We start from the raw sequence: 266265 nt of genomic DNA, 5'->3' as shown, positions 1-266265 counted from the left end.
ATAAGCAGTATTTTTGCATTTAAAATGGCGGGTAAGCTTAGGTTATTGTATGATATATAGTGTAATCATATAAAAATGTTCAATTCAATTATTATTTAATTACAATATTTTGCTTTGTACGAATTTAAAATATTCTTGTTGTATTGTAAATTTAAGTTAAGTTTTGAACATAACTTAAATGTCATTCCATTATATAGATGTTAACACTATTTGACTTAAGTATACCTTAATAAGTGAGAATTCAAAATTTTTTTCGAATCTAAAAAAAAACCAACTTTAAAGAATTGTTTGATCACTACATAGTATAAAACAAAGTCGCTTTCTCTGTCCCTATGTCCCTTTGTATGCTTAAATCTTTAAAACGGAATTTGATGTGGTCTATTTTAATAGATAGAGTGATTCAAGAAGGTTTTAGTATAAAATTTATTACGTTTTAGACAAAGCAGGAGAAACCACGAGCAGTAAGCTAGTTATAAATAAAATTATAATAAATCCATACTAATATTATAAATGCGAAAGTAACTCTGTCTGTCTGTCTGTTACTCAATCACGCCTTAACTTCTGAACCAATTTACATGAAATTTGGTATAGAGATATTTTGATACCCGAGAAAGGACATAGGATAGGTTTTATCCCGGAAATCCTACTGGAACGGGTTTTTCTTTGAAAACGCGGGCGAAGTCGCGGGCGGAAAGCTAGTAATCTATATAAAAAACAGTTGAAATATGTAGATAATAGCATTAATAGTATGAACCACAATTTTAATATGTATCTTATAACCGCCCGCGGCTTCGCCCGCTTTGTCTAAAACCTAATAAATTATATACAAAAACCTTCCTCTTGAATCACTCTATCTATTAAAAAACCGCATCAAAATCCGTTCCGTAGTTTCAAAGATTTAAACATACATAGTACTGTATGTACTGGACTGTATGTACGGACAGAGAAAGCGACGTTGTTTTATACTTTGTAGTGAAGTATGTTTTTTAATTATCAAAAAGCTTATTAAAATGTACTGGTGTTAATTCTCTTATAAGATCAATAATTGTATAAAAAATAAATTAAATACAAATTACCATAATGTATATATTGTCAGTAGATGTTTCGAATAAGTAAAAATTGTTTAAAATTATCTTGGATTAAAAAAAAATATATTTTTGTAACACAATTATTGTCAAAGGATGCATTTTTTTTATTTGTAATTATAATTAACTGGTATTCAAAATAGAGAATAATTTAACAATATAGTGTGAACAATGAAAAAAAAACTAAATGAAATATAAGAACATAACAAACATATTAGTTTCACACAAGAAAAACCAAATATTGTCATGTGTAAATAAATTAAGTATAAAGAATAATAAATAGTTTTAATAAACATATTATTGTATATTTTGAATGGCTTTTGCACAAATCAACCTATGTAGAGTCAAAATCTTTTATAATAACTGCTCATAATCATTCATAACAACCGGTAATGTTTCCATAGAAAATTTTTACGAAAATTGTAATTATTAAAAAAAAATGTGTGCGTGTACTATACCCGGCGCGGCCTAAGATGATCCCTATGACACTGACAGTTATTCTCAAGAGACAAACTTGTAATGGCGTCACCATTAAATTAGAAACGTATTGGAGGCGTCTAAAAATGGCATTTATTAATTTTTACGTAGCTTTATGCCATTACAATGATATTCCGTTGGAATTATAACAATTCTTAACATTTACGAGAAATTATATCAATCTGACTTTACGTTTACGTCCTTCAAAACTTACATCGTTGGCATTTATCGACTAGTGCGGAAAGTATCGATAAACAAATTTCGATAATGGAAACGAGTTCACATTTTTTCCATGCTTAAGCTATAGTTCATTCTCTATTGAATGGAACAGAAGATCGCAGCATAATTAATTAATTAATTACCGTTCGCGTTAATTTACTTACCTATGATAATATAAGTTTTTTAGAAAAATTAAATGGGGGATTCCATTTTCATGATAAAATAATATACACTGTGTTAAACGGGTTAAAGATTACGAGAAAATGATAAGGTACATTTTTATGTTTTGGAAAACTTTCGTTTTACTTACCGTTTCGTTTACATAATAGACGTTAAAAATTCATTTTATAATATTTGTAAAAACATGTTTACCGACGTGGCTGAATGCAAACCACGCCTTAGCCTATAAAATAGTAAAGTATCGACACGATCCATCATACGAGCAATCACTAAGACGAACTGTCATAGGGATCATCTTAGGCCGCGCCGGGTATAGTGTACACACGTAAGAAGTGAACACTTCTTTATGACCTTATTTTTCAAAAAATAATTTACTATATGCAACTTTAAAGAATAAGAAATACGTCGAATCAAAGATGGTGCGAAACGGAAAAATGTCTCGCGTAACGAAAAAATGTTACACTAAATTTTTTCCAACCTCGATAAAGAAGTTTCACTTCAAAAAGTTGTTTAATATGTATTGTGCATTTACAAACAAATCAATTGGCCCTAGGCCCTATTGGTAATATACCCGGCTTGTTCTAAAAAACAATGTTGCATAAAAGGTTATGACTGTAATTATTTGTCATTCACATACCAAAGTACCTATTGTTATATTGTGTTAAATAAAAGATCTGGAATAAAACTTATCTTTTTATTAAATATCCCAAAATAGTCTAAGATCCCACTAGGTAATAGATTTTGCCACTTTCGGCAATTTTTTTAAAGACATTCTACAGCAAATCAAATGCATAGTTTCTCAACATACATTTTAAAATTAATTTTATCATAAAAACAGATATAAACTCGGCCATTGGGATCTTGTATTTAAAAAAGTAGAAGAATTTGAGATTCATCATTCATAAACATCAGGAAATTGCGATCTGCGCCCAAAAAACTAGCAGTTGTCGAATAAGTCACATTTTTAATACAGCGCCATCTATGCGAAATCATAAATTTCAGATATAAAAATCACTTCAGCCGCTCCGTTGCGACGTGAATGAAGGACTACACATTTATAATATTAGTAAGTATGAGATTTTATTGGCTCAAATATTAACTTGTAAAAAACATCTATCATTCGCTTTCAATTTTATCGAACTCCTCTGTGAAAATGATGCTTCCTAACCTAATTTCAAACTAACGAGCGATTGATATAATTGTCTCCCAACCAGCTTCAGATTTCGTGATTATAGTAATAAACTTCGGGGACCTTCAAAACTCGACAACAGGCGATATATCATAACCTAACACTGTCGTCTATCTATCTATCTATAATATAAAAATGAATCGCAAAATGTGTTGGTAAGCGCATAACTCGAGAACGGCTGAACCGATTTCGATAATTCTTTTTTTATTATATTCCTTGAAGTACGAGGATGGTTCTTATGTAGAGAAAACGTAAACATGTACCACGGGCGAAGCCGGGGCGGACCGCTAGTTTCAATTTCAAATAAAAATTTCGCTTTCAATTTATCGCAGAGGGGCGGCGAAAATAATATTCCTAACAATTTCAAACTAACGAGCGATTGATGTTCCAACCTTCGATTTCGTCATCCGTGACGTTCGGGGACCATAATTTTTATTTTTTAGCAAAATACGTACATAGGCGATACAAGAACAACGCATACATACAAGAAAATGCACACTACTTTAATTATGTAGGTAGTAGGTACTTAGGCGACTACTTAATTATTACCTAAGTCCATAAGTTGTATACGTAGTATATTATTATTAGTCTGTGCCATAAGTAATAATTGTATCTATACGCATGGTGCTGATGAGCCTGGAGCATTCGCAGTCGAACGTTTTAAATGACATTAACTTTTGGGTGTTGTACCACTTGTACCGTTCGTAAGAAAGGGAATTCCTATGATGTTGTTATTTATTGTAGTTGATAAAAATGAATAGGAATAGGTAATACGTTACGTTCTAGAAATTGCTCAAGTGTATAGCTTTTAGTTAGCGTTAGTTCCTTACTAATTAAGTATTCTGTGCTTTAGTTGGAAACGATATACGCGTGTAAACACAAAAAACACGAGCGAATAGGTATGTACCCCAATTAGTATCGAAAACAGGTTTAACTAGCTTGCCCCGGCTTTGCTTGGATTTTTCAAAGGAAGTTTTTGCAAAATTTAAAAAGTTATCCCAAACCAAACAGATCAAAATTATTAATATCAATTCAGCCATTCTTAAGCTATTTTGAAACCCTAAATTTCCTTGTAATTTTTCGCTCAATGAGTCTTCGAAGTTCGATCAGTCTTCGAGGTAACATATTAATTATAAGTAAATAAATAATTAAAACACATTAAAATAACCACATTTATTTAATCCATAATTTACTCTAATACTAGTATACTAGTTTTAATGTTTACAAAAATAATTCGACAAACTTAAATCTAATTACTTTAATACATTGATAAAAAATTAAGAAACTAAGTTTCATTGAACAATTATTTTAGTTTTAAAGTTCAATTCAATTCAATTTTTTCGAAGGGTGGCAATTTTGTTTTACTTCAAAATTCTATTGGAATGATCAATGTTTAAAATGCGGACATTTAGAAAAAATTATCAAGGTATAAAATTGCCAGTAAATAAATAGTAATTAATCTAACATTTTCAAATCATTACTAGCTAAGTATTTACATTAATATTTTTTTATTGAATTTTAATGCATTGAGTGAATATTTTAGACATTTACGTAAAAATAATAATTCTATTTTGGATAATTGGAGTAGAATTATACTGTGACATTAGCCTTAAATAAAATATTTATCTACTGTACTTTTGAAGTTACTATTTTTTATATGTTATCAATTCAGACATTCAGACATAAAAATTTTTTAAATACATCCAGATTATAATGTATTTAAAATAATAAAGTGAATGCAGTGGCCATATTATGCTAATGTAACTATAAACTTGTATATTTAAGTATATTTTGTAGTACTTCTAATAAAATTAAATGCTAAATCTGATTTCAAATAGAAAATTGAACAAAAAATGGTATTTCAAGCATTTTTAATGCCATATTACATACTTAACTTGGGAAAATTGCTGAGAGTCTCCATAAATTACTAAAATAAAAATAAAAATAAACAAAAATCATAAATAAAAATATATTTAACTTATAAATAACAATTACATCAGTCGTTTTATTATAATGTTTGAGATATTATACATTACAAAATTTGTAAAACGCATAAAATATATTATTTTCATCTAAAATAGTTACTGGATAGATAGGAAGTTATAAAAAATAGATAATAAAAGGATAGTGGCATAACAGTTGCAAAAAGTTGGCAATATTTTTTATTTATTGTCAAAATTACATGAAACGGGGATGAGTATGTTGCTTAAGATTTTGTAAAAGTACCCAAAACTATATTAAAATTTAAAAATTAAAATAAATGCTCATGTTGTAGCTATATTTTTATACAATGTGCTATTGTAGTTATATTTATTACGTATACGAAATTATACACAGTTTTATTACAATGAAGGAGCAATAGACAACTTTTTTTAATTCACAAAAAAAATTGTGAATTTCTACTACACACATTTGTAATTTTAAATACATTGAAGACAGTTTACAGATTATTCTATACAAATAGTTTCACATACAATAAATACCTTGATTTTACATACAATAATAATATTTTAATATTTCTAAACATAACAATACCTCAGACATTACAATTTCCATTGAACTAACGTTCAAAAATAAATAATTTACTTCTTCTTTTTCATTTGTTTTTGCTTTTTCTTTTCTTCCCGCTTCTTCTCCTTTTAATTTTAATATGTATCTTATAAACGCCCGCGGCTTCGCCCGCTTTGACTAAAACCTAATAAATTATATACAAAAACCTACCTCTTGAATCACTCTATCTATTAAAAAAAACCGCATCAAAATCCGTTCCGTAGTTTTAAAGATTTAAACATACATAGTACTGTATGTACTGGACTGTATGTACGGACAGAGAAAGCGACTTTGTTTTATACTTTGTAGTGAAGTATGTTTTTTAATTATCAAAAAGCTTATTAAAATGTACTGGTGTTAATTCTCTTATAAGATCTATAATTGTATAAAATACCATAATGTATATTATTGTCAGTAGATTTTTTGAATAAGTAAAAGTTGTGGAAAATGCTCTTGGATTAAAAAAAAAATATTTTTGTAACACAATTATTGTCAAAGGAAGCATTTTTCTTATTTGTAATTATAATTAACTGGTATTCAAAATAGAGATTATTTTATAACAAAATATAATGTGTACAATGAAAAAAAAACTAAATGAAATATAAGAACATAACAAACATATTAGTTTCACACGAGACAAACCAAATATTGTCATGTGTAAATAAATTAAGTACATATAAAGAATACTAAATAGTTTTAATCAACATATTATTGTATATTTTGAATGGCTTTTGCACAAATCAACCTATGTAGAGTCAAAATCTTTTATAATAACTGCTCATTTTCTTTCTTATCTGGTAACATTTCCATAGAAAGTTTTTACGAAAATTGTAATTATCAAAAAAAAATGTGTGCGTGTACTAGTGTACACACGTAAGAAGTGAAACTTCTTTATGACCTTATTTAAAAAAAATAATTTACTATATGCAACTTTAAAGAAATACGTCGAATCAAAGATAACGGAAAGCGTAACGGAAAAATGTCACGCGTAACGAAAAAATGTTACACTAAATTTTTTCCAAATCCTATAAAGAAGTTTCACTTCAAAAAGTTGGTAAAGTTGGCATATTACAAGGTTTAATATGTAGTGTGCATGTACAAACAAATCAATTGGCCCTAGGCCCTATTGGTAATACATATACCCGGCTGGTTCTAAAAACAATGTTGCATAAAAGGTTTTGACTGTAATTATTTGCCATTCACTTACCAAAGTATTGTCGTATTGTGTTAATTAAAAGATCTGAAATAAAACTTTTCTTTTTATTAAATACATATCCCAAAATAGTCTTACTAGATAGTCGATTTTGTCACTTTCGGCAATTTTAAAGACAACCTACAGGAAATCAAATGCATAGTTACTTCCATAACATACATTTTAAATTTAATTTTATCATGAAAACAGATATAAACTCGGCCATTGAGATCTTGTATTTAAAAAAGTAGAAGAATTTGAGATGCGTAAGTCACATTTTTAATACAGCGCCATCTATGCGAAATCATAAATTTCAGATATAAAAATCACTTCAGCCGCTGCGTTGCGGCGTGAATGAAGGACTACACATATATAATAATAGTAAGTATGAGATATAGACACTTTTACTGGCTCAAATATTAACTTGTAAAAAACATCTATCATTAGCCGCGTCCAGACCGACCGAGCGCGGCTCGCGAGTCCCGCTCGCGAGCCAATAGTTCGGCCGGTGTGGACGGCGCTCGGGCTTCCTCGGGCGCACGTTGGCTCGGCCGAGCGCCGCTCAGCCCCGAGCCATGCGTTGTCGGTTTTTGGCGATGCTCAAAGGCGGCTCAGTCTGAGCTGCTCGCCCGGTGTGGACGGACATAACGACGCTCGCGAGCCAGAATCAAAAATGGATAAAGAAGACAGTATTCGCTTAATAAAACTTTACGGAAGCTTCAAAATGTTATGGGATTCGAAAGATCCAGATCATTTAAATAAAAACAAGCGAGTTCCTGTTCCTTTAACAAACTGTTACCGTATTGGTTTCGGTTTTGGTACAATTTTTTAATCCAGATTTTTTTGTTTCTTTTTTCTTTTTTTTATGATATATCCAGACAACACAAGCGCCGCAGCAGCTAATAAAACGTAGTTTTCCATCGTTATACGGAGATAAACTGAATGCTCAAACCGGCTCACCTTGGCTCGCGAGCGCGGCTCGGAACTTTTCACAAATAGCTCTGGTGCCACGGCTCGCGAGCAGGAAGTCTGAGCGCGGCTCGCGAGCCGCGCTCAGCCGGTCTGGACGCGGCTATTCGCTTTCAATTTTATCAAACTCCTCTGTGAAAATGATGCTTTCTAACCTAATTTCAAACGTGTTTCAAACTAACGAGCAATTGATATAATTGTCTCCCAACCAGCTTCAGATTTCGTGATCATAGTATAACCTTCGGGGACCATTATTTTTCAAAACGCGACAACAGGCGATATATCATACAACACTGTCGTCTATTTCAAATAAAAATTTCGCTTTCTATTTATCCCAGAGGGGCTGCGAAAATAATGTTCCTAACCTAATTTCAAACTAACGAGCGATTGATGTTCCAACCAGCTTCGATTTCGTTATCCGTGAACCAGATGTTACCTGGTTCGGGGACCATAATTTTTAGCAAAACACGTAAAAATGAAAATGCACACTACCTACTTTAATTATGTAGGTAGTACTTAGGTGACTGTGGTGACTACTGACTTGTATACGTAGTATATTATTATTAGTCTGTGCTACTGACTAGTGACTACTTACTTATTACCTAAGTCCTAAGTAATAATTATGCCTGTACGCATTGTGCTGATGAGCATGGAGCATTCGCAGGAACGTTACATTGTTGTACCATTCGAATTCGTAAGGAAGGGAATATTACGTTGCATTCTTATATGTTTTAGTCCCGAAAAAGTCACATTCTTGTTTTATTAGAAATATCTAAGGAGCTTCTCTTTTTAAATGCACGAGTAGAGTAGATGGTAGATGCACCCAGAATATTTAAAATATTGGAATTTTCGCGGCCGAATGAGCTAAATAAATACGTATAAAAAAATAGATATACTAGATAATTTATTATGTTGCTAATATATTATGTAGTGATTACAGGCGCAAATTATCCCTTTTTCAAATTTTCGATATTGTCGATAGAGGTTATGTATTGTAGTTGATAATAATGAATAGGAATGATACGTATGTAACAAACGCTCTAGAAATTGCTCAATTGCTTTAAGGTAGCGTTAGCTACTATTATTTTTAATTCTGTGTTTTATAATAGAGACGATATACCTATGCATGCATACAAAACACACAAAAATAGACAACAGGTTTACTAGATCGCCCCGGCTCTACCTGGATTTTTCAAAGGAAGTTTTTGCAAAATTTAAAAAGTTATCCCAAACCAAACTTATACAAATCCAACAAGACATAAATTATTAATATCAATTCAGCCATTCTTAAGCTATTTAGAAACCCTAAATTTCCTTGTAATTTTTCGCTCAATGAGTCGATCAGTCTCCGAGGTAACATATTAATATTACGAGTAAATAAATAATTAAAACACATTAAAATAACCACATTTATTTAATCCATAATTTACTCTAATAACTACTAGTTTTTAATGTTTACAAAAATAATTCGACAAACTTAAATCTAATTACTTTAATACATGGATAAAAAATAAGAAACTAAGTTTCATTGAACAATTGTTTTAGTTTAAAAATTACATCAAAATTCTATTGGAATGATCAATGTTTATAATAAAATGCGGACATTTAGAAAATATTATCAATGTATCTATAAAATTGCCAGTAAATAAATAGTAATTGATCTAACATTTTCAAATCATTACTAGCTAAGTATTTACATTACTATTTTTTTATTGAATTTTAATGCATTGAGCGAATATTTTAGACATTTACGTAAAAATAATAATTCTATTTTGGATAATTGGAGTAGAATTATACTGTGACATTAGCCTTAAATAAAATATTTATCTACTGTAGGTACTTTTGAAGTTACTATTTTTCATATGTTATCAATTCAGACATTCAGACATAAAATTTTTTTAAATACATCCAGATTATAATGTATTTAAAATAATAAAGTGAATGCAGTGGTCATATTATGCTAATGTAACTATAAACTTGTATATTTAAGTATATTTTGTAGTACTTCTAATAAAATTAAATGCTAAATCTGATTTCAAATAGAAAATTTAACAAAAAATGGTATTTCAAGCATTTTAATGCCATATTACATACTTAACTTGGGAAAATTGCTGAGAGTCACCATAAATTAATAAAATAAAAATAAAACAAAAATCATAAATAAAAATATATTTAACTTATAAATAACAATTACATCAGTCGTTTTATTATAATGTTTGAGATATTATACATTACAAGATTTGTAAAACACATAAAAATATATTATTTTCCTCTAAAATAGTTACTGGATAGATAGGAAGTTTTAAAAAATAGATAATAAAAGGATAGTGGAATATCAGTCAAAAAAAGTTGGCAATATTTTTTTATTTATTGTCAAAATTACATGAAACGGGGATGAGTATGTTGCTTAGGATTTTGTAAAAGTACCCAAAACTATATTAAAATTTATAAATTAAAATAAATGCTCATGTTGTAGCTATATTTTTATACAATGTACTATTGCAGTTATATTTATTACGTATACGAAATTATACACAGTTTTATTACAATGAAGGAGCAATAGACAACTTTTTTTAATTCACAAAAAAAAATAATTGTGAATTTCTACTACACACATTTGTAATTTTAAATACATTGAAGACAGTTTACAGATTATTCTATACAAATAGTTTCACATACAATAAATACCTTGATTTTACATACAATAATAATATTTTTATATTTCTAAACATAACAATACCTCAGACATTACAATTTCCATTGAACTAACGTTCAAAAATAAATAATTTACTTTTTCTTTTTCATTTGTTTCTGCTTTTTCTTTTCTTCCCGCTTCTTCTCCTTTTCTTTTATCGATTTGTATAGTTTGTAGCCGAAGAATACTGAAAATAATACAATTTTTGATTAATAAAAATAACAAAAACGTTTTCATTGATTTTTGTAATGGCTGCCTCGTTTTTAGCAATCTTGGGGATCACAGATACTTGGGAAACTAGGCAATTGCATTTTTTGTTCAAAAATATACAGAGTAACCGATTATGTACTTTATCCCAATATCATTGTATAGAGATAATAATAATAAACTTCGATTTTTTAAGTACTTTAGGCCGCGTACTCACTTTTAACAGCTAATTGGGATATTTTTTGTTCAGTCAAATTCATGAAACTTGATTCTTTGTAAAAACCTTCCATATTTATTATAGCCTAGTACGTTTTTATATTTAAAAATAGTGTTTATTTATAGTAGATGATAAAATAGCGATATAGTTGTTGAGAAGTACTAAGCTAAAGCTAATTCAATTATTAAAATATATAAAGTAGGAGATAGGTAATATATGCCTTTTTAAATTGCATGCATATTTATTAAATACTAGCGGTCCGCCCCGGCTTCGCCCGTGGTACATGTTTACGTTTTCTCTACGTAAGAACCATCCTCGTACTTCAAGGAATATAATAAAAAAAGAATTATCGAAATCGGTTCAGCCGTTCTCGAGTTATGCGCTTACCAACACATTTTGCGATTCATTTTTATATATCTTATATTATAAGATATATAATATTTAATAATCGTTAAACGCATAATGTATTAGAGCATATACATAGTTAATACTAATGTTATAAATAATATAATAATAAATAATTATGTAAGCTGACGTGTATACGCCATTGTAATAGTGTAATATAACTTAGTGTGAACACAGGCTCCTGAAAAACAGTTTATAACTACCTATATAAGGAGTCTGGGTCATTAAATGTATATATATCAAATTATGGTGGAAAATAAATGATTTATTTATTTATTTAGATTGTGAATAAATTGAGATAAACGTCATTTTACTAGTTTTCAAATACTACTACTACTGGTGATTTACCATGATGTCTTAGAGCAGTAATATGTCCAGTGTGTAAAAAAGACAGCGCTATATAGGTCGTCTAGCTCCATTACTTTCCCACACTGGATATAATACTGCTATACGACATCATGGCATTTAACGCAACGAATTATTCCGAATCGATGGGAAATGTTAAAACTGTAATGACGATTCAAAAGTGCTTCTTGAGAAGTCTAAATTGAATAAATAAATGTTTGAGTTTGAACGATGTAGGTACATAAGTCATAAACCAACATTAAAACAACCATACCAACAACCAAAAATATCAACAGGGCAGCGATCAAAACGGGGACATAGGACGGTCCGTCTTCATCATATACATTGTCCCTCAATTTCATAGATAATTTCATAGCCAGGGCTTCTTTAAGCTGATTGACGAATACCTCCTTATCTGATTCGTCCATATGATTATATCGTTCTAGAACATTCTGGATTTTCTCTCTAATCTCCTCTGATTCTTCATCGCTAGGGGACGTGGCTACTATTTTCTGTAGCATAGACACTACGTCGGAATTTTTCACAGCCTCTGTCACTACCTCGCCTATTTTCTGCTCTGTGTCCATTGTCTTGGAAAAATATACTTTTTTATGGTTTTTTGTATTTTTTATAAAAAGTTAATAAATTATTTAACGGTAATTGCATGCGTATCATAAAGTAATAATATTTAAGAAATAATGTTTGAAAGTTTTTAAATATGGAAGTAACTAGCTAGATTTTTAATAAACAATATAAATATAAAAAAAATAATCTTGAGTTACTATGAATATTGTTATATTGACTCGATAATATGAGCGAATATTCATTCTAACAACACTATGTCAAATTATTTTAGTGTATAAAGGCGTAGAGCATTCTTTCGTTGTTGTTCTTTTGTTCATTAGAGCGTTCGAAAAGATTCTATGCAATGTTCTAATACAGAACAACACTGAATACGAGTTTTCGTTTACACTAAAAGACCACGATAGAATGTTCTTGCTCTAGCTCTATGTTCGTTTGATGTTAATGCATCGTTACCTATAACAATTTAGATTAAAAACTATTTTAATATTTTCTTTCGTTTTACAACAACAATCTACAATTATTTATCATTTAAATTCACACTTTATTGTACGAAACCTGTCTCAAAACTGCTGTGTCTTTGATTATGATTTCATGAAATAATAGGTGTTTATATTGCATTTGGCTTAACTTCAATAACGTTGCAACCTGCAACATTGTATATCTCTGAGGATTGTTTATTTTTAACCCTTATTATAAGAAGTTAGCAAGTTTTTAACCTTTGTGAAGCGAGGTGATTGGGAATCTGTGATCTCTAACATTTTGAATTGCAAATTCTGCATTTGTGACTTTTATTATCTCTTAAAAATATGAACGAATGAATGAATGAAAATACTTTATTTGCACCAAAACAAGGAAACAATACGAAAATATTAGTTTGGATATTAAATACTAGAAATTCGGATTTGGGAAATACACCGGGTTATTTATATATTTTCTTATATATGTATTTTTTGTTAAAAATATCTACTACTTAAAACAAATTTAAAACATATGAATTGCATTTATTGATGATTGAATCATAATTGAAGTAAGAAAAACATTTTAAAATCACAAAAAAAAAGTTAGATGGCGCTATTTTAGAATACTACGTATGTAACTACCGTCATTTTATTAAACAAGTTTATACATTTAAGGACTTTTTAAAAGAAAAGTCTAATTTACATCGAGTTAAAATTATCAAGATATTCCCAAATTAAATATAATATAATTTTACCTGATATTTATGTATAAAACCGGCAAATTTATTTTTTTTTTTTATTTCATTAACTGGCAACACTTTTAACACTTTAAAGGATAATTACAATTTTACACTATCAACATGGATTATCGCACAAAACTGTTCCAATGTAAATTGGGCTTTATCTTATAAAAAAAAGTATATCAAAACAAAATATTATCGACGTATTTAATAATTTTATCACTCCACGACACCTACACCTTTAGATAACTCAATAATAATAAACTAAGATATGTATTGCAACTATAATATAGACTCGATTACGAATATTGATAATGGACAATGTCAAATGAGAAATTTATTAAAAACTAGCGGTCCGCCCCGGCTTCGCCCGTGGTACATAATTACGTTTTCTCTACATAAGAACCATCCTCGTACTTCAAGGAATATAATAAAAAAAGAATTATCGAAATCGGTTCAGCCGTTCTCGAGTTATGCGCTTACCAACACATTTTGTGATTCATTTTTATATATAAGAAGATTATTATTAAGCTTCATTTGTTATTAATAATTATGTATGTATTAACAAATCAATAGTTACAATGTTTGTATGTTATTAAATGCTGTTTCGTTTATCGTTGTTTTTTTTAATTGTAGGATTTTAAATCAGCGCCATCTAGTGTTAAACTGGGTAAAGTTAGGAACTATTGAAAATAGGCAACTGATATTACATTCTAAATAGTTTGTGCTAGCAAAATGAACTGATAATGTAGAGGAAATCCGTCTAGTCGAATAAATACTATAAATAACAAAATTTTTGTCAAGAGTACATAATCACATAATTGTTTATTTATCAAATGATATTAATATTCAATTAAGCGAGTTAATTTATTGTGTTCTACTGCGAAGGTCAATTATAGTGGTATTTAGTACCTATTAACCAAAATTAAGAACATGAAAATTCGAGGGAAGAAGGTATATAATACATATTACATATATAAGAGATATATAGCAGATATAAATCATTTCATGGGATTGGACTACCTAATTTTATATCTTAATCTTAATATCTTAATCTTAATACTATTATAAAGGTGAAAGTTTGTAAGGATGTATGGATGTATGGATGTATGGATGTTTGTTACTCTTTCACGTAAAAACTACTGAACCGATTACACTGAAATTTAGCACACATATAGAGGGTAACTTGGATTAACACATAGGATAGGTTTTATCCCGGAAATCCCGCGGGAACGGGAACTATGCGGGTTTTCCTTTGAAAACGCGGGCGAAGCCGCGGGCGGAAATCTAGTACGTCATAAAGCAACTTTAATTATTTTGATATCACGGTTACCTACATTTCATTTAAACCAACAATATTTAGAAAAAATTGAGCCAAATAGAAATATAGCGTTGATATTTACAGAAAGAAATCTTATGCTAAATATTTTAAGTTGGATCAATAAACTATGACAAACTAATAACACTTATTCACTAAACATCTACTAGCTGTGCCCTTTTGATATAACGAAACCGAATATAGAATCTATGGCGCCAAGTGTTCTATTTACAGAAATAATTTCCTGAAAAATCTTTCTGTAAATAGAATATAAGAAATCCTGCATCGTGCTAGTGACGTTTTTTTTGTATATCAGTTACTATAAAAAAATACTTAATTGTGTAATGTGTGATATGATCTTGTAGGATATATTTAACAGGATACCCGCAAAAAAATCTACCTGCTTATTTATCCCAATTTCCCTTGGTCATGGTAGCATGCTTAATTTTTCGTTTGTTCGTTTTTGTTGGGAGAAGGTATGTCACATTGTGTTGGAGGAAAGTTGCGCAAAAATATAGAAAACTTGACGGCTTTCCAATTTTTATAGGTTGCGAAATTAAATAATAGATAAGTAAGCAGATAGCTAAATGGGAACATCGCGGTTATCCTTGTTGATATCGAAATTCTAAACATTGATAATATTGATAGTTGATACGTGAGGTATTAGATTACCTAATTTTGGAGAAATTTACTGAAATACCATAAGAAGCCATCGAGTTTTAGTAAAGATTATTTAAAAGTTTCAATATTTTCGACTAGTCTCTCGCCTTTGGTTTTGCGATGGATCCGAACAAAAACTAATGTAACTTATGTTTTACCGTTCTGCAGATTGATGTCACAATTTTTATTTACACAGGTTTTTATGGCTATACACACATATTGCTCCTATTCAAATAGCTTATAACTTATTAAAACTAATAAATCTAAATTATATGCTAACTTTCTGTTATGCCGGCTAATCTTCGAGTACATTGAGCCATATATCATGAGCGAAGGAAATAATTTTACTGCTCAAGCATGGGTGCAAAATTCAAATGCACTCTCTATTAAAAAAGGCAGTAAACTCACGACTAACTCTCATAAGTCAGATGGGGCAGAAGACACACACGACCGGTGAGAGATAAGGCAGGGGACAGACAGCCTAACGTGAAGCATGATATACCTAGTACCTACGTTACTACGTAACCTAAACCAAGAAAAGACACCACAAAACGTACAACAAATCCATACCAACTAAAACAACGACCACAAATATAATCACTGCTGCATATATCAGCTGTTCCTTCACAGCCCCCGTCAAAGCCTCCTCCAAGTTGCTCAAATCTGGTGGATTATTCCTGAAATGGGTCTCCAGTTTCTTCGTCAGCAATTTCTTCACATATGCCATGAAGACTTCCTTCTCTTCAGCGGACATAGAGCTTAATTGTGTCATGACACTGGTCAATCTATCTTTAATTTCTCCCTTGGCATTGTCTGATGCCGCTAGGTTCTGTAGTAATGACATTACGTCCACATTCTGCATGGATTCGGATAGCTTCTCTGTTACGAAGTTCTTGATGTTCAGGGGATCGTCCGCCATGTTTTGAATCTACTGAAGAAGCGAATAAGTCAGTATTATCTCCTAGTGTTTTTTTTTTATCTTGGTTTACTTCACAGATCTCCACAATATATTGAATTGTCTATGCTTGCTCAATAGTAGGCAAGATAAATTTGTGAGAGATTGGCTTATAGAGTAGGATAAAAATATCTTGGACAGTTTAAGTATAAGTTAAACATTATTTAAGTATTTTACGGAAACATAGCTCTTAAAGGCAATAAAAAGTTGACTATAGACGAGGAAAAATAATATTGATTACAAATTTATAAATACTTACATATTCACAATATTCAAACCCACTCGTTACAATCAAAACCTAATCAATGATTAAATTAATCGTTTAATTGTTGCTTGAAGATAACATTGATAGTTTGTGATAATATTGATTTTGTAGACACAAAAAATATATTTAAGAACACGGATATCTGCCAGCAATCAGCATATAACCAGCCATGGCTATTGCGATCATAATTTGAATTTGCCAGTCAGTTCAATTCACGGCGTAAACTGTCTGGAAATAAGAGGTCATACGGCCCCTGACAATGTCGATGTAGTAATTAAAGTAGCAGTTGAAAATCAAGCCAAATCCAATAAATGTGTATAATATTATGTGGTACAAGTCTTATGATCAACAAATTATACTTTAATCCTAGTCAATAGGAGCTAGTATGGAGTGAATACGAACTTTTACTGAGTATTCCACGCATCTTCATTATAAAGTCGATTGGGATCCTAGGACCTAGGGTTTCTTTTGTAGTTAATTAAATAGAACCAAAAACATTTTAATTGTTCTGACTATAATATGACATAATATGGAGCAAGCAATATTTTAACAGAGCGTTTGATCAAAACTCGTCAGCGGTTAAGAAACTTGTGCTGCCAACAAAAGATATAAACCTCACTAATTTATACATTAATAAGAGTACAAAACGAAGACATGGAAAAATTATGAAGAACATCAATACTGAAACATATATTGAGAAGTTAATAGCAAGTTAACCAATCTCTATGATACACGTAATACAAACTTTATCAATATTATAAAAGAATTCGGTGTTCGCGAAGATAATTCGATTTGGGCTTATCTCACTTATGAAACAATTCCTTGATAATTGAATTGTGTATATTGTGTACCTATACCTGAATATTTCTTACAAATATATCTATAAGTTCAGGTATGAGGTAAATTAACAATTGGAGTACCCAATTAGAGCGTGTGTGCCGAGCACACGTGTCAGAAGTGAAACTTCTTTGGCTAGATTCAAAGATACCAAAATCTCCGCTTTACTCCATGACGTGACGGTATTGCTATGACGCGACCTTGAAATTTTACTCTCAACGCGCCTAAAAAAGTTTCACTTCAGAACATAGACGCATAATATTATGACAGTTAAATTTTTATTAAAAATTAAAAAGTAACACGTACTTAGTTACAAGTTTTAAAAATATTTTTTGTTAAATATAAAGTGTCAAATTTTTTAAATAGACTGTATGACCTTTAGATTGATTTAATAAAAGTGAATTCAAATCTTCTTCTTCTTCTTATATATAAAAATGAATCGCAAAATGTGTTGGTAAGCGCATAACTCGAGAACGGCCGAACCGATTTCGATAATTCTTTTTTTATTATATTCCTTGAAGTACGAGGATGGTTTTTATGTAGAGAAAATGTAAATATGTACCACGGGCGAAGCCGGGGCGGACAGCTAGTTGTTAATAGTTTTATAAGGTCACATCTTGATATACAATCCCTATTAATAATTTAATATGTACATATATGTAAATGCGAAAGTAACTCTGTCTGTCTGTTACGCTTTCCCGCTTAAACCTCTCAACCGATTTTGATGAAATTTGGCACAGACAATCTTTAGACCCTGAGAAAGAACATAGGCTACCTTTTATCAAAATACAACGCGGGCGAAGCCGCGGGCGGAAGCTAGTACATACATAATGTTATACTTGGCATACAATTAAAATTAAGGAAATCTCATAGAAATCGGTCAAGTTTAATCCATCAGTCCTCGGAATCACAGACACAATAGAAAATCTATTGTGTCGCGCCCCGATCGGGCCTTACGGTGGTCAATGGGTTAATCCGGATTCCGGGAGCATAACAACACTGTGACACGAGAATTTTACATATTATGTATTATGAGATAATGATAAAATATTGTTGTTTACGGCAAAATTTATCTAGAAATTGTGGGTCACAAGGTCTAGGGCATAATGCAATTTTGTCTTCGTATCTTATCAAATAGTTAAATATATTATGTTACATTTTAAGCAACTTCAATATGTGAGCATTTGTTCAAAATTATCAGTTTTCTGCATTTGGGCCACGTATTTTTGTTCAATAGTATGTACCTAGGTGGGTATTATTCGAGCTAATAATAATTGCAAACTTGCATAAAAATATTTTGAAGTGTAACTTCTTTAGGCGCGTTGAGGGCAAAATATCAAGGTAGCGTCATGGCAATACCATCACGTCATGGAGTTTCACTTCTGACACGTGTGCTCGGTACTCACACTATTTTTTATCATTTGCAGTTATGAAAGCTAAGTATATTATTGTTTTAACAATTTTATAAACACGTTTATCAACTTATTTTTTGTTGAAGGCGAATATGCAATGTCCACAAAAACAAAAACAAAGTTTATGTTTTCGAATATTCCAGAAAATGGGGTCAAATGTATGGAAATGTTTTTTAATAATTTAGGTAAGTAAGTAAATTAAAAATTACCGATTTAAATATGTAATGATGAATTCAATTAACAAATTTCTTTAAAAAATGAAATTATAAAGCCTCTATGTAAGCCTCATACAAAAGTGAAAAGAATAATAGTTTGAAGTATCAGAAAGTACAAATTGAAATAAATTATTTTTTGTTTGTACAGCAGAAACCGCGACCTAGTTTCAATTATTTTAATTCATGAAGTGCGTCAAACGAATATATTAACACGCTTTAAAAATCAAGCAGAGTTTACTCACTCAACTCATATTATAAGCGATAATAGAAAACTCGACTTACGCATCACAAAGAATATGAGGAACACGAAAACCACCCCTAACACCGTCCCATAAGCACCAAAAACCTGTGGCACGTCCCCAGTCAGCATACTGCGCAAACTCTCGCGCACTTCTTCGTCAATTTCAGCAGAACTCAACATTTCTAACAATTCTTTCTTTGACGGTGGCGTATCTGAATCCAGCATGTCGCTTATTCTTTGCAAATCTTCATTGACTACTTCGCCTTCCATTTTTGAAATTTAGTTTTTTTTTATTTACTTTTTAAAATTTTTATTTTTAAAAGAGTCCACAGCGTAAAAAGGTTGATGTCGTAATGATACGTAGATAATGTAGTTGGCTTGGTGTTGAGTGTAGTGTATAAGATATCGCGATTAATAAATTATTATTTATTATTTTTATTAACAACTTATTTTGCTTGTTATTGACGTTTGAAATTAAATAGATAATGGATTCCACAGATTATATAAAAAGATGACTTATAAGAGCATGATAGCAGACCAAAAATATACACCTGTAGAAATATTATAATAAGAAAATACTAGTAAATAATACAAAGTGTTCATTATTTTATAATATTCATACCAACTTCTCTGATATAATTTGGATAATAATACTGATATGTAAATTGTAATAGTTAAAAAGACGTCCCATTTTATAGAAAGCAAGTCATGCATGAAAAATCTATCAAAAACTTTAATAATAGTATAATCGCTCTTGCTTATATTTTAAACCACTTTTTAAATATGCCAACTGATCAATTAAATACATTATTTGCATTTTAGGAATTTCATTTTCGAGGCGACCTTCAATATTAATTCTATAGATACAGTTTTCTGTATACTTTTACAAACAAAAATATCCAATACAAAATAAAATAGTTAATAGTTATAATATAATAATATTATAAAGCTGAAGAGTTTGTTTGTTTGAACGCGCTAATCTCAGGAACTACTATTTTAAAAATTATACCGGTGTTAGATAGCCCATTTATTGAGGAAAGCTATATATACGCTATATATCATCACGCTTAAGACCAACAGGATCAGATCACTGCGGGAAAACCGCGGGGCACAGCTTGTAGTTAATATGCTTTTCATGCTTTACTATGCCAATTGATTTATTGGAAGCATTATTTTATATCATAATATATAATGTAACGCTTCTAAGAAATCCAATATTTATTTATTTAAAGACGTAAACCAACCAACAGTAGGCAGTTATAGCTCAATTTGTTACATGTTATTTGAATTTGTACATTACATCTTATTCTAAATTGGCTATTAATTACAGGTACATACAGCATTAGTAATATAATTTATTTTATATTTAATAATAGAGTTAGTTATAAGCATGAATATTGAATTTCCTTCAATGTATTTTTGGCTCAACTGAATTAAACCAATAAATGTATGAAAGATATAACTGAATTGCAGTAGTATGTGATGCAAATAAAATAAAGTTTATTAATTGAATCAAAAAACAAAAGCACAAGGTGTATATCTTATTTGCAGGTACATACATTTTTATTTTAAATACAGAGTTTAAACAATGACCCCTATGCTAGGTTTAACCTGTGTTATAGGGGCCATAACAGATGTATGCATAATGCATCTGCCCCTTACCCCACTACGGGGACACGGGACTTCACTACTAGGGTGACCCCTAGTAATAATATATAGCTATAATAACAATAGGATTGACTTATTGTGTAGTTACACCTATTAATTTTAATGAATCACGAATCTAAGTTAGAATCAGTACTGTGGTTACCATATAACCGAGGGGTCATGGCTCCGAGTCCCAGTGGTGATGAAGAAATAAAACCGGCCAAGTGTGAAGTTCGAGTCGGACTTTCGCACAATCGTTCCATACTATCATCTATAATAGAAAATCATTTGTTGTATGGACGCCCTTAATGCTTTATTTTTTAAATTTTTAATTTATTGGTATAGCAGTAACAGAAATATGCTAAATAAATATATATATATAAATATATATATAAATAAATAGCTATCACGGTTTATGAGGTACAGCCTGGAGACAGACGGACAGCAGAAGCTTTGTGTATGCAGCATATGCTATGTTATGTGCGAACATAGTTTTTCCATTGTAATATGAGGCTGTCAACACAGTTATTTTTTATAGAAAAATGATAACATATTCTATATAGAAACATTTGTTTAGAATCATTACTTGCTGCTAAATAAATTTGAGTTAAAAGGAGAACAAAAGCATATATACATATATACATAATATGTATTTTTTATCTATTATATATAATTGTATGCAAGAAAATAGTGTTGTCAAGATAACAAAAGTTTAATTTATGTATTTAGCTTAGTACTTCTTAACCATTCCATCAATTGTAACGATTACTCGGTTGGTTAACCATCTTTTGTTTTCGACAAGGACACATATTTCTTAAGCTTATCATGCATTTATTAAACTAGATATTTAAAAAGCAAAATTTACAAAAAATTAAGATAAATACCGTTATTAGAATTCACAAGATGTTATAGTAAGTAGTACGTTAAAACTATTGAAAAAAAATAATTTTGTTCTTCACAAAGGGACAGCCAGCGCTTTGTATATTTCCGTATGTTACTTCGAGGAACATCGCAGGGTACTGAAAATCTATTTTCTTTAAAGCCTTATTTAATAATTTATGTTATTTACCTGATAACCCCACAACAACGATCCCTGGAATGATAAAAACCGAGTTGGAAAATGCGTGTTCCAACGGGCCATCTTGACCGCCGCTCAAGTCCACCATATTTAAATAATACTGCACAGTTACACTAAATACTGATAAAATTCAATATAATAACTAATTCAGATCATGTCAGAGATCATTTGTTACAATTTAAAATGTTTTCCACTGGAAAATAGCGGAAAATCTGTTGCTTCGCATAGCAAGATTTTGACGTTTCGCGAAAATTGAAAACAGACATTTTTTTGCTGCCACTCGCAGCTTTAAGAGCATTAGATACAAGGTTTTTGGAACTTAACTACAGAGTATATTTTGTCGTCTGTATGTCTAAGTTATTATGCTCTTGCTTTATAAATTATTGTTTTATAAACAGTATATAAGTAAGATCATTATTTGTAATTTAATGCAGTAGTTGTACAAGTGACTCTTAAATTCATAAAAGGGCTTGTAACTAGGTTTAATAATACCTTTAAACCACGGTGTTGTTTATTCATTGACCAAATAGAAATAGTGAGAGATGAGATAAAAATAGTGCTAATCTAACATATGTCTTAACAATACTATTGAGCAAATTGACTGGTCTAATGCAGTATGTACCTTTGGTTCTTAAATAAATCGGTATATAATAAACTTTAGGACTGGACTGCAATTTCATTAAATTTTTTGGCATGAAACATATAAACTAATATCAATGTTCTGGTATAATAATAATTAGAATACATATTACATAAACTGACGTTATATATTATAATGTATTCTAAGGCGTAATGTATAAGTACTAGCGGTCCGTACCGGCTTCGCTCGTACATTATGAAATAATAATTTTTGAAATCGTTTGAGTAGTTCCTGAGATTAGCGCGTTCATAGAAACAAACTCTTCAACTTTATTATTGGTATATTATACTTTGTAGTTTAACATGCTATTTATGACTAAATAACTATGAAAATTCCATTTAATTACGGGTTAAATAAAACACAAAGCTATAAACATAAATTTTATTATCCAAAATACACATTTATGTATATCTTTTGGCCTTAATACGAAATTAGTGTACAATACTATAATAATTAACTATTGTGACAGGGATACAACAGTTAAAAACCAATATACAAATAATATCATTATTTAAAAACATTTAAAAAAGCATAGATCGATGAATGAACGAATGAACGAAAGAGGCTGCAATGTCATCAAAAAATGACAGTTTATTTACAAGTTTTTTTTTTATGACAACGCTTTTTTCACGATATTCTTAGCTTAATAATTTAAATAATATAGGAAAAAATATCAGGACACAAAGTCAATATTAATAAAAATAATGTTTGTTAATTTTGTTTTTTTTTTGGTATCGTTGTCATGTATTCGCAGCCTGAGCTTAAATGACAATTTTTTTGTAGAAATTCCGATTAACTCCATAATATAATATAAAAAATAGGAGTTTAATTCATCTTGTATATAAACGTTAGTAAATTGACTTGAAGTTCCTCAACTTGCAAAGAATTATCACAGAATGTTACGACGAACTTCAAATCTTCAATGGTTAAAAAATTTTGGTCCCTAAATATTAATCTACCAAAATACATTTTTACTTAAAAATCTACTGGAGATATGAAAATATTATTGTCTTAAGGCACGTTGGAATGTTTGCGCGCTTTGTATTCATAATCCATCTTATTTTATATATAAATAGCGTTCAACACATTACTGGTTAGAGATTCTAGGAATAAAATTTTAATTATATTTTCTACGTTTCGAAAAAATTACCTATTATCACGGAAAATTTGTAACCAATAACATGGCAACATAATATCGTCGTCACAATCTACACAATGCTTACAACTACTTCGATAATTCATAATGTCTTATATTATTGCATTAAACTATGTTGTGTGAATTGTTACAAGGATTTTTTAATAATTTTAACTATATTATTTATTTAATTAGTTTTTCTTGATGGGATCGAGGTTGTCATATGAGGCTGAATCAACACAGTTATTTTTTATAGAAAAATGATAACATATTCTATATAGAAACATTTGTTTAGAATCATTACTTACTGCTAAATAAATTTGAGTTAAAAGGAGAACAAAAGCATATACATAATATGTATTTTTTATCTTTTATATATAATTGTATGCAAGAAAATAGTGTTGTCAAGATAACAAAAGTTTAATTTATGTATTTAGCTTAGTACTTCTTAACCATTCCATCAATTGTAACGATTACTCGGTTGGTTAACCATCTTTTGTTTTCCACAAGGACACATATTTCATAAGCTTAACATGCATTTATTAAACTAGATATTTAAAAAGCAAAATTTACAAAAAATTAAGATAAATACCGTAATTAGAACACACAAGATGTTATAGTAAGTAGTACGTTAAAACTGTTGAAAAAAAATAATTTCGTTCTTCACAAAGGGACAGCCAGCGCTTACATATTTCCGTATGTTACTTCGAGGAACATCGCAGGGTACTGAAAATCTATTTCCTTTAAAGCCTTATTTAATAATTTATGTTATTTACCTGATAACCCCACAACAACGATCCCTGGAATGATAAAAACCGAGTTGGAAAATGCGTGTTCCAACGGGCCATCTTGACCGCCGCTCAAGTCCACCATATTTAAATAATACTGCACAGTTACACTAAATACTGATAAAATTCAATATAATAACTAATTCAGATCATGTCAGAGATCATTTGTTACAATTTAAAATGTTTTCCACTGGAAAATAGCGGAAAATCTGTTGCTTCGCATAGCAAGATTTTGACGTTTCGCGAAAATTGAAAACAGACATTTTTTTGCTGCCACTCGCAGCTTTAAGAACATTAGATACAAGGTTTTTGGAACTTAACTACAGAGTATTTTGTCGTCTTATTATGTCTAAGGGTGTATTCAGAAAGAAAGCTTGAAACTTATAAGCGCTTGTCGGCGCTTGTCATGTTCATATATATTTTCCTTTGTCTTGCTTGTCAGCGCAGGAAAATATATGAACATGACAAGCGCCGATAAGCGCTTATAAGTTTCAAGCTTTCTTTCTGAATACGCCCTAAGTTATTATGCTCTTTAAGCTTTATAAATTATTGTTTTATAAACAGTATTTATGTAAGATCATTATTTGTAATTTAATGCAGTAGTTATACAAGTGACTTTTAAATTCATAAAAGGCCTTGTAACTAGGTTTAATAATACCTTTAAACCACGGTGTTGTTTATTCATTGACCAAATAGACATAGTGAGAGAATGGTGAGAGATGAGATAAAAATAGTGCTAATCTAACATATGTCTTAACAATACTATTGAGCAAATTGACTGGTCTAATGCAGTATGTACCTTTGGTTCTTAAATAAATCGGTATATAATAAACTTTAGGACTGGACTGCAAATTTCATTAAATTTTTTGGCATGAAACATATAAACTAATATCAATGTTCTGGTATAATAATAATTAGAATATATATTACATAAACTGACGTTATATATTATGTATTCTAAGGCGTAATGTATACTAGCGGTCCGTACCGGCTTCGCTCGTAAATTATGAAATAATAATTCTTGAAATCGTTAGAGTAGTTCCTGAGATTAGCGCGTTCATAGAAACAAACTCTTCAACTTTATTATTGGTATATTATACTTTGTAGTTTAACATGCTGTTTATGAATAAAAAACTATGAAAATTCCATTTAATTACGGGTTAAATAAAACACAAAGCTATAAACATAAATTTTATTATCCAAAATACACATTTATGTATATCTTTTGGCCTTAATACGAAATTAGTGTACAATACTATAATAATTAACTATTGTGACAGGGATACAACAGTTAAAATTTAAAAACCAATATACAAATAATATCATTATTTAAAAACATTTAAAAAAGCATAGATCGATGAATGAACGAATGAACGAAAGAGGCTGCAATGTCATCAAAAAATGACAGTTTATTTACAAGTTTTTTTTATGACAACGCTTTTTTCACGATATTCTTAGCTTAATAATTTAAATAATATAGGAAAAAATATCAGGACACAAAGTCAATATTAATAAAAATAATGTTTGTTAATTTTGTTTTTTTTTGGTATCGTTGTCATGTACTTGCAGCCAGAGCTTAAATGACGATTTTTTTGTAGAAATTCCGATTAACTCCATAATATAATATAAAAAATAGGAGTTTAATTCATCTTGTATATAAACGTTAGTAAATTGACTTGAAGTTCCTCAACTTGCAAAGAATTATCACAGAATGTTACGACGAACTTCAAATCTTCAATGGTTAAAAATTTTGGTCCCTAAATATTAATCTACCAAAATACATTTTTACTTAAAAATCTACTGGAGATATGAAAATATTATTGTCTTAAGGCACGTTGGAATGTTTGCGCGCTTTGTATTCATAATCCATCTTATTTTATGTATAAATAGCGTTCAACACATTACTGGTTAGAGATTCTAGGAATACAATTTTAATTATATTTTCTACGTTTCGAAAAAATTACCTATTATCACGGAAAATTTGTAACCAATAACATGGCAACATAATATCGTCGTCACAATCTACACAATGCTTACAACTACTTCGATAATTCATAATGTCTTATATTATTGCATTAAACTATGTTGTGTGAATTGTTACAAGGATTTTTTAATAATTTTAACTATATTATTTATTTATTTTCAGTTTTTCTTGATGGGATCGAGGTTGTCTATTGAAAAATCGTCGTTTCCAAAGCTGATCCCTCTGCTGAATCCGTCCTAGAATAAGAAAATAATATATTAAATATAAATAATAAAAGGCCAAAATTAGGATCATTGTAATAATATAACTCAACAAGTAACTGGCTGTTAAAATACAAAAGTGGAATTAAATACAACTGTACAGATTAAAAAATTAGGAGGTGTAATGGTATTTTATAATCGAAACTCGGTGGTTTATCGCAAATACACAAAGTACAAAAAAATGTGTGCGTGTACACAAAGTGTAGTATACACACGTAAGAAGTGAAACTTCTTTATAACCTTATTTTTCAAAAAATAATTTACTGTATGCAACTTGACAGAAATACGTCGAATCACGCGTGGTAGGGATAAGAACAAGATGGCGCGTAACGGAAAAATGTCACGCGTAACGAAAAAATGTTACACTAAATTTTTTTTCCAACCCCGATAAAGAAGTTTCACCACTTCAAAAATAATTTAAAAGTCAATGTCTGATAGAACTAGTATTTCAAAAATTAAATGATCTTATAAACCACTATCTGTTTTATTATAAAACACGGACTAACTAATATTCGGGTCTTATACGTATCAAAACCATAGTCTAAGTAAAACTATTAATTTAGCGTTAAACCATGGACAATAGATAAGGAAAAGTTTATAACCAGTACTAAAGTTAAACCATGACTTAAGTTCTCGTTTCAAAGAGGTCTATTTTTTTTGTAATAATATAGTATGATTTTACAGTGTAAAATCATACTCCTGGGGTGGAGACCCCTGTTGGTCGTAGCGTGATGATATATAGCCTATAACCTTCCTCGATTAATGGGCTATCTAACACCGAAAGAATTTTTCAAATCGGACCAGTAGTTCCTGAGATTAGCGCGCTCAAACAAACAAACAAACTCTTCAGCTTTATAATATTAGTATAGATTTACTAACCTTCATCTCCGAAATAGTTTTATCCAAGAACCCATTGAAGCTGCTATCCAACTCGACCGCAGGTTTTTCGCTCAAATTGCCGAAACCATTGAAATTATTCCCAAATCCGTTTCCAAATATGTTTCCCTTCGTTTCAAACGGATCGTAACCACTCAAACCATTTGTAAACGACGTGTTTGAGTTAAAAACAGATGTTTGAAGGTTAAAATCCCGTATGTCATAGTTCGGTTTGACAGATTGGTTTGGGAATGACTGATTCGTTTGCATTTGACTCGGGACCGAGAATGGAGTTGAACCGAATAAATCGTTCCCGTTCATATTTTGTGTTGGTTGGTTCTGACGTTTCGATGCTTTTGGTGGGGGGGCCACTGGAAATAAATTCATTTTTTAGATTAAATTATATTATGTAACATTAAGCATATACCTATTTGTAATGTATGTAATAAAGTAGTAAATTGTATTCGAACTATATTTGTAATAATGTATTTGTTACATATGTGTGAAGTTACGGAAATAAACGCTTTTTATTATTTATGTGTTAGTTTTATTATTTTCAAACGATATTTGATATTCATATTTATAAGCACTTAGCCCTTCATTGTCCTTATAGTTTTTCAAGTAATTGTATGTATCTTTTTATTTATACATCTTTATGAACTATTACAAATCCAACTCTTAATTTCGATGCAGTTTTATCAAATAAAAGTCTAATATATATTTTACACTAGAGGTCCGCCCCGGCTTCGCCCGTGGTACATATTATTTCGCAATAAAAGGTAGCCTATGTCCTTTCTCGGGTATCAAAATATCTCCATACCAAATTTCATGCAAATTGGTTCAGTAGTTTAGGCGTGATTGAGTAACGGACAGACAGACAGAGTTACTTTCGCATTTATAATATTAGTATGGATTTACACTTACATAGCGGAGGTGCTGGTGTTGAAGGACTATCAACTGAAGAGTTGAAGCGACTCACAGGCTCCGACTCGAACGCTCTTGGATCGAATTCTAGAAAGATCGAAATTAAATAAATACTAAATATTTGAGGACAATTTTCACACACGGCACGATCTGATCCCATACTAAGCTTTCGCTTGTGTTATGGAAACCAGATGGCTGACAAACATACATACATAATTTTAAATAAATACTTATATAGATAATTAACACCCAGACAAAGAGCAAATATCTATTCATCACACAAATATTTATTAACACGACCTCTGGCTTGGAAGGCAGGGCCACTACCAACTAAGCACCAAAATGTTATTTCATCATTTTGGTGTGTACAATAAAGCTTTCATTCATTCATTCATTCATTCATTCAAGCCAACCGGTCGGTCGAAATCATTTGTATATTATGTTCAAAGAATAATAAAATAATAGGCATTATAAATTACCTGTTATAAAAAATGGTTACTTTTTTTATAGCTTTTTTATTGAGTTCTATTTGTCTTTAGTATTGCAAGCCGATATTTTATTTGTTCAGTTATTGAAACAAAATGTTGGTATATTATGTGCATTACAATGTGGAAATATTGAGCTCTCAAATCGAAATTACCCTTTATGTGTCTGCTAAATTTCATCAAAATCAGTTCCGCATATTTTGCGTGAAGGTTTCTGCAGTTTTTGAAGACATATAAACTTTCGCTATTTTTTTTTCTGTTCTGTGTGTAATAGATTATTAATAACTCAGGCCCCGGAATCACAGACACAATAGAAAATCTATTGTGTCGTGGACCGATCGGGCCGTTCGGGGCTCAATGGGTTAAGATTTATATAAAACACTTTCTATTTCTATTTTAATACTAATACATATTATATTTGTTATAATATAAGTAGATACATACCGCTATCAGAATCTGAGTTCATCAGCAATCCCTCTAGTTTGGTGCCTACCGCTGGGTTCTTGTTCGTAGACAAGTCACCCAGGAGTTTTCTGGGAAATTATAATAAATAAAAATTATAAATTAAGTATATTGTAACTATCATATAAAAATACTTCTCTGGGGCTGCTGTAAGCATACTGCTTATTATTATTATAATTTTTGACAAAAAATTATCAATAATAGTTTATAGTACGCTTAATTACATGCAAAACAAAAATAACTAATATTATCGTATATCGAATAGGAATATATACTTAATATTATAAAGCTGAAGAGTTTGTTTCTTTGAACGCGCTAATCTCGGGAACTACGGATCCGATTTGAAAAATTTTTCGGTGTTAGATAGCCCATTTATCGAGGAAGGCTATAGGCTATATATCATCTCGTTAAGACCAACAGGAGCGGAGAACTGCGGGTATAACCGCGGAGCATAGCTAGTATGATATAAAAATAATTAACGAAATCGGTTCAGCCGTTCTCGAGTATTCTGTTTTGCAACACATTTATTATTTTACTAGCGGTCCGCCTCGGCTTCGCCCGTGGTACATATTTCGCAATAAAAAGTAGCCTATGTCCTTTCTCGGGTATCAAAATATCTCCATACCAAATTTCATGCAAATTGGTTCAGTAGTTTAGGCGTGATTGAGTAACAGACAGACAGAGTTACTTTCGCATTTATAATATGATATTATAGTATGGAGTATAATATGTAGTGATACAAATACATACCCAGTTCTATTATTGTGCGTCGGTGGAGGCGTAGATAACAACAAATTGTTATCGTTACTCGAATTGTACGTGTCTGTTGAGTTGTTGGACATCGCGTCCATACCTGGAAAATTAAAAAACAAATATTAATAAAAATAATTTACTTAATATTAAAAAATTTTAACGGATTTAATTTGGACTTCAGCCTGGTAAACCTAGTAGAAACCTAATAGGATTAATAATATATTTTATATCATTTTAAAAATGTTTAATCATGATTTATATTCAACATGGAATTGTTTTTGTACAAGAAAATTAGTGCCAATGAACTTAATATTATATGAGTTCTGAATATGAATTTACTTAAGAAAATTGATAAAAAAAAATTATTGATTTTATTTAATTCACTCATTCATTTGTCTACAATTCTTTAAAGCTTCTATTAGAATCCTCTTATATATAATTTAACCAGTTAGCCAGATGTTTCCATAAATCATTCACTCATTTCATAATTCGTTCATTAATTCACTCACCAATATTGAGCCCTGGGGTCGACCTCTTTTTTCCAGACAGATTACGCCCTGAATTGTACTGACTGGCAAATTCATATTATGATCGCAATAACCAACCATGGTTAATTATGGTATTATTTGAATTTGCCAGTCAGTTTAATTCAGGGCGTAAACTGACTGGGAAAAAGGGGTCATTATACGGCCCTTGTTCATAGCGAACTCGTTTACAAGCGTAAAACTAAATCATTCATTTCGTTCATTCATTCACTCACCAATATCAGGCGTCTTGTTCCCGTTCATAGCGAAGCCGTTCGCTAGAGTGAGAGAGGAGATCTGTTTCTCTAATTCCGGCGGTGGCTTGTATTCGGTAATGTCGGTTATATTGTTCCGGGATAGATATGCTGAGAGATCGTCCTTGTAGGTTATACGGGATAGCTCCTGGAATTTAATTTTATTTTGTTTTATGGGAGTTTTTTGGAATGTTAACATTATAATCGTATAAATAAATAAATAAAAATACTTTATTGTATACACAGATAAAGTTGACAGAAAGACAATAAAAATAGCAAAAGAGGTTAAGGTACAGTACATTTATTTGCAAATAATCAATGTATATGTAGTTAAAAAAAACTAACACACTAACAATTATTGTATTCATACAAACATACAGGGGAAGCTGATAAAACCATGTTAAAAACATGGCAATTACATAGTTCTTAAAATTTATAAATATTTCGTCATTTTTGTGCTATTATTGGTTTTCAATAAATAAGTTAATACCAAAATGTGACATAACATGAGTTTGTGCATTGAAAAAAAGGATACAGGCTCCTTTTATATATCCTGTCTATATATATATATATATATATATATATATATCTATCTCTGTTCAGAATTTCATCAAAATCAGCGAAATAAAGTGAAATCATAGACAGACGAACAAACAGAGTTGCATAAACATTTATAAATAATTTAATGAAACACTTTGCCGATGCACACAAAATGCTGAATTTTCGAATAGAATTTACCTGTAGCCGATTTTTGTACGCGTTCATTTGTAATTCGAGTTTCTTGTTCTGCAGAGTTAGTTTCTGTAGCTCAATGTATTTGCCGTTGTCGTTCAGGAACCGCCTGGAATATGCGAAATTAAAACCATACAGTGCAAAATAATTAATATATTTTTGTAAGAAAAAAATCTTCAATTTAACAAATCGAGCGGTGAAATGGAATAATGTTGTCGTTGATATTAGATTTTTTAACATTGTTTTTGTCTATGACATGTGTTTTTAAATATTTATTCCTGTTTTTAAGGCTACCTCATGATTGAATAACTTCAATTTATCATTTTCAAGACATGAAATTTCATTTCATGAAGTTTCATTTACAAAGTCTTGTCTAACATTTTCTATGACAGATTCGACTAATGTATTTTTTCACATTTAACACATTTTACTACTAATTACTTAATCATATCATTCCAATACATTGACTTCCTTTCCCAATATACTATAATTATTAATTACATACCTATAAGCAAGATCAAACGCCTGTCCAATAGTCAACGTGATCTCTGAGGCCAACTTCGTTGATATGAACACGAAACATTCATGTTTCTCCATGTTACCACTGTCATGGCCGTTCATACCGTTCACTGTACTGCCACCTGTTAAATTGATGTATACACAGTTTATTAATAAGTAAATGAAAAGAAAATTAAATAAATAGGTATGTATAAGTAAAGTAAAGAGATTGAGTGTTAAGGCTGCAGTCTAGCAAAATTGCGTTTTCAACAAGTTATTTGACAATTTTTTCCCGGCTAATGAAATGATAAACTGAATTTTTTTTTCTTGTTTATCAATTAGTGTTATATACGCAATGCGCGTGAATTTTTTCACATTTATAAAATTACTTTATGTTACCTTAATCAGGCCTTCAAGATAAGTCTCTTTCCCCCAAAGACATTTCGAGCTAAGTTTGTGCACTCACTACGTTGCAACCGATTACAATTTACACAATCTGATCAGCGCATTATTATCCTTATATAGTCGTTATTAAAAACTGCTGAATACAATTGCCGAAAAACTTATGATTTTCTTAATTAGAACGTTATAAATTCATTAAATTTCCCATTTTTTGCCTTACAAAATCTATTGATAAATACTGCTAAAAGTTATTTTTTCCATTAATTTATTCGAGTTGGTTGAAGACCAATTAGTATTAATCCTTTAAAAAAAATGTTTTTTGAATTTTGATAATTCTTTAAATATTAAAAAAATATTTAAAATAATTAGGAAAAATCCTAGCGAATTTCTTTAGTCGCGCTCCTTGGGCCGGAGCGTTCTGACGTGTGCTCTACGCTCGATTTTCCTTCATACCGAAGTGAAAGTTGCTCTACTTCATTAAATTTAATATTTTTGTTAATTGATTATTTTTATCTTAGTTTTGTGCAAATATTCGTATTTTTAAACATTTGATTTCGATATGGAAAATAAACGAAAAAAATACGTGTGTAACTACTCGAAAAAAAATTATCTTCGAACATAAAGTTAATGAAACCAAATAGATTGCAAAGGTGATTGGCAACAATTTCTTTATTTTACGGGGTGTCAGTAAAGGGATGTATATTTCTTTAAAACTAAAGTAAGCTCATAAATTTTCTTATAATATAATTTTTTTGAAGTTCCAAAAATGTTTATTTTTCGTTTGAGAAATACGAAATATAATATAAACTTGTATTGAGAACTTGAACTTCCCAAGTTCATCCGGGGAAATCCCCATACGGGGAAAATGATTTGTTTACTCCAAAATTGATCCGAGGTGTTTTAATTTTTTCTTCTAGTCATTTTCAACGTAGCGGCATGTTGTTTGATTATTAATTTTGTAACTTAAATACAGGATGTTGGTTTTATATTCTGATCTTACAGACGCGCTGACAAATTTAGTCCGCCATTTCTAGTTTAGTCTACCAACTCTAAGTACCATTATTAAAACGAATGGATTATCATCACATCATCAAAACTCAGATGTAATGGAAGATCACAGTAACATAGAAAATTCAGTGGGTGTTGAGAACTAAACAAACAGAAGTAACAGAGACGCGAAGAATAAAAAAAGAGGACGAAAACGATAATTCGTTGATGCTTTCCCTTTTCGACGTATTGTTAGGGTACATCACCAATCTGCAAAAAACAAAACTGATGATTCCCAATTGCTGATTAAAAATGAAAAACAAATAATCGACAACAGTGGTGAAAATTTGCTGATCACAATGAAACATCCTTCAGTGGTAGCAGATTTACTCATTTCAAATGTATCGGTGAACAGCGTAAAGGAGAGGAGGACAGGAAAACATTATGAATGTGGATGGTGGATTGTATACAGGGTGTAATCGATAAGTATGTGCAGGTGATTATGACGTTATTATTGCAGGTATCAAAAAACTTAAAACTGATATCGAAATTACTTTACCTAATGAGCAAAATGACAATAATAACTTTTTAAAAGTATAACGAGAAATATCTAAAAAAATTACTTTATATACTCCCATATCAAAAAGGGAAAATGGGACTAGTAGAAGTTAAATGTCTAATTCCGGCAAAAGATATGAATGCGGAAGATGCGGTTAAAAAAAAAATTAATATTTGAAATACAATGCAAAAAATAATACTTTTGTCATAGATAAGAATCATGACTATTTTTTCTAAATTCAGGGACAACTAAACGTTGCAGAAGCAGAAGTCTGCTTATTTGCTGTTTGGACTGGAGTGAATAATTCGTTAAAAATAGAATATATAAAAAAGTATGTAACGTTTAGGCAAAATAAAATGATGGACCATTATCAAGATTTTACATAAATTTCCTACTGTCAGAATTGATTGATTCGAGACTTCAGCATTCGATGCCCATCAAGGACCCATCCTATATCATTCAAGCGATTGAAAAAAAAGAGATAAATCCAGTGCAACCGATAAAGCATCAGAATGCTAGCAAAAGATTTATTAGGTTTATCAATATAAATCTATATATTACACATAATATAATAAATCTGTAGAAGACGCGAAGACTGACATCCGCGCGGACGGAGTCGCGGACGGAAGGTAGTCAGAAATAAATATCTTTTGTTTTCATTTGCGTATTTTTCTATTTTATTTTTTAACACAAACATTACATTTTTTTTATTATATACAAAATTTGTTTATCCGTTTTATTAGTTAAACTGAACAACTTTCACTAAGGGCCGATTTTTCAATGCTTGGATAAAACTTATCCGTCCAATAAAGTATTACACGATAATATTAAAATGTCACGTAATCTGTCAAATACGGGCAATTAGAATACGTTTTTAAAATGGTAGTTTTATACATTATTCGACGAATAAGTTTTATCCAAGCATTGAAAAATCGGCCCTTAGAAACTTAGGTCGAAAAAAATGTATAGAGTTATGCATTTTGTATGGAAAGCTTATTTTTTTATATTTCGTCCAAATTTCTTTATAAAAGTTGATCAGTTATATAAACATGAAGTTGAAGATATCAATAGAAAGTATTCGCAAATTTTGTGTACTGATAAAAAAAAAATCACCCGGTGTAATTTTCACGAAAATTGTTTCAAATTGTCATTTTTGGTACTTATTACGAATATTAAATTATGCATACGAATGATTTAATTTTTAAAAATTAAGTGGAGCAACTTTCCCTTAGTACATTTGTATTATTTACATATAGGATGACAGGATGCATTTGTTTGCACTACTAGACCAAGCCCTTAATGAAAAATTACCTCAGAATGTTTGGTGAAAAATTCTGGGGTATTTTTTTATTAGTTTGAGGGTATTTATGGATTGACTTTACCACACTTATTTTATTGTAAGTGAGAGAAAATGTCTTTAAATAAGAAACTCACTGCACTGAAATTAACAAAACTTGCAGTGTTCCTATAACTCATAGAAATACAATGTAATTGTCAAATAATTTATATGGTTATTCTGCTAATGAACAAATCTTTAAAAATTTAATTGATCTTGAAAAACTTGAATAATAAATATTGGAACTAAACCAACTCGTTCTACATAATGTACATTTAATTACATACCCTTAGCAATAAAAGAAAAGTATTTCTTAGCGCCCTTATCATCAGCACAGTAGGATATCCTGTGCAATGGGAACTGGTATAACACGTTGTTTGACCGCGGCTCCTGAAAGATATAAAAAATATATATTTTTTTAATTTAGAACATCATAAGAAAATAAAGGAAAAATACGAGTATGTGTGCCGAGCACACGTGCCAGGAGTGAAACTTCTTTCGCACGATTCAAAGATACCAAAATCGTCATGACGTGACGGTATTGCCATGACGCGACCTTGAAATTTTACTCTCAACGCGAATAAAGATTGGGACAGTTTTAAACTTAAAAAACTAGTTTTAAGAGTATAAATTTTAAAGAATGAGTGAACGATTGAATGGTTTATATCCTAATATGGCTAATATGAAGAATACTTAAATTCTTCTTATGTAATACTAGCTTTCCGCCCGCGGCTTCGCCCGCGTTTTCAAAGAAAAACCCGTTCCCGTAGGATTTCCGGGATAAAACCTATCCTATGTCTCGGGTATCAAAATATCTCTATACCAAATTTCATGCAAATTGGTTCATTAGTTAAGGCGTGATTGAGTAACAGACAGAGTTACTTTAGCATTTATAATATTAGTATGGATAATGTGATATATTATATATTATATATATCAATAATAATCCTAGGTTCTTAAAGTTAAGTATTAAGTTATTTTAAGGTTCTTACAGATTTTAATTAATAAATGCATTTAACATTTTTCTGATGCAATAAAAATAAATATAGATTGCATTGTTTGATTTAATTGCCGTTACAATAAAGTATAAACTGTATATATATTATAGAAACTACCATAAATAAGTACTTCAAGAAAACACATTTTTATAACAAATTTAGCTATTACATGCAAAGGTAAAGAAACTGATTTGTTTTTCATGAAAACTTTTACAAGTATTTACACCGATTGAAAGATGCTTCTATCTAGAAGAATCGGTAAAAAACTCGATAGTTACTTTAAAGAACATACACGCACACACACACACACACACGCACAATGTTAACCTTATAACACAACCCTTCATCTAACGTTATGTACTAAAATAATCCATTACACAAAAAAAACGATACCTATTAGATGTAATGTCAATCATACACACACAATTTAACCTTAATAATTTATTTCCAAATTTGCAACCATACATCTGGAACTAATATAACCCACTAGCTATACCACGCGGTTTTACCCGCTTTGCTCAGCTCCTATTGGTTTAAGTGTGATGATATACAGGGTGTCCCACTTTTGGTATACTAAGCGCAAAGGGACTTGTAGTTTTGCATACGCTGAGTACGTAAAAAATACTTATAAAATTCCAGACGCATTTTTTTTTCAAATAGAGGAATTCTTAAAATTCCATGTGTACACCCCTAACAAGCAACCCGCCCAACTTTGCCACCCGCACGTGAGCTATCGTTTAAGATTATGTTTTCATAGACAAAATGCTCACATTAGCGAAGCGGTATAAGCCGGCTGCGCGAAGCTAGAGAAGTATACATAGATTTTAAGGAAAAATATAGCAAAAAATTTTTCACTTAATTTTGTTATTTAAGTATTTTTTATGTCATCAGTGTATACAAAACTACAAGTCCCTTCGCGCTTAGTATACCGAAAGTGGGACACCCTGTATACCTAGCCTCTAGCCTTTCTCGATAAATGGGCTATCCAATACTATACCAATAATTTTTCAAATCTTCATATTAAACTACGGGTCTGGTAGTTCCCAAGATTAGGGCGTACAACCAAACAAACAATATAGATTACACAAAAAAATCTATTACTGTATGTTACGTATAACCAATGCATGTTAAATTTCACAATCGACACCCAAACATTACGTAATCGGTTCAGTTACGATGTTTTACGATTTATGTAATCTTTTTTTTTTTTTTTTTTTTTTTTCTATACTGCAACTTAGCCATCTGTTTATGTAAACAATAATCTAATATGGTCTCTGATTTTCATCTGTAAATATGTTTATAGAATGAGATTTGCATCCAGTGACGCAAAGCTCATCATTTGTCTGCGAATCTTATCGCAAGATCGGGTATGCTATTTCTCTTCAGGCGAGAAAATCTCACAGTGCCCCCTCCCTTCAGTTCAGCAGCTAATTTATTTATATGGTGTCCCAATCTGCCTTGATATTTCTTGCTGTTTAGTTCTATTTCTTGCTTCACTGTGTGCAGGTTGAGATCTAAGTTCATATATTTATTGCTAATGTATGGTGGGATGTTGAACATAGCTCTCATAGTTTTATTCTGGAACCTTTCGAGAATTTCGATATTGCTATGGCTGGCTGTTCCCCAGAGCTGAATGCCATAAGTCCAGATTGGTTTTAGAATAGCTTTATAGATAGCCATTTTACTGGCATCATTCAACTTTGACTTACGTCCGATTAGCCAGTACATACTACGTACTTTACAGTCTAGTTGTTTGCGTTTGGTCCATATATGTTTACGCCAAGTAAGACGACGGTCAAGATGCATTCCCAGATATTTTGCGTCATCTGATTGTGGGATCTCTTTGTTCATAAGTTTGACAGGTGGACAGGTTTTCGTTCTAAGTGTGAAAGTTACTTGTACTGATTTATCTGTATTAGCCTTCATGCGCCATCTATCAAGCCACTCTTCGATGCGGGTAAGGTGATATTGTAGTTTAACTGAAGCAGTATCAGGGTTTTCGTTTGTAGTTAGAATAGCCGTATCATCTGCGTACGTAGCAGTAATGGTGTTGGGATCAGTTGGTATATCTGATGTGTACAAAAGATAAAGTACGGGACCAAGTATGCTACCTTGAGGTACTCCTGACTTAATTTCATGCATGTCTGATATATCAGAATTATATTTTACTTCGTAGCATCTTTTAGCCAGGTAAGAATTTAGTAGTGGGAAGAACGAATGTGGGAGCATTTTTTTAATTTTGAAAAGAAGCCCGTCATGCCACACTTTGTCGAACGCTTGGCTTATATCTAGAAAAACTGCGCAGCAATATTTTTTACTTTCCATCGCTCTACCTATAACATCCACCAGCCGATGTACTTGCTCTACGGTGCCGTGCCCTTCTCTAAAACCGAACTGATGAGTTGGTATTATCTTTGCTAAATGTTCTTGCATTCTGTTTAGGATAATCTTTTCCATTAATTTTCCAATAACAGGAAGCAGACTTATAGGTCTATATGAAGACACTTCATGAGCTGGTTTACCTGGCTTCAGGATCATAATCACCTGTGCTATTTTCCACTGGCTTGGGTATACGGATAATCTTAAGCATGCATTGAAAATAGTGAGTAAGAATAATATTCCCTTTTTTGGGAGATTTTTTAGTAGGGTAGCATCAATGAGATCATATCCAGGACATTTACCTTCTGAAAGTTTCATGATTTCCCGCTTAAGCTCCCTAATTGTCACGTGTTTTAGTGGTAAGCACATTTGCATAGGTGAGTTCAAGTGATTTTCTACTTCATTCCCAAGACATCGGGTACTACATGGATGCGGTTCGAAAACATTATGCAAGTAATTAGCAAAAGTGTTAGCTTTTTCGCTGTCAGAGCGAGCCCAGGATCCTAAAGGTGTTTTTAATGGAGTTATTGGCTGCTTGGGACGCTTTAGGTATTTTGTAGCCTTCCACAAAGAATAATTCGTGTCACTTGAATGTGTCAGTCCAGCCAGATACGATTGGAGATTCTCGTTTACCGACTCTTTAATTAATGTTTTCAGACGTTGTGAGGCTTTATTGAACGCGGTCTTATCATTGGGATAGTGAGTGTTTAGCCATATTTGGCGAAGTTTACGTCTTTCCTTAATGCAGTCTTTGATCGACAATGGGTAAACATGTTCTTTGACTTGTTTCGTTTTATGATGGGATGTGGACTTGTATGCTGCTTCATGAATTAATTGATTTAGTGCTTCTATAGCTTGTTCTACCTCATCGATTGTTTTCATTCGGACCCTAAGTTGTATGTTCGACGTGATTATGTCCTGATATTTGTCCCAGTTAGTGCTCCTGTTGTATATTTTAGATTGGACTTCTATTAAAATGATCTTACCACATATATTGAGGACAACTGCAGAATGATCTGACAAGAGATCCACGTCGGATTCGGTATTTGTATTGTTAATGGCAATATTTTTGGATATGAAAAAATCCAGCAGGTCAGGTGTTTTATGTTTATCAGCTGGCCAGTAGGTGGGTGCGCCAGCGGACAAACATTCAAGGTTTAAATCCTTTACTACTTGGTAAAGCTGTCTCCCTCTAGTTGTTGTTAACCTAGAGCCCCAGAACTGATGTTTTGCGTTCCAATCGCCTCCAGTTACAAAACGATGTCCAAGAGTACAAAAGAAGTTTTTGTAGTCTTCTCTAGTTATCTGGTGTTTGGGCGGACAGTAAACTGCAGCTAGTGTGATGTCCGAGCTTGTATCATTAACTTTAATAAGAGTGGCTTGAATTTTGTCGGTGGAAAATGGTTCCTGTGGGTAATGTTTTATATTCGATTTTACGAGAACTGCCGTTCCTCCATGTGCATTTCCTGATGGATGATTGGTGGTATAAATATTATAGCCCTTAACTGAGACATAACTTTTGGTTGTGAACCTTGTTTCTGATATTAAAGCTATATCTATGTTTTTCGTGAGGAGATAATGTTCGAGCTCTAGTCGCCGTGCGACTAGTCCGTTGGCATTCCATGTGATTATTTTAAGGGTAGGATGATTTGTTTATTTGGCTGCTGATAAGCTGGATAAATCGATCCATCATGTTGTCTACCATGTTAAGCATCATGGTTTGAATTCTGTTAAACATTTGTTCTAATTATATATTTATGTAATCTATTGACTTAGTTTCTGACATGGATTTATTGTTAGCTTCTCTGTTGTGCATTAATTTGTATGTTTTGCTTTGATGTGCTAGAAAAAAGAAAATGTGATAGATAATAGTCAAGGAATATTCAGCTATACACTATACTATTATTTATTATTTCATAAGCGTCTTTGTCTTTTTAGATAGTGGTTTAGTCAATTCCATATTCGTATAAATGTATATAAATATATCTTGTAGTACGCAATTACGTACGTACTATGTCATCGATCATTATAAGCATAAGGAACGAAAACGAACGAACCTTACAAATAGTGCTAGGCGGTACCAAACATTGATCAATAAATTTTACAAATGATATATTTTACCGCCTCCAATGGTACAGCCTACAGCCAACAAGACTAATTATATGAACTACTAGCAATGCCCTGCGGTTTAACCCGCATAGATAGCGATATCGTTACAGTGAAAAGTCTACTATAGCTCGGACTATAGGTTTAATTTTTAATCACATGAAAATCACCTTTACCCCGTCCCGCACTACGGCCTTTTTTTTTTTTTAGTGGGGAAATCTTTAATAGAAACCCACGGCCTCCGGGGGAGGGGCTGTGGGTTATGTCGGATTCCTACCGACCAAAACGCCACTGTGTTCCGTCAAGACGCATATTGGTAGAATTCCTCCGTGAGTCGTGACCCACGCACTACGGCCTGCTCGAACAGTATACCTACTATTTTCTGTAGATTGACACTTTTAAAAATTCGTTATATCTTTTGAATGGAATATCCAATTCTTTTCATTTAAAAAGTATTTTGCTGGTATTGAAACAGTCTATAATAAAACATCATTTTATGGGATAAGGATTAATATATGTGTATGGATAACATGGTTTGATTACTGTCGGCACTTCTATTTACTTTGAAAACGTAAAAAAGTTGTTGTAGTAACATAACTACTGAAGATGGACATATGGTATCGCGGACTTTCTTGTAGATATTGATCCATTCTATAATACCGTAGAACATTTGTTTGTTCTATCTTCAATAGATTCCGCAGCGCACGCGATGACAGAAGTTTTATTGAGGATTTTTTTACACCTTGGGTTACATTATTGCATTTTTGGTAAGGATCTCTAATTTTTTTGAAAATGCAATATAGCCTATGTTGCTCAGTAAAGATGCAGCTTTCTAATGGTGAAAGAATTTTTGAAATCGGTCCAGTAGTTTTTGCGTGAAAACCATACATACATACATACATACATACTTACATACTTACAAACTTTTCCTCTTTATAATATTAGTATAGATATAATTTATTATAATACATCCGTCTCTATCAACATCAAAAAAATAAATAGAAGTATATGAATGAACTAATTGTCGTCAGTATGAATTGAACTAAGTACATTATAATTAAGTATCTTTCTAATATTATAAACGCAGAAGTTTGGGAGTAGGGATTGAGATTGTACTAAATTAATATTCTCTTATTTTAATAATTTTGTCACTATATTTACATTCGTATACATACAGACGACGATTTGACACATATCAGGCCTTATACAGGATATATTCCTTATGAATCGAACAAATATACGTGCCCTCAAATTAAAATTTCGTAATTATTTCAATAAATGTTTACACTACTCAATAAAAGTTCCCATAGTTACCTACAACTATTAGGCACATATTTGGCATAAGGATTTCTACGTTCGCTTTCCGTCATGGCCCAAACGGGCCCAATGAATTAAAAGTGAAATCTGTAGCCGTTACGGGTTCAAAATGGCGCGAACGTGATTGAAATAAATCTCTGAATAGAAATTGTTACTACATTGTTGGTTTCTTTTGGAAAGTGTGTTTAAAATTTATTTTATTGTTTAATGCTGGTGAATGGTTTGATTGATTCTTTGTTGAGAGGTTCTTGTTGAGTATATAAATTTATAATGTAGTTTATGTGTATCTGTGAATGCTATGGTACAAACTGTCTTTGTAAATGTTTGAAGTTTCTCGTTTTGACACTTGCTGACATCTGCCCTTTTCATGGTTGCTCTGTGCTGTACTGCTGTGTAATGTAATGCGTTTATCTTTTAATAAATACATCGGTTGTAATGAAGAAGTTTTATTGAAAATATTACCAAATCCCAACAGGTTATGGGCCCAGGCATATTTAAAATATATTTTCAATAAGAGAAATCTATAAAAGAGCAAGATTACAACCGCTGTAAAAACTAACCTAAAATGGAGGTTGCGAACTCGATGAAAATTGAGAAATTTTAAACAATGGAAATTTCAAGTTAAATGTGCATTACGAGCAAAAGGATTGAATATCGAGAAGGCAAGACCTACGGAAACCAGTTCGCAAGTGCAATGGGACAAAGATGATGGCATGGCAATGTTCATTCTGACATCGTCCATGGATTTAAACCAAATATCTTTAATAGAAAACTGCGAGACTGCTAAACAAGTTATGTCAAAATTAGAAGCTATCTATGAACAAAAATCTGAATACAACAAAATGTTGATTCATGAAAAGTTTTATCAATATTCATATAATGGCAACGATACTATGGCGCAGCATGTGTCCAAGGTAGAAAGCTTGGCAAAGCAATTACGGGAGACTGGTGAGAAAATCAGTGACACAGCAATTATGACAAAAATTCTAAGTACATTACCATCAACATACCGTTCACTTAGACAGGCATGGTTGTCACTTGATGAAGGAAGTCAAACAATTCAAAACCTCACTTCTCGGCTAGTAGATGAAGAAGCCAGCCTTGCCAATGATATAAATGTTAGTGAGACAGCATTAGTGACATCAAAAAGTAATTTCATATCAAGAAGTGAAAATAAACAGAAAACTTCAAAAGATCAACAAAAAACAAGTCATAGATTCATATGCTATAATTGTAACAAAAGAGGCCACTTCGCTAGAGACTGCAGACTGCCAAAGAGAAAGCATGATAAGAAACCTAACAATATGTTGGCTTTCAGCGCTGCACTGAAGGAACATGATGAAGAGGCATGGATTCTTGATAGTGGAGCCTCAATGCATATGACATTCAAGCGGGACTACTTCTGTGAGTTTAACGAGTGCCAAGAGAACAATTCTGTTAAATTGAGTAACAAACAGAATATAAAAATATATGGTAAAGGAACTGTACTGATAGACAAAAAGGTTAATGGTTCATGGGAGAGGTGTAAACTTGAAAATGTTTTGTATGTACCCGACTTGAGAAGAAACTTATTTTCGGAAGGTGCTGTGACAAGAAAAGGATATATGATAAAGAAGAGCAATGAAAAGGCAATGATTATGAAGAATAATGTTGTTGTTATGATGGCATATCTATCAGAAAATAACCTATATGAGTTAGATGTCAAAACAATAAAACAAGAAAGTTGTAATTTTGTGCAAACAGATATAAAAGTTTGGCATGAAAGGTTGGGACATTTAAATGTGAAGGAACTTCAGAATATGTGTAGAAATGGTATAATTCCTGTTACATTGAGTGGAAATCAAGATTTTATTTGTGAAGCGTGCCAGTATGGAAAGCAAGCAAGGCGCCCTTTCTGTAAATCAACCAGAGGTCCAACACAGCCTGGTGAAATTGTGTACAGTGATGTTTGTGGCCCTATAGAAGAACTCTCTGTGTCTGGTATGAAGTACTTTGTTTTATTCAAAGATGGAGCTACAAGCTACCGCCATGTTTACTTCATAAAGCATAAGAGCGAGGTATTTCAATGTTTTCTTAAGTATAATGCAATAGTGAAAAACAAATTTCAACATGATTTGCACATATTACATACAGATAATGGGTGTGAATATGTGAACCAAGAATTTACATCATATCTGGAGAATAAGGGAATAACACATGAACAAACTGCCCCTTATACCCCTGAACAGAATGGGAGAGCAGAGAGAGAGATGCGTTCAATCATGGAAAGTGCAAGAACTATGTTGTATGCGAAAAACATTCCTTTAAACTTGTGGGCAGAAGCTGTCAACTGTGCAATATATTTATTAAATAGAGGTACATCAAGCCAAACAGGAAATGTTACACCATTTGAACTGTGGCATGGAGTTAAGCCTAACTTGCAACACATAAGAATATTTGGGTCCATTGGTTATGTACATGTACCAAAAGAAAAGCGAAAGAAACTTGCAAAGAAAAGTGTGAAGATGTTGTTAGTTGGGTATGAACATGAGAACTACAGGATGTTTGATCAAAATACTAGAAAGATTATAATATCACGGGACGTGAAATTCGATGAATACAGTATGCCAGAAGAAAAACAAAGTTTTGTAGAAGTAACAGCTTCACAAGAAAGAGAACAAGATCATTTTACAAGGTCTACTCCAGAGGATGAGTTTCAAGAAAGCAGTACTGATGATAGTATGAAGAGCTCAGAGGATTTAGATGTAACTTATATCCCTCCAAGAAGTATATGTTTGGAAGAGGAAGAACTGAGAAACATCACACTACGTCCACGTCGGAATAGAAACCTGGAAGTAAATATAACTGAATTAGAATTACCTAACACTTATGAAGAAGCAATGAATAGTCCAAATTCTCACCTATGGAAGAAAGCTATAGATGAAGAACTTCAGTCACATGAAAAAAATAAAACATGGATATTAACTGATCGAACTGAGAAGAAGCCTGTTTCTTGTAAATGGGTGTTCACTATAAAGAAGAATAGAGATGGAGAAATAGTACGATTCAAAGCACGGCTGTGTGCACGTGGGTTCACACAAGTCAAGGGTGAAGACTATAATGAGATTTTTTCCCCTACTAGCAGGTATGATTCCATCAGGGTGTTGCTGAGCATTGCTGCGAGAGATGAACTGCATATCGAGCAATTTGATGTGAAGACGGCCTTCCTGTATGGTGAGCTCTCCGAGGAAATTTTCATGGAGGTGCCCGAGGGTTTGGAAACACAGTCTTCAAAAGTATGTAAGTTAGTTAAATCTATATATGGTCTTAAACAATCATCGAGATGTTGGAATGAAAAATTTAGTTCTTTTTTATCTTTTTATGGATTTAAACCATGTCCATCTGAGAATTGTGTATTTGTAGGATATTTTAAAGATGTTAAAGTAATATTAATTCTTTATGTTGATGATGGGTTGTTACTGGCTAAAAGTAAAGTTGTTTTATCTGAAATAATAAAAATATTCATGCAAACATTTGAGATTAAGACTTTAGACTGTAATTCATTTATTGGAATGGAAATAGATAAAGGAAAAGGTTATATTAGTGTAAGTCAAAGTCAATACATTCAAACAATAATTAATAGATTCAATTTGTTAGATGCTAAGGGTAGCAGTACCCCCGCTGATGTAAATGTAAAGTTGTCTAAGAATACAGTTAGTGATAAACTTATTAATTTCCCATATAGAGAAGCGGTGGGAGAATTGTTATTCTTATCATCAATATCTAGACCTGACATAGCTTATGCTGTAAATGTTGTTAGTAGGTATGTCAATAATCCAGGTCCTTCACATGTTATAGCTGTGAAAAGAATTCTACGTTATTTAATTAATTCAAAAGATATGAGAATTGTTTATCAAGGTAATGCTGACTTAGTTGGTTACTCTGATTCAGACTTTGCAGGTGATATGGATACTAGAAAATCTAATACAGGTTATATATTTCTTATGAATGGAGGTCCTGTCACTTGGTCTAGTCGTAAACAAAATACTGTGGCATTATCCACAACAGAGTCAGAATATATGGCAGCTAGCGAAGCCGCTAAAGAAATTTTATGGCTTAGGCAATTTCTTTGTGATATTGGGGAGCCACAAGGCTCAATAACTTTAAATGTTGACAATCAAAGTACAATCAAATTGATACATAATCCTGTGTTTCACAGAAGGAGTAAGCATATAGATATAAGATACAACTTTATCAGAGAGAATGTTGCAAATAAAATTGTCAATATCAAATATATTGAGAGTTCAAATCAATTAGCTGATTTCTTAACAAAAGCTTTGCCAGCAAATAAATTTAATTCTATTAGAGATAAGATTATGAGAAATGTTTAATGTTATGTAAACTTCATTTATATGTGCCTAATGTTTAACTTTTGTAAACTTCATATAAGTGTGTCTAGTATTTAACTTTATATAAAGTTAGAATAAAAAGTGTATGTAAGTTGAGAATAATATTTAACTTTATATAAATTTGGAATAAAAAGTGTATGTAAGTTGAGTTTAACTTTATATAAATTTGGAATTAAATGTGTGTGTAAGTTGAGAATAAAACAGTTTGTAGTTTATGTATTAAAGGAGTTATATTTTGTTCTTTATGAAAAATGTATGAAGTTAACTAGAATATTTTGTTTGTTTAAAAACATTTAGCTGTCAGTTAAGTTGTTGTGTCTACCTTATAAATTTAGGTGGGAGTGTTGAGTATATAAATTTATAATGTAGTTTATGTGTATCTGTGAATGCTATGGTACAAACTGTCTTTGTAAATGTTTGAAGTTTCTCGTTTTGACACTTGCTGACATCTGCCCTTTTCATGGTTGCTCTGTGCTGTACTGCTGTGTAATGTAATGCGTTTATCTTTTAATAAATACATCGGTTGTAATGAAGAAGTTTTATTGAAAATATTACCAAATCCCAACAGTTCTATTGTATTTTTGTTTGTTTTTGTGCAACAAAGAAGACTGCTTCTTACGCGATTCCTATTTATCTCCAAAGAGATAGAAATAAATAGGTAAATCAATTTAGTTTAATAATGAATCATCTGTATGACTTAAATCTATTGTAATATCCCATCTCAAATCTATTCATAATATGTACCATTAAATGGATGGTACAATTGAATTAATAAAAAATTGTGATCATTTATACATCGTACAATTTTATAGTTACTTATGCTTCGTATTTCCCATAATTAAACTACATTACGACAAAATATATGTCACGAACATACAGACATACAACGACACAAGCAAACAAGCAGACATACATACACCTATTGTTACAAACGTCATAAATAACTGAAATCATATGAATGAATGAATGAACGAGCAAATGAATGAACGAAAGAACGAATGAATTTTACCTGTATAGCCACACCGTCAACAGACACGGTGATTTCGACCTTCTTGCATTTAGCAGCATCCTTGGTTTCTGATTTCTTCAATTGTTGTGTGAACTGCAGTTTTTTAATCGCATCTTTTACTACCTCGATGCCTTTTGGTTGATCAACTTGTGTGCAGCCGAGGAACTGAAAAATGTTTTGGATTTTGATTATTTTTAGATATATCGTACCTAATAAAATGGTAATACAGTGATGTCATTTGGTCAAGGCATTTTGTGATTTGAACATAGATAAAAATACATTGAAATATTATGTATGTTGTAGGTACATATTTATTATATTATTTATTTATTTATTTTATTTATTGTATGTAAGTACGTTCATTTTGAAAAATAGAATCGACAGCAAATTTTAAGTAGAGCCATTTAATTGTTACTAATACAAATGCGAGACTATCTGTAATTTGATACGCTTTCACAGCAAAAATACAGATCTGAATGAAAATATTGGAAGATAAACGTAACTTTTCACAACTTTTAAATTCAAATTTATTTATTTGCCAATAAACACGGTATACAGAGATGATAACAATTCAGTTTTTCAGCATGTTTAGCCGTAGCATGCAAATTATTATAATTTTTATAATAAGTTTTTAATTAACAGATACCTATACCATTTTTTCAAAGCCAAAAGAAAAGTTGAAATATGGAAAGGACTTTGATATAAAAATATGGTAAAAAGACGCAGATTTGATTCCCGTCTCGAGATCAAAATTTCGTCTTTTCTTTAAAAAAACATCATAGAGAAATGAAGTTTAGAGTATTTTCTGTTCACGAGTAAAACCGCAGGTCATACCTAGTACATTTATTATTAAAATTCAGTACTTTTAACAATACTATTAACTCATTCGACTATTCGATGTCACGGTCATCGCACTAAATATATCTGAGCATGCAATGTTTATATTACATAATGTATCTGGGTTATGTGTAGTGACCCTAATCCTACTTCGATATTGATGTTTTTTTACCATGCAATACAATACATATATGCAAACCGCAATGACGTCACTAATGGTGCGTTTACACATTCGTGTTCAAAGTGTCTTGTAACTCGACGAAACAATCGTATACGAGTGTCGAAGCGAACCGCTGCTCATATTTTAGTTATAGATAGATAATTATTAATCACACACACAGAAATTAATATAAAACACAGATATAGTCAAACAAACAGAGACAAAAATGTTTAAATGGCGGCCTTATCGCTAGGTAGCGATCTCTTCCAAAATACCATTATTAATATGATTAATGATTATCCCTTACGCGTCCGAAAAACTGTGGGGCTCCTATCACAACATACAGTTAAGTCTTACAGCTAAACTACACGTTTTTAAGCAGTATTTTTGCCAGTGTGGATAAATGACAGACACTTTTCCATATTTACTAGGAATTTGACCTAATTTATGAAGAAAATTGACTTCTAATAAAAAATGGTAGTACTTCGATCTATTTTTTTATGGGATACTCAATATATATATATGGTAAAAAATGTCAGTGGTCATAGTATTAATGATAATATTGGTAATTAATACTGGTTGGATTACGCTAATAATCTAGGATCATGATTTATCATGGATTTATCATATAAATTCCATACAATCGATGAGCGCGAAATTAATTCAAGTTCTACATACATATACAAATAATAATTATGTAGGTAACAAAAACGTTTACAAATAAACACTTTTATTTAAAGAATTTACATACGAGTAATCGGCATTTGTTTAATTTTATAAACATCTTTTTTGTGAGTCGTAAATCGGCTTGATACTAGATAGGCTAAGCTATCAGAAGGCCTTAGCAGAAGGCTTTCAGCGAAAATGTGATCGGATGGATATTTGTTATTCAAGCACACAAAAACTAATGAATAGATTTTGACTTCGTTTTGATAAAACTTGGCAGTGTTTTAGCTTATTTACAAGAATAAAACAACTATAGAACGCATAAAACAACAGCATCCTAATATTTCACATGGTTGTGTTTTTTATCTTAATACTATTATAAAGGCGAAAGTTTGTAAGGATGTATGGATGTATGGATGTATGGATGTTTGTTACTCTTTCACGTAAAAACTACTGAACCGATTACAATGAAATTTAGCACACATATAGAGGGTAACTTGGATTAACACATAGGATAGGTTTTATCCCGGAAATCCCACGGGAACGGGAACTATGCGGGTTTTCCTTTGAAAACGCGGGCGAAGCCGCGGGCGGAAATCTAGTCTTAAATAAAAATGAAAAATATCATTCGTGTAAATAAATAAATGATGTTTATGATGCATGATGCTACTTTAATCCACACACGTAAAACAATGTAACATTAATTTAAATCATCATCAAACACTACTAATTAAACTCTCTGGCCGTTCCCAATATCGTATCTATCTTCGGTTTGACCCTACTAAAGATAGAAAATGCTATCTATCTTTTTGTTTTATTCTTATTTGTTTTGGCGTCCCAATAAGCTTACTAACGATAAGCTAACCTATCTTTGATCGCTATCTATCGTCTGGAAGGTATATTGCACGCCTCATAAGCGAAGCGTTGAGGTGGGTACTACTGTCACTTCGCGCAAAACATCTGATTTTTCAAACTTAAAATGTCTTTATGTATCATACATTGCACTTGTAAGATAATACATACACACACATATTAAGAAAAAACACTATTTTTAACGTTCATGATATTTTTGATGTCATTTTTGTTATTTAAACTAGTTAAAAAACAGTTTAAAAAAGTTCTGTCTAGGACGTCCGTGTGTCTGTATGTGCGGATCCTTTTTCTTGTTAACACGATAGCGACCGAAATACTTTACTAATCGAGTCTTTTTTTTTCTCTTACGCTTGAGTATGCTCAGGAATAGAACCCTTTCATTTTTCAGGGTCTGATTCGATGTGGTTTAATTGTTATTAAATAAACAAAAATAATAATTAATAAATATTTATTAAAAAAAAATTATGAGGCGTGCACTTTTGGATTTTCCAAATTATTTTTCTCTTGGAATTTGTCGTATTTGAGCGTCCCAATAACGTTTTGACAGCTGTCAGCAAGTAATGGCCGTTCCCAATATCGTATCTATCTTACGATAGATAGAACCTTACTAGCTATCGGAGATAGCTGTCTATCTATAAGCGTAGTTTGAATATTGGGAACGGCCATTAAACACGTGGCGTTTAAAGGCACGCGTACACTAAAGGAAAATCACATCAAAATCAAAAACAATAGTTTATAAGGAAATGCGTACACTACAATTAATTACATTATGTTTATTTAACACATAGATAGTAATTGATACTACACGTGTAAATGTATAAAAGTGGGCGTAGTGTTATCGAATTACAAAATAATGCAAATAGTTTATATACTATCTCTTTATACTATGGTACTATGCATGTATAGGATTCGGAGCCATGTTGTGACGTCATAGCTTAATCAGTATAGTCAATATAACTACAGAAAGGTTTATTTAGCGAGGCAGTGGGACACACAAAATTGCGACAAAAATAAGAAAATAGGTACTGACATAAGTACAAAAAACAATGTAAGAAATATAATTAAGTACCTATAGTTTTTTTTCCCACAGTGTCGCCAAAAAGAATGAAGTTAAAAAAAACTAAAAACGCGTTTTAGACTCATCAAAATTATTATATTGTCACCGATTCTTGTTCGTTAAAAGTGGGTCAAAATCGAGTTTAAAAAGACATCAGTTTTGGAATTTGGTAGTTTGTATTGGACAGACGAATTGGGGAGTGCCTGCGATCTGCACTACAGGCTACGGCCTATCGCTAGGGTTGCCAACCGTACTATAATATATAGTATTATACTATATTTCGGGTCTGCGTACTATATACTGTTGAAAACATAAGGTTGGGTCGCCTAAGATCGGACGCATATGCTGAAAATTTTATACGTACTGTATTTTTTATTTTATTTCTCATGATTCGATGTCGTTTTTCTGTTGCGGTCAACTGTAAATTGATGACAAAAAAATATTGTTTAACCCCTAATTTTTTGGTTTGCGTAGATGCTATCTATCTAAGCAAATTTAGAGCCTAAAAAGCAGACTTTTTTCGACTTACCATAGTGAAGAAAATAACAGTTCGGCCGAAGATCGGACTATGTAGTATCTTCACTTCTATGCGTTTAATAATAATGTTAACATTAGGAAAACATCCGGACTTACGTCCATACATTGAGCATCAATGATTGAGTCAGGAAATTCCTCAAAAAATTTGACAAAGAAGTTTTTTTTTTTATTGCGTTTTTTTAGTCCGGTCTTCCCTCCTCATCCTAATTAAGTTTCTCAAACTTTTATCCTCCGTGTTCTAGGACTAAATAATGAAAATGTACCTAAGGTCTGATAGTCATAGCGTCATTGGATAGTTAAATATATTAAAAGTTAATGATTATTGCGCATTATTGCATAAGGCGCAGTCAAGAGCTAAACTTCGGTCCGATCTTCGGCATTGGGAGGGAAGATCGGATCTTGGGTTGTGAACGTCCTAGGCGTAATCAAAGTATACAGATGGAAAGAGGATTCGCTAATTCTGCCCCAAAATAATTAATTACATTATTTCAATGAAAGTACTCTCCACAATGAGCCATCAAAATTTTGTAGGTAAGATCGGATCGACGATTTTCCCCACAAAATACACCTTTTCTGCTGAATCACCTGTGTACACGTCCCGTCTGGTCGCTGGCCGGCCGCAGAGTGAAGAGAGGGGCAGAACAAAATGGCGGATCTAGTAGTGTTGGTAGCAGTAGAGAATATTGCCTAGTTTGCGAGTTATTCCATGCATCCGATCTTATGTCACATCCGATCTTAGGCGACCCAACCTTATATAGTACGCAAAAATACTATATTTTCAACACCGACAAATGTTACAAACAAATCTTTCATTAAAAAAAATATGGCTAAGTCATATAACCTATTGCGCATATACCAGTGGCGAGAAGAAAGAAACAGAAGTAGTGTATCATTAATAAAAAATGAGCTTTTGATTTACTTATATTAATTTAAAAATTGAATGTGACAAAGCTTGATACTTTTATTTTAAACATAAAAATAACTGCGTTAAAAACAACCGACTTCAAAAACGGAAAAGTACAAAATAAAAAGATTTGATATCATTAATTACTACATAATATTATTTAGATGTGCTTTTTATTAAATAGGTTTGACTAAAATACTAAGTGTTTGGCACCGACTTCAAACCTATTTAATAAAAAGCACATCTAAATAATATTATGTAGTAATTAATGATATCAAATCTTTTTTATTTTGTACTTTTCCGTTTTTGAAGTCGGTTGTTTTTAACGCAGTTATTTTTATTTAATACTTTTTAGTGTATTTTTCAACACGAATCAAACGAGCCCAATCTCGATAAAGTTGAGTTAATGTATTATGTACTAAGTTCCTATGGCCACCTTCCGATTCCATCATCAAATCAGCTCTCTGTCATGATAATTTTTCATCGCTATCCAATTTACATACGTATACAAAATTTCAGCTCAATCGGTTACCGGGAAGTGAGTCAAAGTTACTTGGTACATTTCAATTAAGTCATCTAGTACAGACAAAAATGCTCATAAAATAAAAACTACTGGGCCTATCCGAATAAAATTTTTATGGGACCAATTCGACACCATCCCGCATCGAACAAAAAAAGAATCACGTAAAACGGTTACGAAACCTCGGAGTAATCGGTGTACATACATAAAAAAAAAAAATACCGGCCGAATTGATAACCTCCTCCTCCTTTTTTGAAGTCGGTTAAAAAAGCTGTTACACAGTGCAAGAAGTGCAAAAAAATATAGTTTTTATAAAAATAAATATATATTTGTCTATTTTTTTGTTTTTCCTATAAAATACTATTTTTTTTTAAATGTACTATATTTTTTACACCTTTTTTGGAAAATACTATATTTTGATGATGAAGTGTTGGCAACCCTACCTATCGCAGACACCAGTCCTCTTGGTTTATGTTTACTTGTACTTTTGTTGATGTAATTATAAGTTTTTTGAGGAAAATAAATGATTTATTTATTTATTCAGTTACATGCAAATAAACGTTTTGTTGTATAAATAGATGTTTGATAGTTTTCACATAAAAACATCTTGTCGATCTGAATAAAATTTTCAAGCGATCTAGATCAGTCAATTCTATGCTACTTTTTACGAAAATCACTAAAATGTTTTTTTTTACTTTAATACTAATTCTAACAATAGATGTATTCAGATAATCTTGAATAGACGTTCAATGACTTTCAGAATCAGCTTGTATGAAGGTTGTCGGAGATTTGCCTTCACCTCAAAAGGCCATAGCATTTTTCCAATCTATATACACAACATCTTCTCACACAGGTCTTAATGAAATTTTTTATAATAATAACAGCCTTATTCTAAATCTTCCGATCATAGAACATAATATGCTTCTAAAGAAACTCAGATCTGTTAACATACACAAAGGAAGCGGGTCAGATAATATTGCTCCGTATTTTGTTGCTTCCTGTGCTGAATTTTTAGTTAAACCACTTTTGATTATTTATAATACATCGCTTCGCACAGGAATATTTCCCAAGCGATGGAAAATGTCTAAAGTGGTACCAATACACAAATCAGATGATGTCAATCTTGTAAAAAACTATAGGCCCATTTCACTTCTTCCAATCTTTGCCAAGATTTTTGAATCTCTTATATGTCCTCATCTCAATGAACACTTTAAAAAATTTATGACTTGTAGGCAGCATGGATTCGTCCAAGGTAGATCCACCGTGACAAATCTAGTTGACTTCAACGAAGATATAGCTGAGGCCCTCGACTCCAATAAGCAGATTGACGCCATCTACACCGACCTGAGTAAAGCATTTGATCGCGTTTCTCATCATATTCTACTCAGTAAACTGAACGGATATGGAGTATCTCATGCTTTCCTCAAATGGTTTGAGTCATACCTTAGTGACCGTACATTTTTTGTAGTGCTCAATGGCTACAGCTCGTTGCCTCGCTATATCACGTCAGGTGTACCTCAGGGATCCCACTTAAGTCCAATCCTCTTTAATGTGTTCATTAACGATGCACCCTCATGCTTCAAATACTCAAACAGCTTTATGTATGCCGATGACATTAAGTTCAGTAGAGTGATTGAAACTATTGAAGATGCGTTTAAATTACAAACCGACCTAAATAGTTTTGTTGGTTGGTGCCAACAAAACGATATGGAGATCAACGCAAGTAAATGCTACTTCATAAGGTTTACTAGGAAATTAAAATCAATAAATTACAACTATAGTATAGGGGACCACAAGATTCTAGAAAAAAAGTTAGTCCGTGATTTGGGTGTACTTATAGATAGCAAACTAACATACATACAACACATAGATAACATTACTACTCGTGCTTCTAAAATGCTAGGCTTTATTATGAGAAATTCTAAAGGATTTAAAAACTATAAAACAAAAGTCACATTGTATAACAGCCTCGTGCGCAGTATACTAGAATATTGCTCTACTGTCTGGAGACCACACTACGCCACACATATTTTACGGCTCGAACGCATTCAGAAGAGATTTTTGTGGCATTTGCTATACAATTGTAAATCACCAAAGAAAAAACTAAACTCTTATAAAGACCGACTCTCTAACTTTAATATGAACTCACTCGAAGATCGAAGAGACATTATTGATTTACTTTTCGTATCTAAACTTTTTAACAATAAAATAGACTGTTCCCAACTGCTAACAAGACTCAACATTCGTGTCCCAGCTAGATATCCCCGCTGCAAAATAACCCCATTAGCTCCTCCTCTCCGCAAATCCGTCTCCGGGGCCAACTCGCCACTACCCAGGCTATCCAAAATTGTAAATAAATACAGTGATAAAATCGACATCTTCTTCCATACACCCAACAAGCTCCGTTCTATAGTGAAGGATATACAAAAATTAAAACCTTAAATTGTTGTCATCACCATAATTAAATAATTCTTATTCTTTTAATAATATTAACAATAACAAGTACCTATCCTAATTTTAAGAAATAGCTCTGTATAATTGGCGCATGCTGTGTCAACCTCTAATTATTTGTTACTTTATCGCAAGAACTATAATTATGTTATGTAAAATTTATATTTAAGAATCATTGTAAACAAATGTTGGTTGACCAAATAAATAAAATAAAAATAAATTATTTACACTAACTATATTAGTAATTTGCTCCGGGTTGATTACTATAAATTTAAAATTACCTTAGATCTGAAAATATAAAAAGAGCGTGTGTGCCGAGCACACGTGTCAGAAGTGAAACTTCTTCTCAAGATACCAAAATCGTCGCCTTACACAGAATAATAACTAGTAACCAAATAAATACACGATGTGACGATCAACCAACAAACCCAGCCAAATTGGCCTCTTTTTCAAAGTCGGTTAAACCTACCTTAACCAAATACGCGACATGGCCCTTCACGAGCGCGTCGGGGGCATGTATCCAATTCCTGCCGTTGGGTGCCCCGTTCGCCTTCCCCTTGCCCTGCCAGAACAGCAGGGTGGACATTCTGGAACAAATAGAAAGAATATTTAAAAAAAAAACGACACAAACATAGACACAAACTCAGAAATGAGTTGAGGGCAAAATCCCGCTCAATACTCAAGCACGAGGCAATAAGAGCAACAAGTCCTGTGCACGCCCTTCTACGCTCTGCGTCAACTTTTGCAACATCAGGGGCTTACACTCAAACATCAATGCCGTCCACTACCACCTTGAGACGGCGAAGCCGGCCTTGCTCTTTTTAACCGAAACGCAGATATCATCCCCCTCTAATACAGCTTATCTCAGTTACCCAGGCTACAATCTGGAGCACAACTTTTTACCCCGCGCTGGTGTATGCGCCTTTATCCGGAATGATATCTGCTTTCGACGCCTCAGCTATCTTGAAGGTAGGGATCTTTCTATCATTTGGTTGCGTGTAGACTGCGACGACCACCCTCGCGTCTATGCGTGCCTATACAGATCCCATAGCGGTAATGAGGAAACCGACCGACTCATCGAGCATATACAATCGGCGGCAGATACTATGCTCAATCAGATACCCTGCGCTGAAATTGTAGTCCTTGGGGATTTCAACGCCCATCACTCAGAATGGCTTAAGTCTCGAACAACTGACCACGCGGGTAAATCTGTTTTCGACTTTGCTCTTGCTTATGGTCTTACTCAAATGGTACAATCGCCAACGCGAATCCCTGATGTTGAGGATCATACGCCTTCCCTGTTGGACCTACTGTTGACATCTCACCCGGATGGCTATCAGGTCCATGTTGATGCCCCTTTAGGCTCATCGGACCACTGCCTAGTGCGGAGTGTAGTGCCAATCTTGCGCTCTTCACGGCCGGAGCGTGTTGGCCGTCGACGCGTTTGGCACTACAAGTCAGCAGATTGGGATGAGATGCGTACATTCTTTTCGTCCTATCCCTGGGGCCGTGTTTGCTTCTCGGCAGACGATCCTAGCACCTGTGCAGACTCTGTTGCCGATGTGATACTTCAGGGCATGGAACTTTTCATTCCGAACTCTGTTGTACCCATTGGTGGCAAGTCCCAACCCTGGTTTGGTCTCTCTTGTAAAACGGCATCACGCCGAAAACAAGACTGTTACCAGGCCTGGGCTAATGCACTCGTGTCTAGTGATCCAAACGCCCATACACTTAAGAGAGAACTAAACTCGGCCTCTAGGTCCTTCAAAAGAGCAATTGCAAAAGCAAAGTCAGAGCATATTGCTAAGCTTGGCGAGAAACTTGCCCGACTTCCTTCGGGAACGCGCGCCTTTTGGGCACTCGCCAAAGCTGTGCAAGGAAACTTCTGCAAGCCTGCACTACCATCTCTGCGCATGGAGAATGACTTGTTGGCCCACACGGCAAAGGAGAAGGCCGATCTTCTTGGCTCCCTTTTCGCCGCAAACTCGACTTTGGATGACATGGGAAACTCGCCACCTACCATCCCGCAGTATGAGGGCTCTATGCCGGACATCCGGTTTACCCAGAGCGCTGTGCGGAAAGCACTTTTTGCCCTAGATGTCCACAAGTCGAGTGGCCCCGACAGTATTCCTCCAATTGTGCTGAAGATGTGTGCACCTGAGCTAGCACCGGTCCTCACGCGACTCTTCCGGTACTCCTACTCCACAGGCGTTGTCCCGAACTCATGGAAGACAGCGTTAGTGCACCCAATCCCGAAAAAGGGCGATCGCTCTGATCCGTCCAATTATCGACCTATAGCAATCACCTCCTTGCTCTCCAAGATAATGGAATCCCTTATTAATCGCCAACTACTGAAATATCTGGAGGATCACCAGCTGATTAGTGACCGACAGTACGGTTTCCGTCGCGTTCGATCAGCTGGTGATCTTCTTGTATATTTAACTCACAGATGGGCTGCAGCGATTGAGAGCAAAGGTGAAGGCTTGGCGGTCAGTTTGGACATAGCGAAAGCCTTTGATCGGGTTTGGCACAAAGCGCTCTTAGCAAAACTTCCATGCTATGGGCTTCCCGAGAGACTTTGCCAGTGGGTAGCCAGTTTTCTCACAGAGCGTAGCATGAGTGTCGTTATCGACGGTTCTTGCTCCGACCCTAAGCCTGTGAATGCTGGTGTCCCACAAGGTTGCGTTCTGTCTCCCACTCTGTTCCTTCTGCATATCAATGATATGCTGCTCAACAGCAGCATTTATTGTTATGCAGACGACAGCACTGGTGACGCAGTTTACACCGGCCGTAGCAATGTCTCTCAGGATTGCGTCATTGAGTACCGGAACAACCTCGTGTCTGAAATTGAGGCTTCTTTAGACGAAGTTTCTAATTGGGGTCGACTAAACTTAGTCGAATTCAACCCGAAGAAGACACAGGTTTGCGCGTTTACCGCTAAAAAGCTTCCCTTCGATGTAACCCCTATTTTTCAGGGCACTCCTCTATCAGCCACAGCTAGTATTGGTATTCTCGGTCTCGAAATCTCGAGTAACGTGCAGTTTTCCTGTCATTTGGAAGGCAAAGCCAAGTTGGCTTCTCAGAAACTTGGTGTGCTCTGTAGAGCGGGACAGTATTTCACGTCGCGCCATCGCCTCAATCTTTATAAGGCGCAAGTCAGGCCGCACATGGAATACTGTTCCCATCTCTGGGCCGGGGCACCCCAACAATACCTCCTTCCATTTGACCGCATTCAAAGGAGAGCTGTACGACTCGTTGGTGAACCGAGTCTCACCGATCGGCTTGATACTCTGGCATTGCGAAGAGATATCGCTTCCTTATGCGTTCTCTACCGCATTTACTATGGGGAGTGCTCTGAGGAATTGTTTGGAACATTACCCACCGCTGAGTTCCATTACCGCACAGCCCGCCATAAACAGAAATACCACCCTCACCACCTTGACTGCTGGCGGTCGACAACTGTGCGCTTTAAACGAAGCTTCTTTCCGCGCACAACCGTCTTATGGAACCAGCTTCCTAGTACGGTATTCCCGAATGGTTACAATCTGGGGACCTTTAAGAAGAGAGCGTATTCTTTCCTAAAAGGCCGGCAACACACTTCCAATGTCCCTGGCGTTGTGGGTGCTTATGGGCGACGCTGAACGCTTACCATCAGGCGTCGCGTCTGCTCTGTTGCCTCCTCTCTCATAAAAAAAAAAAAAAAAAAAAAAGAAATATAATATAGCTGTGCATATACGCGTGTAATGAAACACGCACACAAGCATGTGAAAATATAAAAATAAACAAACACACCCATAGACTTAGACATAACATTAAAAACTCACACACACATAAGAACATAATATAGTTACGCGTGTAATGAAACACGCACACATACAATCGTCAATCACGTGAAAATTGAAAACATTAAAAATTATTAACACGTATCATACATCACATAACACATTAAATCCTACTACTATTATAGGTACTACTGAACCGATTACAATGAAATTAAGCACACATATTGAGGGTAACTTGGATTGATACATAGGATAGGTTTTATCCCGGAAATCCCACGGGAACGGGAACTATGCGGGTTTTTCTTTGAAAACGCGGGCGGTAAGCTAGTTATTAATTAAATCTGTCCGATAAGTGGGTCAAAATCGATCCTAAAGGAATCTGTTACGTTACATACAAACATACCTACAGGAGAAGCTACTACTTGTATATAACCGTATATTATTACTAGGTTTCCGCCCGCGGCTTCGCCCGCGCAGTCAAAGAAAATCCCGCATAGTTCCCGTTCCCGTGGGATTTCTGGGATAGCGTCATTTTCCCGGGATAAAAAGTAGCCTATGTCCTTTCTCGGGTATCAAAATATCTCCATATCAAATTTCATGAAAATTGGTTCAGTAGTTTAGGCGTGATTGAGTAACAGACAGACAGACAGAGTTACTTTCGCATTTATAATATTAAGTATGGATTAGTCTGTGATATAACGTACCTACATAGTATGTACATATTATTATTAGTCTGTGCTACTACTAACGAACTACGAATTACGCATATTAAAAACACACACACAAAATATTCTCATTTCCTTAATTTTTTTTTACTTCTATGACGCAATGCCATCATTAAATTAAATTTTCTCATTTATTTAATCCTTAATCAACAATGTTAACTTATATCTAAATAAGGTTGCGTATCTTGGTGTTGATCAAATAAGTAATACCTACCTAATTATGGTCAATCGATTCCACGTTTGACTATTTGAAGACACGTGGAATTTATAATACACACGTAATCATTTGAAAAACAAAAAATACTTACGTACTATTCGTGAAAACGATGCAACAAATTAAATTACTGTAAGTAGTTTGTTTTTCTTTGCACATTTCGAAGTGTTTTTTAGGAGAAAGTAATTCGGCGCTAAAACCGGCATTTTAAATTTCGAAATATATGAACCATAGACAAAAAAGAAAAAAAAAACGAAATAATTGCCTGTCATTTTAATAAAAAAATATTTTTAAGAAAAAAACTGTGGAAAAAAAGCATTAAACGATGGCTTATTTATTGAAAAACTTATCTATTTGGATGTACAATTCTGATGGTTTTATTCGTTCTTACCCTCTTTTCGTTTCTGGAAAAATATTTAAAATTACTTTCAAGACGTGGCAAAATTATTTTTTCAAACATTTATATTCGTAGTACAAACTCCATTAATAATTATATATATAGACAATCGTAATTACCATTTAAGTTTATTTACGTCTGCTATAATGGAATTAAAAATAAATCACGGCATGTTTCTTAACAAATACTTTTCTGTGAAGAATCCGCGTAATAAATTATTATTATTTACAAAGGAAGTGATATGGTACGCGCTATTATATAAATATGTAATTATCGCACTAATGATTATTATTTATTTTTTCCATTCCCCACAGATAATAAACAAGGGTTGCCAGAATAAAAATTTCCCAAAGTTATGCGATGAGGAAAATGGAAATAGGTATTTTTTAATTGGTGGGATTTTTTCTCTGTAAAAGTCACGTTTTCCTCAATGAAAAGTGTGCCCTATATAATAGGTAATAATAATTTATTACCCATATATTATAAGTAATATTAATATTTATGAAATATCTAATTAATAGTAAATTGCATAATATTTGTAGTGAATGAAAACTTTCATTGAAGATATCGGAAAGTATAAACAGTGTCTTATCTAATATTAAAAAAAGTTTACCTTCACTCCAAAAAACTTAGTTAAAAATAATGAAATGAACTATTGACCAGTAGGTGCATTTACTGTGGAAAAGAATAACGGTTGTTCATCCTGAATTTTCATTTATTTATCACTAGCTTTCCGCCCGCGGCTTCACCCGCGTTTTCAAAGAAAAACCCGTTCCCGTAGGATTTCCGGGATAAAACCTATCCTATGTCTTTTCTCGGGTATCAAAATATCTCTATACCAAATTTCATGCAAATTGGTTCAGTAGATAGTTAAGGCGTGATTGAGTAACAGACAGACAGACAGAGTTACTTTCGCATTTATAATGTTAAGTATGGATTCGCACACGGAATCACGAGCGATAGTTAGTACTTACATGATGATTAAGTAAATATACATGAAAAGATCACTTTATTGGGTGATTAGCGAGTTATGTAGCCCATACAATGGAGGATCAGTGACCGTAAAGTTACAGTAATCTATGTTTTGTGTTTATCTGTGCTCTGTGAAGCTGCCTTGTGCTAAAATATTTGCAAAAATGTCAGGAGATTATTACAATTGGTGGAAGAAATATTTATTTATATCCAAGTTCCAGTACTTATATATTTTAGTAGAATTTTTTTAGACTTATGCTGCTAATTCAAAAAGTCAACGATTTTTAGTGGTAACTCTCAAGGATACCTACTAGTTTTTCGTTTCGTAGCATTCCCTACAAAATTAAAAAAAAATGTGTGCGTGTACTAGTGTACACACGTAAGAAGTGAAACTTCTTTATGACCTTATTTTTCAAAAAATAATTTACTATATGCAACTTTCAGAAATACGTCGAATCACGCGTGATAGGGATATGAAAAAGATGGCGCGTAACGAAAAAATGTTACACTTAATTTTTTTCCAACCCCGATAAAGAAGTTTCACTTCAATAAATTAATTAAATGCCATTCCCTACAGATATATGCGGAAAAGCGAAAGAAATGAAAATGTAATCAAATACAGACACGGTCGAATGACAACCGGTGGCTATTCTCCAACAGATAATCAAATTTAAAGGTCGCACAGAGCCGCTAATGTTTACAAACATTTTTTTTCTCTCTATAGTCTATGGTTTTTGCGCGTCAATGACATATTGACAGCTGGCCTTGGCGCCATTATGTATAGAATAAAAATAAATATTTTATCAAACCATGAAAAGGAAATGAGTAATTCATAATTATTATAAATCATAAACAATACATTTGAGGTTGAACGTGAACGGAACATCAAGTTATGTGTTTTTTTTTTGTACTTTTTAAATGTGTCTAAGCACAGCTGAATAACAGAGACTACCTAAGACAACAAAATGTTCAATTCACCGAATGTCATTTATTATTATCAATACGAGTAATATGTGCTAACTTGTGACGTCGTTGGTGCTAATTGAGGTAAATATGAACAATTTCTAACATATTATTATGTTAGAATAATAATTCATAAACTTTGATTGATTTTATTGTAATAAAGTCGTAAGTACCTATACCACAGTATTACAATCCTATACTTTATGAAACAAAATGTGTATAATAATATGTAGGTATTTTATTTAATAATCAATTAATGATTTTGTACACCCAGTAAGTTATTAGTTTACGGCCTATTCACATAAAAATAAAGTCATTTGCATTTCTGATTTTGATTGATATTTGATGAACTTTCTAAATATGAACATAGATTAGTGTTTTTATATGGTTTGATTTTAAATCTAACTTTACACGTAGGTAGTTGAATATAATGTTAATTCTAAGATAGACTAACGTTCTTAAGCTGTTACAATAATGAGGGTAGTTGAAAATTATTGAATTAGATAACTGATTCGAAAATTTAACACGTCTATAGGAATTACGTAGAATCTACTAAGTAAGTACTTAAATGAAATTCTGTTCAAATAGAGAATTATCTAATAACCAACACAATATAGTAGAGAAACAGTTTACAACGGCGTTTAACAACTTTCGTCCTGCCATGACAAAACGCGAGTTTTTGAGGATAGATGCATGGAAGTTTATTATTCTTTCACGTAAAAACGGCTGATTCTATCTGAGTTGAATTAAGTATAAAGATAGATAAATGCCTTATTTAGCACACGTGCTACTTTTTGTTAACAAAGCGAGTGATACCACGCGCTTCAGGTAGTTTATAAATAAAAATGGCGTCATTGTCATCAAACGAAATAACAGGAATGTACCAGGGCAACATAAAGCGAACGAAGCTTACCTTTGCACTATTTCTGAGCGCAGTTCATCCGCGACCATCTTGTATTGCAAATTTGACCTTACTACGTAGAAACAGGTTATATAATCGCGTGTAACGCGCGCGAGTTACGTCGTTTGTTGATCGGAGCGCGCCCAGTTCCGTACTAAGTACGGGCTGATACGGCGGCGGTGAGCACACTGATGCATGCTCGTTCATTCACTCGACTATAGGGCTGTGTTTTGATATCGATGTTTTGTGCCATATTTTTGTTCTTTTATCGATATTGGGGATTGTGTATTTTTTATTCTAACTTATATTATAGCGTGTAATATGGTTATTGATGTAAATTATAATTATTTTTGATGAGTTAAGTTATTTTACTACGTAATTAAAAACAGGCCACACATTTAGTCAATGTAAACTAATTGTTAAGTTGAATGGTATTCTATCAATCTATTTATTGTAACACTGCAACAAAAACATGTCGATTCAATTAAAGTGATATATTACGAGCAATTTCGTGTTGTGAAACACGATTTCGATCCAGGAAGTTTGATATGAGAATAAGATTAGAAATTATAGTATTTTAGTCACATCCTGTTATTTAATACCTAGAATTTTGAAACTAAAGTTCAACACAGTATGATTTATAATGCTTAAATTCAAATTAAATTTTGGAAAAACAAAGTACGCAATCAGCTTCTTAATAATGACGCGAGAATGGATTATTATCCTAAAATTAGAATTTGGGGAAAATCAAGTAAGCAATTAGATTTTTAGCTATTTAATAATGATGTAGAGGTGTATAATTACTATGTATTTTCCAGTTCTGAAGTCGGATGTGAACATGGTCTCTGGCCCGTGGACCGTGAAGATGACTTGTCTTACACCTGTCAATGTTAAGCGCAACTTGGTAAATATGAGATCTTAATATTGTTCAAGCAATTATAGTCCTGTATTATTTTTCGAGGATGTTCTAGTTAATGTTGAACAAAAATGTATATGCTTATCAAGTTCACTGCATGAATTACCTAGTTTTGCAATCTGTGTCAATTCCGATAGATTGTGAATTATGTTTTTGTGGTTATTGTAGACATTGATGAAGTTTATTTTAATACGTAGTTATAAATTACGGTTTACTTATTTGATGAAGTTATAACATCTTTATATAAGTTACTCACGCTTCGTAAATTCACGCTTTCTCCTAGTATTGTTATTAAAAATTTCCTAGACAATATTTAACATCATAATAAATTAATTGTTGAAAAGTATATCAACACAAACAACAAATAGTAATATACTAGTAGTTTAACTTCATAAAAAAATGATATTTTATCGAGTGTCGATATTTTATATTCACCTGCGTACACGCATAATTGGCCTGTTGGTTTCCGAGTTATCCTTTGACATGTCCAAACTAGTGATAAGCGGTTAAGATTTCAAAACCAACAATATATTCAAGGCATGATCTTTATGTGAACGACCTCGCTGATTTACAGCTTTTAATGTAAAGGATGAACAGTTATTTTGAATCTCTTAAACGGCAGGCGATCAAGGTTATTTTTGTTATTTAAATTTGTAATTTTGTATTGTGAATTGAGAACCCAATTTATTAACGCGCTTTTGCCAGACTTTACGTCAGTTTTTATGAGAAAAACAAAGCCTATGTCACGCCGGAATAATGTAACTTTCTATCGGTGAAAGAATTTTCAAAATCGCATAATTAATTTTTAAGTACATTCGTAACAAACGAACTCACAAATAGTCTCATCCTTTCTCGTAGGTAGGTAATTAGTTCATTTAGAGTTCCATTATATTAATATTCTAAAAGGCAATTCCAATCAATTAGGTAGTTAAATAATTTCTTAGACACGTGGTTTATAAATTGATTAATTAAAGATATTACGCAGAAGCCATGTTCAACGAAAACATTAACAATAACTGGTGATGGCTACTTAATATAATTATAAATTTAAAACGCTATTATGCGCTAGCTGACCCGTGCAACTTCTTTTACTTTGAAATTTTTTTTTTACAATTCTGAAACCGATTTTCATAGATCTGTTGGTTGTAATGTTATGTATTCTTCATATATGAACAAACAACATAAATATAATATTAATTCGAATAGAAAAACAAGTTAACAAACTATTCGCTCTGAAGAAAACTTGCGCGTTGAGAGTTAAATTTTAAGTCGCGTCATGGCAATACCTTCACGTCATGGAGTAAGGCGACGATTTTGGTATCTTTGAATCTTGCCAAAAAGTTTTACTTCTGACACGTGTGCATACACGCTCTTTTTTATAATCTATATCTTTTTGTTATTTCAAAATTAAATAATTTGCATATAAACATTTAGTGCACGCTATTAACTTTCATATTTTTTATACCAACTAATTACATTTTGAAAGTCTTTGAGAGTTTATTACGCATTTCTAATTTGCTCAGAGTTTCAAACAAGTGATTATTCCTTTAAAATATTAAAATATGCATACGATTTTACCTATATTATTTACGTATATATCGCATTATTCTTTATTGTGTTATCAATTGTTTAGATAAATAAATATGTAGTAGAGAAAATATTAAATAGATTACTTTTATTTTGAGTGAGAAGGTGACATATAATGATATTTCACATAACTCCATGTTTTTATCGTAAAAACAATAAAATAATTTTTATGGAAGCTTTCCTAAAAATCCGCTGCGATACATCGTTTTGATGTGTTTATACTCATGTAAGTATAAATTTAAAACCAGTTTAATAAAATTTTCAAATTATACAACAAAATATTTATCAGAAATGATGCAATTTATCGATATTGACATGGTTCCATGACATCACTTTCTTTGAAACCCGTTTCGCTAGTTACGTCTAGGTACTACCATGATGTTAACTATGTACAGAGATTTTACTTCATTTATTCGTAATCCATACTAATATTATAAATGCGAAAGTAACTCTGTCTGTCTGTCTGTTACTCAATCACGCCTAAACTACTGAACCAATTTGCATGAAATTTGGTATGGAGATATTTTGATACCCGAGAAAGGACATAGGCTACTTTTTACCCCGGGAAATAGGATAGGTTTTATCCCGGAAATCCCACGGGAACGGGAACTATGCGGGTTTTTCTTTGACTGCGCGGGCGAAGCTGCGGGTGGAAAGCTAGTATCTAAATAAATATATAAAGTACGTATAATATAACAATTATAGCATAACATTACAAAGATAATAAATTTTATTACGGTATTTTATATTTATAAGTAGCTTTCCGTCCGCGGCTTCGCCCGCTGTCTAAAACCTTGTAATAAATGAAACATATATTAACATCATCAGTACCTGAGAACCTTCCTATAATCGTCCTAATTATTAAAATAAACTGCATCAAAATCTATATTTTTTCCTTAAGCTCGGGAGAAACCGGGGCTAGTGAAAAATATATTTTCCTTATAAGTCTAGACTAGGTACCTAAAAATTTTTTTTTTGAGTTTCTTGTTTATAATCGACTAGCTTTTCCCCGCGGTTGCACCCGCATTGCTCCGCTCCTGTTGGTCTTAGCGTAATGATACATAGCCTATAACATTCCTCGATAAATGGGCTATCTAACACCGAAAGAATTTTGCAATTCGGACCAGTAGTTTCTGAGATTAGCGCGTTCAAACAAACAATCAAACAAACTCTTCAGTTTTATAATACATATTAGTTTAGATTACAATACTTGGATAGGTATCGAATCCGCTAAAAAGAAAAAAACATTAAATGTTTAGGAAGTGTCTTGTTTGTGAAGCCGCGGGCGGAATTGTAAGTATAAAAAAATCTGTTTGATTTTCTTATTTGTCTAACAACGATTAAATCGATACTATTTTACGTTTTTTTTTTAATCCTTTAGCCAATAGATCACAATAATTCGCGGATAACAATAATTATAAACCTAAGCGTGACCGCGGTATGACAAAACAACCAACTTTTTATATTTACTTAGTTGTAAAATTATAATAGTCTATTAGGAGACACCAGAGACCTCTGAGCCAGAGACACTGTTTATGCAGGCTTTGTTTTATCTTCAAACATTTCAAGATAATGACGTTTATAATTATGTTCTATTTAAGAAAAAAGATGAGTAATTCATACGTTTATTAGTGTAGGTATTAATAAATAAACATCCTTACACACATCGTTTTATTACTTTATTTATTTAAATAAGCTACAATCGTTGGTTGAACTTGAAGGAAGTTTGAAGGTCATATTTTAAATCATTTTTACATATTCTACGTTTAATAAACGAGTTAACAAGTGATAACTGCGTTAAAAACAACCGACTTCAAACTTGTACTTGCAACATTTACAAATACAGACAAAAATGCTCATAAAATAAAAATTACTGGGCCTATCCGAATAAAATTTTTATGGGACCAATTCGACACCATCCCGCATCGAACAAAAAAAGAATCACGTAAATCGATTCAGAAACCTCGGAGTAATCGGTGTACATACATAAAAAAAAAACATACCGGCCGAATTGATAACCTCCTCCTTTTTTTTGAAGTCGGTTAAAAATAAGTCTTTCTGTATTATCTATCTATGGCTTAGATCATTAAATCTATGGTATCATAATAACATTTGACAGATCACTTTTTTAATGTTTTTTTTTCATGGCAAGAAAACGTCTCTGTGTCAAATGTCAAAAATTCAAATTAAGAACGTTTTTCAGTTAGTCCTTTTGGCTCGTACAATGTTATTTAGATTGCCTTCGAAATGCGGTGATTCATGCAAACGTTATTTCCATTGTATAGTTTCCCTTTCACCACGCTGTCTGACTAAACTTTACATAAGTTTAGGTGCAAGAGCACTAGAACTTATTTTAGATTTATTTTTGTTGAGAGTTTTTTCCTAATTTTGAATACATTTCGGTCGTTCTTTTTGCTGTTACACATAAGTATAGTATGTCAAAGTTATAGTATATATCGCAAACTGAGGGGTGTTTTCCATTTTTTATGAAAAAACATATATATACTTAACAGAAAAAAATATGATTGTATATTTATAGTACGACATAAAAGAGATGAAATTAATTATTTTGGAACTAATTCGTTTTTCATTACCTGGCAACCCTGAATTGGCAATGTAGCTGTCAAGTTGAATAAAAATTTGTTGTTTTTTTCGTGAAGTGGAGAATTATTGAGATAAAATTGTTATTTAGAACAAGAAATTTAAATAAAAAAGGAGACATCATGAAAAAGGTTAAACGTAGCGGTGTCCGTGATGTGGTGTATAAAGTTTTTATTCGGTGTTTGTCCGAATTTCAAGCTGGAAATTTATTGACTGATTTGGAAAACGTTTACAAACGTACAGCAGAATATACCGGTGAGATTCCATTTATTTTTGCTCAGTGCTACGTAAAATAGAATATTCCATTAGTAACGAGTGTTTAATGTATGTATGTATGGCGATTATTACGTTTTCGCAATTTAATTTGAGGTTATTTGTATGTAAACAAAAACTAGTTTTTATAGTGCGACCAGCACAATTTGAGTCAAGAAGTTATATCCAATCCAACCAGCCTCAAATAAAGTACCTAGTTTAGATTTTACTACATAGTATAGTGATAACTGTTTTCATACAGCTATCTATCTATTAATCAATCAAACCATAAGAAAAAAAATCATATTTACTGTATCATATTTACAGATACTGAAGATGCCCCGTACCCTCTTGCCAGTACTTCGAAACAGAGTGATGATCAGTCCTTTGAAGGAGTAGAATATTTAGATTTTGATGAATTATATTAATGTACAAAATTTATCTACAAAAAAAAAATAAAAATATGTGGTTTTCAAATCGCCTTGTTTTTTTCTACCCGACGGACCCAGAAAGAGGGTAATGTATTTGAGCTGCATGTATGCTTGTTTGTTTGTATGTTTGATTCTATGTGTGCCTCTGCAGTCTAAACACTTGACCGATTTTTATAAAATAACTAATTCCAAATACATTTAAGTAAAATTTGACCTAGGTAGGTCAATTAAAATACTAATGTATTTTTGTCTTAAATTACACTATTGCTACAATGAAACAATTATAACGGTTTAAATCGCGGTATTTATTTTAGATTATATTATATAGATTTTTGGATTTTTATTCTATAGTATCAAGATCGCTTGCGTCGCAGTATCAGTGTTGCTATATGAGCGACGGTGGCGCCCTCATTTATTTTCATCTCTTTTGTGTCGCACTGTAGTTACAATTTATTAACTAAAAGTTTTATATTATATTTAAAAACTTTCTAATTTTGCAACGAAATTAGGGTTGATAACATTTCGTTTTATAGATAGTAGTAAAATAAAAGGTTTAACAAGTTATTCTAAACCATAAAATAAACCGATTACAACTTGTATAGTCTGTTATACTTATACGTGACCTTATATTATCATGTCCTAGCCAGCCCATCTGAACTTTGAACGATTGGTCCAAATTGGTTCAAATGTTTGAACAATACTTGGCCTCGATTGCGACAGAGTTAATATGCGGTGAGAAGTTCTAAGTTTAGATTAGGGTTGCCACAATAGAAAATATTTAAAAACATTACGGTTATTATTAAAAACAATAAACATTAATGTAATGTGATTGTACAATGTATAGTGCAGAGATTTCTTTTAAATAATTTATATAAGGTTATGTTCGATGTGGACAGTGAACAATTGAGTTACAATATTTCAATATTTATTTTTGTTTATAATATATTGTATATATGTATATTATGTAGTTAATAGTTTGATGTTATGCATTTTTAATTGGTCTAATTAGTTAGTAGTTAATAATGCTTTCCGAATCCGTGTTAAATGTATTAAATGTATTAACTATATTAATATGACGATTCAAAAGTGCTTCTAAAAGAAGTCTTGTTGAATAAATAGATATTTGAGTTTGAAATAATAGAGCTAGCTAATAATTAAAAATAAATTTTAATATAAGTGGAAATATTCAACTAGAAATATTATCTACTAGCGGTCCGCCCCGGCTTCGCCCGTGGTACATGTTTACGTTTTCTCTACATAATAACCATCCTCGTACTTCAAGGAATATAATAAAAAAAGAATTATCGAAATCGGTTCAGCCGTTCTCGAGTTATGCGCTTACCAACACATTTTGCGATTCATTTTTATAAATAAGATTAGTAGAAACCTTTGATTATATCACATTAAGTATAGTATTGTTGCCAGGCGTCAAAAAACATCTCGTGTGAACACATCACTATTGTCACTAGTGTGGGACGTGGGAAAGCAATTTGTGCAGAATTTTAATAGCTGGCAACATTTACTTAGAAAAAAAAAACGATGCACTAACGCGTCAAGACGGTTATGGCATTTGCAAATTGTTGATTAAATAACATGGTCGTATTGTTTGTTAATTGACATATTATATTTTATAATGTGTATTTATTGGTAGGAAAAGAATTCACATATTTTTTTACCGTTTTCTTAAATCTTAAAAAAAAACAATAAAATAACGTATTTGATACACAACAAAACTTTTCAATAGCATTTTGGCTTAGAAAATTAATAATAATGTAAATAATATAAAAATTGTTTCTACAGTAACGATAATGAAGAAAAAGCTGCTAACATAAAGGCTTTGTCAGACAGGACGCGTACTTAGCGCGCGTCAGAGCGTTAAGTTGACGCCGCGATATGACGCTAAGATGTGTTCTACTACCATCGTAGAATACCGTCAAACAGATCGCCGGCGCTAGCAGTACGCAACGCTCTGTCGCGGCGTTAGGACGCTTTAACGTCGGGTGTTGTATTTTTTTACAAATTTTATTTTAGCGTCGGAGTTAATAGGCGTAAAATAATAATAAAATACTGCATAATGACCGAAAATTTGATAGAATTGGTTAGAAAATATCCATGCTTATATAATACGAAGGATAGTTCATATAATCTATAAAGATATATCAATGAAGGCAAAATTGTGGGCACAAATCGGAGAAGAAATTAATGAAACTGGTAAGTAAAAAATTCTTCCGACTCCGGAGTTAATATCGCTGTACCTTGTTTTGTTCGTAAGTAATAATTATGTAAACAACATGCAGCTTTAATAATATCAATTGCTGTGTCCTAACGCGCGCTAAAGCGTTCTGTTTGACGAAGCCTCGCGCGACGTTAAAACAGGACGCTGTAGCGCTACTACGCAGCGCTAAAATACGCGTCCTATCTGACAAAGCCTTAAATATTAATAATCCTGTGAACAAAATAACAATGGGGAGGTGTATTTCTTTCACTTTTAACCTTTCTGTTGCTATTTGAGCGCGAAACTCCATTTTGAAATGATTGAAATTTGTCATATTAACATTTGAAATTAAATAATATGCATTATTACTTAGTTTAACTTATTATAGTATTATAATAACAACTTAATACTAAAACTTAAGCTATCTCTGTACCAAAATATCACGCATATCGGTTCGGTGGTTGACGTGAAGAGACAGACAGATAGAGTAACTGTCGTATTAATAATATTAGAAGGATCTTACATAATACTCATATTAATAGTAGGTACGTATTTATTACGGACTCTAAAACGTGACTGTTTAAAGATAGATAATATTATGTAACAAGGATCACGATTCCAAGAAGGTTACAAGGAAATTTTCTTAAGTTTTTTATCTGTGCACAATATCAGCTAATGTATATAGTCTATGGCAAAAAGTCTATAGTCTGTAAGTAATGACGTTTGTAAAAAGATAATGCCCGTAAATTATTACCTGTGGAAAATTCAGTGATTTATTATGTTTTTGTAGGCGTAGTATTTAAAATTTACGAGTACGTTTGTTAATTTTAAATTAAATTTGTTCGTATTTTTATATATTTTAAAATCATACTTCATAGCTTCGAATTTTATTTTTCTCTATCATAATATTTGAATTTAGAACACATTCGTTTAGAACGCTTTTACTTTTTTTTGTAAACACTGGCTGATAAACACGACAAATACTTCATACAGGTAATAAAAACATAAAAATAATATTTTTTAACAAACACAAAAGACAATAGACTGGAGATCTATGTTACCGGATATGAGATAGCAATATTTATATATAGTTTTATATAATAGCGGCATATACATGCGAAATGATAAGAATATAATAACCGGTTTATATTCGAAATAATATTATACCAACTTTGTTTATGGTTTTGCTTGTAACATCAGAAAATTAATAAGTGAAAATATTTTTTCATGGAACCTTTTTATTGCCATTAAATTAAAAAATTAATATATCAACTGCTTTTTATGAATTTCTTAAAAAATAAGTTACGAATAAAAAGTCGTAACATTTTATTAATAGACCAATAGGAATTTTTGTGACGTTAATTGCAAGAAAATTGAAAAGCACTTTTCTTGACAGAAAAAAACAAAAGCATCAGTTTTGTAACTGATCGAAAAATACTATGACATTATTAATTACACAACACAAAATAAATGATTTGATTTGATTTGATTTGAATTTTAATGCTTTTGTTGACAAGAGTTAATTTGAACAATTAATTACCTCATTCGATAATATCCTTATTATTTTGTTTACTTTAAGGTATATGACGCATCTATGTTATTATTCTGTGACACAAAATCCAAAAAGTATTTAAATTTTATATTCATCGTGTTATAGAGATGTCAAACAACATCATACCGTAAATTCGAAGAGTTAAAGTTCAAATCGCTTTGTGATTTAGCATAATTATTATGTGGGTGTTTATTTTTGTTCGCGAACTGCGAATTACAGGTAACCTAGACATAGATATTAAACGCCGTTTAAGCCTATTGTTAGTTATAAATATGTATTTACAAGTAAGATACAGTCTGTGACTTCGTCTGTATTTGACCGATAAAAGTACCAGATGCCTAGGCAAATAGTTAAGTAAATGGTATTATATCCAAATTTTTCTCAACGAAACGGCTGTTTTAGCTTGGTTTTGAAACTATGTTTGTACTTAGTAGGTAAAAATATTTCACTTCCCCTGTTCAGAAAAAGTCCCAGATCTCTACTATATTACATCAATAAGAGTTTGTTTGAATGCGCTAATCTCAGGAACCACATATCCAATTAGAAAAATTATTTCCCTGTTAGATAGTCCATTTATCGAGCAAGACTATAGGCTACATATCATCACGCTTAAAGACCAATAGGAGCGGAGCAATGCGGGTAAAACGCGGGAAACAGCTAGCTATATTAATCCATGACATCTTGATAATATATATATACTAGCGGTCCGCCCCGGCTTCGCCCGTGGTACATATGAAAAATAGATGTTGGCCGATTCTCAGACTTACCCGATATGCACAGAAAATTTCATGAGAATCGGTCCACCCGTTTCGGAGGAGTATGCAGACTAACATTGTGACACGAGAATTTTATATATAAGATTAAATCTCGTGTCACAATGTTTGTCCTCAATGGACTGGATTATAATAAAATTCGCACACCATGTGCAGTTCGATCCAACTTGAGAGATAGGATAGTTTAAACATGTAGGTACGAGCGAAGCCGAGGCGGACCGCTAGTTATAAAACTAATACCATTTCCCGTCATTCGACGCAAAGAAACTGCGATACGCGATACCCATTCGATATTAATACTACATAATTACGCGACTTCGCTTTCATTGAAGTGAAAATGTTCATAGAAAGTTTGCGATTGACCTTCTTAGACTACAAGCCCGCATAGGACAAAAATATGGGTCAAATGAACCACCAGGGGACATATCTAGAACGATAGCAGAGCAAAAAATAATAAGATTCATCACTATGCCGTCACTTGTAAGCTGTCCAACTGAGTGCAGATGAGAATTGAAAAGTACAGGTAGACTCGGTAAATTTTGGTCATATATTTTTGTACGGCATTCTTAACCATCGATAGATCCATTAAAAATAATAAGAAACCGCTCAGTGCCGTACAAAAATGGTGGTCCACCAAGTCGGAATTTTTATTTAATTTCCGAGAGTTACCGGGGGTAAATTTGGTCATTTGACCATGTACGGCATCTGTGTCATACTATTGCTATACTGCTTTTAATTCATTATTCTGCAACGCCGTACAAAAATCATGGGGACAAGGGGAAAAAATCGAGAGTTGCAATCCCCTCTCTTTCCCCACTCCAGGGGGTCATTTGACTAAGTACGGCTTCGGTTCCAAAACATTATCTAGCACTCAAAAGTACTATTAAAAGCAATGCCGTCAAAAAATAATTGTTCTTTTAAATGTATACCAATAATCATCTTAATTTCATCGAATTCTTGATATAAAGAGCTGTAAGGTCATTTGACCCTATACGGGAACTTTTTTTTTAACATGATATTGTAAAATTCAATTGTTGTATAGTATTGCCGTTCAAAAGAAACCGTTCTAAAAAAAGTTATAGAGAAATGCAAAACCAGAAATTTTGTTAAAGTTTAAACATCGTAGATTAATGAAATATAATAGTTTTCTACACTTTATCCGTTGTTTTAAATAGTATTAACATAGATAAATTAGGAAAAAACGATGCCGTACATTTTTGTGCAGACCACATCTTTTAGGCTGATGAAAGCGACGAAAGCTACAATTTTAAGGGTGCTTTATGGCCATTTGATACAGTACGGCATTAACATATTTTTACCCAACTACGGCAAAGCAAAACGAGGGTTATGGTTGTTTACAGGTCATGTATGTATGTTCATCTATTCCCTCGTAACTTCTAAACTACTTATCAGAATTCGACAAATGACATATCATTAGAAGCGTCTGAATTGTTCACTGGATAACCAGCGACCAGCTAGCTAAAGGCTATATGGGGTTTCACAAAATCTAATGTGGCGCCCTCTAGCGGACAAAACATACAGAGTAAAAAAATAAAGTTAAGATAAATATGCAGTGTTTGGTATCATTTGAAAGCGCTTTACTTGTACATTTTGAATATGTAGGTATATATTACTAGCATTTGCTTGTGACTTTACCTGTATTCATGGACTGATTGCATATAATTCACATCTTTTCGTTCATAGCTTTTTTATTAGTTCATCAATTTAACGGAGTCCATTCCACCTGACTCCGACTTTCCAAGGTGATAATTAACCACCTCGAGCTTCTTAATATTAATGTATATTTATATTTTATTATAAAAATATAAAGCAAACATTTCGTTATATGGATTCTTTTCTTTTTCAGATTTTTCCCCTTTGAACCAACGAAAATGTACGGCACATGAAAAAATATTATCTATGCATAAAATACTTTAAAAATAAATTTATTTAGTGTTGTGTCAAATGACCCCCTGGAGTGGGGAAAGAGAGGGGATTACAACTCTCGATTTTTTCCCCTTGTCCCCATGATTTTTGTACGGCGTTGCGGAATAATGGATTTAAAGCAGTATAGCAATAGTATGACACAGATGCCGTACATGGTCAAATGACCAAATTTACCCCCGGTAACTCTCGGAAATTAAATAAAAATTCCGACTTGGTGGACCACCATTTTTGTACGGCACTGAGCGGTTTCTTATTATTTTTAATGGATCTATCGATGGTTAAGAATGCCGTACAAAAATATATGACCAAAATTTACCGAGTCTACCTGTACTTTTCAATTCTCATCTGCACTCAGTTGGACAGCTTACAAGTGACGGCATAGTGATGAATCTTATTATTTTTTGCTCTGCTATCGTTCTAGATATTTCCCCTGGTGGTTCATTTGACCCATATTTTTGTCCTATGCGGGCTTGTAGTCTATCTGTAATTGGATTAGTGGGTTGAGTTCTTGAGTATACTGTTTAATAGTAATTAATCGATTTTACTCTGATCATAGGTTTGGAAAAGAATTTAAGAGCTGGCAAGAACATTTCCAATCTTTTTTTAAAACTGTGCTTCGCGGTTTTACCCGCACTGCTCCGCTGTTATTGGTCTTAGCACGATGATATAATATATATAACCTATAGCCTTCCTCGATAAATGGGTTATCTGACACCGAAATAATTTTTCAAATGGGCCTAGTAGTTCCCGAGATTAGCGCGTTCAAACAAACTCTTCAGCTTTATATTATTAGTATTAGTATAGATATAGCTCGTATACTCGTATTCAGAGGCAATGACAAGAAAATTAATAGTATAGACATTTAAATAGATAAATATACGTATTTAAAACGGTTTGTCTCGCTCACAGGTCTCGCTCTATGAATGTGAAAATTGTAGTAGGTAAATTGTATGTCTGTTTGGTTTTTAAATTACTGCTTGATCAATGTGTGGTTGACTTCTTTATGGTAAGTCAGCATAATTAGCTTTTTAAAATTCAAATTCAAATTATATTTATTTGCAAGAATGTAGTTACCAATTATAGACATGTTTTAATTACAATATTATGTGGCCAATACATTTTACCCATCGATTGGGTGTGCAAATTTTAATGCAGTCATATAGGTCTCCTAGGTTTACAATGTTAGTTTTTAAACTTTTAATACCTGTGTCCCGCGATTTTACGCACTGTTCCGCTCCTGTTGGTCTTAGCGTGATAATCCATACTAATATTATAAATGCGAAAGTAACTCTGTCTGTCTGTCTGTTACTCAATCACGCCTAAACTACTGAACCAATTTTCATGAAATTTGGTATGGAGATATTTTGATACCCGAGAAAGGACATAGGCTGCTTTTTATCCCGGGAAAATGACGCAATCCCGGAAATCCCACGGGAACGGGAACTATGCGGGTATTTCTTTGACTGCGCGGGCGAAGCCGCGGGCGGACACCTAGTTTATACTATATAGCCTAGCCTTCCTCGATAAACAGCAACATCTTAAACTGAAATATTTTAAATGGGACCAGTAGTTCCTGATATTTGCACGTTCAAGCAAACAAACCTCTTCAGCTTTATAGTATAAACACAGATAGTATAATGTCTGAGTGTAGATATTCTGTGGCAAAGTACAAATTGTATTTTCCTATTCCCGAACCTTTTTAATTTTGATTGTAATCCGGAGTCATGATCATTGATTTATCGAATACTAGCGGTCCGCCCCGGCTTCGCCCGTGGTACATATTTCGCAATAAAAGGTAGCCTATGTTCTATCTCAGGGTCTAAAGATTGTCTGTGCCAAATTTCATCAAAATCGGGGGAAAACGTAACAGACAGACAGACGGAGTAACTTTCGCATTTATAATATTAGTAGGGATTGTATATTACTCATTAAATAAACGTTTATATAATTATGTCATTTTGTTTGTTTATTGATGGTATTGTTTATAAAATATAGATTGTTGTGTAATTTGCTTCATCAAATGTAACGTTACACGACCATAATAAGCTACTATATTTTTTTGTTACCTACATAAGTAAGTACTTCATATTTTAAGAATTATGATATTTATAAATAGATATGTGTCTAATATTTTATATTATGTATTGTTTTACTTATGATTTATAATTTTACACTGATCAATTTATGTTATTTGTCAGATTATTATTATTTCGTAGCTGGAGTTAGAAGTGACCTTATCATCCTACTTCCTACTACATAATAACATCTAATAATATCTATATATTATAAATGCGAAAGTTTGTGAGGATGTGAATGTGTATGTTTGTTACTCTTTCAACCAAATATTACTGAACCGATTACAATGAAATTAATCATACATATAGAAGGCAACTTGGATTAACACATAGGAAAGGTTTTATCCCGAAAATCCCACGGGAACGGGAACTATGCGGATTTTCTTTGAAAACGCGGGCGAAGCCGCGGGCGGAAAGCTAGTCAGGGCCTGTAGACAAAGTAACAATTAAAAAACGATAACGAAGTTAGAAAAGGCAAAAATGTATGGGATTGACATTAGATAGACCACGTGATCTAACGCGGCGTATGTCATTCCCATACATTTTGCCTTTTCTAACTTCGTTATCGTTTTTTAATTGTTACTTTGTCTAAGGCCCCTGGTTATAAAGTAAAACAATAGATAAATAAATAAATCCATTCTTCTTACCTAGTTATAAGTTATAACCTTACTTAGTTATAAGTTATAACAAAAAAGAAAATAGTACGATGCTTGTACATACCACAGTATTAAAATTGCTTACCAGTTACCACTCTACAAAAACAATAAGTATTATATTTAAACTATCAACTATGTATGTTTAAAAATATTTGTCTGAACATTGTATAAGATGCGCTGCATAAATATCTTCAACAGATGACATCATTCCCACTGCAATTCTTTGAAATCGTAATGAATCTATTTATTACCTAGGTTTTGTATTTATTTTACACTACTTTTTCACCCGACCTTGCATAGGTTACCTTTACAAATTCGACTAATATTATAAATGCGAAAGTTTGTGAGGATGGATGGATGTTTGTTATTCTTACACGCAATGCTACTGAAACAATGAAATTTAACACACATATAGAGGGTAACTTGGATTAACACATAAAATTAGTTTAATCATGGAAATCCCACGGGAACTATGCGGGTTTTTCTTTGACTGCGCGGGCGATGCTGCGGATGGAAAGCTATAAAGAAAGTTAAAATGTTATTTTATCTCCAACAAAATTGTTACGAAAGCCATGGTTTCGTATTATTCTAAATTTTTATTTTTGCGGTTTATTTCTATCAAGTCCAGTGAACAGGAGAAAGTTTTTATAATTTTGATTTATTACTTGATAATTTGGATTTCTTTTTTTTAACACTTATATTATTTTCAACTGTAATGTTTGTATGTAACCGACTCCTATATACATACCTACTCGATTTTGACCCACTTTTAATGGACACAATATATTTAATTCAAAATTTGTACATTTATCAAAGATCTCGATCGGTGACAATACAAGTATTTTATGAGTGAATATAATATACATATAACAATTCGATTTAGGTTTTTTTAAACCATATTTTTAAATACATGGACGTATAAAAAAAGACGGACGGTATATCGCCTAAACATTGAGTGAAGCCTAGTAATGGCGGCGAAACATCCATGTGTGTGTGCCATGTTGCCATGGCAACAGCTGTCCTGATGACAATGGCGGCTGTATTTTTTTTTCTATAAATTTTGCCGTAATAATTTTGTCATTAAAACATAAAAGAAATAACTTGCTTCCCTGTGGAATGTAATCCCTTGTGTTTTGTTATTTAAAATTGTACTGTTGCGGCACCATTTAACCACACAAGACGGCATTTTAAATATTTTTTGTGAAACAGTGACGCAGTTAATCAGTCGGTAGTTCACGACGTAATGGCGGCCGACTAGCTTACTATGGTGAGAGTGTGTGCGTGTTTATTGTCTTTACACGATCGCTAGCTTACTATGGTGGCTTCACGTTGTTTGTTCGTAATACGGTGTCCGTCTTTTTTTATACGTCCATGTTTAAATATTATTTAACTAAAACACATAAAAATGTGTTAAATATTATTTTTACAACCGCCTATAAATGAATTTTAGCATGTTTATTTTTAGAAATATTTAAATTCATTAAAATAGACTGTAATACCGATTTTCCTATCTAGTTTTATGCATGCAAATGTTAACTGCATAGAATTTTGAGATATTTATGTATCTGTAATTGAAACTGCTGTCAAAAGTGCGATGAACCTTGTCAAATGTCAAGGTATACATTATAAACCTTCTTGATATAAACCAAGTATAAACTATAAACTGCGATCATGACTGCGATTCGATATTGAAAAGTAAACTCTGTTTTGTTTTTATATCTGTTTGAAACTTTGCCTTGAGACATCTTTTTTAATCAACACTATTGCAACAATTTTGTTTTATTTTTATATCTATTTACTTGGCCTTCTTCAATACAAAATTAATAATATAATATGTTGTGGAGTGGTCTTAAAGTTTCACGTACACACTAGCTTTCCGCCCGCGGCTTCGCTCGCATCGAAAAAGGAAAACGCGCATAGTTCCCGTTCCCGTGATTTAAAATTAACCAGTCTACGGACAGACAGCGACATCGACTTTGTTTTATACCATTTTAGCTTTCCGCCCGCGGCTTCGCCCGCTTTGTCTAAACTCTAAAACATAATAAATATACTAAAGCCTTCTTCCAGAACCACTCTATTAAAAAAGATTGAAACAAAAATCAAAATCCGTTGCGTAGTTTTAAAGATTTAAGCATATATAGGGACAGAGAAACCGACTTTGTTTTATACTATACGTAGTGATTGTAGCGATTTGAACGTGACAGTTATAACCACAGACTGCAAATTCAACAGAACATTTGTTTCAAACTGAATTCTAACTGTTCTCAAAAACAATACAGACACAACCATAAACAATAGAGCGATATTAAGCAAGCGGCACACGGTTATGCCTTTGTTAGTTTGTCAAGCTTGCGTTGTGAATAAACGCGGAAGCCATTTTGAATAACTCGTTGACCTATTGAAGTAAACTGTTTTATCGGTTTGCAATTCTAGTTGTAAGTTGCTTGCTCTGTGTGGAATTGTTTTCACTTATAATATGATTGTGTGAAAAAGATGAGGCGTAAAAATATATCACTTTAGTTTGTATGACAAGGAATAAATATGTTCTTCATTTTAATTGTTATTAAAATTTAAAATTATCGAACGCTGGCTATAGATAAACTTTAAAAATGAACATTTAATATTTTAAAATGATCTGTAATATTTTTGACAATGCGAAAGTTTGTGAGGATGTGTGTGTGTTTGTTACTCTTTCACGCAATTTCTACTACTACTTCTAATTCTTGGATTAACACATAGGATAGGTTTTATCCCGGTAATCCCACGGGAACGGGAACTGTGCGGGTTTTCCTTTGAAAACGCGGGCGCGGGCGGAAATATAGTGTAGAATAACTTAAAAAAAATCGAAAAATCACTTTTTATAAGTCGATTAAGTCCATATACATATTATAAAGGCGAAAGTTTGTAAGGATGTATGGATGTATGGATGTTTGTTACTCTTTCACGTAAAAACTACTGAACCGATTACAATGAAATTTAGCACACATATAGAGGGTAACTTGGATTAACACATAGGATAGTTTTTATCCCGGAAATTCCACGGGAACGGGAACTATGCGGGTTTTCCTTTGCAAACGCGGGCGAAGCCGCGGGCGGAAATCTAGTAAGTCGATAATACAAAGTAAATTAGGTATTATAATATGTACACGGAAACAGTTATCTATGCCTACAATTAGCAATACCTACGCGGAAAGCCGATTTCAATATATTAGTTGATATGCTGCATTTAAATCACTGACCTAGCAATTCTTTGCCAATTCTTTGTTTCGACATTTTTTTAGTTGCAAATTGCATTGCTGTGTTCTATTAGATAATGTTTTGAATTATAAATTGATTTCGACAATTTAGTTTGGGGCGAATTACAATTGAAAAGAGAGTACTTTATTTGAATTTAAAACGGGTATTTGGTTTTTTTATTTCTTTCTGTAAAATTTAATTTTTTACTTTGATATTTTTCACTTTACAGTTTACAGTATCAAATCATTATTTATAACCAACTAGCTTTCCACCCGCAGCTTCGCCCGCGCAGTCAAAGAAAAACCCGCATTGTTCCCGTTCCCGTGGTATTTCCGGGATAAAACCTATCCTATTTACCGGGGTAAAAAGTAGCCTATGTACTTTCTCGGGTATGAAAATATCTCTATACCTACCAAATTTCATGCAAATTGGTTCAGTAGTTAAGGCGTGATTGTGTAACAGACAGACAGACAGAGTTACTTTCGCAATTATAATATTAGTATGGATTTAATACCCAATAGTTTCTGTAATAAGGAATCTGAAGTAGTATTTCATCATCATCATCAGCCCATATACGTTCCCACTGTTGGGACACGGGCATCCTATAAGAGTACTAGCTTTCCGCCCGCGGCTTCGCCCGCGTTTTCAAAGAAAAACCCGCATAGTTCCCGTTCCCGAGGGATTTCCGGGATAAAACCTATCCTATCTCTCAAGTTGGATCGAACTGCACATGGTGTGCGAATTTTATTATAATCGGTTAAGTGGTTTAGGAGTCCATTGAGGACAAACATTGTGACACGAGATTTATATATATTAAGATTAGTATTTACTTTCGGCCTTATAAAATAAAAAGTTAACCCTTATTCAAACGCGAGCCTGTGGAGGAGCTAACAAAAAAGTAAGATACGTTCCTGGGTAATTTTGGGTCGTAGATTTCAAAAATACACACAAAAAAGGGGTTAGTAGGGGGGAAGTACCCTTTTTTCGGTGGGAAGTATATATCCCGTCATCTGTTCTCTCTTGTAAAAAGTTTGGAAAGGTGGGAACTATAGCTCCCAGTGTCCACTCCAGACATCGATATTTTAAAACACTAGTTAGTTGCCCTGACTCCACTTGTGAATTTAATGTTATCGTAAAAAATTATAAAGATCAAGTTTTTTAATAAAGGAGGTGAAAGTACTCATCAATGCAAGTTTCTTTTACTGAGGGAAGAATTCGGGAATTGAAAAATGAATGACTTCAACATAAACATGGCATTTTTCTACAACAAAATAAAAACAATAGGTAAATACTAATGTATTGAGTTAAGATTTCTAATTATCTGATCAGGAAATAACGAATAACAATAAATAAGTTGCTTATACCAACTAAAAAAGATTTGTTGAATTTATATTTTTGGTTTTATGGCATTCAAATGCTTTATAAATATAAATTTATAAAGAATAGAAAAAATTCGATCATCCCGATCGTCCCGCCTCGTGATCGAATTTTTTCTATTCTTTATAAATTTATATTTAAAAAAGATTTTTTAGACACACAGATTTTATATATAGAATTTCCGAATGTCGTGTGCAGTGACGAACACTGGGATGATATCTTCCCACTTAAAGACTTAATTTCAATCGACTCTACCAAGGTATAAAAGAAAGATTCTGGGCATATATTTACGTTTCACGCAACCGTAATATAGTCTAGTTTACATAGCTAGAACTCAAATCTACTTATCTAATTTTTTTTGAGCACTACACCAAAAACTAAAAAATAACGGACGTTTTCGGCTGCAAAATCACGTCACCTGACTTTGACGTGTGTTTACCATGACATGTAATAATTTTCTGAAAAGTGTTTCAATGAAAAAAAGTTCTCTAAAATGTTAAGATTGCATAGATAAATATTACACTGCATTAGGTTTAAGGGCTTGGTCTAGTAGTGCAAACAAATGCATCCTGTCATCCTATATGTAAATAATACAAATGTACTAAGGGAAAGTTGCTCCACTTAATTTTTAAAAATTAAATCATTCGTATAATTTAATATTCATAATAAGTACCAAAAATGACAATTTGAAACAATTTTCGTGAAAATTACACCGGGTGATTTTTTTTTATCAGTACACAAAATTTGCGAATACTTTATATTGATATCTTCAACTTCATGTTTATATAACTGATCAACTTTTACAAAGAAATTTGGACGAAATATAAAAAAAAATAAGCTTTCCATACAAAATGCATAACTCTATACATTTTTTTCGACCTAAGTTTCTTAGTGAAAGTTGTTCAGTTTAACTAATAAAACGGATAAACAAATTTTGTATTTAATAAAAAAAATGTAATGTTTGTGTTAAAAAATTATAAAATAGAAAAATACGCAAATGAAAACAAAAGATATTTATTTCTGACTAGCTTCCGCCCGCGACTCCGTCCGCGCGGATGTCAGTCTTCGCGTCTTCTACAGATTTATTATATTATGTATTATGTATAATACATATATAGATTTATATTGATAAACCTAATAAATCTTTTGCTAGCATTCTGATGCTTTATCGGTTGCACTGGATTTATCTCTTTTTTTTCAATCGCTTGAATGATATAGGATGGGTACTTGATGGGCATCGAATGCTGAAGTCTCGAATCAATCAATTCTGACAGTAGGCAATTTATGTAAATTCCAATAATGGTCCATCATTTTATTTTGCATACTTTTACGTTACATACTTTTTTATATATTCTATTTTATATATTCTATTTTTAACGAATGATTCACTCCAGTCCAAACAGCAAATAAGCAGACTTCTGCTTCTGCAACGTTTAGTTGTCCCTGAATTTGGAAAAAATAGTCATGATTCTTATCTATGACAAAAGTGTTATTTTTTGCATTGTATTTCAAATATTAAATTTTTTTTAACCGCATCTTCCGCATTCATGTCTTTTGCCGGAATTAGACATTTAACTTCTACTAGTCCCATTTTCCCTTTTTGATATGGGAGTGTATAAAGTAAATTTTTTAGATATTTCTCGTTATACTTTTAAAAAGTTATTATTGTCATTTTGCTCATTAGGTAAAGTAATTTCGATATCAGTTTTAAGTTTTTTGATACCTGCAATAATAACGTCATAATCGCCTGCACATACTTATCGATTACATTTACACCCTATATACAATCCACCATCCACATTCATAATGTTTTCCTGTCCTCCTCTCCTTTACGCTGTTCACCGATACATTTTAAATGAGTAAATCTGCTACCACTGAAGGATGTTTCATTGTGATCAGCAAATTTTCACCACTGTTGTCGATTATTTGTTTTTCATTTTTAATCAGCAATTGGGAATCATCAGTTTTGTTTTTTGCAGATTGGTGATGTACCCTAACAATACGTCGAAAAGGGAAAGCATCAACGAATTATCGTTTTCGTCCTCTTTTTTTATTCTTCGCGTCTCTGTTACTTCTGTTTGTTTAGTTCTCAACCCCACTGAATTTTGATGATGTGAAGATAATCCATTCGTTTTAATATTGGTACTTAGAGTTTTTTGGTAGTTTTGTAGTTAGACTAAACTAGAAATGGTGGACTAAATTTGTCAGCGCGTCTGTAAGATCAGAATATAAAACCAACATCCTGTATTTAAGGGGATTACTATGGTCAAAACCGGAAAACACCTTATACATATTGAATTTTGTTGAGGAAATTGTTGGTACGATTGTCTTAAAAAAAATATATGTGATACTCAAGGATATAATTAACAAAGTGTATTGTTTACTTTTCAGTTTAGAACGGCCTAAACATAAAAAAAATACATACAAATCAACCCCTTTTTGAACATAAAACGCATTTTGTTAGGAAAACGGCTACATATTTATACATGAAATTTATACCAAAAAATATGTTATAATATTTGTAACAATTTGTATTGATTGTTTTTTCAATTTTCATTATTATCGTTAAATTATCAAGAAAAAACTCGAATTTATAATAAAACCCACATAAAACCTCACCTCTATTGCATATTTTCGACGAAATTTGACGGTGTCAGTTCTACTCGGACGGGGGACTGTACGTGCGGTTATTTTTTGCAAAATAACGCTAAAATTCACCGAATTGAATGTTTTGTTAAATTAAACCAGATTGTAATAGGTATTTACATGAGCAGTTCATGAAATGAAAGTTAAAAATAGGTATGTAAAGATATAAAAATCTGTTTGTAAATTAGTTTTGTTTTTGAAAGGCGTCATTGAATAATATCCAGTGTTGATAATTTTTGACAGTAAAATATTATCAGAAAACACATACCTACCTATAAAACAGTAACCAGATTTTCCCTGTGCCTTGAATATTTTTTAAAAAAGATTAATTGCTGTTCTATCGTATATTTTAAGGGTCCAAAACAATCCAAAGCCGGGAGATACTGACACAAAATTTTGGGTCATTTGTAACCGGATGGCGGTTCTACAGTGGTCTTAGTACGCAATGACAAAAAGAAAAATCATGGTCAGAACAGTGGTACCGGCAGACTAGTCGCGTGGGCGTTAGTCGAACTCGTCGGATAAATTACGGAAGGCAAATGATTTGTAACACAAAAATTTTTGGATTTACCGATAGCCCATAAAAAAGAAGTAGGCGGTAGTGTCATGCCATACTTTTCCGGTGTAATTTACAGCCCACAATACCGACGTGAATGCGTTGATTTAAAAAAAAAATTCAACCATTTGTACCAAGCTAATTTTTACACAGGTAATCATAGTCCAGTAGCCATGTACGAAAATCGCCATGCCATACTTTTCAGACAGTTCCAAATGGTCGCCATACCGCCGAAAATCAGCAAATTTTTTTATTATTGTATAAAATCATTTAATTTTATATTATTGTATAAAATCGTAGGAAAGTCAAAACTGACATAAACGTATAGCAACATTTTTAGCCGACGCCATTATGGGACGAAATTCTCAATTCAACTGAATTTTTTGTTGGTTCCGTTACCTCCGCACTTTTAACTGGGTGAACCGATGATTTCTTCTACACTAACTAATATTATAAAGAGGAAAACTTTGTTTGTTTGTTTGATTGTAATGAATAGGCTCATAAACTACTGGACCGATTTTAAAAATTCCGTTCACCATTCAAAAGCTACATTATCCACGAGTAATATAGGATAGGTTTTATCCCGGAAATTCCACGGGAACGGGAACTATGCGAGTTTTTCAAAAATTAACCCCGAACTAACTACAAAATACATAACAAGTCGAAAAAAACGTGATTTCTTGTCCGTTCTCCTATTTTTTTCGGTGTGTGTAGGTTGCATGCATATATTCCTACTAGGTATGAAGAGATATACAGAGAACGCTAAATACATTTGCCTGGTCACCATTACCATTCGATACACCATGACATGGTAGAGGCCACAGACATGTATCAAGATAGACTAAGCGAGTGTATGTACTTCCCGTGTCCAAACTAAGATTATGAAACTTACTTGACGCTGGCCTACACTCAGTCCGCGCTTGCAGTTCGCCAAGGAAAGACGTGAAGCTGAATAAAGTAAAATGCCGAATTACGCCGTTATAAACTGTAGAAACTCCACAGCTGTGAGTGGCCGAGTTAGCAGAGATGTTTCCTTCCACCGGTAAGTAATTTTCTAATCAGAATATGCACTATTTATTTTAAAATCAAATAAAGAATATCTGTAGAAAACGATCGTGACAAACACGGATACCAAATCATACGAAATGATTCGGAATACATTGCGGCTTTTACTTGGCACGGTAAAGATCGAGTCGTATGATAACAAGCAATGAATAGCGTCTTCTCATTTTTCTGTTCTCATTTTTCTGTCCAATTTTGTGGTTAGTGATGTTCATTTGATGCAACAGTTCTCGATTCTAATCGATTTTATAATCGAACAGAAAAATGATAATTTGAAGGAGCAATTTTTCAGAAAAAAAGGCATAGATTTTTTTTGTCAAAACTCCTTATTGCTTAGACTATGTTTGTTTTTTCAGTTTTCCAAGTAACCCGAACATAAAAGAAAAATGGATTGATGCAACGGGACATAAAGATTGATTGATTGACAGTTTCATTACTTTCTTTCGATGGCCTCTCTAGTACGTAGTACACGGTAACTCAATGGGCATATGTAAGAAAAAGCTAAAACACATTAGTTTACTTGTTAGAATATTAAAAGGTTTATAAATTTATTTTATCATTCCTCTGTCTATGGTAATTATCATTTTTCTGTCTTGAATCGATTTAGTAATCGATTACGATTCATTTATTTAATTACCTCTTAGACATAGATCTAGTTTGATCTGATTTCTTTCGATTTACTTCGATGGGATAGGACGATACTAGAATCGCCGCGCGAGTGGCGTCCTAATCGATTTAGCGTAAAATGAAATTACCATCACTAAAAAGCGCTCGTGACGTCATAACGCGTCAAGGTCAGTACAAAAAATATGACACGCTTGGTTTTCATACAGATCGCGGTACTTGCGTAGTCTATCTATGTCTGTGGTAGAGGCCGTTCTATAGAATTACGTCAAATAATGTACTCCATCTTTTATATCTCTGTAGGTGAGATGTTCTCCACCCTAGCCATCATCAGGTCTCCAGAATATAGTAGAGTCCGTGTTGAATAAAATTAATTTCTAAATCGGTGTTTTCTTAACTGTTTCCCACTCTAGAACTTATAATTACTTGCTTAGTCATCTTAAGGTCTCCAGAATGGGTCATGTAGTAGAGACTTTGCTTATAACGGTTAATGTTGAAAGATGAGTCTTCCTACATTACATTTACAACATACATAGTACACAATATTTACTATTCATAAATGTAATATGTTACTGCCTCTCAGAGAAAACATAAATTAGGTAGAAACCAACTAACACATTACGATACAATACGATACAGTATACAATTCCATAATCTTTGGTCACTTTTAGTTCAACAACGATGTATATTTATAGAGGGCGGTTAAAAAAACAAATTCAAATGTAGTGACAGAATCATTAAGGTCGTTGAACCTTGTAATTGCCTTAAGTTACAAAATTAATAATCAAACAACATGCCGCTACGTTGAAAATGACTAGAAGAAAAAATTAAAACACCTCGGATCAATTTTGGAGTAAACAAATCATTTTCCCCGTATGGGGATTTCCCCGGATGAACTTGGGAAGTTCAAGTTCTCAATACAAGTTTATATTATATTTCGTATTTCTCAAACGAAAAATAAACATTTTTGGAACTTCAAAAAAATTATATTATAAGAAAATTTATGAGCTTACTTTAGTTTTAAAGAAATATATATATACATCCCTTTACTGACACCCCGTAAAATAAAGAAATTGTTGCCAATCACCTTTGCAATCTATTTGGTTTCATTAACTTTATGTTCGAAGATAATTTTTTTTCTAGTAGTTACACGCGTATTTTTTTCGTTTATTTTCCATATCGAAATCAAATGTTTAAAAATACGAATATTTGCACAAAACTAAGATAAAAATAATCAATTAACAAAAATATTAAATTTAATGAAGTAGAGCAACTTTCACTTCGGTATGAAGGAAAATCGAGCGTAGAGCACACGTCAGAACGCTCCGGCCCAAGGAGCGCGACTAAAGAAATTCGCTAGGATTTTTCCTTATTATTTTAAATATTTTTTTAATATTTAAAGAATTATCAAAATTAAAAAAAAAAAAATTTAAAGGATTAATACTCATTGGTCTTCAACCAACTCGAATAAATTAATGGAAAAAATAACTTTTAGCAGTATTTATCAATCGATTTTGTAAGGCAAAAAATGGGAAATTTAATGAATTTATAACGCTCTAATTAAGAAAATCATAAGTTTTTCGGCAATTGTATTCAGCAGTTTTTAATAACGACTATATAAGGATAATAATGCGCTGATCAGATTATGTAAATTGTAATCGGTTGCAACGTAGTGAGTGCACAAACTTAGCTCGAAATGATTTTGGGGGAAAGAGACTTATCTTGAAGGCCTGATTAAGGTAACATAAAGTAACTTTATAAATGTGAAAAAATTCACACGCATTGCGTATATAACACTTATTGATAAACAAGAAAAAAAAATTCAGTTTATCATTTCATTAGCCGGGAAAAAATTGTCAAATAACTTGTTGAAAACGCAATTTTGCTAGACTGCAGCCTTAAGCATATAAAAATAAAACACGATTTACTTCAATCTGAGACGTGGGAAGTATAGCTCCCAGCGTTTTAATAAGGGTTATGCAATGGATAAATTTCAACCATTTTCTACCATAGCTGTATCCTGATCTTGCTCACATGAAACGTCAATCATAAAAAGAAGACAGGTTATCCGTTATTGCAACTAATCCATTGCATAGCCGATAGCGAATGGGTAACATTTTATTAGTAAGACCGTTTGTACTTAAATTAATATCGATCAGTGAAATAAATAGGACTGTATGTAAGTAAATATATTACCTATATTAGTATTATATTATCTGTGCCTATATAATACACGTTGTAAGATAATTTCATCTGCCACATAAAATATATACATAATATTTTATTACTCAGCAAAACGCTTGCACATCCATTATTAAATTTAACAGCACAGAACATTGCGATTTTCCAAGGTCGCAAATTTGCTAATAATTACATCAATTTCAAAAGAAACCTTACAATTTTGATATTGCGTCATCATCTTGTATGTATTATTTTTAAATTGATGAAATAATTGATTCTTAAAACATAAACACACTTAATCACATAACAGGCGATCTGTATTTTAAAGCGCGAAGCCGCTGGCGGAAAGCTAGTTAAAAATATTCGTGTTTATTCTGTTATCATTATTACATGTCCCAAATACATTGACACAATAATTATTATATTTGACATAATGCGCAATAATATCTAAATAGCACAAAGAAGATGCATGACCCTGGGTTATCAACGCAATATAAACGGTCTGTTAGATTTATTTCGTCATTAGCGTCTAGATGAAGCGTTGATAACGTATAATTTATTGCGCGCTCCTGGAAAAGTGTATCCTTCCTGTTGCTTCGCTATATTGTCTGTGGTCGATGGTTCTGTGATCTGTCAACTGTCAAAACGTTTTTTTTTATTATGTATGGCATTGGGCAAAGGGTTTCTTTGTAGAATAGAATTTTGCCAAAGAGAGAATTTCAAATTAGAACTTATATATATTATTAGAACTTGTGGATTTTTAAACAATGCAATATCTAATTAGTCGTATTATCTTCTACATATCTATCTATTTTAAGTGTGCGTAGTAAAGTAAAAGGTTAATGGAGGATTTTCACTATGCAGCTCAAGATATATAAAGATATAAAAGTAGAAACGTTATGTAGGTAGGTAGGCTAACTTAAACCTAATGTAATACGAAAACAAAATGCACAAGTACGAAACAAATACATATAACTTCACTAATTATTGTCAATCGTAGTGTTCACCTTATTACAAAAAAAAAATCAAAGTGGAGTCACGGGTAATTACTAGTAAATATTTGAAATGTATTCTTAACAATGTACACTTGATTAGAGAAAACAATTACGCTATCGTTATATGCAAAGTAATATTTAATGTTCCTATTTATTTTATGTACGTGATTATTTCATTGTTTTGCATTTTTTATCTTTAAATAGTAAACAGAATTACCGTGTTTACTTTTGATAAAATTTTTCTTGTTTTACAGTTAGGCTTACACAATTTGTACAATCCTAAATTCAAACACACACACAGTTTTTCATCACTACAGCCTACTAATATTATAAATGCGAAAGTTTGTGAGGATGTGTGTGTGTGTTTGTTACTCTTTCACGCAAATACTACTGAACCGATTACAATGTAATTTAGCACACATATAGAGGGTAACTTGGATTAACACATAGGGTAGGTTTTATCCCGGAAATCCCACGGGAACGGGAACTATGCGGGTTTTTCTTTGAAAACGCGGGCGAAGCCGCGAGCGGAAAGCTAGTAATTTATAAAAAAGTCCCGCTTTCTGTCCCTATGCTTAGATCTTTAAAACTTTAAACTACGCAATGGATTTTGATGTGGTTTTTTTATTTTAAGTGATATTTTTGGTTTTATGGCATTCAAATGCTTTATAAATATAAATTTGTAAAGAATAGAAAAAATTCGATCACGAGGCGGGACTCGAACCCGCATCCTTTCTCGCCATTCCGGGGCGGATGTGGTTTTATTTACATAGATAGAGTTTTAGTATATAATTTGTTAATTCGTATTTCTTTATTTACTTAAGTAAGTCATAAACAGCATCAGGCGAAAAGCTAGTCCTAAATATGTAAAATGTAGGTACATAAGTATTAATGTATGTTTTTTCTAGAATGAAAAAGCAACTCTATTCATCTTTTAAGCTATGTAACGTCGAACTAAAATGATATTGCGTCATTTATATTGCATAATATTAAAATTTTATGATATCCCATTTATGGTTATATATAAGTTTTTGGCTCATTTACAAATTACGTGTTAGCGTTGACCGCCTCCTTGGTACCTACAGTGGTTGACACTCCTGAATAATATAAAAATAATAAATATAAATAATATAATAATTCATCGAGAATAGTTCTGTGGTGGTTGACGCGTGAGCGTAGCACCGAGGGGTTCTGGGTTCGATTCCCGGTGGAGACGAAGAAAAAAAATGTCTCGGTATGGCAGGACACAGAAGGCTGATCACCTACTTGTCCCTAAAGAAAATCGATCAGTGAAACAGCTGATGTATAATGCATCTACCCCTTACCTCACTAGGGGACATGGGACTTCACACACACACACACACGTGTTAGCGACTTGTATATATACAGGGGGTATGATCAATTATTTACTTACATCCTATAATACTTTTAACTTTCAAGGATTTTTTTATATTTCGGTATGTAAAGTCTAAAATTCTGGTTCAGCTGCTTAGAAAATTATAAGCCACTAGCTTTCCGCTCGCGTTTTCAAAGAAAAACCCGCGTAGTTCCCGTTCCCACTGGAATTCCGGGATAAATCCTATGTATTAATCCAAGTTATCCTCTATATGTGTGCAAAATTTCATTGTAATGGGTTCAGTAGTATTTGCGTGAAAGTAACAAACATACACCCCTACACATACGCATACAACCATCCTCACAAAATACATGTGAATGTATTGAATGAAATAACATAAATGCGAATGTTTGTTCGCATTTATACGAATACATAGTAGGAAGTCGGATTACATATTTGAAAATAAATTATTAATCACATAAATGTGATTAATAATTTATATAAATTGTATAAAATATTATATAATTTATAATTCATAAATTTTGTAAAATTAAGAAATAAATCCTACGACTTTCAAGAATCTCGATCACCACTAAACCAAAGATTATAAATTGCAAGTTTCTACATTAATATTGTTATTAACAAAACAAATCAGTTATATAATTACGTGATAAAAATCATATTAATATATCGCCATTAATGTACCTAATGGATTTAATTTATTACAATTATAAATGCAGCCTTCATCTTTTATTAATTGAATGAATATGTAAGAACACGATTTGATGCATCCTTCTGCTAAAAGATTATTTGTTTAGATATTATTAATTGAATGATATTGCATGTTGAAGAGGTCAACATTACGTTTTGTCGTCAAGCAAAATACTACCGTCACATGTTTTTATTAAAATTTAAAACGTTAAAAAAATGAGCCCAGTTGCATTTGAGTGAATTTTATAGCAACACATTTGACGATTAGTTTTTATTTAGCGATATATTAATATACTAGATTTCCGCCCGCGGCTTCGCCCGCGTTTTCAAAAGAAAACCCGCATAGTTCCCGTTCCCGTTGGATTTCCGGGATAAAACCTTTCCTATGTGTTAATCCAAGTTACCCTCTATATGTGTGCTAAATTTCATTGTAATCGGTTCAGTAGTTTTTACGTGAAAGAGTAACAAACATCCATACATCCATACATCCATACATCCTTACAAACTTTCGCCTTTATAATATATATTAGATATTAGATTATTCTAAAAATATAAACCAAAATATACATTTAGGTTTGTAGGTCATTAATAAAACTAAACTGTATACTTCAATAACAGGAAGCGCTGAGGATTTTCCGAATTTATAAATGTGTAATTAGAACCATTTAACCGATAGTAATTACTATTTAAGATACTAGCTGTGGCCCACGAATTTACCCGTATTGCTCAGCTCTTGTTGGTCTTAGCGTGATGATATAATATAGCCTATAGCCTTCCTCGATAAATGGGCTATCTAACAGTAAAATAACTTTTCATATCGGACCCGTGGTCTATGAGATTAACTAATGACTAATACTGAAATATTTTTTTCAAACCGGACCAGTAGTTCTTTAGATTAGCGCGTTCAAACAAACAAACAAATAAACTCATCGGCTTTATAATATTAATTATTATAGTATAGATTATAGCATACCTCGATAAACGGGCTACTTAACAGTTATTGTTCAGTGATATTAGTATTGAAATTGGTTGACAATGAATATAGGTAAGCAATAAAATGTATAGGTGTATAGATATGCGTATATAATATCGATAATAGTTAGAGTCTATAATATAAAAATGAATCCCAAAATGTTGGTAAGCGCATAACTTGAGAATGGCTGAACCGATTTCGATAATTTTTTTATTATATTCCTTGAAGTACGAGGATGGTTCTTATGTAGAGAAAACGTAAATATGTACCACGGGCGAAGCCGGGGTGGACTGCTAGTTGTTAATACAAACGTGGATTTTCCACAATATTTATAAATAAATAATAATGAACTACGTAAAATGTTCAAATTACATACTTAATGATCTAAGTGTTCAAAGCATGTTATCGAACGGTTTTATTATTGGATAAATTAATTATTATGATATAGGTATTAGGTACCTACAATATACATTGCGGTTTTCCTTATAACTTTGCCTAAAATTATTAAGTAGTAAAGTACATAGAAATAAATAAATAAATAAATAGAACAGTGATTGAATAATTGTTCATCACTACTAATATACTAAAATAGTTGTGCCGAGAAATTACACTCGCGGACGAACCCAAGGGCAAACGCTATCTCTATAGCTAATATGTTATTCTCATATATAAGCAACATCACTGCCAAGTATCATCAAAATCCGTTCAGTGGTTTTCGCGTAAAAGAGTCACAAACACACGTTTATTTATTCAATTAGACTTCTTCTAGAAGCACTTTTGAAATGTCATAACATAGTTTACCACCGATTCGGAAAGCAGGGAAATCCGCGGGCGAAAAGTTCGCAAAAAAATATTAAATAGTAGGTAATTAAATCTATTGGTGGTACTTACGCTACGACACCACTTTCAGATATTTTTTACAATCTTGATAACCTGTTATTTTCGGCAATTGTAAAAAATGCTGTGTATCTGGTTTCACCAAACGAGTGATCGAAATTAGTAACAGGAAAAACCTAGGATTAGTCAAACGTAGGTACAATATAAGTTTAAAATTAATTTTTCACTGAACATCGAGTTGGTTGGTACTTATGCAATCATAAAATCAAGTAAAAACAGGTGATTAAAAAATGTGCCAAAAGTAAGAACTTTATTGCAATTAACATCCAAAAACTGAAGCCAAGAAACATAATATTTACAACATCTTTGATGTTTGGTTGCTGAGCAAACGCTGCGAACAACGCAACAGGACAGCGCTGATTTTCAGCCAGTTTACACTCTACCGGGTGTAATCGTTAAGTGTGCGCAGGCGATTATTCCGTAACTATTACAGATATCAAAAAACTTTAAACTGATATTGAAAGTACTATACTTAAAGAGTAAAATGACATAAATACTTTTTAAAAATAAAACGAGAAATACCGAAAAATGTTACATGAAACCACAATGAAACGCTCCCATACATTTAGTATGAAATATGAATATTGACTATCTGTCCGTCTATCACCAGATCTCATGAACCGTGATACTTAAGTACCTAATAATTAATTGCATTAGGTTTTATAGTTTACTAGCTTTCCGCCCGCGGCTTCGCCCGCGTTTTCAGAGAAAAACCCGTTCCCGTAGGATTTCCGGGATAAAACCTATCCTATGTCCTTTCTCGGGTATCAAAATATATCTATACCAAATTTCATGCAAATTGGTTCAATAGTTCAGGCGTGATTGAGTAACAGATAGACAGACATAGTTACTTTCGCATTTATAATATTAGTATGGATTAAGTAGTAAATTGCATTTTCAGTAAAAAAATAAATAGGACAATATTCTTCAACATTTTTAGAACAGCTGTTTTTAAAGTTAAAATAAACCTACGTAATATCCAAATAAGACGATAGAAAGCGCTATTTACACAAATGTTACCGGACACACGCGAACACAAGTGAAAAAAGTTATTAATTCGATAAATTACAATTTGTTAACATGTGCTTTAGTTTCTTCCTATTCGTTAAATTTTAAATAAACTATAATTTTTTTTATTGCAACAGATAACTAAATTACAACGTGAATATTGCATACATTTATATTGCAAACTAGCTTTAGCCTGCGGTTTTACCACAGCTTTTACTCGCAAGAATAAGCTAATCCAGATTATATAACCTCCTCCTTTTTTTGAAGTCGGTTAAAAATATAATCTTTATCTGTTTTTGAATCAAAGATCCTTTCTATTCATAAATAATAAATATTATGAAAAAATTAAAAAACTGTTGAGAATTTTACGCACTTAAAAAATGTAGATTTTTTTAAACAATACTTACGTCAATTTTTATTTTCTTTAGAAGAGGTCAGCCATAATCTGTATCATTGTCTATCGTAACAAAATTCACAAAAAAACATATTATAATTATTACACTTACACAAGCGTCCAACTATTTTCCCAAACTTTCACATTAATTAATTATTATATTAGGAATAGGAAATAGGAAGTGTACTAAAAGAATAGACACCTATTGTCATAGTTTTTATATGCAATGTTGGATTATAACAAGGTCGTGTGAAATTTTAAAATTTATTTTTAGTACATTGTAAATCATGTATTATGTATTATGCCTGGAAGAGATATCTAGTAAGCAATAAGGCTGTTATTTTTAACTTATACACTTTTATTACTTACGTTATAGGTACTATTTTTTATATTATACATACAATCATATTTTCGTACACGGTACAATAAATAAAAAATAATTGACTTATGCTGCTAACTGTACTTACAAATAATTACAAGCTCAATCTAAAATAGTTATCTTTGTTAATAATTGTAAATAGTACGTAATTATGCATTACGTAGTTTATTCTGTGGTAATAGCGAATATTCTTTGGAACTGTATTGTTACTTAAGCCAGCATGTAACTACATATTTGATTTCTCTATTGTTATATAATAATAGTTTAATAAAACTAAAAAAACACGCTTTTTATAGAAAACCGAACTAAAAAATAGAAAATTTTATCAAATTAGTGTATTGTCATCGGTCCTCAATAAATCTACAAAGTTTGAACGAAATCTGGCCGTTTAAAGTGGGTCAAAATCGCGCCCAAAGAAGTCGGTTACAAACAAACAAACATACAGGTGAAGCTAATATAAAGCGTGTAAAAACCTTTAAAAGAATGATATATGTATTATAAAAACACATGATGAAACTGCCCTTAAATAATTGATTATTTTAATCATTGTTTAAGGAGTTGAGAGTTATTTAACTGAGAGGTGTTTAAGCAACAGATCAGTCAGTTTTTTTAAGTACCTAAGGTTGTTAATTTATTACAAAGGACACCTAAAAATAAGTCACTAAAAAGTGTATGTAATTTTTATTCAATTAGCCATTCATATAAAAAAGTTAGTTCATTGTTCACGGAACTCTATGGTTAATGTTTGTGCACAGATAATAAAAAACCACAAAAAACAGTGTCGGATTTCCCCAGTCACATAAAAACCTTATTCACGAGTTATTTACAATTTACTTATCGACCTCATTTGGTATTCAGAGATTCAAAACAAAAACATGACCTTTAAAACTAATGAATCGACAGTTTTGCTGTATTTGTGTCAAATACATAAAGGCGAAACAGTTGAAATAACAAAACATATTTAAAAAAAATTTGTCAGCTATCTAACCACCTACTATTTAAATATACATGTTAAAACCATATGTCCATCAATTATAAACATAATAAACTTTTTTTTATACACAACCGGTTTAGCGAAAACAACAATCCGACGAACTGGCCTTCACTCCGAGAGAACTCATAGCAATCTCTAAATTAAAAAAAAAACGCACCTTGAATTTTTTGACACTTTCGTTCCGTTCGCGGCAAATTCTTCGCTCCCGCCATAACTGGTAACCAATGGCATGTCACCTTCCATTATTGAAGCACAGATTGCACAAACTTTTTTTTTAATCACTCCACTGTTACGAAGCTATGGTAACGTTTGATACGTCCGACGGCTACAAATGCACTGACCGACTGGTTTTATTGATGTAAATGAGCAGAGATAACATGTGACGGACTATGTCATTGATAATTGAATGGGTTTACGCAACAATGAAGATCTGCGGAACGCTAATTTTGATGGCATAAACACCTGGTAATGTGATTTTTGAGCATTGACCTTTATCAGGGTATAGAGTAAGTAAAATTCATAATAAAAATGTCAATCGAGAAATAAGACAAAATTAAAAATACCTAACGATGAAACTGTCGGTGGTTTAGTGGCATTCCAATTAATTAAGGTTGTCAAGTCTTTAATTTATATGTATTTTTTATTTACTGGGAACTACATACTACATTCTATTTCTCTTACGTATATTTTACGTAATCTAATCTAATCTTTATTGGATTACCAAATCGTTTTTGTTTACATGTACCATCATAATACATACCTACTTTGAATAAATGTAAGTTACAGATTTTTATCAGTAGGCATATTAAATAAATTTTAAATAATAAAAAACCTAAGTTGTGATACAAAACCGAAATCTTTGTCATAAACAATAAAAAGTTGACATTGTCTATGACCACTTCTATAATTTATGAAATAATGGTAATCTGTGAAACTTAAAATTGGCGGGTTACAGCGTAAAATTATTTAACCTTATCATATATTTATACAATAATATCATGAGAATAGAAACGTGGTCATATCAAATAGGCAAATAATTACGATTTAACAGTAATTATTGCTTATTTTGCGTGTCAAACTACGCACAGTATGGGTTACGTAAATAAGAAATCAGGAAAATATTGTGTACGGATATAAACGGTATTATCTAATATTACATTGATTTGTGCGTAATAGTGTGAGTTATATCTTTAGAAGACTGTAAATTTGTTTGTGAAGGTAAGGAAAGGCAAAATATAATGTTTCATTGAAGGATGGTACCTAATTGCTTGAAAAGACAGAACTTTTGGGTGAGTACTTTTAAATTGTTAGTTTTCTTTGTTTCTTGTTCATTATTTGTATGTTTTAATTTGGAATGCGACTCAATAAACTACCAACGTTTTAAATGGAGAAAGAGTGAAGGTAGTTCTTGATAGTTTGACGCATATCAACCCGTCATTACCTATGTAATATTATGTTCGCTGAACTGTTCAATACTGTCAGATTTAAGTAAGTGCTTAGCATTATGTTACTAAAATATTAATTAAAAGCGTTTTCAATATGTTTTTTTTTCATTATTGAATAAAACATCATATTAAATCTGAATATGAATTCGTTAATGTAATTATTAGCTATTGTAAATTGATTTTAAATACTTCTTACTGTTTTCTTATGAAAAGTATCTTAAGTCTTAACTGATTTCATAGTAATTATATTATGTTAGTTTTAAACGATTAGCAACATAAATTAAAATAATTCACTCTCGCATACAACCATCCATCCATATCCAGAGGATGTACCTACAAACAGCACAATGCTATCAAATTATCCATATCAAAATTTCCTGGTCATTCCAATACGTCATAAAACGCCCCTAAGCGTTTCTAATACAAAAAAATAACAATTTTTATGTGAATAAAAATATAATGCGTAAATAGATGTCTGGTAAATACTAAATAGTTACGTTATATTATAATACTAGCTGTGCCCCGCGGTTTTACTCGCATTGCTCCACTGCTGTTGGTCTAGCGTTATGATATATTGTAGCCTTACTAGATAAATGTGCTATCTAACACCGAAAGAATTTTTTCAAATTGGATTAGTAGTTCCTGAGATTAGCGCGCTCATACAAACAAATGAAAATAATGAGGATTAAAAAAAGTAGGGAAATTTTTGAGTTAAAGCCTGACAAACAAACATTTATTAAACGCACTATGATTTACGAATTTTCAACGAAGTTCGAAAAGCTATTTAAATAAGATATATATTAAGAAGTACCTCGTTTAAATAAATATGAAGATTATTTATTTACGCCTGTGAGAAAAAAAACATAAATTAGACATGAATATTGAATATGTGTATGTTTTTAAATAATATTAAAATTTAATTAAATAAATTGAATACGTGTAAATAATTGATTTATTATATGTAATACAGTAGAACCCCGTTAAGTCGAACCTCGATAAGTCAAAAACCTCCAAATCTCGAAAAAATGTTTTGTTCCCTTCCCTTCAAACACCAAAACCTCTATTACTTGAAATCTCTACCCTCTGTTAGTCGAAATAATCACCGAGTCCCTCTAAGCCATTTTGGTACATATTTTCACTCTATAACTCGAAAAATTAAATTTGACCTCTGTATGTCGAACATAGCAACGTTTTTTTTTTATTTTACAACCTTTACAACTTGATCATTAGGAATTTATCACCTTTATTGTTTGAACAAAAATAAATTACCGACTTTAAGAACGTGCCGACAATGTAAGTACACTATTGTTTCTTAGAAAACATTTTAGGAGTATTTGATAATAAATCTATGACTCAGGTAAACACGTGTTTGCTTGATTGGTGTCAGGTGTTCAAAATCCTCCATAAGTTGAAAACTCTATAACTCGAATTTTTGGCGTCTCCCTTGGTATTCGACTTATAGAGGTTCTACTGTATTATATATTTATTATATGTAATATTTTCATCAGATATCGACGTCATTGTATTAAAACTACGCTATTATCATAAATAGTAGAAAATCTAAATATAAATACTTAAATGTGTTTTCCTTCGTGTGTCTGTGTGTATTAATTATGTTTGATAATTATTAATTTGTATAATAAAAAGCTTTATAATTAGAAGTATAATTCAAAATTCAAAATATAATCGTGCAAAATTTCATCCAGATCCGTTCAGTCGTTTTTGCGTGAAAGAGTAACAATTAACAAACTAATAAACATGCGTTCAACCTTCACAATTGTAGATTTTTTTTAAGCTACAGGACCATATTTCTACCTATAGTACTAGTAGGTATTCCGAATTGTAGTGTTTATAGTTCCTTATTATACTAAGGGCCGATTTTTCAATGCTTGGATAAAACTTATTCGTCGAATAATGTATAAAACTACCATTTTAAAAACGTATTCTAATTGCCCGTATTTGACAGTTTACGTGACATTTTAATATTATCGTGTAATACTATATTGGACGGATAAGTTTGAAAAATCGACCCTTAGTAAGGTAAATTCCAGTTAAAAGCGGCTGAAGCAGGTCAGCCGGTAAGCGTCTTGTAATGGTCTTGTATTACAATTTACAACCATTATTTACAATGATAACTGCGTTAAAAACAACCGACTTCAAACTTGCACTGGCAACATTTACAAATACAGACAAAAATGCTCATAAAATAAAAACTACTGGGCCTATCCGAATAAAATTTTTATGGGACCAATTCGACACCATCCCGCATCGAACAAAAAAAGAATCACGTAAATCGGTTCAGAAACCTCGGAGTAATTGGTGTACATACATAAAAAAAAACATACCGGCCGAATTGATAACCTCCTCCTTTTTTTTGAAGTCGGTTAAAAACATAACCTGTGAACTATATAATCTGAATAAATTGATAAAATATGAATTATCTATGGGGATTTTCAACGACGTAGATACTATGACTCAGATGTTATCGAATTTAAAAACTAAATATTTATCAAAGTATGGTTTAACCCGCTAAAACCGAGACGTATATTTTTGTTACAGTTATATTTTATTACTAGCCGCTCCGCGCGGTTTCACCCCCGTGGCTCCTCTCCTGTTGGTCGTAGCGTGATGATATATAGCCTATAGCCTTCCTCGATAAATGAGCTATCTAACACCGAAAGAATTTTTCAAATCGGACCAGTAGTTCTCGAGATTAGCGCGTTCAAACAAACAAACAAACAAACTCTCAAACCAACAGGAGCGAAGCCACGCGGGTGAAACCGCGGAGAACAGCTAGTAAATATAATATACACGCTGTAATAGAACATAGCGCGCCATCTATTGGTCTATGATTGTACTATTAACATCTATACAGCTTTATCACATTAAACTAGCTTTCCGCCCGCGGCTTCGCCCACGTTTTCAAAGAAAACTCGCATAGTTCCCGTTCCCGTGGGATTTCCGGGATAAAACCTATCCTATGTGTTAATCCAATATGATCTATCTACATGCCCAATTTCATGCAAATATGTACATCCAAGGAATAAAAAGTTTCATACAAACTTCTATCCCCTATTTTACCCCTATAGGGGATGAATTTTCTAAAATCCTTTCTTAAGGGACGCCTACGTTATGACATCTACCTGCATGCCAAATTTTAGCCCGATACGTCCTGTGGTTTGGGCTGTGCGTTGATAGATCACTATATCAGTCACCTTTGAGTTTTATATATATACAGTTTTATATGTAGATATTGTAGTGTGCTATTATTTACTAAAGTAAAGCCGAGGGCAGCATCTAGTATATAATAGAGAAAAATTGTAAAGATGAAAAATTGAAGGATGGATGTTCGTTAATCCTTTTCACAAAAACAGCTGATTACGTGTGCGGTGTGTATCAGCTGTTTTTGTGATACGTAATCTTGTGTGTATCACAAAAACAGCAGCAACTTCTTTTTTTTTGTTTTCATAAAAAAAGAAGAGTGAAATAAGTAGTACAGTAGCACCTCGTTAAGTCGAACCTCGATAAGTCAAAAACCTCCAAATCTCGAAAAAATGTCTTGTTCCCTTCCCTTCAAACCCGAAAACCTCTATTACTTGAAATTTTGAGCCTCTGTTAGTCGAAATAATCACCGAGTCCCTCCAAGCCATTTTGGTACATATTTTCACTCTATAACTCGAAAAATCAAATTTGACCTCTGTATCTCGAACATAGCAACGTTTTTTTTTTTACAACCTTTATAACTTGATGATTTGGAATTTATTACCTCTATTGTTCTCACAAAAATAAGTTACTTACCGACTTTAAGAATTTGCCGACAGTGCAAGTACACTATTGTTTCTTAGAAAACATTTTAGGAGTATACGATAATTAATTTATGACTCACGAAACACGTGTTTGCGTTAAATATCTGATGACGAAATTATCGATTCAGTAGCTCAGAAAACCGATACTAATGATTAAGATGACATAGAAGACGTGAATAGTACATGCGCTCCATGGGTGTCCATCAAAGAGGCAAGAACCGCATTGAATACCTTACGAAAGTTTATAAAGCAAACCAGTATCTTTGAAAAAGAAGAATTTTCTGCTCTTTATAGATTATAAAATGCTAGAGAACAACCAAATTATCTAAAGCAAAAAAAATACTGACTTTTTTAATGCCATATTTTTTATTTTAAAATGATTTGAAATAATGTTGATTTATAATAAATAACAAAAAAAATGTGTGCGTGTACTAGTTTACACACGTAAGAAGTGAAACTTCTTTATGACCTTATTTTTCAAAAAATAATTAACTATATGCAACTTTACATAAATACGTCAATCACGCGTGGTAGGGATAAAAACAAGATGGCGCGTAACGGAAAAATGTTACACAAAATTTTTTTCCAACCCCGACAAAGAAGTTTCACTTCAAAAACATATTTGTGACCTCTGCAAGTTGAATTTTAATTTATTTTACCTCTCTAACTCAAAATTTATAAGAATAATCCTCAAACTCTTTATGTCGAATCAAAATCCGCCTAAGTCGAAATCCTCCATAAGTTGAAAACTCTATAACTCGAATTTTTTGGCGTCTCCCTTGATATTCGACTTATAGAGGTGCTACTGTATTTGTATTTAAATTTTTACTCAAGACTTCAAGAGTGAAGACGCTGGCACAGAATTAGCTAATGCTAGTCTCTCATATTTTTTTATAAAAAATATAATTTAAATATTTTTATAATACCTATAATATTTTGGTAGGAGCAAATAACGTTAACAATCTAGATTTGATTTCAAATATTTTAGATTGATAAACCATTTTAGCATTATATTACACTAGTGGTCCGCCCCGGCTTCGCCCGTGGTACATATCTCACAATAAAAAGTAGCCTATGTCCTTTCTCGGGTATCAAAATATCTCCATACCAAATTTCATGCAAATTGGTTCAGTAGTTTAGGCGTGATTGAGTAACAGACAGACAGACAGAGTTACTTTCGCATTTATAATATGTATTAGTATGGATACACAAAAAAGCTTTTGCATTTATACGTAGTCTATTAATTAATTATTTATTTATTAATTGGGCAATTTAAAATGTTAAATCATAAAATGCATACACAATCCATACTAATATTATAAATGCGAAAGTAACTCTGTCTGTCTGTCTGTCTGTTACTCAATCACGCCTAAACTACTGAACCAATTTGCATGAAATTTGGTATGGAGATATTTTGATACCCGAGAAAGGACATAGGCTACCTTTTATTGCGAAATATGTACCACGGGCGAAGCCGGGGCGGACCTCTAGTATTTAATATAATAACAATAGGACACTTTCATTCGTAGGTACGTGCATAGATTATAGAAGCAATGTTTTGGTAAGGAAAGTTAATTTCGCGCCGCCATTTTGATTTCAACTTTCTTTATAATTAATTGTATTTATATAATAGAGAATGGAGCTCACGATTCTGTGTATATGGGTAACCAGTAACAAACTTTCCTTGTCATTTGGGTTGCCTGGTAGAGTTCGCTGCAAGCGAAAAGGTCGCCTTCTGTACATATTACAGTTAGCTAAGTTTTTTTTAATTGTGTTCACTATGGTGTGCAATAAATAATTTTTCATTAATTTATTAATTCAATAACAGCTATGTTCTAATTCAGACTATACCCTATCTCTATGCCAAAATTCATACACATGTGATCAGCCGTTTTTGCGTGAAAGAGTACGTGTAACAAACATATTAGTCATATTACGTTCATATATCTTCACAAACTTTCAAAAATAAGTTGTTCAAAAGTTGATATAAGGAATACCATAGATAAGTTATGGAATTAAAATATGCATATATAATTAATCCAAATCGGTTCAGATTTTTAAACTTTGATATCAGACATGCAAGTTTTGACAATTTTGGTCAAATGTGCGCATAATTCAATAAATTAGTAAATAATTTATTACATATATGCCCGGTTTCACAACTTCTGATCATATGTTACGTTTATGTCAGTTAAAATTACAAAAAAACTAGCGGTCCGCCCCGGCTTCGCCCGTGGTACATATGAAAAATAGATGTTGGCCGATTCTCAGACTTACCCGATATGCACAGAAAATTTCATGAGAATCGGTCCACCCGTTTCGGAGGAGTATGCAGACTAACATTGTGACACGAGAATTTTATATATAAGATGTATTAAAAAGGGGCTTCGCTAGTGAAGTCAAAAGGCATTCCCATGGGAATTACATTTTTCACGGTGGTAAAAGTAGCCTATATCAGTCTAGCCCTATATAACTATCCCCAACATATAATAATCTATCATATATATATAAAGCTACACTACCACTGACTCACTGACTGACATCGGTTTTCTCGGAAACTACGCGGAAAGTGGGGGGGATAATTATGTGATTGTGTAGAGGTGCGCCGAGTGAGCAGAGGAAAAATATAGCGATCTCGATCATCTTCGAAAACCGAGTGGACCCCTGGAGGTGCGCAAAAACGGTGATACCTGGAGGGGGGGTGTCTGAACAAAAAATGCTCAGAACTGGTGGCGATTACCAGGGGTGGTGGAAAAATGGGGATTTTCGCGAAAACAAGATGGCCGCCGTACTTTGCCAAAATCGCCGTTTATGAATCCTTACGTCTCAAATTTGGCACACGTGCTCTGTGCGAGCCGGCAAATCGATCGGTGCCCCGTTCGAGTGGCTCCGGGCCCCAGTTTCAGACTTTCATACATTAGAAAATCCAACGGCCCGCGGAAACGGTACGAGTTGGGTGGGGGGTCCCGGAACTAAAAATGATCACCACCCTGGGACGCTACCAGGGACGCATAGTGGGTCGCTCGATTTTGGAATTTTTCCATTTTTGGCGCAAACATAAAAACGTAAATTTAGACGAGGTGGCGCAACGGAGAAACACACCAATGATGCATTCATACTCGCCCAGCTCCCAGGATATCCAGAAAAATCCGAAATTTTGAACTTTCTCACAGCCCGCGGAGACGGTCAACGGCCCGCGCAAACGGTAGCAGCTACATCTGGGGTGCTCAAACTAAATATGTAGTAGGCCTCGAGCAATTACCACAGAAAGTGAAAAAAATTCAAAATGGCGGAAAAAATGGCCGCCGCCATACAAATGCTAAAACGGCCCTCGCTGGTCCGATCGCGCTGAAACTTGGCACAGGGGCTTTAATCGAGCCTCACAGTACGTTGGCATACTCATTATCGAGTTTCCATCGCTGGTTTCCGAGTTTCATACAACGCGAAATTCGACGGCTCTCCGAAACGGCGCCAGATAGGTGGGGGGTTTGGAACTAAAAAATGATCAGGAAGATGGGGCGCTACCAGGGCAATGGAGAAATTTCAAATTGGACGTAATTTTTTTTTCAAAAATGGCCAATTTTTCAAAGCAAGATGGTGGCGCCGGTTACTTTACGATCGGTCTGAAAATTGACTTCTATGCTCTAATCGGCCAGATTTACAAAACTACATACTCAGAATTTCTCTCCGACCCCCGGTTTCCATTTTCCATACATCACGAAATTCAATGGTTCTCCGAACTGGTGGCAGGTAGGTCGGGGTCGCCGAAGTAAAAAATGCTTCAAAACCTGGTCCGCTTCCAGGGATATAAGAAGTTTTGGTAAAACGCGAAATTTTTTTTTTCGAAAATTTTGTATGGAAATTTCCATAGTAGGAGGGGTGATTGAATAGCAACGGCAAAAGACGGCACCGCGGGCTGCTTGCTGCCAGCGCACCGCGCAACCTCGAAGGTCGACAGCCTCCCGGAGTAGAAAATATTTATTAACTTTTGCGAAGCGAGCGAATCACGGCAGCGGCTGGCGTAAATATTCAAATAGGTAGCGAGGAGCGAAGCGACGAGCGAGTTAGGTTAACTTTTGACCTACCGCACTAGCCAAGCGAGCGAAGCGAGCAAGTCACGTCAGCGGCCGGCGTAAATATTCAAAGAAGTAGCGACGAGCGAGTTAGGTTAACTCTTGAACTACTGCACTAGCCAAGCGAGCGAAGCGAGCAAGTCACATCAGCGGCCGGCGTAAATATTCAAAGAAGTAGCGAGGAGCGAAGCGACGAGCCAGTTAGGTTAACTTTTGAACTACCGCACTAGCCAAGCGAGCGAAGCGAGCAAGTCACGTCAGCGGCTGGCGTAAATATTCAAAGAAGTAGCGAGGAGCGAAGCGACGAGCCAGTTAGGTTAACTTTTGAACTACCGCACTAGCCAAGCGAGCGAAGCGAGCAAGTCACGTCAGCGGCCGGCGTAAATACTCAAAGAAGTAGCGAGGAGCGAAGCGACGAGCCAGTTAGGTTAACTTTTGAACTACCGCACTAGCCAAGCGAGCGAAGCGAGCAAGTCACGTCAGCGGCCGGCGTAAATACTCAAAGAAGTAGCGAGGAGCGAAGCGACGAGCCAGTTAGGTTAACTTTTGAACTACCGCACTAGCCAAGCGAGCGAAGCGAGCAAGTCACGTCAGCGGCCGGCGTAAATACTCAAAGAAGTAGCGAGGAGCGAAGCGACGAGCCAGTTAGGTTATTTTTGAACTACCGCACTAGCCAAGCGAGCGAAGCGAGCAAGTCACGTCAGCGGCTGGCGTAAATACTCAAAGAAGTAGCGAGGAGCGAAGCGACGAGCGTGTTAAGTAAACTCTTTAACAGTTTATTATGAAAAGTCACTGCCCACTATCGATTAGACACCTCAAAATGATGAAATTCGGGGATCACGTTTCAAGAATTTAACCAATATTTGAATAAGTAATTTATAAACAGTTTCGACTGACTGTAGAATCGCTGTTAGCAGATGTAACAAATGGACAGGAAATTCAAATGCATTTTCAAATGACTGAAGATTTCTGCCCTTGGATGCGCCGCGAGCTGCTTGCAGCTCGCGCACCACGCACCCTCGAAGGTGGACAGCCCCCCGGAATAGAAAATATTTGAATGGGAAATTTATAAGCACTTCCGATTGACTGCGGAATCGCTGTTAGCAGATATTAACAAATTGACGGGGAATTTTTTATGCATTTTCAACTGACTGAAGATTTCTTCCCTGGGATGCTTCGCGGGCTGCTTGCAGCCCGCGCACCACGCACCCTCGAAGGTGGGCAGCCTCCCGGAGTGGAAAATACTTGAATGGAGAATTTATAAGCATTACCGACTGACTTTAGAATCGCTGTTAGCTGATGTAACAAATGGACAGGAAATTCGAATGCATTTTCAAATGACTGCCCTATTGCTTCAACCCAGAGGCAAAAGAGGCTCGCGGGCTGCTTGCAGCCCGCGCACCACGCACCCTCGAAGGTCGACAGCATTTCAAAATAGAAAATATTTGAATTGGGACTTTATAAGCACTTCCGATTGACTGTGGAATCGCTGTTGGCAAATAATAACAAATTGACGGGGGATTTTGATGCATTTTCAAATGACTGCCCTATTGCTTCAACCCAGGGGCAAAAGGGGCTCGCGGGCTGCTTGCAGCCCGCGCACAACGCACCAGCTAGTTATAATATATAAAGCTACACTACCACTCACTCACTGACTGACATCGGGTTTCTCGGAAACTACGGGGAAAGTTGGGGGGATTTCGACGTGGACGTGTAGGGGTGCTCCCAGTGACCACCGGAAAAATATTGACATCTCCAACACCCTGGACAAGAGAGTGGACCCTTGGAGGTGCGCAAAAACGGTGGTACCTGGAGGGGGGGTGTCTGAACAAAAAATGCTCGAAACTGGTGGCGATTACCAGGGGGGGTGGAAAAATGGCGATTTTCGCGAAAACAAGATGGCCGCCGTACTTTGCCAAAATCGCCGTTTATGAATCCTTACGTCTCAAATTTGGCACACGTGCTCTGTTCGAGCCGGCGAATCGATCGGTGCCCCGTTCGAGTGGCTCCGGGCCCCAGTTTCCAACTTCCATACAACGTAAAATCCAACGGCCTGCGGAAACGGTGCGATTAGGGTGGGGGGTCCCGGAACTAAAAATGATCACCACCCTGGGACGCTACCAGGGAGCCATAGTGGGTCGCTCGATTTTGGAATTTTTCCATTTTTGGCGCAAACATAAAAACGTAAATTTAGACGAGGTGGCGCAACGGAGAAATACACCAATGATGCATTCGTACTCGCCCAGCTCCCAGGATATCCAGAAAAATACGAAATCTTAAACTTTCCCTCATCTCTCGAAGACGGTCAACGGCCCGCGCAAACGGTAGCAGCTACATCTGGGGTGCTCAAACTAAACTTGTAGTAGACCTCGAGCAATTACCACAAATAGTAAAAAAAATTCAAAATGGCCGAAAAAATGGCCGCCGCCATACAAATGCTAAAACGGCCATCGCTGGTCCGATCGCGCAGAAACTTGGCACAGGGGCTTTAATCGAGCCTCACATTACGTTGGAATACTCATCATCGAGTTTCCATCGCTGGTTTCCGAGTTTCATACAACGCGAAATTCGACGGCTCTCCGAAACGGCGCCAGATAGGTGGGGGGTGTAGAACTAAAAAATGATCAGGAAGATGGGGTGCTACCAGGGCAATTGAGAAATTTCAAATTGGACGTAATTTTTTTTTCAAAAATGGCCGATTTTTCGAGGCAAGATGGTGGCGCCGGTTACTTTACGATCGGTCTGAAAATTGACTTTTGTGCTCTGATCGGCCAGATTTACAAAACTGCATACTCAGAATTTCTCTCCGACCCCCGGTTTCCATTTTCCATACATCACATAATTCAACGGCTCTCTGAACCGGTGGCAGGTAGGTCGGGGTCGCCGAAGTAAAAAATGCTTCAAAACCTGGTCCACTTCCAGGCATATAAAAATTTTTGGTAAATAGCGAAATTTTTTTTTTCGAAAGTTTTGTATGGAAATTTCCATAGTAGGAAGGGTAATTGAATAGCAACGGCAAAAGACGGCGCCGCGGGCTGCTTGCTGCCCGCGCACCGCGCAACCTCGAAGGTCGACAGCCTCCCGGAGCAGAAAATATTTATTAACTTTTGAACTACCGCACGAGCCAAGCGAGCGAAGCGAGCGAATCACGGCAGCGGCCGGCGTAAATATTCAAAGAAGTAGCGAGGAGCGAAGCGACGAGCGAGTTCGGTTAACTTTTGAACTACTGCACTAGCCAAGCGAGCGAAGCGAGCAAGTCACGTCAGCGGCCGGCGTAAATATTCAAAGAAGTAGCGAGGAGCGAAGCGACGAGCGAGTTAGGTTAACTTTTAAACTACTGCACTAGCCAAGCGAGCGAAGCGAGCAAGTCACGTCCGCGGCCGGCGTAAATATTCAAAGAAGTAGCGAGGAGCGAAGCGACGAGTGAGTTAGGTTAACTTTTGAACTACCGCACTAGCTAAGCGAGCGAAGCGAGCCAGTCACGTCAGCGGCCGGCGTAAATATTCAAAGTAGTAGCGAGGAGCGAAGCGACGAGCGAGTTAGGTTAACTTTTGAACTACCGCACTAGCCAAGCGAGCGAAGCGAGCAAGTCACGTCAGCGGCCGACGTTAATATTCAAATAGGTAGCGAGGAGCGAAGCGACGAGCCAGTTAGGTTAACTTTTGAACTACCGCACTAGCCAAGCGAGCGAAGCGAGCAAGTCACGTCAGTGGCCGGCGTAAATATTCAAATAGGTAGCGAGGAGCGAAGCGACGAGCGTGTTAAGTAAACTCTTTAACAGTTTATTATGAAAAGTCACTGCCCACTCTCGATTAGACACCTCAAAATGATGAAATTCGGGGATCACGTTTCAAGAATTTAACCAATATTTGAATAAGTAATTTATAAACAGTTTCGACTGACTGTAGAATCGCTGTTAGCAGATGTAACAAATGGACAGGAAATTCAAATGCATTTTCAAATGACTGAAGATTTCTGCCCTGGGATGAGCCGCGAGCTGCTTGCAGCTCGCGCACCACGCACCCTCGAAGGTAGACAGCCCCCCGGAATAGAAAATATTTGAATGGGAAATTTATAAGCACTTCCGATTGACTGTGGAATCGCTGTTAGCAGATATTAACAAATTGACGGGGAATTTTTATGCATTTTCAACTGACTAAAGATTTCTGCCCTGGGATGCTTCGCGGGCTGCTTGCAGCCCGCGCACCACGCACCCTCGAAGGTGGGCAGCCTCCCGAAGTGGAAAATACTTGAATGGAGATTTTATAAGCATTACCGACTGACTGTAGAATCGCTGTTAGCAGATGTAACAAATGGACAGGAAATTCGAATGCATTTTCAAATGACTGCCCTATTGCTTCAACCCAGGGGCAAAAGAGGCTCGCGGGCTGCTTGCAGCCCGCGCACCACGCACCCTCAAAGGTCGACAGCATTTCAGAATAGAAAATATTTGAATTGGGAATTTATAAGCACTTCCGATTGACTGTGGAATCGCTGTTGGCAAATAATAACAAATGGACAGAAAATTCGAATGCATTTTCAAATGACTGCCCTATTGCTTCAACCCAGGGGCAAAAGGGGCTCGCGGGCTGCTTGCAGCCCGCGCACAACGCACCAGCTAGTTATAATATATAAAGCTACACTACCACTGACTGACTCACTGACATCGCTTTTCTCGGAAACTATGCAGAAAGTGGGGGGGATAACGACGTGATCGTGTAGAGGTGCGCCGAGCGACCAGAGGAAAAATATAGCGATCTCGATCACCTTCGAATACCGAGTGGACCCCTGGTGGTGCGCAGAAACGGTGCCACCTGGAGGGGGGGTGTCGGAACAAAAAATGCTCGGAACTGGTGGCGATTACCAGGGGTGGTGGAAAAATGGGGATTTTCGCGAAAACAAGATGGCCGCCGTACTTTGCCAAAATCGCCGTTTATGAATCCTTACGTCTCAAATTTGGCACACGTGCTCTGTTCGAGCCGGCGAATCGATCGGTGCCCCGTTCGAGTGGCTCCGGGCCCCCGTTTCTGACTTTCATACATTGGAAAATCCAACGGCCCGCGGAAACGGTGCGAGTTGGGTGGGGGGTCCCGGAACTAAAAATGATCACCACCCTGGGACGCTACCAGGGAGCCGTAGTGGGACGCTCGATTTTGGAATTTTTCCATTTTTGGCGCAAACATAAAAACGTAAATTTAGACGAGGTGGCGCAACGGAGAAATACACCAATGATGCATTCGTACTCGCCCAGCTCCCAGGATATCCAGAAAAATACGAAATCTTAAACTTTCCCTCATCTCGCGAAGACGGTCAACGGCCCGCGCAAACGGTAGCAGCTACATCTGGGGTGCTAGAACTAAACTTGGAGTAGACCTCGAGCAATTACCACAGATAGTGAAAAAAATTCAAAATGGCGGAAAAAATGGCCGCCGCCATACAATTTCTAAAACGGCCATTTCTGGGCCGATCGCGCTGAAACTTGGCACAGGGGCTTTAATCGAGCCGCACATTAAGGTGTGATACTCATAATCGAGTTTCCACCGCTGGTTTCCGAGTTTCATACAAAGCAAAATTCGACGGCTCTCCGAAACGGCGCCAGATAGCCGGGGGGTGTAGAACTAAAAAATGATCAGGAAGATGGGGCGCTACCAGGGCAATGGAGAAATTTCAAATTGGACGCAATTTTTTTTTCAAAAATGGCCAATTTTTCGAGGCAAGATGGTGGCGCCGGTTATTTCACGATCGGTCTGAAAATTGACATTTGTGCTCTTATCGGCCATATTTACAAAACTGCATACTCAGAATCTCTCTCCGACCCCTGGTTTCCATTTTCCATACATCACGAAATTCACCGGCTCTCTGAACCGGTGGCAGGTAGGTCGGGGTCGCCGAAGTAAAAAATGTTTCAAAACTTGGTCCGCTTCCAGGCATATAAAAATTTTTGGTAAAAAGCGAAATTTTTTTTTTCGAAAATTTTGTATGGAAATTTCCATAGTAGGAAGGGTAATAGGAATATAGCAACGGAAAAAGATGGCACCGCGGGCTGCTTGCTGCCCGCGCAACCTCGAAGGTCGACAGCCTCCCGGAGTAGAAAATATTTATTAACTTTTGAACTACCGCACGAGCCAAGCGAGCGAAGCGAGCGAATCACGGTAGCGGCTGGCGTAAATATTCAAATAGGTAGCGAGGAGCGAAGCGACGAGCGAGTTAGGTTAACTTTTGAACTACCACACTAGCCAAGCGAGCGAAGCGAGCCAGTCACGTCAGCGGCCGGCGTAAATATTCAAAGAAGTAGCGAGGAGCGAAGCGACGAGCGATTTAGGTTAACTTTTGAACTACTGCACTAGCCAAGCGAGCGAAGCGAGCAAGTCACGTCAGCGGCCGGCGTAAATATTCAAAGAAGTAGCGAGGAGCGAAGCGACGAGCGAGTTAGGTTAACTTTTGAACTACTGCACTAGCCAAGCGAGCGAAGCGAGCAAGTCACGTCAGTGGCCTGCGTAAATATTCAAAGAAATAGCGAGGAGCGAAGCGACGAGCCAGTTAGGTTAACTTTTGAACTACCGCACTAGCCAAGCGAGCGAAGAGAGCGAGTCACGTCAGCGGCCGGCGTAAATACTCAAAGAAGTAGCGAGGAGCGAAGCGACGAGCGTGTTAAGTAAACTCTTTAACAGTTTATTATGAAAAGTCACTGCCCGCTATCGATTAGACACCTCAAAATGATGAAACAGTTTCGACTGACTGTAGCGATTCTACAGATCGCTATATTAGCAGATGTAACAAATGGACAGGAAATTCAAATGCATTTTCAAATGACTGAAGATTTCTGCCCTGGGATGAGCCGCGAGCTGCTTGCAGCTCGCGCACCACGCACCCTCGAAGCTAGACAGCCCCCCGGAATAGAAAATATTTGAATGGGAAATTTATAAGCACTTCCGATTGACTGTGGAATCGCTGTTAGCAGATATTAACAAATTGACGGGGAATTTTTATGCATTTTCAACTGACTGAAGATTTCTGCCCTGGGATGAGCCGCGAGCTGCTTGCAGCTCGCGCACCACGCACCCTCGAAGGTGGGCAGCCTCCCGAAGTGGAAAATACTTGAATGGAGAATTTATAAGCATTACCGACTGACTGTAGAATCGCTGTTAGCAGATGTAACAAATGGACAGGAAATTCGAATGCATTTTCAAATGACTGCCCTATTGCTTCAACCCAGAGGCAAAAGAGGCTCGCGGGCTGCTTGCAGCCCGCGCACCACGCACCCTCGAAGGTCGACAGCATTCCAGAATAGAAATTTTTTTAAGTGGGAATTTATAAGCACTTCCGATTGACTGTGGAATTGCTGTTAGCAGAAAATTACAAATTAACTTGGAATTCTAACACATTTTCTAATGACTGCCCTATTGCTTCAACCCAGGGGCAAAAGGGGCTCGCGGGCTGCTTGCAGCCCGCGCACAACGCACCAGCTAGTCTATATATATAAAACTCAAAGGTAGTGATCTATCAACGCGCAGCCCAAACCACTGGACGTATCGGGCTGAAATTTGGCATGCAGGTAGATGTAGACGTAGGCATCCGCTATGAAAGGATTTCCCGAAATTCTTGCGGGAACGGGGAAAAACGGGGATGCACGTACAAAGTCGTGGGCGGACGCTAGTCATAGTATAAAATGCTCCGTTGCGACGTTGAAGACGTACAAAGAAACATGCTTTCGCATCTATATTGATTATTGAATAAAGATTAGTAAAATAAGAATACCTACGTCAAAAAGTGTGGCTTAGTTACCTATACTAACATATTTACTACGAGCTTTGCCCCGTTTTACCCGCATTGCTATACGCTCCTATTTAATTGGTCTTACCGTGATGATATAGCCTTCCTCGATAAATGGACTGTCACAGAGAATATTTCTTTTCAAACCGGACGCGTGGTTCCTGAGATTTGCGCGTTCAAACAAACTCTTCAGATATAAATCTCGTGTCACAATGTTTGTCCTCAATGGACTCCTAAACCACTTAACCGATTATAATAAAATTCGCACACCATGTACAGTTCGATCCAACTTGAGAGATAGGATATTTTAAACATGTAGGTACCACGGGCGAAGCCGGGGCGGGCCGCTAGTAATATTTAGTATAGACTTAGTAATCTTAATTCTTAACCATACCGATTACCGACGTCATACTGATACAACATACATAGATAAAATTAAGCAATGCTGCAATCAGGCCGCAGGATCCTGTATAAATTATTATTACTTCCTTTATCTCCTGTCAACATGTTATGGCGGATTTAAAGATGGCGTCCGTGTGATTAATTAAAAATAACTTTGAAATCATGTTTCTAGACACTAGATGGATAACCCGGCTTCGTTCGTGTTGACTAAAGCTAAAAAAAATGTATGTTAATTGGTAAAAATGTAGTTGTGTTTTTTGTTAATTGAAATTTTTATTATTATTATTCAGCCATGGCTGTCCCACTGCTGGGCAAAGACCTCTCTTCCCTTCGTCCATGTCTTCCTATTGTGAGCAATTTTAGCCCATTCCTTACAATGAGAGTCCAGTTCGTCGCGCCATCTGATTTTGGGCCTTCCACGCAGCCTTTTTCCATTGTCGGGGATCCACATAGTGGTGATTTTTGCCCACAACTCTTCGGACATCCGGCAAACATGTCCAGCCCAGTTCCATTTGAGCTCGGCAGCTTTATGGGCTACGTCGACAATCTGTGTTTTTGAGCGCAGCGTTCTATTTTGAATGCGATCAGAAAGCTTTACGCCCAAAATGCTGCGCTCCATTGATCTTTGGCAAGCCCCAAGTGCGGACTTTTGGCGATCAGTCAATGACCAGGTCTGTGCACCGTAGGTGAGGATGGGCAAGATGCACATGTCCATGAGCCTTCGCTTTAGTGAAAGAGGCAAGTCTCCTTTCATCAGCTCTTTCATCGACCAAAAGCTTCTCCAAGCGTTTTCAATGCGTTTGGCAACTTCTTGATCCTGCCTGGCTTGAAAAGAAACTATTTGGCCGAGGTAAGTATACTCATCGACATATGCAACCGACCCACCCTCGACAACGATGGTGGTTTTGGTGCTGTTAGTCATAAGCTTTGTTTTGGTCATGTTCATCTGAAGTCCGACCCTGAGGCTTGCATCGCTCAGGTCTTCGAGCATCGTTTGTAGCTCAGAGGCTGTGGAGGAAAAGAGAACAATATCATCAGCAAAGCGAAGATTTGTTAATCGATGCTCACCGATTTTAAAACCTTTGTTCTGCCATCGAGCTGCCAAGCTTCTAAATACTTCTTCCAAGGTAGCATTGAAGAGTTTTGGAGACAATGGGTCACCTTGTTTGACTCCTTTTGTTATTTGGAAGGATGGGCCATTGCTATTAATTTTTACAGAAGCTGTACTGGTACTATAGATATTTTGTATAAGGTGGATGTACGTCGGTTCTATATTTTGTTGTTTGAGGGCTGTGAATATGGCATTGTGTTTCAGGCTATCAAATGCTTTTGAATAATCAACGAAGGCCAGGTAAAGGGGGAGGTTGAATTCATGGCTTTTTTCTAAAATTTGGTTAATCGAATGAAGATGGTCTGTAGTGGAGAGTCCACCGCGAAATCCTGCTTGTTCTGGGGGCTGTTGTTTATCCAGATCTCTTGTGATGCGATTTCCAATGATTTTTATAAAGGCTTTGTATAGGTGCGATATGAGGCTGATAGGACGATAATTTTCTATGTCTGATCTATTTCCCTTTTTGTGGAGGAGGATTATATTAGAATGGCAGAAACTTTTGGGAAATATACCCGTTCGTAATATGTTATTGAATAGTTGAGTTATATAGGGAATAAGAGCTGGTTCGCCAATTTTAAGGAATTCGGTTGTGATCCCATCTTCACCTGGACTTTTGTTGTATTTCATACTCTTTATGGCTAAATGGACTTCTTCAATTGTGATTGGATTTACTACTTCCGAACGTACATAGTTTTTATCGGTTATACAATAACATGAGTCATCAGAATACAATTTCTTATAAAATTCAGTACTAATTTGTATAATTTTATCCCGCGCGCTTTGTTTGGTTCCATTTGTGTCTTTTAATGATAAAATTAATGGTTTGCTTGGTTGTGTATTACGTATAGCCTGTTTAAGAGATGTGTTTTTTACGAGTGCCTTTTGGATAAAATTTGTGTTATATGTACGAGTAAAAATAACTCGGTCAAGATTACTTTTAAAAAAAAAATAATTTATTTAAATAAATTACAATTTTTACTTAATCTATGACCTTAACTATAGAGAGCTGGTGTGAGAATGACGAGTTAACTTGTGAACTGCTTATATATCCGAGATATCCTCCTGCCTGGTGGTCTGGTGGTGGTCCGATACCGTATAGCCATTAAATTAATATCCCTTTGTTTTATCAATTACGTATTGTCCACTAAATGGGCGTATTGTTCAAGTTGATACGTTCCTTCTTGGATGTCCACGGTGTTATCATAATACTGGAATTCGCATAATGATCTTGTATCTTAGGTATTTGCCTTTTATTATTTATTTTAAAATTAAGTGTGGCCTTTTGCTTTGCTTTACTGTCCCCCTCCAAATTCGAAGTACAGGTTTTCGAACGAATCCTGGATCTGAGAATTTTAACATAGATTAGGCACATTATTACCACAATAGTTATAAATGTTATCCAGCTATATTGAACAATATCGTGAGTTTCAAAATTAAATGCGGGAATCCTCTTCAATTCATTTAACTTAGATGAAATCTTCTTTCTATCATACTTGCTAAGTTCTATTTCAGTTACAGTCTCCATTGGTTGTAAATCCACTTTACCAATAATTATTTTGTCCGTTGATTCCCTCGTGTGAAATAAAGTTTTTCCTGAAACATTCAACTCACAATTTTCTCCATATAATATATTAGTATACTTAGTCCACAAAGTTTCTTTATGATTATTACACTTGATTCCAACTTCAGTTGTCTTATTAAAATACATATAAATGGCTTTTGGGGATATCTCAAAAATTTCCTCTTTAGGACACTTTATAGCTACCATTTGACATTTTCCGCTATTCATTGTATTTAATATTTCAGATTCACAAGTATCTTTCGTCAAAATATTTCCTTTACAAATTAATTCATTTATCTCAATACAATCTTCAGCTTCATACATTTCTTCTTCATTGTAAGCTAAAGTAACCGTTCGCATAATAGGATAGGAACAGGATAGGTTATGTTGGATTATAGGTACAATTTTTCTTGTCCTAAATACACTATTCTTAACTAATGGTATTTCAATTACAAAATATACTATTCCATTAATAATTTGACAATCTACAGTAATAAACTTTTCTAAATCATTAACATTTCTAGATATAACAATTTCTTTTGGAATACTATTAATTGTATCTTCTAACAATTGAGATTGCAATATACTATAGTGATACATTTTATGTTCTGCAAACGTAATAGCTGTTGTTAACCTTTCACTTACATCTTGTAAAGTTTGAGCTTGTAATAACAAAGATATAGCAACCTTTTGTTGCGCTTTACTAGTTAACATAGTTAACAATTGATTATTAATTTCTTCCTGAATTAAAGTAATATTTGCAATCTGCTTATTATATTCCTCTAAAGTTTCATCTGTTATCGATATTTGTTTATTATAAGCAATTCTTACAGTTTCTAAATCTCTTTGAATTAAATCTAAATCATTTTGATCTAAATTACCAGTTATCGACTTAATAACACTTCCTAAACCATTAATTAATCCTCTTTTAATCCTATTCTTACTTTGAATATTTAAATGTTTACATATCTCTCTAACATGTTCTAATATAATATTAATTCTCTGATATATATGATTAACATCATCTATCTTAGAATTTCTATAAGCATGGTTTACAGATTGTTGTATACTCTCTAAATTTAATACAATTGGTTTTATTTCTAACTTATGAATAATATACCACTTTCCTTCTAAAATTCGAGCAGGCTTCAATTCGACTATTATTACATTTTCTGAAGGTTCTAACTGCTTGAACTTGTATCCGAAACTGACGTAGATTCTGAAACAATTAGTTCCTCTACATGATATGTTTTGCCATTGCTTATTTTATATTTGTTATGAGGTTCCACGCTTAATATTTTGTATGGACCTAAAAATCTTGACTTCGTCTTATGTCTGTCCGCCATAGAGTTTTTCAAATAAACTGTATCACCTATCTTAAATATTTTCGGGGGTTTAATTCTCTCATTCAATCTTTTATTCCTATCATGCTTTTGCTTCTTTAACAATTTATGAACATTTTGATTTAATTCTTTCGCAAAATCTCTATGCTGGGCAGTATATCTCTGTATAGCTACTTTTAAATTATCAAAACTACGCAACTTAGGCTTTCTACCAAAATGCACTTCAAATGGCGTCATATTTATCGCACTATGCATTGTATTATTATAAGAATGTACAATAAAATTAATCTTTTGATTTTGGTCTAAATCTGATTCACGTTGTAAACGAAATAACTCTTGTATAGTACTATGTAAACGCTCAACATCCGAATTTGATTTATGATGTTGCGGTGACGTAGTATGATTAATAATATTATAAGTTTTAAAAAGTTCCGTGACAATCTCACTACAAAACGATTGTTCACCATCATGCACTATCTTATTAGGTGCCCCTATAAATGCAAATATTTCATATAATACATCATAAACTCTACTTTTATCTACTGGCTTAATAATCGCATATTTTGAAAACTTATCTATGATTGTAAGGTACCATTGTCTTTCTAAAGACATGAAATCTATATGCCATACTGACATTGGTTCATGTGGAGTTTCTGTCTCCGAATACAAAGTATTATTAGGATGTCTGTTATATTTTTCCTTTCTACACAATTCGCAATTTAATATATACTTCTTAATATTTTTCCGCATATTCTCCCAATAATATTTTTCACGCAATTGTTTATACACAATTTCTATACCTGCATGTCTATTATTTAGTAAGTGACATTCTTTAATTAAATTTAATTGTTCTTCTTTATTATCTATTTCTATTAACGATTTAATATATCTAGTTGGCTTAAACTTACTGTGATCAAAATATTTTCTATAAACTTCAGATATTTTATAATATAATTCGTCGTTTGGTATTATAAAAGCATATTTTTCTTTACTTAAATACTCTAACATATATTTTTTAATAACTTCTTCCTCATTATTAGGTGGAATATAAAAATACCACATACCTTTTTCAAACTTCGCGTTCTCGTATGGAGCACTTTCAAACACAACACGTCTGAGACGTTTAGGTGGGTAACTATCAATGATTGGAATACCTGTATCGCTGTCTTGTTGACAAGAGTGTATTGTATTACTCAACGATCTATTGTCTGAGCAACAGGAATTCGATTCAGTGCTTATCGCTGTATCATTATTACGCGGTGTACTGTCTAACGATAATTCCTCGCCACAATGCGCTGCTACGGAATCTACACTTGTGTGGTTTATTTGAATTCTACTTAATGCATCAGCTACGTAATTTTCTTTACCCTTGACGTGCTCAATTTTATAATCGTAATCTTGCAATTTAAGTTTCCATCTCGTTAATCTTTGATTTGGCTCTTTTAGTTTAGATAACCATATTAATGCTTTATGATCTGTTCTTAAGATAAATCTCCTACCATAAATATAGGGTCTGAATTGATTAACAGCCCATATAATACCTAACAATTCTTTTTCCGTAGTGTTATACTTTCTTTCTGTTTCGCTTAAAATTCTCGACGCATACGCTATCGGATGATTTTCTTGACTTAATACTGCACCTAGAGCTATGTCCGATGCATCCGTTGTTAAAACAAACGTTTTATTAAAATCAGGGAATGCTAAAATTGGAGCATTCATTAATAAATGTTTACACGACTCGAATGCTTCTTTATACTTATTATTATTTATGTCAATAATCGCGTTCTTCTTAGTTGCATCCGTTAAAGGCTTAACTATCTTACTTAAATTAGGAATAAACTTTCTATAATAACCTATTAATCCTAAAAAACTTCTAACTTGTTTTAATGTTTTTGGAATGGGAAATTTCTTAATTGCCTCTATCTTTGACTGATTTGGCTTTAGTCCGTCTTTATTAAGAACATGACCTAAAAATTCGATTTCCTCTTCCATGAATACACATTTATTTTTATTTAATTTTAAATTAACTCTACGCAACGCTTCAAAAACTTGCTGTAACCTATTTATGTGATCTTGCTTAGTTTTTGAATATATAATTATGTCATCTAAATAAACTAAACAAATATTTCTACTTATTTCCGTTTTTAAAATATTATTCATCATTCTTTGGAATGTCGCGGGAGCGTTCTTTAAACCAAAAGGCATTCGTAAGAATTCATAATGCCCATTAGGCGTACTAAATGCCGTTTTCTCGATGGAATCTGTATCCATTAAAATTTGGTGATATCCCGAAGTTAAATCTAAGGTAGAGAAATATTTATTTCCTTGTAACTTGGAAAATAACTCCTCAATATTTGGCAATGGAAATTTATCGGATTTTGTTATTTCATTTAACCTCCTATAGTCAATAACCATTCTCCATTTCTTAACGCCTGACTGATCTATTTTCTTAGGCACTATGTGCACTGGGGATGACCATGGCGATTCGGAAGGTTGAATTATTTTCTCGTTTAATAATTTAATAATTTGTTTATTAACTTCCTCTTGTTGTATTTGTGGCAAACGAAAAGGACGTTGGTAAATCGGTTCATTAGTAATTAAATTAATTTTATGCTTAATTGATGTAGTTGCGCTATTCGTAACATCTTCCGTAAATAAATCTCTATACGTTTCGCACAAATTATTAATGTCTGAATAATTTTCATTCGTCATGTGATGAATTAAAATTTCACTACTTGGTAAAATTAATTTTCTTTCTTTTAAATCTATTTTAGCATTAACTTGCTCTATCATGTCTGTTCCCATTAAAATATCATACTGATCGCTAAAATTAAACACATAGAACTTCATTGTTCCTTTACCCGTATCGAAGTACTTATACCAAAACGGAGTTTCTATTAAACCTACATGGGTTGACGTACCGTGAGATGTACGCACCGAAAATTTCTCAGGCTTATAATAGCTTTTAAAATATTTTGAAGCCTTTTCAGTCATAAACGACCTTTGACTACCCGTATCTATTAAGATTTTTAATTTTGGCTCATCCGTTTCGAAATACGGCAAATAAGACTTGACAAAATTAAATTCTATGGCCCTTTCTTTTGAGAGGCCTTTTTGTAAAAATTTGCTTCATCTATATTGTTAGTATGGAAAACTTCCTCTGCGACTAACCCTTTGCCTAAATTTGTTTGACCTGGGCGTAACTGAGGCGCTGTCCGCATGGACACGTCTTCCGTTTCATTTATATTTCTATTAACCGGACGATATTGATTACGCTTGAAATAACTATTCTGAGGCTTATTAAACACATTATTTGGATTTGGCTTCCATGGGTATTTTTGATGGAAATTATTATTACTTTGGTTATGATTATGATTATAATTGTTATTATTATAATTTATCCTTGGATTTTTTGGATAATTAGGATAACTATGCTTTTGATTTACAAAATTTGGTTTATGTTGCGAGTACCCCTGCTGAACAATTCGCGGCGGTGGTAAAATACTCGAAAACTTTTGTTTAATATTGTCGAACCTACCTTCTGCTTCTAATTGTAAAATTCGGGCGGCCGTTTCCTCAAAACCACAGTTTGACACGTAAATTTGATCATGATACGGTAAGCTGTTTCTTAATGCATTTTGCGCGGTATTAATATACGGCTCCATCACTTCATCGACTAACGTTTTCTCACTATATTTATCTAACAACTTACTCCTAATAAAAAATAATTTCTGTTTTAACTCAAAAATTAAATCCTTATAACTACCTTTTCTTTTAACATTTGACAATTCAATTAATAAAGTATTAAACTCCCTATTATCTCCACATTCTTTTTTTAATGTTAATTCTATATTTTTCCACTTAAAGTCATGATCTACCATGGATATAGTCATGGCTGCTTTTGATTCTAATTTGCTTAATAACAACATAACATTAGGTGGTGTGTCTCCACCTGCTATCTGTAACCAATGTTTGGCACAGTTTATGAAATTATATAAATTAAATGCGTCACCATCATATGTGGGAACGAACGATAACAAGGTTTTTGGATCCATATTGTCTATGACAGTTGGACTATTACTGCAATTTGAATAACACAAATCACTAAGACTGCTCTCACTTTCAGAAGGAGAGTGATTCTCTCCAGTATCCCTATAGCTATATACAAAAGTCGGGGGTTTCAGATGGAAAGGAATGGTGAAAGGATTATGCAACGGTACTTACAGCACAAATCCGATGATGGCCTCCTTTTTCATTTCTTCCCTCGAACTTTTCACTGATTTTACTAATTTATTTGTGAGTTGCCTAACTTCAATCTTGAAAGATTTTCGTGAACTTTTTCGTAATTTACGATGTATTTACTTTAAATTCACTCGTTAGGCCCCTAAGTTGGGCGCCAGTAAAAATAACTCGGTCAAGATTACTTTTAAAAAAAAAATAATTTATTTAAATAAATTACAATTTTTACTTAATCTATGACCTTAACTATAGAGAGCTGGTGTGAGAATGACGAGTTAACTTGTGAACTGCTTATATATCCGAGATATCCTCCTGCCTGGTGGTCTGGTGGTGGTCCGATACCGTATAGCCATTAAATTAATATCCCTTTGTTTTATCAATTACGTATTGTCCACTAAATGGGCGTATTGTTCAAGTTGATACGTTCCTTCTTGGATGTCCACGGTGTTATCATAATACTGGAATTCGCATAATGATCTTGTATCTTAGGTATTTGCCTTTTATTATTTATTTTAAAATTAAGTGTGGCCTTTTGCTTTGCTTTACTTACGTATATCTTTTCTTATGTGTTTCTTTACTTTTTTATCTATTTCTTTATATTCAGTAGTATAAAGTGTCATCGTTTGTCTTTTGTCTATTAAATCTAAGGTAGTTTTTGTCAATTTTTTATTTTTGTTCTTTACGGTTTTTATTTTTTTACTTGCTCTCTTGATACTGTTTATGATATTATTGTAAGTAATTTCTGGATCCTCTGTATCGTTTGTTTCTAATAAGTTGAAATAATTATCTAGTTCTAAGTTAAACTGTTCTGTATTTGCTATTAAGCTATTCTTATCTATTTTCTTGATTGCGTGTTTAATTCTATTATACCTCAGGATTTTCATATTGAAACTAGCAGTTGTACGTAATGCTCGATGATCAGAACTGAATTTTAAGTTATTTAGAGCTTCTGTGTTCTTTATTATGTATTTGTTAGAAGAAAGACAAAAATCTATTTCATTTCGTGTGAATCCGTTAGGGGAAAGCCATGTCCATCGACGATTTATTTTTTTAAAGAAGAAACTATTCGTTATACTTAATTGTTGGCCAAAAGCAAATTGTAGTAGACGATCTCCGCGTTCATTTCGAATGCCCAACCCATGTGGTCCTAAGATGTTACGATCATCCGTTGAATTTCGAATGCCTAATTTTGCATTAAAGTCGCCTAATACCATAGTCCAGGTCCCTCTGTGTTCATCGCAAGCTTTATTAAGTAGGTCGTAAAAATCTTCAACTTCATCATTAGAATGTGTAGATGTGGGTGCATATACTTGTATGATTGTAAGTATTTTGTTGTCATTAATCCGAAATTTAAGTAATGCAATTCTATTAGAGAAGCCTATAAATTCTATTATGTTATTCTTCCACCTATTTGAAACTAAAAATCCAACGCCATATTGGCCATTTTGTTCTCCATTATAATAAAAAGTGTTCGTTTTTCTTTCAATAATTTGTTCACCTTCTCTTCTCACTTCTGCTAGACCTACGATATCGTAATTGATGGTTTCTAATGCGTTTTCTAACTCAACAAGTCTTTCTTCTGTTCTTAAAGTTCTAACGTTATAAGTTAAAATATTAAGTTTCTGTATATCCTTTTTGCTAGCCTGGGTCGTCGGACAGTTTAGATTACCCACCTGGAGATTCTTACCACCCCTTGGACCGGGGCGTGCCTGCCTACTGTCATCAACAGTACGCCCACGAGTACCGCCAGGGACTTGGGGCGTTTTTTTAGGTTTACTTTTCATAATTTTGTATTCTAATATGTATTTTATGAGGGAAGAGGTTTGGACAAATAATAACCCATCGCGCTGGTCCAGTGCGTGTTGATGGGTGCGCAATAAGCCTGCTAACTCGGCCTGTGAACGCCACCGTTGGTGCCCTAAAGACACTCCTCCGCTGCCGCTCTAAGTAGACATCTTGCGCTGATGTGACTTTACCCACTAGACCTTAACGAGATAATATCACCCTGCAGCCCTAGTGAGCTTTTACCCTTGAATAATTCAAGTGTACGACAGTTTTTTGTCTTATCGAGGAAATATCTATCTTTTTATATTATTAATATTTAACCATCTTCTTATTAATTGTATAATTCTGTAAGTATGTACGTGTCTGAACTAGGTACTCCTAAACGGACGGATTGAATTAAATTCGGAATTTTCTTAAAAGTAGACAGCTTCAAGACAATGCCTATTAGATTCGCTAGCTTTTCAATACAAGATACAACCAAATTTCATTGTCCCTAAATTGACTTCCTTAGAATTAACTTTTTGCAACATAAACAAGCCTGATAATGTATAAAAAATGTCATAAATACTTCTAGCGATTCAGGCTTAAAACGTAACAAAAAAACAGTTTCGCATTCATAATATTAGCATAATTAACATGCAAACATAAATTTCACAGTGTTATGGCTATTACTTAATCAAACAAAAACGGCCCAATAGATTTTGAATAAATAAAAAAACCAGCAAATATTATGCGTATTGTGTAACTTATTAATTTCTAAAATTTATATGAAAAAACTGATATCAAAAGAGCAACAAAGAAAAGTTCCTTGCGGGCTCTTCTCTGTAGAAACTGCTTTCCGAACCGGTGGTAAATGGTAAAACTATGTTATGACGATTCAAAAGTGCTTCTAAAGGTTTAATCTATAGCTATACTACCTACTTAATTTAATAAAGTTGAAGAGTTTGTTTGTTTGAACACGCTAATCTCAGGAACTACTGGCCGATCTGAAAAATTCTTTCGGTGTTCGATAGCCCATTTATCTAGGCAGGTTATAGGCTATATATCTATCACCCTAAGACCAAACATGAAACACATAATTTCAAGCAAAGTCGCGGTATATAACTATTAACTAGTATAAATGAGTGTACATATATTGCTCCAAGAATATTCGAATCAAGGAAATTGCCTAAACGATGTCACTACATTCAGACCAAATACAGTAACTAAGCTATAACTACCTATAACGGTACGAGTGTGAAAGAGTAACCAGTTTTAGTATAGCGATGACAGAGATAAATATATTTTGCAGAGATCCGCTTAACCTCTCATTCCGGATCTGCAAGCCACGGATTGAGATGAATTTGCGATTGCAAAAATTTTGAATTTGAATTTTGTTCTAGAACAATGGAACAGATATAATTAAAAAGTTGTCTTTGAATATGCTTTGAATGTGGGAATAGATTAAAGATATTTATAGCATTATCTATCGAACTTAATATTGTATTGTATAATCTCTTCAGTTACATTTTCTATTGGTGTTTGTTAATAAAACATTTTGAACCTTCGATTTAGTCTAATATTGAACAAAGGAGTGTAACATAACGACAAATTTTTACAACGAATAGGTATTTTGAATGATTTTTACTAGTTTATGAAGGAAGTATGAAGGTACCTAGGTATAAAAACCTATATTTTGTTAATATGTATGGTGTATTACATTTACTATATACGGTAATTGTTCATTTCACTTTAAAATCGTTAACCTAATTAATATAACGTTCATACTTATCATACTCATATAGGCTTTTTTCGTATTTAAAATGTTTAACCCAGCAATTATTATGTAGCTAAAAATCATGTTTTTGTAATACATTCGCAAGCATATTAATTAAAAACTAAATAATGAATATTCATTGTACTGCGGTTTTATTGGGAAAATAGACATTTCGTATAATATCCGGTAATGGGGATGAAAATAATCAACATACCCTACGAGTGTTATCATTTCTGAATAATACATAGATATTTTTGAAATTGCATGATATTTAATAAAATTATGAGTACCTATACCAATTTTTTTAAAATATAAGGAACTAAACTAGGTGAATATGAATAATATTAGGCACAAAAGATAGAACTAAGATAGAAGTAAACGTGGATGTCGTCAAGTTACTACATAAATATTAGTTTTGATATAACTTTAAGTTCAAGAAGCGTAGGTAGGGAGTGCAGCAACTTAGGGTTGACACAACAGATACTAAAAATTATGAATTTGTTTTGATAAATTACTACATTGTTGACGTGTCTGTTATTTGCTATTTTATAGATGTTCCAAAAACAACCCAACACGATAACATTTTTGGTTTATTTGTATTTTCAAATGAAATTTCTGACCACATTCACACAGTTCACTATTTATAGTTTTTATTGGGTCTTAACACCTAAACACTTATTTGAATTGACTTTATTTATTCGAAATTTACATACTGTATACATACATCACTACACAGTATAAAACAAAGTCGCTTTTCGCTGTCTGTCTATCCCTTTAAATGCTTATCTTTAAAACTATTCAACGGATTTTGATGTCCTTTTTTAGTAGATAGCTTGGTTCTCGTGGAAGTTTTGTATAATATCACTTGTTAACATTTAGGTGGAGCGAACTTTTGTTGAAGATGACAACGGGTGAACCTGTGGTTGGACAGTTAGTGTATAATAAATAAATAAGCAGTGGCAGCCCTAGCACTATGACATCATACAACAAATAGGTCTACAGTGACCTAAGCATGAACAGAATGTGTACTTGACGGAAACAAAGGATTAGATAGAGGTATTTGTTAGAGAATACATGCATAGTTGAGATAACTTTATAGATAATACTAGCGGTCCGCCCCGGCTTCGCCCGTGGTACCTACACGTTTAAACTATCCTATCTCTCAAGTTGGATCGAACTGCACATGGTGTGCGAATTTTATTATAATCGGTTAAGTGGTTTAGGAGTCCATTGAGGACAAACATTGTGACACGAGATTTATATATACATATAAAGATTATGTAGTATTCATTTATAAGCCAGGAAAAGTATATTAATTTGTGATATCCCTTATAAGTTATGCCCCATAAATTGCCAATTGAACCCCATGAGCTTTTAAATATTCATGTTCATTGCCAAACTAAAGGCTTTTTCTATTTTTTAGACCTTAAAGCATTTGAGATTTTTTTAATATCGATATACATATTTTAATACTAGCTTACCGCCCGCGTCTTCGCCCGCTTTGTCTAGAACCTAATAAATTATATACTAAAACCTTCCTCTTGAATCACTCTATCTATTAAAAAAACCGCATCAAAATCCGTTACATAGTTTTAAAGATTTAAGCATACAAAGGGACATAGGGACAGAAAAAGCTACTTTGTTTTATACTATGTTGTACAATACTATGTTGTAGTGATGCTTTCAAGGATTGGTCATTTTTTCAAACACAAGTGGCTGTAAGGCTGGCGCTACACATGGGCTTCAAAGTTTGAGCAAACATTTGACCAAACTTTGAAGTGAAAACTTTGACGCAAACACGATTACAAATATGCCTGATAGACTTGTTTTCAAATGTTTTACGGCACAGTTATTGCAAAGATGGCTGATAGATCGGAAGATGATTTTGTGGACGCCGACAATCTGTTTTATTTGAGTGCGTTCAATTTTTGGTTTCATTCTTTACATCAAAATGTAATTACATCAAAATGTAATTATTATATATATCAAAATGTAATTATTATATATATAATAGATAAATTATTTTTTATTCGGACCCATGCGTCGTTTACAACGTTACGGTTTTTGTGGTCTTTGTTTTTTGGATCCCATATGGAGGGTTCCGCTTCAAGTAGCTGAAGAAATTCGATAACTACATCATTACTCCACTCCATTATGACACTCAAAATATACACACACAACTGCTCCGGTCAGCGGCGCGCGCGTTACTAAGCATTGCAACAAGTGTGGCAGGGCGCACAAACTTTGAAGCAACTTTGAAGTTTGATTACTTTGATATTCGCAGAAAAACCGACTCGACTCGGCAAACTTCAAATATGTGTTCAAACTTTGAACAAATAGGCAAATGTCAGTGCCACACTTCGCGACTTTGTAGGTATTTGCGTATTTGATCACATGTCTAGCGCCTGCATAAGAGTAGGTATCCATTAACATGTAGAGCTTATCTTACAGCCCTATATTTAAAAAATAAATAAAGCATCCTATTTTTAGACGCCTTTAATAAAAAGAACAATATTTTTTGCTAATAAATTAATGTATAATGGAATGAAGCAAAGGACGAGCCAGGTAAATGACTTAAAAAACGTACTTAACCATAAACAACGTAAGATTTGACTTTTAAATTTTTATGTGTATTTAAATTTCTTTTGTCTCCACCGTGTACTTGACTCATTGCTTGGCTATTCCGAATATAAATACACACATGACTACATACATACACTAATATTATAAAACTGAATAGTTTGTTTGCTCGAACGCGCTAATCTCAGGAACTACTGGTCCAATTTAAAAAATGATTTCAATGTTAGATAGCCCATTTATTGAGTAAGCTATAGGCTTTATATAATCACGCTAAGACCAATAGGAGCGGAGCCATGCGGGTAAAACCGCGGGGCACAGCTAGTATTCAATACTATTTGAGAGTAGCGTTTGTTTATATAATGAAGAATGTTACTAGGTATGCCAAATCCCTTGAAATTGTGTCTCAGTAAAGCCTGTATGTATACAAATACACTAGTTTTTGTCGTAGTCAAAAATACCAAGTAGTTTTGATTTTATACGCATTCAAAGTTTCGAAAAATATCGAGTCCCGCTAATAGTCACGTGACCGCTTGTGACGTCACGTCACAACGCACCGCGCGGCCGCGTCCCCGCGCGGTGTGTATAAAGCAAAATTACCAATCTTCTATTGGATGATACGTGTAATATTCAAGACCAAATCTAAAAAATAAAATATATATCAAACTAGATGATATGTTCAACGATTCTGTTTAATCAAAAACATAAAATATTAGAATTTACTCGATAAAAAAAAATCACCAAGTTAGCTCTAATTTTCACACTTTTACGTTTTCTACTTGACATGGTAATACTTATTATGACTTTTTTTTTCATAAACAATTATATTAAAACATTTGCAAGATATTTGTCAGAGCATTTTGTGTAATTACTTTTAGTTTTGGTTTTATCTGCGATAATAATAAGTAATATATATAAATATTATATATACCCTGTTTTTGTTTAATTCTTCCCCCGACCAACTTATATTTTAGTATAGTTCTCCATATCATTCTCATCTTAAAACAAGAAAAAATCTTACTAGCCATCTACCTATACTTAGCCCATACGAGCAGAGCAGAAGCACAGTCTAGTATACAAGTAAATAAAAACAAAACAATATATATAGTATACAAGTAAATAAAAACAAAACAATATATACAAGTAAATATAAACTGTATATTAAAACTTGTATAGAAAACAAAGGATAACTCAAAACAGCTGCAATGTTCTCAAAATATTATAATATGTATGTAGCTTACGTCCTTTGCAACTATAAAAAACAACTTATCCGGCGAATTGGTAGTTGTATTTTTACATTTAGGAACAACACATGATTTTCTGGTATTTGGATTGGACATTTTTAAAAGTATTTAATTATAATTTCGACGGCACGGGCGCGCGATCGCTAGCGGACTGAGTGAGCCAGATTGAGCGTGTTGTAGTGTGACGTCACACCATCACCGGGCGTTTACAACTTCTTTTACTTCTAAATCGGAAACTAATTGACGTATCGAAGTAATTTTTTCACTAGTATTATTTATTTTTGACAGAGAATATGGAGTGCTAATAAACAAAATTAGTGAACATTCTCCATTATGCGAGCTACGCATATAATTTATGTGACAGGAAATCTTATAAATATACGTGACGACACTTGATGATAAACGGCGTACGATATAAAAAACATTGGCAGAAAATACAATAATTTGAGATCTATTACAGAGTATTATTTCAATGTAATTGTAGAAAATGATGAAGTATTTTTAGTATTTACCTATAATCTAAACTAGTCCATTGAATGAGTCCCTCCAAGGGGGGTCTAGAGTGCGTGAGTTAGTAACGTAAGATGTTTCTTCGGAAACATGTCAAGAGTCCCTAGGTAATAAACATACTAAAACCCCGGGACACTAGGAGGAGCCCCGGAGTGGGGGGAGGGGGGAAATGGGTCCATTTTTTCATTTTTCGCTTAAATCTCAAAAACGGTACATGTTAGAGAAAAACTTTCAAGGAAAAGTTGAAAGGCCATAAAATTATCTACAAGTTGTACCTCAATCATTTTTTCCTATATCCTACCGGTTCTGAGTTATACGCAGTAAAAAATGATTTTGGCTCAAACAATTTCCCATACTACACATCAATCGATCAAAAAATATTTCTTTCTTCCAAAAAACTCAAATGTGCAACTTGTGACCGGTACTGATAGATTGCTCTTAATTAGGTCTATAATTGGTAAAATAAACACATTCCTCCATGGAAGCCTTTAGGAGGAATCGATTGTCAAAATATTATATTGGGGTAGTTTGAGTTACTGAACTTGATCTTTTTATTTTTTTGTTCCAAAAAACTCAAAAGTGCAACTTGTGACCGGTACAGATAGATTGCTCATAATTAGGTCTGTCATTGATAAAAATACTAGATTCCACCACGGAGGCGTTTACGGGGAATAGAATTTTATTAGGGTAGTAACGATACTTGAACTTTTTATTTTTTTTCTTCGAAAAAACTCAAAAGTGCAACTTGTGACCAACACCGATAGATTGCTCATAATTAGGTCTATCATTGATAAAAAAACCAGATTCCACCATGGAGGCGTTTAGGAGGTGTTGAATTTTATTAGGGTAGTTACGATACTTGAACTTTTTAACTAACTACACTAATAAAATTCAATTCCTCGTAAACGCCTCCATGGTGGAATCTGGTTTTTTTATCAATGATAGACCTAATTATGAGCAATCTATCGGTACCGGTCACAAGTTGCACTTTTGAGTTTTTTGGAAGAAAAAAAATAAAAAGTTCAAGTATCGTAACTACCCTAATAAAATTCAATTCCCCGTAAACGCCTCCTTGGTGGAATCTAGTATTTTTATCAATGATAGACCTAATTATGAGCAATCTATCTGTAACGGTCACAAGTTGCACTTTTGAGTTTTTTGGAAGAAAAAAATAAAAAGATCAAGTTCAGTAACTCTAACTAACCTAATATAATATTTTGACAATCGATTCCTCCTAAAGGCTTCCATGGAGGAATGTGTTTATTTTACCAATTATAGACCTAATTAAGAGCAATCTATCAGTACTGGTCACAAGTTGCACTTTTGAGTTTTTTGGAAGAAAAAAATAAAAAGATCAAGTTCAGTAACTCAAACTACCCTAATATAATATTTTAACAATCGATTCCTCCTAAAGGCTTCCATGGAGGAATGTGTTTATTTTACCAATTATAGACCTAATTAAGAGTAATCTATCAGTACCGGTCACAAGTTGCACTTTTGAGTTTTTTGGAAGAAAAAAATAAAAAGATCAAGTTCAGTAACTCAAACTACCCTAATATAATATTTTAACAATCGATTCCTCCTAAAGGCTTCCATGGAGGAATGTGTTTATTTTACCAATTATAGACCTAATTAAGAGTAATCTATCAGTACCGGTCACAAGTTGCACTTTTGAGTTTTTTGGAAGAAAAAAATAAAAAGATCAAGTTCAGTAACTACCCTAATCAAAATTCAATTCCCCGTAAACGCCTCCATCGTGGAATCTGGTATTTTTATCAATGATAGACCTAATTATGTGCAATCTATCTGTACCGGTCACAAGTTGCACTTTTGAGTTTTTTGGAAGAAAAAAATAGAAAGATCAAGTTCAGTAACTCAAACTACCCTAATATAATATTTTGACAATCGATTCCTCCTAAAGGCTTCCATGGAGGAATGTGTTTATTTTACCAATTATAGACCTAATTAAGAGCAATCTATCAGTACCGGTCACAAGTTGCACATTTGAGTTTTTTGGAAGAAAGAAATATTTTTTGATCGATTGATGTGTAGTATGGGGAAATTGTTTGAGCGAAAATCATTTTTTACTGCGTATAACTCAGAAACGGTAGGATATAGGAAAAAATGATTTAGAAACAACTTGTAGATAATTTTATGGCCTTTCAACTTTTCCTTGAAAGTTTTTCTCTAACATGTACCGTTTTTGAGATTTAAGTGAAAAATGAAAAAATGGTCCCATTTCTCCCCTCCCCCCACTCCGGGGCTCCTCCTAGTGTCCCGGGGTTTTAGTATGTTTATTACCTAGGGACTCTTGACATGTTTCCGAAAAAACATCTTACGTTACTAACTCACGCACTCTAGAACTTTTTATTCAATGGACTATGTCAGTTGTTGAGTTGTATTGTATTGATGTTGGATAAAACCTCCCCTTATAGATTTCTAGAACGATCGATTAACACTTTGACACCTGCATAAGGCTTCGCGGTTAATATTAAAACACGTATAATGCTTTTTATGGGTGCTAACATCCCCACAGTTAAGTAAGCTAATCGGTATTTCCTAGAGATAATGGTTGTAAAATGTGTGGAGGTATGTTTATAACTGTTTCATGCGAAAACCACTGGACGGATTTGATGATGTTACTTGGCAATCATGTAGCTTATAATACATAAGCTAAAATACTGGCTTTTGCGAATTTTCATAAATTATTAATAGATAAATCAAGATTCAACCCTGCTACAAGGTGGAGTGACGACATCCGCAGGGTTGCTGGCGACAACGAGCGAATGACCGGGCTCAATGGCGTGCCATTACTGAGGCCTATGTCCAGCAGTGGACAAACATGGCCTGATAATGATGATGAAGATTTTAAGCTTATGGTAGGTACTTTAACGGTATTTTATGGTAGGTAATTTACTTTAACTTTTACGTAGAGTCCAAGTAGAGCCTAATATATAAAAATACCTTTGAAAGAGCATTCAAAATACGAGACGTAAAATAATAATCGTATTTCATTTACAAAATATTGTGCGTAAAACTTGACTACAAAGTAGGCTTGCGTAATAATAATTTGCGCAAAGATATCCTATTACAGTGTACTGAGATAAACAATGGAGTCGTGGTTTCAACGAGGTTTTGCTAACACGTTACGAAATACCTGAGAATCTAATATAACTAGGTCTCTGTTACCATAAAGGTTTAGTGCCTTTATAAATTTGGTGGATAATTGTATTGTAAAGGATTTCTTTGTTTACCTTTTGCGTCTCTGTACCGTGGTAATTATATACCCAGAGGTGTGAGAGAATGTGACAAAAATGTTCTATTTGGACAGTAAGAGATCAACATCTTATGGATAGCTCATTTAATAAACGTATTCTCATTCATTCATTTGGTTTTACCTTGCAACCCTTGGTCAATATTTGGACGGTCTTATTCAAAGAAGGTCTCATAATATTCAAAGAAGGTCTCATAATATTCAAAGAAGGCCACATAGAAAAAGAGGCCTCAATGCAAATGGTATTACGAATTTTTAGGTTTTGTTCTTTCCGTAGAGTCAAGTTCTTTATAGGATTCTTTACTGCTTACAATTTTAACAGAATGATATAGAAATAATTGGAATAATTGATGTACTTATAAGCACAATCCTTCGTCCTTAATTTGGTCTTTAATTTGCGTCCAATTTTTTATTCATGTTTGTTTCTGAAGCATTAGTGGCAAAATACATTGTGGACGCCGTAACCAACGACAATTATTATAGTTGGCAAATCCATACTAATATTATAAATGCGAAAGTAACTCTGTCTGTCTGTCTGTCTGTTACTCAATCACGCCTTAACTACTGAACCAATTTGCATGAAATTTGGTATAGAGATATTTTGATACCCGAGAAAGGACATAGGCTACTTTTTATCCCGGGAAATAGGATAGGTTTTATCCTGGAAATCCCACGGGAACGAGAACTATGCGGGTTTTTCTTTGACTGCGCGGGCGAAGCTGCGGGTGGAAAGCTAGTCAAGTAATAATCGTGGATACCAATAGATATATAGCGTGTTTCAACTCTTCCTACAAGACCAGTGAATCACCGTTCAATCAAGCAGATAAAAGGAGATTGCTCTGCGCCCATACATTGTTCGCCCTGGAACCAAGAACATCCGAAAATTATATTTTGTGTTGTCGATCATTAGTAAACTCCTAAATGATCTTATTTTAATAGCGGACTAGCTGCAGAATAGATATATTCCAAAAAAAGAATCGGATTTTGAGGTTATAATGGAACCATAACAACGAATATTAGATATTAGTTTTTCATAGCTTAGTGATTTTTAAGAAACTGAAAAGCAATATATCATAATATATTTAGCTATTTTAAGCACCTCCCTAGATAATTGGGTAGGTACCTATGCAGTTTTTTTTCTAAAGCCTAAGTGTATAATGTAAGTTAAAAACGTTTAAATGCATAGAATCTATTAACAGGTACCTGTATTCTAAGAATTCGTTTAGGAATGAGAAAAAATAGTAAATAGAAGCGGCGCATGCTTGAACAGCGCAAACGTGTGACTTGTTAACCAGCCTTACCAATTTTGTACCTAGTAAGTTGTTGTTAAACCTAGTCCTTCATTAACTTATTATGTTGGATTATGAAATAAAACACATACTTATTTTAATTTCATGTTTATTGTTCATCATCTAAATTGGCAATTAAAATATTGTCTAAAAACTGTGCAAAAAAAACTTGTTCGATATTATTTTGATGTCTCGCATAGCTCAGATACCAAATAATTGTCATAACATGGGCGCAGCAGCCGATGGTTCTGCGCCCAACGATGCAATTACAGCAATATTGCACGATAAAAATAGCCAAGTCGTAGGTAATATGCAATATAGTCCCAAAAGTCACCAAAACACACCGATACAAATAATTACAAACAGCAAGCGACGCTATTGTAATCATCAGTAGACTGACAGCACTGACAGTGACAAGTGACTAGGGATGACGATCAAAGATCGATTAATCGAAGAATCGATTTTTCAGGTCCAATAGATCGTTTAAAAAAAAAACTGATTTTACTGTTAAGAGATCATTTATTAATTATCTTTCTTGTTTTTCATAAAATGGATAATATTTACATTATAAATGTAAACTTGAAAAATAAAATAGATTTTTATAAATCGATCTTTTAGACCACGATTTTTTGTAAGTCGATACATTGGCTTACGATTTGAATCGATTTAAAATCGATTTAAATTATACTTTATGGAAATTAAAAATTCAGTCGGACGATTACAATCAATCGTCCATCCCTATTCTTTATCGACACGACATGACGTTTGGTGAAGATGGCGGCCATTAATGTTATTAATCGCGTAAAATACTTTTTATTGTTCATTTTGGCATACAGCTAGTCCGTGTTACAAATGTATTTGCAACTAATATAATAAAATAGACAGTTAATTATCGTGTATTCCAATCCATTTTGTTGCATAGGGCCATTCCGGACATTGTCCTTTACAAACTTGTTAGGAAAGTAACCTGGATATTTCTTACAAGCCGTAGGGTAGGGTTATTGCCTATTGATCTGTATATATATGGCATCCGTAACATCTGTTTTAACTACTAAATACTGAAAACTCTTACAATGACGTTTCACCATTATTTAGAAAAAAAAAGATCGTGTCCTGAGCACATGTGTCAGAAGGAAAGCTTCTTTAGGCGCGTTGAGAGTAAAATTTCAAGGTCCTGGCAATACCGTCACGTCATGGAGTAAGACGACGATGGTATCTTTGAATTTTGCCAAAGAAGTTTCACTTCTAACACATGTGCTAGGCACACAAGCTCTTTTTCTACATAATGGTGTATCATTATTGTCGTCAGTACTTATTCTATTTCTAGTACCTAGGTGAAAAGATAATATAATAAAGAATAACAAAACATTTATTTTAAAGTATCACGAATACACCATTGAACGTAGTCAAAAAGCAATTTGTGTCAACTGTATTTCGTGGTTTCAAGTTTTTTAGCCTTAATAACAATGACTGACTGCTTACCTACCTACTTCCTACTATTATACCGCGAAAGTTTTTTAGTTATTTTTTCAGGGAAATGCAATTGGTTGGTTTTAAGTGAAATTTGGCACATAGATAGACTAGGTATATTTTATGCGGGTATCAAACGAACAAAGCCGTTTGCTAAGGTGAGCATATGCCAATTCATTAACAATTTAACAGTTATCTTTTTTTGGCATTTTGTCATAATTATTAATTAAAATATTGATACTTAAGTCTTACAACTTTACTTACGAGGATGGTTCTTATGTAGAGAAAACGTAAACATGTACCACGGGCGAAGCCGGGGCGGACCGCTAGTTCAAAATAAAACTGCATAAAGATTTAATCATATCAATTCATATAGAGGACACAAGTGTCGTATATAGTATGTATAAATCAAATATGGTTAGCATACCTTGTCGTGTACAACAAAGCTTTGCTTCGTTAAAATGAGGTCAAAATAAATATGAACATTATTAAGATACAGGCTCTTGTTGACTCAATTGGCTTAGCACATATTTAAACCAATAATATAAATGCAAGATTCAAAATCAATTGAAAGTTCACCGGAACTTCACCCAACCGGTTAATCGCTGGATGGACAGTATACACACTCTAACAGTAACATAACACGGCTCCAATTAATCTATTACGAAAGTTGCAAAGTTGTTTGTTATAAATCATTATAGTAAATAAAACAAACCAATAAACCCTTAGAGAAAGCGGATATTGCAACAACAAAAAACTCACCTGCTTTACTAGATTTCACTCAACGAAAACACTTAACTTAATACCTCTTACACTGAACAATGGCGCACCTGCGAACGGAACAATGCTTTACACAACCGTTATAGAACATAAAACACTTCATTCATTTAACAAAAGTTTGTGGAATTGATTCGTTTTTGTTATTTTTTTATTCAAATTTGGAATGGAACGTTCGACACGTGCGTTCACGACGGGCCCCCGCGTTCGACTGGTTATAGTTAGTACTTTATACGGTATACCTATTCTGTCAGACGAGAATGTGGTGGTTCAAGCGGTTAGGACAACCTTTTCCCATGACCACCCTATAGTAAACTTAATGCCAAAGAGTATAGAGTACAAAATCCTGTATCTAAACATGTCATGGTATTATAATTATGCCTGATCATGATAAACCTTAGTTTATCGGCTTAGTACAGTGTAAAATAAAAGGCATGATTGTATGATGGTAAAAAAGCAATTGTTTTGCCATGTTCATTATGTTGCTGATAACGTTAATGACATGTACTTATTTTGATCGTAATTTGCTCTTGCGAATAATTATTATGGTCATTAAAATATGACGATTTTATATTAATGTAGTAGCAGTGTAACTGAAAGGTCAAAGACATTAAACTCTACATTTTAATTAAGGACTAGCTTCCGCCCACGACTTTGTACGTGCATGCCCGTTTTTCCCCGTTCCCGCAAGAATTTAGGGAAATCCTTTCTTAGCGGATGCCTACGTCCTAACATCTACCTGCATGCCAAATTTCAGCCCGATCCGTCCAGTGGTTTGGGCTGTGCGTTGATAGATCACTATATTATCAGTCACCTTTGAGTTTTATATATATAGATAGATATAATTCGTCATAATTCGATTCTGGGATAAGCGCGAATAAACTGACAAACGTATACGAGAGATCTAATCATTGTTTTTGCCTTTTTTACTGTCCTTGTAGGATACAAGGTCATTTATGTAATGGTAAAACTGCTGAATTGAGATGAAATTTGGCAGTACAATCATATGTTAATCATTTAACAATTGTCCTGTTTGCAATTTTTGTTTAAAAAAAACGTGTTTCAGAAAATAAAGCCTACTTTTTCATTTTGACAAACACCACAACGCGTAATCTAACTAGTCATTAAATCAAATAGCAGATTCAACATTTGACGGCAACATGCACAGTAAACGATAGAATCATTATGGGAACGGTTTCGTTAATTATCCCAAACATACGGGTGTTAACCGTTAACCCCTATGGCTATAAATCTATTTACAATGTGAACTAGAAAAAAGTAAATCTCACCGAAAAAAACATAAAGTACCTCTTTTTTCTAGATCCTGCGATTGATCCTGACTCATAAAACTAGATTAGCTCTAATAAAGCTTATTTCTTATTTGTACGTAAAGAAAATCGATCAGTCAAACAGATGTGAATAGCATATCGTATACAACATAGAGTCAGGAAATATTATATTTTAATCGCCGGCTCTACCCGGGTTAATTCATCATTCATCGTTTATCAATTATCCCTTATCATTTATTTCACCACCACCAAACATCAAATCAAAACATTTTAACCTTGTTATCTCTGTTAGCTACCGCAATCGAGAGTTTCGTACAGGAAATTATTGGTCGTCTCATCAAAATAAAGCTACTCACGGATAATTAGATTGATAGTAATCACTTGCAAAAATGGGCGATGGATCCTGAACTATAAAGTGTGTCCGGACATGACATACCGATATTTGAAGGGGCTATTCTCCAGGTATTTTTATCGACAATTTAACCCCTCTACAGTCCCCTACCTCACCCCCTCAAAATGGCAAACCTATCAATTCGGATAGTGAATTTATGAAAATTGTAATAACTTCGAAAGTGAGTGTCACAAAATACTAAATTTGGTTTTATTTGAACAATAACAAGTTATTCTAGGGACCACTAAACAAATTTTATTGATAAGAGTGATGAAACATACTTAAAAAAATTCGAAAACCATTTTGAGGAGACCTGGAGAATAGCCCCTTCAAATATCGGTATGTCATGTCCGGACACACTGTATACAAGCAAAATATTCAACTGGAATAAATTTAAAAACCCTTCCCTTCATTATTTTCTAATTTAACCACAGATTCGTATTGAACTAGATATAAAATCGATATTTACTGTGTAAGTATCCGAGTTAAATTTAAGCTCAGAAGTGAGTAATGGAATTCTATGAAAATAAATTCATCTTTTTCTACTATTGAAATTCGTATCAAAATAATATTAGTTACATAGTTTTAACTCGACTGTATTTTCAATAATTACCTATAACTCAGACATGCCTCATTTGCACCATCCAGTTAAACACGATCTGTCAATATGATCAAAATGCATATCTCGTAATTGAATCTAAAATAGACTACGATACTATACACGAATGCTACGAGTGATTGAGTTCCGTATTTACAATGCGTAAATAAACGATTGGTGTGCTCCAAGGTGCTGTTTTAGGTCCGTGTTTATATATAATGTATGGAATTGACGTATCGGCTTTTATCGCAATTTTTATATATAATTTTAGTAATGCATGAGAATTGTTTTGAAGTGAAACTTCTTTAGGCGTGTTGAGAATAAAATTTCATGATCGCGTCATGGCAATGCCGTCTCGCCATGGAGTATGGCGACGAATCTTTGAATCATGCCAAAGAAGTTTCACTTCTGACACGAGTGCTCGGCAAACACGAAGTTTTTAAAGAAGTTTTTTTTTGTAGAATGATGCAATCCTACGCCTTTTTATAATAATTACATGTATAAAATATAAGATGTCTTGAAGGTCGTCGAAATTATTTAAATAATTCAAGCAGATTAAAAATAAAAAATATAAAGCAAAAACGTGATAATAAAATAAACACGCTATGCAAAACATTTGTTTTGCTATCAAGCTCAAATATTGGTTTATCTAACCGGTAAAGTGAGCGCTGAGTCAACTCTATCAACACGATTCCATGTTTTGCATATGATGTTTAAAGCTTGATCATTGAAATTAGCATTTCCCTACTATTTAATATTATAAATGCGAATTAAACTCTGCCCGTCTGTCTCTTCTTCACACCTAAACAATTGAACGAATATTGATGAAATTAAGTACATAGATAGTTTGATACCTGAGTTTATAGGTTGAATAGGACATGAGAGACATTTTATACCGGAAATCTCGCAGACCGAAAATCAAGCGTGTTTTTCTTTAACTACGCGGGCGAATCCGCGGGCGTAAATAGTAAATAGTTATTATTCTAAATCGTATCTTGGGGTTGAGACCCTCCTTTAGATAAACCTTTTTTAACTTCTGTATTATCTATGATACTTTTGTCAACTGAGTGTCAACAGTTGTACAGTTTGGTATTCAGTTTTGGATAATTTATTTGTTTTATAGGCGATTTATAATGGCTTATTGGTAATTATTCAAATATTATTTCACACTATTTAAAAAAAGCTATAAAGAATATTACAGATAATACTTAACATACGTTTTTAATATCATCAAAATGCAAAATATTTCCGAAGCTCAAATAAATTTAGTTTTTAATTTTGGACAGCGGTTATTAGCCCTTATCCAGGATTTTGATGCGAATATTCTACAAAGTCTAAACTACATTTTTCCCCGGAAAAAGAAAAGCAGTTTGCTATGAAAAGTACCCTCCTATCCGCTATCGATTAGACATCTCAAAATAATGAAATTCGGGGAGCAAGCACGTCGTTCGTTTCGAATATTTTCTCAAAATGCGCATAAGTCATACGCAAAACAAATTTCAGCTTTGTAATAGGAGTATTAAAGTTACTAAATTATATTTCAGTTGTTCACAATGCAGTTTCAAGGCGCAATTTGAAAGTGCACTATCGATGCATCACCAGTTGCACCACGAAGCGCATGATTGGGATTTCAAGCCCGTAAAAGGGACTGAAGTAAGAATTCTGCTTTGGCAATCTTTAGAAAACAGAGTTGAATTATTCTTTAAAACATCTTTTCTGGTTCAGTAGTCATCTTAATTTGTATGTTTTTCCGTTCAATACAATAACGTTTTTGTTGTAATATTTTTCTTATTTCTACTCCATAAAACTTACTAAGTAATAATTTATCTCTTTACTTTTGAAGCTAATTTTTTTTCTTGAGTTATTATGGTGATTGTAATTCTTAAAATCTATGTATTCATTCCGAAATTACGGCATTATAATATAGTAAACCTTTTTTTAATTTTCAGGTTAAATCGAATACAATTCCAATGGAGAAAATCTATAATAGTAAAGATAGAGGCAACAAAAGTAAGTCTAAAAAATAATCTTTATATTTCTCTTTGATATCCTATTAATATTATAAATGTGAAAGTTTGTATGGATGTTTGTTACTCTTTCACGCAAAAACTACTGAACCGATTACAATGAAATTTAGCACACATATAGAGGGTAACTTGGATTAACACATAGGATAGGTTTTATCCCGGAAATCCCACGGGAACGGGAACTATGCGGGTTTTCCTTTGAAAACGCGGGCGAAGCCGCGGGCGGAAAGCTAGTTTTCAAATAATAAGACCATATTGTTTACAACGTCATCTATATTTAGCTCTAGGAAGAACATCATCGGCAACTAAATTGTTCGAGAAGCTGCGCGCGCGCATCTGTCGAAGCAAGACGCTGTTTCCGCACCCTGAGGAAGGAAATAACCTTAATATTGTCAATTTTGTTAGTAAAATGCTTTATTATATGAATATACGTTGGTCGTAGAAAATGCTCTTAAAATCTCACACTACAGAAAATGTACTGGGTTGACTTTTTTTATTTCTTCTCCACGCATCGCGGTGATATCTTGTAATCTAAAATATTCATTTAATTACCAATCACAGGGCATTCCATTATATATAATTTAATATTTTTAATACCTACAATATTACTGTTCTCTATTACATAAAGTTTTACTATATAAACAATTGTGATCCGTAACTTATGCTTTCAATTTAACACATTCTTTCCCGCTCAATTGAAATCTAACTGTGTTTGCAATTTTACAGTAGCATATATCTATTTTTATTAATCCATATTCATATATCCATAAATAGCTATTATTTCTAAATACTACTACTATTATATTTCTTGCTAAAGGATCTATCAGCCCAAAGCGAATGTACATCAAAAGCGATGCAAGATCTGCCATCTTGTTGTAGCGCTCTATCCGATGTACAGGAGTCACGCAAGGAGACGTTCTCGTGCCACTTGTGTACCTTTGATGCGGATCGGTTTGTTTATTTATCAACATCTTCTTAATATATATAAATCTCGTGTCACAATGTTTGTCCTCAATGGACTCCTAAACCACTTAACCGATTATAATAAAATTCGCACACCATGTGCAGATCGATCCAACTTGAGAGATAGGATAGTTTAAACATGTAGGTACCACGGGCAAAGCCGGGGCGGACCGCTAGTTATATAAAAAAAAACAAAATGATTGGAAAATGTCGATAACCTAGTCTTGCAAGTAAAGTTGATGGGCAACTATAGTTACTCCAACTGAAGATATTCTAAAAAGCGAGATAGCTTGAATGTGTAAAATGTTTACTTTCTACAGACGTTACATATAACGTAACATTAATTTGACTACTTTCTTTAGATATTGTCAACGCTATCTAATTACATATTAGAAAAAAATCTTTTTGTTATTTCGAGTTGTAAAATACAAGATGTTGTATAAGCATTTAATGTTTATTAATTTTCAATTTTACTTTCAGAATAACAGTTCTCGACCGCCACCTCCTCAATGATCACAAAATCGGCCTCGAAAACCTACTGAAATTGGTAATGGCCAAAACAAAAGACGGTCTTTCTGATGAAAAACCGGCGCAAATGTACGGCATTCGACAACCGTATTACAGACCGCCAGACGATATTATAGAAAATGGAGAATTTATCATAGAAACTGTGACGCCAAAGATTAAAATACTCAAACATGCGGCAACTAACACAGATCTTAAATACACAGACATACCAGATTTGACAGACAATTGTAAAGTTATTTCTCGAGAAATAGAAAAGCTGTTTGAAGTGCCAATAGAGAAATGTGATAAAGATGCTTTTTTTAGTAAAATGCAGAATTTAAATGAGTGTATGTGTAAATTCGTGGATTCGTCGAATACGCTCAAGCGGGTGTTGACGAAGGAATTCGTGCAAAAGAAGAATTTGGATCGCACGAATAATGAACCGTTCTTTGAATTGGGTTTGGGAGAGTGAGTTATGTTAAACTAAACTAATTAATCTAAAATAGTTTGATAATAATTTGTAGGGTAATGACATTTGTTAGTTATAGAAGGTAAAAACTAGAAAGGGTCGAGATATACTATCACTACATAGTATAAAACAAAGTCGCTTTCTCTGTCCCTATTTCCCTATGTCCCTTTGTATGCTTAAATCTTTAAAACTACGCTACGGATTTTCATGCGGTTTTTTTTTAATAGATAGAGTGATTCAAGAGGAAGGTTTTAGTATATAATTTATTAGGTTTTAGACAAAGCGGGCGAAGCCGCGGGTGGTAAGCTAGTTTCTTATACATAATACACTACGTAGGAAAACAATTTTAACAATATTTTTCTTGCTAAGTAGAATTTTAGCTCAACTTACCCTTTACGTTATCTTTTGTATTTTAAGTACAAAGTTGTTTTTGTCACTGTATGATAAACCTATCCTATATTACTCGTGGATAATGTAGCTTTTGAATGGTGAAAGAATTTTTAAAATCGGTCCAGTAGTTTATGAGCCTATTCATTACGATCAAACAAACAAAGTTTTCCTCTTTATAATATTACTAGCGGTCCGCCCCGGCTTCGCCCGTGGTACATATTTACGTTTTCTCTACATAAAAACCATCCTCGTACTTCAAGGAATATAATAAAAAAAGAAATATCGAAATCGGTTCAGCCGTTCTCGAGTTATGCGCTTACCAACACATTTTGCGATTCATTTTTATATATAAGATTATATAGTGTAGATAAAATATGACCCGTGCCTTCTTTCTTTTTAGTACTTGCAACACCTCAAGTTATGGACTATCATGTTCAAAAATCTTATTTTTTCGACAGAATATTGAATCTGACTATTTAAAAGGCAATAACATTATTATTATTAAATTTATATTTTCATTTCAGTCGAGAGTCGCCGAGAGATTGGGAGAGAGCTCACAGTGAAAAACTGGAGAGAAATAGAAGCAAGCATCCTGAAACTAGGTAAGGAAATTTATTGCAATGAGCCAGATTTTCTTTCGCCCCCTAATTTTTAATGTGTCGTAAATATTAGAACTTTTCTCGTTAAAAAGGTTAACTTAGTTCTATAACTTCATGAAATTATTTTATACTTTTTTGTCATAAAACTTTTTAAATAATTGTATTTTTAATAACGTTTCTTTTTTTATTTCCAGGAGCGATAGACTGAAATTATCTTCAGATAGTTTTTACTTTTGATAGACGTTTAATATTTTTAGCAATAACTGTATTTAAATAAAGACATATGAATATTAACGTGTTTTAATGTAAAATAGAAACATTAAAAATATCAAATTCGTTCACGCATCTCAAGTTTGTGCAATCTACAATGTTCACAAATTCCAGATTTATAATGTTGGTAATGGTAACACATGTACATACATTCAGCGCACTTTTCGAATTTGCAACATCGTTCTATTTTGTTTCTTTTTGTGTTCATTTTCAATCCAGAATCTCCACTTGACATTTCATATTCTTGGTTTATTTTTCTATCTTTATAGTGTATTTTTGTATCTGCTTCTTCATAGTTTTCAGTTTTTACAACTGGCAAAATACGTGGGCCACTACGAATCAACGGTCTATTGGAATCACTACGATCGTCCAATTTACGTACTGTAGCAAACATTCTATTGACTTCTTCTATCGCATCTTTGGATTTGGTCTTTTCCTTCAGAGAGTGTTTCAGTTCTTCCAATTTCATTTGTGGTATTGATGATGATTTATGTTTACACAATGATATCTTCTTTTCAACTTGCGGTTCATAATTTAAGATTGTGAACTTCTCACCGTTTACTCTATTCGTACCTTCGATTGAATAATGAAATGTTTCACTGATCGATAAATTAGTTTTTCTAATAAGTTTAACTGGATTCGTATTAACACTTGCATCTTTGGTTGTTTTGGCTTTAGCATCAAAACTCTTTTTAGCTTGAAACGCGTTTAAAACTTCGTTCAGTAAAGTAATGCTGTGTGGAATATCTGTCTGTGATGTTTGTACGTTCTTTGTTTTAAATTTATCACAATTATCTGCTTTTGTAGTATCGGAATGATTAATATATAGTGGTACTCCACATTGACAAATAGGACACGATTTGGCAACATGTTTATTGATTTCGTCGTTTCTTAATATATTTGCTGGTCTTTGGTTCAAGCAAATGGAACATATGAATCTGTTTTGAGCAGAAATATCAGATCTCAGGTGTGTCTTCATGTTTTCGTGATTCATCTTTGTGTTCTCTTTCTTTGTTTGTTTGTAATATGTTATATCTATGTTTATTCTTCGGTAACAATCTCTTGATTTCATAAAGAATGTGGGGCCTGAAATAATATTTAATTAGTTATTTACTTAAGAAATATTTATGAGTATAATGGTAATGGATCCCTACCGGCCATTGATGCCCATTTTATAACTTACCATATGTATATTTCAATGAATAATGTACTATTTTACTGTAACTGTACTAAGAAAATATTTAAACACAATATAAAAATTCACAAGTATAAAAAGGTACATAATAATGAAGTAGATCTTGAAGTAGATATATGCCAATGTCATATAAAAGACGATACACATAGTGCGTCAAAACGAAATATTGTAAAAGGTATTTTTTCTACTCTAATATGCTTTAAGAATATAATTTTTGAAAAACTGAATATATTTTAATAAAATTTTATCAAATCCACAGGAAACCTAATTCGTAAACACAGGTACTGCTGCTGAAAACAAAGAAGGAAATCACGTCATTTTTGAAAGCAGTCAAAGAAAACATAGAAAAATTCTAGTTTAAACAAATATGTTGCTTGTTTCGTAGAAAGCACAAAAAAATGCGCACAAATAGAAATTATGATAAATAAGAAGAAATGAAAAATAGTAAAGGTGTTTATGTTACAAAGAAGGATTTGAAAGATTACAATCGAAATTACGAGCTATATTCTAGTAAGATTATAAGGGGAGAGGAAGATTTTAGTGAAGACTATGAGGTATACAAAGATTTCTCATGTCAATACAACAGCAAAAGGGACAATATTATTTGCACATGCAAGAAGGCCAATCACAGAAGCCTCAGATACTATACGTCCCCTCGTCAGATCTACAGAACGCAAGAGAGGTATCCTGGTTGGAAGAGCTTCACTGAAATTGGCGTAGGTAGTATCAAGACGTTACCGAAGCGTAGAACAAGAAGAATTTACTTGCCAGAAACAGACGATAGAGGTGTTGGCAATTCGGATTATTCTCTATTATTTGAACGTAAGTTAATTCTCATTTAAACCTATTATAATTGATGTTACGAAAAAGTTAATATAAATTAAATAGTTATAACATTTTCAATTTATATGTTATTTTTTCAGAAAAGAAACGTCGCAACGAAACAAGCTATTATGATCAAAAAAGAACGTCATCTAAATGCGTTGGGGGTATTATAGAAACACATACCGCATCTCTAATAAGCAAAAAATTGTCACCGATTGTTCAAACAATATCCTGCGCAACAAGCCCAATAGATTTAGTTATTGCATCAAAACAACTAGTGAAAAGTACTGATACTTATAAAGTCAATAAAAATATTGTAGCGCAAATTGAATATAGCTTAACAAGAGATAGTATAATTAATCAAACAGTTAAAGCGGAAAAGGAGTCTAAAAGAGATATGCTAGAAGAAGCAGATAGAATTGAAGTAAAGCCGAAATCTGTACAAAAAACAAGATTAAAAACCGTTGAAACTTGCACAGATAAGATGGAAAAGGACTTTTCCTCGGATTCTCTAGTACAACATGTTCACAATTTAGAAAACCCAAGTATTGATAAACAGATTAGAGCTTCAATAGATCCAATGGAAAATAAATTAGAGAGGGAATACAGGAAAATGTTTGCAACCAAAGAAGAAAATTCATCAACTCAGCAAAGTATAGATAAGCCAGTTTCAGATTTGAAAAGTGCTTCAGTTTTGCGACGGCGTTTTGAAGCTCTAAGAAGAGGATTGGCTAAAAAAGAAGATTCCAAGAAAGAAATCGTTACTAAAAAGAATTCCAGTCAAAGGAGTGTTCATAGTCGCAAAGACGTTTCAATAGCTTCAGATCCACCGTCATTGGAACCAAAGTCCTATTCTAACACAAAGATTTACAGTCCATACACGTCATTTACCAATCCCTACAAATATGTTAATAGTACTGTTGTGTCGAAAAAAAGATCTTCAAGTAAAAAACAAGATATAAGCTCAAACTGGTCTACTGATGTCGTAGATAGCGACTGCCAAGGCGTCAAAGGTATGTTCAAGCTGTGGGGAAAGAAGTTTAATTTTGAGGATGATACATATAAGAAACCAAGTCCAGAAACATCAGTATACGCTTCAAGGAAACCTGAAAAGAAAATTGAAAAAGGATCGCCAACGAAAGTTGTAGAGGAGAAAAAATGTGGAAAGAAATTTTTCTTCTTTAGAAAACGTAGTAAAGATAAAGCTAAACAGGTTTTTAAAACTAAAAAAGGCGTAACAGCTGGCCGCTGTGAGGTTGAAGACGGGTTAACAATTAAAATAGGTGCAAAAGAATATCCGACTGAAATAATACAAGATTCCAATATTGATAGCAATTTGGAAGAGGATTACGATAATATTTTGAAAAAACCGTGGCTTCGTACTTTCCTATCAAGTAAAGTTGATTCAAGGAGAAGCGTACAAATAAGATGGAATAACAATATGTATGCTACTAGTAGTAGTACAATATTCGAACTTTTGGACTGTGTTTATAAAAATACTGGACTCGTAATTCGATCCAAAAGTGATGTCACGACAGGAGAATCATCTAACTATTATTCACGTCATAAACATGGACCAAAATTTATGCAAAGAAACATTGAAGCATGGATGATTCCTACAACTATCTATCCTAAATATCAACCAGTAGATATAATAAAGACTAACGTAAGGAAAGATAAGACACGAAACATCCAAGTAACTTATTCTGATAGAAAATGGTGTATTGACAGATCTCAGCGCGGAAACAAATTAGAATTAGTCCTACATTCCAAGAACTTTATAAAAACAGGGAAACACAAAAGTTCAGAGTACATTTTAATTGATATACCAAAAGGTTACTTTGCAGAATCGTTGACACTAAATAATGTTCGATCAAGCGACGAGGAAGTTTATAAAATCACAGATTACGAATCACCTAATTCGAACACGAATTATTATCAGCGTAATAAAGATAATTTTGATATGGGTGATCATGTTCATAACGGTGCTCAGGTTGAACTTAGCGTCAAAGATATGAATGTTAAATCTACAATCATTGAATCTTTGAAAAAGACTCCACCATTATGTAGAGATGTTACTATACAGGGAAGCCAAGTATACATTCCTAAACTTTGCGATGTTATTGGTGTTGGTATTATAACTCAAAGAGATATCCGAGACATAAAAAAACCAATGTGAGTAAATTATATCCTTACTTCATTAAAATTTCTGTCTACCTAAATTATAACAAGTGTAAATTATACATTTTATTTCAGATTGAAAATGCGAGATGACATGACGGATTCAGAATCAGTACCTAAACTTTTACCTCAAAAGAAATGCGAGCTTGCTGAGCGCTATCTCCAAGACTATTATCGTCATTGGATTCCATTAGGTATCGATCTATTCTCGTGGTGCATCAGCGATACTAACTTAAGATGCTCCTCCGAATATGCTTCAAGAACTACTTTGAATAATCAAGGAGACGTATCCAAATCCTGCCCAAATATTTTTGAAGATTTCCAAACATCAAATATAGTGTCATCGTGCAATACTTCATCTTGTAGCAATTGTTATCCTTTCGAGGAAGGAAAGAAACATGATAAATCAAAAAAAGAAAAAAGTTTACTTGATAAGCTTTTTAATAAGTCTTTAACGACAGAAGCCATACGAGTATCGCCTAAAGATTCTCTAGAAGTTTTTAGGAAACGAAGGATGTATGCGTGTGGAAACAGGTCTAACTGGAACACTTGTACTCAGCCTTATTCTGTACCAAGTTGCGAAGATAGTTGTGCACAACCTTATATGAGCGATAGCTATAAATATTTGGGAAAAACTAAAAAGTCGTCTAAGAAACATGTGTCGATACCTGACTGCGAAACAATGGATTGTAAGCAGCAGTCCTGCGTAAAGGTGACCATGTCTGGATGTGAGACGTGCAAGAAATCGTCAGTATGTCAACCGCCACAATGCAGGACTCTATCGGTTGTTCTATCTCCCCCTCCTTGTCAGACACCTCCAGAAATACCTCCAGAAAAGCCTCCAAAACCCTCTTCTCATAATATTCAATCACGTAAAGATTCCCCACGCACATCACCAACTTGCTTACATTCATCATGTAAATCGCCGCATTGTGTTCATTCTCCTCCATGTGATAAGTGTGCACGCACTTCGTCCAAATCATGCAAACCTTTGCCACACAAGCTCACGCCTTGTACGTCACCGCCATGCGTGCCATCTTCCAAAAAAACTTCGTCAACTAATACACCACATACACAACTACCATGTAAAAATAATAAATGTTGCTCTCCGCATTGTGTTTCACCAGCAGTAAAATCACCTTCACATACGCTACCATGTAAAACTCCGTCTAGTTCACAATCGACATGTGGATCACCAACACGTAGATCTACCCCACGCCAGACACCACCTCGCAAATCTCCTTCTTGTCAATCTTTATTAAACGCACCTCCATGTAGGCGTCATTGCTGTCATTGTTCCCACCCAACATCGCCGTCAAATACTCCTACATGTAAATCTCGTCCTATATCCTCACCAAAACGTACCACTAAAAATTCTGCTGGAAGCCTTCAACGTCTTTTACCTGGCAAGTGTAGTCCATGTACGAAATCTAGAGCACAAAGTCCATGTAAATGTTGCAGTCAAAATAGTAGGTGCTGTAGTGTAAGTTCTATTCAAAAATCTGGTATAAAATTACAAATGGCACCGCTACCAAACCCCCCCGCAAAGTGTAATAAGAACTGTCCATCCAATCCGATACCAAAGAAAAAAGAAAAAGAATGCTCACCGAATTGTGCCAATAGACGGAAGCTTAAAACGATGCAAACACCTCGTGCACCACCACCAACTTTAAAAGGTCCACAAAGTCCTTCGGAGTCTATCGCAGATAAGTTTTTAAAGCTATATGCATCCAAGAAAAGAGTATGTTCTGACCAATGTTCATCTGGTAGTACAAACTTAATTCCTAATACAATTAGATTAAGTTCTAATGAAAATATCACAATAAACTTGAAAAAGCCAACACCCAGTACAGAGGAAATAAGAGAGAGCTTAAATATTAAAGTGCAAGATGAAGACGGGCGTACGTTGTACGAAAGGGTAGATTATCACAAGGATCCAAATAAGAATGAAGCGGGCACTTGCCCAGATAGCACACTAATTAAAAAACTGTATAGGGATTCCCACATTCACAGAGTATCAACAACAACATGCGTCAACGAACCCGTTAATAATAAAAATTCAGAAAATACACGGAGTTGCTCTAGTTTGGGTAACATTATTGAAATAAACTTTACTTTGAAATTCAAACATGGCGACAAAACAGATGAAATTAATATTAGCAATTCCGGCCACACGCCTAAAGAAGAACAAGCTACTGATGCTCGAATGGATACGCTTACAGACGTTTATCGAGTTGATGATAAGCAAAAGAAATCTGTTGATAATACAAATACTGAAAAGAACGATGTGAATATATCAATATTTATAAAGAATTGTAAACAGAACGAAGTAAAGAAACCAAAGAAGCAGGTTCACGTATCCAGTTCAACAAAACAATCTGACGAATTTACGAAGAAGATATCACAAAAGTTTCATACAGTCGCAACCGACTATAGTGAATTTAATCTGGATAATCAAGCTTTCTCCCTCCACACTATAAATACCGATATAAACAGTTCGGTGAAAATAACAAAAAGTAATAATGAAAGCACGCCATTATTAAAAGCTGAAGAGTTTCTTTTAACTGCTTCTCAAAGTAGCGCAGAGCACACTTTTACAGAAAACACAATAAGTTCTATCAAAAATGATATAGACTATGAAAATAAAACGGACGTCAGTGAGAAATACAGCAAAGACGATAGCTTTAAAAACGTAATGGAATCTAACACGGATAAATCAGAAACTGGTGTCTCGTTAACAGATGATGACAAATATGTACAAAATATTCCCAATAAAGAACAACTTTTTAGAGACATGAAGAAATTACGAAGCAGGAAAGAGAAAAAGGAGATGCTAAAAAAGTTATTCGAAAACGCTGCATCGGTTGAGAAAACTAAAGAAGCTGTTAAAACCGTACGCGAAATGTTACATGCTATTCTGACATCAGACAGTAGTGGACAGGAAGACCATTCTGATACGGGCAATGATTTACTAAAAGAACTTACACACGGATCTTTGAATAAAAACTATTATAGAGATACAGACAGTATGAACAATTACTACAATGTGGACAGTGTTATTTCAGAAGAGAAAGTTTACACTGATAACGATGAAGAACCTATTTACCCTACAATGCTAAATAGTAATGTATGTAGTGACGTCGATGAAAAAGTTGAAAATCCCCGTATATGTATGTGCAACGCTATGGCTGCAAAACTAAATATAAAAACACTAGAACCAAACGCATGTTGCTGCCGAAAACGAGATCAAAAGGACGAACAAGTACATTGTGAACTTATAAAAGACAGCGTAGGAAACATTAAAAAGAATTGCGTTGGCATGCAAACTCATGATTGTAGAAACAGCATCAAACATACAGTTATAGCTACGAACGTTTCTACTATAGTACAAATTAGTTCTAAAGATAAAAAAGAAAGGGAAGCTCCTGTAGCAAAAATAGCGCCAAGATCGATTCAAACTTGCATGATGCAAGAGTTAAGTAAACGAACTTTAGTCCATATTGATCAAGATGACAAAGTTGTTGTTTTAAACAAAACGTCTAATAAAATTGTAAAGAATAGCAAGAAATATGAAGCAGATGCACTAGCAAATGTTTTACAATCGAATGAAACGAAAAAAGCAGTATTGGAGATATACGCTGAGAAAATACTGTCTAGTGAAGGGACACATATCGTTGCAAGACTACCGAAGTACGTTATTAGTAGAGAGAGTAAAATTTATGAAGTTATCGAAGTCAGTCGGGATAAAGTTTGTAAGAAAAACACTGTTACTATGAAAATTGGATAGCTTTTCATATTGTTTATTTTGTATTGTGTTGTACATAATATACAGTTTACATAACTTACTATGTTTGCTTTTTATGTTTTTAAAATAAATTATTTTATGTTTGTTCGAGTTATTGTTTCATTTCCTTGTTAGTGACGTTAGTGGATGTATAAAACCTTTTAGTATGAAACAAATGTATGTTTATGAACTATATATTTTCTAATTACTAGTTTTTGCCCACGGCTTTGCTCGCAGTCAAATTGAAATGTAAAATGCTAATCTGATTTCCAAACCATTCTCGAATTCACCCGAAGACACCAAAAATTTCATTAAAAACGGTCCAGCCGTTTAGGTGAGGGTTCGTGACAAACACACGCACAGTAGAAATGTATATGTATAAAGGATAATATATTAACGATAATAAAGGATAATTAACAACGCCATCTAGTGTCACGTGTCTATTTATATGAACATTCTCTATATATTTTTCTTGGAAACGAACCCTGTCCTGTGTTGAAATTATTAGTATACTAGTGGTCCGCCCCGGCTTCGCCCGTGGTACATATTTCGCAATAAAAGGTAGCCTATGTCCTTTCTCGGGTATCAAAATATCTCCATACCAAATTTCATGCAAATTGGTTCAGTAGTTTAGGCGTGATTGAGTAACAGACAGACAGACAGAGTTACTTTCGCATTTATAATATTAGGTAGTATGGATTATTTATAGAGTTTGCAGTTTGTGATAATCTAAAATTAATTAACTATACTTTATATAGAATTAAAAAGCCTTAAACTATATTATACTAGCATCATAAGCATATTTTAGAATATACTAGCTGCACCCCGCGACTATCCCGCGTGGCTCAGCCCCCGTAGTCAAGTGGCTTTCAGTTAGCGTAGCGTTCAATAGAATAGACTACGAATGTACTTGTATTGTACACTCATACTCATCACTTGACTAGAGGGGCTGTTGGTGTTAGCGTGATGATATACCTATTACCTATAATCAATAGCCTTCCTTGATAAATGGGCTATCTAACACCGAAACAATTTTTCAAATCGGACCAGTAGTTCCTGAGATTAGCGCGTTCAAATAAAACAAACAAACTCTTCAGCTTCATAATATTAGTTTTCAGCGATCAGCGACCCCCTTTTCATATAAAATTATAGTCTATTGCACAGACGATAAAGTCAGAGATAACGTAAATATTATCAAACAGCGCAAAATCTTTTTTAAATCGGTTCAGTAGAGATATTAGCGCATTCAAACAAACAAAAAAATCTGCTTTATTATTTGTACAGAACTTAGAAAGTACGAGGTAAGAAAAATATCATAGGATGAGAAATAAAACGCAAGTGTGTAATTTATTATTTATTTATTAATAAATTATAAAAGTACAAAATTAAAACCACATGATTTTTGTGATAAAACCGCTTTAATTTTCAGCTAATACATTTTACTAGAGATCACCGTTATTAACTAACCACCTCCTAACCTGCCAAAAATAAATAATTATTACTACCAACGACAAACTTTAAACCATAGATTGAGCGCATTTGTTTAAACCATTGCCATAAAATATATAGTTGTAAAAGACAGATTCGTCCGTAGTACATAATACGGTAAATAATATAAAATATAAAATAATAAGATAAAATATTATAGTATCTTCACCGTGTGTGACGCGCTTAACGCTTTAGCGTGATGATAAATAGCCTTCCTCGATAAATGGACTATCTAACACCGAAAGCAAAAAAAAAGGAAAAATCAAATCGGACCAGAAGTTCTGGTCATAATATATTGTAAATCATCATATAGTGATGCGACTACTTTTTAGATTAATGTTTACTTTAGTTTATAAGAATCCTGTTTTTTGTAAGGAGTAATATCATCATATAAATATAATGAACTTCAATGAAGAGTTCAATTTAGTTTTTTAGACTGCGTTTTGACGAAATTTACTATTACTATACATTTCCCTCCATGCATATTTTAAACTAAGGTCTAAGATCCTATATTATACTATCAACACTATTCCAATTACCAGAAATAAGTAAAAAAAAATAATATCCTTGCCCATATTTGTTTCTAGATAAACTAGACTTCTTGAAGACATTAGAAATGCGTATGGTTAAAATGTGATTTAAATCAAGGCGATTGTTTTATAAGTGTGAAGTCCCGTTTCCTAGCAGTAAGAGTAAGGGGAGTAAGGGAGTAAGGCTAAGGGGCAGATGCATCTGTTTCACTGATCGATTTTCTTGAGGGACAAGTAGGTGATCAGCCGTCTGTGTCCTGCCAGACAGAGACATTTTTTCGTCTCCACCGGGAATCGAACCCAGGACACCTCGGTTCGACACTCACGCGTCAACAACTGTACCAAGGAGGCGGTCATCGTTTTATAAGAAATAAATGTTAATGTTACTTTGTAATAATTATGTTGTTTTATTAGTTCTTTACTTGCTTATAAAATTCTATCCTTTCTTATTAGAACCTTTCATATTATATAATTAATTGACAACTCTTCTGAATTAAAATTAATTGTTATTTTATATTCTAAACTCACTTCAAACTTAAATACTTAAACAATACTCAAACTTGAGTAAAGAAAAGTATTCGCATAGTCACACTCCTTTTATGTGATATGGCATTTTTAATTAATTTATTTTTATTTTAAACTAGCGGTCCGCCCCGGCTTCGCCCGTGGTAACGTAACGGCACCAGTCTTGTACAGATTAAGGAAAAAATTGAAGTTTTTTGCAAATTTCTCGTAGGTTTTTTAACTTTATTGGATATTGTTTAGTTATACCTTTAGTTCAATGTTAGTTTAACGTAACCAATGTTAGAAAAAAGATTACAATGCATAAATAAAGAAGTTATCTATAGGGTCAACCGGGGCAAATGCAACTATGGGGCTATGGCAACTAGTTATCATAACTAATTTATTAGAGTTGTTGTAATAAATCGCCACCTATGATTCAATAGCTCAACGACTAATAAATCTTACAAGTAATAGATGGTGCCCCTACGATGAAAACTATTTGATTGATAGGCCATTGTGTCAAACCGCTATTTTGAAGTTGGTGTGCGTAAAAATAGGTGTCGAGTTTTGCAGACAAAAAAATTGTTTAGGAGTGATTTTTTGCAGGTGTTTTTGATTGGACACGATTATCACAAGCCGTTAAGCATATTTCATTTATATTTTTAGTGCGTTAGTTGACTCTATTTTGTGTTATTGATGCAGTTACAATTGCCTCATGAAAATTTCACTGTGGGGTTATTGCAACTGTGAGGTTAGTTACAATAGCCCCTTATATTTTTGTATGAAACTAAAAACACTAGTGATGTGACAGTGTCGATATTTTTATTATGTATCCTTCTTGGTAGTCAAAATATATTTTCTTTATGATTAATTAAAGAAGAACCATCGATTATTTCTTCGATATTATACCCAGAGACGGGTTCATAAGTAAAATTCAAATTAGATAAAGCGTGGTTAAAGAATATAAGTAACTAAAAACGATAGGTAGGATAGTTCTGTGATTGTTCAAGTAATTTTTAGTAAACGGTTGATTAACTAATAAACGTATTTTGTTTGGTTTACGTTTTTAACAATATTTAACACAAAGAATATTATTTGTTCTGACCAAAAACTAAAATTGACTTAGTAGGTAGTACACTGTTATTTTTTTTTTGTTGCGATTTAAAGTGGTAAATCAAAGTAGGTACATGAGTTTTTCCTCTAAATAATGCGGCGCCATCTACGATCGCAACGTTATTGTATAGATAACGTTATTGTATATATATATAGAATAATAAAAATATATCGATGAATAAGTTTTTTGCATTCCCCACACTAATTCTCTAACAAATAGTTGCATTTGCCCCACAATCAGAAAAATAAGATTTTTCCTGAAAACTCGTTCTTGCTACACGGTAATCCAGTTCAAAATCCTATGAATAACATGAAATCTCATAAATATATTCTATATTCGTTGTTTTATATGAAATAGAAGAAGAGCTATGGCAGTTAGTTGCATTTACCCCCGACTAGGGGTTAATGTAACTTTTTCTACCAATTTTAGGAAATATTCTCACTACCAGTTATTTATAAGACTACTGTATTGCTTGATTGGTTGAAAATAATCTTGAATAAATACAAAAATCACTAAATGGGTCAAATAAATGACCAAATATAAAAGGAGATAACTGCAACCGATCAAACTTGAAACTTGTTATTTTTTAGTTGCATTTGCCCCGGTTGACCCTAAATTAAAAAACCACTTTTTTGCACCAGTGTTGGACAGTGAAAAATCTAATGATGGACACCCAGTTTTGGACAACATCCAGTTATGAACACCCATTTATGGACTGTACCTAATGTTGTTTCTCCAGTTATTTACACTTGAAGAAGACTTATAGTTAGCAATAGAATCTTGAAAATGATGATTGGAATACAATAAATCGGGGATGCATTTATGAAAAATAGTACTTAATAATTATTTTGCATACTTATAATATTTAAAACAGTTTTAATTTCCATTTTCTAGGCCAAAATTGGACAAATGCATCGTTAAATACGAGTCATGTCCGTTAAGAAACACCAATATTGTTTTTTGTTCTCAATAAGTCAGGGATGAAAAATATAACTAAAAAAGTACTGCCATTCCATCCATTTTGGGACTTATTCTTCTTCGTTATATCACTCTAGTCAGAGCGAACGTGGTCAACATGAGGTTTGGGGGGGGTAGATGTTACCCGCTTCACGATGTTCCACCATATCTCTCTGTTTCCTGGCATTCCGCTACACTCGTGAAGTGAATCGCCAATCTGAATCCGCCAGCAGCCTTAATCTGATCGGTCCATCGATATGGATTCCAAATTGTAGCACCCTCGTGCTACAATGGATTCCAAATTGTAGCACGAGGCAAAAAGCTTTTTTTAAACTGTTGTCAAGATTGTGTGGATGAAATTTAAGCATGTATGCTATATGGTGGTGGAATTTAGCAGCAGACAGCGATCCAAACAGTTCATCAGAGAACTCTCTATGATAGATGCGTTACAATACGCATAAGTATGCGACTTCTCTACGCAATGATAGAGAATGAAGCCGAGAACGAGTCGCACAGCACATAATGACCCATTGTTCTAAAATATATTCTTCATGTTTAGATAGATATTATGTTGTTGGACCCATTAGTGTAATGTTAACAAAAAATATCAATGTCCATTATAGGAACCAAAGCAAATCCAGTCATGGACAATTGTTGTACAATATTGGAACCCTTTGTTTGAAATGGTCGTGATAGGTATATTATTAATCAGAAAGAAAAGACAATACAGAGAAGCGCATGTAAATAATAACTTTAAAAAAAGTTTATTTTCGACATATGTCCATAAATGGATATATCCATAGAATTAAATCCAGTTATGGACACTGAAGAATTTTATTTAAACAACATAACCTATCATGATACTAAATCGTGTAATATTTCGTACACTTAACTACTATAAATAAAAGTAATATCAAATTTTGCTGACATTTATACAAAAATTCTTATAACTAAAATTGTGTCCTCACTTCCTTAAGGATTTCCTTAGTAAAAATGGATTTCTTCGAAACGAGTCGCAGCAACTAAACATAACGTTCTGCCATCTTCAAACATTTTGGCCGAATAAGATGAAGTGTCGTATTCTGATAGCTTATGAACCAAACTTTTATTTTAAGTATTGCCAAATTATATAACGTTAATTTTGGCCTTAATATTTAAATTTAATATTTATTTTGTCCATTACTGGATGCTTGTCCACCACTGGTGCCGTTACCTTACATATTTACGTTTTCTCTACATAAAAACCATCCTCGTATTTCAAGGAATATAATAAAAAAAGAATTATCGAAATCGGTTCAGCCGTTCTCAAGTTATGCGCTTACCAACACATTTTGCGATTCATTTTTATATATAAGACTAGGGGTCCGCCCCGGCTTCGCCCGTGATACATGTTTCTCTCCATAAGAACCATCCTCGTACTTCAAGGAATATAATAAAAAAAGAATTATCGAAATCGGTTCAGCCGTTCTCGAGTTATGCGCTTACCAACACATTTTGCGATTCAATTTTATATTATAGATTTGACTGTTTTATAGTTACATTGATAATATTTTAAATAAATAATAGTTAGCTACATATTTCACTTAATATATAAAAGTTACGATTGGTGAGATTTTTACGAGAATGCATTCTAATTTCTAATTTAAATCCTAATTTTCATTAATAAAATATAATGAACTATCTACCAGCGAGAGCCCTATCAAAATCAGTCCAGCCAATTTGATGATTAGCCGGAACAAACAATAAATCATTGAAATTGGAACTATATTTATATTTAAACATATAATTTGGTAATTCGGAATTTATAACAAGCCTTTCACATGAAGATTTTTTTAACATGTTCATGACAAAACTGTCAGCTTTGTCAGACAGTTAATTTTTGCACCTTATTTTGTCATTCCTTACATTTTTTATTTTTATCTTTGGCATTACTAACAAATTCGTCGCCATCGTTGCTTATAATCGAGTCTGAAAAAAAAACAAAATAAAGATTTAAAACAATGTTACTAAATTAATATTGTGTCATTATTTTTAAACTAAAGTATATGTAAATTGCGAGTAATTTCCACTGAGCGGCTTTTGTAAGTCGCAACTCGATGTTTAATGTCTTTCATGAATAAATGTGCTACCAACACTAACAAATTTTCAATTCGAATAGTTCCTGAGATAAGACCGTTCAGACAAAGTTTTCAGTTTTTAACATACTAGCTGCGCCCTGCGGTTTCACCCACTTGGCTCCGCTTCTGTTGGTCTTAGCGTGATGATATATAGCCTATAGCCTTCCTCGATAAATGGGCTATCCAACACCGAAATAATTTTTCAAATCGGACCAGTAGTTCTTGAGATTAGCACGTTCAAACAAACTCTTCATATTAGTATAGATTGGTATGTATATTGCATAGTAAGCGATATTTAACTAAACACTAAATAGTATCATTTAAGTATTATGTAGATCTAATTCTAATAGTGCGAAACAAAACAATGTTAGTATTGGCAACACTTACCCATCACCAGATGAACACAAGTGCATATGTGCAGGTAAATAGTGCTGTGAGCTACATTTAGTGTTCTTATTTATGTAAATCTAAGTCGTTTTCTACGAGAATAAAATATATACTTAGTAATTCTACGTAAATATATTTAGAGTATATTTAAAACAATTTATTTATTGAAAACAATATAAAGAACTACACATTTTCGAAAAATTAAGGAACATAGTGACGTTAAATTTTAACTTTAGGGCTTATCCATAGTCTGTTTTGATAAAATCATTTTATATGGAAAATTTTAAATCTCTCCAATTCAAGATAAGTGCTTCTTGTCATTTTCAAATGGATAAGGTATATGAAAATATAATTTAAAAGTTTGTCCACAAATTCCTATAGGCAAAATTGTTTACCAGATTAAAAATATAAAGGTTTATAAGAAAAACACCCAAAATAATTCGAATACACATTTAATCGAAACACCTCGATATACAGATAAGTACGAACTTCTTCTAGCAAACAACAAGATTACAAAACGCTGTACATTATACAATAAATAACAACATTTATCTATACTAGTGGCAATGGCTGGTTTACCCTGTGCTTTTTTTAATATGGCAACTCATAAATCAGTTCTGAAACTTTTTTAATTTAACAAATAAAAAAATGAATTGTCTGTTGTATGTTTAGTATTTCTTTTTCTTTTTTAAAGCTTTGTGGAGTAAAATTATTGATGTTTCTTTGTTCCGACATAAACTAGTAATATGAGATTCTTCGTTAAGGAAATAATTACAAATATAGGTACCTACAAATAATAACGTCTAATTTTTATATAGACAGTAAAAACACAGTGTAAACCAGCCTAACGAAACGTAAATGAAAAGAATGAGTTCCACCTTGAAAGAAAGAGATAGAAGATAGTGTCTCATTCTTTCGCATTACTTTTCGTACTTTGATTAGAGAAAATGGCTTTTTTAATTTCTTGTAAAGAATATTTGAAGCAATTTGGTTTTTGAAGTGAAACTTCTTTAAGCGCGTTGAGAGTAAAATTTCAAGGTCGCGTCATGGTAATACCGTCACGCCATGGAGTGGCGACAATTTTGGTATCTTCTAGTAATCTTGCCAAAGAAGTTTCACTTCTGACACGTGTGCTCGGCACACACGCTCTTTTTTAGTATCTATGCCAGTAGTACAGTCAACATACAAAACACAACTATGTTGTATGATTTTTTTTTATATCATTTTGAACACTGATACTAAAAACAACATTATAAACATTTTGTATCATTAATTCATAGTTTACTGTTGCAAATTTTATTCATATATTATTACTTATCAAACGTTGGACTATCTGCCAACCTGCACTTAACCAGCCTGTACCTTCAAAGGAGGCCCGTGTCCCAGCAGTGGGAACGTATATGAGCTGATGATGATGACGTTGTGTGAAAATGTGATTTTGGAATAAAAGAAGTATTCTCTAAGAAGATTTCTCTAATCAAAGTTATCTTTCGCTTAAACAGTATTTGAACATATACTTCGCATCCATTATTTAGTTAAAATATTTTCAAACACATTACAACCTCAGTTGAGGTTTACAATTCAAAATATTTTTACTAAAAAGAACCCTTAATTCTAAGCACATCACGGTCGATAAATACAGACCCATACATAATTCTGAAATTGTGTAGCCAGCAACAAAAATTCCTAAAAATAGGATTTTTTTTTAGTAGTACTTTAAAAAAATGATAAAAAGAAACACAGCCGATTTGAGCGAATTTTTACTGCGATAAAATAAAAAGCAAGTGTCATAAATTCATAATCATTTGAAATATAAATATCCTAAAAATATATGATATAGAATGAAAAGAAGTATATTGAAGATATAATATGAAATGAAAAGAAGTCATTAATAAAAAAAAATGAGGTTATAATTATTTTTGTTGCTGACTCTACAATTAAAAAGCTTAAATGCGCGATAAATACACATTTGCTTAAATTTAATTAATAATACTTCATTATTTGTACATAATCAAATTAAATTATTAAAGTATAGTACCTGTACCATTAAATAGAGAAAAAACAATTAAAATTATAAATGATTTAAAATTGGAACTTATCATATAATACATTTAAAATCCGTGAAACCTTTTAAACTAAAAAAAATCTAGTCAAATATTTTTAATTGAAATTTAAATTGTTAAACATTAAAGTTTTTTTGAGATATCTAAACACCAGTATTTTTAAATCCTCCAGTAAAATATTATTATTTTACGTATGTATGTATACATATTTTAATACGACTGCATAAAAATTATCATTTGAAGATTATGCATGTATGTATGTTTGTGTTATTACACAAAAAATGCAAATGCTTGAAATAAAGAATTATCTTTTATTAATGGAATAGGCTTGTGTCAAAAAAAAATCGTGCCTTTAATTTTTTGCATTATTTTTAAACATAAAATTGTATACATATTTTTAGTATGTAAGAAAATAATAGTACATATTATAGTAAATGTATTTGCCGCCCTCGCCACAAAGTTATTTTTTAATCGTCTGAATTTTATTTTTCATGGTCGCTCTATATATATGCATTTTTTATTATTTCATTATTTTTATTATTCTGATAATAAAACAATTAATATGAGAGAGACACAATATAGAAATAGAGTAAAGTAAAAAAATCACAGATAAATAGAGACAGTTAAAACTTGTAAAATAAAAACATAGCTTATGTTTTTTAGATGTTTATTTTTTTTCAGATCTAAGTAATTAAGAATTTACTATTACTATTAAACTTAAATTAAATTATAATTCAGCTACTGTCAATTATTCGAGTTTTCATAATATAGTAGTTGCCATATAAAAGAAAACCTAGTTTGAAACTTCGCAATTTCTACCATAATACCGAAAAAAGCTTTTGCTATCAAAGCAGCATTAAAAATATTTTCGAAAAAAAAAAAAAAACACTTGAAATTAATATATAAATTGATCAATAACGAGTACAGTTGCTGATTTGACTAATTGAACATCATTTGATATTAAGTATTGGTAGCGTCATGACGTATGAAAATTTTCTAACATATTTCGGCGGGAAACCTTGAGCCCGAATATAACTTATATGCAGTATAAATAGGTTAAATACATTTTAATTAAAATATTAACTAAATTTCTCTTCAACTTGATGCACTTCGTAGCTCGATATAGAAATATGCGTTGTCTCGGATGTCAAATGTGCAATTTCGACCTGTAAAAGTATTTATCACTGAAATAATTTAGTAAAAGAAACAAATATTTTAAAATAAAAATAAAAAGTTTTAAAAATTTGGAAATTCTTACCTTTATATGACATGGAAGCGAAAAGAATAAAGTTTAATGAGCGGATTTTTTAATTAGTGTTTTTTATATAATATTTTCATGCAATTCAAAGCATCTAAATATATTAATTGCATTTTGATCATGCGCAGTTGTACCAAGTTAAAATGCAATATGCCGAAATATTTGATATTAAATAATCCTAAAGATTTTTCATACTGGCATTCACAATTCACATGTCAAAATTGGGTGGGTAACCATGGTAACCAACTATTTTTTTTATTATAGGTTAAAAACATGCGTAAATGACTCCTATATTGTATTTCAAATGCTTTATTACGTTTAAATCTTAATTAAATAACAACAACAGTTTTATACAATTGCTATACAAAATAACAACGATAAATGTTGCACTCACAAAAAATCTTGGCGGAAATATTATTCGTAAAATATTAATATAGATGTGGCAATAATTGTAAGGGTAACAGGCATGTGACAGACATGAACTAGTGGGGGGCAACTCTGGGGCATTTAATTCTTTCATAACCAAAAAAAAATCCTAAATTGATTATAATGAAGCGCAAAAACTTTGATAACGAGCGTTCATATCCGAAAATAGGATAGTTACCCTACAAGATACAATGCAATCAAATAAATAAAACGATTAGGCTGCATAAAATTCATGACAGATGTCAGACGTTGGGTTGCGTCACTTTGACAGCAAAAATGGCGGAAGAACCATTGCATGGTAATACAATGTTATATTCTGCATCATCATTATTTAAATGCAAAAAAGATGTATGTAATTTTCAATTAAATATAGATCAAGATAAAACAAATAATTTAAATTGTTGTATGTCCTAAACTGCCATGTCACACGCAGTCACAGCGGATTCTAAAAATAGAAGACTATATTGGTCTTTAAACACTCGCACGAAAGCCGATTACACATTAATATCAAACGCTAAATTGCTTCACAAACAACCTTTATGATTTATCGACTGTAAACACTAAGCTATCAACAGTAACTTTTTTATATTGGCAACATCGATACATAATGTCAAGAGGGCGCTAGTAACAACTAGATTGAACCAAAACTGGAAACTGCTTAAAATTGGACTTTGACCCCAATAAAATATGTATTAAGAATTCAAAACTTTTCCATTTATCAAAAGACAAATCAAGACATTCTATAGCGCTAATTTGAAAACAGATAATTTCTATACTGAATCTACTTCTTGAATTCCGACATAGTTTCTGTGAAACATCAAAATAATGATCTCGTAAATAGAATCGTCAAGAACGGGACCTCATTGCAAGTATTATTAAAATAACATTTAAACATAACAAAAAATCTCCATTTATGACTTAAGACGACAAGAATTACCCTGGTAAATAATAATTAAACTTGTGAATATGTTTTTGAAAACCAACCCTTAGTAATTGTTTTCATTCAAGACATTACCACACAGATGCATTCAAATTCTCTACATAAAGAAAACGCAAAAACCATCTAGCATTTTAAACGAAATCAAAGCCTATACGTTAAGGATATGTTAACTAACGCTCTCTTAGTTTACAAGTACATACAAATATCTAAATACATCAAATTTGTACTATGCAAAATGAACTTTTAATATTATACAAGTTTACAACAATTATTGCTAAAAATGGGCGTGTGCTATGACATGTTTTATTCGAATAAAGACATTTATACGTTGCAAGGAATGGCAATTTTAATTCAACGTATCCAATATTATTGGAATTTTTACTTGTAAAAACTTACTTGTATTATTGGACCAATACAAGTAAATTTTTCCTTTTGAAGGTTTGGAACCCTAAAAAAGTAGAATCTCTGGGAATGTATACGAAATGTGGCTAATTAGCAACCATTTACTTCCGTCTCGTTCTCACTTAGTATAGTTGAATCATGCTATCTCACTTTGACATCTAATCGTGTGTGCGTTAGTGTGAAACGTCACAACAAACGTGTTGTGTTGGTAACCTAACTACACCTTTTTACTTTTTAATTGGACATTAGTACAGTCAATTATATCTTTTATTGAATGGAGATTAAAGAAAATCATCTGCAGTTCTATTTTGAAGGACCAATAGAAAGAGACAGACATACAGAATACGCATCCCGTCCCTGTCACACATCATGAAAATGTCTTTAATTGTCAAACAGAAACATGCCATGGTACATGCCCAGATTAATACTTTTTGAATTACAACAAGAATATATATAAAATAAACTTAGTTTTGCTAAAAACTGCTAAAACGATGTGCTGAAAAAAAACTAAAACAAGATCGACACGATTTCTGAAGGTTCCATATTTTAGAGCTAGCGCGCACGAGCAACTTTGTCTCCGCAACTATTTTGTCTCCGCAACTATTTTGTCTCTCCACCCATGGGCGAGTATGAAAGTGCGCGCACGTAGCGACGCAACTCCCCATACAAATTGATGGGAGAGACAAAATAGTTGCGGAGACAAAGTTGCTCGTGCGCGCTCGCTCTTATTTGAATTTTGAAAGTGTTTTTGGTTCAACGTCTCTACAACTGCAAGTGTTAGTCGATGGATTTAAATTGAATATTAACAAGGAACGTAATTGTTGATGAGATTAGATGATACCACATGTCAAATAAATAAAAAAAATCCCAATGACATTTATTAACTATTAAAAAATTAACAAGCACAGTCTCTTCAAATATGGAACCCCCCATTATTCCGCACACGTGATAAAAGTACTAAATAAATGCCAGATTTGTGACAATAGCACTGACATATTATAACATAAAACTTGCAAATTACCGAACTATCATTACATACGAAAAAAGCAATTAAACTCTATCATGATAAATTAAGAACTAAAAACTCCTTTCCGATTAAACATTAAAGGCAGGTAACACACAGCACGCGGCTGTCAAAACACCACTTGTCAAATGTCAACGTCAAAAATAGCGCGAAACGTCAAACCATTGCACAGACTAAAAATAATTTACGTTATCTGTAACAAATTGCATTCCTATGAATGGAAGCACTGTTATTTGTGTTACAAACGATATTGTATCGAGTAAAAGCTTTATGTTTGTAAAAAGCAAAACCGTGCGTCATCACTTATAGTCGTAGTCGACTTTTTGTTTTAATTGCAACTATCCAAACCCACCGGGAGAAGCAGCGTCCAAAAGGAATACAGCGTTATTATGTTTTGTTAATAAAGCGGTAGGTTAGAGCTGGTATTCATAGAATTTCATATAAACAATAAGAATGAAGGTTAGGTTATTTTTTATTGTCAAACTATTATCGACTTTGTCTTCATTAAAATTACATTCAAAAAAGCGCAGCACGCTAGCTGTCGCGAGTGACGCTTCGATGCTCCCCGAAATAAGTTGTTATTTGATTTTGAATTTTATTTCAATGAGAATAATGTCAATTATTCGAAAATAAACATGAATTTAATACCAGCTTTAACATTTATCATTGTGCAGGTGATTTGTGAATAGTTAAGTAAAAACGATATAATCTAAAAACACCAATTAATTATTCTTAATGCTAAAGATAATATTTTATTTTTAGGCCAAATCGTGTATACTTAACTTTACATTATTTTATTAGTCAAATACCTCCAAAGCAAGCAATTGTAATCCAGTGAAAGTTGAGCAGCTTTAGGCCGAATTAGATTCTATCTAGTTACAATAAGAGTCGTTTTACAAAAGCACATTTTTTACCTTTTTCTGAACATATAACAAATGTTACTATATTACAAATAGATTTTTATGTAAGCAACATTCGTGATAATATACTAAATATTATAATTGTATTTATTATCTGTTGAATTTTATTAATTTAATCATAGAGTAATATAGTGTAGTGTTGCCAGTCTAATAATAACATAGAGTAAAAATTAAAAACTAGTATAAATCTATAAGTTTTTGTAAAACGACTCTTCAAAATCAGTGTGTCACACACTTCTATACTACTTTTAGCTATGGTTATTTATTTCTTTTAAATATAGGTAACTTAGATTACAAAATAAAAGACAGATGGAGCGTTGCCGAACTAAACCGAATAATTTATCGTCATTTCCATAAAGCTATGTGTGCTGTCATTTCGCCGTTGCACTGTACGTACACGGTGCTTCTGTGTGCGTGTTATGTTACCAGATAATGAAAAATTTCCCAAATTTTTGCCCGACTACGGAAGAAAGAGGGTTATGTTTTTCGAGTGTAGGTATGTATGTATAATATTTCTTTGACACGCCCTGCAGTATAAACTGTTGGATCGATTTTGAGTTGTGACTTGTGAGGTGTCATTGCAATCATCTGAATTATGAAGGTAGCTGTGGTGGTAATGACGTAGGCTACATAAATTATTAGCAGTCATGTTTTAATTTTTATTTTAATATAAATTCGGGTTTTTGATATTATTTTATAATATTGTAAAAATTATTTTATCACCTATCTAGTATCTACTAAAGTTATACATGGACAATATAATTTTATTCAATTTTTATTAAATAAATTACATTAAATTTATTAAATAAATTACATTAAAAAAGTTTTTATTTTTCATTTAAAACATATGAATGCGAATAGCGGTAGTTTTTAGTCGAGAATGCGGGACATTTTATTTTCATCATATCCATCATGTGTTCACATGAATTAAATCGTAAGCGAAAACGACGCTTTTTATAAAAGTAACAAAAAAATGTATAATGCTTTTTAAAATAATCTAATAATGACCATGAACTTTTATTGCACTATACAAATAATCACATTCACGATCGAAAAATCCAACAGCACTACCCCGAATATCTTTTAACCATTTTACCCCTAAAAATGGCAAATTCATTTTCAAAATACTGGCAGCATACGTTGAAGTTTTGAATTCCTTCGTATTTGTAAAATTATTATTTGTATACAAAATTAAATAAGCCAAATAATCTACAGAAAATCTGTAAAACGATGTTTTATCTTTTTGTTTGTTTTCGGGAACAAGTTTTACAGCGTTTTAATATCACAAGACAGCATTTTTTTACTAAAATATCAAACCCCTTTTGACGTATTGCATGACACTAGAATCGCTATAGCACTAGCGGAGGAACGTATTCGTTTTTGATTTCGTATTTTCTTTGACAAGGGCGATGAATGATTGACATGCTCCATCTGTATTTTATTTTGTAATCTAAGATAGGTAATATAACTTTTCTCATTCGGATTTAAAACAAAAATACATAATATGCTTCTTCTTAATTTAAGTGTTTTTTTTTTTGGGAATAGGGAAGCGCTTGACCACAATCTCGCCTGATGTTAAGCTGAGATGTGGTCTAAGATGGAACGAGCTTCCCTAGAAGGTACACACAGTCAGTTTTAAACCCGTTAAAACCTCAAAATTATAACATAGCCAAAATAAAATAACTTTTCCCAAAAAAAATAAACCATTTTAATACCATCAAATCCTGTTATAAATCCGTCAATTTCCCAAATTATCACACTACCAAAATCAAACATAACCCCAAAAAAACCGGCTTTAAACCCGTTAAATTCCCACAATCTTACCACTTCAGTAGTGAGGCAGTTGATGGGCGTAGCGCGGGGCGGTGGCGCCGGCCGCGGGGAGCGGCGGCCGTCGCGCGCTGGCGTTATCGGGTAGCCTGACGAAAAATGGTGCTTTTTTGTAAAAAAAGTGGGAACTTTTTATGAAGTCTAACAAAAAAATAACAACTGTTTAAGTTTGAGTTTGAGTTTGAGTTGATTTTGACAAAAAAATAACAACTGTTGAGTTTTATCTAGAGAAAAAAATAATTTATATTTTTTCCAGAATTTAAGAAAAAAATTACTACAAAGAATAGTAAAATAGCAGTTCATAAAATATTTTTTTAAAGTTTTTTTAGAAGCTTTAAAAAAATGAAATGAACTTTGGATCCGATCAAGAATACAGATACAATGTGCCCTCTCTGCTTTATATTTCTTCTGTCTTCAAGATAACCAATTTTTGTATCAAGTATAACTTGTCCTCGAATCTCTGTTTCTTAATTTTCCTTATATTTTCTTAATAATGTCAAAATACACATTTCACAAAGTACGAAACTATTGCTAAAGTTCCACAATGGTCAGCTTTATCGCTATCGAGCGATTTCTTCCAAACAACGTACCTATTATTGCAAATTTCTAAATTCCCATATCATTCGATATCTTCGTAATATTTGTATAAAAGCTATATTATTCAATACCAAGTACCAACCTTGTTCACTGCTACTCGATTCAGTGAAACTCGGCGTCCCCTCCGTCCATGTTGGCGTGGAGCCTTCTACCGACGCTGGTGGGGTCCAGCACACGCTGAAATGTGTTTTATTGGTATTATAATAAAGTTTATTTTACATTGTTCCTAGTGAAGTTAGAAGAAGATGAGTTATCAGGCTTGAAAGGTTTTGAAATAGGATATTGCATGTTGGAGAAGTGCACTACAGTAACGTGTCGTTATCAGTTAAATTTACTATAGGAGAATATTTAATACAGTTAAAAAAAATACTAACATGCTCAAAATCATGAAATTATTGTATTGATACGTGTACAACGTTATTTATTTATTTATTTATTTACGTGTACAACGTATGGATTTAATGTGTCCGTTTAAAATTGGTCAAAATCGAGTCTAAAGATATCGGTTACATTCAACATACAGGTAAGCCTAAAATAGAATCTTGTTAAAAATAAAATATTACAATAAACATCCAGTCGCTTGCAGTTGCTACGTTTAGATTTTATTTTAAGTTAACAATTATTTATAGTTATAAAATATGCGTCCTCCACTCACCTAGCCTCATTGCTCCTCGCACTACTGAGCGCCGCGGGCGTCAACGCGAGCGACGAAGCCGACGACGTCGTCATAACGCTCGCCGCGCTCGACGCCCCGCGCCGCCGACCTGACGCACTTGACGATGTAGTTGACGAAGAGTTCGTTCTGCTCGTTCTCGGCGGCGCTTCCTCGAACGGCGGCGGCGGCGTCGAACAACACGACACCCCCCCCACTGGCACACAACTAGCGTTACGACTAGCCTACTTGTTATGGGAATAGAGCTCATTTTTCAATGGCAATCACGCGTGACGATTGAAAAATTTGCTAGGTAGACCGGACATGTGCTAGTTATGGGTTATAAGTATTGCTTGGAAGACCGTGATGTTAGATTGTAAACGTCTAGTTTCTACGGTAATATAAATTGTAATAATAATATATTGTGTGATCTGCAACATGATGTTTTGGAATCACAATTTGGCAAATGTCCGATCTAGATTTTATAAAGTGAATTTGGTTCTGGCAAACAGCTTGAACATTTACGTGCAAAATGATATCGTTGGGATAGTGTCTTCGAAAGAAACATTACAAAAAAAATATATCGTAATACGCATATAATTATCCCGTTTGTGAGATTAGGTAGCTTGATGATTTCTACGTATTAAAAAGTATAGAAAAACACTAAACATTTAAAAATGATCATTGAAATCACAAAGTATGGTGCAATAACAACAACTAATAACACCTTTTTAATATTAACTTAATATGATCAAAATATTCAAGGTGTTTGCTGCATAAAAACTAAGGAACTACAGACTGTGAACATGCCTATCAAACATATAGTAGTTACCAAGTTATACACAGAGAGATATAGTTAATTCGTGACACACATAATAATGCTACTATAAAGTTTGTCAAGGGTAAGGTACGACCGAACGAACGGACTACGGACAGCTAATAAATAAAATAACTACATAACAGTAATAGCTTTAATCGTGCCAAAGCATACATCTATAACTACGAAATCTTCACATGCATTTGATTTGAGCCAATTAACTTCTAGACGTCGTTCACAGGACAACTTCGAACTCTTTCCGCATTCTGAATATCTTCTTATTCTTATCGGATAGTCTTCTAAAACTGCTTCGTTTTATGCCACCAAATGTTTTAGGAGGTAGTTTTGGCTCTGGTACAACTGTAACTGAGAACTTTTTCATTTTATCGTTCACTGTTGGTGCTTGTTTTTTAGGAACTGATGGCTTAGGTGCTTGAACAGGTGGTTTAGGTGCAGGCCTTTTCACACCCGGCCTGCTTACTACTTTCTTTTCAAATATCTCCTTCTTTTGTCTTATATTCTCGTGTGCTACTGGTTTACGCACAGTCTCAGTTACATGCAAAGACGACATAGAACTCGACTCTGATTCTGAATACGATTTCATAATGCTCTTTTGGAATTTGTCTATTTGCGTCTTCGCTTTCGTTTGACATAGTGCTTCGTCTTTCGAAAATTTCCCTCTGCCGTGCTCTTCGTCGTACGTTTTTATTTCTATCTTTGGCTTGATCTTCTGTTTGTCTTTCTTCGATTGAGTAAAAGTGAACTTCTTTGATAGACCAGACATTAAGCTCTTTGGTTTATCAGATTTGACCGAACCGCTTTCATTCAAATCCTTATCGATTCTCGGTGATTTTTTCATCTTTGATACATTCTCTTCAATTTCCTCATTGTTTTCTTGACTTGACGAATTAACTGGTGCTTTCTTTGAAAACTTATCAACAGCTTTGCTCCCAACAGTTTTAAGGAACTGGTATGGCCCTTTATTCTGTTTGACATTGGGTGCAACCTTTTCAAATACAATGTCTTTCATCTCCTCAATTATAATACTATCGTCACTACTAGAGTCCGTGAATGACTTGTCATCATAATCACCTGACTCCATGTGGTGTTGCATCGCGTCATGCATATCAAACTTAGCCATCATATTCGATTGCGCAAACAAACCTCTAGGTTTCCTAAGCGTGCTTTCTCCGTCTTCTACGTAACTCAAATTAGTATCTATTTTGGACATGTTTAAAGAATCAGAAACGGGCGGTACATGGCATGCAATATCTTTAAAGTTATAATCATGCCCATACAAACGAAAATCATCATCACTATCATTTATATGAAGTGGGACTTCATTAACTGTAATATCTATATTACTGTAATCACCTTTATCGAGTGTAGATTGCGAGTGGCCGCCCCGTTTAGCTTTGGGAGAGCCACGTGGCGGGACGGGGGGAGGGACTCTTTGCTTCTGCGAGCCCTTGAGGACCGCTGGGAAAGCCACGTCCGGGTCTGGAGTGGACAGAGTTGTTTTCGTAGCCGCCTGGCTTACTCTAGCGGACGTTGACACTGGTGACGTCACTGACGTCGGCGTAATTTGCGCTGTGACGTCAGTTAACGACACTACAGGCGAAGGAAACGCTCGAGACATTTGTAAACATATTTATTAAACAAATTATATAATACATTGTACAAATAATACATTATAAACAAGATTTGGCGGAAGAAACAAAGCGGAGTAACAAAAATTCGTCGAACGAATGGAAGCGTATAGTTTTGGCAACGGAGTTAAATATCCAAAATGGCGTGTTTGTATTTGTATTTTTTGTATTGAGCTTGACCGTCAACATATCGCATTTATTATTGGTGCGTTTTAGATGTTAGTGATAGATTAGAATAAAACAAATAGATATAGCATGCAGATTTAGGGTTAGGTGTAAATAAAGTATACCAATAGTTTAAAGATCCGATAGGTCGATAGCAGCATGGAAAGAGAGAATACCAACGATAAGTTTACATTTTGAAATCTTACGCCTTAATTAATATCAATAACAAAACATCATAGTGTTATCTTATAGTATCTTTAACTTCAGTAAACATAATTATACAACTCGACCAAGCTAAGTTTGCACCTTGATGGAATGCGGCGCCCCGCCCGCTTCCCTTCCCAAAATCTAACAAACATTTGTTTACTTTTTTTTTAAGTCATAGCGAATCCTTTTTTGCAGACCGTACGTGCGTCAGTGTGACGTAATCGACGCGAGGTGAAAACTTAGCTTGGTCGAGTTGTACATTATTAAGTCAATCAGTTATAAATATTAAATACCTATATAATTATATAATACTAAGCTATAATAGTAAGCGATTTTACCTACATAGCGTGTGTTTGGGCGCCGGAAGCATTTTGGCAACAAAATGTTTTCTTTCAAGCTTACAATAGCAATAAATGTAACCTAAACCTTATTGTATTATAGTCATTGGTTTTTCTATATTCATTACCTATGTTTCATAAACTCAATTTTTACTTCTATCTGATTTAAAATACTATTTACAATTTACTTAGGACACAGAAAGGATTGTTCCCTTTTTTAATATTGCATATTTCTTTACAATCAGATTTTTTTAATTCGGATCATTCCTAAATCAATGCTCATTATAATCTTGGCCTATTAATGATGAAATCAAATACTGAACATATCTTTACAGTGCATTTACATCAAACGATCGAATGCTCATTCTAACCCTACTATGTCAAATTATTTTAGTGTAAACAGGCGTAGAGCATTCTTTCGTTGTTCTTAGTGCGTTCGAAAAGATTCTATGCAATGTTCTAATACTGAACAACACTGAATACGAGTTTTCGTTTACACTAAAAGATCACGAAAGAATGCTCTAGCTCTATGTTCCTTTGGTCTAAATGCACCGTTAGATAGAGTTAGATTTCCTGCTCTATCTACACGATTCTTATTCTGATTATCATAAACCAAGCAATATGTTAAAAAAATTGGTTGTCTGTAAAGTCGGTTTACTGACAATACGTGGGCCACACTGAAAGTTTTGCGTAACTAATAAATAAAACAATTTATTTGTCTTATATTATATTTACTACTTTTTAAAGTATTCTCCGTTACATTTAAAACACTTTTTCATCCGTTCAAACCATTTCTGGAAACATGAGGACCATTGGTCCGAGGGTATGTTTACTGCGTGCTGTTTGAAAGCAACCACGGCCTCTTCTGGCCTCGTAAATGTCGAACCACTCATTGAATCATAGATTTTTGGGAAAAGGAAGAAATCGCAAAGTGCTAGGTTAGTACTGCGTGCGGCACGAGTCACGTGCTCTATATTTTCAGAAGCCAAAAGTGACTTTGTTTTGTTCGCGGTGTGCGCCGAAGCACTGTCATGGTGCAACAAGATGCGACTTCTAGGTCGCTTTTCTCTTATTTTTTCTAAGACATTGGGCAAACAAATAGTGATGTACCACTCGGCATTAACAGTCTTTTGTTACTCAAGTGGGATAGTGCAGACAGGATTCGTCTTAAAGAAAAATAATGCAATCATTTGTTTGCCAAACCCTTCTCGCCTGCCTCAATTTGGTTGGGTTGGTGTCACTTTCAAACACCTACAAAGAATATTGGTGTTTACTTTCTGGAATATAACCATATATTCATATTTCATATCCTATCACGATATTATACATGGCATTAGAATTTCCGTAATTGTACTTTAATAGCATTTCTGAACACCAATCTACTCGATGTCGTTTTTGTTCTGGAGTGAGTTTGGGAGCAATCCACCGACAACCAAGCTTCCTAACTTTGAAATGTTCATGTAAAATTTTCTGAATTTGTCTCATACCAATCCCCAAATGTCCTCGAATCTCTTAATAAGTGATATGGTAATTTTCTTAAATTAGTCGTCTGACGGTAACCATATTTTCCTCCGTGATCGCAGTTGAGGGTCGACCTTCAGGAATTTCATCATGGAGAGAAACACGGCCGCGATGAAATTCAGCATATCAATGCCTTACAGTGCTCAAATGAGGTGCTTCCCTCCCAAAAGTATTTTGAAGGCGAGGAGTGCAAGCTTTCGGAGAAAGCGAACTTTTAAAATCATTAAAAATCATCGCCCTAAAATTGTTTCGTGCTAGTTCCGTTTTTGCTACGGACAACGAACTTCAACTTGAGATAAAAAAAAATTTACAAGCGCTTCCCCCCAAATTTTTTTTTCCTCAACTTATGAGACTTCATAATATGTTAAAAAAATATAACACTCGAAATTCAAACATTTATGGGTGGCCAGAAACGCAAAACTTTTAGTGTGCGCTAGGTAGTTGAACGTGACAACGTCCGATTGTTCTTCTTTGTCGCTCGTTCCGCGCTCTCGCTTGCACTTTATGCCTTACATGGAACGCCTCAGAGCGAGGTAACGCCGCATGAGTCATGATTTTTCGTGCGTGCAACCGGCTCTATCGAATTATAAGACGTTGTCACGTCAAAAACTCGATAAATTCTCTCATTCTCGAGTTTTTTTTACAGCCGAAATAAAACACTATTATATTGTAACCCTCACCTGCTTTTGCGTTCGTTCCACTTGAGCTTGCTGCTATCCAAATGTGAGCGTGAAATACGTGTAATAAAATGTAGAAAATAATAATAATTTCTATGGTAAAACTGACAGTACCTATTTTAACGGTTGAAAATATTTTCTTGGTTTAATTTCTTATTCTCACATTATTCAGAAATTTACCTTTACATTATTTTTTTTTAAATGTTATTATCACTTAAATATTATAATATCCGTTCTTATCGCTCACAAATACGTTTGGTTAGGTGTTGTTGAAATTTTTACACTCTCGATAATAAATTAAGTAATTGAATATATCAAATCAGTAGGTACTTATATAAAAATAAAAAATTACTTTTAACTAAGAACCAATATAGTGGATCATTGTGTATTTTACTTTAAAATTTAAATAACATGCAGAAATTTTTTGAAAATACTTAAATATAACACGTATCTTTGGTTTTACCTCAAAAACTACTTTTATTTCATTTTTTCCAATTGTATAGCATTCATGATTATTAAAAATTATTTGAATAAAATATAAATAAAACAACAATATCAAAAATCTCATAATATATTATTTAATTCACATTCATCTTATACATTCAATAAATTACAACATTTTAAACAAACTACACAATAATATATGTTTTATCTCGCTCAGTCACATACAAATAGAAAGAGATAGCATATATATTTCTACACAAGTATTAGGCCTTTAGCATTTACAAGGAAAGGTTTAACTTGTAAGAAAATGTGATGAAATTAGGAACAGTAGTTATTACTATTTGTATTATATAGATTTTAACGCTTTCCAAATATATTTTATTAAACCATCTCTATATTAATAATATATTCCTTGCATTATTTTTACGGACGGGTTACAATTCATTTAATCATCACAAAATACGTCAAAAACCCGCAATCCGTAAGCAAAAATATTTATTACATAAATAATGGGCCCTCTTCACAATGGGCAGCGTTGGGCGAGTAGAGGCAATCACGATAGTGTAGAGCCTAAATGTGATTGCCCATCATTGTAGATGTATAATATTCATAATCACCGTAATGGCGGCAAACATCGCCCATCATTTGTTGGGCCAACGCTGCCCATTGTAGCGAGGACCCATCATATAATATATTAAATAGTCATTTCATATCTAAATGCCAGTTATATTATAAGTAAAAAGATGTAGATAGGTTACCAACACAACATTCGATCTTGAAACACGGCACACTAACGCACACACGGTTAGACGTCAAAGTGAGGTGGCATTCAACTATTGTGAGCAAAAGAGACAACTGAAGTAACATAGCTAATTAGCCACATTTTGCCGTGCCAATCCCGTAATAACCTATCTATATTTTTACTTATAAATAATGGCTACACCAGACGACACGTATCTCAAAACTTACCATACATATATCATACCGACCTTTATTATAGCCTAACATAATAAAGCGTATGAAACACCTTTACAATCACTAAGGAAATATTACTTCAGTACAACATTTAATATCAATATTTAATACACCTATTTAAATATAATATAATGTTTGTGATTTCATTCGATTAAAATTAACAATTTGAAAAAATAACGTAAAATAACTACGCATAAAACTGTTATAGATTGTGACGTAAAATCCAAAATGGCGGATATAGCAGTGAACAAAATAATTTATTTAAATTTTACTTTAATAATAATCTATTATTCAAAGCAATAAAGTGAAATTGTATGCACTAAATGAAGAATATATAAAAAAATAATTATTATTTTTATAAAATGCATTACCTCTATCTACATCAAATAAAACTAAATGTACTGACCTAGGGAAAAATATAAATTACGATTAATTTATTGGTGAAAGACACATTATATACAAAACTACATTTTTTTATGTCATACTGATGATGCCACATTTTGACATGATTTAAGAAAAAAGAAAATGGCGTCGATGACGTCATAAACTGGACCAATTAACTAAGTCCGTATATTATATTAATAGATTATGATTTTATAATCTCATAATTTTTGTGTGTATTGCCATATAAATATCATTTTGGTTAAAATACGTATATTTTTAAAGCAGAGTAAGGAAGATATACATGTATGTCAAGATATAAGAAGTCATCTACATACTACTAATAGTATTTTAAGTTAATTTTTATTGTCTCTGCAGTCATTAAGTTGCACAAACTGTTTGTTCATGCAAGCTTGTCAAGCTTCAAAAATTGTGTGACCAAGAAAGTAATTTTATAAATTATCAATAAAAATATACAAACAGGATGCTTTTTTTTTAATAAATGTCAATTTAAGTAGCATTAAGGCATATATCACTGGGGTTCTTTATCTCAATATAAATAATGCATACATTATTATTTTTAAATTACAAAGAAATTCTTTAGTATATTTTCTAATATATTTTTTTTATATTACCGATCACATAGGTCCTTCAATAAATAAAGTTTTTCTATGTCATTTATCAACAAATTCTAATTAACTACATCGGCATTTTATTAATAAATTAATTACTTCGCTTTTATTTTTCAATCTGATTATTATACGCCATCTTTACATTGTTATTAGTAGATTTATTTAAACCTTGTTTTCTATACTCGTCGACTTTTATTACATCCCTACTAATATCATAAATGCGAAAGTAACTCTGTCTGTCTGTTACTCTGTTACGCTTTCCCGCTTAATAAACCTCTCAACCGATTTTGATGAAATTTGGCACAGACAATCTTTAGACCCTGAGAAAGAACATAGGCTACCTTTTATCAAAACACCACGCGGGCGAAGCCGCGGGGGAAGCTAGTAGACACTATTTGTATCATGACTACTGCATCCAAATACACAATCACACAAACTTTTCAACTACATCATTTTTTTAAAGTGAAACTTCTTTAGATGCGCTGAAGAGTAAATTTTCTAGGTCGCGTCATGGCAATACCGTCACGTCATGGAGTAAAGCGACGATTTGGTATCTTTGAATCTTAGCAAAGAAGTTTCACTTCTGACACGTGTGCGCACACGCTTTTTTTCATTTACACAGGAATGAATAAGCATTTTTATCTTCTATATTTGTTCGTAAAATCGACTAGTATAAAAAACCATGTTTATTTACACTCATAAAATGACAATTCCATACTATTTTCCCTCATAATAAAATCATAATTAAAACAGAAACTGTAACTAGGACCTGCTAGTTAACTTAGAAAAGAACGCCACGAAACAATTTGCAATACACCGTCAAATCCGTCAAACTATATTCTATACAACACGCGTAACAATAGTACATTATACAGGTGCAAAACAAAAAAATTGAAACACCCTATACATAGAATCAATCAAAAACCAAGGTGTAAAAAATTCGATAAAATGAAAAAAAAAAAAAAACAACTAATGTAAAATTTTTAAACACCCTGTATACACAGTCAAACGGAAATCAAATTGTTGAACCATTCTGTATATTGTGTAAAAAAAAAATTAAGCAAAGAATAAACCAACTTATACACCACCCTGTATACAATGTACTATGTGACGTCACAACTCACAAATTCAACAAAGACTAAATGCATTCATGCATCCACAGATTATCCACCTATTTTTTGTTCTAAACTTCAATCAGCTGGCGGCACTACTATAATCGTACTACCGCTATCGTTGCCCGAATATATCGCCGCTTTTTCCAAACTCCTCACGTATACGACCTCTTTTAAACACCGCTCTGATTCGGAATCTTTTATATGTTCGTCTCCGTTCAATTTAACTACGGATACGTGTTCTCTTGACACATCTGTTTCTTGTTTGATATAAACCGTTTGTGTAGAACGCACTTTACGGAATCTCATGTCTTTTGGTAGTGTGGACGCTTCCCTTGTTTCTACATTAGTTGGTGTCGCACTACGCGTTCGATAACTAGAATTAAGATTCTTAGGCAAAGTACTGGAATCGTGCGTTTCTCTTGTATTTGGAGAACTCTCAGACTTAACCAGACCTATATCCATGAAGAATTTCTTGAATTTCTCGACGAAAGTCGGCGATTTGGATCTATTAAAGCTCATAGATAGCCGTTCGTTCGATTGTTCCTGTGAACTAACTTCGTCTATACGTTCTGGAATGTTCGACGTGCTCTTATGTTTCTCTAGAATGTTCGACCTGCGCTTCCACGGTTTTTCCAATTCCTCTTCATCTATGAACGGTATGTCTTGGAGATTATTGTCATTTCTCGTATCCACTGCTGCGTCTTTGAGTATTTTGATTACGGGCGTTGTTTGAGCGTCCGCTACGTATATTTGGGGCACGCTGGTGCTCGTGTTGTCTGTCTGTATACCGCTATCTGCTAGACTGCCGTTTATGTGTGTACTACCCGCTCCCGTACTTAGGACTTTCGTCAATTGATCGGATAGGGACTCCATTCTATCGTGCACTGACGTTCTATACAAATGTGTATCGTAAGACGGTCCGGGCTCTCGAGGCGTCAAATTCGACGTATCAAAGTCTATCCGTCTGGGAAATTGAATCCTATCTCTATCCATGATTTTCAATCTATCGGATAGTACTGACGGATATTCCGTCGGCTGTTGATGTCTTTGGTTCCAAGTCGAAATGGTCGTGTCAGTGAAGTCGCTTAAACTAGATCGTACAGAGGATCTAGGCGACCTGGTTTGTCTCAACAAGTCCGGATTATAGTCCGTTATAGTACGCCCGATGTATATCCGTCCTGAGTACAAAACGCAGCATTAGTCGTCGCTCTAAACGGTACATATTCATACATTTCAGTTTATTTCACACCACCCGCATACACTGGACACCGCCGCTTCGTAGTTAGCACACACACACATTGAAACATCGCGACGGATTTTTTTTTAATTTTTTTTTAATTGGGAATAGGAAAGCGCTTGACCACAATCTCGCCTGATGTTAAGCTGAGATGTGGTCTAAGAAACGCGCTTCCCTAGAAGGTACCTTATTTATTTGTGTAAATAAATAAATAATACGCAAAACACACACACCAATAGGGATGGGGGGAGGGGACAAAATAAACTGAAATGTATATAATAGCAATAAATAATTACTAGAGAAACAAAAACATATTGCATTCACACGGATTTAGGATTGGGGTGTCTACGACGTTAATAAACAAAAAAATGTTAATACTCTACTAGATATAAAGTGTATTTTTATAATTTTGTTAATAATTCGTTCATGCATTTAGAGAATATGATACGACATGCAGAAAATAAACGGATAAAATTTAGTTAAAATAAAGACAAAATAAAAAAATTAAAATCTGTTTTACGGTCTGTTAGCCATTCCATGTGTAAGTAAATTAAAAAGAAACACTGACTCCAATTTTAAATTTAGTCACGCTCTATATTATTTATAAAGGGTATTTAATCAATATTTTTATATGGATTACTCGTATCCATTCTTCAAACAAAAAAAAACCTTAAAATAAACTAAAGATTTTCACATTTTTTTTTCTCAACCAATAACGCCTCAAAACATCAAAATTTAGCAACATTTTTTTTTGTTAAATTACACGAATTTCCACCACGGAACAAAAACACACATTAAAACGATTCCTAATCAGGCCAAACACAGAAACTAATAAAGAAACAACTCACTATATTGATTTATCGTGACCGTTTGCGTACGCAAAGACATACGTAGTTTTTTATTCATATTAGGCGACCTAATTGGTAGACTAGCTATCATACCTGTCAACACAATGATTTTTTGTAAAAAAAAACTGACATTATTTCAGGTAATAAATCTTGGTCGCGGAAGAATTCTAACAAATACCCGCGGCCCCATCATTAAAGCGGCTCGACGGAACACAGTGGGGTTTTAGTCGGTAAGAATCCGACATAACCCACGGCTCCTTCCCCGGGGGCCGTGGGTATCTTTGGAAGATTTCCCCACTATAAAAAAAAAAAAAAGGTAATAAATCTTATTTTTAGGCTACCCGCTGGTTAAACACAAAATAGTTTTTTTTTTATCAAAAGAAAATATCTTTCTAGACTTACGTTTATTTTTTTTCTCTCTGTATACTGATAACGACATTATAATTTTAATATGTTACCTTCTTTTATCTATTTGTTAATTTTGTGATGTCAAAAACAAAATGTCCCCTATTACTATCTTATATCACCGTTTTCACAAACGACTTCAATTAAAAATCCCACCATCCGAATCTCATCTCTATCACTCGCACATAAGTATCAAAATCGCGCGATATAAAAATACACTTTACCCATAATATACAGTACTTATATTAAAAAATCCAAACTTACCGGGTGTATCGATTTCTTCTTGCGGTCTAGACGGCTTCGCGATGCTCTTTCGCTTAGACGGCGAGTGTTTCAGTGCTGTAAATATACGATAATATATGAAAAATCGAGTTTTTACAAGAAATACGAAATAAAAATCAAAAAAATGGCGTGTCGGTTAAAAAAAATAAGCGGCAATTATTTGTAAACTTGCAAAATCGTGTTCGGCAAAGATTTTATGACAAAAAAGCAGAAAAAAAAACTGAATCTAATTTTGATCTTTTTAATAGAGTGAGCCCTTTACGAATGTATGGGGCATTCGAAGATAGTAATTAGTTTAACAAGTGAATTAAATACAGGTAAAAATGATTATTTACTTTCGTTAAACAAAATTATTCACACACAAATTAATTTTAGTAGCAAAACTAAAACAACAACGTTATAAAATAATAATAATGCTGATCAGAAGCACTTTTCAAAAGGCGTGTAAATCAAAGCTGAAATAATTTGAAAAATGTTCGCGTAAATAATATTTTCACAAAGCATTTTCATTTCATTTTCATTTCCACATTTTCAAAGTTTTATTAAAGTTTTCTTCCTATGAATATAACGTCGAATCAGAAATGGGGAAATTATTAATAACAGTCAGAAACAAGAGGTAATAAAGGAAAGAAAAATAATTTAGGAATAAGAAAAGTCATGCCAATTCGAAGAGACAAAACATGGCAACAGATAATTCAGAAAACGAGACAGATTAAAAATAGATGCCAATAAATAGCAATAGTAGAAATATAATCTAACTACCAACTCGAATCTAGCTACATTTAAAATAAATTAATAATAAATATATGAATTATTTTTAAATTGTTATAATGATCTTGTTCTTGAACCCAAAAATGTAACCTAATCCTTCACAAAGACATATCTAATTTCTATGTCTAATACAGGTGCAAATTCCTTCACTATTTCATGAATTTTGAACAACGTAACGTTTTGTAAAAAACAACAATAAAAAAATAAAAACTACAAAATCATTGAATGAATTCGACAAAACAACATAAAATGTTAATATCTGTTATGACTCTGTTTTACGACAAATTTGAGTATCAAAAATCTCGTCAAATACACAAAAAATAATATCAAAAATTTTGACAACCACCCACACAATTTCCCATCTTACAATAAAAAAAAATCAATTTGGCGCGTGTTTTTTTCCAAACCTACCAACCCGCCAATAATCCATTATAACAATTTCGACGACAAAAAAACCAACACATTTACATAAAAAAAAATCGGACGTCACTTCATATCATGCTCTTTCAAAAAACCCGGACTTACTCAAACCTCCACAGATGCGCGCCAGGATCCGATTTCGGACAGTATTTGTGATAAGGGTGAGAAAAAAAAACAAAATTATTTTCACATGACACTAAAATTATCCGTTTTCGGGGCGTAGTGCATGACCGTCATGTTTAATGTCATGCAATTTAGAAAAAATAGAAAAAAACTAGCAAAAAAATATATCACATGCCGAACATTGTGAACGATCACAGAAATTAATGTTGTAAATAAAAAAAACTAACAAAAAATCAAGTGTGACAAAATTATAATCAGCATATTGCCTAAAAATGAGTTGGGGTGTCGGTGTATTGCGGTGTTGGATAAACACTCCTGTAATTATTATTAGAAGCCGTATATGTAATTTATTTTATCATACGTATTTATTATTATTATGTTATAGTTTATACTGTTTTTCAAATTGAAACTAAGCCCCAATCCTATCCTACTAATATTATAAATGCGAAAGTTTGTGAGGATGTGTGTGTGTGTTACTCTTTCACGCAAATTCTACTGAACCGATTACAATGAAATTTAGCACACATATAGATTGCTTAGCTTGGATTAAAACATAGGATAGGTTTTTTCCCGGAAATCCCACGGGAACGGGAACTATGCGGGTTTTCCTTTGAAAACGCGGGCGAAGACGCGGGCGAAGCCGCGGGCTTCAATCTAGTACACAATATTTTGTACGAAATACATAGAAAAAAATTACACATCAGAACATAAGCGGCACCACAAGTAAGTATTTATCCCTTCCTCACCCTGAATACATTAGTAGTATTATTTTTTTTTATGACGAAGTTTATTTTGCTTCGGTTCAGTCAATCACATAATTCACCCTTTCCAGAAAGCTGTTCATATAGCTAAGCTTCCCCAAAAGCTAGCTAATTCCCCACTTTTTAATTTTTGTTTATTTTTTTATTATCTATCCATATAATATATCTTTTTTTATACATTTCCACGCAACACACCAACACCCCACCTACGCTACGAACACACAATAGCCTATATGTATGTACCTATGTAGCTGGTCACCAACGTTCTGAATTTGCGATGGTTCCCCTTGATCTCCGGTAGGTCCACTGATCAACAATTTAGTCGGGTTATAGTTTTGCGGATCGGTACTTTTTTTTTGGTTGGGTTAGATACAGTTGCAATTTTATAGGGTTGTAATGGCTCCATTTTTTGGGATAATTAATTAATGCACACGTCAAACTTTTTGGATAAAATACGTGTCAACTTATGTTTGGAGAAAATTTATATCTATATAATAAATTTCTTCATATAACTATGTATAGTATGTAATATTTCAATTCACTTGTGCCACTTATTTTAGAATCATAACAAAAAATTGGTTGTCTGTAAAGTCGGTTTACTGACGATAGTTGAACGTGACAACGTCCGATTGTGCTTTAAGACTTTCATGGAGGTAACGCCGCATGAGTCATGTTTTTTCGTGCGTGCAGCCGGCTCCATCGAATTATAAGACATTGTCACGTCAAAAAAATAATTTTATCAATATATTAAATGTGATATAACTTTAAAATACATATATAACCCAATTTTTTTCATAATTAATTACCATTTATCGTTATAAAATAGAGCCATTATTTCTCCTTATAAATACCTTAATACATAATTAAATAAAGACATAAAAAGCGTAACATATAACACATATTACCAGCGGTATGATCTGTATGAACATTTCAATTTTTCATTGAAAATATATTGGTCTTACCACAAAATAATTTAAACACAGTCTAACTTTAAACCAGGGATCTGTCACTTTAATAGTTGTCTATGTGAAATACGACACAACCAGATTAAAGAGAAACCCGCGGTTAAAGTTAAACCCTGTCTAAAGTTTTTTGTGGTAAGACATTATACATATGTTTAAATATTTTAATTGAATGAAGGTAGTTTTGAATTACTTTTATTATCTCATAGTATTTATTTATGGCAACATTTCATTGAGTATGTTGAAGGAATACTATTTTGTATATTTTTATACTGTTTTTAAATTGAAATTATAAATTTTTAAGGTCCGACAAAAAATTATAGACGAACCCGAGTGTCCACTGTTATATTTCTATTTCTCTAAAGTTAACTTTGTCAAAATAATATTGCATACAATTACAATGCAGTAAGACTAAACAATACTTTGTTGACTAAACATTACTGTACAGTAGTAATAGCAAGACTACCTTCAAAAAATTAAAATATTCAATTTCCATAGACATAGACACATTATTAAACTTAACTTACATTCTAACTACAAAGAGTTAAGTAATTCTGCTTACTTATCATTTCACGGATTAGTATGACGAAAATATAAAGAATAGAATTTTGTTTTATGTTATCTCGCTCACACATAATGCCATCTCTTTTCCACACTTCAAAAGTAACTTCAATTGTTTTTTTCTTTAATAATAATACTCAATTTCATAACTTTCGGATATGTCCTGTTTAGTTTATCTGTCAGTTAAAATCACATAATAATTACATGTGGGAAAGAGAGGCATTGTGCGAGCGAGATAGCATGCTTATAGGCTCGATTATATTCTTTAATTAATAAAATGATTAGTAAAACTAAATGCGTTATTATTTTAACAATAAGCAGCAAAATTACTACATTTTTATGAACGGGAGACTATATCCTGTGGACTTAAACTTTTTGAGGGTATTTAAAACAATTCGCAACCTTATTATTTACCATATAAATATTATATATAAATACTTAACCACTTTAGCTTATTACCTAATAGAGTTAAAAGACTTAAGAAGAGATTAGAAAGAAAAGATTATATTTGGGGGTTAGTTACATATAAAAAATACAATTTTACAAAAAGACTGATACTTACACGAAGGTATTTTCTTAAACACAGTTTTGCCCATGAAATCTAGGAAACGCTGCGCGTAAAAACTAGGTCGATGTACGGATACTGTGTCCTGGAATATACAAAAGTAAGCATATAATACGGAATAATATCTATACTAATATCATAAAACTGAAGAATTGATTTGCTCGTGGTTATTTGAGAACTATTGATTCAAATTGAAAAATTAGGAGTAGTCTACAATATAACATCACGTTATGACCAATAAGAGCGGAGCATCGATGAAAAATGATACAAAAAGGGGGGAAATACTGCAAAAACAGTAAAAAATATTCCTTTTGAGAACAGATTGTGCGTGAATGGGAAAGTGTATCCGTCTCACTTTCCCGATCAAACCACGACACTGAAGTGCATTAAATTTTGAACGACTCAGTTCTCTGAAAAATCACTGTTTTGTTATTTTAAAATGAGGAACAAAAAATAAAATATACATAAACAAAAACTCACCCCATCATGTATCATGCTCTTCCACGTGTGCTCCAACTTTTTTCGAAGTCGGTAAGACTGTAAAATGTCGATAATACCGAGGAATAGTAGCAATCGTTCGCCGCGCGCGTTTCGTGCTGGGATACCGCCGGGCCTGTTTATGATATCGTAGAATATAATACACTTTTATTATAGAGAAGATATAATAAACTTTTTTGTGTTATACAACTTTCGGAATATACAGGGTGTCCCACTGTTGGTATATTAAGCTCAAAGGAGGTTATAGTTTCGCATACGCTGAGTACGTAAAAAATACTTATAAAATACCAGACGCATTTTTTTTTTCTCAAATAGACGAAGTCTTAAAACTCTATGTGTACACCCCTAACAAGCAACCCGCCCAACTTTGCTACCAGATCGTGAGCTATCGTTTAAGATTATGTTTTCATAGACAAAATGCTCACATTAGCGAAGCGATATAATATGCCGGCTGCGCGAAGCCAGAGAAGAAAACATGGATTTTCAGGAAAAATTTAGCAAAAAATTTTTTACGTAATTTTGTTGTTTAAGTTTTTTTTCATGATCAGTGTATGCAAAACTACAAGTCCCTTCGCGCTTAGTATACCAAAAGTGGGATACCCTGTATACTAAAGTTATAAAGATGTAACGATTGTGAATTTGTGACGTAAAAAAATCTCTGGATCTATTCACCCAAATTTAATAATTCTTAAACCAATAGATAGGCACGCTATTTATTAGTGGATATATTTAAATCCGAGCGGAGCATAGTCGAGCGGCTTCAACCATAAGCTTATACAAAAAAAATCTATAAAGAATTAGTTAGTAATTTTCCCATTAACATTTCTTCGACGACATAACTTCCCTATAAAAATTTCTACGTTGACATATTTCCTCTTGACATATTTTATGCAATGACATAAAAAATAAAAAACACTCACGGCACATCCTCTTCCTCGTCAATCGGTTCGCTTTCCGCCTGAATGCTCTCCATAGCCGTAGAATGTGCGACAAGCCGTTGGCGGTTTATCGACCTGGTGTTAAAAATGAGACATTAATGTCAATAATATAATATTGTATTTAATAATATAATAAATTTGCACGCTCAACTACGAGCAGAATGTTTAAGGATCTATATTATCTGTATCTACAAACATCTTTGTAATTCTACATTCTGCAAATAAAGCAATTTGAATTTTAGAATTTTAATTTGAAAAAATTTGAATAAAATAATGTCGCGTGTGAGGTAATGTCAAGGTGTGTGAGATAATGTCAAAGTGTGTGAGATAATTTTAAAGTGTGTTTGAGATAATGTTAAAGTGTATGGGATAATGTCAAAGTGAGTGAGATAATGTCAAGGTGTGTGAGATAATTTCAATGTGTGTGAGATAATATCAAAGTATGTGAAATAATGTCAAGTTAGTAAAATAGTGTCAAAAATGTAATTTTTTTTATAAATGTGACTTTTGACTTGATTACATTGGGTAAGGGCAAATATAAGATGTAGTAATTAAATAAAAAAGGAAAAATACATATCTAATTTACTAAATTCACTAATAACTTTTGAACTTTAACAAACTAATTTTGGAAACAAATAAAGTAACAATTTTGAAGAATGAAATTTTGTACATACGTTACTCTATCTAATAGAAGTATTATAGTTTAAATATTGAAGAATAGAAAATTATATATAATATTCCAACAAAATGCATATTTCATGCACCGTACCACCATACAAAGTCACAAACACATTAAATCCCATAAGCGAGAGAATTGATATTAATTAATTTTCACATAAATATTAAAACTATACGTATGAAATCAACATGCTTAGAAATTATGAAATTTCTAGACTTCAGTTTAATAATAATTAATACAGAGAAGTAATGATCTAAATACAAGGTCAATAAGGTTTAGTTTACAATGCAATTGTTATATTAATAGGTCAAGAGACAGTACAGTGTAGTTTTTTACCATGCTTGTTAGTTTAAACAAAAAGGACTCTAATGTATACTCTAATAGGGTTCATTTTCCAATGTCTAATATTTACAAGAATAACTTGGAACTAATTTTACTATGTGAAATTTTATTAAGACAAAATTAAAATAGGATTAATTTTCAACTAAGTAAATTATATTTACAAAAACTGATTATCGAAAAAGGACACTAATATATACTGAAATAGGGTTTAATTTCGAATGACTAATATTTTACAAGAACAAGTTGGAACCAATTTTAAGTTTCACCAAGAAAAATAAAGGATTAATGTTCAACATACTAATATTTACAAAAACTGACTTAGTACTAATTTGTCTAGTCACAAAATTCAGGAAAAAAAATATCAATTATGATACGATTTTCATAGCATAAATTTCAATTAATTACTATCCAATTATATTAATTATCAATTCGTTAAAATGTCTAATTAGTATACAAACATGCGAAACAAAACACGTTAGAACGGAACGGGACATCACTTGTTAGGAACAAACAGACAGACAAAACAAAATATGCATATATAAAAAAAAGTCGTACTGTGTCCGTTTCACTTGAGCCTTGAAATCTTCTTTAGTCTGATCCGATCTGAAATATTATATTTTTGGGACTGTCAATTTCTTTTTTGAAACACTGCGAATTGTACTTTATAAGGTGTATTTTACTAAATTAAAAAACTTAAACATTAAACGACAAATAAATACATACAATATAATATAATTATTTACTTATCATATTGAGCCTCGAACGGCCCGATCGGTCCACGACACAATAGATTTTCTATTGTGTCTGTGATTCCGGGGCCTGAGTTATTAATATTTATAATTACTGATGAATATTTCTCTTATCTCTTACCGACTATTTCTCTTATATATTATCGTCTCTTACCGAGTCCTTATTTTGTCACATGTAATATGTATTTATATTTTAAGAATCACTGTAACCAAATGTTGGTCGACCAAATAAATAAATAAAATAAATTCCCTCTTACTGGCTACTATCTCTTATCGACTCTCTACTACGACTACTTTTCTATCACTGTTACTGACAACTTATCTTATCTCTTCCTATCTCATACTGACTCTTATCGACTCTTTCTCTATAACTACTTTTCTATCACTATTACTGACAACTTATCTTATCTCTTCCATACTGACTCTATCTCCTCCTATCTCTTACTATCTCTTACCGAGTCCTATTAAGTCCTCTCCTCTCACCATCCCCCTCGTCGTCACTTTGCCCGGAGTCCGTTCGTTTTCTCGCTTCGGTTTTTTCGCGTTGTGCCTCGTCCAGATTGTGTATGCCGACTAGGAGGGAATAGTCCATTATCTGGAATATTTAAATATATTCATTATAGAAGTTATTATTTGTTGATATCAATGTATTAATTACAACGACTGAAACTATTTTAAATACACGGTTATCATAAAATCAATACTTGATAGAATGCGTAGTTACAATGTTAATAAGGTCCAATTTTTCAATGCTTGGATAAAACTTATTCGTCAAATAATGTATAAAACTACCATTTTAAAAACGTATTCTAATTGCCCGTATTTGACAGTTTACGTGACATTTTAATATTATCGTGTAATACTTTATTGGACGGATAAGTTTTATCCAAGCATTGAAAAATCGGCCCTAAATGAATTAAGGAACACTTTTTATGCTCATTATTCGTTACAATAAATTGTGGGTAAATAATAAAAATACATTAATTCCTTGCTCAAAGTGTTATAATTAAAATAAATGCTGTTACAGTAACGCAATCTATTGTCCATTTTTAAGAAAATTGATACAGCAATCATCTTCCTTTACCTACACACATTCATATGCATATTTCACATATTTTTCTATTACAAACAGGCCCTTTATTAAATTAACATATACACATTTTTTATTCATATTTTAAGTAACATATATAATTATATACCTTAAAACTCTCCAAAACGCGGCAATCCCGTTGCATAGTCTTAATAAGCGCTGTATACGTATCGGCTTCGAGGAAAATGCCTTCAGTGTGGTGTTCCATGAAATCTAAATCTTTGTATGTTGGTGAATTCTTCTGTCTCTCTGTTTTACTTGCCTGAAAATAAATTAAATATCCATATTAATATTATAAATGCGAAAGTAACAAACATAGGCAAACATATGATGAAAGACAGTAAAATTATAAAGTTTATTTTAAGCAATAGAAATTCATGGTGAAAAGACGCAGTTTTTGAAAAAAAAATTCTTGAATTTTGAACATCTACCCCCGAAACATACTTCCCTCTTATTAGTAAAAAAATACATTAAGGGCCGATTTTTCAATCCTTGGATAAAACTTATTCGTCGAAAAATGTATAAAACTACCATTTTAAAAACGTATTCTAATATTGACATATTTGACAGTTTACGTGACATTTTAATATTATCGTGTAATACTTTATTGGACGGATAAATTTATCAAGCATTGAAAAATCGGCCCTAAAACATTAGCAATCCATTGATAAACCAACCAAATACCTATTTAAAAACAGAAAAAATCATATAAATAAATAAATTAAATCTACCCTCAAAAACCTACCTTCCTCTTATAAGTGGATCCTTTCAAATCGTATTTCTGGTGCAGTTTCACGGACGACGGCAGCAGATTGTTCATCGCCACCAATCGTACGTTCTTACTGTTGCATTGATAGCAATATAGACCGAAGAACTTCGGTAGGAGCGTTCGTGGGTTCTGCGTGGACAAACATACGTTTTTTTTTTTAAACTATAGTAATGAATATACGTATAATATAAAGATGGAGGGTTTATATTTGTGTGTTGAATGCGGTGATATCAGTAAATACTGAAGCGAATTCAAAAATGTGGCTAGTTATTTTTATTAAAACATCAAGATAACCAACATCTATCTTTTACACATTTTTTTTAATTAATAATAATAAAATCCGCCTATATTTTTTATTAAAATATTTTTTTTCGAATTATTGAAATAGTTTCTGTGTGGGTAGGTAGCTCTTAATACCACACTATTTTTTTAAAGTTAAAATCGGATCAGCCAGCGTTTCTACTATTTATGATTATCAATACTACGTTAATACTCCTAAACATTTTTTAATTAAAATCTTACCAGCCGCTTAGAATAGTTGACTTTATTACATAACTTTTAAACACATAACTTTTTTTTAAATATGTATTATCTGTACTACCCATTTTATAGCACTACTATATAATTAAGTACCTATGTATAACTTATTTATATTCTCGTTATTTATTTTGTGCCTTCACGTTCACGTTCAACATACCGTGCCAACAGGGTTGCCTGGAAGAGATTGCTTTAAAGCAATAAGGCCGACTTTTCGTACATATGTACCTTCGTGTTGGTTTCTTTTTTTTTAATTATTGTATCTTGTTATTCTCTGTCTGGTATATATGTACAATGAAGTATAAATAAATAAATAACTGCCATAAAAACTATCCTCTTTTTTTATTCTTCCTGAAAAAATTCTACAAAAACTGACCTGATCCAAATTCAAGTAGTATCCTGGCAACAATTTCTGCAGAAACTCCCCCTCCTTGTGCTGTACCGTTTTTATGATGAACTCGTCGTCGTTCGTCAAGTAGAATATACTACCCGATGCGCCGGGGTTGCTTAACTCGCGTAGGGGCGCGCTACACATTGACATCTGTAAGAAAATAATATAAACAAATAAAAACACTTCACACTCGTGTATATATTATAAAAAAAAAATTGGTTGTCTGTAAAGTCGGTTTACTGACGATAGTTGAACGTGACAACGGCCGATTGTGCTTCTTTATCGCTCGTTCCGCGCTCTCGCTCGCACTTCAAGCCTTACATGGAACGCCTCAGAGCGAGGTAACGCCGCATGAGTGATGTTTTTTCGTGCGTGCAGCCGGCTCTATCGAATTATAAGACGTTGTCACGTCAAAATGGATCGGAAAATGTGTTGGTGAGCGCATAACTCGAGAACAGCTGAACCGATTTCGTTAGTTCTTTTTTTATAACATTCCTTTAATTACGAGGATGGGTCTTATGGAAAAGGTAACCACGGGCTCGCTAGTAATAAATAAATATTAAAATAAGCAGTATAACCTGTAAATTTTGCTTTTATGGGTTACTTTACTTAGGTGACTATTGGATGATTGGACCAATTATTAGAAAAAAATAAGTGAAGACTTTCAAAAGATTCAATTTTAAAACTTTTAAGAACTGTGCTTCATTTAAATATTATTTCCATGAGTACGTATTTGTTGAATTCTCAGGAAATAACTGATGCAATCTGATAAAGACTGTTTTCATCATGGACATCGTCATGACAATGTGGTAATCCTTACCTTAATGTACCTTAGTAATTGTAATCCTTAACCAAATTACCCCTGAATAAAGAGGCGAAAATTTTATTTATTACTAAAAAAACTTACAAATAGTTACCAATTACCAATACATGATTACAGACATAAGGAAATACGCGAAGTTACGAGATTAGAGCGTACTATAAAGTTAAATATTCATTTTATACCAAAAAGATGCAATCCCCATCAAAATAACTTACAAAAAATAAAAATATTTCAATCTAATTGGTCCAAATGTTCATCAAATCACTCCTATCAAGACCTTGACGCAATAATCAACTATAGCGTTATTTACACAAAGCAAGTAGAACAAATATTTTCCCCGCTCTTCCGAGAACCATTTAATCTCCTCCCAAATAGTTGTGTGTCGAACATTATCTTTAGATTATGTGCTACATTTGCTTATTTATCGAGAGCTGTAATAATTTACACGTTTCTTGCTTGTTGAAATTTGTGTATAAAAAAAAGACGTGTGGCACTCGGGGACTGCCGCGGTAAAGCTATTGCATGCTATGCCTTCAAGCCACACCTCCGTGCCCGTCGGAGTGGGGAGCGTGAGGTTTTTCGTTACTAAATTTCTGGATTCGGTCCCCGCGCTCAAGGCCCGCGATAGAAGCTATGTAATAGCTTAATATTATAAAAGACTAGATTTCCGCCCGCGTTGTCAAATAAAAACCCGCATAGTTCCCGTTCCTATGAAATTTCCGGGATAAAACCTATCCTATGTGTTAATCCAACCCTCTATATGTGTGCAAAATTTCATTATAATCGGTTCAGTAGTATTTGCGTGAAAGAGTAACAAATACACATACACATACACATACATCCATCCTCACAAACTTGCGCCTTTATAATATTTATAGGAGTAGGATATAAGAAGTGGTTAATTTTAACAACAGGCCATTTGCTTGCTTAGAACAAGGTCTCTAGGGAGAGGAGATTCTAAACCGCTCAAGCTTTGCGTTTTGTAAAGGGATTATGAATTATGCTGTTTGCTTGAATATTACGCATTCGAGCATTTAGTTGGAATCCTTTTAATATGCAGATTTTAGTTGCAACACTAGGTACTAGTAAAGCTGTCTCAGTGCTTATCCTGCTAATCTAGGTACCATATTAAAACATTAATGTTTTTTCGGTTTAAATTATGAACGGGAACGTGAACTATATATGCGGGTTTTTCTTAAAAAACGCGGGCGGAAAGCTAGTCTATCTATATTATAAAAATGTATGCGTGTACTAGTGTACACACGTAAGAAGTGAAACTTCTTTATGGCCTTATTTTTCAAAAAATAATTTACTGTATGCAAATTTACAGAATTACGTCGAATCACGCGTGGTAGGGATAAGAAAAAGATGGCGCGTAACGGAAAAATGTCACGCGTAACGAAAAAATGTAACACTAAATTTTTTTCTAACCCCGATAAAGAAGTTTCACTTCAACAATGATTATTTACATCCAACTTCCTTAAAAAGTATGAAAGCGCAATTTAAATCTGTTTTCTCACGGCCCACGCAGAGCGATTAATCTAATCCTTTAGAGATAATAGACTAGAGTCGATAATTTTTGAAACAAAAAAAAATCGCAGTCGGATGAAACCCATTAGAAAATTAGGGGAATATGATAAAAATGTAAGGAAAAATAAATTACGGTCAATCCGAGTTCGGGAAGCGGGAGGGGGGAACTTTTAAGAGAAAAAAATGGTTTCTCTCGATTTCCGACAAAACTACAAGTCCTATAGAAAAAAGTTCAATGGCAAAGTAGTAGGTAATTAAAAGTTCTACAACTTTTGTATTCACAATTTTTTCACATAACCTAAAAATTTAGATGAAAAATTCAAAAAACCAAGTTTTTCGTCTTTTATTTCTATCTACTTCAAAATTTATTTATTTTCTACGAAATTTCGTGGAAACTTACTTTATTATGTCCCAAATACACTGTAATTTATTTGATTGAAAATATTTATTTTTTCGCCTTATTTTGAATTAATACCAAAAAAACAACCTAATTTTCAATCGAAAAGTCACCCGTCAAAATATCAGCTTTTTTCAAAAACTTGGGGTGCCTTTTATTCATTGAAATCTCTACTTTCATATGGTGTAAAAAAAATAAACACCACCATAGTAAATGTTCTCAGGAAATGCATACAAACAGTCTGAAAATTAGCTTTTACTAAATCAGGCACACTTCTCGAACTACCTGAAATGTTTTTATCGACATCATTTTGCTTTTGAATATGCTGTAAAATATTAAACTTAGAACAGATAATTATTTTTCTTTTGAAATATTAACGAAAAGCCGATACAAGAGAAGATATAGAGTTCAAGAATTGTGCCTGATTTAGTAAAAGCTAATTTTCAGACTGTTTGTATGCATTTCCTGAGAACATTTACTATGGTGGTGTTTATTTTTTTTACACCATATGAAAGTAGAGATTTCAATGAATAAAAGGCACCCCAAGTTTTTGAAAAAAGCTGATATTTTGACGGGTGACTTTTCGATTGAAAATTAGGTTGTTTTTTTGGTATTAATTCAAAATAAGGCGAAAAAATAAATATTTTCAATCAAATAAATAACAGTGTATTTGGGACATAATAAAGTAAGTTTCCACCAAATTTCGTAGATAAAAAAATAAATTTTGAAGTAGATAGAAATAAAAGACCAAAAACTTGGTTTTTTGAATTTTTCACCTAAATTTTTAGGTTATGTGAAAAAATTGTGAATACAAAAGTTGTAGTACTTTTAATTACCTACAACTTTGCCATTGAACTTTTTTCTATAGGACTTGTAGTTTTGTCGGAAATCGAGAGAAACCATTTTTTCCTCTTAAAAGCTCCCCCCTCCCGCTTCCCGAACTCGGATTGACCGTAATTTATTTTTCCTTACATTTTTATCATATTCCCCTCCTTTTCTAATGGGTTTCATCCGACTGCGATTTTTTTTATCTTTTCACTATTTTCAAAGGCTTCTACCCCAGTCTATAAACCGCTGAGTCAATGATAACATTTCTGACACACAAAAATCTCCCTATATAAATGTGCCGATAAGAGATTTGTTAAGACTAATAGTATAATTTGTTTGAACATTATTATTGTAAATTAAATAATTTTAAAGGTCTAAAATAATGAAACAAACAAACTTTAGTTAGAAAGTTTTTATGGTTTATTTGGCTTTCTTTCACGTAGTAACTGTAACAGAGTAATCGTATAGGATTTTTGTGTCTGGAGATAGTTAGAAGGCTAGAGAGTGAAAGCGGCCGTACACGGACCGCTTCAAGCAGTTGAGACCGACGGCTTGAAGCAGCGACCGCGCGGTGAACTATGGACATTCATTCACTGCCGTACACGTGACTGCTCGAGCAATCGCGACCGCTTCAAGCCGTCAACTGCGCGGTTTGTAGCGACAGCTCGAGCTGCCCGTGTAAGGCGCTCTTAAGGCTAATTTTTACCGCGGTGAAACATCACATTTCCATGTGAAAATTCTATAATGTGAGCGTAGCCTTATTAAAGCATAGAAAAGTACATTTGTCAAGATACACCAAAAATAAATTAAAACTATTTGCATCGTGTGTTTGTTTATTTATATTCGTACATGTATGTTATGCAACCGCGCTATCAAAACGCACAGAATTAGTTATCGTTGTATCGTGTTCTATATACAACATAGATATAGGCTTAGGGTTGTCCCATTTACAATAATTCTACGACTATAAAATAAACTTAACACTTCAATAGTTACTATTATTAAATTTTTAAAATAAAGCGCTTAAAGTGCTACCGGCTTCGAAACATCATCGTTTCGTTATTGTTTGTTCCATCAAGAGTTAACAATACAAAGTATAAACTACTTTTGGAAAAAATAAAACTAAAGAAAAATTGTTGTATGAAAACGAATATGTAAATTCAAACTGAGATATACTTATTAATATTGAACTCATGAAAATATTGAACTAAGCATTGAAGACACAAGCATTTTTTTACTGTAGTGAGAGTAGGTACTAGGTACTTATATAATACATAGTAGCTAACGCTACTATAGTATGGAGATATGGTGCAGTATAACCTTCAAGCGGGCGCGCGTAGTCGAATCGACCGCGTTTAGTACATTTTCATTCATATTACTAATATTACCCACTACATTTATTTGTCACTTCTAGTAGCCTGTCGCTATGTTATTGGGAATAAAACAAAGAATAAACTGTCTCACGGGGCGCTCCCCCCACTCCACAGATCGCAATTGTTTTGGTTCCGGCGCAGTCGTCGAAAGGACTACACGCGCCTGTCGTCGAAAAGGTTACGCGCGACGCTTAACGCGACATACCCTCGTTCACTCTCATAGTAGTTCTTCGACCATCATTCAGTATTATTGAATTAAGCTTGGATATTTTTATATAAAATGAGTCATGGACGGTTATCAGAAAGTGCAATACTCGAGTTACTAAATGAAGACGAAGAAGAAAGTGAATCGGAGCTTAGCGACCAAGGCTCTGAAACTTCCGACCAAATCGTTGCAGAGGAACCTCTACCTGCTGAGGAATCAAACTGTTCGGACTCAGAAGAGGATGAATTGTCACTTTCAGAAATAAGTAGCTGCTTTACAGGGCGCGATAAAGTAACGAAGTGGCAAATATCTAACAATAATGGAGTGTGGGTATTTCGTAGAAATGGTGTGGGTGTACTTACATTTACGCAAGCCTGGAGTTTATTCATTTCAGAGAATATTATTGAACAAGTTGTTAGACATACCAACGAATTTATAAAAAAAGTGCCATCGTATAACAGAATACGTGACTGCAAACCGACAGATGCGGTGGAAATCCGAGCACTTTTCGGATTATTGTACATAGCGGAATCCTTGAAGACATCGCATGCAAATTTAGAAGATTTATATGCAAGTGATGGGACAGGTATACCTATTTTTTCTACTACTATGTTAGTGAAAAGAATGAAATTTCTACTGAATTCATTGCGATTTGATGATGCTACTACGCGACAAGCTCGTCATAGTACTCTAGACAAAGCTGCGCCAATAAGAGAAGTTTTAGATATGTTTACACAAAACTGTCTTTTGCCATATTCAGTGGGAGAGAGTGTTGTAATCGATGAGATGATGGTTGGCTTTCGAGGAAAATGTTCTTTCCGACAGTACACGAAATCAAAGCTCGACAAATACGGCATCAAACTTATTTGAGTTATGTTAATTAGTTTAATAGTTGTTTCTTTTTCATAATTTTAATTACTTTTTTTCACAAAATAAACTTAAAAGACAATGATAATACATCTAAGTGCAAATAAATAAATAATTATTGAATAATCAGTGCTTTATTTCTTTTATTCATCCCAAACATCTTTTCGGTTACGCGCGCCCGCTTCCGTTACAAATGGCCACGCGCCCGCTTGAAGGATAAACAATAATCATATTTATTTACAGAAGGAATATACAAAGTGGAATCAGTGCAATGAAGTGGTTTTGATTAATATAGATATTGATAAGATACAATGATAAACATATCCTATCAGCGATACCAAATTAATTCCCACGCAAAAAACTGTTTTTGGACAACCCTATTACCGTATTAGGGTCAGTACGAATGACCTAATGCTCTCTTTATTCCGATAGTGCCATTTTACGTTTGTATATTTCTCTTTGTCAAGCCATTTCGTATTATCGATTTTTTCCTATCTTAAAGCAGTATTACTTCCAAGGTGGGATAGTGATGGCGCTAGACGACATATATAGCGCTGTCACTTTTCCACACTGGAAACAAAACTGTTTTATGACAACATGGTACGTGGGCAGGTAACAGTATATATAGGTCAATCTGTATCGGAGAAATAAAAATATCTTTTAGATGATTATAATTCCCGCTACTTATGTCGACACAGTATTGAATCACGGTTCAAAGAGCTTATTTCTTTGTCGTTATGGAAATTATTTATATATTTTCGTAAAATTTTCCACGAACATAATACCCGCTTATACTCATTTAATCTAATGTCTTTGATGTGTGAAGAAGTACCATCCATCAATTTATATATTTTCATACTACGTTATGTATCAAAAGCACTGTTAGCTGTTTTACAAAATTAACTTTATTAGCAACAAAACTGCTATCCACTTCAAAATATCCACCAAAATATTATCCCACCAAGAAGTCATTGGGCTGGAAACCAAACAGATCGCGGAAATATCTAAACGCGAGCAGATCTTTCTCTGGCTTATCGGCCAGACCATCTATAGCGTTCTAGGCAAAACTGATGTGTGTTTAGTGTTCGGCTGTACACAAACTGGTCCCTTTCTGGATTAGAAATCAGGTCACATGTAGCGTATTGGGCAAAACTACTTCATCCTACACTAAAATCTCTGTCAACACCATCCACTCCCCAAAAAATCGTCCGACTGTATACCGAACAGATCAGCAAAGTTTGTAAACTCCATCAGATCTTTTTCTGCTTTTAAAGTGTTTTGTTCTATTGTCTTATGGGCCAAACTGTTTCACCCTATACCAAAATATCTACCAACATCATCAACTCACCAAAAAATCGTCCGGCTGTATACCAAACAGATCTCGAAAGTATCGAAACGCGATCGGCGCGTACGTCTTAAACTTGAACTCGGAGTAGTGGTGCGCGGGCGTGTGGTTCGACCCCTCGCTGGGGAAGTTCGTCGTCTCCACAGTCATAAAGTCCTGCATCAGCAGATCTCGTTCCGGCTTGGAAGCGAGGCCACCTATTGCGTGTTGGATACCTGAAAGTAGAAGATGTTTATCGTATTGTTTCTTGAGGGTAGGACTAAATAAAACATATTATAGAATTCTTTTTGTTAAAGAACATATCTAAAATACATGATACCTAAACAACATACATAATTGCAATATTAATACTGGCCTATTTGTGAAAGGCAAGTACATCTTAAGGTCTACCAGGTGTTTAGGAAGAAAGTCATTTTCATCATGCCATTTTCTAGGTTTTTAACAGCCAGCTGCAGAAAATAGGTGATTGCAAAGCAACAACATTTAAAATAAAAATTATGTTACACACAGCTATTGATAATCACGTTGTCGTATTTAGGGTTGAAATGTTTAATACAAACAAACAATGGGTATATTTTGGCAATGTTGTGTAGTCCGGGATACATCGCCCATTTTTGCAAGTGATTACTATCAAGCTAATTTTTCGTGAGTAGCTTTATTTTGATGAGATTCCCAATAATTTCATGTACGCAACTCTCGATTGTGGTAGCTACCAGAGGAAACAAGGATAGAATATTTTGATTTGATGGTTCTCAAATATTAATTACTAACTGAATGTTTTTTTTTTGTTCAATCTCAAGATAATTATCTAAATTATTCGAAAAAATATTTGTCCTACAAAATCTATGGTTTGATCAAAGAGTCCCCCTTTCCAATGTGTATCGATAACGAAGTCATCATAAATGATTACTAACCAGCTGATTTTTTTATTTTCACTTATTTAATACTTATATAATTCAACAGACATATTGTCCTACAAATTGCGTAATAAATATTTGAGAACCGTCAAATCAAAAATTTTTATCCTTCTTACCTCTGTAAGCTACCACAATCGAGAGTTTCGTACATGAAATTATTGGGCATCTCATCAAAATAAAGCTACTCACGAAAAATTAGCTTGATAGTAATCACTTGCAAAAATGGGCGATGTATCCCGGACTAGTGCTAGTTATGAAATTTCATGAATCATCTGCCTGTTTTTAGAAGTACTGATAGAATGTGTTTCATTCAGAGCATAATGTCTCCTACTACTACTTCATGAAATAAGTTATAGGAACTGATGAGTCAGTTTGACAATGACATCCCAGATACCATTTCACCCTTTAATCCAGCCATCTCTATAAACCTAGTTTCCAGAGATAATAATACATATTATAATACAGCAAACACATCCAGCGTATCAAATCGCAAACTACATTCCAATTACCCGTATTTCACAATTCCCGTAAACCGCCCGCGCATTGTTATATCGACTGTATACATACAAACATAAGGCCCGGCGCATATGGCGGAGCGCATTTCTCTGTCAAACTATTATCGACTTTGTACTCATTAAGATAAAATTCAAAATCAAATCTTTACTAATATTACGTGAAGCTGAAGAGTTTGTTTGTTTGAACGCGCTAATCTCGAGAACTACTGGTCCGATTTGAAAAATTCTCTCGGTGTTAGCCCATTTATTGAGGACGGCTATAGGCTATATATCATATCGCTAAGACCAAAGGGATTGGAACACTGCGGGTAAAACCGCGGGGCGCAGCTAGTATTTTATAAACGTACAAACATTACACGTTCGTTGGCTTTTGACATTGAATCGGATAGATTAACCTCAGCGACGTTTCCGCGATACGGCGCTTATAGTTGGCTTGTTTTTGTACGCGTTTGAATGTTTCTTACTTAATTGTGCAAAAAGTTTGAATAGAGAGGTATTAACTATTAAGGTAGAGAGATAGTTGCAAACTTAGTGTAGGTATTGCTTGGGATTATTTTAGTATCTACCTATCCTAATATTATATGAATATGTTTGAGACTGACAATTAAATGGGCAACTGAGTCAAGTTAAATAAGCTGTTTTTACAGATTTTTTTATAAATTAAGAATATATTTATTCAAGATCAACATCGAGCGTCTTTTAATGCTTAAAAATAATGTATTTTTTGGCTTTCTTCTTCTTTTCTAAGGAAAAAATACGTTACTAAGTAATCAAATTTTTTAATACACAATTAATAATAAGCGTTAGTTACCCTTTTCGATCAATACAGCAATACCACATTCATCAGAAACCAAACTCATCCAATAAAATGTTTACATGCGAACCGTCAAATGAGCATTATAGGTACCTACTTTTACTTAACGCAAATCGCTTGAGCACCGAAAGAGCCAGAAAACTCCACTTGACACCATTTTATTTAAGCGTATTAAGACTTAATACCTATAATCTATATAATATACCTGAGATTTTCCACCAAAATTTTACTTATGTATCTACTATTTGTTGTTCTTATTTCTATTTTTACGTAATTAGCTGTATAGGTACAGTTATTGTTATCTGCTATAGATTGTAGAATTATTGAAGTGAAACTTCATTATGCGCGTTGACAGTAAAATTTGAAAAATGGAGTAATGCGACGTATTTGGTATCTTTGAATCTTGCCAAATAAGTTTCACTTCTGACACGCGTTTAAATAGACTTAATTAATTATTTATAATGAATTGCTAAAGTTAATTTCCAAGTACTTTTGATTCTATAGAACTCAAATTGAAATTTTAATACGCAGTGGGTCATCTTCACGTACGAATTTTAAAGGGTTCCCTCGATGTATTGAGATGATACATTATAATTTTATGATTGTTTCCGTATTACAATGCAGATTTGTCGAATGTGTGATTCATCGCTTACAGAGGAAATCAGCTTAATTTTTACCAGTATCAGCAAGTATTTGTTCCCTACACAGGGAAACAAATATAGGTATTATATTTTTGTCTCTCCGAGATTAATTAACACAAATAGTTAAATTTCGACTACCAGAGGCCGTAATACCATAATTAACCATGGCTGGTTATTGCGATCATAATATTATGAATTTGCCAGTCAGTTCAATTCACGGCGTAATCTGTCTGGAAATAAGAGGTCATAATACGGCCCCAGGACCACCATCATATTATAAATCTCTAGATATTAATTATGTAACAATCGTCCCAGAATGCTGGAAGTTCATTGCATCTGCATCGTAGCAAACAAATACAAGAGAATTTGATTAATGTTTGTAAACTTCAAATTGCACACCGTACAGTACAATAAATTGTACCAACACTGTCAAATTAAAACCTCATCACTCGACAGTCGTAAAAAGCTACAACTCGATCCTGCCCCGGTACCACGATATTTTATAGTACCAGCTGTGCCCCGCTGTTTTACACGCAGTGCTCCGCTCCTGTTGGTCTTAGCGTGATGATAGCCTATAGCCTTCCTCGATAAATGGGCTATCTAACATCGAAAGAATTTTTCAAATCGGACCAGTTGTTTCTGACAATAGCGAGATCAAAGAAACTCTTCAGCTTTATAATATAAGTATAGATTATTACGAGTGTAGGAACGAGACGGCGCTAGGTGACTTCTTTAGCACTGTCACGTTCCCACCCTGGAAGTAATACTGCTGCGGACATCATAGTACGGGGGCTGGTCTAAATTGTTTATGCAAAACGACAAACAATGATTAACACCCACACTGTAGTTATCGCTAATGATTCACACAATTCACATGCGTCGTTTGTTATGAAATTGATATTTTTGTAGGACAGCGTAATTATTACGTACAAATGAGAGGTCAATTGCAAGTAGGTACCGTAGGACATAGGTTATGTGATAGTATATACCATAGGATATATTATCAGATATAAATTATATACTTAAGCCTTCTTCATGAACAACAAACAATACTGGTGAAATTACAATTCAAATCGGTGCAGTAGTTTGTACGGTGCAACCGTACAAAGCGCATCATCATCATTTTTGTATGTCACATCATTTTCATTTTCATATAGCGTTAGTTCACGTTAAAACGTCGCGAGCCGCGTACGTGTGTCACTCTTAGCATTACAGCATAGCATTTTTAAAGCTATATAATCTTAGCAGCTTAGTTTTAATTATTATCAGCAGCAGCATCCCCGGGTGTACGAACCGTACATCTTTATGGGCCTTATGGGTTAACCGTAAGCAGGACGACAGGCACCTGGGGATGTACGGTTCGTACATCCCCAGGTGTACGAACCGTACAAGTTTATATATGTATTAATGTGGTGATTATAAGAGCGAAATTAATTATATTGGCACTTTCACGCAAAACCAGCTGATCTGATCTATTTTAATTTCGATACTCTACAAGGCAATATGTTTATTTTCCTTGTCTACACAGTTATATATGACATGATCATATATTATAATATCGTCAAAGGTCAGTATACCCTTGTGATTAATTCTCTCTACAGACATTTAAGTACATGATTAGCCTTTTGTTCTATGCCATGATAGACGCGAATAAGTTTACTCAAAACGTTTTTTATACGCGTAGTTTTACAAGAAGCTTCGAGTTTAATGGGCCCTCTACACAATGGACAGCGTTGGGTGAGTAGAGACAATCACGATAGTGTAGAGCCTAAATGTCTATGATCGGCGTCATTGTAGATGTTTATTCATAATCGCCGTAATTGCGGCAAACATCGACGATCACATGTTGGGCCAATGCTGCCCATTGTGTAGTATCCATTACTTTACACAAAGTTCAAAGAACGCAGGCGCAACCATTAAATGACGTTCGTTTACAACTTAAACGTCAACTTTATGACTGTACAGTGTACAGTCAGCCGAGTAAATGAATTATATATTCACGATTAGTACATTAAAATGTGATGAGTGTACAATTTAATGATTTACGATCAAATTCTACATTTTATAACCTATTATTGGTTTTTACTATTAAAATATGTACGTATTAATACATTTTCATTAATAGTATAGATTCCCCCCTCATATTAAAGAGGTTTTTTTTTGTTTTGCAATTAATTTAATACATAAGCCATTTACTTGCACAAACTAATGAATGTCACAACTTTCTATTTCGTCATATATTATGCAAAATATTACGATGATACAATTTGCATTTGACCATAGATCATTTACGTTAGATATACATATAAATGTTTCTTTCCAATCTTTTTACGGCATAAAAAATCTACCAAAAATAATTACGCTTCGCATTATTTTTCCATCCAGAATTTTTTTGAAGTAAAACTTCTTTAGGCGCGTTGAGAGTAAAATTTCAGGGTCGCGTCTTGACAATACCGTCGCTTCATGGAGTAGGGCGACGATTTCGGTATCTTTGAATCTTTTCAAACAAGTTTCACTTCTGACAAGTGTGCTCGGCACACACGATTTTTTTTCTATGCAGATTTTTTAATGCATTAAAATGTTACAAAAAAAAACTAATAACACATTTGCTGACGGTACATTCAAACAATCGATTTCGACATTAACGGTAAGTCTGAACGAGGACACTCATTGAACAAAAATCAGCTGCATCTTGGCTTTATATTTTGAATTTGAATAAAACAAGGATTCTGCATTTCCTTTCATTGACCTGTATTTTATTAACACCTTGCTGGTAGACATTGTTTTTTTTATATAATTTAGCCTATGATAATCGGGGGTGGTTAAGCATTCTAAATTCTAACTAAAATTGGTGAAGTAGCTTCGGAACCTATTCAATTAAGGGCCGATTTTTCAATGCTTGGATAAAACTTATCCGTCCAATAAAGTATTACACGATAATATTAAAATGTCACGTAAACTGTCAAATACGGGCAATTAGAATACGTTTTTAAAATGGTAGTTTTATACATTATTCGACGAATAAGTTTTATCCAAGCATTGAAAAATCGGCCCTAAAACAAAGAAATAATCAAATATATTTTTTTATAAGGTGTTCATTATCTGTCTATCTGTATTCTTTGACATCATAGTTCCTACATGAATGTACCGAATACAATACAATTTAACTGTAACTATACATTTTTTTTATTGAAAGTCCTTTTGTCACGAAGTTCTTTGGCCCCTTTTTTTGATTTAGCACCCGTTTACAATATACTTTAACTGAGCTTTTTTTTGGCATTTGGTGAAAGATTTAACTGACGGCTTTTTAATTATTGCTTTGTTTGGTATACGCATAAAATATACAGTGTGTCCGGACATGACATACCGATATTTGAAGGGGCTATTCTCCAGGTATTTTTATCGACAATTCAACCCCTCTACAGACCCCTACCTCACCCCCCTCAAAATGGCAAACCTATCAATTCGGATAGTGAATTTATGAAAATTGTAATAACTTCGAAAGTGAGTGTCACAAAATACTAAATTTGGTTTTATTTGAACAATAACAATTTACTCTAGGACCACTGATGAAACATACTTTAAAAAATTCGAAAACCATTTTGAGGGGGGTGAGGTAGGGAACTGTAGAGGGGTTGAATTGTCGATAAAAATACCTGGAGAATAGCCCCTTCAAATATCGGTATGTCATGTCCGGACACACTGTATAGCCACGAAGTACGCATATATCCTAATTCTACTCCTACATACTACGTTACCAAACCATTCTATACAACCTGTGTGACCCAGATGCGCTCGTATTACAGAGACAAGTCATTAACGGTCAACATAAATATAACAGTCCTTGTTCAACACGACTTGTTAATTAAAAGGAGAGTTTTATTTGTTAAATGTATGGTCAACAGGTCGACTTAGAGAAAGATAAGGCTGGGAAAATTCATTGTTTTAGTGCTATTCTCTATATTATATGCAAATTTTTATTCTATATACAACTACCCGCCCCGATAGATGTTGTTCTGCCTCATTACCAATTATTTTCTCTCCATAAGAACCATCCCTGTGTCGTCAACAAAAATATGAAAAAAATACGAATTGGTTGAGCCGTTCTCTAGTTTTACGTTTAACAAAACATTTTTATTTATAAAGAGATAAGAAGTTATTATAATTGCAAATTATTTTCCTATTTTGGTCATTTTTTTAACTACAAGCTTTTAATCGAGACTTCACCAGCGTGGTCAAAGGAAATTCCTATGAGAATTATGTAGTTATGTCACCACGATAAAAATTAACTTTATTTCGGCTTACTTTCACATAAAATTCAAATAAAAACGATATTAATTAACTTAGATTAATTAATTCATTGAAATTAATGCCAATGACGTCACGAAATGGCGCAGATACGATCCTAATCTTAGATGACGCACATCTATAGCGACCCTACGACTACTGTCCGACCCTACAATACTCTATGCCTTACAAAATAAAAAAACTAAGGCCATTCTCCCATTGCGATATATGTATGTACCTATGTAGGCTCGCACACTACGCTATCGGTACATGTATGTGAGATATTCCGCGGCGACTAGTCTCCGAGACTTGCAGGATACTTGAATCTCCTGTGCGTATCGTGATGGGAGAATGGCCTAAGATAAAATTATATCCCACTAAACATATTCCCTCGATCCGGCCTTCTATCGTTCAGAAATAAACCGTGCATGTTTACAAAACAGACTGCTTTGCGTAAACCGTGGCCCGTAATAAAATGTTATCGTTCATCACACGCCGTAGTTTTTATAGGTGCGAAAGGTACGCCGGGATAGGTGGGTAATTTCGATTTTTTTTTTTATGAATCTATAATATTAGAAAGCTGAAAAGTTTGTTTGTTTGTTTGAACGCGCTAATCTCAGGAACTTCTGGTCCGATTTAAAAATTCTTTCGGTGTTAGATAGCCCATTTATCGAGGAAGGCTATATTATATCATCACGTTAGTACCAACAAGAGCGGAGCAATGCGGGTGAAACCGCGGAGCACAGCTGGTAATAAACAAATAAATATTAGTAAATATTCAAGAGACATGATGTTAATTCAAGCTGTTTCCTGCGGTTGCATATGCGGACAAAATATTTCGTCCCCTCTTTGTTTGTTGAAAAATAGGTAAGGTTTTTCGTCTACCATTTACTCAATTCAAATAATAGTAAGCTCTACAAAAAATTCCTTAGTTAATAAGAAATTTCGAACAAAAAAATGTTGTGTGGTTTTATGAAACCACGGTAAAAGTGAAACTGTTCGAACGGTTCCGAACACTGCTTTGTGTAGCGCATGTCGCGTGTCGGTCGGCTGCCGAGTAGGTATACCTACTCGGCAGCCGCGATACACGCGACATGCGCTACACAGACCAAAAAGTTTGAGACGATGTAATAAAAGTTTCACTTTAATTATTATAAATTACCCCGCCTGTGGAGGAAGGAAGGTGGAATTCTTCCATCGAGGATCCTCGACCAGTCTACTCGACTGGCCGGCCGTTAAGGCCCTGATGAATGTTGTCGGAAAGTTGTATATATTATGCTCTGTAGCGAAAACATTTCGTTTGCGCGATTCAGAGCGAGGTGTCACTACAGTCCAACACAAACGTGAGCGATAAGGCAATAAATAACATTGCCATAATTTTGTAACCCTCCATTTTGCAATATTTGCCAAGGACCGCACCATATATTAAAATTCAGTCTAGTCTAGACAAATATTTATACTAATAGCTATAGACTTTTAAATGAGCAAAGTCCTATTAGAGCAGGCTCCAAGGAGATGTTCGTTTGCAAAAATCGCGGACCTAAATCTGACTTCTGATATATATTGTATAGATCCCAGACATCCTATAGACAGATGTTGCCAACCAGTTTTGTGGTCCCCCTGCCCGCACCCCGGTAATTAAATATGGCATACAAAGAAAAAAATAAAAATTTCCAAAACATGCCGTGTGGGGTATCAAATGAAAGAGCTTATTGAGTAGATCACGAATATATAGCATACTATATACATTTCTTACACTTTCTCTAAGATTTTTTAGAAAATTTACGAAAATGGTCCATTTTTGAGTTAACTTTAAACCACTATAGATTGAAAACTCATGAATATATTTTTTAAATTATTATTTTAAATAATTAACAATAGTCCATTGTTTATGATTCAATAGTTCGTAATATAATATAAGTGAGCTATGTGGTGGATTTGATGAAAATAACTATATACTATATGAACTTGAAAATATACTCGCCATCTTTGAATGCTCCCCCCACTCCCCCATGCAACTATTTCACTCTACGAAATATTGAATCGTAAACAATGGACTATTGTTAATTATTTAAAAATAATAATTTAAAAAATATATTCATGAGTTTTCAATCTATAGTGGTTTAAAGTTAACTCAAAAATGGACCATTTTCGTAAATTTTCTAAAAAATCTTAGAGAAAGTGTAAGAAATGTATATAGTATGCTATATATTCGTGATCTACTCAATAAGCTCTTTCATTTGATACCCCACACGGCATGTTTTGGAAATTTTTATTTTTTTCTTTGTATGCCATATTTAATTACCGGGGTGCGGGCAGGGGGACCACAAAACTGGTTGGCAACATCTGTCTATAGGATGTCTGGGATCTATACAATATATATCAGAAGTCAGATTTAGGTCCGCGATTTTTGCAAACGAAACTCCACTGAGAGTCCGGTCTATATGGGGTTTGTTTGAATAAAGTCTATGAATACTTAGTATTATAATAACGTCAATTTGTCCAAGTTTTTATGGTCTTAGTAATGAAATTGTGGTGTATTGCTAGAATAAATTAATAGCTCAAAATATTTAAGACTGGTTCTAATCAATTAAGTACATAAGTAAATTATTCACTATTCTCACATAAGACAATATTAAAAGACTTTCAAAAAAATTATGAATATTAATGTTCTGTCTACTGATATATTTCTCAGAATTATCTACAATTCAAATTGGACTGTTCTCGTTAAATAAATCAACACTACTTACATATTATTATTTAGCATAATATAAAAAAAAATCCTTTTATATGAGGTGTAATTCTGGTTCTTACATAAGCTACAACATTGCCAAAGTTCATCGTTATCAATTCAGTATAGTCTTTACTAAAGAAGAAAGAGTCACATTCATAATACATCCCTCCATACCATCATAAATTGCTCTTTACCGTAGGTAATAGGTATGATGGAAAACTGCTACTACTATCTTAGTAGTAGTAGTAGAAGTAATAGTAGAAATCGTTGAACCAATAGCAGAAGTGTGTATTTATTTATTTATTGAAACATTCATTGTACTTACAATTATAAAACCAAAGCATACATTGAATTTAGTTATAATACGTTAACAAAAATTAAAACCAAAACGGAGCCACACGCTATGAGCGGCTACATGCATCCAAACACCTGCTACAGAGGTCCAGGACAGAACTTGCACTGCCAGCAAAAATATCAATTGTGGCATCAGAGGCCAGCACACGATTTAACAGATGAAGGGCCGAGTGTGTCGGAGAGGTGCCTGTGCCCTATGATATATAAAAAAGCTAGATACGTTACCCGCTCTCTATTTTGGCAAGAAAAAACTCAGCTAAGTGCCCGAGTTTCACTTAGTCACGCACCATTCAGCGTCGTGGCTGGACGTTCTTTTTTATATTTTAATCGGCAGTTGTTATTACGAAGTACATGAGTGAGACATGTATTATGTCTCGTGCGTGAGAGTGAAAGAGAGAACAACTGTATTGGTGATAATGCGTTAGTAAGTAGGTATGTATTAATTACGCTGTTTTTTAGTGCAATGATGTTGGCGTATGCCGCGTCTACTAGTATAATAGAGTCATTGTGTATACCCACTTGTACTAACAAGTAGTAGCCATTAGGGTGATTTTCCACCAATAATGTGCGAGGATATGTAGCGAGAAATTTGTTTGTAAATAACCAATCATATCGCTTCATTTAGTTTGAAGTTTGAAGCGATACTATTGGCTATTAGGAAACATAATCCTCGCTACACATGCTCGCACATTATTGGTTGTAAAACACCCTTATCCTTTGCGTATAGCTGACCCATCCAATTGTATGGATAGCTCTCTCTCCCAAGTTTCTCTCTGTATTCATAACCCCCCCCTTGCCCACTTGTATAGCTCCCCCCACTCACCCAGCTGTATCGAGCCCATGATCTGCGACGACTGTATCTTCTTGTACGTGATCTCGCCGCCCTCGCCGACCCGTCGGTGGCCGATCTTTCGGTCCGACTTGTGCACTTTGCTGATCGCGCCCGACGGGCCGACCGCCGGCTGTGAAGAGAAATATTTGTTTTATTTATCATCATCATCATCATCATCATCATCATCATCATCACCATCATTTATACACCAGAAAAAACAAAATTGAATAGGTACATAGACCATTATCTTAATTAAACATTCATTATAAAACATAGTCCTTTATCCATTAATTTTTACAAATTATTTATTCTTTATGCGGGAACTATGCGGATTTTTCTATGAAAACGCGGGCGAAGCCGCGGGCGGAAAGCTAGTATATTATAATATACAAACATTTCTTAAATCATTTATTATTCCTATTTAATAATTATTAACTAAACATAACAATCGTTGTTCAAGTAAAGTTATTTATTTAAATAAAAATTAAAAATTGTATATACAGTATATGAGGTTTTTATGCAAAATATTTTTATAGTTTTTTGTAATCAAAGCCGAGGTTTTTAACATTAACTGAGTACAAAACAAGAAGACATACTTTCTAAATGAGTATAATAACATTATATAATAATGAGATAAGAATTGCATATGTACATATATTTTTTTTATTTTTTCTTTAAAATTTGCACACGTAGACACGTAGAGTTTAATTAGGAGTTTCTTGCTGGTTCATCTCCATAGATACTGCTTTCCGAATCGGCGGTAAATGTTATAAAAATATGTTATGACGATTCAAAAGTGCTTCTAGAAGAAGTCGAATTAAATAAATTAATGTTTGAGTTTGGTTTTAGTTTTTAATGCATAAATGCGATTTTTAGGAATTACATACATTTCCTAGGAATTGTATACAATGACGGATTATATACATTTCGATACGTTAAGATAAATTCGTTTCGTGAATAAAAAAATAACTTTTAAAAATGAATACCAATTTTTTAAGCGACTACATGACAAGTAATTCGTAAAGATTAAGGAAAGATGTAATTAAGAAGGTCATTTACCTAAATATAACATAATAACACACGAAAACATTGTGTTTAATGAAATAAAAGCTTAATTAATTATAGTCGAGCCAATTTAATAGGCAACATTTGACGTCTATCAATTTTTATCTTCGAAGAGAGGTAACCTGCTTAAAAACATCGATTAAAGTGAATTAATCGATACGGACTTGAAACATTTGTCAATCGAACTTGAAACAAATTTATTAATTTATGATGATTTTTATTCACAAGTAATCAATGCATTCGATTCTAGATGTCAGATTTCGATTTTTAGAGTAACGTCTCTGGTACCTATTTAAAAAGACAAAAAGTTTATTGACACAAAATTGTAGCGACGTCAGTTCTTTAATTCAGAAATTGTTTATTATGTTTACAATGGTTTATCAGTAAAATGAAATCTTAAAATTACTTGTATCGGTCATTATTATTATAAATATGTACTTAATCGTAATTGAAAAAAGTTAAGCAAATGTGCAGTTCTAACAAAACGAAATATCATGTTATTTTATGTCGTCGTTACTAGGTTACATTGTTGAATTTTGTTGAACTGTCAAATGTTGCCTATTAAAATGGCTCTATATACTATAATATAACACGCAACTTATTGTATTGTCTTGTCACCGATGCAGATGTAGCCAAAGTAAGAATTAAATCTGACCGTTTAAAGTGGATCAAAATCGAGCCTAAAAGCGTGTTAGTAGTCCCATTTTTATAAATAAATGGTTGTGCGTATGGATGTATATTTGTTACTCTCACAAACAACAGCGGATCAGATTCATATGAAATTTACTACAGAGATACATAATGTACTTTACATCAGCTTACATAGGCTTCTCTTCCCTAAACTCTCAAGTACCACACGAGCAAAGCAGGCTCTAAATAAATAAATAAATAAATAAATAAATAATTTATTTGCAAGTAAACATGGTATACATAGGTGTTAAGAATAAGTCTATACATTATTTCAGCATGTTTAGCCGTTATTCAACGGCATGCAAATACATTTTTCATTAGATATACATTTTATATTATGTCTTCTAGTTACTTAGTTACTCAAATACATTTCAGAGCGCAACCAAATGGAAATTTTGCAATGAAAAATGCAAAATTTCAAACATCCATCATTTTTAGCGTGACACAACTTTAATAAATTTTAATACGGACCGGGTTGGTTTCTACGCTACGTTGAAATAATGAAGGCATATTTTTCAACTGACTTTAAAATGGATATTATTATCTTTTCGACTGTAGATATAATTTTTTAAGTTAGGTTTGTTATGTTTGCAATTCTATAATTCAATTAATAATTTACATGTTTAATGTTCACACTTTCCACTCGTAGCTTCACCCGTGTTATCTAAAACTTAACAAATTACCTACTACGTTATTCATTAGTGAAAACAGAATGAAATTCGGTGCAGTCGTTTTTGAGTTTACATTAGTGATGCAACGAATACTACTTTTATGAATACGAATACGAATACGAATATCTCGCCTTGGTAATAAAAGACTTATTTATTTAATGAATGTTAACTCTTCTAATAATTAAAATTTACAATAGGCAAATTTTTATTAAAAAAAACATAAAATTCGTAGATTTTCTGGTTTAAAGCGATTTTTTTTTTCAGTCTGGATGTTTCTAGCCGTTGAAAAAAGTCTTTCCGAAGCGACTGTACATGGCTTCAGCGAAAAATATTTTTGGGCATTTTTTCTGACTTGGAAAATGGACATCATCTCGCCAAAAGGCCAGTGGATCAGCAGTCTCTGCACACGTCATATTTTTACGCGCGATTTTTAAATCTGTAGTATCACTAGTAAATAGAGTTGCGTACAAAAATATTCGATTTTAAATATTCGTATATTCGCCGAATACGAATATTCGGTAAATGTCTACTTTTCGGCGAATACGAATATTCGTATTCGTTGCATCACTAGTTTACATACCTACATAGATATATATTTTCATTTATTTATATAAAAATCGTAAATAAATAAATAAATTTAAATAATACGAATATTTTACCCTCTGTGAAGTATTCATTACAAAGCGTATTTACATAAATTTTATTTATCTATATTCTATACTAATATTATAAAGCTGAAGAATTTGTTTGTTTGAACGCGCTAATCTCGGGAACTACTTACTGGTCCGATTTGAAAAATTCTTTCAGTGTTAGATAGCCCATTCATCGAAGAAGGCTATAGGCTATATATCATCACGCTAAGACCAGGAGCCATGCAGGTGAAATCGCGGAGCGCAGCTAGTACGTAGGTACTATATATACAGAAAAGGTATAAAATATATAAGATTTGCGTGGATTACCGAAAAGGAACTCTAATAACTAATTCATATGCGTCATTACTCATAAGCAACGTCATATTATCATCATTACCTAGCCAATCGCGTAGGTACATTATATTTATTAGTAGTATAATTATAATTACGTCATTGTCTAGACTCTAGCCCATTTCGACCATCGTCTGGGTGAACCAAAAGCATAAAATACTTCATATGTATTAAGAAGGTACCTACCTTATAACGTACAGAAGTCCGAAAGTCTAGGTTTGATACCCGATAAATTAAAAATTATGCAGGTCAATCGCCCAATCGAGATGAACGGAAGAAAAACAAAAAAAAATTGTTAAAAATATTTTTTAGGATAAAAATCGTCGTTTATTCCTAAAATTATAAGAGATATCATCTACTTGTATAATGCATCTCCCTACTTAATAATATAATCAATTACTCACACAATATGAATTATATTCATTGTATGACTAACACATACATTTATGTACCTACATACGCTATTAATATTACTAATATTATGTGTGATAAAAACAACCGCAAAATCAAGTAAAACCACATTGAAATATGCAATATAATAAATTATTCAGAAGTTTCGAGTTGAATCCTTACAAACAAAGACGAAATATCAGATTAGATGCAACTCGATAATTAATTGATACATAATATTAGACATATATTAAGGGTCGGCGCAGATTTGGCGCAGCCCAGTGCAATTTTCATTGTCAAATTATTATCGACATTGTCCTCATTTAAATAACATTCAAAAGCGCAGCGCGATACCCTTCGCATGTGACGCTTCGATGCTCCTCGGGAGTAAATTGTTGTTATTTGATTTTGATTGAAAATGTCGATAACTAATAGTTTGACAATGAAAAATGCGCTGCGCTCCGCCATATCTGCGCCGGCCCTTATATCTCAATACAACATACCTTCTACAAAGTTATATAATCCATATCTATGACATAACGCGTTGGGATTATCGCCCACCTAATTGATATTCTTGTGGTTTGTATCGTATAATAATATTTATCTACTTGCAGTGCCCTGCGGTTTTACTCGCATTGCTCCGCTCCTATTGGTCTTTGCATGATAACAGATGGATTGCCTTCCTCGATAGATGGACTATCTAACAGTGAAATGATTTGTCTAATCGATCTAAAATATATTTGAAATAACATATTAATTATTCTGTTCACTACGTAGAATATATAATGGTTTGGATTCCTTCAGGACAGTATACAGATATTTACAACTACATACTTGCGGTTGTTAGGTACCTACTGGTTATCTTGTATACATACCTACTTGAATAAGTTCATAAATTTATTCAAAGTAGAGTATACTTCAAATAAAGATTTAAGATTAGATTTGCTACAATGTCTAATATTATAAGAGAACAGATCCTCTCATTAAATAAGCCAGTTATTAGGGTTCTAACATCTCAAGTTAGAATATCCGAAGTTTTGCCAATGTAAATTGTAAGGAAATACCTAGTGAGAGTCGTAATTAGCTTAGATTTTTAATTTCTAATTCATCATTTTACTACATTCATCAAATGATTTACAGAGCATTCCCTACACATATCCCGATGATGCATAGATCATTGTTTACATATAACACTGCATTTTATATGTATGTTTCATCGACACGTGCATTGAAACTCACGTGAGAACCATTTCAGTTATTAACAAATCTCGACCTAAGAACGACATTAAATATCTCAATCATCTTAAAACTTGCAGAAAGGCTACTTACGATAATCTATACTAATATTATAAAGCTGAAGAGTTTGTTTGTTTGTTTGAACGCGCTAATCTCGGGAACTACTGGTCCGATTTGAAAAATTCTTTCGGTGTTAGATAGCCCATTTATCGAGGAAGGCTATGGGCTATATATCATCACGCGACCAACAGGAATGGAGCCACGCGGGTGAAACCGCGAAGCGCAGCTAGTTATTAATGTTAAGTTAACAAACAGGCTTTAACTCGTGAAATTATTGTCACCGATCCTTGATAAGTGTACCTACAAAGTTTGAATGCAATCTGTCCGTTTAAAGTGTGCCATAATCTAATGAAGTACTTTACAAGCATACAGATGAAATAAAAAATAAAATCCTATCAAAACAAAGCCAACACTATGACGTAGACATAACACCTAAGCATATATGATTGCACTTTGTAAATTCATCAAACGGTGCATTTACATCAAACGAACATAGAGCTAGAGCAAGAGCATTCTTTCGCGATCTTTTAGTGTAAACGAAAACTCGTATTCAGTGTTGTTCAGTATTAGAACATTGCATAGAATCTTTTCGAACGCACTAAGAACAACGAAAGAATGCTCTACGCCTGTTTACACTATTGTATAGGTACACTTTAATTTGACATATTAGGGTTAGAATGAGCATTCGCTCGCTTGATGTAAATGCACCGTATCTGTACGATAAACACGAGAAGGTCGTTGTACTTCACAAATAATGATGGTGAGTCACCGTTTCTCAGACTTAACCATTTATGGTTTTGGCTGGAAGAAAGCCAGTGTCTCTATAGGCTATACGTATAGAAATTTTCATTTATATGTCGCAGACAAATTGTATAATTTCGTCGTTTACAAACGGCGTCAGTTACTTTAGAAAAGTCTGTTTTTTGGTCCATCGTTCATTCTTCTCAAGAAAAGCGAAGGAATGCTCTAATTCTGTTTAGAATAGAAGAATTTGACATATTGAGGGTAGAATGAGCATTCGCTCGTTTGATGTAAATCGACCTTCAGCCGTACTACTTCCACTGCTCCATAGGCCTCCCAAAAAGACTGTATTTTTTTTATAATATGCTGATGATTTACTTTTTCAAAACGTCCACAAGGAGCCGATTGCGATCTGGATTGCAACATAGATTTATGTGTAGTTAAAAATACTATGTACTTAATCTAACCTACCCCCTTATCCAAACTAACTACAACGAATTCTTAGCATAATATGCATTTTGCCTGGTCATAATATTACTAAAGCCGATTTTTTGTAAACTGACGACTTACATAATTTGTCTGCGACATAATATAGTTATGGAGATGTATAAGTTTGTGCGAAACTGATATTTGGCAAACGTTGCCGCCCATGCTGCTAAATTACGGAAATGCCTGTAGTTCCTTTTGTTATATTCGTAGCGAAAAACATCCCGTGAATAACAGGCATGTAAATAATGTACTATGACTTGAGATAATGTTTGTCGTAGTAATTGAACAAACAAATGATCTGCACATAAACAATCTAGGTACCTACATAACTACACATTTTGCCGCGCGGTTTCAAAAAAAGCATGCAAGTATTATTTCTATTCGCATGTGTTATTCTGGTATTAGATAAGCTACATCACCGCTAAGTATCATTAAAAACCGTTCATTGACTTTCGCGTGAAAGAGTAACAAACATACATCCATACAGCTTTAGTTTATAATATTAGTAGGAAATAGGAGATGTGATATCACAGACGAAGTACAAAAAAGACTATTAATTTTTATACACCCTGACTCTCAAACTTTTACATTCAAAATTCAAATACTAATATCTAGTATCTACCTAATTAGGAATTTCATGTTATACTTATAATTATCTACAAATGCTAATAAACGATTTCATTCTTGTTCATTAAATTTCCTTAATTTACTAGAACCAGTATAAATAAGCAAATATTCAATGGCGAAAGAAATCGAACAAGCTCATTTAGAAATTAACTAGCGACCCGACCCGGCTTCGCACGGGTGCAATGCTGATACTAAATAAAGTACAGGAAAACTGTGAACGTTGTATATAAAAACATAGCGGCCCGCTCCGTCTTCGCACACGGGTATAAAATAGGTATATAGCCGGGCGGCCGGCCGGTACCGCCGCAAATGCTACGTCCCGCAATTTTTAAATCTGTAATATCTTCGAAAATATTCACTTAAATCATACGGTGTAAAGGCCCATATAGATCTATATTAAATGAACAATGTATTGAAGGTATTTAATTGGTTAAGGATTAATGCTGTATTGGTTAAAATCGCATCGAAAATTAGCCATTATTTGTCGTAAAAAGTAAATGACAAAAAAAAGTTATTGTGGGTTATCCATAAGAGATAGACATATACCATCGCGGACTTTTCTATAGACCTTTTCAATGTGTATAATACTTAGTACATTATTTTGATAAAACTCGCAGGGTTCAGCCTGCGTTTGCAATGTAAGCGGAAAAAATGTAATTTTTTACGACATCACATTAGAAATCTCACAAATAACAGTACTTCTCCACTATTTAATGGATGTTTTTATACATATAAACCTTCCTCTTGAAACACTCTATCTATTAAAAAAAACCGCATCAAAATCCGTTGCATAGTTTCAAAGATTTAAGCGTACAAAGGGACATAGGGACATAGGGACAGGGAAAGCGACTTTGTTTTATACTATGTAGTGATAGTGATTTTCAAATTAGTCAAACAGGTAGTTCCTGCATAATATATACTTGTATACAATATATACTTGATTCTATTTCATAGGTATCATACAAATGGAAATCTGTTCTATGTGAAACTAGCTTCGTCCCGCGGTTTCACTTACGTGCGTCGTACCAACTTAGTATTTGACCTATACACTATGCAGTTTACATAGGTATAGCATTTATGAAGGACGACGAAAAATGTTACAAATTACGGGAAAAATGCTTTATCGACTCCTACGCAAAGTTGCGGGCATTACCATGCGCTATGAAATATCCATGCCATATTAATTTTTTACAGGACAGGTTAGTCATATTACAAGTCCTTAAAAAACTGTATGATACATTATATTGTAATTTTTGATGAAATGAGGGTTTTCCGTTGTATACAAATTAAGACAGGATTCTAAGAAATAATTTCGACATCTTGTGCTTATAACATTCTTAATATTATCGACCTTGATTATCTGCACAACTTCATATAGGTATATGCACTTAAAACTAATTCTTAAATAAACTATATTAATAAAGCTGAACAGTTTGTATGTTTGTTTGAACGCACTAATCTTAGGAACTACTGGTCCGATCACGATATTATTGCTCGCACGATATTCCTCGCACACTATTGGTGAAAAAGCACCCTTACAATTACCAAACAAGGCCTCCATTCACACATTGACATTACCATTGTCGAGAACAATAAAATATAATCAAAATTTACGCGTACGTATGTCGCAATTTAATTTCACTCAATTAAATACAATGAACGTGTTGCTATGCACGACAAAATACCGCACCATGTATTTAGTTGCGAAGGTAAATTATTGTAAAAGGTCGAATTATCGTGAGGCCTTCTTAAATGTTATATAATTAAGTTAAATAGCATTTTCCTTCAATGCATGTGTCATACATGTATTAATAATTAGTATGCACCCGATTCTTGGTGGCATAATGCAAATGCACATCTATTTTGGTAGTTTCTTTTTAGAAGCATGTGATAAGAAGAAGGGAGTACCTAATAAATGTTTTCACACAATCTGTTGGTTGCCTGGAAGAGATTACTTGTTAGTAATAAGGCCGCCTTCTGTGTGGTTTGTCCTAGTTTAAGTTTTTATTGCACCTACTACTGTAATGTTGGCAGCACAATAAAGTGTTTAAAATAAAATAAAATAAATAAATAAGATTATTTTTTATTTAGGCCTAGGACAAGATTATTCAGAGAGCTAATGACCACCATTAGTTACAAGACATTTTTTTTATACTTTACAGTTTTGACTAAATTGAAATATAGGTGATCATTGTCAGATCCATAAATATATATGTAGTTACATTACTGCATTGTGTGGATGCGGTATGCCAAAAAAAGAGAGTGACAAGATCTGGGAGAGGCCTACATCCAGCAGTGGAAGGGAATAGGCTAATGTGATGACATTACCTACTGCAAATGTTCTTTCCCTTATTTTATTGTTCAATTTTCATCATCATTATAACACAAGTAGTTTAGATGCCATTCATGTTTTATCACACAAAGACCTATATTATCAATAACCATCCCCTGGGAATCCCAGGCTGGGATTAAAACTCAGGAAGTCTTAACAATACTTACAATATAAATTAATCTACAATCAAGGCCATTCTCAGTTAGAAACTACAACATAATACATAATCAAGAATTTGCCAATCAAGAAAACTTTTTGCATAATTCAAAAACTATATTATATTCTACTATATTATATATTATATTCAATAACTGTGTCGCGCGGTTACACCCGCAGACAAAACCACTTGCAAAAACAAGTATTTATATAATCCATATGTTATTCTGATGTACCTATAGTCTACATTCCTGTAAAGTTTCATCCAAATACGTTCAGTGATATTGACGTGAAAGAGTAATAAACATCCGTAAATCCATCCATCCTTACTTACAATCTTTCGTATTTAATATTTATACAGTGTGTCCGGACATGACATACCGATATTTGAAGGGGCTATTCTCCAGGTATTTTTATCGACAATTCAACCCCTCTACAGTCCCCTACCTCACCCCCCTCAAAATGGCAAACCTATCAATTCGGATAGTGAATTTATGAAAATTGTAATAACTTCGAAAGTGAGTGTCACAAAATACTAAATTTGGTTTTATTTGAACAATAACAAGTTATTCTAGGGACCACTAAACAGATTTAATTGATAAGAGTGATGAAACATACTTTAAAAAATTCGAAAACCATTTTGAGGGGGGTGAGGTAGAGGACTGTAGAGGGGTTGAATTGTCGATAAAAATACCTGGAGAATAGCCCCTTCAAATATCGGTATGTCATGTCCGGACACACCGTAGGTATATTAGTAGGATAAGAAAATGTACAGACTATTTAAAATAAACAGTTTGCAAAACAACAGTATAAAGTCCAAAGGTGACAAAAAATTATCAAGATTTTAACATTACTTGTGAGATTACAATTTTAATTTTGTGTAAAACAAGTTTTTACATAATGAGCGCTATGTGGATGCTGTGTTTAAATATTTTATTTTCTTATTAAGATTTGTTGATTGTCTCTTAGGTATAGTGATTTATAGTCCTATGAGGTTCCAGGTTTGATTGTGATTCTAGGCCAGTATTTAATATATCTATACTAATACTAGCGGCCCGCCCCGGCTTCGCCCGTGGTACATATGAAAAATAGATGTTGGCCGATTCTCAGACTTACCCGATATGCAAAGAAGATTTCATGAGAATCGGTCCACCCGTTTCGGAGGAGTATGCAGACTAACATTGTGACACGAGAATTTTATATATAAGAGATTACAAAGCCGAAGAGTTTGTTTGTTTGAACGCACTAATCTCAGGAACTACTGGTCCGATCTGAAAAATTCTTTCAGTGTTGGATAGCCCATTTATCGAGGAAGGATATAGGCTATAATTATATCATCACACTAAGACCAACAGGAGCGGAGCAATGGCGGTGAAACCGCGCGGAACAGCTAGTTTTAAATGCTGGCCTATTAATGTGTTTGTTTACAAGCAACTACATTTAGATAGGCTTTCAAATTGAAATAAAATGTGATTCATATACAATTTATATAACAATGATTCACTTTGCACCATTTTCATAACATATTATAGTAAATTTCTATGTGTTCCAGGTTAAAAAGAGATTAACACATCTTAATACTATTATAAAGGCGAAAGTTTGTATGGATGTTTGTTACTCTTTCACGTAAAAACTACTGAACCGATTACAATGAAATTTAGCACACATATAGAGGGTAATTTGGATTAACACATAGGATAGGTTTTATCCCGGAAATCCCACGGGAACGGGAACTATGCGGGTTTTCCTTTGAAAACGCGGGCGAAGCCGCGGGCGGAATTCTAGTATGATTATACATTATACATGCTCATTATAGAAATTAATTAATATAATGTATTTAAGATACATCTGTACCAAAATCTCACATTGGTTGTCTATATTAAGACAAATAGAAATAAGTAAACACACCATTGATGATAAAAGAAAATAAATAGAGATAAATTAATTCATTTCACAGTCCTAATCATATTTTTTGTATTTAAAATATAACTATACTAATTTATTCATCTGTATTCATGTATTGTGACAAAAGCTAATATTATCAATCCACTAGCTGCGCAACGCGGTTTCACCCGTGTGGCTCCACACCTGTTGGTCTTAGCGTGATGATATATAGCCTGTAGCCTTCCTCGATAAATGGACTATCTAAACTGAAATATTTTTTTCAAATTCGGACCAGTAGTTCCTGAGATAAGCATGTTCAAACAAACTCTTCAGCTTTATAATATTAGTAAAAATTTGAGAATAAATACAATATAAGTAAATGACTGTATTCTCTATAAGTTTTTTTACCATGAATAAACCTATATACATTATTTTCATATCTTACTAGCTTGCTTGCCCCGACTTCACCCCAGTTTTCGGAATAATTAAAAAATGTTACTTGGTAAAGCTAAAAAAACAATTAAAATTCAACCAAAAGTAAAAATGAATTGCTATTGAAGAAATTAAGGTTTTCCACACTTATTGAGGTTAAGAAGTCAAGGCGTTCTGAATTTAATCTTTTAATCACAACTGATATCCATACACCAACCATTTTGTATATTTTTGGAAAGAAAACATAACAAAAACTATAATAATAGGGTTCCTTATGTATTTCACTACATAGTATAAAACAAAGTCGCATTCCCTGTCCCTATATCCCTATGTACATACTTAAATCTTTAAAACTTCCCAACAGATTTTGATGCAGTTTTTTTTATATATGTATAGAGTGATTCAAGAGGAAGGTTTTAGTATATAATTTATTAGGTTTTGGACAAAGCGGGCGAAGCCGCGGGCGGAAAGCTAGTCTAATATTATATTATAAAGGCGAAAGTTTGTAAGGATGTATGGATGTATGGATGTTTGTTACTCTTTCACGTAAAAACTACTGAACCGATTATAATGAAATTTAGCACACATACAGAGGGTAACTTGGATTAACACATAGGATAGTTTTTATCCCGGAAATCCCACGGGAACGGGAACTATGCGGGTTTTCCTTTGCAAACGCGGGCGAAGCCACGGGCGGAAATCTAGTACTTTAATAATAAGAAAGGTGAAAGAAAGAAAGATGGATTTATCATCCTCAACACATACATACAACACATAAACCGGTAATAAAAATAATAATAAATATTATTTCCTTTTTATAGTTTCAGGACAATTTCAGGACAATTTTCACACACGGCATAATCTGATCCCAATACTAAGCTTTCGCTTGTGTTATGGAAACTAGATGGCTGATAAACATACATATATAATTTTTAAATAAATACTTATATAGATAATTAAAACCCAGACACAGAGCAAACATCTATGTTCAACACACAAATATTTGCCCCGGATGGGAATCGAACCCCACCTCTGGCTTGGAAGGCAGGGCCACTACCAACCAAGCCAACCGGTCAGTCATAAATATATAGTTATTTTGTAGAAATAACATAAATGTTTGAATAATAGTTTGACTTAAGCAAGTGATATATTATGTAAGCAATTATCATTCCAGTTTAAAGAATCTTGTATCAGATATTTTAGAATTCCAATCTTGTAGATTAATCATATAAATACATATTCAATATCTAAAGTACTTCTTGTTGTTAATAATGTTTGTATATTGTGTAAGAACCTCAATTAACTATATCATTTTTTATTTAACTCAGAGTGACATTCATAGTAATGATATGTTAAAATACTTGATGAGAAGAATTAGATAAGATGTTACAAAATTAATATGGAGAATATAATCATCCATACTAATATTATAAATGCGAAAGTAACTCTGTCTGTCTGTCTGTTACTCAATCACGCCTAAACTACTCAACCAATTTGCATGAAATTTGGTATGGAGATATTTTGATACCCGAGAAAGGACATAGGCTACCTTTTATTGCGAAATATGTACCACGGGCGAAGCCGGGGCGGACCTCTAGTATATTTAATAAAAACCAACTAGTGGTCTTTTTAATGTTTTACAACATGTAGCTTAAGAAGTATGTTTTTTAATTGTTAATATAAAGAAAAATTTCACAGTCATTTATTAAAAGGCTTAAGGTTCTCAGAAACAAAATAATTAACTGTAAATCAACAAACACAATACAGAATAAACTGTACATATTGAATATACCTTGTAAACTGGCATCATTAAGGTATGAATTAAAAGAAATAACAATACACGCGTATTATCGTACCATGACGATTCTCATCATCATTGCATTGTCTCTGTTAAATAATTTTGAATGCTAATGTACCACTGCCTTGGCACTTTCTCTAGTAATAACGAATGTGAATGAAAATACAAATAACTCATAATAATACGTTACTTACATCGTATGGAACATTTTTTTCAGCAATGGAAAGCCTGTCGCGATCTGTAAGGAAATAAATTTCATAAAAATACGGCCGTGTAAGTGGGTCGTACATCATACTTGGACATTCGAAAAGATCGAGCGTGATTCAGTTTGATCGATGTTCATTGTATTTATATGTAAAACATACCATCGTCCTCCGAGCCTGACGGCCCTGTGCCGATATCCGCCTTTTTCGTCACTGAACTATCCATAATTTCTATGTGATCAGTATCTCCCGAAGCCATTTTTGTTTTGTGTTACACCCCCTATTTTGAAGTCACTACGATCAATGTTAACACAGAATTAATTAACATGGCTCACATCACAAATGCATCGGTATCACAATGATTCACTATAATTTAATTAGATGAAATCAATTAGTTTACGCGAAAACGCTCGCCCAAAGCAACCGACTGATACGAACGTTCATAGTAACTGGGTTGCGATGTCACAAATTTACAACACCTTTCATTGATCACATTTTAATTGATTAATTTTTTGTTAAAAAAATAAATAAAAGAAAACCGTTGATATTATAATTTTCTAAACTATAATTATTATTACATCAATAAATTTCATATTTGTTCCGCTATAATAACATAGTACATCTTTTTTTTTGTTAAAAAAATCCTTTAAAAAATTTGTTAAACCATATTATATGGAATTTAATAAATATTTTATTATTAACATTGTATACTTAAATTGATATTATTTAATTTTTATTTCAGTTACTTTTATGTGGATATTGATCACATCACAGATCACATATTGATAAAAACTTAAATGTCAATATTTTGAGAAATGGTAACTCTACGGCACGCCATGTTTATCTTTTCTTTCCGTCATTTCGTTACCGCGGTAAGAATTGTAGGTTATTTTCATATCTTAGCGTCTTTTTGTATTCGGACAATATTTATAAAACTTTAGATGTGAAGAGTGATTTGATTAAAATTTTCCAAGTAAATACATATTTTGGTGCTATTGCAGTGTGTCCAAACAGCGGTGTTTGGTCTAAATTCAACAATACATATTTTGATTAGCGTCAACTGATGAAGATGGGAAAGAAAGTAAGGGAATATAAATCGGGCGACTTTATATTTGCAAAAGTAAAAGGATATCCAGCATGGCCGGCAAGAGTGAGTATTATTTGTACCGTATAGTTATTGTGTAAAAGCTGAAAACAATATTCAAATGTTATGATACGTATCTTTGGGCGGGAAGACATATTGGGAACGCTTCTGTGAGTCTAGTCTCGATAATGATCGCATTATGCATTTGGCATTGTTTCATATATTTAGAGTTTCAAACACCACCTATCCTTGCATTCCGAATGTTATTTTTTTTAATTTCTTATTAGTATTTTCAATTTGAGATAATGGGTACTAAAATGAGTATTTGAAGTCATTTATACTTTTTAAGGTTACATACACATAGAAACAATAATGCTTATCTGATAAACTGTTTATAATGTACTGTATTTTAGCTATATTCATCTAAATCTACAAACATGCAAGACTAGGGAACTTAAATTTGTAACCTAAAATTATTTATTATTTTTTTTGTAGTCTGAAGTTCATTTTACTTAAACACGTTTATTAATTTTATATTTCCACTTTTAAATTGAATTTTTGAAATATTTCAATTGATTTTGTCTTTAAGGAAAAACCTGAATAAATAGTAAAAATATTCATAAAACTGATTCTTATGTATGCCTGATTATAAACAATATGTAGCTTATTATGATTTCTTTGAATAAATTTTTACAATACTATTATTTCAGGTGCAAAAACTGAACGGAAAGAAGTATTTTGTATATTTCTATGGGACTGGAGAAACGTAAGTTCTCTTTTTATGAAACAATTGATGAAAAAATATCTTATTTCAATATTTCTTATAATAATAACTGAAAACTATCATGGTACAGTGGTTACCATGAAGTAGTTTAGCTAACATATTAAGTCCCTAAAACCTAATACTGTATTAAGTCTAGGGTTGCCAACTTTTTTTACAAGAAATAAAGTATATTCAGGTCTATGAAGATTATTAAAAAGTATTTTAGCAAAACAAACAGTATTTATTGTAGTGTGCTCCCTCTGACTAAAAAAAAAAAAATTGTGAGCGTCTAAATGTAACACATAATGTGTCTGCACTTTGATGCTGAAAACAGTATTTTGTATACTTTTTTTTTGTTAAACAGTAAAAAGTATAATTTAGTGAAAAACAGTCGAATGCTGTTTAAAACAGTATAGTTGGCAACCCTAATTAAGTCATTAGTCTATGTGAATATTCTAAATTATATACCACTAACGAGATGTGAAATAAAACTGTATCATACACAGCGACAGTGTATTTCTCCTACTTAAGTATATAAAACAAGAATTAGTGAAATAAATGTAATACATTCATTTTGCACTGCATAAAAGGATCTTTTAGACTAGTCCTCATGTATCCTAATAAATAACTATAATCCAGTATTTGTAATATATAAATTATCCACAAAATTTACATAAACATTTATATAACAAGATTCGTTCAAAAATGAACTCTCACTGTATATTACAGTGCAAACCTACCACCGAACATGATATTCGACTATGCCGAGAACAAGGAAAAGTTTCTAACGAAAACGGTGAAACGTCGCGACTTTAACGACGGCGTGAAACAGATTGAATACGACTTCGCTAATAATGTGCCGTTGGAACAAGTTATTGGTGTCGCTACAGAGGTATATAATTGTTTAGTAATCTTCTATAATATAAAAATGAATCGCAAAATGTGTTGGTAAGCGCATAACTCGAGAACGGCTGAACCGATTTCGATAATTCTTTTTTTATTATATTCCTTGAAGTACGAGGATGGTTCTTATGTAGAGAAAACGTAAATATGTACCACGGGCGAAGCCGGGGCGGACTGCTAGTATTAGTTATAAATGATGGTTCCTATAATGTTGCTGTTGTAGTATTATAGAAAATCAATATGTTTACGTGAAGTAATATTTAAATTGTTAAACTGTTTTTGTAATTATTGTGTGACATGAATTTTCTTGATAATGTTTTTATTCGTAAAGTACACCAGGTATGCAAAAAAAACATACATTCGTTAAATATATGGAGAGATTTGAATATAATAGTTTTATTTAATAAGTATGTGTTCACATTTAATTAGATATATTTTATTCATTTTAACTGAGTTGTATAAAAATTATTAAAAACAACAAGACGTGAACTACAAAGTATTTCAATTTATAATATTTGTTATTAATTAATAAACACTTCAGCCTTCCGAAGACGCAGCGAATGATACAGCCAATGATACGGCGAATGAAGTCGACGACTCAACCGCAGATACTACTGCCGCAGATGACACTATGGCTGATGAGGTAAGTCTTTTTGTTTATTATGTGTTATTAATGAATGGTAAATATTTAAATAATAAATCTATACTAATATTATAAATGCGAAAGTAACTCTGTCTGTCTGTCTGTTACTCAATCACGCCTAAACTACTAAACCAATTTGCATGAAATTTGGTATGGAGATATTTTGATACCCGAGAAAGGACATAGGCTACCTTTTATTGCGAAATATATACCACGGGCGAAGCCGGGGCGCACCTCTAGTAGCTAATATTATGTTCAATCAGGAAATTAAAGCATACAGGGTATTTACTGTGTACATAGAACTTTGAAATTTGGTAAAAAGTAATGTCTTATAACACAGATATAGTAATAATTGCGAAAAACATGATTTTTTAATCGCCTACATACATTTTAAAATTACAACAAAAAACAAATGTGCGCGAGTCCGACTCGCACTTGGCTGATTTTTTTTATCATTCTTCCTGTCATGCTCTAAAGTTCGAAAAAATGAGATAAATAATATCTCTATGTTAATTTTATAGATATGTGTGTAAGCTCATAACTTCGGAATGACTACACCAAACTAAATTAATTAGAATTATTATTTTTATTAGGCCAGTATAAAAAAATACATAATAAAAAAACGAATAGTAAATTTCGGTCATTTGATAAAGTAAAATATCAAACAATCATTTAAGTTGGGCCAGAAAAAGCTAGAAATTAATTTATCATGTTTTAAATCTGTCAAATATTATTTTAAATAAAATATAAATACACTATCTTAATCTTATATATAAAATTCTCGTGTCACAATGTTAGTCTGCATACTCCTCCGAAACGGGTGGACCGATTCTCATGAAATTTTCTGTGCATATCGGGTAAGTCTGAGAATCGGCCAACATCTATTTTTCATATGTACCACGGGCGAAGCCGGGGCGGACCGCTAGTATATGTATATAAATCTCGTGTCACAATGTTTGTCCTCAATGGACTCCTAAACCACTTAACCGATTATAATAAAATTCGCACACCATGTGCAGTTTGATTCAACTTGAGAGATAGGATAGTTTAAACATGTAGGTACCACGGGCGAAGCCGGGGCGGACCACTAGTATTATATAGATTGGATTTTATTAAGCCCTGAGCACAATATTTAGATATTATGTGTTCATAATGAAATCCATAAATTAAAAAGTTTATAGCCAAAATGCTAACAATGATTTATGTATAGCATTTGTCGAGGAAACATACATTTGACGAGTCGAGTTCGAGTTTGTTTGAACGCGCTAATCATAGAAACTTATGGTCCGATTTGAAAAATTCTTTCGGTGTTAGATATCCCATTTATCAAGGAAGGCTATAGGCTATATATCATCACGTTAAGACCAACAGGAACAGAGCACTACGGGTAACACCGCAGGGCACAGCTAGTCATGTATTTTTTTTTATTTTTTTTTTTTTTAATTCATCTGCAATCAGCGGTTTTCGCTATAAGCGGATGTGTTGTCAGGCAAAGTTTGGCATGTAGAGCGAGCCCTCCAGTGAGGACAACTGCTCTTCAAGTAAAAAAGCTAGATTACATCTTTTCTTTTAAGACGTTTGTGGTAGGACCTTTTTATCAGTTGGCTAGCTAGTTTGTTGGGATGTTTCTCCAGTCTAGCAACATAAGATTTTGTATGCGTGTTAATTTCATCTTTTATGGATAGTGACTAGTCATGTATAAACAACAAAATAAAATGTAAAGTACATAAAGAAGTTCATTTTAAATCAAGAAAGTTATAAAACAATTTTAATTGTAATAATTTCTTTATTTTACAGTCTGCAGCGAATACAACACAAAATGATACAGGCATTGAAGATTCAGATGAAACTGGCGGCCTGGTTATAGATGAAGCTAAAGTGAGTTATTTCTTGTTTATTTATTTCACCTATTTATTGCCTCTTTTCATTATTTTGGCTTTACTTTTGTAATTTATTGAGTTTATTATTGTATATCTATGCTAATATGTATATGTCACGGCTAAAGGTAGGTGAGAACATAAACTTAAGATTAGCTGGCTAAACTTAGGTTTATTTTCGACGAGGTGTTAATGTTAGTTTGTTCTATCTTTAGCCGGCTAAACTTAAGTGTAACCGCAGGCCCGTGGCTAAAAATGTCGGGGTGGGTAGATTTGGTTAGCGCCGGGCCGGTGGAGGGCTTGAGGGGCCCGCACAGTGCCAGAAAACACTCGCCCTGTTCCTTACATGTATTATAGTAACCAAATCTACCCACCCCGACTCAGGGCAGAAAGCTGGTGGCTAGGTTAGGTTAGGTTAGAACTCTTAAGACCCGCACGAGCCGAGCGAGCGCAGCGAGCGTGCTGCGGCAGCAGCCGGCGAAGTGCCAGAAAACACTCGCCCTGTTCCTTACATGTATTATAGTAACCAAATCTACCCACCCCGACTCAGGGCAGAAAGCTGGTGGCTAGGTTAGGTTAGGTTAGAACTCTTAAGACCCGCACGAGCCGAGCGAGCGCAGCGAGCGTGCTGCGGCAGCAGCCGGCGAAGTGCCAGAAAACACTCGCCCTGTTCCTTACATGTATTATAGTAACCAAATCTACCCACCCCGACATTTTTAGCCACGGGCCTGCGGTTACACTTAAGTTTAGCCGGCTAAAGATAGAACAAACTAACATTAACACCTCGTCGAAAATAAACCTAAGTTTAGCCGGCTAATCTTAAGTTTATGTTCTCACCTACCTTTAGCCGTAACATATATATGCAATAAAGGAAAGGTTTTTTGCTGTTTATTTCAACTAAATAAGTTCAGAAACTATTTAAGCAAATTTGATAAATGATACCTTCTGCAGTAAGCTACGTTATTGCTGAGTAACATAGGAATAAATTTATATTTGTTAGCTAGGTATAGATGAATATATCTCTCCCTATAGTCTATACATATTTATACTTTAACTAGCTGTGCCAAGCAGGCAATGTATTTTGAAATAACTTCATATCCATAACAACTTGAATCATATTCCTTCAAATAATTTCCTGAAACATTTAAATTTACTTTTGAACCGCAGTATTTTTTTTAAATATACACGCATGCAATACGTAAAAGTATAGAAAAATTTTATTTCCACAGGCGAAAGGCAAAAAGTCAGTCGCCAAAACGCCAGCAAAAGATACACCGAAAGCCGCACCTAAAACTCCCCGCGGGAAAGGGAAAAAGGAGGATGCAGATGAAAAGGAAAAGGATAATAAGGAAAAGGAAGAGGAGTTGGTCAGTAGGAGTGGAAGGAAGATTAGGCCTAAGCGGTGAGTAAATTATTATATACTTAGAAAATATATATATATAATATAATATTAAATGCCAAAAAAACAACTTGTGTTGAATTTTTACTACCTAACGTTAAAAAGTTGAGCAGAAATATTACCTTGAACGGGGAGGTATTACACCCTACAGAATCGACTGTATTTCTTGGGTTAACATTGGACGAGAAACTACAGTGGGGAGCCCATGTCAACACCGCTGCAGGTAAGCTCAGTTCAGCAGCATATGCAGTCCGAAAGGTAAGGCATCTCACCGATGAAGATACAGCTAGATTGGTTTATTTCAGCTACTTTCATAGTATTATGTCCTATGGAATTCTACTATGGGGCAGGGCAGCAGATATAGAAACTATATTTATCTTACAGAAAAGAGCCATTCGCTCTATATATAATTTACGTGCTCGGGACTCACTAAGAGATCTCTTTAAGAATACTGGTATCCTTACTGTACCATCACAGTATATATTTAATAATATTTTGCATGTACACAAAAATGCCGACGTACACACAAGAGTAGGAGATAGACACTGTTATGGCACAAGGAACAGAAATAGAATTGAAATGCCATTTTTCCGATTAGCTAAAGTTAAAAATTCATTTATGGGTCAAGGTATACGCTTTTACAATAGAATTCCTCATAATATTAAAGAGTTTGGTAGTGCTAAATTTAAAACTTATGTAAAAAATATATTAGTTCAGAGAGCCTATTATAGCATTAAGGAATATATGGAAGATGAAAATCCATGGAGGGTTGTCGCGTAAGAACCACAGGACAGTTCTTTGGCATATTATGATATATTATGTAGTTAGATTTAAGTTACAGATTATGTAATATTGACAATATGATTTTAAAAGAGCAACTATGGAGTTTCTTGCCGGTTCTTCTCCATAGATACTGCTTTCCGAATCGGTGGTAAATGTTAAAAATACTTATGTAATGACGATTCGAAAGTGCTACTAAAAGTAGTCTAATTGAATAAATAAATGTTTGAGTTTGAGTTTGAGTTTATAATTTAAAAAAAATAGCTAAGCATGTTCTGACAGGAAATAGTGATAACTATTCATCCACAAAAATATTACATAAAAAGATATGTCTAACAATATATTTATAGTATCAAATACTGGTGAAATGTTGAAAAAAATTGAAGTGATATTTTTTTGGTGGAATATATACTGAAAAGCTGTTTTACGGTTTTTCCTTCTTAGGTTTCCAACGGATCTTTCCATCTTCAAAAACAGTCAATTCTAATTAGCCAAATTTGAACATTTCTAGCCTAAAGTTCTTTTTGACGTGACAACGTCTTATAATTCGATAGAGCCGGCTGCACGCACGAAAAAACATGACTCATGCGGCGTTATCTCGCTCTGAGGCGTTCCATGTAAGGCTTGAAGTGCGAGCGAGAGCGCGGAACGAGCGACAAAGAAGCACAATCGGACGTTGTCACGTTCAACTATCGTCAGTAAACCGACTTTACAGACAAACAATTTTTTTATATAACATTGGATTGTACGGGAAACAATGTATAGTAAGAAATATTCATTGTGAAAGTGCGATCCATATAAAATCAGTCACCGCCGAAATGCGTTTGTCGAGTTCTAACGTGTTTGCGATTGTGACTAACATTTATTCTATTATTTTTGTTTAATAATAATAATTAATAGTGTTTTATATCACAATAAATTGAAAAACAAAGGTCGTGTTCCATCGTTACAATATTGTATTCACTGAAAAGTGTTTCATATTGGTTGAAATGGTTGTTAATCATCTCAATAGATGGCGGGCGGTGTGTCCCTTCAGACACATAAAACTGAAAGAATAGAATAAATTCGATTGCTCTGGCGGGTCACGAGTGGCTGAGTTGGTTAGGCATCCGCCCCGGAATGGCGCGAAGGATGCGGGTTCGAGTCCCGCCTCGTGATCGAATTTTTTCTATTCTTTATAAATTTATATTCACAATAAATTGTTGAAAATGGTCCATTCCTCCTTTCAAACATAAAATATCATGTTATTGATTAAATCATAAAATATGAAAAGTAACATTTATACATTTCTGAATTTATTTTATTATTACAATTACTACATAATATAAAACAAAGTCACTTTCTCTGTCCCTATGTGTTGTATGCTTAAATCTTTAAAAATACACAACGGATTTTATATGATACTAGCGGTCCGCCCCGGCTTCGCCCGTGGTACATATTTATGTTTTCTCTACATAAGAACCACCCTGGTACTTCAAGGAATATAATAAAAAAAGAATTATCGAAATCGGTCCACCCGTTCTCGAGTTATGCGCTTACCAACACATTTTGCGATTCATTTTTATATATAAGACTAGCGGTCCGCCCCGGCTTCGCCCGTGGTACATGTTTACGTTTTCTCTACATAAGAACCATCCTCGTACTTCAAGGAATATAATAAAAAAAGAATTATCGAAATCGGTTCAGCCGTTCTCGAGTTATGCGCTTACCAACACATTTTGCGATTCATTTTTATATATAAGAAGAAGATGATATTATGCACAAATAAAAATATTATAGAAAAATTACTACATTATTTCATATTAATACAAGCGGGCCGCCTCGGCTTCGCCCGTGGTACCTACATGTTTAAACTATCCTATCTCTCAAGTTGGATCGAACTGCTCATGGTGTGCGAATTTTATTATAATCGGTTAAGTGATTTAGGAGTCCATTGAGGACAAACATTGTGACACGAGATTTATACAGGGTGTAATCGTTAAGGGCTTGGTCTAGTAGTGCAAACAAATGCATCCTGTCATCCTAATGTAAATAATACAAATGTACTAAGGAAAAGTTGCTCCACTTAATTTTTAAAAATTAAATCATTCGTATGCATAATTTAATATTCGTAATAAGTACCAAAAATGACAATTTGAAACAATTTTCGTGAAAATTACACCGGGTGATTTTTTTTTATCAGTACACAAAATTTGCAAATACTTTCTATTGATATCTTCAACTTCATGTTTATATAACTGATCAACTTTTACAAAGGATTTTGGACGAAATATAAAAAAAATAAGCTTTCCATACAAAATGCATAACTCTATACATTTTTTTCGACCTAAGTTTCTTAGTGAAAGTTGTTCAGTTTAACTAATAAAACGGATAAACAAATTTTGTATATAATAAAAAAATGTAATGTTTGTGTAAAAAAATTATAAAATAGAAAAATACGCAAATGAAAACAAAAGATATTTATTTCTGACTAGCTTCCGCCCGCGACTCCGTCCGCGCGGATGTCAGTCTTCGCGCCTTCTACAGATTTATTATATTATGTGTAATATATAGATTTATATTGATAAACCTAATAAATCTTTTGCTAGCATTCTGATGCTTTATCGGTTGCACTGGATTTATCTCTTTTTTTTCAATCGCTTGAATGATATAGGATGGGTCCTTGATGGGCATCGAATGCTGAAGTCTCGAATCAATCAATTCTGACAGTAGGCAATTTATGTAAAATCTTGATAATGGTCCATCATTTTATTTTGCCTAAACGTTACATACTTTTTTATATATTCTATTTTTAACGAATGATTCACTCCAGTCCAAACAGCAAATAAGCAGACTTCTGCTTCTGCAACGTTAGGTGTCCCTGAATTTAGAAAAAATAGTCATGATTCTTATCTATGACAAAAGTGTTATTTTTTGCATTGTATTTCAAATATTAATTTTTTTTTAACCGCATCTTCCGCATTCATGTCTTTTGCCGGAATTAGACATTTAACTTCTACTAGTCCCATTTTCCCTTTTTGATATGGGAGTGTATAAAGTAAATTTTTTAGATATTTCTCGTTATACTTTTAAAAAGTTATTATTGTCATTTTGCTCATTAGGTAAAGTAATTTCGATATCAGTTTTAAGTTTTTTGATACCTGCAATAATAACGTCATAATCGCCTGCACATACTTATCGATTACACCCAGTATACAATCCACCATCCACATTCATAATGTTTTCCTGTCCTCCTCTCCTTTACGCTGTTCACCGATACATTTGAAATGAGTAAATCTGCTACCACTGAAGGATGTTTCATTGTGATCAGCAAATTTTCACCACTGTTGTCGATTATTTGTTTTTCATTTTTAATCAACAATTGGGAATCATCAGTTTTGTTTTTGCAGATTGGTGATTTACCCTAACAATACGTCGAAAAGGGAAAGCATCAACGAATTATCGTTTTCGTCCTCTTTTTTTATTCTTCGCGTCTCTGTTACTTCTGTTTGTTTAGTTCTCAACACCCACTGAATTTTCTATGTTTTTGTGATCTTCCATTACATCTGAGTTTTGATGATGTGATGATAATCCATTCGTTTTAATATTGATACTTAGAGTTGGTGGACTAAACTAGAAATGGCGGACTAAATTTGTCAGCGCGTCTGTAAGATCAGAATATAAAACCAACATCCTGTATTTAAGTTACAAAATTAATAATCAAACAACATGCCGCTACGTTGAAAATGACTAGAAGAAAAAATTAAAACACCTCGGATCAATTTTGGACTAAACAAATCATTTTCCCCGTATGGGGATTTCCCCGGATGAACTTGGGAAGTTCAAGTTCTCAATACAAGTTTATTTTATATTTCGTATTTCTCAAACGAAAAATAAACATTTTTGGAACTTCAAAAAAATTATATTATAAGAAAATTTATGAGCTTACTTTAGTTTTAAAGAAATATACATCCCTTTACTGACACCCCGTAAAATAAAGAAATTGTTGCCAATCACCTTTGCAATCTATTTGGTTTCATTAACTTTATGTTCGAAGATAATTTTTTTTCTAGTAGTTACACGCGTATTTTTTTCGTTTATTTTCCATATCGAAATCAAATGTTTAAAAATACGAATATTTGCACAAAACTAAGATAAAAATAATCAATTAACAAAAATATTAAATTTAATGAAGTAGAGCAACTTTCACTTCGGTATGAAGGAAAATCGAGCGTAGAGCACACGTCAGAACGCTCCGGCCCAAGGAGCGCGACTAAAGAAATTCGCTAGAATTTTTCCTAATTATTTTAAATATTTTTTTAATATTTAAAGAATTATCAAAATTCAAAAAAAAATGTTTTTTAAAGGATTAATACTCATTGGTCTTCAACTAACTCGAATAAATTAATGGAAAAAATAACTTTTAGCAGTATTTATCAATAGATTTTGTAAGGCAAAAAATGGGAAATTTAATGAATTTATAACGTTCTAATTAAGAAAATCATAAGTTTTCCGGCAATTTTATTCAGCAGTTTTTAATAACGACTATATAAGGATAATAATGCGCTGATCAGATTGTGTAAATTGTAATCGGTTGCAACGTAGTGAGTGCACAAACTTAGCTCGAAATGTCTTTGGGGGAAAGAGACTTATCTTGAAGGCCTGATTAAGGTAACATAAAGTAACTTTACAAATGTGAAAAAATTCACGCGCATTGCGTATATAACACTAATTGATAAACAAGAAAAAAAAATTCAGTTTATCATTTCATTAGCCGGGAAAAAATTGTCAAATAACTTGTTGAAAACGCAATTTTGCTAGACTGCAGCCTTAAGTGTGCACAGGCGATTTTTCCGTAAGTATTACAGATAACAAAAATCTTTAAACTGATATCGAAAGTACTTAAATGGCCGTAATAAATTTTTAAAAATAAATCGAGAAATATCATAAAAATTATCTTTAAACCCTCCCATACATTAAGTATGAAATATGAATATCCCGTATACATTTAATATGAAAGATTTTTAGCTTTCTTTTTCTTTTTTGGTTTTCTGCTTTAATTACTTCGCAAATTTGAAGTGGCATTTTCCACGCTTTTTCCGGACATTTTCACGCATTTTCCGGATATTTTCCGGGGATTTTCCGAGCATTTTCTCGACATTTTCCAGGCTTTTTCCGGACATTTCCACGCATTTTCCGGATATTTTCCAGACATTTCCCTGGCATTTTCCAGTTATTTTCCGGGATTTTCCAGACATTTTCCGGGAATTTCCTAGGCATTTTCCGGGAATTTTCCGAGCATTTCCCGGGGATTTTCCGGATGATTCCCAGACATTTTCCGGACATTTCCCTGGCATTTTCCGGGGATTTTCCACGCATTTCTCAGGCATTTTCCGGGGATTTTCCAGGCATTTTCCGGATATTTTCCGGGAATTTTCCAGGCATTTTCCGGACATTTCACTGACATAGCCTGTAAATGTCTGGAAAATCCCCGGGAAATGCTCGGAAAATCCCCGGGAAATGTCTGGAAAATCCCCGGAAAATGTCAGGGAAATCTCCAAAAAATGTCTGGAAAATATCCGGGAAATGCTCGGAAAATCCCCGGAAAATGCCTGGGAAATTCCCGGAAAATAACCGGAAAATTCCTGGGAAATGCTCGGAAAATGCGTGGAAATTTCCGGAAAAACCGTGGAAAATCCCTTGAAAATGCCAGGAAAATATCCGGAAAATGCGTGAAAATGACCGGAAAATGCCTAAAAAATCCCCGGAAAATGCCTGAGAAATGTCCGGAAAATGCCTGGGAAATGCGTGGAAAATCCCCGGAAAATGCCAGGGAAATGTCTGGGGAACATCCGGAAAATCCCCGGGAAATGCTCGGAAAATTCCCGGAAAATGCCTGGGAAATTCCCGGAAAAGTCTGGAAAATCCCGGAAAATGCCAGGGAAATGTCTGGAATATATCCGGAAAATGCGTGGAAATGTCCGGAAAAAGCCTGGAAAATGTCGAGAAAATGCTCGGAAAATCCCCGGAAAATATCCGGAAAATGCGTGAAAATGTCCGGAAAAGCGTGGAAAATGCCACTTCAAATTTGCGAAGTAATTAAAGCAGAAAACCAAAAAAGAAAAAGAAAGCTAAAATCTTTCATATTAAATGTATACGGGATATTCATATTTCATACTTAATGTATGGGAGGGTTTAAAGATAATTTTTTTGATATTTCTCGATTTATTTTTAAAAATTTATTACGGCCATTTTACTCATTAGGTTAAGTACTTTCGATATCAGTTTAAAGTTTTTTGTTATCTGTAATACTTACGGAAATATCGCCTGTGCACACTTAACGATTACACCCTGTATATATTAAGATTATGCACAAACAAAAATATTATACAAAAATAACTACTTTCATATTAATATGTATAATAATTACATTTTAAATTTCAGCTATATGGACGAACATACAGAAGAAAATACGACTCTACCTTCACCAGCGCCTAAAAAACGTCGCGGGACTTCACCCGGCGTTGACAAAGATACAAGAGACAAGACAGAGAAAATTATAAAGCATTTTAATAATGTGACACAGGTATATAATTTAATAAATAATAATATATACTTATAATAATATTATAAAGCTGAAGAGTTTGTTTGTTTGAACGTGCTAATCTCGGGAACTACTGGACCGATTTGAAAAAAAATCTTTCAGTATTAGATAGCCAATTTATCGAGGAAGGCTATAGGCTGTATATTATCACGCTAAGACCATTTGATGTATGGATTTTGGTACTTATAGAAATAGTATTTATTGTATGCCGCTTTAAAGAAATAAAATTGATTATCATGAGAAAAAGTGAGTTCATATGGTGATTGGTACATAGTTAAAATGAACACTTATCGATTTTCAGAAAATTTTCAATTTTATGTACCTTTTAAATAAATATAAACAATATCATTCACTCACCAAATATTTTATTTTGCAGTCTGAACTAGAAGATCTCAAGGAGCCATTCACACCAGGTAAGCATTTTTGCTTTATACTATGTATATTTAAACTATAGGTATATTAAGAAGAGCTGGAACGTCAACACATTTACACATTGCACATGTTAGGCCGGGAGATACTGACACAAAATTTCGGGTCATTTGTAACAGGATGGCGGTCTAGAGGGGTCTTAGTACGCAATGACAAAAAGAAAAATGATGGTCAGAACGCTGGTACCGGCGGACTAGTCGCGTGGGCGTTAGTCACACTCGTCGGATAAATAGCGAAAGTCCAACGATTTGTAACACAAAAATTTTAGAATTTACCGATAGCCCTTAAAAAAGATGTAGGCGGTAGTGTCATGCCATACTTTTACGATGTGACTTACAGTCCGCCATACCGACGTGAATGCGTTGATTTAAAAAAAAACAATTCAACCATTTGTACCGGGCTCACTTTTGCACAGGTAACCATCGTCGTGCAGCCATTTTCTAAAATCGCCATGCCACACTTTTCGGACGATTCCAAATGGTCGCCATACCGCGGAAAATCTGCAAATTTTTGAATTTTTTTTTTCGCCAAACGATTTGTACCGCCCTACATTTTTTTTTCAACAACTCCTGAATGATTATAAATAGAAGTGTGATAATGCCATACCTGTGGGAGGTGGCGAATGTGTATAAGATTTTTTTCTTATTGTAAGATTTTATTCGTAGTTTGAACGATTTGTAGCAGTATGGCACTTATTTTTCCCTCTATTAAAAGTATGGCAAATATAATAATGGTCACGTTGCATCATATACTTTCCAAAAATGCCGTACTGGTACAAATCGCCAATTCTTTTCATTTTTTTTTACGTCTTGGCTTAAGTCTTACAATTATCCGCCCCATGTTTGCAATCTGCGATATTTTTTTCTAGGTAGAATTGTATACAAACAAACAGAATATAATATCCCATACTGTAAAAAATTATTTTACGTATTGTACAGTCGTATTTTTGAAACGTGACGAATAAATTAATTTTCAAGTATGGCAGCACTTTTTCCCCCTACTAGAAGTATGGAAAATATAATAATGGTCACATTTTATCAAATACTCTCCAAAAATCCAAATGCAATACTGGTACAAATTGTTTGGCGAAAAAAATTATTTTCTTGCAGATTTTCGGCGGTATGGTGGCCATTTGGAATCGTCCGAAAAGTATGGCATATGTCTGCACGATGATGATTACCTGTGCAAAAGTTAGCCTGGTACAAATGTTTGAATTGTTTTTTTTTTTTTAATCAACGCATCGCGTCGGTATGGGGGGCTGTAAGTTACACCGGAAAAGTATGGCATGACACTACCGCCTACATCTTTTTTATGGGCTATCGGTGAATTCTAAAATTTTTGTGTTACAAATCGTTTGACTTTCGCTATTTATCCGACGAGTTCGACTAACGCGACTAGTCCGCCGGTACCAGCGTTCTGAGTTCTGACCATCATTTTTCTTTTAGTCATTGCGTAATAAGACCTCTGTAGAACCGCCATTCTGTTACAAATGACCCGAAATTTTGTGTCAGTATCTCCCGGCCTATGTATGTGTCATATTTTGCAATTGTTTATAAATACAGGATGATGTAATTGGTGTAGTACGAATATCTAAAAATCTATGAAGAATTTTGTGATACAGTAAATGGAAGAATTATAGACTATTTTACAGTATTTAATAAAATCATTTAATTTTTTGTTCATTTTCATTAGAAATGTCAATTTTTCTCACCAAGGTGGAAATTTGGATGATAAGGATCTTGTTAGAAAAATATAAATTTTGACTAAAATCGGCATTTTTTTTCAAAAATCAAATTACTAATTAATAATCAGAGTTATCACATTATTAAAAAAACGCCCGTTATTTAAATCATTATCAAAACAACCATCCGTGTGTTGGGAGTAAGCGCACGTGTTATTTGTATTGTTTTTATGACCTGAAATTTAATTATTATTTGATAATTGAATGATTATTAATACTTTTATCCAATTGATTATTATTAGAATAAATAATAACTTCATCAATTGATTTACTTTTAAATTATAATTTTACAGGTAAATTATGAGAGCTTTCATAAGTACATTATATTTGCATATATTTATCTACAACGCACCCATTTTACAATTCAAGTTTAAAATGAAACTAGAGTCGCATTTATTTTTGAACATACTGTAAGTGAAATTGCATAAGTGTGAGTACTGTGAACATGCCAGCTTTCCTTAATTGACTAATATATATTCTAAATGAATTAAATAAAATGAATATATATTTAAATTAATCATAACAATAAAAATAGGGAAAATATATTTTACATTTTCCTGTATGAAATTAAAACACAAAATATTTTGTGATAAAAAAAAAAACATTATCTATGCCTTGTCCTTCACAGAAAAAAAAAGAAAAGCATTCGAAATTTAAAAGTCCTTTGCCGCGAAATGATGTAACTGTTTGAGCAATGAAAAAAAGAATCTGGAACAAACCAAACATTTATTAATAAATTATATTTTAAATTAATTAATTACTAATAATTTATTTCAAGATACGCTAATGGCGGATGTATTTAACACGGAAGTTGATGAAATTGCTCTTAGTTTCAATTTGTTTGAAAATATCGAACCCGGTATTTTTCCTGAAGGTAACTTCAAAATATGCATTTTTGTATTATTATATTATTAAAAAGCTTTAATTTTTGGTTCAATAAACGTAATCTAACATTTTTTAAATAAATTACTAAAATATGTTAGTTAATGATGAAAAAAAATACGTTGTACATACTTATTAAATTTATTGCATAATTTTTACACGCTTTATATTAGCTTCACCTGTATGTTTGTAACCGACTGTATGTTTGTAACCGACTTCTTTGGGCGCGATTTTGACCCACTTTAAACGGCCAGATTTCGTTCAAACTTTGTAGATTTATTGAGGACCGATGACAATACAATAATTTGATAAAATTTTCTATGAAAAGCGTGTTTTTTAGTTTTTTTAAACTACATATTATTTGAAAGTACATACATAATAACAACAAATTATATTATAGTTGTAATATTGATAACATATAATATTAAAATAATTAATAATTAGCATTCGAATTAAATTATAATCTAAATATTTTAAAAATAATTACAGCTATACCATTTCCTACCAATTCTCAAAGTAGTTCTTCAAAAACACAAGATGGTTTCGTATCTTCGACAGATAAAATAACACCAAGAGTTAATCAAGAAACAACTAAAAACACTACAAAAAACAATAAACCGAAGAAAAAATTCGTTCCTCCTGTGAAAAATTTGTCTAAAGAACCTAATATAAAAGAACCTTGTTCTAATATAAATAATATTGATAATAATTTAACTGCTAATTTAAATAATATAACATTATATGATAATATATTTAATTACAATGATAATGAAAATTGGGCTAACCCATATGATATAAATTTTAGCCAAACTGATAGTTTAAATAAATTAAATAATAACCATTCTAAAAGTACTACATTAAAAACTAAAAAAGCAGAAAACACATTTGACGGTCTAATTTTCAATTCACTAAATGTACTAAATGACGAATTTGCATCCGATTTCATACAAAATACGCAAGAATCGAACAAATCTAGTGTAAAATGTTTATCTCGTGAAATATCTACAACTTCTATTGTTTCTCTAAAAACTTATAAAAATCTAGACGTCAAAAGCTTTGAAAATTTAAATATAAATAATAATACAGATAATAAAATACCTATACTTGATGATATGATGAATTTATTAAATAAAAAACAGGATGATAGTAATAGTAAATTTATTCCAATGTCTACACAATTAGGTGATATGGGTTTTAATTTGTTTTATGCTAACTATCTTAAAGAGAATCCATTTGTGTATGAACGTACGGAAGAAGAAAATGAAACTATAGCTAAAATATTAACAATGTATCCTAAAGAGAATGCTCTTTATATAAAAATGAAATGTTCTAAATAAATGTTTGCGAGATTTTGTGTTTTATTGTAGTTTTTTTTTGGGAGTTATTAAATGTAAAGAGCAAAAGGTAATTATTTTTTTAAAGTCCTAATAATAATTTAGATTTAAAAGCCAGCAAACCTTTTAGTATATTGCATTACCTTATTAATTAAATTCGTATTTTTAATAATAATCTTAAAAATGGCTGATACAATGTCTGATTTTAATCTATACTAATATTATAAAGCTGAAGAGTTTGTTTGAACGCGCTAATCTCAGGAACTACTGGTCCGATTTGAAAAATTCTTTCGGTGTTAGATTTCCCATTTATCGAGGAAGGTAAGGTTATATTATATCATCACACTAAGACCAACAAGAGCAATGAAAGATGAAGATATTTATAGAATATTTATATAGAATATAGAATATTTATAATTTAATTATAAACTATTTTGGCAGAAAAAATGTAATGGTTTTAGAAGTCATAAATATATAATTAATTATATAAATAGTATATGATAATGATTGATAAATTTAATATTATGTGGGATAAACAATGCGAGTGAAACCGCGGGGCACAGTTTGTTTGAAAATATTCCTAATAGTCGTCAAAATATTTAATGCTTATAGAATTATTTTACTAAAACATAAAAAATATAAAATTAACCTTAATATTTATAATTATTTTTATTCCTTATGTATATTATCCTATTAATATTATAAATGCGAAAGTTTGTGAGAATGTGTGTGTGTGTGTTTGTTACTATTTCACGCAAATACTTCTGAACCGATTACAATGAAATTTAGCACACATATGGAGGGTAACTTGGATTAACACATAGAATAGGTTTCATCCCAGAAATCCCACGGGAACGGGAACTAAGCGGGTTTTTCTTCCAAAACGCGGGCGAAGCCGCAGGCGGAAATCTAGTTTAGTTATATTGCATTAGGTACCTTATGAATTAAATTCGATTTTAATCTATTGCATAGCTTCTATCCGAATCCAGAAATTTAGTAACGAAAAACCTCACGCTCCCCACGGGGACGAGCGCGTAGGTGTGGCTTGAAGGCATAGCATGCAATAGCTTTACCGCGGCAGTCCCCGAGTGACACACGTCTTTCTAATTATTTTTTATAATCATCTTAAAAATGGCTGATTCAATGTCTGATTAATTATACTAAAAATTTAACAGATAAAATATAAAATTAACCTTAATGTTTATAATTATTTTTATTCCTTATCTATATTATACTTAAGTAGCTTACCGCCCGCGGCTTCGCCCGCTTTGTCTAACACCTAATATTTTATATATTATATGCTAAAACTTTCCTCTTGAATCACTCTAAAAAAAACCGCATCAAAATCCGTTGCGTAGTTTTAAACATTTAAGCATACAAAGGGACATAGGGACAGAAAAAGCGACTTTGTTTTATACTATGTAGTGATATTTATATGTTTTACATTCCAGACGAACCAGACAAAGAGAACATTCTCATAGCATACCTACCCTCCGGGCAATATGTAGGCATAAAGCTGTTCCAATCAAGACCGACCACGTTTAAGAATGAAGCCGCTAGACTGCAGTGGGATAAACAGGCTGCTAGTAACGCGTTAACGCTTAAAACGCAATTGGGTTTGTAGTTTTTTAAGTAATTTTAGTAATACATCTTAATCTTAATATATATAAATCTCGTGTCACAATGTTTATCCTCAATGGACTCCTAAACCACTTAACCGATTATAATAAAATTCGCACACCATGTGCAGTTCGATCCAACTTGAGAGATAGGATAGTTTAAACATGTAGGTACCACGGGCGAAGCCGGGGCGGACCGGTAGTATGTTTATAAATATCTGTAAAAATTGTAAAAGTATAGGTTATTTACTTTTGTACATATTAAAATGATTTTTTATATCTATACGGATGTCATATGTTACAATGGTGGAAATTTGTTTCTTTTGAACATATCTATCATTTCAATGTCAATTTTTAAATGATTATCTATACTTAATATTATAAAGCTGAAGAGTTTGTTTGAATGTGCTAATCTCAGGAACTACTGGTACGATTTGAAAAATTCTTTCAGTGTTAGATAGCCCATTTATCGAGGAAGGCTTTAAGCTATATATCATCACGCTAAGCCCAACAGGAGCGGAGCAATGCGGGTAAAACCGCGTAGCACAGCCAGTACTAATATAAAATATGATATTATTTACAGAAAGGGGTCATATAACAGCACAATCGGTGGTAGCACAACTAAACATGGACCTCAGTTTAACTGACGAGGAAAAGGCCATGCTGGATAAGGATAGAGAAACAGGTATTATTTATTGATAAAAATATATTGATAAAAAATATTTTGTTTAAAATTAATCTACTATATAAAATAAGTCGGGTTTTCCTTCCTGACGCTATAACACCAGAACGCACGAACCGATTTCCACGGTTTTGCATTCGTTGCAAAAGGTCTCGGGCTCCGTGAGGTTTATAGCAAAGAAAAGGTGTCTCTGGTGGCGAAATTGAGTTCGCCGGGTTTGCTAGTTTACTTATAAGGGTAATTCTTGAAAATGGATGGACTGATTTTGATTACTTACTTGCCTTATTTTAATTTTAAATATTGTTGTTTTTTTTAATAACATTTTAGTAAATTTCGATCTTATTTCGAATAAATTTTATGCGAGTATTATAAGTTTGGAAATAAAATACTTTTGACATATAAATAAAATAAGTGAATAAATTCCGTTTGCAAACCTTCCAAACGTTTATTATTAAAAAAAAGCGTGTGAAACTTTGGCAAGATTCAAAGATACCAAAATCGTCGCCTTACTCCATGACGTGACGGTATTGTCATGACGCGACCTTGAAATTTTACTCTCGACGCGCCTAAAGAACGTTTCACTTCAAAAAAATTGGTATTGTTGAATAAAAATAACTTATTTTTATTTATAGAGGAGAAGAAATCTCGTGTGCAATTCTTGAAGACGGAAATGAAACTAATTGAATTAGACGCTAAGATAAAAACCTGTCTTTGCTTGGAGAAGGCAGACACGGAGCTTTGCTTGAAGCTCTTGGATGAATTAATGGGTAAGTGCGGTTATTTTTGTTTGTTTTAATATATATGTGTATTTATTAAAGTTAAGTTTATTATTTTATTGTGTTGAATAGATAAAACGACCATGAAGTAGTGTTTAGCCTGTTCATAAGAAAATTTCCGTGTGCCGTGTGTGAAAATTATCCTGAAATATCTTAATAATATAATATATAAATCTCGTGTCACAATGTTTGTCCTCAATGGACTCCTAAACCACTTAACCGATTATAATAAAATTCGCACACCATGTGCAGTTCGATCCAACTTGAGAGATAGGATAGTTTAAACATGTGGGTACCACGGGCGAAGCCGGGGCGGACCGCTAGTTTATTTATAAATCAAACTTTCCTTTCACAGAACTAGAAGTGAAACCGCTAATGCTGCTCAAACACCCATCATGTCTGGAGACAATAAAACGAATGCGCGCATACGTCGGTAACACGCCATCTTGGGACCTCAGTGAGAGCGCCGCGCTCGTGTTCAGTAAACACGCGCACAGGATACGGAAACTGGCGGACACTATATATAATAATATGCGGGTGTGTATGTTTATTTGTTTTATTTAGAAAGAAAGAAAGAAATATATTTGACTCCACAAAATTGCAATAAACACGATTAGCACACAATTCAGTTCAAACACAACAATAAATGTACGGTAAATTAAAAATTACAACATAATATTCCCTCAGCCCCCGGAATCACAGACACAATAAAAAATCTATTGTGTCGCGGTCTCATTGGGCCGCTCGGTGGTCAAGGGGATATAAAGAAGCCAAGAAGTGGATTTACTAGCTGTGCTCCGCGATTTTGCCCGCAGTGCTCCGCTCCTATCGGTCTAAGCGTGATGATATATAGCCTACAGCCTTCCTCGATAAATGGGCTATCTAAAACCGAAAGAATTTTCCAAATCGGACCTGTAGTTCCCGAGATTAGCGTGTTCAAACAAACAAACTCTTCTTATAGTATAGTGTTGTTACTACTTTTGGTCTTAATTCCGTCTCCTTTTGCATCGTGCGATAACAAACTTTGTTCCTATAAAAATGTCGGTAAAACCGCCATCTTGGAACCTCAGCCAGAGAGTATACAATATAGATATATATTTAAAAGAAAGATTTTTAAAGTTATAATGGTTATGAATATGGTAAATCGGGGAAAAAATCGGTTTAAACAAAGAGAAACGTGCATATTTATGAACTAAATTATTACCATTCCGTGGTATGGTAATCATTTTGAAATGATGTATGCGCGTTGAGAGTAAAATTTCATAGTCGCGTCATAGCAATACCGTCACGGCATGGAGTAAGGCGACGATTTTGGTATCTTGTCACCTTGCCAAAGCAGTTTTACTTCTGACACGTGATAAAACACTAATATTTTAATATTTTTACCTCTTACAGCAATTATTCACAACGCCCGAGGGTCTATCGTTCTGGGAGTATTTCTCTGAGCGCGTGATGCAATTCAAAAAGGTCACGAGTAATTTGTCAGCCGATGAACTTTTAGAACTGGTGCATGAACCTATTGGTATGTAATCTTAATATATATATCTCGTGTCACAATGTTTGTCCTCAATGGACTCCTAAACCACTTAACCGATTATAATAAAATTCGCACACCATGTGCAGTTCGATCCAACTTGAGAGATAGGATAGTTTAAACATGTAGGTACCACGGGCGAAGCCGGGGCGGACCACTAGTATATTATATCTTTATATCGTCTATCTATTAATTTTGTGGCTAAACCTACTAATATTATAAAATGCGAAAGATTGTATGTTTGTTTGTTACTTCTTCACGCAAAATCTCTTGTACCGATTTTCATGAAATTTGGTACACACAGAGGTTAATTTGGATATAGGATAGTGTAGGATAGTGAAAAGCTAGTTACTTTATATATATATTTATTTATTTGTCCGTTTTGGGGTTTTTTATTAATTAAAATAACTTTTTATTTCAAGATAATGTAAGCGAAGCATAATCCATATCCCTAAATAAGTAATTTTTACTTGATAACATAATAAATTTATAACATTTTAATCAGAAATGTCACAACCATCACCGCACACAATGAAGTCGGCTGTCGATTCAGCCAACGAGGTGGAAGCTAGTGTTGAGGGGCAAAAGAAAAAACCACAAGCAGGTACATTATTTAATTCTTACATACGTATTGCCGCGGATTCGCTCGCGATGTACTACGATAGAAGAACTATAATAGTATAATTTTTTGTATAACAGAGATGTAACTAAACGTATTTGAAACGGCTTGACCGATTTTTATTAAATTTGTATATATGCAATAGGTCAGCAATTCTTCTTCTTCAAAATTTTATTATAATCGTCAGTCCCTTTTTGTGTACTTTGATGTTAGATTTTAGACTACATTTCATTCAAGGAAGCTGCATTTTTATTAATTTTTATCCATATTTGTCCATATGTATATTCTGTACGTCTATATTCTATTAATCATTGTTTATATGATCGTAAAACTTATTATATTTATAGGAAGAAACAAGAAGAACGCAAACACAACGCCATCCAAACCGCCGCTCAAACGACAGAACTCTAAAAAGCAACAAAACGACAAAGAAGACAACGAAGAAGAAACAGACAAATCTGAAAACGATAAAGATAAAGAAAAAGATTCAGAATCACAAAACACAGACAGTGAAAAGACAAATGACACAGAGAAAGTATCAAATAACACAGACGATGAAGAAGAAAGCACAGAAAAGACAGAGGACACAGAAGAATCGGAGAAAGACACAGAAGAAAATAAGAATGACGAATTAAATAATGACACAGAAAAAACAAATGACGCAGAAATGGAAGTTGATGAAGATTTAAATAGTAAAGAAGAAGAATCTAAAGAAGATTCTGCGAAAGAATCTACAAAAGATTCAGAAAGCACAGACAAAGTTAAAGATAAATCAAAAGATTCAGACAAAGAAGAGACGAAAGATAAAAAGGAAAAGGACAAGCCAAAAGAGAGCGCGGACAAATCTAAAGACAGTAAAGATAAACCGAACGGCAAGGAAAAGAAAGATAACGGTGAAAAGAAAGATAGTACGATAAGCAAAGATAAAGCAAAAGATAGCACGGATAGAAAAGATAGGGCTGAAAAGCGTAAACTAAGTACGGAAAGTAAAAAGGAGCAGAGTCCAAATGCGGAAGACAAGTCGAATAAAGATAAAGATTCGGATAAAGAAAAAGATAAAGATAGCCCTAAAGAAGATGAGCCTAGAGCAAAGAGGACGAGAGAGGTAAGTTCTAACTATACTTAATCCATATAATAAAAATTAATCCCCAAATGGTAAATGGTACTCAAGAACGGCTAAACCGATTTCGTTAATTCTTACCTCGTAATAAGTATCTCGGGCGAAGCCGGGGCGCACCGCTAGTTCTACATAAAAATAAATAATGATAATTATAACAGATTGGTTTTTTCTCAGATTATTAAATTGTTTTTTAAATAAAATTCGAAACGGTCCGTGAACTTATAATAAGAGCTATAGAACTGCAGAATATAATAGAAATTCTAATTTCTATCCACTTATAACTCAAAAATAGAACAAGAATTATAAACTACTTGCTTTCCGCCCGCGGCTTCGCCCGCGTTTTCAACCCGCATAGTTCCCGTTCCCGTGAGATTTCCGGGATAAAACCTATCCTATGTGTTAATCCAGGTTACCCTTTATATGTGTGCTAAATTTAATTGTAATCGGTTCAGTATTATTTGCGTGAAAGAGTGACAAACACACACACATCCTCACAAACTTTCGCATTTATAATATATTAGTTATTAGTTATAAATAACATTATACATATTATAAATTTATAAATTACCTAATATATATTATAAATTACCTATTTTATAAATAAAAAAAAACTGACTGCTAATCCATACTAATATTATAAATGCGAAAGTAACTCTGTCTGTCTGTCTGTTACTCAATCACGCCTAAACTACTGAACCAATTTGCATGAAATTTGGTATGGAGATATTTTGATACCCGAGGAAGGACATAGGCTACCTTTTATTGCGAAATATGTACCACGGGCGAAGCCGGGGCAGACCACTAGTTATTCATAAACATAGGCAATATATTCATATTCATAATTTTGTTATCCTCGGTGTGAAACGGGGAAAAGTGGCTAGATAATTATAATTTTAAAAATATCCATAATCTTATAAAATATATATATATATATTTTTGTGTATATTAATTAGTTATTAATATGGATTTTATTATATTTTTCAGAGCAAGAAGACTGAACCGCCACCGCCGCGATCGCCGACAAAAAGGAAGTCGAAAGCTTGAACAAAATATTAGAAATTAATTTAAGTTGTTTTCTTAACGGACTTGCATGAATTGTATGAAAATATTTGATTTTTATTGATATTATTTTATCAGGCTTTGTATGTGAAAATCGAAGTTTTTGTCTATACAAGGTATGGTGTAAATGTAAGGGGAAATGATTTTGTAGATTTTCAATATAAAAACGTAATTTATTGCATTAAAAAATTGTATTTTCATAAGGGGTCATTTTAATAATAAAAGTCGATTAGAATATTCACTATCAATAACTTTAACAAATGAAAAAATATAACAAATTTTAAAAGAATACCAATTGTAAAAACACCATCGATTCCTGCAAATCCGTTACGAATGTCGCAGTCCACGTTTATATAGAAAATTATTTTAAGTATTAAAAAAAAACTATAGATAGAAATAAGGTGCATATTATGAGTACATAACACTTGACATTCATGCAATTTTTTAAATAAATAACATTATTTAGATTTTCAGTAAATTTTCACACAAACAATCTCTTGACTATAGAAAAAAACATCAAGAAGGAAATTCAAGTTTAGTGTAATAGATATAACTTACAAAAACCTATAAAAATATCTAATATAATTATTAATATGTAGTTTTTGGTTTCTACAAATCTCAATTTTTCCTGTAAGGAAAACAGACATAATTATGCATAGTTTAATTTTATGTATAAATTGAAAAAATAACCTTATACGTAATATTAAAAATAAAACCTTTCAAAGGTTTCATAAAAATCATTTTAAAGACAAATAAAATAATTGTTCTCTTAATTTTATGAAAGATTCGTTCGGCGAATAAAAAACATGAATAAGAAAATTATCACATAAGAATTGCATTAATGTTACTCGTTGAAAATTGTATACAAAAGTAATTAAATGACGCAGTTCGTTTTGTATAAAAATAAGTTATTTTCTGAGGCTAGGCCGCATTGTATGCAAAATTTGTAAATCTATAAAAACTTTAACACATCTTAAATATTTTGACTTTTAAAATGTATTCAGGATTTAAAAATTAAAAACGTGTTTTTTTAAGATGTGTCGAAGTTTTTGTTTATTCTGTGCTTCCTTATATTTTCAATTTTTTTAGAAGCATAAATTGTTTGTTAAAAAAAAATAAGAATTTACTGCCATGCAACTCATACGATATCGTATTTCTAACAATACTTATGTATTTGCCTTTACAAATAAGATGACTTCAACTGTTTTCATAGTATAATATAAAATAGAGATAATTTTTGGTATAAAAATATACCCATATCAAAACTGAATACGGTTAAAGTATATTTTAAATGGAACGTATATAAATTATGTTAAGTTACGAAGTACACACATTTATATTTTTTATTTAGTTATACAATCGTGGACTGTTTATTGTTGTAAATATCTACAAATTCGGAAATAAAGATTTTTTTTCTATTATATCTGTGGTTTTATTTTGTCATTTTGTAGTAAAATGTATACGCAAAACACGTATTTTCTATGCTTTCATTATAATGGATACCTACTATTATAGAAAATATGTACAAAACTACTATAGAAAATATACTCTACTCATTTCAAGTTATGTTTTCACGTTTACTACTGTAGTTACATACGTCAGACGATTTTACTATGTCAACTCATGAGTCTTGGTAGAAGCACAGATCTGATCAGCAGTTTTTACTAGAAAGTGTCAATTTAACATACATGATTGCATTCATTCATTAATGGTACACTGTGTGTTAGGAGGATTAGTTAAAACTAGCTTTCCACCCGCGGCTTCGCCCGTGTTTTCAAAGAAAAACCCGCATGGTGGGATTTCCGGGATAAAACCTATCTTAAGTGTTAATCAAAGTTACTCTCTATAAGTGTGCTTAATTTCATTGTAGTCGGTTCAGTAGAATTTGCGTGAAAGAGTAACAAACCCACACATTTACATCCATCCTCACAAACTTTCGCATTATAATTAAGAGTCCTAATACAAAATTGCGCTGGACGAAAGCTAGTATTTTTACGTTTTAACGCATCGTGTAGTCGAGTAGAAAAGGCTGAAAGCGCTCAAAGTGGAAACATTATAGGACCTTATTATCTCGTTATCGTCTACTCCACCAATTCTAATCTAATATCGTGGGCTTCCCGCCTACTACGCGCGGGAAAAACGTACTTTAGTAATTTTGTGTCTGACGGAGCATCGCAACACGTCCTACTCCCTAAAGCGCGGAGCGCGGTCTGCCGTAACAGCGTTTGCACTTTGCGCTCCCGTATATAATCGAAAATTCTAGAGAACTTTAAAATATTCCATTACTTTCATAAATCATATAATATGTATTTTTTTGATTGCAAATTTTTAAGCATAAATCTATCATTTAATGAGTATTTTTTATTTATTTTTTACTCTGTTGTATGTTTTAGAAATTCGACGCCAAATACACATAAAATTTCATCAAAGTAAGGCTATTTTAACTTAGATTTTCTTTGAATTTTTGAATAAAAGTACTTAAATTGCCTCGAGCATATTTTAGGATGTCTCAGTGTCTTTACTGTTGTATATTTTATATGAAAACTTCTTCTTTTAAATTCCGTGTAAACTACAAAGACACGAACGTCCCGCATGGAAAAAATTGAAACACGCCTCAGGTTATTGGCTATTAAACAAACTGGACAATGAATATCAATAAATTGTCTCGAGCATATTTTAGATATTGAATGAATCTTTAATTTAAGATAATAAAACACATTGTTACTAATTTAGTTTTGTTAAACGAGCGCCTAAAGAATTACAGAAACAAGTCAAAATCACTCTAAAATCGATATGGCCTCTTAAATTACCTAATAATACAAATGAAAAGTGACCATATTATAATTATTTTTATTCTCAAATTCATAGTTTGAATTCTGATCATCATGGATACAAAAATAAAACACAATGTAGCTTATAAATATATTTATTTTGAATAACATATTATCTATAATAGCGTCGCGGTCGACGTCTGTTTTCTGCTGGGTACATTTGACGAATTTTCTTAACGTTTTCAGCCGCTTCATTTCTTACTGAAATAAATAAAACAAGTTAAAAATATAATCAAATTATAGGTACTATAAAGGAATAGGTATACTTTTAATTACTCATGGCATATAATAATATCTGTCCTACTGTCCAAAAGCCATGTTTTCAAATTCCTAAATATATTGTGAAATAGCAAAGCAAGACAATTTGATAATATAAAATATTTCAATGGTATTTTTAAGTGCAATCTGGGTACCAAAGTTTATATTTTAATGATTACAATGAACATTTAGTTAGATTAGGAAACACAAACTAGACATACGAAGCGAATATTAAATTCTTAAACATTTCATCATTTTAGGTGACTGCAGTACCTACATAAACAAAACTTATTCATAATGCGGGAATCGAACCCGGTCGCTTTGAAAAAACTCTAATTTGTTGTGTAACAAGAAAAATAATAAGGATATTGTTATGCAAATACATACCTACTTGAGATTTCGTAATGCTAATATAGGAATTTAACTTACATTCATCAGAGACGTTCTGTGGCATACCGTACATGTTAAAACCGATACCACTACACCCGACATACATAGGATATCTCGATGATTTTGTAGATTTATTTTCCATATCCGTTCTCGGGTAAGGCGTGTAACGTCCTTGAAATAATTCCAAATAATTATTCCCTTGTGGAATTATATGGTTTTTATTACTTCGCCTAGGTTTATACTCATTGTTTTTATTTGTGATATTTTGTGAATAGAGTCCACGACTTTTAGCTTCATCTTCGTCAATAAATTCGAAATCAGACGAATGGTAACTTAACCTATCGCTATCTAACGATATTGTTTCTAAACAGTCGGTTTCATCATCGCCAGAACTTATAATAATATCCTTTGCGTTCTCCTCTTTTATATCTAATGACATGCTACGCTTTACTTTACTTAAAGTTTTGTAATTTTTTTCGAGCAAAGTTTTAAGTGGAGGTTCGTCTTTCACTGTACTTTGCGAGGGAATTGTATCGTCATAGTGTATGGGCAATTCGTAGTTATTAATATAAATATGCGCTGCATTTTCACTGCTTTGTAATAAATTAGTATTAGAATGTGATTGGTTTTCCATTGTACCACATTGAGTCGACAAATAATTATTACAATCTGCATTTTCATTTTTTAAACGATTAAGAAAATTTTTGAAATCATCTAAATACGTTTTATATTGGACGATTGGAAAATTTTCAAATTTTGCTGTAGGATTCATTTCAAGAAATTTATGCTTCACTATAATACTTATGACTGAAAATCTGTTGATTTTAAAATTGTAAATTAGAATGCATGTAGACATTTAATTTTTATACTTCTATAGAATAATACATAATAAGCTTCTACTACGATTGCAATATGAATAAATTCTTCATTGACTTACCTATCAAATAAGTACCTATCAATCAATCATCAAATAAGTATTCAATTTTATTTTTTATAATTTAATCGCTAACTTATATTAATAATAATAAGTTATTAGTTAATGTTATTATAATATGTATCTAACACGCTAACGCTATTAATTTGCCTTCATAATATTTTGGAGGGAAATATTCATAGACATAGACAATATTTATTTTTCTTCATCGACTACCAGGTGATGGCTGAATATGCAGTGGCCACATAATACTTGCCATCTACAAATAACTTAAAACTCTGTGCTTAAAACTAAAATAAAAAATAAATACATATTGAATTACGACGAAGAAGCTTATATCTAATTACACAGGAGATTTCAGTATGAACATTAACTTGACGCCTGTATGTTTTTTTATCCCTTTCACACCGAGGTAGTTAGTTAGGTGTGAAAGGGATAAAAAAACATACAGGCGTCATTCAAGGTCATGTTTTCTTGTAACAAGTTAATGTTCATACTGAAATCTCCATTGTATTAATAAGCTTCTTGATTACGACATTACGACGATTTAAATTCTAGACTGTAAGCTTTTATGCATAACGTTTTTTTTCTATTTATAAAATTCTTTATAATGGTCCGGGAGCCAGCAGCAGATTTTATGACCAAGTTCCTCTCAAGCGGTAATTAGTAAAATGCATCAAAGTATAGTATTATGAAGCCTCGTGAACGTCAGCTGGAGCTCGGTTGGGGGGAAGAGCGATTGTAGCCTCCCGTATCAGCTGACGGTTTTTCCACCAAGATACAGCCAGCTGACATATATATTTATCCACAGTTACATATAAGCTATCATCAGGTAAATTTTTGTTTGAGAGGAAATAACGGAAAATAAATTTTTCTTTAAATTTAACTTTCATGTTCGAGACACCAGCTGACGTATAATACACCATGTTGTAACCAGCTGACCATTTTTTTTCGTTGAGATATTGGGTTAGCTACAATTTGACAAATTTTTAGCTGAGAGGAAATGAATGAATGAATGTATTTTTTTTCCTATGTGCGTGTGAGGCTCACCCCCCAACCGAGCGCCAGCTGACGTTCACGAGGCTTTATAATACTATACTCTCATGCGTCTGACGAATTATCTCTTGAGAGGAAATAGTTAACCAAATTTGCACCTGGCTCCCTAACCATAAGGGTCTTTGTTCACACACGTACTCATATGATTGCACTATAATGGTGTAGGTACATTTTAATTATTGGCGTATCTTCCTATCAAAGCTGTAAGGTACAACTAAATAAGGTACCTAGGTTACAAATGGTTATAAATAAATAAAAAAAATATTCTTTAAACAAATACAAAATAATTACTTACTTTAAAAATAATTTTCGCAAATTGTAAAAGCTTACAGTTATGCGTATCATAATTAAAAAAGAAAACATAAGGCTTAGTCTTGTGGTTAAACAGGACATAAAAAAAAAACAAACAATACATTTTTACAACGTTTTATTTAATAATAAAATGCATGTAGGTATATTATATTATTTTAATGGACTATTGTACACCCATTTGATTACATATATAATATAGCCAAATATATTTAATATAGCCAAAACTATGGCAGTGCAGTGTTGGTCATATTTTGTTACACCATAGACATTATTTTTTATAGAATGGAAAAAAATGCTTATCGCTCATGGAGCCAAAAGAACTTAAAAACAATTAAACCTAAAGATTATAATATTTAATTGAGAAGATTGTCACTTTTTGCCCGATTTCTTTATACCGCCTTGAGTGAGAGGACCTTTCTGTGTAGCCTTTGCTTTTGCTTCCTGGAAAAAACAACATATTTTTTAAATAAAAAAAATGTTTTAAAAATACTATTGTGATCGAGTTTCTTTCATTTGTCTAGTTTCTGAGTAAAAAGCTTACTTCCTTACATTAAGAACACAGAGGAATGTGAAAAATATATTACTTAAGTATTTTTATACTGATTTTTCAACCAAAAATGTATGTGGCAGAATTATTCAAATGAGTTCAGTAGTTCCTGATATTAGCGCAATCAAACAAACAAACTTGTTAGTTTATTAACAACTAGCTGTGCCCAGTGCTCTGCTCTAAGCATATAACCTTCCTCGATAAATGGGCTATCTAACACCGAAAGAATTTTTCAAATCGGACCAGTAGTTCCTGAGATTAGCGCATTCAAACAAACAAACTTTTCAGCTTTATTAATAATGATAAAATACCTGTAATGCCTTTTGTTGTTCCTTCAATTTCTGCTTTAGCGCCAAGTCATCATCGTCCATCTCTTTTGATGATTTCTTTGGTGCTTTCAACGGTTTCTTCTTGCCACCTTCACGGCCAGACATCTGTGAAAATGGTATTAAAGTTATGGTTAAAATCTTTATAACGTATGTTATTTCTAGAAAAAAAAAATCTAAAAATATATATTAAATATTCACTATTTTTCAAACAACAACAGTTGCACTAACTAAATATTTTATTATTAACTCAGGCCCCGGAATCACAGACACAATAGAAAATCTATTGTGTCATGGACCGATCGGGCCTTTCGGGGCTCAATGGGTTAAATGTTAACTAGCATTTGACCTGCTTTGTCTAAAACCAAATAAATTATATACTAAAACCTTCCTTGAGAATCACTTTATCTATAAAAAAAAAACCGTATCAAAATCCATACAAAGGGACATAGGGACAGAGAAAGCGACTTTGTTTTATACTATGTAGTGATTACATACAATGTTCATGCTCTCACAACCTCATATAATATTCTATACTCATTTATTTCAGTAAAGTGTCCTTGGATCTCTTAAATATAACAAAGTATGATTTAATGGTAAGTGTTAATGAGGAATTCATGAACCACAAGTAGACTATAAATTAGATTACATTATGTCATCATCTATATATATACTTATAAAAATGAAACCCTTATGCCTTGAAGTACGAGGATGGTTCTTATGTAGAGAAAACGTAAATATGTACCACGGGCGAAGCCGGGGCGGACTGGTAGTTTATAATAAAATCGTAGGAAAGTCAAAACTATGATATGATACAAACTATGATACATGATTATATATTTAAAATAATACTCAATAGGGCATGATCTACAATAGATACCGAAGCCAAAAATATAGTTTTTAGAATTTTTGTCTGTATGTATGTCCGGGCTAAACTCAAAAAGTACTGAAATTACTTAAAATTTGGTACAGAGAAAGCTTGAGACCGGAGGAAGGACATAGAATAGGTTTTATATGGAAATCCCAAGAGAATGGGAACTATGCAAGTTTTTTTTTGACTATGTGGGCAAAACCGTCGGAAAGCTAGTTATAACTTTATTGTATGGATATTCAGTTAAGAGATCTATACATTTAAGAATGAATGTTTGTAGCGACACCTCGCTCTGAATCGCGCAAGCGAAATGTTTTCGCTACAGAGCTATATATACAACTTTCCGACATCATCCATCGGGGCCTTCACGGCCGGCCAGTCGAGTAGACTGGTCGAGGATCCTCCCTTTTTCGATGGAGGAATTCCACCTTCCTTCCTCCACAATGTTTGACTGTAAGGCGTATATAGAATGGTAATTTTATACATTTGACCATGTGATGATCTTCCAGGAAGTTTACATGTAACCATGAAAACTTCCCTACATAAACATAAGTACGGCCAATGGCTACATACAACATAAGTACGGACAATACAGCGGTGAAAGCACTGGCCTTTTAGTCATTGTTTTCACCATACGCTGAGTCCATAGCCTTTTCGTAGTAAACTGTTATTTTTCTTGTGTATTTTTTTGTGTTTGATTTTTACTGCGAATAAATTCTTATTCTATTCAATGTATGACCGTTTTCCATAAAGATAGTTGATTTATAAATTCTTTGAGAAGTATGTTGGTAGTACAGTACCTATATAATATTGCAAAGTATTCATATTATACATATATTTATATTATCTGTAGTTTGCTAAGTAATTTTATTTTATTAAGACTTCATTTTGACTTCTTTAAAGATGTATGATATAAATTGTAGTTGTTCATCAGCAGAGTTTATTTAATATTTAAATAAACAAAGCAGTATATCAAAATTAGTTTAGCATTTAGCGTTAAACGACATTTCATACTCAGAATATGCCGGTCTGAATAAATGCATGATTAGATTGTGTAAAAAAAAACAAAAAGTACCTTTGTATTGCTAACCTAGTTTGTATTAGTAGCGGTACTAACTAACTAGGCAATAGCCTTGTTTTATACAATTCGTATGATGAAAAAAAGTTAAAAAAGTTCCAAATATCTAAATAATCGCTATACTATGTACTTACTTTAATTAATTTTAAAGATATGCGTTCAATTTAACTCGAAATAAGCACACGACACGAATCACGATTCCGGATTTTGTAAAAATGACAAACGCCAATTATTGACATTGACATTGAAATTTTGATTTGACAGATAAAAAATAACGTAAAACTTATATAGATCTGTGGAAAAAAGAAATAAAAGTCTATGGTTATTTGAAAAAATATATATAAAAACCAAGATAAAAACCAATCCTCTCAAAGTGTCGTCCCACCGATTAATTCTTACCTATTTATATGTATGGCATACAATTTGCATGCGACATTTATATCCTTCTATACTTTCCGCCAGCGGCTTCGCCCGCGTATTCAAAGAAAAACCCGCATAGTTCCCGTTCCCGTGGGATTTCCGGGATAAAACCTATCCTATGTGTTAATCCAAGTTACCCTCTTTGTGTGCTTAAGAGTCCGTATACAAAATTGCGCTGGACAAAAGTTGGTATTTTAACGTTTGAATTTTGTGTCTGACGGAGCAGCGCAACACGTCCTACTCCCTAGCGCGGAGCGCGGTCTGCCGTAATCCGTTAGTGATTGCGCTCACGTATATAATCGAAAATTCTAGAGAACTTTAAATTATTCCATTACTGTCATAAAACATATAACATTATACATACATTTCATGGAATTTTCATGGAATTTTCATGTCATTTTCATGTCATTTTCATGGAATTTTCATGACATTTTCATGGAATTTCCATGGAACGTTCATGGAATTTTCATGACATTTTCATGGAATTTCCATGGCATATTCATGGAATTTTCATGGAATTTTCATGTCATTTTCATGGAATTTTCATGGAATTTCCATGGCATATTAATGGAATTTTCATGGTATATTCATGGAGGTTTCATGGCATTTCTAGGGCATTTTCATGGCATATTCATGGAATTTTCATGGAATTTTCATGGCATACTCATGGAATTTTCATGGCATTTTCATGTCATTTTCATGGCATTTTAGTGGCATTATCATGGCATATTCATGGAATTTCCATGGCATATTCATGGAATTTTCATGGCATATGCAGGGCATTTTTATGGCATTTTCGTGGCATATTCAAGGAATTTTCATGGCATTTTCATGGAATTTTCATGGAATTTCCATGGCATAATCATGAATTTTCATGACATTTTCATGGCATTTTCGTGGCATTTTCATGGTATTTTCATGGAATTTTCATGGAATTTTCATGGCATTTTCATGGAATTTTTATGAAATTTCCATGGCATATTCATGGAATTTTCATGCATTTTCCATGGAATTTTCATGGAATTTTCATGGAATTTTCATGGAATACCCATGGCATATTCATGGCATATTCATGGAATTTTCATGGATTTTCCATGGAATTTTCATGGAATTTTCATGGAATTTTCATGACATTTTCATGGAATTTTCATGACATTTTCATGGAATTTCCATGGAACGTTCATGGAATTTTCATGACATTTTCATGACATTTTCATGGAATTTCCATGGCATATTCATGGAATTTTCATGGAATTTTCATGGAATTTTCATGACATTTTCATGTAATTTTCATGGAAATTTCATGGAATTTCCATGACATTTTCATGGAATTTCCATGGCATATTCATGGAATTTTCATGGAATTTTCATGACATTTTCATGGAATTTTCATGGAAATTTCATGGAATTTTCATGGTATATTCATGAAATTTTCATGGATTTTCCATGGAATTTTTATGGAATTTTCATGACATTTTCATGGAACTTTCATGGAATTTTCATGACATTTTCATAGAATTTTCATGACATTTTCATGGAATTTTCATGACATTTTCATGGAATTTCCATGGCATATTCATGGAATTTTCATGGAATTTTCATGACATTTTCATGGAATTTTCATGATATTTTCATGACATTTTCATGGAATTTCCATGGCATATTCATGGAATTTTCATGACATTTTCATGGCATTTTCATGGCATTTTCACGGCATTTTCATGGTATTTTTATGGCTTTTGCATGGCATTTTCATGGCATTTGCATGGCATTTGTATGGCATGTGTGGATACGCCATTAGGTGTGCCAGGGTTTCATCCAAGCCAGCGCCGTCCATGAGGAAATCACGACGTTGAATAGATTCAAGTTTTTATTTGCTGAATGTATGCAAAGCGCATTGAAGGCATTGAGGAAGATTAGATTAGAACACGTTTACAAGCCATCTTCTTGAATTTCTGGATCTGAACAATATAAGAGAGTAACATGAACAATGATGAACTTTCACAAATAATTATTATTGATACTTACTGTATAGGACATAGGTCAAAAACCAGATTCACAAATCCTGGAACAGTCTCGGGACCTTAACTCAACATTGAGGGCTAATTATTGCCTAATATCTATAGCACAGATAATATAATTGTAAGAGTTATATTCAAAATTTATTACGACAGTGTGTTGCCGTCCTCAAAATTAAAGTTCAAGTAGGTATTCTAATAGTGTCAAATGTTTAAATTGCCTACATCACCTGCTATGACCCAATAAAATTGGGCTTTTATGTTTTAATTATTTCTAGTTTTTAATTAAACCGCTGCGTCAAAAAATAGTAATTTCCATACGCTTTGAACTTCCCTACGTGATGTGAAGTCGTTGCCATGAAATTATTAAAAAAATAAGGCGTAGTCTATGAATAAATGTAGGTGCAGTTGAAGCGTGTAACCATGTATTTCTGTATTACGAAGGTACTAGGTTGCCCTTTGATAGACCCCCATCCTTAGTTCGATAGATCAGGGTTGGCACATGAGTAAATTTTTTATTATTTAGAATGAAATATAATCAGTAAATCGTAATTGAATACGAAAAATAAAATATATCTACTTGTATTATCTTCTATCTATCTTATATATCTACTTGTATCTACTTGTATTATTTCGTATTTGTAGGGGAGTGAACGAATTTCTATTATGTGTTCAAAATGTTTTTATTGTATATTCATTTTCATAACCCACTTGAACAAAGTTTTAGAGCCTATAAAAGTATAGTTGTCAGTACACGATCTTTTTCTTAACTACCTACCTATATACCTACATATTTTTTTTTTCACGAACAAAGTTACGATGTGTAATTATTATAATAGTTTAATTCTCAATGTCGGTTAACTTAGGATGTAATTTTAAAATTAGCTCAGTAAGAGCTAGCGCGCACGAGCAACTTTGTCTCCGCAACTATTTTGTCTCTCCACCCATGGGCTAGTATGAAAGTGCGCGCATGTAGCGATGCAACTCCTGGGGAGTAGCATACAAATAGGCATGACGAAAGATTTTTAAATCCTCTTCCATAATGTGTGTATACGTTTACTATACAAGAAAAACCCTATATTTCGGTAATATACTTAAATTTAACGAAGATAAAAGCCATTTTCCAAAAAATATTTATTAACTGTGCCAAAACAGCTCGCAGGTGTCATGGCGTAGGCGTGACGTCACACTTTGGTAAATACGTAATTATTTGAACGCATTGCGAAAAAAATTAAAAAAATATTTATTTAATATGTGTTATAGAAACGAATTTCAAAGTTTATAAGTGGTGTGCAGTATTGCAGTGTGAATCCACATAAAAATAATGCTCAAAAATGAGTTAGTAATTATTTCAAGCGAGAAAATAATAAGAAATGATTGTATAAAGTTGGCGCGGAGAACCCCGAACCATGTATTCGTGAATTCGCAATTATATTTCTGTTCTGAGTCGATAAAGCATATGTGAAACAATAGAAAATAAATAAAAATGCGTATTCTCAACATATTCATAACAACAAAAAACATCTGACGTGAGTTGTTTACTTAAGGGGGCGCATAAAGCAAAATAACCAATCTTCTATTAGATGATACGTGTAATATGCAAGACCAAATCTAAAAAATAAAATATATATCAAACTAGATGATATGTTCAACGATTCTGTTTAATCAAAAACATAAAATATTAAAATTTACTCGATAAAAAAAATCACCAAGTTAGCTCTAATTTTCACACTTTTACGTTTTCTACTTGACATGGTAATACTTATTATGATTTTTTTTTTCATAAACAATTATATTAAAACATTTGCAAGATATTTGTCAGAGCATTTTGTGTAATTACTTTTAGTTTTGGTTTTATCTGCGATAAACCACTTTTGGCGCTCTTTTTTTCTCGAGATAAACGTTTGATTTTGTCACGATAAAAGTGGTTTATCGCAGATAAAACCAAAACTAAAAGTAATTACACAAAATGCTCTGACAAATATCTTGCAAATGTTTTAATATAATTGTTTATGAAAAAAAAATCATAATAAGTATTACCATGTCAAGTAGAAAACGTAAAAGTGTGAAAATTAGAGCTAACTTGGTGATTTTTTTTTATCGAGTAAATTTTAATATTTTATGTTTTTGATTAAACAGAATCGTTGAACATATCATCTAGTTTGATAGATATTTTATTTTTTAGATTTGGTCTTGCATATTACACGTATCATCTAATAGAAGATTGGTTATTTTGCTTTATGCGCCCCCTTAAGCGTGACGTCACGCGTGTTTTAGTCAAAATGGCCAACTGCAGTATTTCAATGTTTTATTTTATTGATAATCTCATTAATCCTAATGTTTTTAAGATTTCTAAGTCACTATATGTAATTTATCTATTATACATTTTCCCTTAAAAACACTAATACGATCATTTATGGATACTGTCGTCATGCTTATTGATGGGAGAGACAAGAGTTGCTCGTGCGCGCTAGCTCTTAACTCTGTATAAATTCTGAGCAAAATTAATACTTTGATGATTATAATAACAGACTTATGACTCATTACTATTACTTCCAATAACAATAATAAGAATTAAATGAATAAAATTTACGATTTTCTAGGCAAAAAAATGATAAAATATTTTTTTTTAATTACTCAACATGTCAATTATTTTTTTCTAATCTACCAGTGGCATCCCTAAAGCTAGACTCCCCTAGGGTACTACAACAATAGAACCGTGGGGTAGTAATTAAAAAAAACGTGATACGAGGCTAGGGTGTGAATTTTCACGCGTTTCCACTCAATACGTGACATGTAGGCTGTTTGTGGACTAGGCTGTATTGGTATTTGACAGTGACGTTTATTAATTCCCGCCAATGGGCTATGCTTATTTAGAAAAAAAATTGAGTTAGATACTTACCATGCCGTCGCGTATTCCAACTCAAAAAAAATCGTGATTTTACGGGATTAATGTAAATAAAAGTAGCGCAAGAAAAAAATACGTACCTAATTAAAATGTAAAGAACTTTTTCATCCATTGTACATATTATTTTGTAAATACTGTATCCTCTATTCTTCTCCAAGATTACCTATATCCACGTCTTGTAATATAATGCTTTACCTATATCTATGTATATAGGATAAAAATTGTCTCATTGGTGCGAAATAGTTTTACTGCCCATATTTCGTTATATATTAGTATAATAACTAGACGTCTTTGCGTGAAAGATTAACATACTTTTAACGATCTGTTTATAATACATAATATAATATATATTATTATGTAGGTGTTGTTCTAAAGTACATAATATATAGTTAATAAATAGTGTGTCATAAAAATGACTGCTAAAAACGCGGCGTTTAAAACGTTCATGTATAAAATACCAATACTATAACATCACTGAAGTAGTATTTTTATATACTACGCATGTATAATACACTAAATATTTATACGTAGGGGATTGAAGAGACATTTCAATCATGTTAAATAAATTAATAGAATTATTGTAGAAATGTTTATAAAATAACTGCAGAGATTTTATCTTAGTTAGGTAAGTAAGTAATATTAAATACTAAAATGAATTAGAAAATCATATTTGTGCCTTGTATTACGCTCGCTATCACGATTTATAAAGTTATAATAGTTGCAATGACACTTAAGTTTCAAGGGTATATTATTATTTCAAGTGCTTTCCCTTCAGGGCCCATCGAAAATTTCCTTACTGTATACCTACATAATATGCATACATTCTTTCACATCTGCCAGGTTGAGTTTATCTAAGACAAACATACAAAAATCAAATATTACTTCTAATATATGCGCGTAGATGTAGATATGGATGTAGCAAAAAATTTATACTACGAAAAAATTGAAAAGAAAAACAGTACTTTTCTGTGTTGTTTTGATTAAATATAAGAAAATACCCGAAAAATACTCAATTAAT

At 33.2% G+C, this 266265-nt stretch overlaps 9 protein-coding genes across 17 annotated transcripts; 3 read left to right on the top strand and 6 right to left on the bottom strand.

Annotated features, from left to right (window-relative positions):
• Nucleotides 1–10015: 10015 nt before the first annotated feature.
• LOC149896504 (uncharacterized) lies at nucleotides 10016–16744 on the bottom strand. The gene is made up of 3 exons (XM_090117530.1): nucleotides 16706–16744; nucleotides 16062–16422; nucleotides 10016–10743 (listed from the first exon to the last, which is right to left on the bottom strand). Exons 2-3 carry the CDS (start codon nucleotides 16408–16410, stop codon nucleotides 10649–10651), a joined length of 444 nt encoding a protein of 147 aa, XP_089973656.1. The 5' UTR covers nucleotides 16411–16422; nucleotides 16706–16744; the 3' UTR covers nucleotides 10016–10648.
• Nucleotides 16745–25882: 9138 nt separating this feature from the next.
• Nucleotides 25883–138917, bottom strand: LOC149896502 (PTB domain-containing adapter protein ced-6-like). 3 transcript variants are annotated; one of them, XM_090117448.1, is made up of 12 exons: nucleotides 138692–138917; nucleotides 56412–56529; nucleotides 47938–48102; nucleotides 36028–36130; nucleotides 32464–32599; nucleotides 31965–32067; nucleotides 31209–31374; nucleotides 30446–30548; nucleotides 29678–29766; nucleotides 28749–28835; nucleotides 27828–28195; nucleotides 25883–26924 (listed from the first exon to the last, which is right to left on the bottom strand). In XM_090117448.1, the coding sequence occupies exons 2-12, from the start codon at nucleotides 56526–56528 to the stop codon at nucleotides 26847–26849; spliced, it is 1515 nt and encodes a 504-aa protein (XP_089973574.1). In that variant the 5' UTR covers nucleotide 56529; nucleotides 138692–138917; the 3' UTR covers nucleotides 25883–26846. The 3 variants fall into 3 exon arrangements, with proteins under 3 accessions (XP_089973574.1, XP_089973572.1, XP_089973573.1); XM_090117446.1 differs by lacking the exon at nucleotides 138692–138917 and adding an exon at nucleotides 98429–98631; XM_090117447.1 differs by lacking the exon at nucleotides 138692–138917 and adding an exon at nucleotides 63909–64083.
• On the top strand, nucleotides 99170–146229 carry LOC149896501 (uncharacterized). Of its 2 annotated transcripts, none has more exons than XM_090117450.1 (8): nucleotides 99170–99560; nucleotides 142529–142637; nucleotides 142934–142994; nucleotides 143293–143411; nucleotides 143829–143962; nucleotides 144455–144949; nucleotides 145865–145942; nucleotides 146134–146229. In XM_090117450.1, exons 2-8 carry the CDS (start codon nucleotides 142575–142577, stop codon nucleotides 146174–146176), a joined length of 993 nt encoding a protein of 330 aa, XP_089973576.1. In that variant the 5' UTR covers nucleotides 99170–99560; nucleotides 142529–142574; the 3' UTR covers nucleotides 146177–146229. The 2 variants fall into 2 exon arrangements, with proteins under 2 accessions (XP_089973576.1, XP_089973575.1); XM_090117449.1 differs by lacking the exon at nucleotides 99170–99560 and adding an exon at nucleotides 134666–134775.
• Nucleotides 117824–124559, bottom strand: LOC149896503 (uncharacterized). Its single transcript, XM_090117655.1, has 2 exons — nucleotides 124010–124559; nucleotides 117824–119661 (listed from the first exon to the last, which is right to left on the bottom strand). The coding sequence occupies exons 1-2, from the start codon at nucleotides 124039–124041 to the stop codon at nucleotides 118026–118028; spliced, it is 1668 nt and encodes a 555-aa protein (XP_089973781.1). The 5' UTR covers nucleotides 124042–124559; the 3' UTR covers nucleotides 117824–118025.
• Nucleotides 146230–146267: 38 nt separating the features above from the next.
• On the bottom strand, nucleotides 146268–147203 carry LOC149896500 (uncharacterized). The gene has a single exon (XM_090117428.1). The coding sequence runs from the start codon at nucleotides 147201–147203 to the stop codon at nucleotides 146268–146270; it is 936 nt and encodes a 311-aa protein (XP_089973554.1).
• Nucleotides 147204–147838: 635 nt separating this feature from the next.
• Nucleotides 147839–154197, top strand: LOC149896499 (uncharacterized). Its single transcript, XM_090117427.1, has 3 exons — nucleotides 147839–148226; nucleotides 148328–150404; nucleotides 150486–154197. Exons 1-3 carry the CDS (start codon nucleotides 147839–147841, stop codon nucleotides 154195–154197), a joined length of 6177 nt encoding a protein of 2058 aa, XP_089973553.1.
• An 18112-nt stretch (nucleotides 154198–172309) lies between these two features.
• LOC149896498 (phosphatidylinositol 4-phosphate 5-kinase type-1 alpha-like) lies at nucleotides 172310–225916 on the bottom strand. 5 transcript variants are annotated; one of them, XM_090117706.1, is made up of 17 exons: nucleotides 225634–225916; nucleotides 225463–225506; nucleotides 211706–211844; nucleotides 200624–200835; nucleotides 193238–193402; nucleotides 192301–192453; nucleotides 191665–191817; nucleotides 190921–191060; nucleotides 190272–190319; nucleotides 188678–188770; nucleotides 187740–187872; nucleotides 187257–187344; nucleotides 185415–185477; nucleotides 184393–184398; nucleotides 183079–183153; nucleotides 176781–176813; nucleotides 172310–173831 (listed from the first exon to the last, which is right to left on the bottom strand). In XM_090117706.1, exons 1-17 carry the CDS (start codon nucleotides 225728–225730, stop codon nucleotides 172456–172458), a joined length of 3018 nt encoding a protein of 1005 aa, XP_089973832.1. In that variant the 5' UTR covers nucleotides 225731–225916; the 3' UTR covers nucleotides 172310–172455. The 5 variants fall into 5 exon arrangements, with proteins under 5 accessions (XP_089973832.1, XP_089973827.1, XP_089973829.1 ...); XM_090117705.1 differs by lacking the exons at nucleotides 172310–173831; nucleotides 176781–176813; nucleotides 184393–184398 and adding an exon at nucleotides 180295–181502; XM_090117701.1 differs by lacking the exons at nucleotides 176781–176813; nucleotides 184393–184398; nucleotides 185415–185477 and having other exon boundaries at nucleotides 172314–173720.
• A 372-nt stretch (nucleotides 225917–226288) lies between these two features.
• On the top strand, nucleotides 226289–251505 carry Jasper (JIL-1 anchoring and stabilizing protein). 2 transcript variants are annotated; one of them, XM_090117457.1, is made up of 17 exons: nucleotides 226289–226343; nucleotides 226473–226621; nucleotides 227266–227321; nucleotides 228048–228210; nucleotides 228763–228864; nucleotides 230662–230742; nucleotides 231971–232143; nucleotides 239344–239485; nucleotides 239880–239916; nucleotides 245341–245505; nucleotides 246092–246193; nucleotides 246823–246957; nucleotides 247322–247503; nucleotides 248362–248488; nucleotides 249006–249104; nucleotides 249467–250224; nucleotides 251224–251505. In XM_090117457.1, exons 2-17 carry the CDS (start codon nucleotides 226535–226537, stop codon nucleotides 251281–251283), a joined length of 2469 nt encoding a protein of 822 aa, XP_089973583.1. In that variant the 5' UTR covers nucleotides 226289–226343; nucleotides 226473–226534; the 3' UTR covers nucleotides 251284–251505. The 2 variants fall into 2 exon arrangements, with proteins under 2 accessions (XP_089973583.1, XP_089973584.1); XM_090117458.1 differs by having other exon boundaries at nucleotides 226336–226352.
• A 5672-nt stretch (nucleotides 251506–257177) lies between these two features.
• LOC149896496 (translation machinery-associated protein 7 homolog) lies at nucleotides 257178–260136 on the bottom strand. The gene is made up of 3 exons (XM_090117621.1): nucleotides 260036–260136; nucleotides 257938–258060; nucleotides 257178–257520 (listed from the first exon to the last, which is right to left on the bottom strand). Exons 2-3 carry the CDS (start codon nucleotides 258058–258060, stop codon nucleotides 257449–257451), a joined length of 195 nt encoding a protein of 64 aa, XP_089973747.1. The 5' UTR covers nucleotides 260036–260136; the 3' UTR covers nucleotides 257178–257448.
• Between the last annotated feature and the right edge of the window lie 6129 nt (nucleotides 260137–266265).

This window comes from Colias eurytheme, chromosome 28 (genome assembly GCF_061535395.1).
Source record: "Colias eurytheme isolate Ceu_HAF_F1 chromosome 28, ilColEury1 Martin Lab GWU primary, whole genome shotgun sequence".
In the NCBI taxonomy this organism is placed as follows: domain Eukaryota; kingdom Metazoa; phylum Arthropoda; class Insecta; order Lepidoptera; family Pieridae; genus Colias; species Colias eurytheme.
This window is presented reverse-complemented; position numbering and strand designations above follow the sequence as displayed.

Excerpts from the sequence above, each read along its gene's own strand:
- LOC149896504 (XM_090117530.1), bottom strand. The coding sequence starts at position 16,410 with ATGGCGGACGATCCCCTGAACATCAAGAACTTCGTAACAGAGAAGCTA. Across the intron at positions 10,744-16,061 it reads TGTGGTCGTTGTTTTAGTTG|TATTCTTCGGCTACAAACTA; the intron begins GTATGGATTTGT and ends TATTATTTTCAG.
- LOC149896502 (XM_090117446.1), bottom strand. The coding sequence starts at position 98,514 with ATGGAAGGTGACATGCCATTGGTTACCAGTTATGGCGGGAGCGAAGAA. Across the intron at positions 48,103-56,411 it reads ATGTCGCGTATTTGGTTAAG|TTCCTCGGCTGCACACAAGT; the intron begins GTAGGTTTAACC and ends AACATTTTTCAG. Across the intron at positions 28,836-29,677 it reads GAACTCAGATTCTGATAGCG|AATTCGATCCAAGAGCGTTC; the intron begins GTATGTATCTAC and ends CGATCTTTCTAG.
- LOC149896503 (XM_090117655.1), bottom strand. The coding sequence starts at position 124,041 with ATGAAAAAGGAGGCCATCATCGGATTTGTGCT. Across the intron at positions 119,662-124,009 it reads GCCATCATCGGATTTGTGCT|AATCTACGTCAGTTTCGGAT; the intron begins GTAAGTACCGTT and ends TAATTGTTTCAG.
- LOC149896501 (XM_090117449.1), top strand. The coding sequence starts at position 134,750 with ATGATGATGAAGATTTTAAGCTTATG. Across the intron at positions 143,412-143,828 it reads ACCTTAATATTGTCAATTTT|GATCTATCAGCCCAAAGCGA; the intron begins GTTAGTAAAATG and ends TTCTTGCTAAAG. Across the intron at positions 143,963-144,454 it reads TGTACCTTTGATGCGGATCG|AATAACAGTTCTCGACCGCC; the intron begins GTTTGTTTATTT and ends TTTTACTTTCAG.
- LOC149896500 (XM_090117428.1), bottom strand. The coding sequence starts at position 147,203 with ATGAATCACGAAAACATGAAGACACACCTGAGATCTGATATTTCTGCT.
- LOC149896499 (XM_090117427.1), top strand. The coding sequence starts at position 147,839 with ATGAAAAATAGTAAAGGTGTTTATGTTACAAAGAAGGATTTGAAAGAT. Across the intron at positions 148,227-148,327 it reads TTATTCTCTATTATTTGAAC|AAAAGAAACGTCGCAACGAA; the intron begins GTAAGTTAATTC and ends TTATTTTTTCAG. Across the intron at positions 150,405-150,485 it reads CGAGACATAAAAAAACCAAT|ATTGAAAATGCGAGATGACA; the intron begins GTGAGTAAATTA and ends ATTTTATTTCAG.
- LOC149896498 (XM_090117706.1), bottom strand. The coding sequence starts at position 225,730 with ATGGCTTCGGGAGATACTGATCACATAGAAATTATGGATAGTTCAGTG. Across the intron at positions 190,320-190,920 it reads AGAGGACTTAATAGGACTCG|ATCGGATCAGACTAAAGAAG; the intron begins GTAAGAGATAGT and ends ATAATATTTCAG. Across the intron at positions 176,814-183,078 it reads AGAAGAAATCGATACACCCG|CAGCAAGCTCAAGTGGAACG; the intron begins GTAAGTTTGGAT and ends ACATTTGGATAG.
- Jasper (XM_090117457.1), top strand. The coding sequence starts at position 226,535 with ATGAAGATGGGAAAGAAAGTAAGGGAATATAAATCGGGCGACTTTATA. Across the intron at positions 246,958-247,321 it reads GCTCTTGGATGAATTAATGG|AACTAGAAGTGAAACCGCTA; the intron begins GTAAGTGCGGTT and ends TTCCTTTCACAG. Across the intron at positions 248,489-249,005 it reads ACTGGTGCATGAACCTATTG|AAATGTCACAACCATCACCG; the intron begins GTATGTAATCTT and ends CATTTTAATCAG.
- LOC149896496 (XM_090117621.1), bottom strand. The coding sequence starts at position 258,060 with ATGTCTGGCCGTGAAGGTGGCAAGAAGAAACCGTTGAAAGCACCAAAG. Across the intron at positions 257,521-257,937 it reads AACAACAAAAGGCATTACAG|GAAGCAAAAGCAAAGGCTAC; the intron begins GTATTTTATCAT and ends TGTTTTTTCCAG.